Source organism: Saccopteryx leptura, chromosome 1 (genome assembly GCF_036850995.1).
Source record: "Saccopteryx leptura isolate mSacLep1 chromosome 1, mSacLep1_pri_phased_curated, whole genome shotgun sequence".
NCBI lineage: Eukaryota > Metazoa > Chordata > Mammalia > Chiroptera > Emballonuridae > Saccopteryx > Saccopteryx leptura.
This window is the reverse complement of record NC_089503.1, coordinates 27953641-28160800: the sequence shown is the minus strand read 5'-3', so window position 1 is coordinate 28160800 and position 207160 is coordinate 27953641. Positions and strand designations below refer to the sequence as shown.

At 51.9% G+C, this 207160-nt stretch overlaps 1 protein-coding gene across 2 annotated transcripts; it reads right to left on the bottom strand.

Annotated features, from left to right (window-relative positions):
• Nucleotides 1-4467: 4467 nt before the first annotated feature.
• On the bottom strand, nucleotides 4468-189082 carry ABTB2 (ankyrin repeat and BTB domain containing 2). 2 transcript variants are annotated; one of them, XM_066363474.1, is made up of 17 exons: nucleotides 187714-189082; nucleotides 54762-54908; nucleotides 46346-46559; nucleotides 26407-26559; nucleotides 24912-25077; nucleotides 22058-22147; nucleotides 21440-21541; nucleotides 19383-19479; nucleotides 18993-19128; nucleotides 15868-16097; nucleotides 13547-13725; nucleotides 13013-13118; nucleotides 12106-12208; nucleotides 11211-11301; nucleotides 8114-8182; nucleotides 7429-7542; nucleotides 4468-6164 (listed from the first exon to the last, which is right to left on the bottom strand). In XM_066363474.1, exons 1-17 carry the CDS (start codon nucleotides 188594-188596, stop codon nucleotides 5967-5969), a joined length of 3078 nt encoding a protein of 1025 aa, XP_066219571.1. In that variant the 5' UTR covers nucleotides 188597-189082; the 3' UTR covers nucleotides 4468-5966. The 2 variants fall into 2 exon arrangements, with proteins under 2 accessions (XP_066219571.1, XP_066219574.1); XM_066363477.1 differs by lacking the exon at nucleotides 187714-189082 and adding an exon at nucleotides 177144-177218.
• Nucleotides 189083-207160: the final 18078 nt, after the last annotated feature.

The window sequence follows — 207160 nt, the reverse complement described above, 5'->3', positions numbered from 1 at the left end:
CATTCAGATGGCTGGCGATCTGAGAAGATGGGGGTTCTGTACCCCAAAACCATGTTAACACCTCGTCTCAGCCAGCTTTTCTTATAAGGGGAAAATCAGGGGTAGGTAAGGGGTTTGGGATTTAGGGAGAAGTTAATTAGGTAAAAGTTGCAGCCCGGGGATCCTGGCGTTTGTTTGATCTGCTGACCAACCAGTACTTCTTGTCTGCGTCCTTGCCAGCGGGCCCGTGGGACTTAGCTGCCATTGTGTCCGCGGCCTCCTGGGCCTGGGCCTGGGCCGCGGAGGTGGATTGCTTATAGCCTCGTGAAGGCACAGAGGCCTGTTTATGCATCCATCTTCTGGAACAGAGCTTTATACTTGCATTAATCATTAATCCTATTGATTATAACTAAAAGCTACTATTCCTAAAGGTGTATTTCTAACTCTCGAGTTCCCCTATCACTGAGTCCTGGGGTTCCTGGACATCTAACGCATGGACGGAGAAGTAGAGGGGGGCTTCTGGGCCGTGGGGAATTACACACACACCCCCAGGACGCAGGCCCCAGGGAGCAGAGCAGGCTCCGTCCCTGCGCCTGTCTCCGTAGGCACAGGGGCCTTTTGTTACCTGGCTCTGCGACTTCCTGCCTGAAGTCCCTGTGAAGCCCGAGTGCTAAGAGAGGAGAGGAAAATTCCTGCTCTGTTGTTCTCAGGACAGTGCCTGAGCTTGCCTTTCCAAGAGGATCTTCTTAGGAGGGTGGCCAAAAGCAAAGTCAGAATCCCAAATGGCATTCTGGCAGAGCTGGGTGGCATCCTAAAACTGCAGCCCTGTCGTCAGACGCCCCACAGCTGTGGCACCAGGCCGGCCACGCCCTAGCACAGTGTCTCTAGACCAGGCCTGTCCTCTGCTTGTCTCCAGGGTGCAGGGACAGGTGCTCCGAAGCCAGACTGCCTGGCTTTGACCCTGGCTCTGCTCTGCCCCTCACTGTGACCTGGGGCATGTCACTCACCTGTCCCTGCTGTCCGGGTTCAGTCAGTGGTAGCAGTACTGCCTCAGGGCCGTGGTGGGGCTGGGACGGGAAGAGCTGAGACCACCCTGGCAGACACCTGCTCACCAAGCCGAGCTCTGTGGCGCAGAGCGTCACCAGGGGAGTTGGCGTGGCTACCCTCCGGTGCCAGCTCAGGAAGGACCAGCTTGCTTCTGCAGCCACAGCCGGAGCTATAAGAGCCGCACGTGGCAGTGAGGAGCATGCACTTCGCGGTCAGACCCGTCCGGCTCGACGTCCACCCAGGTTTGCTTCTCTGAGGAGCCTTCCCGTCTGCACACAGAGCAAGCGAACAGTTTGCCTGCCCAGCTCCCACCCTGGCCCTTTATTTGCGTAGCGAATATTTCTAAACAGGTCACTGCACTTAGTGGTTGTGATCTTGGGTTCTCCTCCAAACTTGAGAAAGCACACCTCCCCCAGCCCTCACCATCTGGCCCCCAGACAGAGTGACATCTGTAAAGCTCAGCTGTCTCAGGAAATCTCACTTGCGAAATGAATTCAGCTAGGCCGGCTATAAATGCTGTCACCGGGACGGGACGCGAAGGGGCCGGAGAAGCCTGAACAAAGAAGATTCCTAACTGGTCTCCATCCCCAGAGCCCAGCCGAGCTGGGAGGGGCTCACGCGGCCTGCTTCAGTGCCTCCACTGCTCATCTGGCCCCGCAGTCCCAGAGGACTTCGGAGTGACCAGGAGACGGCACAAAAGGGGCTGCTGAGGCTGGGGGAGGGGAGGGACTGAGTGACTGTCACCTTGGAAAAATGTAGACTCATTATCTGAGGCCATTACACCGGCAGCCAGCCCTTGGGCCTGGGGGAGGGGGTGGGGCCAGCATCCCCTCGAGCCTGAGCGTGGTTCAGACTTCAGGCTAGGGGGAAGGGGACCGCTACTCTATAAACAATTGGTTAAGGTTAAAATGTGTGGGTTCTGCAAAGGGGTGTGGGTGGGGCAGGAAAGGGAAGGCCTGAGGCTTTCTCTGGCACTTCAGGGGGTTCCGTGGAGGAGAGAGCTGTGCTCATCCTGGCATCAGCTGGTATTAGGCAACCGGCAGAGGGAAAAGGGAGGTACCAGGAGAAGGAGACCCAGGGTGGGGGGCAGGCCCAGGATTAGCCTTGAGGCCCGCCTGGGCTGGGCACCCTCACATCTGAAGGGGATTCCTTGGGGAGAGGAGGCCCAGGCTGCAGCCGCATCAGGACAAGCTCATCACCGCCCATGGGACAGCTGGAGTAGAATGAAACCCTTCCGGTGGAGAACTGATGCTTCCGGCCCGTTTCCAGGGACTCCTGCTATGAAGTTCACATCCCTCTCCCCAAGTCTGTCCTTGGCTGCTGATGGCCTGAAGCAGGCGGCTGGAGGACTCCTGGCCTCCCTGCCCTGGAGCAGTGGCCCCAGCGCAGTGTCCCCGAGGAGGTCTGGCCGCCTGCCCTGAGAAGGTGATGTGACCACCTTCCTTTCCATTAGAGCAGGCGGCCCCAAACTGCGGCCCCCTGAGGCCATTTATCCGACCCGACCCCTGCCGCACTTCCGGAAGGGGCACCTCTTTCATTGGTGGTCAGTGAGAGAAGCACTGTATGTGGTGGCCCTCCAGCGGTCTGAGGGACAGTGAACTGGCCCCCTGTGTAAAAAGTTTGGGGACATCTGCATTAGAGCCTCCTAGCCCCTTGGAGAACGTCTTACTGTTTTCTAATTATTATTTAAGTGCTTCCATAAGAGTGTGTTCCTGCTGCCTACAGGCTCAAAGGGGTCCCACCCCTCTCCCATATCACCCTCCCTTAACCTGCCCACCCCTCCAAAAGAGAAAAGGAAGTGGCGGAGCCCCACCCAGAGCCAGCTAGCAACTGGATCTTGCCATTTAGACTGCTAATTGAGGGGTATCCTGCAGGGGTGGGGGAACTTGTGGGAGGGTAGACCCAGACCCCTGAAGGGCAGTCCCTGTAGATGGGGAGGGGAACCCTCTTAACCTCCCTGATGGCCTCTGCCAGGAGGGTGGTGCTGTGGGGCGCACCTCCTCCCTGTGTCCCCCAGAGGGCGCTGTGTGTCCATGCAGGGCCCTCTCCCTGCCAAGGCCAGGGCCCCAAGTTGGGCCTCTAGCTGTCCCACATGGGCCCCGCCCCGCAAAGCTGGGCAACGAACCTTTCCTTATAGACCCCCTAGATCCTCCTGTCCCCCAATCCCTACAGCCACTCGGTCAGTATTCCCAGTGGCCTTTGCAATTTCTTTTCCTCTTTAGGCAGAAACCTGTGGACTTTGCACCTGAAACAAACTATAACTGGGTCCAGGAAACCGTTGGGCCCGCCTGAGTTACAACCTCCATGTTCTCAGGCCAGACCTGGACCAAGAAGGCCCTGCCCCTGCGTCACTGGGCCATGCAGGTTTGGACTATGCAAGAGTTTACAACTACAGTGTGTCCGTAAAGTCATGGTGCACTTTTGACCGGTCACAGGAAAGCAACATAAGACGATAGAAATGTGAAATCTGTACCAAATAAAAGGAAAACCCTCCCAGTTTCTGTAGGATGATGTGGCAGCATGTGCGCATGCACAGATGATGCCGTAACACCGTGTATACAGCAGAGCAGCCCACGGCATGCCAGTCGAGATGTGGACGGTACAGAGGAAAGTTCAGTGTGTTCTGTGGCTTGCTAAATTCGAATCCGTGACCAAAGTGCAATGTGAATATATCGGCGCGTTTATAACGAAGCGCCACCACATAGGAATATCATTACTCAGTGGGATAAGCAGTTGAAGGAAACCGGCAGTTTGGTGGAGAAACCCCGTTCTGGTAGGCCATCAGTCAGTGACGAGTCTGTAGAGGCTATACGGGATAGCTACCTAAGGAGCCCTAAAAAATCTGTGCGTGAGCCCACATCGAACTGCACTGAATAGGTATGAAACTGGGAGAGTTTTCCTTTTATTTGGTGCGGATTTCACATTTCTATTGTCTTTTGTTGCTTTCCTGTGACCGGTCAAAAGTGCACCATGACTTTACGGACACAGTGTATTAAGAGGACCCCAACAAAAGCTACCACATTGGGGCTGGAGGAGGGGGTCTGGGCTTAGGGAAAAGGAGAAACCCCCTAAACCTCCGACAGCGTACTCCTGTCCTCAGGCTCTGGTTCCTCCACAGACCCAGCCTATCCAGCTCAGTTGCGCATAGTGCTTACCACATGGGAGCTGTTTTATGCTATCAGCTCCCTCACTGACAGGAGGGGAAGACGAAGGAAGCAAGGGAAGCACCTGCTCCCGGCCCTGGAGATGCAGAGGGTGGGGCCCAGGCTCAGGTCCTGGGTACGGTGAGTGTGTGGGGGTGCAGCACAGCTTTTGGTGGGGGGTCCTTTCTTCCTGAGTGACAGGAGCCCCGAGGAACCAGGGAATCAGCCCTGGTCCTAAACGGGCTTCTCCCAGCTCTGATCTCGGAGCAACTCTCGACCAGGAGCGATGAGGCCAAGGTCACTGTTAACAAGTGTTTATTGTTAATAAAACCATAGTACATTTACAATAAGTGACATTAATGTACAGTTACAGTATCATACAATATTACAGCAATAAAATAACGCCTCTTCCTTTGTACATCCAGCTCAAGCAGCTAGTCAAAAATATTTTCCAGGACTGTAAGTCCCCAGGGACTTTTCAAGGTGACCGAAGTGACGTGGCCCGAAGTGCCCAGGACGTCTGGTGAATAAATAGTTTCTAAGGTGCGGCCAGACAGCTCAGGAAGGCGACACCAGAGTAAGCTGTCCAGCGTGCTCCCCCAGTGTCTGGTCCATAAATATGACAGGTGTCCAGGCCTGACGCTGCGCCTCCACCTCCAGGGAGCCCTCCAGGTGTTGGCAGGTAGGGGGAGCAGCAGGCCCTTGTCTCCCAGCCCTCAGCTCCCATGACCCGCCCTTCCCGGGGGGAAGTGTGTGCCCTGCTCCCCAGGCCAAGCAAAGAAAAGTCCTTCACTTGAGAGATCTGAGGGTGGGGGGGAATAATGAAGGCCCTGCCTCCTGAGTCCACAGAGGCAGCCTGATCTCGGCCTGGGTATCAGCTGGACCCTTACCCCAGCAGCAGCAGCTGAGGCCACCAGGCTCCTCCAGGTCCCCCACGCCCCCTGCCTCCCGAGTCCACAGAGGCAGCCTGATCTCGGCCTGGGTATCAGCGGGACCCTTACCCCAGCAGCAGCAGCTGAGGCCACCAGGCTCCTCCAGGTCCCCCACGCCCCCTGCCGCCTGTGGCTCACTCGGGAAGTCTGAAGGGGAACTGCCTTCTACCACTAACTGAGCAGCTTGGTGGTCCCCAAAAGAGGCCTGCTATGGGCCCAGATACCAAAGAAAACGGGACTCAAAGTGACCCTCTGTGCAGGGACCCATCGCAAGCCTTTCAAAGGCACGGCTTTGAGGAAGAAGTTGAGAGATTTGGGTAGCCTTTCTGACATGACACGAAAAAGACCAGCTTTGGAATGAAGTGGCCGGGGGCCCGGAGTACACATTCTCTACATTCATAGGATGCCCAGGAGCCCCGGCGGGGCAGTGGGGGTGTCAGAGCTTGGGGGCATCGTTGGAAACTATTTGGGGCAGAGGTGAATCAGGATCTGACCTGGGGGAGCAGAGGGCGCACAAGGGTGAGAACCAGCGGCTCTCACGGTGCAAACAGTATGGGGGGCGGGGAGGGCCCCCTTCAGCCACAGCTGCCCTCTGCCCACGACTGGTTGGGCAAGCAGCTCTGGGATGGAGGGGTTGAGGGTGGGGCTGCCTAGCGACAGGTGGGCTCAGGACACAGCTGGCTGCCCAAGGACGGGCACCAGAGGATGTCTGAGGAAACAGGGACACACTGAGCCCCATGACCCTGGCTCCAAGAGCTCGTCCTAGAATAGCCCCCGCCGAGCAGGCCCCTGGCGTGTCCACAGGCCCCGACCCAGTGGCCCCGACGCCCCGGGGGGGGGTGCTCAGCGCTGTCCCCCAGCGGCCTCACACCCGGGAGGTGATGTACACGGAGTGCACGCGCTCGGCCAGCGTGCTCTGCAGGTCCTGCAGCGGGTCCAGCCCCTGCACTTTGCTGCTGCGGCCGTAGATGAGCTGCCGGAAGGAGTCCTGCTCCAGCAGGGCCTTCATGTGCTTGAGGAAGAAGCCCTCACAGAACAGGGCCAGTTCTGGGGCGTTGTGGATCTGTGGGGGCAGGGAGAAGGGGTGAGACCACAGCCCGGGAGGTGACCTCCTCCCTGCCCCTTATCTGAGTCCCTTCCCGATGCGCCTCCTGCGGGTGGCATTGATCTGGGTTCCCGTCGAGCTGTGCCACCAGGGACGTCACCAGTCTCCTTCCCGCCCCACTGTTCTCTCTGGGGGTGTCCCAGGTGGTGGTGGTGGCGGGGAGGGTGTTGACAGCTGTCCCTGTTGGATTGGAAGCTCCTTCCCAAGGACAGAGACAGGCCGCGGCTGGCTACCAGCATAAGGCCCCGCACATGAATGTTCACGTGGTGGGTGCTCAATAACTTGTAACTCAACAGATACCAAGTGACAGCGCTGGGCACCAGGTTCTGGGGTCAGGGTCTCTGCAGTGCCCTCTTAGAGCTGATGTTCTGGGTCGGGGGAGACGGAGCAGCCATGGGACCAAACCAGTAAGGTGACCACAGACAGCGGTCAGCACTGTGAGGAGACAGGAGCAGGTGGGAGGGTGGGGTGCGGACACCAGAGGCCGTGGGGACCTGGGGCGATCAGCTGGCCTTGTGAGGAGCTGGGGAAGGAGCCTTCCCGGAGGAGGGGCCGGTTCTCACCAGAGGGCCGGTGTGGGAGCCAGCCGAGAGCCACAGGCTGCTGGCTGGGTGAAGGGCGTGTCGGAAGGAGGTGTGGGCAGGGTCCTAGGGACCTTGTAAAGCAGGGTAAGGGGCTGCATTTTATTTAGTCTGGAGGCAGTGGAATCCTGTGGAGGGTTCAAGGAGAGGAGTGCCGTGGTTCTGACACTTTCCAGAGGCTGTGGACTGTAGCCGAAAGCCGGGAAGGGGGGCGGGGCGGCCAGTGCCGAGTCTGAGAGGTAATGGTGGGTCCGGCCGGGTGGGGCAGCGATGGGGGGCGGGGAGAGCCTGTGGATGTGTTCTGGAGGCAGAGAGCCTACAAGTGGGAGATTTTCTTCCAAAAGTGAAATATACCTCCTTTGAGTCTGAGCAGGTGACCGTGCCATTTGCTGAGATGGGGAGGAGCAGAGAGAACCGGCTGAGAGCCCGTGGGATGGAGCTGGCTCGGGCTTAGCTGTTTGCCCTGGGCCCACAGCCCGGTGGCCCCGCTGCAGGGTGAGCTGGGTGCCATGCGCAGCTCCCAGGCTGCACGTGGCCCTACTGGGCGGCAGGGACCTCAGGTCCCAGCTGCCTGCATTTCCCAGCCTGGCTGGAGCAGCGTGCGTGTCGGAGGGTGGCTGGCGGGCGGCGGGGGTCCTCACCTTGGCGTACTTGTAGGTGTTCACGGCGCTCTCCACGCTGAGGGTCTGGGAGCACAGGATCTCGCAGTGCCTCTGCAGGGCGTCCAGCTGGAACAGGCTGGCCGCTGACAGCAGCTGGCGGGGGGCAAGGGCAGCCTTGGGTACGTACGGCCAGCCTGCGGCCGGGCCTCCGGGGCCCTGCCCACGTCAGCAGGACAAGTCTGATGGCCTTGATTTATTTCTCCCCTCGGCCAAGTAAGTATTTGCTGGGACTCTCAGGTGGCACACCATGGGTGACAGATAGAGGCTAGCTGGGGGTTGACCTTAGGTGGTCTTCACCTGTAAGCTGCACTGTCTACAGGGGCCCAGGCAGCAGCGGGTCCATTTCCTAGGCTGTGAGGAGGTGAGGGGGAGGCCCGGCCATCCTCTGATCCTCCTAGGCCCACACCCCCACCAGGGAGTCTCTTTCTAACCCCCGGGGGAGGCCCAGGTCAGGCTCTGTGGGTGCACAATTCCCCAGTCTCAGAAGAGTCCTTCCTGTCACACAAAAAGGACCAGCAGGAAACCAGGAGGCCACCTTCCTCCCCTCACCTCTCCAAATGCTGAGAGCCAGCTTGAGACCTGGCAGGTGTCTCAGGCTAGAGAGACACGGACAGGTGGGCCCCGGCCCCCGGCCCCCGGGGCGAGCGCATCGGCAGGTCCTCACCTCCAGGATGTCGGCGGTAGGGATGTCCATGGATTCTGTCCCTCCGTGGTACAGGTACTGCATCATCATCTGCAGCGGGAAGAGGCCCCGTGTGAAGGCCGAACGGAGCCGCAGCACCAAGGCCTCACCTGGCCCCCCGAGTGCACCCCAGCTGCCCTCCCCCGCGGCCCCCAGCCGTGCCCTGCGTCCCCCTGCGTCCCCCTGCGCGGTGATGTCCGCCAATCCTCCAGCTCTGGCTCAGGCTGACTCACGTGTTTGTTTCCTCCCTGGAACGCAACCTGTACAAGTCAGCCCCACGATCTCTCTCTCCTGACTCCGTGCACGTGTGACCTGTCTCCTGCCCTGTCGTGGTTTCTCCTGATCCCGACAGCCATGAGCCCAGCTGCCACCAGCTCCCTCAGCTGATGCGGCTCAAGTCACTCAGGTCCCCTGACTTCCACACCAGAGCCCTCCCAGTGCACTGGCTGCCATACTGGTCACTCCTCCTGTGACCCAAATCCTAACTATGAGGCTGGGGGCGGGGCTCTGAGAGGACTACCGCGAACGGGCTGGCGCAGACGCCGGCCTCGGTTTTCCCGCCTGCGCTGGGCTCCACGTGGAGGTGACAGCCAGACCCAGAGCCTCTTGGATTTGCGCCCTGCGAAAGAAAGCCTGGAGCCGCCGGAGTCCCAGCCAGAGGTGACCTGGCTGGCTGGCCCAGCCCTGTCTGGGGCTTTTGGGATCAGAGCATCCTGGGACATCAAACGAGGTAGCCCAGGAGGGGGCCTTGACATTCAGTGCTGTGTGCTCTGTTACAAACTCTGCATCACCCTGGAGCCTGGGGAAGTTTCCAGCGGGTAAAATGAAAAATGTCCCTGGTTGGCTGAAGAAACAGCCCAGCAAGGAGCTGGCAAGTGTGTGTGTAAACACGGCTCCAGCCGGCACAGTTGGGCTCTGTTCGCACGGGGCCCCCAGGCTGGAAGAGGCACCAGAGGGTCTACGGGGAGGAGCCCGACATCTGGGGAGAGGAGCAGGGAGGTGGGCTGGCCCGTCTCAGCCCAGGCCAGTCCCAGGAGACATCAGCCCCCGCCCCAGGGAGGAGTGGGGCTCCACAGGCCTCTGCAGCCCCTGTTGGGCCTCTTACAGCGATCCTACCATTACACATATGTGCCTGTCCCTCCAGGCGGTGTGTGCCTCGGGTGTGCCCACGCTGGGGTTCCTCCATGGTTCCTCCACCCTCCCTCCCTCCTCCCATCCCCACCTGGGCGCCAGCAAAACAGCTGTAGAAGCCCCTGGCCCAGGGCTGGGAATGGAGCAGGTGAAATCTCCCAGCATTCTTTGCTAAAAGCGGCCTCAGGGCAGCCCCCGGGCCAGAGGGGGCCCAGGGCTGTGGGCCGGGAGACAGGGGTGGCAGCCCCAGCTCCCCATCCTGGCCGGCAGGCAGCCTCCTGCTGCGCTCGGAGTTGGTTTTGGCAAGGGCCAGCCATCTGGGGGCGGCGTCCCTCGGATACACGAGTCCACGGCAGTCAGACCGGAACTCCCGCGGAGCCGCGCGGAGGGAGCTGGTGGCCAGCAGGCCGTGGTGGGCTCAGGCGGCACGGCCTCCCCGGTAGAACTCGAATCTGCCTCCCGGAGCGGGCGGCCTCCAGGGCCGGCGGGCTGCTCTGATAGCCCCCGGCAGGCGTGCTGCTTCCCCACACGTCTCACGTCACAGCCCTGCCTCCCGGAGTGCTCGGCGGGTCCTGTCACTGCTGCCTCCCTAGCACGCTAAGCGACGAAAAAGCCCGAGAGAGGGACTAAGCCATTTCAGAGGGCGGCCCCTGGGACTTCTGGGAGACTGCTCTCTGCCGTTAGGCCACACGCCTGCATGTGCAGGGCCAGGACCCCCACAGCCTGGAGACCCGCAGTCACCACTGGGCAGGAAGGGGCTGAGCTGGGGTCGGCTGAGGTCTGGCCGTCTCCTCCAGACCTCGCCTGCCACAGCCGGCAGCCAGCCTGCGCAGCTTCCACCATGCAACCTCCGAGGATCCCCAGAGCTTAGAGACCCAAAGGCCTGCCCTTGACCCTCCACAACCAGGACGGGGTCATCGTGGCTCTTTCTGCTTGGCCGCCACGGCCGGGGGCTGATGCTGGGGAGGACCGAGGCCCCAGCACCTGGGCTTCTCCACCCGTGCGCACGCCGGGGGGGCGGGCCTGAGGCTCTGCACTCCCGACAGGCTTGGGCCACGTCCGTGCCGCGGGCGCTCTCTGAAGACCGGGGGCTCACACACGTGTGCAAGTGCCTGTTACTACATAGCTGTGTGTTTTCCCAGACCCCTTGTCCAGGGGTTCACAGCCCGACACTGGAATAGCCGCCTCTTCCTGGGAAAACCGGGACTCTCCATCCTGACCCGATTCAGGGGAACAAGGAGGCACCGGGGATGGCGTGGGCGGCCACGGCTGACACACTGCCCTGCAGCCGGACGGACAGAGCCATGGCGGGGACCCTGGGGAAGACGCCCCCCCCCTACGGCTGACACACTGCCCTGCAGCCGGACGGACAGAGCCATGGCGGGGACCCTGGGGAAGACGCCCCCCCCCCCTACGGCTGACACACTGCCCTGCAGCCCGGACGGACAGAGCCATGGCGGGGACCCTGGGGAAGACGCCCCCCCCCCCTACGGCTGACACACTGCCCTGCAGCCCGGATGGACAGAGCCATGGCGGGGACCCTGGGGAAGACGCCCCCCACCACCACCACGGCTGACACACTGCCCTGCAGCCCGGACGGACAGAGCCACGGCTGACACACTGCCCTGCAGCCCGGACGGACAGAGCCATGGCGGGGACCCTGGGGAAGACGCCCCCCCCCCCCCCCCACGGCTGACACACTGCCCTGCAGCCGGACGGACAGAGCCATGGCGGGGACCCTGGGGAAGACGCCCCCCCCCCCCCCCCCACGGCTGACACACTGCCCTGCAGCCGGACGGACAGAGCCATGGCGGGGACCCTGGGGAAGACGCCCCCCCCCCCCACGGCTGACACACTGCCCTGCAGCCGGACGGACAGAGCCATGGCGGGGACCCTGGGGAAGACGCCCCCCCCCCCCCAACGGCGTGCAGCACCAAGGTCCACACACCTGAAAAATGTGGTACTTCATGTCACTGATCTCAATGGTTTTGCTGCTGTCGCCATCTTGTTCTGATTTATTGGTCATCAGCGTCTTGAACCTGGAGCAAGGAGATTAAACAAGGTCTTGAATGTGACTACTCCACCTCTCTGTGGCGATGGCACCATCCGTCACCGGACTGGTGACCGGGAGATGGCGTGATCCAAAAATCACTGCTGGGCTCCCGAAATAATTCTCAGTGAGTGGCATTTTACATCACCCCTGGCTGACAGCTGGGCCAAGCCCTGTTCTGTCCCCACTGCCCCGTATGCATGACCATGATGACACCATGGCTGGAAAACTGACTCTTTACTCCACAGTATTTGTTTTCTTTTTTTTTCTTTTTTCATTTTTCCGAAGTTGGAAACGGGGAAGCAGTCAGACAGACTCCCGCATGCGCCCGACCAGGATCCACCTGGCATGCCCACCAGGGGGTGATGCTCTGCCCATCTTGGGGCGTCACTCTGTTGCATCCAGAGCCATTCTAGTGCCTGAGGCAGAGGCCATAGAGCCATCCTCAGCGCCCGGGCAAATTTTGCTCCAATGGAGCCCTGACTGCGGGAGGGGAAGAGAGAGACAGAGAGGAAGGGGGGGGGGAGGGGTGGAGAAGCAGATGGGCGCTTCTCCTGTGTGCCCTGGCCGGGAATTGAACCCGGGACTCCTGCACGCCAGGCCGACGCTCTACCACTGAGCCAACCGGCCAGGGCAGTATTTGTTTTCTAATCAAAAGCAATAACTTGACCAGAAAGACTATGAGGTCAGTGCCCTGGGAGAGCTCTGGGGGGTCGGCTGCTACGTGATGCACCCTGAGGGGCAGAGGCTGAGGGGTAGGCCCACCCTCTTCTCCAGCACGTCTGTCACCTACCTGTTGGAAGCTGTCACCAGCAGGACTTTATGTGCATAAAACAGCTTTCCTTCCACTAGGAAGGTCACATCTGACATCTCCTTGTTGTTCAAAAAGTGAGGATCTGTGCCGGGGGGGCAGAAGGAAGGGGAGTGACTGAGAAGCCCACGGCCAGACGGGCGAGGGCGGGGTGGGACACTCGGGAGGGACAGGGACCGGAGGCCTGGACACCTGGACAGGCGAGGGCGGGTGGGGCACACGGGAGGGACAGGGACCGGAGGCCTGGACACCTGGACAGGGGAAGGAGAACAAGGATGAGACGCGCGAGGGGCAGAGGGGGTGGGACACACGGGAGGGACAGGGACCGGAGGCCTGGACACCTGGACAGGGGAAGGCGGGGTGGGACACACGGGAGGGACAGGGACCGGAGGCCTGGACACCTGGACAGGGGAAGGAGAACAAGGATGAGACGGGCGAGGGCGGGGTGGGACACACGGGAGGGACAGGGACCGGAGGCCTGGACACCTGGACAGGGGAAGGAGAACAAGGATGAGACGGGCGAGGGCGGGGTGGGACACACGGGAGGGACAGGGACCGGAGGCCTGGACGGGGTGGGACACACGGGAGGGACAGGGACCGGAGGCCTGGACACCTGGACAGGGGAAGGAGAACAAGGATGAGACGGGCGAGGGCGGGGTGGGACACACGGGAGGGACAGGGACCGGAGGCCTGGACACCTGGACAGGGGAAGGAGAACAAGGATGAGACGGGCGAGGGGCAGAGGGGGCGGGACACACGGGAGGGACAGGGACAGGAGGCCTGGACACCTGGACAGGGGAAGGAGAACAAGGATGAGACGAGCGAGGGGCAGAGGGGGCGGGAGAGCCGGGAGGCCGTGCGGCGGCGGGCAGGCGGGGGCAGGCCTCACCCAGTCGGGCCGGCAGGGTCTTCCGGATCTCGGGGATGCTGGGGATGGGGCTGCTGCCGTAGCAGTGTGTGAAGATGGCGGCCAGCTGCTGGATGACGGAGTCGTTCTGTGGGGGAGAGGCGGCGGGGGCCTGGTTACAGCTGAAGAGACGTCAGGCTGGTCTCAGAAGTCCAGGCCGGGACGGGAGCAGGCCCTGGGTTGTTCCTCCTGGGCCTGCCCCGGCCAGAGACCGTCCTTCCTCACCGACTTCCCAAACTGCTCTCCTGGCCCGGCTCCAGCCTCGACATCCACGGCCTCCGCCCTCCGCAGTCAGACAGCGCGAGTCCGGGTATGGGTAGGTGTCTGTGCGCGTGAGGGTGTGGGGTAGGTGCCTGTGTCATCCATCTGTGTGTGTGTGTGTGTGTGTGTGGTGTCCCCAGGTCGGTCTGCCTGTGTGTCAGTCTGCGTGGCCGTCCTAGGGTCTGGGTCGGGGGCTGCGGACTCCGGAACGCAGGGTCCCTGAGCTTGGGGTGGGGACCTGCCCGCGGCCCTCACCTTGCTGGTCTTGAGGATGTTGAACATGAGCTGCAGGCCCTCGGTCACCAGCTCCTCGTTGTACTCCTCCTCCTTGATGGAGCTGAAGTCCCACAGCAGGCTCTGCACCACCGAGTACCGCGACTGGGAGAAGGAGGTCCTGAGCGACTCGATCCAGACGTGCAGCTTCCAGGGGACGCCTGGGCCGGGCGGGGGGCGGGGGCAGTCACTCCCTCAGCAGGGCATCCCCGCCCAGACCCGAGCCTGCCCCACGCTGGCCCCCTCTCCTGGCAGCTCTCTCAGGATGAGCCCCGGAGCACCCCGCCCTCCCCGACCGGAACCGGGCCCCAGTCCTGCATGCTGCGTGGCCAGTCGGGAAAGCGCCCAGTCTCCCTGAAGGGCCCCCCCCCCCCCGAGAGGTCCCGGGATTCCAGGGCCTCATCAGATGAGGATGAGGAGTGGCTCCAACCCAAATGCGGGGCCCCTGGCTCTGAGTCCACAGCTCAGCCTGGGGCCGCTCTGGCCCACGGCTTGCTGGGCCCTGGAATTACTGGGGAAGACCCGTTAATTATAAGCAGGACATACATCTGGGCCCCACGCTGCCTAGAAGCCTGAGATGAACCCTGTCCTATCACACAGGGCTTTTACCAGTGCCCAGGTCACTGGTCTGTTAGTTGACATCCAATGGCACACAGCTGCTGTTTACCGGCTCCCTGGACTGTGTCCGTGGGGCCGCAGAGCAGTTGAAACTACTTGGTGAAGGTCATGGCAAAAACGAGTACTGTCCTTAGTGACCAGACAGCCACTGCTCCCCTCCCGCAACGGTGGGTTTAAAAACGGACTTAACAGCATTCCCCTGGGACCCCTGAACATGGCATGAGCATCCTCGGTTTACTGACTGTGGTGGCAGTGACACCTCGTTTACAGGGAAGACACCAAGGTTGAGTTGCTGCAAGAAGGCATGTGGCCTGTGTGTGGCCCCGACAGTAACACCGCCACCGTCCTGCAGAGTGCCCGGCGAGGGCGCCAGGCCCTGTGCTCCCTGTGCTGACGCCACATTCTTGGATGAGGATCGCCCGTGCTGGCCAATGTGGCACAGCAGGGCTCACCCAGGTCTCCGTGTGACCAGCCCCTGGAGGAGAGCAGTCTTTTTTTTTTTTTTTTTTTTGTACTTTTCTGAAGCTGGAAACGGGGAGAGACAATCAGACAGACTCCCGCATGCGCCCGACCGGGATCCACCCGGCACGCCCACCAGGGGCGATGCTCTGCCCACCAGGGGGCGATGCTCTGCCCCTCCGGGGGGGTCGCTCTGCCGTGACCAGAGCCACTCTAGCGCCTGGGGCAGAGGCCAAGGAGCCATCCCCAGCGCCCGGGCCATCTTTGCTCCAATGGAGCCTCGGCTGCGGGAGGGGAAGAGAGAGACAGAGAGGAAGGAGGGAGTGGGGGTGGAGAAGCAAATGGGCGCTTCTCCTATGTGCCCTGGCCGGGAGTCGAACTCGGGTCCCCCGCACGCCAGGCCGACGCTCTACCGCTGAGCCAACCGGCCAGGGCAGGAGAGCAGTCTTCAGACTTGCAAACCCACAGCAGGAAAGGGGTTTGCTGAGGACAGGAGAGCATCTACTTGATCAGAAAAATCGACTCCTAGTGAGTGCCACAGATGCTCACAGAGCCGCACGTTCCGGGGCCACGGCCGGGGAAGGGGCAGTAATGAATGCTCTGACCTGGGAGAATGGAAGGCTTGGGCAATGAACTCAAGATGAGTCCCTCCGGGCCCTGGCCAGTTAGCTCAGTGGCAGAGAGTTGGCCCGGTGTGTGGAAGTCCCGGGTTCAATTCCCAGCCAGGGCACACAGGAGAGGCGCCCATCTGCTTCTCCACCCCTCCCCCTCTCCTTCCTCTCTGTCTGTCTCTTCCCCTCCTGCAGCCGAGGCTCCATTGTAGCAAAGTTTGCCCGGGCGCTGAGGATGGCTCCATGTCCTCTGCCTCAGGCGCTAGAATGGCTCTGGTTGCAACAAAGCAACACCCCAGATGAGGGGAGCATCGCCCCCTGGTGGGCATGCCAGGTGGATCCCGGTTGGGTGCATGCGGGAGTCTGTCTGCCTCCCCACTTCTAACTTCGAAAAAAATACAAAAAAAAAAAAAAAATTAGTCCCTCCTAAGGACCAGCCTGAGGCTCAGGGCCTCCGCTGTCCTGGCCACACACCACCGCCAGCCTGGGTAGGCAGCCGCCCTGTGCTCCGCTGCCTGGTGGCCTGTCTGCCCCATGGGCCCTGGCCCTCTCTGGCCGCTGAGGGCAGCAGGATATGTGTACGGGTGCGTGGGCGTGCACGCCCTGCGGCCTCACCCAGGGCCCTCAGCTCCATGGTGATGTCCACGTAGCCGTGCTCCGCGCTGTAGTACATGGCCTCCTGCAGGGCCTTGGTGCGTGTCCGGCTCAGCCGCACGGGCCCCTCGCCGCCACTGCCCTGGCTGGAGGCGTCGCTCTCCTCCACGCCCTCGGCCAGGATCTCCTCCAGGGACAGCACGTCCGCTTTGGCCTGCTGCGGCTGCGTCAGGAGCTTCCTCAGGACGTTCCTAAGGGCCCGGGGACAAAGGAGGTGACACCCCGGCCTAGGAGCGGTCCATGAGCTGCATTCCAGTGCCCCACGCCCAGCTGGTCCACTCTGCGGGCACAAAGTGCTCATCTTCCCCACCCAGGCCGCGGGACCCGGGGTCCCAGTGCCTCCCAGCTCCAGACGCTGGAGCGCGGTGGGGGAGGGTGCTGGAGACCCCGCCCTCCTCCTGCCATCCGGGTCCTGCCGACAGGTCGGGCTCTGGGGCCCGGAGAACTGCTGCCCTGACTGGGACCTCCAACAGGCCATCCACCTGTCTGGGCCCTGACTGCTTGTTCTCTGTGGAACAAGGCGTCGGCTCACCCTCTCCAGGAGTTAATGTGGGGCCAGGGTGACAGCGCCAGAGGTGGAGCCTGACCCAGCGTACACTACCCCACCTAACCCTGTGAGATCCCATACACTACCCCACCTAACCCTGTGAGATCCCATACACTACCCCACCTAACCCTGTGAGATCCCATACACTACCCCACCTAACCCTGTGAGATCCCATACACTACCCCACCTAACCCTGTGAGATCCCATACACTACCCCACCTAACCCTGTGAGATCCCATACACTACCCCACCTAACCCTGTGAGATCCCATACACTACCCCACTTAACCCTGTGAGATCCTATATGCTACCTCACTTAACCCTGTGAGATCCCATATGCTACCCCACTTAACCCTGTGAGATCCCATATACTACCCCACCTAACCCTGTGAGATCCCATATGCTATCACACTTAACCCTGTGAGATCCCATATACTACCTCACCTAACCCTGTGAGATCCCATATGCTATCACACTTAACCCTGTGAGATCCCATACACTACCCCACCTAACCCTGTGACATCCCATACGCTACCCCACCTAACCCTGTGAGATCCCATATACTACCCCACCTAACCCTGTGAGATCCCATATGCTATCACACTTAACCCTGTGAGATCCCATATACTACCCCACCTAACCCTGTGAGATCTCATACACTACCTCACCTAACCCTGTGACATCCCATATACTACCCCACCTAACCCTGTGACATCCCATACGCTACCCCACCTAACCCTGTGAGATCCCATATACTACCCCACCTAACCCTGTGAGATCCCATATGCTATCACACTTAACCCTGTGAGATCCCATATACTACCCCACCTAACCCTGTGAGATCCCATATACTACCTCACCTAACCCTGTGAGATCCCATACACTACCCCACCTAACCCTGTGAGATCCCATACACTACCTCACCTAACCCTGTGAGATCTCATATACTACCCCACCTAACCCTGTGAGATCCCATATACTACCCCACCTAACCCTGTGAGATCCCATATACTATTCCACTTAACCCTGTGAGATCCTATATACTACCCCACTTAACCCTGTGAGATCCTATATACTACCTCACCTAACCCTGTGAGATCCCATACACTACCCCACCTAACCCTGTGAGGTCCCATGAACATTGCTATTTATGGGTGATCAATACGACTTAAGGTCACACTGGGCAGGAGTACAGACCCAGGACTTCTGGCTCCAAGCCCCAGGCTCATTCTATCACACCTGGTGGCTGGGACTAGGGTGCCTGTGGCGTGGGTATGCTCAAAGGTCACCAGGGGCCGAACCTCCTCCCAGAAACCCTGCCCAGCCCCCCGCCCCACTCTGTGATAGAGGCCAGGCTGTGCCAGGCAGCCAAACTAGTGGCCCAGAGACCTTGCAAGGGACCAGGGACACCCCAGAGAGAGTGAGAAGCAGGTAAGCGGGCAGACTCCGTGCAGGGTGAAGAGGCTGCTGTGGGGGAAAGTGCGGGGCGCTGGGAGGTTTAGAGAGGCTGCGACGAGCAAGATGGTAGTTGGGGGCGAGGCTGGTAGGTGGGTGAGCGTGGGAGCAGCGTCGGCAGACAGTAAAGGGAAAAAGCACCCTGGGCAGAACGGAAGTAAGTATCCACCTACCCTTCCCTGCCTTCTAATAGCCTCCTTTCTGTCTCCCTCTGCTTCCTAAAGGCTCTAGCCTCAGCCCGCTGCTGCCCCACCACACCCTGGGCAGGCTTGGCCCCAGGAGCAAGGCCTGCCATCTGTCCCAGAGCAGAATGTGACCTCCCACGGAGCCACCAGGAGCCTCTTCGTGGCCAAGCCATATGCTGTGTGGAAGTGTCTGAGCACGAAGGGATGTGGCCCCAGGGCGGCCCCTGGCAGCGGCAGGTTAGTGGCAGGGCACCGAGTCTTATGGAAGATAGAGGGCCTGCCAGGCTCCAGCCCCAGGCCTGCCAGGGACCAGCTGTGGGCCTCGGGGACCCGCCGCCCAGCGTCTCTGGTCCCACCCCAGCTGGGCCTGTGCTGGGGGAGGACCCGGGTCTCCGGGCCGGCCCACACGCAGTGCCCCCACCCCACCACGCAGCACCCCCACCCCATCACGCAGCGCCCCCGCCCCACCACGCAGCGCCCCCGCCCCACCACGCAGCTCCCCCGCCCCACCACGCAGCTCCCCCGCCCCACCACGCAGCGCCCCCGCCCCACCACGCAGCTCCCCCGCCCCACCACGCAGCGCCCCCGCCCCACCACGCAGCGCCCCCGCCCCACCACGCAGCGCCCCGCCCCACCATGCAGCGCCCCCGCCCCACCACGCAGCTCCCCCGCCCCACCACGCAGCTCCCCCGCCCCACCACGCAGCGCCCCCGCCCCACCACGCAGCTCCCCCGCCCCACCACGCAGCGCCCCCGCCCCACCACGCAGCGCCCCCGCCCCACCACGCAGCTCCCTGCCCCACGTCGGGGAGGAGCTCCAGGCCCAGCTCTTCTCCCCGCTGGGGGACCGAGGCCCGTCTCGTCCCCCCACATCCCAGGGGCAGCCACCCCAGGCGGGTACCTGTGGCCGTGAGCAGCTGAGTGGCTGAAGCAGTTCATGTCCTCGTGGAGGGAGGAGGCCATGCCGTTGGCTTCGAGCATGCTGAGCAGGGGGTCGGCCCCGCGGCTCAGCAGCAAGCTGACCAGCTCGTAGTTCCCTGAGGGGCAAGGCGGGCTGAGGACCTTCCCACCTCCCGTGTCCCTGTTCCCTCGCTGGGGCCTGTCTGGGCAGACACGCTGGTGCATGGGGTGAGGGGGGCCCCCAGAGGAGGGGTCCCAATGCTCACCACAGGGGTTAACGTGTGAGGCCAGATGTCTTATAGGCCCAGCCAGGGTAGGGGACGCAGTGGGGAGGGGCAGGGAGAGCCTAAGGCAGCGGGACCCTCACTGGGCAGGGCAGCCCTGGACCTACCAGCCGCAGAGGCGAGCTGCAGGGGAGTCTCCGCGTAGCTGTCCTCTCCGCTGTTCACCGCCGAGCCCTCCACGTGGGCACCGGCATCCAGCAGCAGCTGTGGGCACAGGGAGGATGTGTCAGTGTGGCGAGGGCTGTGAGGTGGGCATCAGGGGGCTTTGGGGACGGACTTGACTCAGGTCGCCCAGGCAGCCGAGGAACCAGCACTTCAGAACTGCAGGTTACCCTCGGGGCTCCCAGTTTCTGGAATGTTCACCTCCACTCTTGCAGCCTTGGACCAAGCCCTTAAGCTGTGGGGACCTCTGAGCTATTTCTGCAGTGACCTTCCTAAGAACTCATGCGGATGAACAGAGCAAAGTGCTGTGTCCCCTTCACTGTTTGCTGGGGAAACTGAGGTTCTGGGCGGCAGCAGAGGTGGGGGTGAAGGCAGAGGTGTTAGAGTCAGAGAGAGCTGAGTCTAATGCAGGCCGCCGGGCCAATGACTCAGCTGGGACAGGCCTCAGTTTTTCTCATCTGGAAAATGGGGAGAGGCCTCCCTTGCAGCATTGTTGGGGGTTAGGTGAAATGGTGCTCGCCTCTCCACAGGGGCTCAATAACGAGTGGCTTTTAGGGTTCTCATCAGAGGTTCAGTGAGCCACCCAAGGTCGAAAAGTGGCAGGCCTGTGGCATAACCTTGCTGTCTGGGACGCCATTCTCAGGCCCTGCCAGGGGACACATGGGGCAGGGTTAACAGATAGCAAGCAGTTCCCGCGGAGCTGGGCCAGCTTTGCCTTGGGGCAGGGGTGACGTCAGCACCCCCCCCCCCCCCCGCACTGGGTGACTCTCAGCTCCGTCCCACCTTTCCTGACCGACTGCCCTGCAGGGAGCCACCTTCCACCCTTCCCAGGTTCCTGGAGACCAAACCCTCCTCAGAGCCTGTGCTTGGCCGTCTGGGGAAAGCCCGCCTGCCTCTCACCTGGAGACCAGGTGTGTGTGTGTGTGTGGGGGGGTCCCAGCTGAGCTCTTAGCCCCTCTCCGGTATGTGGGAGCAGGGGACGCTGCCCCTGGAGGCTGCTGTCAGTCAGAAACCAGCCAAGACAGCACAGCTGAGCCAGCACCCCAAGGCGACGGAGGTGGAGGGCTGCGTCGGTGCGAAACTGGGCACCAGACCAGGCAAGGCTGGGCGAAGGCTGGCAGGCCAGCCCGGGCCAGGCTGGGACTTCGCCCGGGTCCTTAGAAGGCAGGGCAGTAACTGAAAAGACGGCGGGATGTGGCAGCCAGCTGGTAACCCCCACCCGCTGCGTCCCTACTACAGGCCGGGGCTGTGCCGACGATGATGAAGAAGCCGGACGTGAACCCTGCCCTCAGAGGACCCACAGTCTGGTGAACAAGGAGGGCATTACAGGAACTCCCTGCAGGAGCGTCAGGCCCTGTAGGACCCGGCAGCCTGAGGAGTGGAGGAGTCTGGGGGGCCCGGGGCAGTGTGGCCGGCGCCCGGCGGGGGGCGGGTGCTGCTCGGCCCACAGCTTCCACCTCCAGGCCTGAACCCACACCAGCCACACAGTCACGGTGGCCTCGCCACGGCGGCCGACAAGGTGGCCTGGCTCAACTGAGCCGTGCCAATCTAAGTCTTCCCTCAGGGGGGGGGGGGCGCTCCGAGCCTGTCAATGGGGGGAGGCAGGACCACTGGAAGGGCGGCGTGGACAGGGCGGCTCTGTGGGCGTTCAGGAGGGAGCAGGAAGGGGAAGGGTCGGGAAGAGGGCTGGCGGAGAGAAAAGTGAGCACACACGCTCAGGCTGTGACGGGCCCTGGGACCGACCGAGGACAGAGGTGCCAGGCAGGCCCGGGGCTGCCTGCCCCTGGGCCCCGTTCCTGAACATCCCAAACGCGTCCTTACACTAAAGCCCTCTCCACGAGACAAGCCTGGTGGGTCTCTGCCCTGCCGCCCAGGTACTTACGTAGTGACTCTGGTATCTCAGAGTTGAGGCCCCGGCTCACCTGGTGGGAGCTGGGGCTGTGCTTGGGGCCCGGCCCACTCGGCAAGCGGAGGGTAGCCTGCACACCTGGCAGGAGCTCACCTGAACCACAGAGATGTGTCCATGCAGCACAGCAAACGTCAGCGAGGTCCAGTGCCGGCTGTCGGGGTGAATGGAGGGATGCCTGGGAGAGTTGCTCGGAACCTGGGGAAATACCACAGTCAGTCAGTGTTTCTTGGGTGAGGCAGGTCACACTGGCACTGAGTGAGCTCAGAGGGTACCCTGCAGGGATGGTGAGTAGGAATCAACTCAGGTGCTTCCCACATTCGACTGGCAATGTCTGCCTGGAGTACCATGTGGACAAGGTGCCAAAGGATGTTCAATTAGTGATGTCCGCCCGGGGCAGAGGAAGCTCCTCATGCCTCAGAGGAAGGCGGAGCAGGAAGCATGTGGGGATGGCAGGGATGGGTGGAGATTAGGCTGATGAAAGCTAAAAGGTGCTACAGTAACAGAATCATGGTCATTTTCTCTACTCGACCCCCTCCTTTGGTGCACCCCTTCTCTGAAAGCCCAAATCTTTGCTAACTGTGATCTCCACGCATTTTGTATTTCCAGCCTTCTGAGACACTGCACCCAGCATGCAGTATGGCTGGTGGAGACCTTGGAGTGGTCTCCTGGCTGGGTTAGGGCCCCGGGTGCAGCTCTGTGGGGCTTACTCACCTGGATGTCCAAGTTTGCCCCAGCATCGATCAACATCTGGACCATTGCTTCGTCCCCAGCAGCACAGGCGTACATCAGCGGCGTCATGCCCTGTGGGAACCAGAGGCAGCAGCTAACCATCTGGAAGCAGGACACGAGGACCCACTCCATAGGCCTCTGCCCCAGAAACCACAGGCCCAAGGGCTTTGTGTGGGCAGTCTGCCTCCTCTGGCCCACTGGACATATGCCACCTGAGGGTGAGGGGCAAGTATTTCCATGGGCACTGCAGGCTACCAGACGGGTGACAGCGCAGGCCGTGTGGCCAGACTCGGATGCAAGGCCACCTCTGTCAAGGGGAGTTGTAAACTTTATCTACAAGTTACTTGTACCTCTTTGTGCCTCAGTGTTTTCATCTTTAGAATGGGGGGGGGGGCAACAGCATCTCCCTCACAGAGTTGTTGTAAAGGGTATTAGTTACTACGTGTAAAATGCTTAGTACAGAGCAAGCTTACCTTAACTAAGATACCACTGCCACTGCTACTGTATTAACTGTCACATCCTGACCCAGGCCCTGCGCACACCAATCACTGTGTGAAGTGGTCTGCACGCATTATCTCAAATCACCGTAACACCCCTACTGGGGAGGTTCCATTGTGATCCCCATTTTACAGAGGAGCAGAGAGGGACATTGCCTTGCCCACGGCCTCACAATGAGCGAGAGAAGAACTCAGACCAGAAGTCCAGGCCCACCTGAGCGGGGTGGCTCTCCCTCGGAAGCTTCTCAGGGAAGGGGGAGAGGTGTTTTACTGCAGCGTCCCGTGCTACCAGGAAGCGCAGAGCTTTTCCGAGGCCCGGCCCCTCCCTGCCCTTCGGTGGGTGGCTGGCGGGGCTGCTCCTGGCCAGGAGTCTTCCTCTGAGGCCAGCAACAGCACAGGCAGCGGTGGAAAGTGTTATTCCATAGCTGGGTCCTGGCACGCGGTCGTCTGGGGCCCCGTGCTGTTATTTATTGGGTTATTTGTGTGTAGACAAGATCTCCTTACCTCATAAATCCTTGCCTCATGCCCAGAGATAAAGAAATGGCCTGAGATTAATCACGGGTGAGAGGCCTGTTTACCCACAGATCACTGTATAAATACCCAGGCCGAGGCAACAAGCAGGATCGCGCGTTTAGAGCAAAGCCAACGGCCACAGAGCAAAATTTTGGCTCTGTTCCCCTTAACCTCCCCAACCCCCCGCACATGCCCGGCTTTTTTCTCTACACATCTGTACACAATTTGGAGCTTAAAGCAGGCTAGGAGCCTGTGAGGAGAAACTACTTTTTTGTGTGTGTTGGGCCCTTACCTACTTCAGGAACATAAGAGGCTGATTAATAGATTCCAGGGATAATCACTGTCACCATCATGTGGACAACAAAAGCCGGAATGAATATTTATTGAGCGTTCCCCGGAGGGCAGAGCCTCCCGACAACCCTACGGGCCAGTACTCTTATCCCCCATGGTGGAGGTGAGGAAACTGAGGCTCAGAGGGGAAGGGCTGCTCACCCAAGAGGCCATGGCCAGGACCTGGCAACGGAAACCCAGGTGTGTCTGAAGCCACGGGCCTCCTGAGGAAGACGCCCCCCGCCGCTGAGGAAAGTGCCGACAGAGCCCTGGAACCTGCGTTCCCAGCGGCGCCTTTGGCAGACGTGTCCCCCAGTCGGCGGCCTCCCCGCTGCCCCCCCGTCTCCCGGGCTCTCCTGTCCCAGCACCTGCCACGACGGTCCCCGCTGCAGGCTCCCATCGTCTCCCCTCCCCGGGACGCTGTCTCCACCCGTCTGCCGCCCCCGACCCTCCTCCCTCGGGCCTGGCCAGGCCCTCCTGGAGGAAGCCCCCCCTGGCCGCTCCCGCCCCACCTGTCCAAGCCCACCGTGGCCTCGCGGTTCACCTGGTGCTTCCTCACACCGAGGACCAGGCTGCCACCCTGTCTGACGGCACTACCTGACCCTAGCTGCCATCTAACTTTCCCCAGGCTCCTGGCTGGTCTTCTAACCACAGTGCCCTTGTCCGCATGGCGAGTGCTCACAGAACAGCAGCGGACAAACAGGCCGGACACCCGGAGTGGTTAGGGGCATGGAGCCCGATGCATGGGTTCTCATGCGGCTCTGCTCCTCACTCGTCGTGTGGCCTGAGGAGGCAACTCTCAGTAAAGCGGGGACGACAACAGTACCCACACCATAGGGCTGCTATCAAGGTTAAACGAACTAATCTGTGCGAAGCGCTAAGCACAATGTCTGGGACGGAACAAGTGCTATTAGAAATGTTGCTCATGGCAAACACACGAAACAAAGCAACCCCAAAACTCTTAAATTCTATCTAAAACTGTAAACACCCCCAGTACTTCCATTTCTGGTTTTCTTTTACTTCTTAGCATTTCCTATTAACACTCTATACTTTACATGTTTACGTTTCTTATGACTACAGATTTTTCCCACACGGCTGTTAACTCCATGGAGGCAAGGATGTCGACAGGCCTGGCACGTGGCAGGCAGTCCCAGGTGCTTGGACACAGGGTTTGGCGATTATTATCCACAGCCTGCCACCAGGCTGACTGCTCTGGACCTCTCCCAGCCCTGCACCATCCGTGACGGTCGGTCTCCAGCCTCCTGGGGAGAGGAAGTGGAATCCCCGCCACAGAGTTCTTTCAAAGGGCGCTAGGGGGGTCTCCAAGCTGACGTCCCACCCGAGAAAGGCGGGTACGGTCCCAGAGCAGCGCGCTTCTTGGTGCACAGTGCTCAGCAGCTCTCGGGAGTGGGACAGAGAGGACTGTGGCCCCCACTCTGGCCCCCACGAATCCCCACGGACCCCTGCGCCCGGCTGGTGGAGCTCTCCGGACGCACCTGGTCGTCCATGGTGTTGACCCCGTCCGGGCCCAGGGACTCGATCGCCTGGTTGATGAGGTCCGTCCTCCCGCAGTTGAGCATGCGGAAACCCAGGTCCTGGTTGAACTTCTCAGTAGCTGCTCGGGCATCCAGCCTCCGGAAGGAGCTGAAACAGCATTCGGGCCTGCCCAGGAAAGACCCAGACGTGGGCGTGAGCGAGAGCGTGAACATGAGTGGGAGCGTCACTGTGTGTGGACTCTTCTGCGGGGACAACGTCTCTCAACGAGACGGGACACAGTTGTGCGAGGTGGACGCGAGGCATGCAGACGGGGTGGGTGGGGAGGACTGGGAATGACTATCCGATCAGCAGTGACTGCCCGGTCACGGTCAGGGACATGAGGAGCACACACTTCCGTTGTTCTAGGAACATGGTAAAGAAGTGCTCTGAGCACCTGGGAGCTGTTAGTTGCCGGGAAACAAGGTCCCCTCTAAGACCATCTCCTCTTAAGAGGAGGTCCGGCGTGGGCTTGGGGGCCTCAGAGCTTGGCTGGATCCTGTTCGCACAGAGGAGGGCACACTCGGCCTATGGAGAGGGTGCTGTGGCCACGCTCCCGTCCTCAGCTCACATTCCCTCCCCTCTGGCTTCCTGGTGAGGCAGTGGTGGGAGCGGCCCGGAATCCCACTGCAAGCAAGCCATCCCGGCGAGGATCACAGGAAAGCCGGGCATCTGCAGGGGGCACACCACAGGCTGCCCACGGGCAGCGTCAGCCAGGAGCCTTGGCCATGCCGAAGTATAGCAAGTTTAGGCTCTAGATGAGATTCGGGCATTTGCCATGAACACAGAGAAAGCCGTAACTGGGTTTTTGGCAGGTCAAAAACAAAAAACGATGCAAAGATTGCACAGGTCAACATGGCCAGAAGGAACCTTCTCTGAACTCCTCCAGGAGACCAATCCGAGTGAGGCTCCTGGGGAGGGAGATTAAGAGCCCAGGCTAGGGGCCATGCTGAACTTGGCTCAAACTGGGGCCTGACCATTTTGCTAACTGAATCTGGAGGCAAACCATCATTCCTCCTGATCCTCAGTTTCTCCACCTGCAATATGAGCATTAGAGCCCTTCTTCTTCTCTAAAGTTGTCACAAGGACCAAGATAACACATGCAGAAAGGAAAGGCCAGCACAGCGCCTACATGTAGGAAGTGCTTGAGAAAATGGCGGCAATTATAGGAAGAATGAAAAGGACCCACTTCTGCTATCCCCCCCCCCCCCCCCGCAGACATCACAGACTGAGCTCTCCCGCCCAACTCCAAACGTGTGTCTGCTCTGCACCCGGCCAGCGGCTGCAGGAGAGCTCCAGCAGGCTTGCTGCACAGGGGACGCCCTCAGGGCGGCTTGAACACGCTGGTCCCTGCTCGCTGCCCCCTCCCAGCCTCCAGGAGAGGGAGGGACAGAAGGGGTGGCCAGGGGCTGGCACAGAGCCGGGGCCCTCCCGCCTTCGCTCCTCCGGGTCCCGTACTTGAGCTGCCGGGGCTCGCAGTCCAGGCCGGGCAGCAGCAGCCGGGCCGCCTGCCGGATGTCGCCGCTGTCCACGGTGAGGCTGCGGCGGTGCTCTGCGTAGGTGATGGCCACGCGCATCCACTCCATCAGCGGGGGCAGCAGCATGAACGGCCTGTGAGCAGCAGGGAAGAAGGGTCAGGCCCAGGCGGGGTGCTCCCAGAGGGCGTGTCCTCTCAGAGGATGGCCACAGAGGCTGGCCAAGGTGGCCCTTGGGACACTAAGATACTGTGGCCACAGCGTGGGGCGCTAGAGGGAAGGGGGGAGAGGCTTCTCATCAAAGCCTCTGAGCTGCGAACTCCAGGGGGCATCGTTCACAAGGCATTCTCCTGTCACCAGGGGGCGCCACTCATGAGAAACGTGACTAGACTGGTGCCCCCCTGGGGTTGAGCCATACTTTGGCTCTGCCCCTCAGGCCCTTGTCCTGTCCCTGCGCAGGCCCGTCCACTCCTCCCACCCTCCCTGCCTGCCCCACCAGGAGCACTGGGTCCTACCCATGGCTGAGGAGAGGTCTTCTCTCGTCTCCCACCAGTTCTGACAAGTCTACCGTGGGGAAGACCTGCTCAGAAGGCCACTTCACAGTGGAGGAGCCCCAGGGGCCAGTCTTTGGCCTTATGACTTGATGGACACCCAAGCGGCTCTACCCAGAATGGATGGAGTGCTTCCCTGCCTGTTCACAGGGTGAGGCAGCCCCGGAACCCGGCCCCTTGGGGCCTGCCCTCTCCAGTGACAGCCCCAAAGTTGACCTCCACTCCTCTGGGTACTCCCAGCCCTCCTGAGGCTTGCCTTCCATTCTTCCTTTTTTTTTTTTTTTTTCATTTTTCCACAGCTGGAAACGGGGAGGCAGTCAGACAGACTCCCGCATGCACCCGACCGGGATCCACCCAGCATGCCCACCAGGGGGCGATGCTCTGCCCCTCTGGGGCGTCGCTCTGTTGCATCCAGAGCCACTCTAGTGCCTGAGGCAGAGGCCAAGGAGCCATCCTCAGCGCCCGGGCCATCTTTTGCTCCAATGGAGCCTTGGCTGCGGGAGGGGGAGAGACAGAGAGGAAAGAGAGGGGGAGGGGTGGAGAAACAGATGGGCGCCTCTCCTGTGTGCCCCGGCCTGGAACCGAACCCGGGACTCCTGCACGCCAGGCCGACGCTCTACCGCTGAGCCAACCGGCCAGGGCCCCATTCTTCCTCTTAAACTAGGCCGGGGGCTGGCAGCCAGGCCCTGACACACCCCTCCCTCTGGTCCCCGGGCCCCCTGAGCACTAGGCCCCTGCTGTCACCGCCATCGTTCCCCTAGACATGCAGAGAGGTTCTCTGACCAGGAAAGGACGTCCATTCTCTCTCCCCAGCTACTCAGTAAATCAACGGCAGGGACGCAGCAGAAGCTGCCCTCAGCCATACAGCACAGCTCCCCACAGCTCAGGTCCTTGCCAAAGTTTTAAAAGCTTGTCTCCTTAAGAGCAAAGGTTGCTTTTATTTCTTTTTAAAATAGAATAATCAGATGGGATCTGGAAGGTAGCTCACTTGGAAGTTACTCTGATGTTCTGATTCTGTCATTTCAGAGAAACAGATCTGAGTCTGAGTCACTTAACTGGTGCACTGAGTGTAGCGATCGGTGTGGAGAAGAAGAGGCCGTGGGCCGGGGGAGCCTGGCCCGTCCTGGCCTTCGAGGATGCCCGGAACCTCCCCCCCCAACCTCCGCTCCAGCCCTGGCTCTTACCTTTCTCCAGGACACGCCTGACCACGGGGCACTCAAGCTTCCCAAGCCCAGCCTGACCATTCCTACCTCCTCACGGGCACGAACCGGCTCTCACCTCTGCTCGTCAGATGCCACTTACCCTTCAGGGCTCACTTGCAGAAACCTCACCAGATCCCCTCTCTCCAAAGAACATCGTCTCTTCCTACTCGAAGATCCCTGAGAACTCTCTTCCAGCAATGAATGTGTCTCTCCCCGACTAGACTATCCCGCCCCGGGGGGAAAAAACGCCTTCCCCAGCATGGGACCTAGACACAGCAGGTCCTCAATAAACATTTGCTGAATGACTAAAAGTATGGCTGAGGATCAGGAACTTAGTGTAATGCAGCCAAGTTTTCAGTTCTGGACCCAGCCCCAGTCCTGCCCAGAAAAGAATGGCATACAATTTTCCAGGGCGCAGTGTTCTTGTGCTGCAGTGGGAAGCCAGGATTCCATGGGGGGATGTGTAGATTCTAGAAAGGACCGACAATCCATTTGTGAATTACCTGTTTACAAGATCTTTCTTGATTACAAGTGCCCCTTTGAATCCCTGCCCCCCAATATTTCTGAGCTTGCTAGAAGGCAGGCTCAAAGGCAGACTTCTGTCCATCAGTCCTTTCCATCCAAGGGGAAGGTTTCATCTCAACCACCAGCATGTGAGAATGAAGTGTCAACAGAGAGACAGTGGGTGGAATTGCCAGCCATTCTTCCCGACTGTGGCCAACAGCCAAGACAAAGCACGAAACAAAACAGCCAAGTGCAGCCACGAAAGCACGAAGGGGCATCGACCTCCCAGTGGCACCTGGGGAAATCCAAGAGGGAGCTTGGGAAATTAGGATGGTTCTGTTTTATGCCTCTTACAACTTGATACTGAGGATTGGCTCTTTTGGCCTCTTATTTCACCATCTTTGTTGGAAACATGAGAAGCTGAAAACTCCGTTTCCCAGACTCCTTTGCTGCTGGGGTTCCGTATGCAAAACTGGTTTCAACCTGAAGTGGAGACTGTATGAGATCTGGCCTATGGGCATGAGGCAGAGACCATCCGTGTGCCCCCTTTGTCTGCTTCTGCTCTGCCAGGTCATGAAACAGGTCTTTTTTTTTCTTCCTATAGAGCATTCCATGTCTATTTCCGCTTCAGAGGCAGAAGTGGGACCACTGAAAGTAACAGCAAAGACTTCTTGATTCCAGCTTCCATCCTGAATTGCAGCCCCAGGGGCTGTTTCAGAGGGAGCAGCACCCCCAAAGTCCCCCACGGACAAGTTCTGTATCGTCCTTGCAGTTGCTCCTGGAGGCTCAGCCTCCAACCTGCTCCTTGGGCCGTTCCAATGATTCCGCTGGGGCCTTAATTCCCTGCATTAAATCCCTTCTGCTTAAAATACCTAGGGTGTGGTTTCTGTTTCCTGACTTGAACACAGATGGATGTTCTCAACATACGGAAATCCTCCAGGGCCAAGATGTCCCTCTGCCTCTGGGGTGGTGGGTGGCGCCCACCTGCCCCCAGACAAGGTCCTGGCAGTCCCCAACCTGACCTCTTCGGGCCTTTCACCCCCTGGGCCTGTGATCCACGGGAAGGAGAGATGACAGGCCATACACGGGCTTTCTCAGGAACATCCTACCCTTGGCCTGGGGGTTCCTAGTTACTGTTTCCTTTCTGGTAATTTCATCCAGCCCACTGGGCATGCTGAGAAGAGCTGGCCTGCCTCGCTGGACACGCTGGAAAATCCCTATAAAAACTCCCTAGGCTGCAGCTGCGTCCGAAGTCCAGGGTGAAAGGGCCCCGGAAGAGCAAGGTTGGGAGCGATGGATGTTTGCATCGTCCCCAGCTCCGCTCCGCTTTGTTCCCTCCCAAAGAAAAAGGCTGTTTCCCTCTCCTGCCTTTCCCCAAGGCTGCACCTGGCCAGGAGCCTTCCGGGGCCGGAATGCAGGTGTCTGCAGGGCTAGAGCCAGAGACGCCGGCAGGGCCGACAGCCCCTCTGCTCTGCCGCGGCTGCCGAGCCTCCCCTGTGCCGGGCCCGGTCCCTCGGAACAGCGGTTCTCAAGCTTTGGTCTCAGGGTCCCCTCTGTAGTCTTAGAAATAATTGAGGCCCTCCCAGGGGCTTTTATTTGTGTTATTCTATTGATATTTACTGTATCAGAAATGAAAACTGAGAACATGTTAAGACATCTGAATGCGGAAGTTCGCACCCCATCAGCTGTCGGAGTGATAACACAACCGCATGTCCCACATCCCCTGGAAACTCTCCTGGACTCTTGTAAGAGAATGAGAAGGAAAGGCAAGTCACATTCTGATGAAAACCACTTTGGCTCTCTGTGAACTTCTGGCAAGTCTCTGGGACCCCAGGGCTCCCCAGACGCCCCTTGGGGGACTGCTGCTTTAGACGAACGTGGCCGACCCCCAAGGCAAGGCCGCCCGGGCTGGCAGGCACCGGAGGGCGTGGGGCCGGGGTCCTGGTGCTGCCGGCACACGGCCTGGCCAGTTCTAGGACGGCCTATGCTTTGCATGCACACTCCTGGCCTGGGATCCGAGGGTCCCACAAGCCTTCTCTGTGGGTTCCTCACTGGGAGAAAGTTCTAGTGTCCTGGAAACAACTGAACTGGCTCTATAACCTTGGGCAGATCAGACCCTCCGTGGGCCTGTTTTTCTATTAAAGGAGGGGTTCAGTCAGTGTTTCTAGACATTTCCACCATGAGAACCCACCTGCTGTTGTTTCACAGACTCCGCGTGGTGAGAGCCGTATCTCCTGTTGCAGTGACCAGGAGCACAGGCTCTGCAGGGGCCCTCTGGGTTGGGATCCAGTGTGCTGCCAATGAACCGAACTGTGGTCCTGTGCAATGTCCTCACCTTGCTCAGCCTCAGGTCCCCATCAGCAAAATGGGTATACCTTAGTAGGACCACCTCACAAAAAGTGTGTATGTGAAGTGCTTAGCAGAGCATTTTGTGCGTGGTAAGTTCTCGAGAAAGGTTAACTATTATTTCTACTTTAGCACCTACTGATAGAGAAAATGCATAGCAGCAAAGAAGGGTGATAGGACTCAGGTCTCATTAAATGCCTCGGCTCCAGGCTGCTCAGGTCTGGGTCCTCTGTCTCTGCAGACCCTCCAGCAAGTATGAACGTGGGAAGCGGGCAAAAGCCGCTCAGCAAGCTGCCCACCACCCTTTCCACCCATCTCATAAAACAGAGGAAACAGACGTGACTGCGATGCTGAATGAGGTCTGGAACTCTCCGCTGGTGGAGCAGGTGCTCAGCCTTGGCGTCAAGACCCCGCACAAGGGAAGGACCGAATACAAGGACCGCAGACCTAGGGGCCCATGGGTCCTGAACCTGTGAGGCGCTGGTGACGTGGGATCATTGAGAGGGGGCTGCACCCCGGCACGCACCAAGTACTACTGGTGGCCTAACCCACAAAACCCCACACGCATTCATACGAACACATGTGGTCAGTCCCCGCTATGACAAACAAAGCCACTTAAAGGGTCATCAGCGGGTAGCATTTGCCTTTGTGTGCATAAACAGCAATTATTGTTATGGTGGGTGGGGGCAGTAGGGGGTGGGGGTGAGGAGAGACCCAGAAAATACTCAGATGAACAAGAACTTGTTACATGGAGAACTTGTCAGAGGAGGAAACAGCCCCAGAGAGGCCAGCCCCGCGCCCAAGGTCAGAGAGTCAGTGCAGCAGCGGCACGGACACCAGACCCACGTGTCTTGACTCAGTTTCTCATCTCTCTCGAATCATCTAGATAAGCTTGAGTCTATCAAGCCATTGGCCTCCTAAGGTCCTTCAGCAGGATCAGGTCTGCAAAAGCCATTTTCCCTGTTAAAAAACTGAAAGAGAATAAACTTCTTAAGGCTTTGGTTTTAAGAGGTCCCTGCAGCTTGGAAAAAAAAATAAAAATAAACCCTGCCCCACTCAGCGAGCATGATTTATTGGGATTACAGTCCTATAAGTGGTGTCTTAACAACACAGAACAGGAAACGCCTCCAATTTCCAGCTCAAAGGAGGCTCTGTTCTTTCCCGAGGTGGGCAGGGGCCTCCGGGAAGGAATCAAGTTGGCAGATGGGCCACTCGAGCCCCAGGCATGAGAAGGCCTTGTGTCTCTGTCCCCAACTGGCAGGCTGAGTCTGGGGCCAGCAGGTATGTGCCCTCTGTGCCCACCCACAAGGAACTGGGTATGAGCACTCAGGCAGATCCTGATGTGCCCACTGGCTGGGCAGGGCATTGAGCCTGGGCTGGAGCTCAACCCTGAGAAAACTGGGCTGTGGTTTCTTATAACTTCCACCCTTGGCTGGGAGCACAGAGGGCCCTGGGGTGTGGGCCTGGCTCCCAGGGCTGGGAGGGTCTGGGGAGGTCCAGGATGCTCTAGGCTGGCTCCTGGCTCCCTAATGAGATTTCCCCATCAGCCGCTAAGCCCAGCCCAGCCCGCGCTATGAGCACACTTAGTCAAAGAGAAGAATTCCACAGGGACCAGCCTGACAGCCGCAGGTAATGATCGAGGGAGGGGGCAGCCAGAACGGCTCCCATCCTGAGCCCTGAATTCTTCCAGCGACTTTGCTCCACCTTCAGTGGAAGCCACCACAAGCCCTGGGGTTGATGGGGTGATTTCCCCCAGCAATCGCCCTTCTCACGGACCTGCGGACCCTGCGGTGGAGCGGGCTGCTCCCACGCCCCTCCCGCCGGAACCTGCGAGGTCCCAGTCAAACGACAGTCCTCCAGGCAGAGACTTCCTGGAGAGGTCAAGGTCGTTGCTGCCCTGCAGCTCTGACGTCCTCACCCCAGGTTCCCCAATGTCTCCAGAGAGCCGCCCTGACCTGACACCAAGCCAGAACGTCCCAGGAGGATAAAACCAGTGCTGGCCCTCTGCAGTCAGACTGCGCTCTGAGCACAAAGGGAGCGATTCTAGCCCCACTCACATCTTGGACTAATTATTTTTCTAGAATTGCTGGGTAAACCAGACGAGTCTGGCTCAGCTTGGAGTCGCAGCTGGGCAGACATCTTTCTCCAACCCCCAGGCCGATCTGCTCCAGCAGTCTCCCTGCCGCAGAACTGGGGCTAAACCCTGCGTCGTCTCCGTCTGCGGACAGGTGACTGCTGTTCAAGGCGGCGCTTAGGGCTTTCCGTGCGGAAAATACACTTCTTATTAGAGCTCATCTGGTACAGGCTGGAGACAGACACTAGGTCACCCTTACTTGTCTGCATATGCGTATGGAAATACGTTTAGGATACACCCAAGTTGGGACTAGCGGTGTGTGACCTCCCAGCCTGTTTCCGGGGGCCGCCCTTCAGGCCCCACTGGAGCCTAAAAGTCATCAGTGGAATGCAAGGTCGACTGTGTGGCACCCGGGATGCCCTGGACCGGCCCCCAGGCATCCAGGAACGGCAGATAAGCACAATAGCTAACCGTGCAGGGCATCTGCTGAGCGTCTGGTGCTGTCTGTCATCACCCCCACCTTACACACGGGGAAACCGAGGCCGGAGAGGTGTAGCAACCTGCCCGGGGTCATGCACCCAGCAACTGGCCAAGCTGTGACCCCAGGCAGCACGCCCTTGAGGGTCAACTCCTAAAGAGCACGCTCCACTGCCTGTCAGCCGAGGGAGGGGCCCTGGCCTTCCGCTGCCTGGACCCTGCCCCTTTGCCTTCCTCTTAGGGACGATGATACTAGGCACAGTAACCGAATCATCTGTCACACAAACCGGGCCACTTTTGAGAGAGAAAAGGAGTCCTATTACCAACAGCACCAGGACAGCAGGTGTATTGAGAACTGTCTCAGGCAGGCTGGACATCTGGTCACCCTGGTGTTAGGGTACCTGATAAAGAGCCTCTGCTTGGCCCACGCCGCCCCCCTCCCCGCCAGGCAGTGGGAGGCCCGCCCTGCCCGCCGCCCTGCAGGGGGTCTCGTTCGCTCTCCAGCGCTGAGCCCATATTGTTATCATTTTATTTGTATGGCTGTCTGCTTCTGGACTCTCATTTCTCTGAAGACAGAGACTGTTTTGTTTACTGATGTTTGCCACCCCTCAACACAGGAGCCCACGTCCGCAACCCAGCCTTGGCCTGCAGCAAGGTGTAGCACATGTCTCACTCCTGGAGGCAAAGCCCTCTGCCCCTGGGTTTGCAGGGTCTGCGCTGACTCCGGAATGCTCTGTGGGGCCCCAGGGTTCCACGTCAGGCAGAGGGGCTTGTGAAATGGGGAACTGTTTTGTCTTCCGTAAATGGTTCTCTTCAGGAACAAAAGAAAATACTTCCTGGATAAAAAGACAACCAATTCATAGAAGAACTTTTAAACTGGGAACAGCGTCCTGGGGGTAGCTTTGCTGACTGGGTGGGGCTCAGGCCATGTCTGGGATGGATGTTGGGATCGAGCCTGCTCAGGAACGGGCCTGGGCCTGGCAGAGGTGGTTCTGCACATGTCCACGCGGCGTGGGCCGCAGCGCAGGAGACGCAGCTGTGTCTTTGGTCACTGGGCCTGAGCCCAGGGTGGCATCTTATGTGGGCGGGATGGTATAGATTCCAGTGGAGACTGCATGCAGGCCACCACCCTTCCACCCTCTCACCCAGCAGGGAGGGGTCTGGGTGCTGCGAGGTCCAGGGCATCTGGCCCACTTCTCAGGCCCTAGCTCCCAGCCCAGTGGCCTGGTGGGCGGGCAGGCGGGCAGCTGGTCTAGCAGGCCAGAGTACTGCTGCTTCCCACACCCCCGGAACGGCGTGGAGTGAAAGTGGGCCTCCCTGCGCTCTGCTGGGCGCGGCTTCCCGGGCCTGCAGGCCACGCCTCACCTGTGGGGCGCCCCGCTGCCATGTGCAAGAGACCAGCCCTCTTCACCCAGGCTCGGCATCTGTGGCGGCTGACAAGACCACACACTCTTTCACCATATGGAAGCCAGGCACGCCCCTCCCAAGGGCACTTGTCACCACCCACCCGCCTCTGCCAACCGGCAGGCTTGGGAGGACCCTCTGGCTTAGCTGTGTGCTCCATCTACCCAGAGACACCTGCTCGGCAGCAGGGGGAGGGGGCGTTTCTGGTTTCTTGTTTCCAGATAGGAATTCCTGTTGGGATTCAGCTGAGCAAAACCACACAGAACCCACCTTCCCCACCCAGCCTAAAGCAGAGAGGTGACCTATTTGGACTGCCCGGTAAAGGGTTTCCAGAAACTTCTAGAAGGAGGTAGGGGCATGGGGATTTGGAGGCCTGACGAAAAACCCCTGACTGGCAACTCACGGCTTTGACCCAACCCAACCAGGGGCAGAGGGCAAGACAGTGCAGGCTCCCAGGCCCTGTCCCTGCCTCTGCGCCCACAGCCCAACCACAGCCTCAGGTGAGATTCCGGCGTCGGCTCTGAGCAGAAGGCCGCACCACTGAGATGTGCTGAGGGCCTGCGATGTGCCCAGTAAGCATGAAGCCGTTCTGCACATGTGACCCTCTGATACAGCCGCCCTGCCGTGGAGGTATCGTTATTATTAGTCTGCATTTGACAAACATGGAAACCGGGGTTTTGAACTGTTGGGAGACATGCCTGAGGTCACACAGCAAGCCAATAATGATTTGTCTGGCTCTTAAGAAGAGAGACTGCACCCCCAAAAAGGCCCTGAGCCCATCCACTGATGGGCACAGCGGACAAAAGTTCCAGCTCAGTGGGCCGACCTCAGTGCCCTGCTCAAACTCAGGCTTCGGCACCCCAGCTGGGCCCCGAAGTCGCAGAGGGTGCCCCTAAGAGCCTTCTCCCCCAGTCTCAAATACGAAAGCAGCAAAGCGGTCCAAGGACAGCTGTCGGGCAGCTGGTCTTGTGGGGAGGAAATCTGAGGACCTGCCTGGCGGGCGAGTAGGAGCAGGCCAGGGAGCAGCCCGACCTGCCACCAGGGACCCCGAGCTCCTCTTGCCCCGACTCGCAGTCTGGAAGGTCAACAGCTCAGCCTCTCTAAGAAAGACCTTGTTTAAGAAAGCAAATTCAATTCCCTTTCGAGGTGGGATTTTCCAGTGATATTGTAGACAAAGAGGATTGTTGCTGCTGTGTTATAAAAACACTTCAAATGAATGACCGGGGCCCCAGGGCCTGGCGGCTCCCCGTCTTCCCCTTTTCTGTGAGGCCTGTGGGCTCAACAATGGGACAGGAAGTCATATGCAACAGGTAGCCTCTGAGGGCGCTTGTCAACGCCAGGCCAGGATCCTGTGCTGTCTCTAGCCCGTTACCTGGCACTGCCACTTCCTCTGTACGCCGCCAACCCCTGGAGCATTCCTTTTTGGATGCTGGACAGAGGCCCGCCCTCAAGTTGGCCACCCGGGGTCAGTGAACTCAAGTCTGCTGGGGAAGAGGCTGCCAGCAGGTGCCCACTCAGTCGTGCTGGGCAGCAGAGATGAAGACAGGAGGCCCGGCTTCCAGGCCTGCCTCCTCTCTCCTGGGAGGCGGACCAGGTGAATTCGCTGTGTTGCTATCATCGAAGCTCCCTGCCTGGGCTCAGCTCTGCCTCCTCCTAGCTGTGACCTTGGGCGCCCCTCTGTCTTGCAGGGCCTCAGTCTGCTCATCTGTAAATGATGACCATGGCTTCCTCCAAAAGCTAGTGAGAAGATCTGTTAGACAGCTGCACATTTGAAGTGCTTCAGACACAGTAAAGCTTTGTCTAGATGCCGCTGGCCCGTGTAAAAAATAAACCAGGTCGTATCACTTCCAAGCATAACACTCGGCAGTGACGGCCCATCATATGTTGGCACTGTGGCCAAACCAACAAGCCAGGGGCCTGGGACACGGGACACCATCAACTTTAGAAAGCCCTTGACTGACTTCTTGGTCTTTGGATGAAATCCAGTTCTTGGAGTTCTTTGAAATCCTTGGGTGGTAGGCTATGACAAATCTAAAGTTGGTACATGCGTCTGTCCAAAACAGTCCTCACTGAATGAGTCCTTTTTGACATCTGGTCTACCTCACCTCTGGCTCCCTGGCTACTGAGGGCTGAGTTAAGAGGGAATTAAGAGCAGGGACGGAGGAAGGAGTATAAGAGAGGGAGAGAAAACATGCTTTCTGAGTAGATGTGACATTCAAATTCACCACTGTTTTTGAATTATTTACGCATTAAACAAGATTTAGTAATTCTAGTGCTTTCACAGGTTTGTGACAAATACGTGTACTGATCACAGTAGCTGCCAGGTGTGAAGAGTTCAGTTTGCACAGAAACCCTTTACATACAATATACTACCTCATTTGATTCCCATGAAAACCTTTGGAAGTAGGGCATGCCATTTTCCAAGAAAAGCTGGGGAAACCGAGGCCTCAGAAATGATATCACAAAGAAAATAACTGGTAAACGGCAGCAGAGACCCCACAGAGTCCGACCTTCAGGCTCTACAGCCCCCTTCACTAACTGAGCAAAACATTAAACTGCCCACTACGAGCTACGGACTGCTCTGCATGCCGAGGACACAGTGGGAACAAGGACGACCCATGACACTTACATTCTGGAGGGGCGAGGAGGCGAGACAAGTAAGTAGACAAATACAGAAGCGATGTGATTTCAGATAGAAGGAGGTGCTCAGAATTAAACAGAAAGAGCGGTAAGGTGACGGGGAACGACCGCAGAGGCAGGGCCAGCTTCCTGGGCGCTCCGCAGACCATCGGCAAGTCCCGCCAGGGGCGCCTGGACGCGCCAGTCTGGGGACACACGGAAACAAGAGCTTCACTCACCCAGCAGCTATTCTTATTTCCTCTGCTTCCACTTTGGGCAAACAGATGGGGATTAAATGCACAAAAAAGAGGAGAGGAAAAGAGAGAAAAGAGCTTAACATGGCAAATCTTCTTGAAATGGTATTTAAGGAAACCACAAGTCCTTAAGTAGCATGAAGCCACCACTGCCATCATCTCTATTATCTGATAAGAAAACACTTTCGCAAGCTGAGCAAAAGCCTAACGAGCCCCCTTCTTCAGACTGAGCACACAGCCCGTCATGGGCGCTTCCTATTTATGTAAAGTGCTCGTCGGAGGGAAACACCCCCCCTCTGCATCTGGAAAGGAACAAAGAGGCGCCTCTCTCCTCACTGTGGACCTCTCCCGTGTGGGGGGCATTTCCCCAGAACTTGGGGACCCCCCCGGAAGCTGGCACTGCTCAGATCTTCACTTTGCACAGGAGGAAGCCGAGGCTCAGAAGGGAAAGGGCCTTGCTGTGACCACAGAGCTGGGCTGACCCTCATCCAGGGCATCTCTGAGGGTGCATGGAGCCCCACCAGGAAGCATTTGCCTACGCAAGCAACAATTAGCGATGACTTAAATATGCACTTACAAACAACAACAGTCCTTCTGTGACTTCTGCTGTGCATGCCACCCTGCCTGTCCCAATCGCCTATGGCTGTCTCTTCAGGCCAGTAACCATCCCCGTCTGGCCTGATGCCACCCCCCAACTGCTCCAGCCTTTGCAAGGATCCTCTTGAATATGATGATGGTGAAGACAATGATGACTGACACATACTATGTGCCAGCCAGTATTCTAAGCTCTACATACAGTGTTAACGCGGTCAACACCCACAACACCCCTGTGAGGTCCACACTATTATTCCCAAGCTAAGAAGAACTGGCAGAGGCACAGAGGCCACACGACACACCTGAGGCCACTCAGTCCTAAGAGGCAGAGCCGGGGCTGGATCCAGGCCGGCTGCAGGGCCTGCGGGTCCACCGAAGGCACCGCCATGGAGACCACTCAGTCCTAAGAGGCAGAGCCGGGGCTGGATCCAGGCCGGCTGCAGGGCCTGTGGGTCCACCTAAGGCATCGCCATGGAGACCACTCAGTCCTAAGAGGCAGAGCCGGGGCTGGATCCAGGCCGGCTGCAGGGCCTGCGGGTCCACCGAAGGCACCGCCATGGAGGCCACTCAGTTCTAGGAGGCAGAGCCGGGGCTGGATCCAGGCCGGCTGCAGGGCCTGCGGGTCCACCTAAGGCACTGCCATGGAGGCCACTCAGTCCTAGGAGGCAGAGCCGGGGCTGGATCCAGGCCGGCTGCAGGGCCTGCGGGTCCACCTAAGGCATCGCCACGCAGCCCAGCCTCCCCAACACTGTCTGCTGGTTTGTGCTGATCCGTTTGTCTTCTGTCTTGTTTTCACCTCCCTCAGGAGGCTGCAGACTCAATCACATAAGCTCCTCTTCATAATCCTGCCCCTCCCTCCATCGCTGATCTACAGACATCCCGGGAGAAATGTGAGTTACTAAGGAAAGTGCTTGAGGTGGTATCTGTCTCTATTGATATGTGCCCTGTGATGCCCGTTGTAATTAGTAGTGTTTGCAAGTAGTTGCACTATTAATTATTATTGTGAGTCATAGTGGTTTACATTAGTTAATATCAAGAGTAGTATTAGCAATTGTATTACTAACCAAGACAACCCTTGAGACCACATTTTAAGAAATGTCATCCTACATCAACAAAGAAAGACTATTCTGGATGTCAAACCTGCCATCTACACACGCCTATGACCGTTACAATTGTGAGGAGGAAGAGGATGGCGGCCCTCATTTAATAGGTACTCTTCCTGTGCTAGGCGCTGAGTGACTTACTGTTTTATCTCATTTAACCCTAGTAGACATCTTATCATCTTTACCATTTTACCCATGAGGACAGTACGGCCAAGAAATGACCTGACATGTCCTACTGCTGGAAGGTAGAAGCAGTAACACCTCCAGGATGACCCTTTGGCAGCATCCGAAGCCACTGGTGTGGACTTCCGATGGAGTGGATGGGACCCATAAGGACTGACACCTTTGCCCACTGCAGCTTCTTCAAGTTCTGTTCACATATTTGCTGGAAACGTCTTGGCCGGCATGACAGGGAAGAGGGCAGCTGAGAGCTGGGCCGGGCACACAGCATCTTCTGCCAGGATCTCACCTGGACCACGGCTCCTACCTTTGAGCAGTAGCCCCGGTAGCCTGTGCAAAAATAGCTTTATGGGAACTGGGAGCTAAGATTAGTACTGAACCATCACTTTGTTCCTCTTGACCCTGCCTGGTGGCGCAGGATGACCAGTCAGCTCCAGGCTGGGGTGTCTGGGTGGGAGGCGGGGCGCCCTTGGTAGGAGCATCTCTCGTCACACATCAAGGTAAGCAGTGTAGGAGGGGCTTCCGGGAGCCTTCTGCTCCCTTCATTCTCAGAGGGGTTCAGGTACAGGGAGAGGAGCAAATAAAAGCCAGCCCAGCACAGACTCCACCGAGCCGGCTCCCTGGGGCAGGGCCTTCCAGGCCACCAGCTCAGCCCGCCCTACTTTGGCCCACGAGGTCGGGCTCCCTCTGCAGCTCAGTTCTGCATCACGTTCCTGTTCCCTGGCTCTACTACACGGCTCCTCCCTGTCTCTCCCGGGTGCCGTGCACCCCTGCTAATACAGTGACCATGCTGTTCATCATGGTGGCTAATACTGCCATGGGTTCCCTGTGTCTCAGGTACTGTTCTAAACGTGCTACATACATTAACTCATTGAGCCCTCAAGCCTTGTAGGTGGCTGTAGGGACTGAATGTTAGCTGTCTACAGAACACGAGCTTTGCAGAGACTGACTGGCCGGAGGTGCTCAAATCGGGAGATATGAGTCAGACCTCAAACACACGTCTTTGAGTAGCAATTGCCTCCTCAGATAGAACTCTGGCTGGCTAAGAAATTATGACACCAGGCGTTTCTAGGCTTCATCCCAAATCAGACTGGCCAGGCCCCCAGGGTTCTCCTGGCTTTGTGTCCTGAACACTGGCCGGCACCGAGCCTTCTGAGTATGCCGCCCTTCACGAAGGGGCACAGCTCGGATGGGGGACAGGGAGATGCAAAGGGCTGGGGCCAAGGCTTAAGCAAATGGACTGCTTTGTGGACGGGCGGCCCACTGTCATTCCCAGTGTTCCCAGGTATTCCTCACGGGCCTGGCTCCTCTGCTCCTGCGGCTGGCAGCTGCGCTTGTCATGCCACCTGCTGAGCTGGGCCCTGGTACCCGAGGTTCTGAAGCAGAGCGCTGGTTCACCTCCTCTCCCCCTCAACCCCTTCCGCCCCTCTCGCCGTGTCTGTCTCCCTCCGTGGGCTCTGCCTGATGACGCCTTCTCCGGCCCTGCATCTGCCGCTCCTGCGTGCCCACGCAGCCTGTCTCCCCCTTCCCGGGTCGACGACGACTGAGGAGGTACCCTCCACCCGGGAGGCTGTTCCCGCTCAGCATCCCGCAGCCTGCAGGCACAGCTAGCAAGGGCAGCAGTCAGCCAGGTGGTGTCCGCTCCCTCCGGAACTGGGAGGAGGAGGCTTCCCCATCTCCCTGGGTAACCTCGGATCCCCAACAGCGAGCTCTTTCACTTTCCAAGCTTGGTCTCGGGTGATGACACGCTCTGCAGGGCAGCAGCTGTGACTCACCCTGAACTTGAGCCTGCCTTGTGCCTTGCTGATGCAGGGACTGCCAGCCAGAGAGGCATCCGGGGAGGGTGCAGGGAGGTGCCAGCTGAGAGGCTCTCCCTGGGCGGCCAGGGCGGCGGCCTGGGAGAGGAGAGGCAGGTGGGGCTGGGACCCACCCAGATCATCTCAGAACTTCAGGACCAGCTCTCAGCAGCTGGGTGGGCAGGCTGTAGCCTGGTATGGTGAAAGGCATACCAGAAAACCAGAGACACCTGATTCAAGGCCCTGTCCAGCCACTCAGCAGCTGGACACCCACACCTTGTGCCCTCATTTGTAAAATAGAGGTAGTGTCGGTACCTGCCTCACAGGTTTGTCATGGGAAACAAAAGAAACAGAAGCGGGTAGATGCCCTTAGATATGTTATCTCCTCCCAGATGGGATCACTTAGCCCCATTTTACAGGCGAGGAGTCCTAGGCATGGCAGGGTCCCTGCTCCAAAGCCTGTGCCCTTTTCCTCGGTGCCGCCCGGCTCACAGTAGCAGAAGGTGGGGGCACATTACAGAGCCTCGGTGTCCCCTGCAAAGCTGCTCCACTCTCTACCCTGAGCTCCCCTGTTTTCACAACTCCCTCCTCCCACCACCTCCCTCCCAGGCCCAGAGCAGGAGGGATACTCAGACTGGTAGTGCAGAGGCAGTATGCGGCATAGCAGGGAACATCGTGACGAGCTTCATACAAGGGGAGTGAACACATGTCCCACCCCTTAGCAGTTCGGATGTGGTCACATGGCCCCCAATTGGAAGGAAGAAGGTAATTCCTTTAAAGCAGAAATCTATGAGCACAGACCTGAGTGGCCCTGTGAACGGTGCCACGCGGCCAAACCCACAGCATCGGACTGAGCTCCTCAACCCACAGGGACAAGGCAGCGGGACGGTCACTCACTCCCAACAGACCCAGAAATGCCCAATCCACCAAATCCCCAAACAGAGGTCTCCGGGGCCACACATCTGAAATCAGACGTTCTGACCAATTCTGGTTGGGGACCTGGCACCCACGCTCCTGACATGAGCCAGAGGGAGGAAATGGAGGAAATAAAGAGAGGGAGAGAGACAGACGGACACCGATTCCCAGACTCTCAGGAGCAAAGCTCCATCACCTGGGAGCTCCAGCAAACTCTAGCTCCTTTGAGTACAAGAAGGTTTTCCCCAGAGCTCCGGTGAGGATATTGGAGGGGCACAGAGAGTCAGTAATGCTGTAAGAGAAACTAATTGTATCAGAAAGGTCCTACTAGACTTATCGGGGTGATCACTTCATGAGGCATATAGATGTCTAATCACTATGTTGTATACCTGAAGCTAACATAATATTGTATGTCAACTGTAATTGGGGGGGGGGGGAAGGGCCATCAGAGTGATAGTGCCCGAAGGGGACATGGGCCCAGCCTGCAGTCACACGTGAGCTCAGTGGCCTCCACGAAAGGCCAGCCAGGCTCCCCGGGACCTGCCCTGTAGGAGCGAGTCCAATCGCAGCAGGATCCATGTCCGCAGCCAGGAGGCAGGCCACCAGAGCTGTCGGGCTGTCTGCGGGCCTGGGTGGCCTTAGGGGGTCCTCCTGTCAGTGCCCAAATCTCAGATTTGGGGATTTTTTTTTTCTAATGGTGGTTCCAATTTCCCACGTGTCTATGATAGTCACTGGAAATGATTCGTGTGAAGACGCCTTTGCTACTCAATGCTTTGTGTCACAGACAGCGTGGATTTTGAATGCTGAGGTATGGGAACACGAACACGTGTGAGTTACCACTCGAGCTCAGCAATTACAGACTAGCAGACAGGCAGCTCAGGTCCTCAGGAACCCTGATGCTATGCAGAGCATCACGTGTGAGTTACCACTCGAGCTCAGCCATTACAGACTAGCAGACAGGCAGCTCAGGCCCTCAGGAACCCTGATGCTGTGCAGAGCATCACGTGTGAGTTACCACTCGAGCTCAGCAATTACAGACTAGCAGACAGGCAGCTCGGGCCCTCAGAAACCCTGATGCTATGCAGAGCATCCGGGACTGGGAATCCTCCCAGGAGAAAACCAGAAAGACATCAGGGGGTTCCGGGCACAGCGCCCACAGAGGAGCACCTCCCTGGCCTGACCCATGGCCAGAAGCCAGGCTCACAGCCGGACGGCCAAGCAGCCCAGCCCAGGGCAACAGGTCCAAGGGAGGCGCCTTGTCCTCTTCCCCAGCCGCCTCTGCTTGGGTGAGCAGGCCCAGTCTAGAGCCCCCGGGACCTCACCAAACCCTAAGCAAGCCTCCTCTTCCTCCCCCACCCCAAATGTTTTCTTTGCCCTTTCCCCTCCCAGCCACACTCCAACCACAACAATTTCTTCACAAAGTAGAAGCAGCTGGGGCTTAGGGCCCACACTCTGGTTCCACCTCCCTGCTAGATGCTTCCGTCAGATACCCGGGGCCGCCACCTGATGGGCCCAGAGGGACCTGTAAATACTATCCTGTAAACGCTGTTCATCTCCCAGAGGAATAAGACAATGACGATCTAATAATGGTACCACTAATAATAACTGTGGCGGCATTTACTGGGAATCGACTATATGCGTGTACTGGGTCGCTGCTCCTTTACGTCTCTTGTAATGCCAGGCAGTACATGTAGTGGTTACGAGCAGGGCCTATGTGGCCCTGACAAGGGACTGAATCTCTGCCTCCACTTACTCATCTGTAAAATGGGGCTGCAAAGAGCGCCCACATCCTGGAAGTGTGTGCATCAGAGGCGCTAACATGTGGAAAGTGCTCGGCACTGTGGCTAGCACATAGTAAGTGCTCAGCAAATGCTGTCATTATTTAATCCTTACAACTGCTTCATCACCACCCCCATGGTTACAGCCAAGGAACTTGAGGCTCTGGAAAGTTGGAACCTTGCCCAGGCCACCTAACTCCTCATTCCCAGCTCTCAGTCTGACGTATGTCTGTAGGATATCCAGTATGTTCACGATGGCTTTTTTTTTTTTTAAACAGAGACAGAGGCCCTGGCCGGTTGGCTCAGTAGTAGAGCGTTGGCCTGGCGTGCAGGAGTCCTGGGTTTGATTCCCGGCCAGGGCACACAGAAGAAGCACCCATCTGCTTCTCCACCCCTCCCCATCTCCTTCCTCTCTGTCTCTCTCTTCCCCTCCCACAGCCAGGGCTCAATTGGAGCAAAGTTGGCCCAGGCACTGGGGATGGCTCTGTGGCCTCTGCCTCAGGCGCTAGAATGGCTCTGGTTGCAACAAAGCAACGCCCCAGATGGGTAGAGCATCACCCCCTGGTGGGCGTGCCGGTGGATCCCAGTTGGGCGCATGCGGGAGTCTGTCTGACTGCCTCCCTGTTTCCAACTTCAGCAAAATACCAAAAAAAAAAATAATAATAATAGAAAAAAATAAAATAGAGACAGAGAGTCAGAGAGAGGGACAGATAGGGACGGGCAGACAGACAGGAAGGGAGAAAGATGAGAAGCGTCAATTCTTCGTTGTGGCACCTTAGTTGTTCAATGATTGCTTTCTCATATGTGCCTTGACCGGGGCTACAGCAGAGCGAGTGTCCACTTGCTCTAGCTAGTGACCTGGGGCTTCAAGCCAGTGACCTTTGGGCTCAAGCCAGTGCCCATGGGGTCATGTCTATGATCCCACACTCAAGCTCGATGAGCTCGTGCTCAAGCCGGCAACCTCATGGTTTGGAACCTGGGTCCTCTGTGTCCCAGTCTGACACTCTAACCAATGTACCACTGCCTGGTCAGGCATGGTGGCTGTTTTTATGAACTGGGTGCAGAAATCTATCGTTATACCTTTGCTTTCTGTGACTGTGGAGGCATTGGACAAGTGGGCGTGGCTATGATGTGGCGTGAGGACCACAGAGCTGCTGAGACTCAATGCCACTCAGAGACAACGGGCAGCCGGGGCAGGGGCCTGGGAAGGCACTGGCACTTCTGAATCAGGCCCCAGGTTGTCTTCTTCCACGATGGGCATGGAGGCCTCGGACTAGCTCCCTCTCCGGGCCCTGCTGTGGTGGAACGCAGGCAGACGGGGCTTCCTCAACCAAAGCGAGTCTTTCCCACTTCCAGGACCTTCAGGCACACAATTCTTGAGCCCGTGGACAGATCCTGCCTTGGGTGGCCATGTGGTGGCCTCCAGGTGAGACTCATGTCAGCATATATGGTGTTTAGGAAAAATTACAAAAAAGAACCTCTCTAGGCAGAAAAAATTTAAAAGGTGGCTCTCTGACCAAGTAGAAAGGGTACCCTGTCCTTAGGCTGACAGGCCGGTGTGTGTCCTTCACTCGTGCCCCCTGCTGGGCCCCTGGGGCAGTGTGCAGCCTGTACATCGGTTCTGGGCGGCCCTGCCCCAGGCCGGGATCCTGGGGCTATCCAGCCACTACCCCTACTGCCAGAGCCACGAAGTTCTGGTCTGTTCATGAGTGGGTGGGGCAAAGGTCTGCCTCAGATCCCTAACAGTGACCCCACTGCCATCAAAAGAGGTGAGAGCAGCCATTGAAGGAGGACGATGACACCCAGACACTGTCCTAATTACACTCCATCCTCACTGCCACCTTTCCAGGCAGGTGCGAATACCTCACCTTATAAAAGAGACAACTGAATTTCTCGAGAGCCCAGGAAGTGAGCACTAGAGCCCGCAAACCCGAGGCAGAGGTCAAAGTCCACGTTCTGATCCCCACCGACCCTGGCTGCATCAACCCGGGTAAAGCAATCCCACTGCGCTCCCAGCACCCCCTGCGCCAGGGAGCTTGTCCACCCTGCCAGTAGGTCGGTCAGCCAGTCAACACGCGCTGGTAGCCTGCCCCCACCACGTGCACAGCCCGAGGAAGACCCCTACCGCTCATTGTTCAGGGCCATTCTCGGGGGGTCCAGGTTGGGGTTCTCCATGGACTCCATCTGAGGACACCGCAGGAAGTAGTAGAGGGTGTGCAGGGCATCCGGGGACCAGGTGATGGGCTGGGGCGGCTGGCGGGCCTGCCGGGCGGGGCTGGAGCCGGGACACAGGGGGTGGCGCCCCTGCATGTGGTGCATGGCTCGGGAAACCAGGTCACCTGCAGGGGAGACACGAGGGAGGGAGAGAAAAAGAGAAAATGAAGTCTGAGTTCATGGCCCACATTACTCCAAGGACATGCGCAGCTTAAACCTCCGTAATTACTGTTTACCCCGGAGCCAATAGGCGGAGCTGGGAGCTGTCACCTAGACACACAACAGCAATTCAGTTTCCCTTTCACTTCCAGTCTCGCCTTAATAGCTGAATGAAACTCTTGGCTGGCCCATCTTCTCCAGAATTTAGGCTAATGTGGTTTCTTTTTCGACATCCTCACTATCTCCACCACCCCATGGGCCTCTCCCCAGCTCGTCCACCAAGGGAACCTCTCTGGGCCTCTTTTCCCAGCCTCTAACAGCCAGCGCCAGGTGACACACCTGTGCTGCCTTATGCAAACATCCAGGAACTTCATACAGAAGCCACCTCCAACCTTATCACATCAGGCAAAACTACCACCAACACCACCACCATCCATTGAGTCCTCACCACGTGCTAAGCACGCACTGCCCTGGAAATAGAATTTGATCCTTAAAATGCTGGAGGCCAAGTATTATCCCCATTTTACAGATGAAGAAATTGAGGTTCATCAGGTAGACAAATACTGGCCCTACATATTTCCCTGGTCACAGGGAGGCCACAGCGCACACAGGTTAGCCAAGGTCAGGTGCTAGCAAATGGTGGGGTTTGCATCTGAATCAAAGCCTGTCTGAGTCCAAAGTCTAGGAACTGAGCTCTGGCCTGGGCTGTCACCTGCTCTCCTTCAGTCTGTGGGGTGCTAAGGGCCCCACATCCTGTGCAGTGTTTCTGCCCAAGTCAAGCCTTTTCAATATCCCCCCAGCCGGGGCAGGAAACATCCCCTCATTGTGTGAGACCACAATGCTGAGAAAGGACGGGTCAGACGGCCCAGGCACCTGCAGGCCCCTCTGATCTGGGAGAAGTGGCGCCTTTCCATTCTCCTCAGGCCTGGGAACTCGGGGTGCCTCCTCGGTGGGTCAACTTCCCATCTGGACAAGGCTGACCCCAAGGAGGGAGAAATAAGCAGGTTTTAATTCGGCAAGTGTCATTCAATGTATGGCAGAACCAATTCGTTCCCTTACTCAATTTACCTTCACTCTACAGCTCTGTGAGTCTGATCTCCGTTCCGTTGTGTCCCTGGCACCCTGTACAGGAGGTGCTCAGTGAACATGTAGGGAATGTAGAAATGGCCTTATACCTTCATTGCATTTTAAAATACAGCATCTTGTGGGGCTTGATTTGAGCTCATTAGTTGCCCAATTTTTCCATGACAGCCATAGCGATGGTGTTTGCCTTCCAAGCAAGGCCAACGACACCCCTGGAATTGGAGATCTCTACTGGGAAAGAGACCTCTGTCTCCCTGACCCCAGGTGCTCACTCCTCTCTACACGCCTGACTGTTCACCTCTGCAGTGATGGCTTGGCTGCCCGGGTGCCTTCTGGCAAGCCCCAGGGCCAAGAGGGCAGAGAGCAGTAAGTCCCAAACCCAAGACTCTGATTTAACTGGTCCAGGGCAGGACCCGGGCATCTGTACTTTGTAATAGTTCCCCTGGTGAGTCTAATGTGCAGCCAGGTCTGAGAATGACCAGGTAAATGGCTAAGAGGCTAGATCCCAGGGTCAGACACGCCTGGCTTCAAATCAGGGCTCTACTCCTTCCAACCCATGTGCCTTACGTAACTTATGGATCCGAGCCCTGGCTTCCTCATCAGTAAAATGGAAATAATCATACCTAACCTAAAAAGTGTGAGGATTCCAATACATGTAAAGCACCCAACACCATGCTTGGCACAGAGTAAGCACTTGACAAAGGGTCAATATAACACCATAGTTATGGTTGCTGTTCTATTATTATGACTCTATCCTATGGGCCATCTCCTGTGGTGCTCTTCCTATCCAGGCCCTCTGTCCACAGTCAAACACTGCCCCACGTTTCCCAGGATGGGAGTCCAGGTCCTGAACGCCAGGTCCAGCCCTGCCCTTGGGCTCCTGGGTGGTAGAAACTGGCACGGGCACCCCCCAGGCCAGCCCTTGGCTGCCACAAGCTGAAACCTGGCTCTGCTTCTCCAGGTCTACGCGTCCTCATTTCTGGCAGGACCACGGGTCCAAGAGGAGGAGAAGTCAGAGAGCCTACGATAGTATCAAAGAGAAGTCTTGTTGAAGTGATCCTTTCCAGGGCAGACAAGGTAGAAGTCGTTATCATTCATTAGGCTTATGACTGTTTTCTTGTTATTGGTGTAGAACCCTTTGGCAGCACATTTCCAGCCAGAATGCAGGCAAAAAAATAATCTGGAAAGAAACGGGACTGTCTCTTAAGGGCTCCCTAACACGGAGCCAGGAACAGAGAGGCCTTCGGGAAGTAGCAGAGTGGCCAGAGGTGGGGTCGCCGGGCTCTGGGCTCCAAGCCCAGCTGCACGCTGTCAGTCTCTCTCAAAGACCAAAAAGACAGATGCCTGCAGACAGCCCTGATCAAGCATCTAAAAGCTTGCACTGCTCTGCACCCCTCGTTTATGGCCAAAGAAAGCCGCTCGCTTTGGCTCTTCTCCCGGAGCGCTTTCCCTCCCGGCCACCTTAGATTTCCTAGGCTCCGTAATAGACATGAAAAGATAGACAGCATCTCATTTAGTCTTTACAACCACCGCTTAAAGGAGGTATTTCCATTTTACGAGGCAATAGGCTCACAGAAGTTAAATGATCTGTCCCAGTTGCACAACTAGTGAGGGAACTAGCCAGGACCTCAACCGGGGCCGTCTCCCCACCGCTCGCTCTTGGCTGTTGGCGCCGTTGCTACTTAAAGTGTGGTCTGCACACGGGGACGGGTCTGCCAACTGTTTGTTACTGGCTCATAACAAGTTAGTTTTAGAAATTTCAGAAATTAAAAATAAAAACTCCCATACCAATGTCTATCTAATAATAATAAAAAAATTGGCTTGCATTTTACATGTCTTTAATTTCACTTTTCTAGACATTTACTTTTTATTGTGTTTTATTAAAGTTTCAGTTTAAACAGAGTGTGGAGGAGGGCGGACGGAATCCCCGCCGTCAGCACAGCGAGTTCGAGAAGCTGCAACCCAGACAGGGCTGGGCTCTTGCGTGAGCACAGGTGGACACTCAGAGCCGCTTCTGGAAAGTTCTTGTACTCGAAAAGCACTTGATCCTAAGCTCGATGAAACCTCAGTCTGAAACCCAGAAACACCCACCGGGCATGAAAACCAAGCGCTCGCGGCTTGTTCATCACAAGAGCCTTGATGTCAGAGGTGCTACAGGTTCCAGTCTGGCCTGACCAGTGCGTGTGGTGAGCCATCCAATAAAACCCGCTGAGAGTCTGGGATTCAGCGTTGTCTTCTAAACGAGGCCTGTGCCATCTGGTTGCCTTTAACATGAAGGGTTCTGTTTTGTTTACTTCTTATTCCTTGCCATTTACACTGTCATGGGTAGAGAGGGACAAGGAAAAAACACCAGTCCCCAGGCTCCCCACACAGCTGCGCCTGATGCAAGAGAGAGATGTCTCCACCGGCCTGGCAGGCTGGTCTTGGCAAGGTGTAGGGAGCTAATGCCTGTTAAACCCGGGGTAAAGTTTTAGGTACAAGGTGCTCCGTGCCAAGTATCACTAACCTCATTAAGTTCTTTAGTCTCGGAGAGAAAAATTGCAATACCTGCCTCCACCTTGTCTCCTCCTGCCTTCACCGTGGGTGAGCAAAAGCCCTGCTTCCAGAGCGAGGGAGCCCAGGCAACCTGGAGCAAGACACAGCCTGCTCGGCCGTCGGTGAAAAGATGCTGTGAGGTGCTTCTTCCCTTTGCTCTGAGAAGGGCCGGGCCAGGACGTGGACCAATCCTATGAGGGTTTTAGGGGGCACACACTGGGCAGTAGAGAACTCATTCCTTTGAACTAATAGACACATATGGCATCTGGCACTGCTCCAGTCTCTAGGATACAGGACAGCAGGGGACAAAACAGACAGAGTCTCTGTTCTCACGAAGCTGACATTCTAGTCAGATGAGAGATGACAGACTATTTACATGTGACTATATGATAAATGTCAAATGGCGATCAGGGTTTTGAAAAAACCAAAGCCATCAGGGAAGAGACAGAGGAATGAGACTGGGACGCTCATCTATGCAGGGTGCTCAGGGACGGCCTGTCTAATAAGGTGTCATTTGGGCAGGGAGTTGAAGTAAGTGGAAGTCCAACATACTTGAGTATTTAAGGGGAATGGTAACAGGCACAGGGAACAGCTGGTGCAAAGGCCCTGGGGTAGGAGGTACTTGGCTAGGAGCATAGTCATCAAGAGAATAGTAGGCAATAAAACCAGATCATGCATTTGATTTGGGGCTATGATGAAGATATTGGATTTCATTGAGTGAGCTGAAGAGCCATAGCAGGGATGGAGGGGGTAGTGAGCAGGTGAGTGACATCACCCAGTTTGTGTTTTAAATGGTCCTAGTTTGGGCTGAATTGGTAGTACTAGAGATGGTAAAAGGGGCAAACTAAAATTTGAGATAGTTTTAGAAGGTGGAGCCAATAGGACTTTGCGTCTGGGCTGAGTAGTAAGGCCAAGTCTTCTCCTGAGGAGAGCTTCTGAATGCTCCCCCAGCCTGGCTGCGGACTAGAATGGACACGGAGGCCACCATGAGAAAAGACAAAGGATCAAAGCCCGGTCTCGATGTCAGCAACCCTGAGTGCTGGTGGCAGGGCTGCCAGCCACGTCCAGAGAGCCCACAGCACGAAGTGGAAAGAGCTCTGCTACCACAGGGCTGCCAGCCACGTCCAGAGAGCCCACAGCGCGAAGTGGAAAGAGCTCTGCTCACACAGGGCTGCTAGCCATGTCCAGAGAGCCCACAGCACGAAGTGGAAAGACCTCTGCTAACACAGGGCTGCCAGCCATGTCCAGAGAGCCCACAGCGCAAAGAGGAAAGAGCTCTGCTCACACAGGGCTGCCAGCCACGTCCAGAGAGCCCACAGCGCGAAGTGGAAAGAGCTCTGCTCACACAGGGCTGCTAGCCATGTCCAGAGAGCCCACAGCACGAAGTGGAAAGACCTCTGCTAACACAGGGCTGCCAGCCATGTCCAGAGAGCCCACAGCGCAAAGTGGAAAGAGCTCTGCTAACACAGGGCTGCCAGCCGTGTCCAGAGAGCCCACAGCGCGAAGTGGAAAGAGCTCTGCTACCACAGGGCTGCCAGCCACGTCCAGAGAGCCCACAGCACGAAGTGGAAAGAGCTCTGCTACCACAGGGCTGCCAGCCACGTCCAGAGAGCCCACAGCACGAAGTGGAAAGAGCTCTGCTCACACAGGGCTGCCAGCCACGTCCAGAGAGCCCACAGCACGAAGTGGAAAGAGCTCTGCTCACACAGGGCTGCCAGCCACGTCCAGAGAGCCCACAGCACGAAGTGGAAAGAGCTCTGCTACCACAGGGCTGCCAGCCACGTCCAGAGAGCCCACAGCACGAAGTGGAAAGAGCTCTGCTCACACAGGGCTGCCAGCCGTGTCCAGAGAGCCCACAGCGCAAAGTGGGAAGAGCTCTGCTCACACAGGGCTGCCAGCAACGTCCAGAGAGCCCACAGCACGAAGTGGAAAGAGCTCTGCTACCACAGGGCTGCCAGCCACGTCCAGAGAGCCCACAGCACGAAGTGGAAAGAGCTCTGCTCACACAGGGCTGCCAGCCACGTCCAGAGAGCCCACAGCGCAAAGTGGGAAGAGCTCTGCTACCACAGGGCTGCCAGCCACGTCCAGAGAGCCCACAGCGCGAAGTGGAAAGAGCTCTGCTACCACAGGGCTGCCAGCCACGTCCAGAGAGCCCACAGCGCGAAGTGGAAAGAGCTCTGCTACCACAGGGCTGCCAGCCATGTCCAGAGAGCCCACAGCACGAAGTGGGAAGAGCTCTGCTCACACAGGGCTGCCAGCCATGTCCAGAGAGCCCACAGCACGAAGTGGAAAGAGCTCTGCTACCACAGGGCTGCCAGCCACGTCCAGAGAGCCCACAGCACGAAGTGGAAAGAGCTCTGCTCACACAGGGCTGCCAGCCACGTCCAGAGAGCCCACAGCACGAAGTGGAAAGAGCTCTGCTACCACAGGGCTGCCAGCCACGTCCAGAGAGCCCACAGCATGAAGTGGAAAGAGCTCTGCTCACACAGGGCTGCCAGCCGTGTCCAGAGAGCCCACAGCGCAAAGTGGGAAGAGCTCTGCTCACACAGGGCTGCCAGCCACGTCCAGAGAGCCCACAGCACGAAGTGGAAAGAGCTCTGCTCACACAGGGCTGCCAGCCACGTCCAGAGAGCCCACAGCATGAAGTGGGAAGAGCTCTGCTACCACAGGGCTGCCAGCCACGTCCAGAGAGCCCACAGCACGAAGTGGAAAGAGCTCTGCTCACACAGGGCTGCCAGCCACGTCCAGAGAGCCCACAGCACGAAGTGAGAAGAGCTCTGCTACCACAGGGCTGCCAGCCACGTCCAGAGAGCCCACAGCACGAAGTGGAAAGAGCTCTGCTACCACAGGGCTGCCAGCCATGTCCAGAGAGCCCACAGCGCAAAGTGGGAAGAGCTCTGCTACCACAGGGCTGCCAGCCACGTCCAGAGAGCCCACAGCGCGAAGTGGAAAGAGCTCTGCTACCACAGGGCTGCCAGCCACGTCCAGAGAGCCCACAGCGCGAAATGGAAAGAGCTCTGCTACCACAGGGCTGCCAGCCACGTCCAGAGAGCCCACAGCGCGAAATGGAAAGAGCTCTGCTACCACAGGGCTGCCAGCCATGTCCAGAGAGCCCACAGCGCGAAGTGGAAAGAGCTCTGCTACCACATGCCCACCCGGAGTCCGGCCTGCACCTGACTCTTTCTGCCACCTGTCTTAGCGAAAATCACTTTTCTTCTCTAAGCCTCAGTTCCCTCATCAGGACAGACCTTGCTGCGTTGTTCTGAGGAATGAATGAATTCATGTAAGTAAAGTGCCTTGCTCATGGTACATACTCAAAGTTCAAAATGCAAAACAGGCCCTGGCCAGTTGGCTCAGTGGTAGAGTGTCACAAAATAAAACCAAGGTGCCTTCCACCGGTCTGAGGGCTGAAGGCATCCTTCGCTGTTCTCAGGGCAGGAGAGTTTACCAAACAGGCTGCGTTTGGCCTCAAAGACACCACACTGTGCAGAAGACAATCGGCAGGGCTGGAGATCAATCCATGCGCTGAGCCCATTTCCTGCAGTGCCCCTCAAGGGGAAGGGGACCCAGGTGGCCATCCTGCCATCGCCCAGGAGACAGAGAGCCGGAAGTCCGGCTTTCTCTCCCAGCCCTAATGCTCATCTGCTCTGCGACCTTGAACCAGGCACCTTTGTTTCCTATCCTGGTAAGGGGAGGAAGACTGAAGGGAGGAAGGGAGGGAGGATGCTGCCTCCTAAAGAAACAGAAAGGTTTGTTATTCATTGTTCAGGGGCCAGGACACTCAAAGGAATCACAGATAGGAAAGGTGGGAGCAGGGTGAAACTCCATCCGTCTCCATACCATGTGCTCTGACCCTGGACAGGCCGCCCCCTCCACAGGGTGGTCTCATGGCACAGGGAAGGAGAACCAAGGGGGAAGGGTGCGCAGTCTGATTTCTCAAATAACTGGGGTGACGAGAGGGAGACATCAGGAGATGCATACGGTTTCTCGCCCCCTAACAGACTCCTTTGAAGCAGCCGTCAGATGGTAATGACCTAGACCAAGGGCTTCCAGCTGTGCTCCAGAGAGCCCGGAAGTCCAGGGAGCTTCCCAGGGCCGCCCTGCCATGCCCTCCTGCAGCCAGAGCAGCCTTCTTCTATCTCGAGGTTTCAGGAGTGCTTTCTTTCAAGAAAGAATAGTGGCTGTTAACTCACCATTTTGGGGGCCAGACAGGTAACACAGGTGAACGAAACAGGCCGGCTATAGCATAACGAGGCAGGTGACAACGCCCCAGGGGACCCGGGCCCACTTAGCTGCTATACAGCCTCCCCCTGCGTGGCTGCCACGCAGAAGCCAAGTGTCACCAGGTCATCTGAGTTCTCCAGATTTGCGTGTGATTAAGTCACCATGCTGGCCAAACCATCCCGGTCTGTGGGCCACCGGCTTGCAACCTCTGGCCTAGAAGGACTGAGCTTTCAGCGAGTGGAAAGGCGGAGGGGGCCGGGATCCAGAAGACAGCCTCCCCCTCGCCTGCTCCCTGAGAGCCCGCTGGACGGGGCTGCCACACTTACTCAGCTCCGAGATGCTCCCCACGCAGGTGGCCAGGAGGGACTGCTCCAGGGTCCGCAGCTCCAGCTGAGCGTAGGCGTCGGCTCGCTCGTCGTGGCCCAGGGACCCGCCATTGTAGGGGCTGAAGTATGCCGGGAGGGAGAGGACCCCTGTAGGGAAACAAGGCAGGCAGGTCACCTCAGGGAAGACGCAAAGCCCTTGGTGGAGCGGGGTCAAGTGGGCTTCACGTGAGAACAGCGACTTCTGACGGTGGGCAGCGGGAAGGGGGCCAGGACGAGGAGTGGCCCACTGACAGATGTGGTGTGAAGCCGAGGGAGACTGTCTTTTCTCGCAGCTGCACAAGGACCTGGCCACCCAAGCATTCACTTCCTCCTTCACATCTTCATCCACTATCTACAGCAGGGGTAGTCAACCTTTTTATACCTACAGCCCACTTTTGTATCTCTGTTAGTAGTAAAATTTTCTAACCGCCCACCGGTTCCACAGTATTGGTGATTTATAAAGTAGGGAAGTAACTTTACTTTATAAAATTTATAAAGCAGAGTTACAGCATATAATAATAATGACTTACCAAGTACTTTATGTTGGATTTTCGCTAAGTTTGGCAGAATAAATCTTTCTAAAACAACTTGCTATAGTTAAATCTATCTTTTTCTTTATACTTTGGTTGCTCCGCTACCGCCCACCATGAAAGCTGGAACACCCACTAGTGGGCGGTAGGGACCAGGTTGACCACCACTGGCCTACAGAGTGCTCCCCTTGGCCCAGGTGCTGTGCGGCATGCAGGGTGCTGGGGTGACAGAGACCTGTTTCTGTCCTCACGGAGCTCAGGGGTCGGCTATGTGGGATGTAGGCCTCCACCAGCCGGCCTAAGGGGCAGCCTTGCCCTCAGGCCCCTCACTCTGTGCTGACCCCCGTCCTTCCTCAAGCCACAAGAGGGACCGGCAGAAACCACAAAGAGATGCTGTCTTTACCCCTCCAAGAAGGGGACGCGTCACAGCCACTGGCCAAGTCCAATTAGTGTTTTTCATTAGCACTTCAGCGACAGAGGCACAGAGCTGTCAGCGTCAATCCCAGAGTGTGACAGCCTGTAAATTTCTCCAACGCACTGTGTGGCTTCTTAGAAAGCACCAGAAAAGCATAATCAGACTGGCTTAAAATTACGTGTTGGTTCTTAGGAGCGTGTGGTCACGGGGATTCCCAGCGTTTGGTAACTGCTCCTTCTTTGATCAATGCCTCTTTGTCCACCCACCCTGAACTTTCTTTTTTTTTTTTTTTCTTAAAGAAAAGACCCACAGGAATTTAATCAGGCAGTTTTGGGGAAAATCTCTTAACATTTCTTGAGAAAACTGGAGGCCCCAGGATGTGACCAAATGCGCGTTAGACTTCCCAATCCTAAACAGGGAAATGTAACAAAGATAACAGGCCCATGGGCTATAGGAGAGCAGTTAAAACAGCACCTCCAAGCCAGGACCTCTCGGTTTAGGATTCTGGCTCTGTTCCTTAAACCAGTGGTGTGACCTTGGGCACGTTACTTCGTTACTTTATTTCTCTGTGCCTCTGAGTCCTCGTGTGTTAACTAGAGACGAGGGAAGTTCGGAGCTCCCAGGGTAGCCGTGAAGATGAACGCGGCTGGAGCCCCTGCCTGGACCAGCGTGCGGCTCAGAGCAAGCGCTCTATCAGGCGCCGTAGCTGGTATCCTTACTATGTGCTGGGAATGTAGGCTTTGTTGACAGCATCTCATTTTTCTTTCAGCCAGGTAGGCACTGCTGTCTCCATTTTAGACACTGGGAGACTGATGTTCTGAGAACTGAAGAACGTGTTAACTGAGTAGCAGATCTGGGACCTGAACCTGGGTCTGACTGACTCGAGGCTGTGCACATGTAACCCCCTGAAAGCCCAGATCCAAAGAACACACCGCTAAGCTCACAGACGGCTGTCCCGATTTGGTGGCTTGTGCATGTGACCATACTGTGGTATTATTACTGCCCTCTCACCCACAGAAAGCCCCGTGCTAAGCCTGTGTGCTTCTCTTTTCTGGGGCAAACGCACATGGCGGTCCTCCTCCCCAGATCCTGACCACTCTGAAGGGTCAGCCGATGGTCAGCCCTGCCCTCCTCGCCTGCCCTTCCTCTGACCCAGCCTCCCTGCCCTCCTTGCTGCCTCGCTGCAGCTGGGCACGGCCTCGGTGAGGCTGAGGCCGGCCCCCCCCATCTCTTTGTGTCCTTTTGATGGCAGCGGCCCCTCCCCTCACATCCGGCTCACTGATTTGGCAAAGCACCGCATCAAAGCACTTCCTCAAAGCCGTGTCCAGTGGGAGGAGGCGGCAGGCATGATGGGGTTCCCCTTGCTCTATTCCCCAAGCTGGAAACTCTCCCTGACAGCCGAGGACCCAGCAGGAAGAGCGGGGAACATTAAAACAAGTAAAACAAGAGAGAACATCGTGCACGCACAGTACAGGCTAAACCCCACACACGGCCCCAACGCTTGGGAGTTTCTACACTGCTACGGGTCCTCGTGCGGGCCTGGCTCCTCTCTTTCCTCCGTTATTAATCTACAGAAACAACACTGGGGACATGTGGATCAAATTTACAGTGCTCAAGGCAAGGGAATAGGAAATTCAGCTGATTTGTCAGAGGATTCCCAGAGAGAAATATTATGTCCACAGATCTGGTAATAGGAGCTGGCAGCCCCATTAATAACCGTTCCCATGTTCCCAGTCATCACCCACCCAAAGGGACTTTCACTTAAGACTATGGCAAAAGTAATTATGAACCTATTACTACTAATAATAATTGATAGCATCACAGCTTTTGCATAACACCTTTTGCTTTTAAGAGGTTTTTTACATCTAGTAATTTATTCCTCCAGCGAGGGAGGTGGGGCCGTCATTGTGATGAATAGCCGCGTCATCAATAATGCTGACTACTACTGAGGGCTGACTATGCGCCAGGCACTGTGACAACTCATTTGCATGACTGCAGAGAATCCTCTAAGACTTCGTGAGGTAGCTTACAGATGAGACACCCGAAGCCCTCAAAAGTGCAGTGACTTGTCCTCGGTTATTGAGGGTCAGAAACTGACCAGGGGTTAACATTTCAATCTCTGCATCTCTGAAATAAAATAATGCTCTAACTTTGGCCACCTGCTCTTTAGTCACACTGCACTTGGATATGCGCAAGAGGAGGGGTTCTGTTTGGGCCTGTGGTTTGACAGGATTGGAAATTCAAAGGAAGATCCACAAACAGGACTTTCCTTTGAACGGGTCCTCTGGGGCCTCCTACCAAGATTGCCGGAGGTCTCCCCTGAAACTCTACAGATGCAAGGCTGTGTCTCTTATTCCCACTGCTCTTTCCAGAATGCAGTTCCACAGCTGGCCTCCCAAATCTGCCCCTTCCGAAAGCGTTCTTTACGTCAGTCGGAATTCTTCTCTCTCCCACACGAGTCCGTTCCTCAGAAGTTCTCATGGAAGATGGAAAATATTTGCTTTAAGTTCTCTTAACACCTCAAGGCCTTCTCTGCCCTGCACAGATTCCCAGTTTTATGACATGGACCTAGGAATCGGTCACTCTGTCAAAGAGAGAGAAAGAGAGAACTTTTTTCTCTGTTTAGTAAAATCCTTAGGAAAAACTATTTTAGTCGTGAAGGAAAAGAAAGCATGCTGGCATGTCCCCCTTGATCTTTTTATTAGTTAACAAGGACACCCCAAATCTACCCCTGTTGAACTCATAAAAGTTACAGAGAAACCCCACATGCACCACTCAGATCACTACTGTGGAATGAACTCTGTAGTGTGAAGCCATGAGCGTGACTGCGTGTGAAGCCATGAGCAGTGTGAAGCCGTGAGCGTGACTGAGTGTGAAGCCATGAGCAGTGTGAAGCCGTGAGCGTGACTGAGTGTGAAGCCATGAGCAGTGTGAAGCCACGAGCATGACTGAGTGTGAAGCCATGAGCAGTGTGAAGCCGTGAGCGTGACTGCATGTGAAGCCATGAGCAGTGTGAAGCCATGAGCGTGACTGAGTGTGAAGTCATGAGCAGTGTGAAGCTGTGAGCATGACTGAGTGTGAAGCCATGAGCAGTGTGAAGCCATGAGCAGTGTGAAGCCACGAGCGTGACTGAGTGTGAAGCCATGAGCAGTGTGAAGCCACGAGCGTGACTGAGTGTGAAGCCATGAGCAGTGTGAAGCCACGAGCGTGACTGAGTGTGAAGCCATGAGCAGTGTGAAGCCATGAGCGTGACCGAGTGTGAAGCCATGAGCAGTGTGAAGCCGTGAGCGAGACTGAGTGTGAAGCCGTGAGCGAGACTGAGTGTGAAGCCATGAGCGTAACTGAGTGTGAAGCCATGAGCATGCCTCCTTCTATAAAATCAGCACTTGTGTTGAAACAGTGTGCCACTCCAATGGGCATGTGAAGCCTCCACGTTTCCCAGAGTGCACCCAGAACCATAATCTTCCATCACTCGGTGTGTCTCAGCCTGGTTGCCCAACCCTTGAATCTGGGAACTCATTATCTCATTCCCCAAAGCGCCACCTCCTCCCCAGTCCCGGCCTTTCTGAGTAGGGAGCCTCGTCCACCCACTTGCCCAACACAGACCTGTGAGTCATCCTTATCACCTCACTCCCTCCTCCTGCCCAGCTACTCCACAACGTCTGGCTCCTTGTCCTCCTGAAGGTTCCCAAGATCCGTCTCTGTCGCGCCCCAGTTCAGGCTGCCGTCTTGCCTCACTGGCCGCTGTGGCAGCCTCCTCATGTCCCCTGCCTCTGGTCTTACCCCGCCCCTGCCACCATCTACTCTGGTCACCTTCCTCTGGGGCTTTGTTTCCTTCAAGGGCTTTCCTAGCTGCCCTTACGAAGAAGCTTACCCTCCCCTTTGCAGTTAGAAATAGATGCCATTCTTAGTTCTTTCTCTGAAATTTAGAAGCACAAATCATTCTGTCCATAAATGGGCAAATCTCCAGCACCTCCCAGGAAATCAGTTAAGAAGCCTGTGCACACCTGATCGCCTTCCTCCAGGCTGTTTTCCCGGGTTCCTCACTTGGCTCTGGGTTTGGATCAGCAACCCATTTCCTTCCCAGGTGATTCTCCACCAGCACCCAGAGAGGGCGCCATCGAGTTAAAAGGGGACCCACCTGGCGAGCAGACGACTGGGAACCCCGCCTCCTTGCTGGTGGTTGCCAACCAGGAATTCAACCTGGGTTTCAGCCTGTAGAGGCGCTGGCTTTTCCAAGCCGGCACATTGGGTTGACAACTGACAAACCGGGCTTTGAGTGCAAAGGTTTTTCAGAAGCAGGGCTTAACCCAAAGGCCCTATCAATAGGTGTTGTTTCAGTCTCTCTTCTGTATAACATGGGGTTGACTCAATGGCTTCTCAAGTCTTCTCCAGCAGGGGGATCTTACTCTCCACCCAGCTCCTGTGTTCTCGGCATGAAAGTGTACCCCTCAAAGCCTTCTCCCCCACCCCCTTCATTCCACCACTTAACTTCTGAATTGTCAACAGTGGGGACCAATAGCTCTCGTCACTATCACTTCTTATGGTTTAATTTCCCCCACAGCTATAACAACCCCCACCGATATACATAATTTGAAATGTAAAGAAAATATCCTCTTCTTTTTTTTTTTTGGTGAAAACTGGATAGATTTATAGTTCAGCTTTTCTGACCAGCCATCAAAAGCCATCAAGACTATATAACACAACTGTCCCCTTAACTCAATCAATCATTATCAACTCTGTCCCCAGATTTGTAAACACTCTTTGCAGCGTACCGTGACTATAATGGGCTCAGCTCCCTCTGTGGAAAATCCCCGCTCCAACCCCTGCCCCCCCGCCCCCCACAGTCCCCTCCAGACTCCAGGGCCGCCTGGCTCAGGAAACCTCATCTGTGAAGACCGCCATGGCCACCGCCTGCCTCCTGTTTCTTTAGAATGAACACGAGGATGCCGAGGGCTCTGGTGCTGCTGCCCCCCCCCCCCGTCGTTCCCCCCCCCCCATGACGGACCGTGGCCGGTGTCTCCTGTCGGTTTTCCTAGGGGCTGGGAGCGGGTGGGGTGCAATCCACAAGCTTCCGAAAATAAAAATTATATAGCTCCACGGAATGGTTTCCAACAGCCCACACAATTCAACCCTTTTCATTTTTTTTAAAGTGTTTCCATTCTCTGATCTGTACTTTTATATATAGTACATTTAATGTGCTGTTGTATGTTAGTCATACCGAAACAAAGTGCTGAAAACTTCAAAACTTCAAGCATGAGTACTTTTTCAGAGAAAACGCAGATGATGTACAAGGGCAGTTAAGTCTAAAGCAACTTCATTGAATGGTACTGCTCCCAAGGTTCTAGCCCCAAAAGGTTGGAGGTGGGGTAGGGTGCCGAGGGCAACCGGAAGACAAAGGAAGTAAGACGAAAACCTTGGAAATATGGCTCACTGGTAAGTTGTCAGTCATCCATGTGCAAAAGGTTCACCAAGAATAACTGAAGATGGGACCATGATACTGTTGAATCCCAAGAGTTCAAGTGTGGAGAAATGTTGGGAAGCAGGGAGAGAGAGAGAGAGAGAGAGAGAGAGAGAGAGAGAGGAAGAGAGGGAGGGAGAGAGGGAGGAAGAGAGGGAGAAAGAGAGAGAGGGAGAGGGAGACAGAGAGGAAGGGCGAGAGGGAGGGAGAGAAAGAGGGAGGGAGAGAGAGAGAGGAAGAGAGGGAGGGAGAGAGGGAGGAAGAGAGGGAGGGAGAGGGAGACAGAGAGAGAGGGAGAGGGAGACAGAGAGGACGGACGAGAGGGAGTGAGAGAGAGAGAAAGGAAGAGAGGGAGGGAGAGAAAGGGAGAGAGAGAGGGAAGGAAAGAGAGGGGGGAGAGAGGGAGGGGGATAAAGGGAGGGAGAGGGAGAGAGGGAGGGAGGGAAGAAGAGAGAGGGAGAGAGAGAGGAAGAAAGAGAAAGAGAGAGGGAGGGAGAGAAAGGGAGAGAGGAAGGGAGAGAGGGGGAGAGAGAGGGAGGGAGAGAAAGAGAGAGGGAGGGAGAGAGAAAGGGAGGGAGAGAGAGAGAGGGGAAGAAAGAGAGAGGGAGAGAGAGGGAGGGAGAGAGGGAGGGAGAGAAAGGGAGAGAGGAAGGGAGAGAGGGGGAGAGAGGAAGGGAGAGAGGGGGAGAGAGGGAGGGAGAGAGGGAGGGAGAGAGAGTGTGTATGTGTATTGGAGAAGAGGCGTTCTAAACTGAGTGTGGGAAGCAGATTTAACGGGGGTTAATAATGAACGGGGAGGGGCTAGCACATATTTAGTATACTCTATTCCAGGAGCAGGAAGAACCACCACTTGAGCCCCTCCCCCCCCAAAAAAAAACCCTAGCAGTGGTCTTACTACTATTACCTAGTAACTAGTACTATTCCTAGCCCTATTTACCAATGGGGGCCACTGAGGTTTAGATGGGTGAAGGTTACAAAGCCAGCAAAGGGCAGAGGGGAGATTCAGACTCAGCCTGTCCAACACTGGAGTCCTCAACGGTAACTAGCATGCCACACTACCCGCCACACGGGGCTCCCCCATTCACACCTAAGGACAGGACCCTTCCTCCATTACTCACGAGTCCCATTAGACAGCACTTTCCCTTTCTTCTTTAAGGTCAGGAAGTTACAAGCAAACATAATCATGCTCTGGTTAACACCTCACCCTGGCTAAGTTAGCAGAGTATCATGAGCTAAAGGTGGTCTTTCAGTTAACTCCAGCCCAGGGCCCAAGAGCTCACCATTAAACAGTAAAATCATAATGCACATTTACGACTACCCAGGAAGCCCAGGGCCAGAGAACCTGAGGCAAGATCACAGGCAACATGCTCATTGCCAGCATCCCCAATTCTCTTGAAAAAGATGGTAAAAAGCAAACCTCACTGCGTGTGCTGGGCTGGAATTCAACTCCCTTTGGATCTTTGGCAGTCTTGGGCCGTTGGTGGTGGACCTGCTTGGGGAGCTGCTCTTGGGGGGCTGCCTCTTTCCCTTCCAGCCGGCAGGAGCCCCTCTGACCTCTGACCTCAGGGCTGGCTCACCAAACTCTCAAGGGGTTCCAGGCAGGGGGAGGGTTTAGAGGGAGGACAGGGGCCGCCGTGATACTATAACAGCCCACAAAGCAGTGGGGGTGAGCCTGGACTCCCCGCTACAAATGCGGGCTCCCCGCATTCTGGTGGTTTGTTTAATGAAGGCACACGAGTCTGTCACAGCCCCAGAGGATGGCTACTGGGTGCCCGTGAAGGAACAAACCAGCCGGGATCACAGATTCCTACTTAATTTTTTTTTTTAAGAAAAAAATCTAAAAATGGAGTTTCTCCACTGCTGTTTCTCCTCTTTGCATGCGAGTAAAATGAAGCCAGAGTTACCAAGCAGATCAGTTTCAGGAAATTAAATCTAGAGGTGAACTCTGGAAAGACCAGCAGTAGTCACAACACCGGGCTGCATGGAACAGAAAACACAAGTGTCAACGACAGAGCTTTCTCCCGTGGAGAAAGATCTCCGTGGCGTTTGGAATACTTTTTAAGAGATGCTGGGTGGACTCTGTCCAAAGTATTGATGTAACACATTGAGAACTTGAGTGACCCAGGAAGCGTGAGTCTTGGAACTGCCCGCCTCTTAAAAAAAAGAAAGATCTACCATGTGACCACGGTCCTTTGTCAAATGCTGTCCTTGACCCACTGTGGGTGAGCACACGAATTCCTGTCAGCCAAGGGTGACCTGGAGCCACTCTGGTATAAAGTAACACATTCAACACACACATATACACACACACACACACACTCTCTCTCTCTCTCTCTCTCTGAATGGAGGACTTGAGGATGGAGACAGAAGGGTCAAGTCATCACCCTAAAATCCTGGGCTTTCCCCCAAACAATGTACACAGCCCCCAAGGTAAGAGTGGTTCTCTCCATTCCAGTGTTATAAAAATGTTTTGAACTACCATGCTTTCTAACTTTTGTAAATAAATATTATGTTCTGGTATGGTAAAAGTGATTATTATAAGGGAAAAGGGGGGGGACAGGAATTATGTATTTAGAGGAAAAGGAAAGAGAGTGACAGAATTGTTTCTTTGGAGCAAAGAAATGTCCATAATTTCAAATACGGCAGAAAATTAGTTCTCAGAAATTACATTTTTATATTAAAAAAAGTGAACATTCAAGAAAAATACAATAATCCAGTTACATGTAAAGAACCTAGAATGGAGGTCAAATCACATAAAAGGTTATTTCTGCATAGGAGAATTTTAGATGATTTTTTTCCCTCCATGATTCTTCATATGGTTTTCTACTGATTAAATAATGATTTATGCAAATCAAATTCTTATGCTGTACACTTTAAACTTCCACAGTGCTGCATGTCAATTCTGTCTCAATAAAGATAAAAAAAATGTATTTTAATAAAAAAAACACAAAAGTATTGTTACAACCATTGTGAGCTCATGGAAGCAAATAAAAAGTAAATAAGGAAAATCTGGTTGTTTTATAGAAATATTCCTAAAAAAATAAAATAAGGGAAAAGGGTAATTCTTTTGGAACAAACTTGGACAGAAAGCATTCTCTACGGCTAACCAGGCAGTGAGATTCGTCCGCAATGCCTCACTCTAAGAATTGGCCCTTCCGAGTGCCAGCCCCTCGCCTGGCCAGGTGGGGTGACTCAGGGGCTGTATCAGCAGTAGGACTTCCTGTGGCATCTCGCCAACCAGCTGTGTCCCCGCTGCACTGAGCGTGGGATCGTGATGCAGCCATGTGGCGGCCTGAGCCTCCAACCTCTGCAGTGGCCGGGAAATTTCTCACACCCCACGGCTGGAATCACCACTCGTGAAAAAGGGGCCTCGTCGCAGCCAGTGGAGGAAGTGAAGCTCGTGCTGGGAGGGACTCCTGAGCTGCCCCCAGGCCAGGGGGCAACGCTGCCAGCAGGGAAAACTGAGTAGTGGGCAAACTGTCAGCCCAGAGAGCAGGGGAGGGATAAATGAGAAATGAGCCCAAGCACCCATAATAAGCACAAAACACCTACTTGGGGTTTTTGGGGTTTTTTTTTTTTAAAGATGCAATATGTCGCAAGGTCCAGGGCAGATGCCAAGGTATTTATTAATAGAACATGACTGCATTAGTCAGAAATTTATAGCGCTAGAGCCCTTCCAACAAATGTAACCTGTTTGAGGCAGCTTTGGTTTCCATCTCAAAGGGCTTTGACTATTAGAATCTGTAGATAATTAACAGCATGAGACAGAGACAAGAGGATTCCACACTCAGCTTTCCCTCTTAGTAGCTCCGAAGCCTTGGACTGGTTTCTTAACCTCTCTGAGCGTCACTTTGCTCATCTGGCTGTATGTGTCTAATAATAGCTCCTGATTTACGGGACTGAAGATCAAAGGAAGTTAAGAAAGAAAGCATTTAGCAAAATGACACATGGAAAGCACGTAAAATGAAAATATTCTTATAACTGACCTTGCTGATCCCCAATGGGGGTCAATGGCTTTGGGATAAAATCATCCGACAAAGCCATCCGAGACCCTACAAAGTACGTATCAACACCAGGAGGAAGGATGGACCCAAGGCCAATCGAGCCTATTATCTTCCTAAAGGCCACCACGGTCTACTCTATGGAAGAATCATGCTTCACTTCCCACCGACGAGTCATGTATTCCGCAGTCGTGCGCTCGCTCGTTTATTCAGCAGCTGCTTATTTTCGCGATCTAATAATGTGCCAGGAGTGGCAATGCTCTGGGGATGTAAAAATGACCAAGACAAAGTCCCACCTTCTGGACGTCTGCAGCCTAGTGAATGAGGGCAGACAGTAGACCAGCCAACTCCATGCTGTGCAGACGACGGAGCATTGGCTACGACGGAGTCAGGACAAGGCACCCAGAGGAAGGGTCCCTGAGCCAGACTACCCAGGCTTCGTGGTCAAGAAAGGCTTCCTGGAGGGGCTGAGAGAAGCTCTGAGTGATGGGCAGAGAACGGCAGGCTTCCTGGAGGGGCTGAGAGAAGCTCTGAGTGATGGGCAGAGCACGGCAGGCTTCCTGGAGGGGCTGAGAGAAGCTCTGAGTGATGGGCAGAGCACGGCAGGCTTCCTGGGGAGGGGCCGGAGTGGACAGGGCCGGTCACAGAGTCTAAGGGGCTGGGACTCTGTTCTGAGCGCAACCAGGGCCCACGGAAGTGGTTCAAGCAGTTCAGCTTGAGACAGGGTTCTGCATCCATTTAGACAGATAAACCGGGCAGCGGCGTGGGAAGGAGCAGCACCAGAGCCACTGTGGGCTGGTCACCGCCTCCTGGGCCATGGCTCCCACAGACCCAAATCCACCCAGGCCGCTGCATGGGCTTATTCCAATGACACTGCTCATTGCTTTTAGATCCTGCGCTAAGTACTTAAACAGCAGAGACATAAGTAGCAGATTTATATTTTTTTGGAACTAAAATTCATGAAGAGATCATTTTAAAACCCAAATACGTGAAAATCATGTTTGACTGCCTTTAAAATTGGTGATATTCCTGGATCAACTTGAAGCAGTTAGTAGATTTCAATCTATCAGGTTCAAAAAGGTAACTCATGAAGAACAGGAGAGCTTGTACAACATGTGCCTTGAAATCTGGGAAGGAACAAAGACACCCCAGTGCTGAGTGTGCTGGGGACACCAGGGGCCAGGAGTAGTATCACTCCCTTCATAACTCACACAGAGCACACACAGACACACCCACCTCCCCCCTACACAAAGGGCTGCTTGCAGGCAGTTAACAAACCCTGCACACAGAGAACACACCCTCCAAGGCCCCGGGGCCCTCTGTGCCAAGGTTGACTATGGTTTCAAATCCGGAATGACTCTCCGAGTAGGCTAGGGGAATTTTCACACTGCAATTCCCATCATTCATTCACCTAACCAAGGGTTCATCACATGCCCGTTAGTTACACGGAGCGGTGCTAGGAGTACAGAGGCGAGACGCAGGAGCCTGCTCCAGAGGGGAGGAAGAACATGTAGACCAATTGATAATGCACCGTGATAAATACGAGAGGAGGAGTCCGCAGTAGGTACAAAAGGCTGGGAAGGAGTCTGAAGAGAAGGGCTTTCATCAGCAAGGGAGGAAAAATAACAGGATGTTTCAGAAAGCCCCCACTTACTCAGAGAACCCCAACGGGGCCTTGCAGGCTTTATGAGATGCTAACAGTTCCCGATCATCTCATGGCTGAGCGACATCACACAACACCGGAGGGAGATGAAGGGGCCGGGGTGGGGGAGGGAAGCTCATTTACGGAAAGGAGGTGCCTGCAGTACGCTCACTCCCAGGATGGGGACGTTCCGAACCTTGCTGGGTCACTTCCAGGATCTGGAAGGACACCGCAGCCTCTCCCTGCTAAGAGGCATGAGAAGTCACTGGTGGCTTGACACTGTGCTGATGTGCTCAGGGGCCTACCCACTGCCATTGCCTCTCCTTCCTGGCTAACGACTCCAATTCTATCCCGGATGGTTATGTGACACGAACCCTGGGGGACGCTCTCTCTCAGTTCCCTTATAGCTGGACAACAAGGTTTGGGAAAATGAGATATAAATCCAAGACTTCAGAGGTTCTGGAAAATGTCGCTTTTCATCACCCGAGGGAAAAGGCCACCTGGCTGGCCGGGCGTTTGCTCCTCTTACTGCCTCAAATGTGGCACCAAGCTGAAGAAGGTGCAGCAGCAGCCACTATGCAACCAGGAGGCAGGCCAACGGCTGCAAAAGCTAGAGCACCGTTCCCACGGCCTGCAGTGGACAGTGGGTGGGTCTGTGAGCAGGGACAAGAGCCAGAGCAGAGCCAGCATGCTAAGGATGGCAGAGCAGGCAGGGAAGGACCGGGTCTCTCACAGACTCACTGAGCAGCGCGATACGCCTGGGAGCTGCCAGTCCTTGAACTTCTTGTTAGAGGACAAAAATGATCTTCTGTTGCCTCAACAACAGAAATGTACTTTCTCATCATTCTGGAGGCTGGAAGCTCGAGATCAAGGGTTGGGAAGGCTGGTCCTACGAGGTTTCTCTCCTTGGCTTCCGGATGACCGAGTTCGCCCTGTGTCCTCACATGGCTTTCCCTCTGTGTCTGTCCGTCACGGGCACTCTTCCAGGCAGCCCACTCAGCTGCTGCCAGGTGACTGCCTGCGGAACCCCACTGACAATCTGGATTTTAAAAATTCAGATAGGCAAAGAGAGGAAAATAAAAATCACTATAATTTTATCCCCCTGAGATAGTCACCATTGACATTATGGTTTTATAGCCTCTGAGACTTTTTAAAAAATATGCACCTGTGCGTTTGAATTGTGCATCTCTACTTTTATTTTTATTTATTTATTTTTTTGCCAGTGACAGAGAGAGAGACAGAGAGAGGGATAGATAGGGACAGACAGACAGGAAGGGAGAGAGATGAGAAGCATCAATTATTTTTTTCCGTTGTGGCACTTTAGTTGTTCATTGATTACTTTCTCGATGGGCCTTGACCGTGGGGCTACAGCAGACCAAGTAAGCCCCTGCTCGAGCCAGCAACCTTAGGTCCAAGCTGGTGAGATTTGCTCAAATCAGATGAACCCGTGCTTAAGCTGGTGACCTCGGGGTCTCAAACCAACCTGGGTCCTCCACATCACAGTCCGACGCTCTATCCACTGCGCCACCGCCTGGTCAGGCTGTGCATCTCTACTTTTAATTTTAAAAAAGGATCCCTTCCACATACCCTTCCTGACCTTTCTCACTTAGCAGTATTTCGTGGACGTCTTCCCATGGTCCCGAACAGTGTTTCTCACCATCGCCTCCAATGGCAGCAGCACGCATTGTTCTCGAGGCTAATGGGTAAGGAAGGACTCGCTGCTGCTGTGTCGGGTGAGTCAGGAGGGACCTTTCTAATATGACTCCCCAGTGGGTAGAGGGACTTCCTCTTCTACCTGGGACCTGTTAGAGAGAGGGGACCTTAACAGGACCCTGCGACACACATCAGTACCCTCCATCTCATTCTTAATTTGAAAACCAGGTCTCCCCCAAATGGAATTAGAGTGACAGGAAGATGTGGGGGTTTTCTCGCAGGTGACTTTGGATTACAGCCCCTCACCCCCAGAGGGCTTGCGGGACCAGCTGGGGGGCTGTATCCAAGCACAGAGCACTCGAGTCCCCTGACATGTAGCCCGGGACTGGAACCCAGGGCCGGTGCCCAGGAGGTCCGTTCCTTCCTGGGAAAGCCAGACCCCTCCAGGGCTTCCCACGCAACCAAAACGGGAAGGTCTCCTGCTAAGTCTCCATGGGTTTCTGGGGCAAAGACGGGGTTTGCCACAAGGTTCCCCAGAAGAGAGGCTTTCCCTAGGAGAGCACCTCCGTCCTGCTGCCCAGGGCTGGGCAGCCTCAGTCTCTCTGCAGAGTTCTATGTGGCCCTGTGTGCTTAAACTGCAACTCTGGGCTTTGGCCGTACTCCCTCGCTGTTTGTTTTACAAACTCCTACTTATAGTCTCAAATTAGGCTCATTAAAAAGCCAGCTCCCTGTGGGGCTATAAATGTCACACGGACAAGCAGGGAGTGAGTTTACGAGGCTGGCGTGTGATCTGCCCACCAAGACGGTGTTGGACCCAGTGGAAACAGTGAATCAGCCTGTTTGGGCAGAGCCCCTTTCTCCAGCCCCCCTTCCTGATCAAAGCTGCGTGGGCCACAGGCCAGATGAGAGGCAGGCATGTCTGTCCTTCCAAGACAGCTGGGCTGGATCTTTCTTGGACTTGAGCTGCACAACAGACAGAGGAGGAAGCATGCTGCCCCGGGGGACCCCCTGCGCCCCTCAGTCTTTTCTCACTTCTTTATCTGAAGCATCCCAGTTCTACAGTGTGTCCTAAAGTCATGGTGCACTTTTGACCGTCACAGGAAAGCAACAAAAGACGATAGAAATGTGAAATCTGCACCAAATAAAAGGAAACCTTCCCAGTTTCTGTAGGATGATGTGGCAGCATGTGTGCATGCGCAGATGATGACGTAATACCCTGTATACAGCAGAGCAGCCCACAGCCATGCCAGTCGAGATGTGGACGGTACAGAGGAAAGTTCAGTGTGTTCTGTGGCTCGCTAAATTCGAATCCGTGACCAAAGTGCAACGTGAATATCAGCGCATTTATAACAAAGCACCACCACATAGGAATATCATTACTCGGCGGGATAAGCAGTTGAAGGAAACCGGCAGTTTGGTGGAGAAACCCCGTTCTGGTAGGCCATCAGTCAGTGACGAGTCTGTAGAGGCTATACGGGATAGCTACCTAAGGAGCCCTAAAAAATCTGTGTGTGAGCCCACATCGAACTGCACTGCGTAGGTATGAAACTGGGAGGGTTTTCCTTCTATTTGGTGCAGATTTCACATTTCTATCATCTTTTGTTGCTTTCCTGTGACCGGTCAAAAGTGTACCATGACTTTACGGACACACTGTATTTACACACCCTCACCCCAGTCATCGTTATAAGCAGAGGTAGCTGCCACTACAACACTACAACTTCCTCCCCTCCAGACACACACACATTCTCACTCCTAGAGGGGTGTTTCTCCTGACGGGGTGGCCTCTGCTTCTAGCTCTCAGAACTGTCACCTCTGCTCTGCAGCATGTGCCTGTGCGAGGGGTCGTGCCTGGTAGGTGGGAGGCTGGGGTGAGTGCAGCGCACAAAACAGCGGTCCCTCACTCCCCAGCAGGTCTCATTACCCGAATCACTGACTAGTCAGCATGCCTCAAATTACACCAGGGCTGAAGCAATATGTCACCTCGGAGATCTTCCTGTCCACCCCTCGAGCCACCTGCCAGATGGCGAAGGTGAGAAAGAATCACAATCTGTTAACCTTCTTGGCTAAGTTTCAGAAGATAACTTCTCTGTCCCAGCGCTTTCATTAAACACTCACAGATAACACCTCTCCTACTCCTGCCCCCCCCCCCCCAATAAGTCAGCAGAACATACCATATATTATAGAGCCAAGGCTGGAAGGGACTACAGAAACCACACAGCCTTCAACCATATTCATGCTTACCCACGGTCCATTTGTAATCTATATTGACCACACCACCTCTCAAAACATGGCACTGTTTGTGGCTCTGACAGCCCCGCACAACACCCTAAAGTGGTTATCTGAGGGCACAGTCCAGTGACCATGAATTCACGTCCTCATTTAATTTTTTCTTTTATTAATTTTTGGAGAGGAGAGAGAGAGAGAGAGAGAGAAAGAAGAGGGGAGGAGGAGCAGGAAGCATCAACTCCCATATGTGCCTTGATCAGGCAAGCCCAGGGTTTTGAACCGGCGACCTCAGCGTTCCAGGTCGACGCTTTATCCACTGTGCCACCACAGGTCAGGTGAATTCACGTCCTCATAACAGAGCCCACCTGCAGCTCCAACTGCTAGAAAGTTCTTATTTAATTCAATGCTGTCTTGTTGCAGCTTCTACTCCTAGTCCTGTGTCCATACTAGTAAACCTAGGACTTTCCCACCACGGGGCCCCTATGTCCATCAAAGATTCCTCACTTGCTCTGGCTCCACCCCTCTTAAATCTGGGAGCCCAGGACTCACGCACAACTCTGACTGTGGTGTATGTGTGTGTGAATGTGTGTGTGTGTGTGTGTGTCTATCCTGACTGGTTCAGAAGAGAAGAGGATGATCCACACCCCTCTTTCCAAATTCTGAAATGCTCACAATTGTAGCCACAACCTTGGTGGCTTCGCCCATCTTTGCCCCTCCTCTCTCTGCCCAGTAACTGGTCACCACCTTCTTCCCAGTGGCTCCTCTGACCATGGTGAGGTGATTATGAGCATAAGCTCATGAGCTGGGCAGACTCAGCCTCACCTCCTGGCTCCACCATTACTTGCCTCGGACATGTGACACCTTTTCCGAGCCTCCGTTTACAGATGGGGATCTGTAAAATGGGGATAACACCTCCTTTCAGAGAGCAAGAGTGAGTGAGGATCGACCGAAACAACACAGATGTGAGTTCAGCAGTGCTGGGCACAGCGTGGGCCCACAATGGAGAGAGGCTGTCCCTGTCCATGCCATTGTCTCCATACACTCATTGTGACCTCGTAACACCTTGCCCTCTCTTCTTCTCCCCGGGTACTCGGCTCCAAGGAGGAATTACTCGAGCTACTGCCAATCTTTCACTAGGCAGTCACTTGTGACGAGTAGGAGCTGCAGTTGTCATCTTACTCCTTCCTGCCGCCATCTCTCCAGTTCTAAGAACTTGCTAGATGCTTAGGAGGTATGAAAGCCCATGTTCAGAAAACACGAATTTATCTTAGCTTTAAGCCTGCGTAAAAATTGGACACACTCTCAGTATTAAAGCAAACCAAAATAATGGCTTTGGCTTCAGAGGTCGTTACGAGTCAAAGGAAAAAGCCAGATCTGTGACACCGGTCTCCTCCAGCTGCACAGCGAGTTCGGAGAGGGCCACCTTGGAGGGCCAACGTCAGAGGGCAGGGGCCTGCCGGGAACTGATGACTCTGGCACAGGCAGAGCAGAACAGAAAAGAGAGAGGACATGGCAGTCTGGCCTCTGAGCCCAGCCCGGCCCAGCCCGGCCCTGGTCCCGATCCAACAGAAGGAGGGGAGCCCTGAGATGTGGTCTGCGGGGCAGGCCACCACTGTCACGGTGCAGAGTCCCAGGCTGTAAACAACAGCTCTGGCTCCACGCTGGGCTGTGGACTGCAGAGCCAGCCTCGTGGCCCCTGGTTCTTCTACTCCACGCTGGGCTGTGGACTGCAGAGCCAGCCTCGTGGCCCCTGGTTCTTCTACTCCACGCTGGGCTGTGGACTGCAGAGCCAGCCTCGTGGCCCCTGGTTCTTCTACTCCTTTGCTTTAAAAAGAGAGAAGGAGACAAGAGAGAGAAGAGGAGGGAAGAAGGAGAAGGGCACAGAGAAGAAAAATAAACTGAAAAATAAACACACGTGCTACAGGAGTCCTTTGAGCTTAGAAGCCCCGCGGCACTCCCATGAACTACAAGATTCAGAAGAAGCCACTGCCTATATGACTTTTGTTTCTGCAAATAAACATTGGAAATGGGTTGGCAGGATGAGCCATCCCTCTGTCCTCCACCCTGGAGTCGAGTCTCTGGGATGAGGTGGTGTTCGTGGAGGGGCTGTCCCATGGGACTGCAAAGCAAAACCAAGATCCGCTGACACAGAGGACAAACCCGCCCCCTTGGGGGGCAGACAGAGGAGGGAGGGCAGGGGGAAGGAGCATGGGGTCAGAACAAAGTGTCCCAGGACTCGGCAAGGATATGGTGTCCCCATTTTACCATAAGAAAACTGACACCGTAAGAGGTTCAGCAACTCGTCCAAGATCACAGGGCTAGAAAGCGGCAAAGCCCGCACTCTCCCCTGCTCCACCACAGGGACTCTGGGCCTTGCAGGCGTAGGTTAGTATTGGTGGGGTTTTTAATTGAGATGTAATTCACATATCATACAGTTCACCCTTTGAAATGTAGTTCAGATGTTTTTAGTGTATTCACAGAATTGGGAGATCATAACCACTATTTGATCCTACACTATTTGATTCTAAAATATTTTGTCACCCCCAGAAGAAACGGCGTGCCCCAGTAGTCACACCCCGTTCTCCACCTTTCAGTCTCCCCCGTCGGCCCTGGCAACCAGGAATCTACTTTCTGAGGGAAGTGCGGGCACACACTGCTTTTACATTTCCCTGTGATGACCCTTCTGACCAGGGAAAGCAGAGAGGGCGTGCCTGTGGACCTGGGGACACCACAGCCCACGTCTGCATTCAAAGCTGACAGGCTCACAGACCACAGGAAGGAGCAGCCAGGTCAGTGAAGGAGCATCCAAGGGCCACACGGAGGTTTGAATGCCGGGTCGTTCACTTACCCAGGGATGCCGGACAAGTCCTCAGCCTTTCAACAGTAAAATGGACCAACAATATCTACAGTACCTTGCAGGGTGCTGTGAGGGTCCCGTGAGAGCCTAGAGCAGTGCCTGGAACACAGGACAGGCTAAAAATGGTCCCTGGAGCCACAGGATAGGCAAGGAAGGGTGTAATACATGGGTGATGGGGAAGCCTGTCCCCTAGGAACCCTGAATGATGGCAGCCCCCTCCCTAAAGCATCTGTGGCCACTTACTGGACTGTTGACACCACCACCACCCTGCCCCAAGGCAGGGGCCATGACCCTGCATGGTGCCACCTAAAGCTGTGGATGTGACTGCCTCTTCTAGCCCCTTCCCTCTTATTTTTATCACAAAACTTTAGTACGTAGTTGGCTCCTCTTTCCCTGGTTTCTGAAAACTCTCCTGTTCCCAATGCCCTGGTGCAATGAGCATGTCTCAGGCTGAGGTCCTGGTTTCCAACACCATTCCCAATAAACGGACCCAGAGCCCCTTGGAGCAATGGCAGATTCTAGAGACGGGCCAGGAATGCACAAGAGGCACACACTGCAGATGCCAAAAGGAATGTGATCAAAACACCAAAGTGATGGGGCATGTCAAAGGATGCTGGGACCAACCGAAAGAGCTCTTAGTGGCCCAAGCTGGAACAGTTTGTGCAACAAAATGAATAGCATAGTACTGGATCCTAATCCAAGTTATAAATACTCATGTATCCATTTGATTAATAATGATAGAATGACTGAATCAAATAACCAATCAAATTGATGTTAAACAGATAAATCTTTCATACAAAATAATCCCAACTCATCTATGCTCCATCCCCCTCAAGGAGGTGGGGCATACTTTCTTTCCCTCCGGCTGGGATGTGCCAGGTGACCTCATTCTAAGGAGTTCAGTATGGAAAGTGCCAGAAGCAGGAGGGAAAAGAGTAGTTAGTACCTTTATAACCATGTAGCCAAGGAACATGACTCGGCCACATGGCCACGGTTAACATCATCAGTGACGTCATGTTGACAGCACGTAAACTTGATATAATGTGATGAGAAGGGCACTTGACCTCTGTGGTCTCCCTTCCCAAAATCCTGCAACTCCAAACTAATCACGAGAAAAACCCCAGATAAACCCAAACTGAAGCGTAGTCTACAGCAGTGGTCCCCAACCTTTTTTGGGCCACGGACTGGTTTAATGTCAGAAAATATTTTCACGGACCGGCCTTTAGGGTAGGATGGATAAATGCACAAAATAAAATTATGCAACCGGCGTAAAAACTGTGGTACTTTTAAATATAATTGTCAAACTTACGAGACAAGCATCAAGAGTGAGTCTTAGACGGATGTAACAGAGGGAATCTGGTCATTTTTTAAAAATAAAACATCGTTCAGACTTAAATATAAATAAAATGGAAATAATGTAAGTTATTTATTCCTTCTCTGCAGACCGGTACCAAATGGCTCACGGACCGGTACCAGTCTGCGGCCCGGGGGTTGGGGACCACTGGTCTACAGAATACCCACCAAGTACTCTGCTAACCTATCAAACTCACCAAGAACAACGGGAGTGTGAGAACTGTCACAGCCAAGAGAAATCTAAGGAGACATAACGTCTAAATGTCATATGGGATCCTGGACAGAAAAACATAGGCAAAAACTAAGGAAATCCTAATTAAGTATGGATGCCGGTTAATAACAATGTATCAATATCAGTTAAACAGTTGTGACCAATGTACCACATGACCAATGTAAGATGATGACAGGGAAAACTGGGTGTGGGGCATTGGGGAACTGGCTGTAATATTCTTGCAACTCTTCTGTAAGTCAAACGATTCTGAAATTTTTTAAAAAGTTGATTGTTATTAAATACCTAAGTCCTTAAAATAAAAAAAGAATGTCCCAAGAACATCACGTGGACTTTCCTCATTCCCTTAAGCTGCCACCAAAACTGGCAGACACTCATCTCACACAGCACTTGTAACAGATGATCGCACCCTATCTCTTCATGTACATATCCACTCAGAGCGTTTGCTGAGCCCTCACTTGGGGTCAGGCACTGAGCCAGCTCTGAACGATGCAATGGCCAAGGAAACAGGTGCTTTCCCTTCTCCATGAAGCCGGGGGCCCGTGAGGGGAGACAGCTCGCATTTGCTGGGTGAACAGTAAGTCCATCCCACTTGCTCCATGCATTTAAAGGTCACCTTTGGGTAGCTGTCAGGCATTTAACAAGGCTGACAGCCTTAAGGCCACTTGGGCTTGGGTTATTAGGAATTTCCCCCCCAAATCCTTTCTTTTCTGATTACAAACGTAAATATAATATTTTTCCCAGCTCATTTTTTAAAACTTCAATTACACTGACATTTAATATTATATTACATAGTTTCAGGTATACAGCATAACAGTTAGACATTTATACAACTTACAAAGTGATCCCCCGTAAGTCTAGTACCCACCTGGCACTGTACATAGTTATTGCAGTATTATTGGCTATCCTCCCTGTGCTGTACTTTACATCCCCATGACTTTTTTTTTTTAAACAGAAACAGAGTCAGAGAGAGGGATAGATAGGGACAGACAGAAACGGAGAGAGATGAGAAGCATCAATCATCAGTTTTTTGTTGCGACACCTTAGTTGTTCACTGATTGCTTTCTCATATGTGCCTTGACTGTGGGCCATTAGCAGACTGAGTAACCCCTTGCTCAAGCCAGCGACCTTGGGTCCAAGCTGGTGAGCTTTTCTCAAACCAGATGAGCCCGCGCTCAAGCTGGCGACTTTGGGGTCTTGAACCTGGGTCCTCAGCATCCCAGTCCGACGCTCTATCCACTGTGCCACCGCCTGGTCAGGCCTCATGACTATTTTTTATAACTAATTTGTACTTCTTGATCCCTCCCCTCTTTTCCCTCAGTCCCAACCCCCCTCCCATCTAGCAACCATCAGTCTGTTCTCTGTATGATTATTCTTTTAAAACCAGAAAGGGAAAATGAATAAAAAGAAAGAATGTTTGTTTCCTATACTACTACCTCCTAAAGATAACTACTATTAATAAAATATATACTTTTCTTCAAATAGCCTTTTTTTGTGTGCATGTATTTAATATATCAATATTTTGTTTTCAGATAGGATCATAATAATATTACTTTTCACCTAACACTGAATCCTGTATTTTGTGGACATTTTTTCAGGTCAGTACGTTTGGCTACAGGTGTGTTTGAAGATCTGCGGAGTATTCTATGGCCTCACATTTGATCCATGTCCACAGCTGGCCCTGCCTCTTAGATGCCCAGTGATTTTGGCAGTTCCTGGCATTTGAAGCAGAGTCACCTTTGGGTAGCTTGAAGCAGAGTCAGGCTGGGATTAGAGGTGTCTTCCACGGGGACTTCCCCTTTTCCTGGCTCCTCCCCTGCTGGGGTGGGGCCGAGGTGAGAGCCTCTCCTGGGAGGAGGTACCCAGAGCAGACAGGGAGTGGGGAGGAGAGGAGGGGGAGGAGCTTCCCTAGAAAACCAAACTGAGGTGCTATCAGGAGAGCTCTGACTCAGGGAGGCAGGAGAGAAGAGATGGGGGCTCCCATCTTAAGGGGGAACTGGTCATAGCTGCTGATGAGAACACCTGGGTTGTCCCCTCCCTGGCCTTCCTAGGGCAGAGCTGTCACCAGAGTATCAGAACTCCTGTGAATCACCCAGGGCTTCCCCTCCAGGGAAGGGAAATTCCTGGGTGACTTTCACTGGTAACAAGACTAACAACTAACACCCCGAGGTGAGGCACCAGCGCTGGTTCCCCCTCAGGAAGAGAGATGCAATTTCCTCTTGCAAAGTGCCCTCATCGTGGGAACACAAGCATGCCGAGTCTGGCCCTGCCTCCCAGGAAACAAGGCCAAGGTGCTCTGCACAGAATCGGTTCCCCATGAAAACGCATGCCACGAGGCAGTGCTACGCCGTGGGGCCATCGGGTGACTAACTGCCTGTTGAGGCCCCCAGGTTACAGGTAATGCTTCCTGCTCTTGCCAGCCTCACAGAGCTCTGGGAATTCGGGCTGGGAATCCATGGAAAAGTGTCCTTTTCATCTCTGTGAAGCACTTATAAAGAGATTGCTGTTTATTTATTTGCTTAGCTGTTCCATGGTCAGCACTCCCCCTCCATGGCAAACGCATTCTGGCAGGAGTTGCTTAAATAATGGCCGGAGGTATATAGTAGATTCTCTTTCTCTCTCTCCCTCTCTCTCTCTCTCTCTCTTCTGGGGAAAAAAGTGATTGCCATCAACTAGCTGTTTGTGACCCTGGGTAAGTTATTTGACCTCTAGACTTCAGTTTCTTCATCTGTAGAATGGAGATGGCTTCTAATGGTTATGGTGACTACTAAAAAGGTCAAAATGCATATAAAGCCCTAAGCCCAATGCCTGATACATGGTAAGAGTTCAATAAACCACCAGCACACAGGTTCTCCGTCATCATCGTCAGAGGTGAGAAAGATTTAGGGCCCTTCAGTAAACTGCCCTATCCCTGGTATTTAATAAATTTTATTCAATCAACCCCACAGGAACAGGATGACAGCACCTAAGATCAGAAGGAACTGGTGCCTGTGATCCCACCTTGCTAACAGGATTTGCCTATCAGAGACACCCAGGACCCTGTCTGAGAGGGGCTGGGCCGTTTGGCTGTTTTGCTCATAAGCCACAAACCACGGGTCCTTGCCGACAGCATTCCTAGGGAGCAGCAATAAGCAATCCATCACTGACTGCCATTTTGCAAAGCTTTTCCTGATCTAGGCCGCTCAGTCCAGCTAAAGGCACTAATTTAGCTGCAGGAGGTCAGCTGTTAGCTAATTAAACAGCCTTTGCACCCCAGGTCATAGACAAAGCCAGGAAGGCAGAGGGAAGCCCGCCCTCCCTGACACAAACCTTCCTGGGACAGAGCCCTCACTGCAGAGCTGTGTGGCCAGGCAAGAGCAGCACTGGTTCCTGCCGCCCAGGCCCAGGCCCAGGGGCAGGCTAGTCTCCCGGCAGGGAGAGAAATGCCACTGGGTGAGGGCTGGCAGGGAGCAATCTGCAATGGAGAGGACCTGGTGGGGAGTCACTGAAGATTCTCGCTGGCAGTGGTAGCGCAGTGGATAGAGCGTCGGACTGGGATGCAGAGGACCCAGGTTCGAGACCCCAAGGTCGCCAGCTTGAGCGTGGGCTCATCTGGTTTGAGCAAAGTTCACCAGCTTGGACCCAAGGTCACTGGCTCGAACAAGGGGTTACTCGGTCTGCTGAAGGCCCGCGGTCAAGGCACATATGAGAAAGCAATCAATGAACTAAGGTGTCGCAAGGCGCAACAAAAAACTAATAGTTGATGCTTCTCATCTCTCCGTTCCTGTCTGTCTGTCCTGTCTATCCCTCTGTCTCAGTAAAAAAAAAAAAAAAAAAAGGGAAAAGAGACAGAGGCCAGACAACAGGGGAAAGGACAATATAAAGAATTGAAATATTGAAATAGAGGTGTTTCCCTTGGAAAACAGGTCATTTGGAACAGTGTCTACATCTGAAGTTTTAAAAAGTGCACTTTGAAACTGCTGAGAGGATAATGGCCGTTTTCTCCTTCCTTTGCTCTTGCGGCAGAAGTGTGGCGAACACTTGTCTTCCCCTCCGGCCTCGTGTGAAGGGCAGGAACCACAGGATTTGATTTAATGCATTTTTTTTTTTATGAAAAAAGAAATTGTTCCTGATTTGGGCGGGTTTATCGGATGGGTTTCAGAGAGCTTATTTCTAGGGCTGGAGAAGGACCTTGCCCCGCCCCCTCCCACTCCCCAGATTCTCCTGAGGAAGCCTCTTTCCAGGTCCTGCGGGACAGACCCGTTCTCTGTCTACAGGAGGGGGTAACAGCAGATTATAGGTAGCTGGAAGCAGGGAGGACCCCATTCTCTTTTGATCTTTTCCCTGCTCCCCTCCCCCTAATTTACTGATTTATTCCGGGAGGCCTCAGGGCCCAGGGCCAGGCCTTGATCTCCAGGGGTTAGCAGAAGTGATTGAGATGCCGATAGATCAGGCCTGTCCGCAGGGCTGCGAGGGAGCAGGGAGGACAGAGACAAAGAGCAGGGGGTGGGGGTAGGGGGTAGATAAGCGAATTCACATTGGCTGCAAAGCAGCTCTGCTGGATGGATTAGCACCCGCCTCTGCCCTAATCATCCTGGAAGACAGCCCCTGCATCTCCGCCTGTCAGAGCCAGCCGGGAAGCCCTCGGGGATCCCGTGGAAATGTTTTTGGCAGCTATTGTCCGTGATCCCCAAGTTTATGAGAAAGTTGAATATAAATATAAAGACTTAAAATCATTTCAACTGTACGAGGGAAGCAAGCTGTTTAGTGGTAACTTGTGGAGATATGGCCAGAGCAGGGGGCTCTGGGAACAGATCATCTACCTCTGAATCATTCTGGGGTGGGCGAGTTTTCCCATCTGTAAGCTAGAGTCCGAAGCACCACCTCTAGAGGGCTGTTACGAATATATTCAACGGGCTAATGAATACAGAGTAAACGCTCAATATTGGCTATTTTTTATAATGATTACTACAACTGTACCCTCCTGATATATCTGGATGTTCTGATTTCTACTTGTTTTTCAGTTATCTCTATAAATTCCTTTGCCAAATTACTTATGATTGTCCTGATAATCATAATATGCTGTTTATAAAAATATTCTCACTTTCTGCCTAACCTGTGGTGGCGCAGTAGATAAAGCGTTGACCTGGAATGCTGAGGTTGTCAGTTTGAAACTCTGGGCTTGCCTGGTCAAGGCACATATGAGAGTTGATGCTTCCTGTTCCTCCCCCCTTCTCTCTTGCTCTCTCCTCTCTCTCTCTAAAAAAATGAATAAATAAAATCTTTAAAAAATTTTTTTAATTCTCACTTTCTGAATTATCATTATATAAATCTGAACTTGCCTAGTTCAGACTGGCTTACATGGGGACCTCCCCCCATCCCCAAACACACACAAGAAGAGTCCCAGGCTACACAGTAAAGAAGCCAGGTCTCCTCTTAGAGGTAGTTCAGGGTCTCTGGCTCCTTCCCTAAGTTACAGCTAGCTGTGGGGGAAAGGATGTGACACCTGTGAAGGATGGAAAAGCCCCCGTGAAACAAAGCCCCCACTCAAAGGAATAAAATCCTGGAAACACCCCCTTCTGAAGCCAGGCCAGGCCAGGCCAAGCAGCTCACCTGTATTTCTATAGCTCTCATCTTATTTAGAGAGAAAAAGTCTGTCTGCCCTTGACTTTTTGAGCCACTCTGGCTTTCTCAAGGGGGACGGGCAGGGAGCCAGGGCACCCCAGGGTCATGGCATTGTGGTTATTTATCATCAACTTCCTCCGACATCCGAGAAGCAAGGTCAGGATGGGACAGGGCAGGCTCCTCTGCCCAGAACTGCATTGTCCTCCCTCAGAAAGTCAATGTCCATCTTCCTATTTTCCCTGATACCACCTGGTCCAAGAGACCACCATGGCTCATCTGGCCTCCTGGAATAGCCGAGCTGATCTCCTGCCTCTTTCTCTGTGTTCTATTCCCAAGAGAACAAAGAGAAGGGTCCTATAAAACCTGGAAGCCAGCCCTGACAATGCCAATTCTGAGTATGCCGCTCCTCTATTCAAAGCCCTCCTGCGCCCCACACACCTGCGTGCCTCCCCCTGCCCAACACTCTGGGAAGGTCTTTAAATTGGCCTCAAAGCTCCATGTCGTCCTCCACACCCCCATGTCTCTGGCAACACCACATTGGCCCCCTGGCTGTTCTCAGCCATGCCAGGCAGGATGTGACCACAGGGCCTTTGTACTGGTTCCTTTTCCTGAAATGCTCCTTCCCAGGTACCTACATGCCTAGCTCCCTCTTCAGTGCTTTTCAGAAATGTCACTTTCCAGTGAGGACTTCCCGGAACTGTGCCACATTTTCTGCGTTTTTTTCCAGAGCACCACTTACCATTAAATACATGGTGCCTTCTACTACATTACTTTATTTTCTGCCTTCCCTGCATACTACGCAGTCCTCATAAGGCAGGACTTGCGTCTGTTTTATTCATTGCTATATTCTCAGCATCTAGAACAATGATGCAGTAAATGCTCAATATTGAATGGATGAAGATTTGTCAGATGACCCTACTCATATTCATCCATGCATTTGTATAAATATTAATCCAGCCTGACCTGTGGTGGTGCAGTGGATAAAGTGTCAACCTGGAAACACTGAGGTTGCTGGTTCAAAAACCCTGGCTTGCCTGGTCAAGGCACATATGGGAGTTGATGCTTCCTGCTCCCCCCCTTCTCTCTCTCTCTCTCTCTCTCTCTCTCTCCTCTCCTCTCTAAAATAAAATAAAATTAAAAAAAATTAATCCAGTACCTACCATATGCCAAGTACTTAACATACACGACCCCATTAAGCCTACAACAGCCCATGAGGGGAGGCCCAAAGTCCACTTTGTAAACGAGGAAGCAGAGGCATGGAAGCTAAGCAGCTTGTAGTTGTGTCTGGTCTCCTTACTCATCACATCCTATTGTGATCACTGGTGCCTATTTTCCCTGCTGGCCTGGAAGTCCCAGAGCTGGGTCTGGCCCCTTTATCACTCTGTCCCTGGAGCTCAGGACAGTGCCCGGTACCCAGGAGGTGCTGAGAGAGTATCTGTGGAATGAAGACATCTGGTGAGGAGTTGGAAGGATTGACTGCCTCACCCTTTCTCTAGCTCCTGGGTTGCTGTCCCACCTACAGAGCTTTCTAGAGGCAAGTAAAGCAGTTTACCCTGAGGCTGAGCAAACCAGGACTTCACTGTCAGGTCTCTACCTCCCCCACCCCCACCCTGGGTTTTCTGCCAGCAGAGAACAACTACCTAAACAGACTTTCCTGTAACCCTGCCGCATGCAGGGAAGTACCAGCAAGTCTCTGGCAGGGGCCTGGGAAGAACTGATAATAGGGGTTAACTGCAGCAGTCACTCTCCCTGAGCCCCTCCCCACCATAGCGCCGCCGCTTGGCAAGGATCCCGTGCTCGCCAAAAGGCAGGAAGACATTTTAGTCTGAACTGACCATGTTTCCAGAGACACAAGTTGTCTATCTCCAAAGAGCTCCACCGCCCCCCCCCCCCCCATACTGGATAAAGAGCCAAGGGGCTGATGGACTGAATTATCACTTAATAGTCAGGTAGAGTTTCTCCTTTCAGTCACACAATTTCCTCACCGCAAAAGACAGTTAATGGACACAGAAGCCTTGACAATTTATAAGAAAATCATCATAATCTCAATTGCTACTCATTACAGCCCATTTCCTCCACTCCCCCCCACCCCATCCCCGGGCTTCTGAGAACAGATGAGAAGAAAAAGGTTGACTGTGTGCCCTCCCCCCATCACTCCCTTTAAAGCTTAGAGCCAAGAGAGCTCTCAGCAAACGCCCTCCTTCCCACAGCTCCAAAGTGTTTCCATTGGACGGACCCACTTATTTGCTGGCAATGAGGCCAACAGCTGACAGGAATAGCTTGAAGGCGGGAAGCCATGATTCCAGGGAATCTGACAACCCACCTGGCTGGGGCACATGGGGTGACCTCACCCCTGAACGGGGCCCCAAGCACAGGACTTCACTCCCTTCACTGCCGACGCCCCCCAGAAGGCCCCGCCCCATCAGAACAGAGTGACCAGAGACAGAGAAGGCTTCCTAACAATAAAGTAATGGCACATAGAGAGACGTGCCCTGTCCTGTCAAAGGATCCTGCTCTTCAGTGCCCACGTGGACATCTTCTGAGAGGCCAAGTTCACGGGGCTTTGGGCCGAAAGAAAGAGGGAGGTGCTGAAAAGAAGGGGCTTCTCCACGGGAGCTGCCTCCTCTCTAGAGTTCCACGGTGGTTAAAAGGAGGATTCCGGCCAGATGGTGTGAGTTCCGCCTCAGCTCCACCAGTAACTGTGTGGCTTTGGGCAAATTACTTAACTTCCTTTTGCCTCAGTTTCCTCATCTTTCTAGTGGGAAGAGCGGTTAGTGACCTCCTTCACGGGGTGTTGTGAGGAGTGAGTTAATACCTTGGTTCTAAAGCCCAACAAGAAACAGAGCACTAGTCAAACACCTGCCCGCACTTCCAGGGCAGGGGGAGGGGCGGGGTGGGGAGAGGGGCGGCGCTTACCCAGCAACAGTCCACAGATGTCTCCACCATCCTCTGAATCCCTGCCAGATGACGCGCCTGCTGCCCAAGTACCCACGTCTCCACCACCCTCTGAATCCCTGCCAGATGACACGCCTGCTGCCCAAGTACCCCGGAAGGACGGAAGGAATGGGGAGCGGAAGGCAGTGGAGGGACTTCATAAACCACAAAGGCATCCTCTGGAGTCCGGTCCTGAGACAGGACTTATCTTGCCCCTCCCACATCTAGAGCTCCCCTGTTGATCATTTATTATTATTTTGAAAAGATTCCGCCAATCTTATGTATTTCTTTAGAGAAAAGGTAACTTTGGCTATCTTTATTATTTTTTTAAAAGATTTTATTTATTCATTTTGGAGAGAAGAGAGAGAGAGAGAGAGAGAGAGAGAGAGAGAGAAGGAGCAGGAAGCATCAACTCCCATATGTGCCTTGACCAGGGAAGCCCAGGGTTTCGAACCAGCGACCTCAGCATTCAGGGTCGATGCTTCATCCACTGCGCCACCACAGGTCAGGCCTGTCTTTATTCTAATATGTAAACATTTTAGGATCCAAGGCTGAGTTTGTCAGCAGCAGGCCACACCCCCCCAAAGGCTGCTGTGTGAAGCTAAACCCTACTGCTTCTGAAGAATTCATGGGTTAAAAAAGAGAGAGAGAACCCCCAGGTTGATCCCCCCCCCTGCAACCCCCTCGTTCTTGCCTCCCAGCCACTTGTTTGCTTTCACAAGCGAGAGAATTGAGAAGCAGAGGATACTGCTGGGGCCCCACCTCTGAAATCTCTCTGCAAAGTTGGTATTTACTTTAACCATGCTCCCGGAATCCCCCACTTCCCATGCTGCATTGCAATTTCTCACAGAAAGAGTGGGCTTTTGCCTTTTATGAATGAAACCAGGATTCATTCAGGCCCGAGACGCTGCCTTCTTGTTAGGAATGTGTATCTGTGACGTAGCTCTGTGTCACGGTGAGTCAGACCTCGCCACGCCCTCCTGCTCTTAGTAAGGCGCTATTACTGAACCAAGGGCACACCATTGGCCAGCCCTAGGAATTCCCAGGCTGCTGATGACTCTCGAATCGTGTCGTCTGGTCTTTGAATGAGATAATGACTGCAGGTGCTTAGCACACAGTACCTGGCACAGAGCAGTGGCAGCGGCGATGATGGCGAGGATGACACGGCACACACCTGCACCGTGCTTGCCCCCCCCCCACTCCACACAGAGCTCAGTGAGAGTGGCAGCTATTGCTGGAGCACAGCGTTCCTCTTTGGGGAGAGCGGTGGCAGGAGGGGGAGGACCCCTGTGCCCAGAGCTCTCCCGCACTTGTAACTGCCTTGACTCTGAGGGAATGAGAGGGACTGGTGTCCGGGGAGGGTGGAGGGTAATGGACCGGTGGGGAAAAATGACCAGCTGGGGTCATAAGGCTGTGTGACAGATCTTGCTAATCACTGCAAGCTTATGAACCCTTATCTTGCACAGAAGTTAAATGGTTCATGTGTGCATCGCCTCAGTTAGTCTTCGCTAAAGTCTCTATAGGAGGGGGCACAACCATCGCCTTCACTTTCCAGAAGAGGGAACTGAAGCCTAGAGACGTCAGACCTGAATTGCCTGATCCCCAGTGAATCAGGGCCAGGGAGGAAGGTACCCTGGCTGCCCCTGGACCAGGGTGCCTCTCCCCTTTCTCATCTCATCTCAGCTCCCCCTGCCCTGTTCAGCTCACGGGTAACTACATGCAGGAGCCTGAGGCGGAGGCAGAGGAAAGGAAAACATCTGGTGGAACTCGGTCCCTTCTGAGGAGCTGCCACCCCTGGAAAACCTTGGCTTCTCAAGAGCATCTGGAAGGTGTAGGCAGAGGGGGCTGCTATCTCAACACGGAACAGGAAATGGAGGTGTGAGGTACAAGACCTGTCAAATCCTGCCTGCCAAGGACTAGCCTCAAGACAGGGGGCAAATCATTCAACACTTCTAAATCCCGCTTTGCTCATCCATAACCACCCTATCCCCCCTCTCTGTCCCCTTCCTCTCCCTCCTCCCCCACCCTCTAACAACAAACCACCAACATCTAATGAGCATATTCTATCACACCTGCTAAATGCTTCCCATTCAATACCTCACTGAATCCTCAAAAACAATCCCAGGAGACAGGTCCTAGTCTTATCTCTGTTTTACAGATTACTATCTGTGAACATGGGAACAACACTTGTCCTCTTACAAGCCTTCTCCAAAGATTCAATAAGATCATTTACGGAATGTTCCTGGCGTACACCCAGCCTTTGAAAGGTGGAAACTCGAAGCCCACAGACAGCCCGAAGGTCAAGCACCAGGTCAGCCCAGAAGGGAGCCCTGAGACGTCCAGAGCAGGGCTCCTTCTTCCAGGACATGCCCAGCCGCAGGTGCCGTGCAGTGACTCAGCAGACCACACTCACTGGCTTACAAGAACCCTGTAAGACCCCTCCTGAACGTGGCCCAGACCCATCAGACCCTAGGAGAAGAGTGGAGGTGTCTGGAGAAAAAATGGAATCAGGAGCTTTGGCTCCTAAGTCTAGCACTGCAAACGGCCCCAACGGCCGTGATTGACAAACGACCCGTTTCCTCCTAGCCGGTCCCCTGCCAGACCCTGCCCAGCCCTGGAGATACAAGGAGAAACCAGACTGGCTTCTTGTTCAGCAGCTGCCACCGCAGCAGCAGCGCACCTGGCCACCGGGGAACCAGCTGCTGGCCTCTTGGAGATGTCACTGTTGACCAAAGAAGGTGTTTTCTCTTTTTAAACATCACTTCTGGCTGCTGAATGAATAAACAGCTCTAAAACACTGAGGTGATAAGGGCACAATCTGTCAGGACTCCCCTGACCTTTGAAAGCTCAGAGTGAAAAGTGGAAGCTGGCGGGCGGCGGGGAAAGCCAATAAACAGCAGCTTTACCAGCAACACAAAGAGACTGACCACCCTGCACATTTTTAGCCTGTGCCTGGAACAGTCCGCGGCTGGGCGCCTAGCACAGAACACAGGAGAATAGAGCGTCCAGGAAGCAGAGCTGTCCCGCGCCCTCGTTCTAACTGAACCAGCACTGCCTTTGTGCCTCTAGGAAGCCTTTCCTTCAGAGCATCTCTTTTCATTTTTTGAAACATTTTATTGAATTTATTGGGGTGACACTGGTTAATAAAATTATATAGGTGTCAGGCATACAATTCTATAATGCATCATCTGTGCACTGGATTGTGTGTTCACCACCCTAAGTCAAGTCTCCTTCCATCACCATTTATTTCTGTGTCGATGAAGGGTTTTTTGTTTGTTTTTGCCCAATCACTTCACATCTACTCCCCGCCATCGTGGGTAAGAGCTGGATGAGGGTCAGGCCAGCTGGCTTGCTCGAAACATTCACTCTTAGCCAGTCTCCCTACCCCCACCTCACTGGCTGCGTGACCTCGGACGTGCTGTTTAACCTCGTTAGGCCTCAACTTCCTCATCTGTAACACTGGGGTACTAGGGCCTACCTTAAAAGACTGTTGTGAATGATAAATAAATCAATCCACATAAAGCGCTAGACAGCACTGCACAAGTCCTCAGGAAACGCTAGGGAGTGTTATTATTATGATGACTGAACCCGACCCCGTAACTGATGTGTGTCTCCTCTATTTTACACGTGATAAAAACTCAAACTTCCCGAAGTCAGACTCGACTCGGACTCCTTCGGCTTCCTCCCCGAATGGGTGCCTGTGCTCACCGCCCGCCGCCCCACACTGCCTCCCTGGAGACAGTGGGCGAGAGGCCACCCTGGGAAACCTTCCTGCAAGGCAGAGGGCTGCTGGCTCTTTTCGGTTTTTCCCATTAGGAAATCAACTCCGGAAGCAAGTGGTCCAGGAACGAGAATCCATTGTGGGATCTTTCTATGCAGGCAGACTGCAGACTGGAAATGGCTGGTGGGCAGGCGGGAGGCCTGACTCTCACCGGCCAAGCCACGGGCTGCAGAGCAGGACACACCTCGGCACTCGCTGGGACCGGCTGTGTCTGAGACAGCAGCCTGCTCTAGTCATGTTGGCTTTTGCTTGTTTTCTTCCTCTGCTCCAAAGGAGGCTGGGGAAGGGCGGGGGAGCAGGAGCTGATGTCTGGGCTCCGCATGGGGAGCCCGTCTTCTGACCGCAGCGCCCTCTCCTTCTGGCGGCTTCTCATTCGCTTCTATGTAGCTTGGACTCCTTTCCAAAGTGCAGAGTCTCATAATTATGAGACAGAAGATTTCTGGTGGACCGCTTCCTCCATCCTGAGCACTGGGCCACATCTTGGCTGCTACCGACAGAACTCAGAGCCAGCCCGCTGCCAGGGAGAAAAAGGGGTGATTTCACAGGGTGCTGCCCACCCCACCCCCCGTGACAAAAGGCCCCAGCACAGACTTCCTTTATGCATTCATGGAAAACAAATGACCTTCTGCCAGCTGCTGGGTTAGACCAGCAAACTGACCCTGGCTGTGCCCACAGGAGGTTTACAGTCTAAGAAGATACGGAGCAAGAAATTCTTACAAGGTTATCCCAAGTCTACACTCAACACAGCAGTCGGAATGACCTATTCACAGAAGACCTCAGATCAAGTGACCCCTCTGCTCGAAGCCCTGGGGGACCCCCATCTCATGTAGAGTCGGGTCCTGAAAATGGCCTCCAAGCTGCCAACCAGGCTTCTCAGACCTCCCTGCCTCCAGCCTGTACCAGAACGTGTCAGGATTTTGGCTCTTGGTACAGGCTGTTTCTTTTGCCCGAAACGTTCTTCTCCCAGATTTCCTCACGGCAGGGGCTCTCCTGTCCCTCCTGGGTTCTAACATCATCAAGACGTGCCTGGATGACCCTGTTCCGAACCCCAGCTTCACCCTGTGCCCTGTACTGCCTTGCCACCCCCCCCCATGCCCTCCTCCCCCACCGCATTTACTGTGATCACCTTCTCGTCTCTCCCTGGCCCCGCTAGGGGGTAAAAGCTGAGCTCTGCGTGAGTTTTATTTTCTGATATATCGCAAGCACCCAAAACTGTGCCTGGCACGTCCATGCTCTTGGCAGAGAGGTGAATGAATGAAGGGATGAATGAGTACTACATACAAGAGAGGAAGTGGGGGGTCCTGTGAGCCCTCAGGGTGGAGGAGGAGCTCGTTGGGCCTGGGGGCCACAGAAAGCCCCCTGGAGCCTGAGGGGCACAAGGGAAGGGGAACAGAGTGGCAGGGACTGCTTCCTGGCAGCCGGTCCCTAGAGGAGGGAGGGTGAAGGCACTGTAGCCGCCCTTCCCCTGGAGGGACCATTCCATGGGCAGGGGCAACACCCACGCTGGCCCCGCTTTCCGGGACTCTGGCTGCTGCCACAGGCATCTCCACCTCAGACTGCCCGGGGGAGAGCTGCTCTGTGCAGCCTGACCCTCACAGCCGCTCATCAGCCATGTCCCCTTGAGGGTTCTCAAGTCTAATAAATAAATAAACAAACAAACCAAGTCTAACCCTGGCTGTGAGGTTTAAGGGCAGAATGAAGCAACCAGCAGAAAATTAAAAATAAGTGATGCTCACTGAGAGTGTATTATGACCCAGGCACTACTGTAAGTTGTTGACATGCTTGATTACTGAACCTCTAACACAGTGATCGGGGGATAACAACAGGACCCACCTCATAGGGTGGGTGTGAGGGATCAAGGAACTGCAGGACAAAGTACTCAGAACAGAGTACAGCACACAGAAAGGGTTTTGAGTGTTTGCTGCTATGTCACCATCCATAGTTTACAGATGAGGAAACTGAGGCCCAGAGAGATGACATAACTTGGCCCAGCTTCCACAGCTAAGAAGCAGCCACACCGGGATCAAATGCGAGCCATCCGGTTTCAGAGCCAATTTTCTGTCCTGTACACCAGTGGTCCCCAAACCCCGGGCCGCGGACCGCATACCGGTCCGTGGGTCATTTGGTACTGGTCTGCACAGAAAGAATAAATAACTTACATTATTTCCGTTTTATTTATATTTAAGTCTGAACAATGTTTTATTTTTTTTAAATGACCAGATTCCGACCCTGGCCGGTTGGCTCAGCGGTAGAGCGTCCACCTGGCGTGCGGGGGACCCGGGTTCGATTCCCGGCCAGGGCACATAGGAGAAGCGCCTATTTGCTTCTCTACACCCCCCCTCCTTCCTCTCTGTCTCTCTCTTCCCCTCCTGCAGCCAAGGCTCCATTGGAGCAAAGATGGCCCGGCGCTGGGGATGGCTTCTTGGCCTCTGCCCCAGGCGCTAGAGTGGCTCTGGCTGCGGCAGAGCGACGCCCCGGAGGGGCAGAGCATCGCCCCCTGGTGGGCAGAGCATCGCCCCTGGTGGGCCTGCCGGGTGGATCCCGGTCGGGCGCATGCGGGAGTCTGTCTGACTGTCTCTCCCCGTTTCCAGCTTCAGAAAAATACAAAACAAAACCAAACAAACAAACAAAAAAAACGACCAGATTCCCTCTGTTACATCCGTCTAAGACTCACTCTTAACACTTGTCTCAGTCATGAGATACATTTATCCATCCCACCCTAAAGGCTGGTCCGTGAAAATATTTTCTGACATTAAACCGGTCTGTGGCCCAGAAAAGGTTGGGGACCACTGCTGTACACCATACCGTTCCCAGAAGTCACTCCTTGCACAATTCTTCTTCTTAAGGGGCAGAGAGGCTCCTCCAAGCAGATTTTTTTTCTGAAAATTCAATTGTGGTTGGCTTTATTTGTAGAAAACTGGTTAAAAGATCCAGAAGCCAGGTATGGCTTGAAAGTGTAGGACCCAGCAGCTCCCCTCCAAGGCTGTCCCCAAGTGTCTGCAGCCCTGAGCTGTCCTGGGCTATACTGCAAACCAGGGAGGAATCGCAGCCCTCTGTGCTCCAGCCACAGGAGGGCACGCACCCAGCACAGGAGGGCACGCACCCAGCACAGGAGGGCACGCACCCAGCACAGGAGATGAACCCAGCACAGGAGACGGGCCTTCCTCATCCTGGGGCCACAAACGTCTGTCCTGCACGGGTGGGTCTTTGCTGTCAGTTCCTGGCCATGTGTGTCCTCCAGCAGTTAACCCTTACCCGCCACACAAATGGCAGTGGAAGGACAGAGGAGTTGGCTGGGACCCAGACTTCTTGCTCCCCCCACCCCACCACGCTGAGTTGGATGCTCTCAATACTCCCGGAGCAGCTGCTCCTGCCTGAGGCTGCCTCTGTCCTACCCACACCCTCAGGATGTAGCCTTTGGGTGGGAGACTTCCCCCCAGACACACTGGAAGCCAGACCAGTAAGTCTACTCAGGGCCCATTCCCCAGTGCCGCCTCCGTGCCTGGCACAAGCTCCTTGGAGGATTGAGGGGTGTGGGCGGGGTGTGCTGGACCAGGAGTCCGAGGACCTCAGCAACAGGTGTCAGCACCTGGTTCTCACTCTTGTCTTCCCTTCCCAAAGGAAGAGAATTCTGTTCAAATGGAGACTCTCCAGTCAAACAAAAGAGCAAGAAACTAGTCAGGCTATTATGTGGGTTTCTTAAACAAGTTCAACTGGAGTGTCCAAGGTGGGGCAGGCTCTTGTCCAATTTGGGACAAAAGGGCTTTTTGTTTGCTTTTTAAAAGACAAATCCTGTCTCCCTAAACCTTTTTCTCCATATATGCACATCCAGCCACCCCAACTTGCTTTGTACCCTCCTGTAACAGAAACAAAACCTCACTGATTTCTTCAGCGCGTTTTATAACATTCATATCTATCTACATTACGTGCGTGAGTTTCTTTGTACTGAGCCTCGGGACTCTCAGCTGGGTTCTTTACAAAGCCAGGCCAAGGCCTGCTGACTCAGCCTCGGCCTGTTGGCTGCTGGAGCTGTGGCTGCCACTGGTGCGGGCTGCCCGGCAGGCTTCTCGTAGCACCGCCACCCCTGCCTCACCAGTCCTGCGGGGGATGACCCTGGAGACCCACCCGCAGAGAGGTCAAGGTCCATTCGGGGCCAAAGAGCAGACAGAGAAAGCTGAGCAAACCGGTGACACTCATCAGAGTGACGGCTGACTCGGACTCTGCCTTTCCTGCAAGCCGGACGCTCTGCTAAGCACCCAGCTGGCCTCACTTCCTTCAGCCCTCCCGACGGCTCTAGGAGAGAAGCCCTTGGTGGAACTATTTTTGCACACGAAGAAAGAGGTTCAGAGGCACAGGGGAGGAAGAGAAACTTAAATCTGAGCACCCCGGCGTGGGGGATGTGCTAAGTGCTTAAGCAAGCCCAGGGAGAGGGAGGGGCCACATCTGGGGGGGGGGGGCACATCTCAGCTCCACTTGTGATCCCGCAGAGAGGAAACCCAGATTTTCACACAGTGAACAGCGACAGTTCGTTTTTAAAAGGGTTAACTGTGAGTTTCCTGTAGAAACTGCCTCGCTACCTTTCATTATGACTTCATTTCCATCCCACATTCCTAGAAACCAAGACAGCTGTTCCCCAAAGTCGGAATGATTAGAAGGAACGTGAAGGGGGGCTGTAGCCCAGCCAGCCCAGGTGGCCCCGCCTCCCGGGGGGGGGGACCTGCCGCATTAGAAGGAACGTGAAGGGGGGCTGTAGCCCAGCCAGCCCAGGTGGCTCCGCCTCCCGGGGGGGGGGGACCTGCCGCATTAGAAGGAACGTGAAGGGGGGCTGTGGCCCAGCCAGCCCAGGTGGCTCCGCCTCCCGGGAGGGGGACCTGCCGCATTAGAAGGAACGTGAAGGGGGGCTGTAGCCCAGCCAGCCCAGGTGGCTCCGCCTCCTGGGGGAACCTTCCCCTCCACACCGCGCGGGCCTCCGACCTGCTCACAGTGCCCTCCCCTCAGCTCGCTTAGGAATGTGAAACAAGTGAGTTTGTTCATAAGCGTGGTTTTCATCAGTGAACACAGGTTTACAACTTTTTAAAGAGGGATGCATTGAGTGTGGGGCGATTTCCATGGCAAAATCCATGGATGCGCTCGTGGTCTGATGGCTGCTTAAGATACTCAAGAGGGCGATGCGTTCTGTGAATATAAAAACACACACGCAACGTGAATTCACCGCAAAGGTGGTCACGACTTGCGCGCCTGCGAATGTTGGCCGTGGACTAGAGTCGGGACCAGTGGGACCACCGCTGAGTCAGTCAATGGTCATGCCTGGAAGGACGAGTCTCGGGATGTCCCTGAATTGCAGCTGTGGTCAATGTAGGACAACACAGGCATGAATGAGCAACGGAAAAAGTTGGTAAGAAGTGATGAAATACTGGTTTTACACCCAGATCTCCCTAGTTGGGTGAACACTGAAATCAGATTCTATAAGAGCTTAAGGGCTCAAGGAATCAAAAGCCCTTTGGGAATATCCTCTACTTCAACAGAGCCGGACTGCTAAGACCCAGAACGCTGGCAACAGGGCAGGCCCCCTGGGTAGGTCACTGCAGGACCTTCTGAAAAAGGGAAGGCCATTTGAGCCTGACCCCACCTGAACACCTAACTCAGAGCTCTGTCCCAGGCAGGGAAAGATGTCTTAAGTGTCCGTCGCTGCACACCATCAGCAGAACCGAAGGAGCCCTGTTCAGAGTCCTGCTATCACAAAGCTGGCAGCGTGGCTGGTAAGACGAGACCTCGTCAATGTCAAGCATATCCACTAACCTGGCAGAATAACCCTCGACTGTTCTCAGTGGCTGGGTCGGCTTCACAGGGGACTTAGTGACAACTTGAGCTGGCCTCGGAGGACCTGGGAAGCGTAGGCAGAGAGAGGCAGGAGTACGGGTTCCAGGAAGGGGCAAAGGCAGGTAGGGGCAAGCTGCCCTGGGACAGAGAGAAGAGGGGTGGTGGGGAGCCGGGAATGCTGGCGACGTGAGCGGAGGGAGGGGGAATCAGGAGCCAAGGAGCCTGCATCTCATCCGCTGGCAATAAGGAGGCACCGAAGGTTTCAGTGCAGAGACAAGGCTACCAGGTTTCTCTTCTTAAAGAGACTCACGAGTCCAGCCAGACTGGTGGTGGTGCGGTGGCTAGAGCGTCAACCTGGGGCACTGAGGTCCCAGGTTCAAAACCCCAAAGTCACCGGCTTAAGCGTGAGCTTATCTGGCTTGAGTGTGGGCTTACCAGCTTGAGCATGGGGTCACCAGCTTGAGCATGGGGTTGCCAGCTTGAGCATGGGATCATTGATATGATCCCATGGTCATTGGTTCGAGCGGGGGGGGGGGGGTCACTGACTCAGTTGGAGCTCCCCAGTCAAGGTATGTTTGAGAAGCAATCAATGAACGAAAGTGACGCAACTGTAAGCTGATGCTTCTTATCTCTCTCCCTTTCTGTCTCTCTCTCCCTCTCAAAAAAACAAAAAGTAAAAAGTAAAAAGAGCTCCATGAGTCCTGTAGCACCACCACCAGATTGGAGGGTCCACAGGGGTCTAGGAATTGTTCCTAGCACCCCTGAAAATGCCTGGCACATGGCACACATACAGTAAATACTTCCCAAATAATGAAATGACAAGTGTGAATCCAGAATCCCTTCCTTCCTGGCCCAAAGAGACAAGGGTTTCCTGTGGAAAAGGGGACTTTATAGATATCAGACAGGGTTTTGGCCGACTGAAACAATTTCTTAAATGACCCCTAGGGTCAGCTTCCTGCCTCCACGGGGATGTCACTTAGCTCTAGGGAGGAGGTGCGATGTGGAACGTGAGCAGTCAGGGCAAAGAGACGTTTCATCCTTCCAGTCCCACACCAGTTCTTCCCAAGCCCCAGAAGCCTTGACTGAGATCACCCCTCGAAGGGGGACGGCACCAACCCAAAGTTTCGTCCTGTAGCACAAAGGTCAGGGGCCTCCCTGAATACATCTGCAGCTGCCATGACTGTACTCTGACCACGACACTCTGTAATCACAACACTTGTAAGACACTCTGCAAATCACCCCCCCCCCCATATACATACACACACACTCCTTTAATCCTCAGGATAATGTGGAGAGGTAGGTACCACCATCTCCATTCTATAGATGAAAAAACTGAGGTTCAGAGAGGTTAAGTAACTTGCTCAAAGTCACACAGCTGGTTATGGGCAGAACAGGACTCATGTTAGTCTGACATCAAAGTGCATGTTCTTAATCTCCATGCCTCCCCTCCACCCTGAATTTCTGACATTATACCAAGGAGGAAGGGAAGGAGGGCAGGTGCCCACAGAACTGGCAAGTAGAAACTGGTGGGCTGAGAGATCAATGTCCCACCCTGTCTTGGGAGCAGGAGCTGGCCTGGCTGGGGCAGAGAGAAGGTAGGAGCAGCCTCTCAGAGACCAGGACAGTGGCTCCTCCCTTCTACTATGACAACCAAAACCTAAATAGAGGCTTTGTCGGTGGGCGTGGGCTCCACGCTCTGCCTTCAGAGGGCTCGATTCCTGAGTGAGTCACGCCTGCTGGGTGAAGGGCGAAGTGTCTGCTCAGACAGCCTGACAGTGTTTCTGCTCTGCCTGTGAGAGCCCCGGGGGAGAGAGGAGGGTGCACAGAGACACACAACCAGGAGCCCACACGAGCACACCACACTGCACCCCTCCCCACACTCTCCCCCGAGCACCAAAGGGATGCTCGGGTGACTGGCTTTGTGGCTTTGTTCACAAGACCCTGTCCGCCTCCTCCTGCTCACACTCACTGGCGACCAGGTGTCTAAGCCCACGCCCAGCAGGATGTCAGGTGATCTGCGGGAAGCCACATTCCCTCTCTGAGCTGTAATAAAGACATGGTCTAACTGGAAGGGTAACAGGAGAATTCTTCACTTACTTTATCTTTTTATATGCATCTTTGTAAGACTTTTTTTCTGGGACCAGGTGCAAAGCAAATAGGTTAATACATTCTTCCAACTGGAGCACTACACAGACATGAGGTATATGCCAGAGCAACTTTAAAAACTCCCTGTTGCTTATTCCTGGAAGGGGCCACACCTCTACCCTTGCTGGACTGACTTCCCCTCAGGAGGAGGTACCTCTTCAGGTGTCTGGGCAGCTCATCATGACCACTGCTCAACTAGCCCTCCTGGGTCCCAGTGGGTGGGCACCATTTAGATGGCATGACCCCAGCCCCCACTGGACCATGGGTGGGCCGCTGACCCCTTCCTGGAGAACGGGGAACCAGGACCCAGGCAGAGTGACTGGATTCCTAACCTGTGCATTTAAGGAATCCTCTGCCTCCAACCACAATGTGCCCCGGTTCACACAGAAACTCATGGAAGAGAGGAAGGCAGAGAGGAGAGAGAAAGAGGGAAAGGGAGAGGGAGAGGGAGGAGGAGGGGGTGGGGGAGGGGGGGAGGGAGAGGGAGGGGGAGGGGGAGAGGGAGGGAGAGAGGGAGAGGGAGGAGGAGGGGGTGGGGGAGAGGAAGGGGGAGGGGGAGAGGAAGAGGGAGGTGGAGGGGGTGGGGGAGGGGTGGGGGAGAGGGAGGGAGAGGGGGAGGGGGAAGGGGAGAGGGAGAGGGAGAAGGAGAAGCAGAGGGAGAGGGAGAGGGAGAGGGAGAGGGAGAGGGAGAGGGAGAGGGAGAGGGAGAGGGAGAGGGAGAGGGGAGGGAAAAGTGGGTGGTGTGTGTGTGTGTGTGTGTGTGTGTGTGTGTGTGTGTCTCCTGCAGGTCCTTGATCCCAGCATTAGCCCAAGGCTCAGCTCTCCTGCCCTTGGGCTCCACCTGTTTCTAATAACCCCCTTCTTTATTTCCACCTATACTCAAATATATCTCTATAATTTGCAATCACCAGAGTCCTCCCTAACCCAGTGCCTGAGCCAAACGAGGCTGGGTGGCCTCCAGGGAGCCATAAGGTTCTGGACATCTGGACTTGTCACTCCTCACCTCAGGCGGCCATTACCGGGCCCATGCGCGGCTCAGGACCCTAATCCACCCCCTCCAATCACAAGAGAAAGGGCTGCTTTCGCAGTGGCCCCCAGTGCAAACGCCTCCCACTAGTGCTGGCCCCGAGCTCTCTCCTCCACGGCTGATCCCCATCTCCACCCTAGGGGAACCCCAGCCCCGGTATCTCCTCAGCATTCTTCCCAGATGACAACAAGCCTCACCAGCTGCTAAACCAAACGCCCTGGGCCCTCCCAGGCTTGAGAGCACCCCTGCCACTGTCTCCCATTCCATCCCCTGCACCCAGGTTGCCCTGGGCCAGGAGACATCGGAGGCCTGGGCTTCTTCGCCCTGTTCCTTTAGAAGCGCTGGGAGCAGGGCTCACGATGCAGCCACATACACCCCTGGCCCGGGCCCACTGCGGACAGCACGCCCAGCTCGGAGAAGCTAGCCCTGCTGAGTGAGTGGAGCTGCCACCACTGATTCCGGGGGAGCCAGAGAGGAAGCCAAACGCCCGGGGTTATCTCAGCCTCTCCCTGCCTGGGACGTGCCCTGACCCTCCCCGGGCACTGCAAGGGAGCCAACCACTTTCTTTACTCTCCCAGGGAAGGGCTCCTTCTTGGGTATTTAGGGCACTTGAGACAAAACTGCCTTGTCTCCCATCAACCCCTTGGGCTTAAAATGGCCACACTCCTCCCTTCCCCTCCCCTGGGGAAGTTTGCCCATCCTCCCTTGGGTGGACCCTAAGGGCACCGGCCGTGCAGTGGACTTGGGTTTTCCCACCGGCAGAGTCCTAGCAGTGACAGCAGCGTTCACAGTTCAAACGACTTCAGAATCACTTGAGCACTCAGGAAGCGCCAGGTACTTCACTGAACCTCCAAACCACCTCGTAAGGAAGGTACGAGTCTGTTTCCCATGTTACAGATGAGTAAACGGAGGCTCAGAAAGTGAGGCAACCTGCCCACGATTCCATGGTCCGAGCCTGGAATCAACCCCCCATCTCCTGTGCTGCCCCTTCCGCATGAGTTTAGGCTCCTAAGCCCCCTTCCCTCTGCCCCCCCAGGGTGAGGGGCTGCTTCTCCTAACCGCCTACCCCCTCACCTCCGTCTACAGGGCGCTGGTGACCACGAGAGCCACCAGCCACATGTGGCTATCGAGCACTTTAAAGAAGGCCAGTGATTAGCAGAAGCTACATCTGTACTACTACTTAATTTTAATTAATTTTAACTTAAATAGCCACGAGTGGCCATTGGCTACCACACTGGACTTCCACATGTACCATATTATTCAATATTCAGGCAAGCAGGGCATGTAAAATTTACCCTATTTACAGATGAGAAAACTGAAGCTCAGAGATTTGCTCAAACTGAATCAGATTAAACACTTTACTTTCTAGGCTCCCAAACGATATCCATTACCTGACATTTTACCTGAACTTGACCTCTGATCTTGGGGCCCAGGAGAGAGGTCCCTGAGTGAGCCCCATCCTGGCTCCACCATGAACTGTCTCACCATCCTCTCCTCTATCCTGGGAAGTCAGAGGGACAGGCCCACACGGTGGAAGGTTCCAGAAAGTCTGGGGCCTGAGCTTCTCAGACCAAAGGGACACATGGTCAGGATTCAAGATCCTCTGAGCTGCTGTGTGGTTCCAAGGGGCTTTTCTAAAAGTGAGTGAGGTGAGGCAGACATTAGATAAATTCTTTCCCTCCTCCGCCAACCTCGTCCCAGGAGCCTTAATTAGGGGGAGGAAGGTGTGATCCCACCTTGGCCTCCACCACATTCCAATGCCGCCTTAAAGGCAACCCAACTCCTGGCCATTTCCTTTTGGATCAACCCAATCCTCAGGATGTCGCCATTGGGCCAAGATCGTATAATCCACTGGGTGGGCACTGAGTGCTTGCCAAGCACCCTGGCACTAACCCAACTCCCATTCCCGTTCGTGAAACCCGATCGATGGGCTCAGCTAACCGTGATGCCCACACTGCAGTCAGCTTATAATCATGCTCTGCCCATACGACAGTCAGTTTGTAATCTCTGGGTAGGTGGGTGGGTGGGGAGGTACAGGGACCTCGAGAGCAGAAATAAATCACAGGAGGAACAGTCCAATGGAAAACGTGAATTTAATAAAACACAGACAGAAAGTAAACCGCTAGCCCAGCCACCAGTGATCAGGGCAATGTTATTTCTTTCCCACTCTGGTCCCTGGTGAATGCCCCCTGATTCTGGGAAAGGCTCCCCTTCGTCTCCTGAGTGAGGCCTGAAGGAATACTGCAGTATTTCAGCCTGGGGTTTCTAGCAGAGAAACAAACCCGGTTTTGTTGTATAATTTTCTGCACCTCCACTGTAATAACACATCATTTGTGGATCTACGCTAAAGCAAACACCATATGGTGGCTGTGTAGAAAGTTGTCCGGGGTTCTGACCTTCGAGATGTGAGGGGTTTGTTTGGGAAAGGGGGCTGGCTGGGGGGTACGGGGGTAGGTTAGGTTGGTAATGAGACACGGTGTCGGAAACCTGGACAGTACGACATTGGGAGGCTCAATGGAGGAAAATGAGGCTGGTGTCGGGTTCCAAACTCTCAAGGCAAAATCACCGATGATTCTTTTCTCTCCCCAGTGAAAAATGTTTCATGAGGTCTATTTTCCCTCTCTCTCTCTCTCTCTCTCTCTCTCTGTCTCTCTCTCTCTCCCCCCAGAGGGGATGGCATGGAGGAGCCAGGGACTATCCGAAAGGAAAACCCCATCCTGAGAAAACCTGGCTGGTGAGTTCTCCGTGTCTCGAACTGTCACAGCTGTGCAGCTGCGAGACCCAAACAGAATTCGCCCTGTCTGTTGCCTAAGATGTCTTGGGTTGCTCTGAATTGCTACCACAACACGGCTCCCCCAGACACTGGGGCTACTCACAGTAATCAAATGCCTTCTCGGTAGCTTAGTTGCTTACATACAAGCTTATTGAAGAAATCTAAAAATTCCAAATAGACAACAAAACCTCATTATTCCTCATACATGAAGTGCTCGCTAAGAGCGAGTATGAAGAGCAGTAGGCCCTGGCCCCCCAAATAGGTTTGGTTTTTTGTGAGGCAAGGCCTTCAGACCAATATCTCAATTCTCAGTGACTTGTCTATTCTGAGACTTGAGTGAGCTGCACTGATTCTGAGCACGCATAGAGGACGAGCGCTACAGAAGACAGCAGAACCCAGAGGAAAAGAACCCCAGAGCCATGCGTGGCTCGGGAAGACCTGGTTCTTCGGATCAGAGGGGAGAATACACGGAACACCTGACTGAAGTGTTCAGAGCGGAGACTTGTCCAAAGCAACAGAGCGAGTAAATCTCCAGGAGGCCTCTGGGTCGAGACTGGAGAAGCCCCAGAGCCCGGCCTAGGAAAGGGCAGGCTTGTTGCCCTATTTACCCAGAGGAATCGAGTAACCTCTGGAACCCTCTCTAATGGGGAAGACGTTCTGTTTCTGAGCTAACACAGTGGTCACTAGTCATGGTTGGCTATGGGCCCTTGAAATATGGCTCGTGTTACTGAGGAACTAAAATTTTAACCTTATGCAGTATTAATTAAAACACACATTTACATAGTTAGATGAGACTTGTGGCTACTGTATTAGATAGCACAATAACCAGATTGAACCTCAAATTACCATTTATGAAAAAAAAAACCCTGAGTTATCTCCAACAAAATGATCTAACAGTCCCTCTTTTTCTTTCCTTTTAAAGCCACTGGGACCCTGGGCCTTCAGGCCCACTTGGTCAAGCTCATATCTTCTGACACCAGGACACCGAGCCACAAAACCAGGAGGGCTGGAGAGTAGCTGCCTTCCAGCCAAGAGGGGACATTCTCTACCTGAGGGATGCTAGCAACGCTGTGAAGCCCAAATCCCTCCAAAGCTCATCCTGACCAATCGAGGGCCATGCTGTCTCACTCTCCCCAGCCAGCCCCGGGTCCCCCAGGGAGGCGGGGCGGAGCGGGAGCAGAGCCAGCATCCTGGCTCCCTTTGGGGGCCTTCATGCAGAGTAGGCTATTGACTCCAGAAACTCCACTCAGGAGTCCTCTTAAAAACTCCAGTCTGGGCCCTGGCCGGTTGGCTCAGCAGTAGAGCGTCGGCCTGGTGTGTGGGGGACCTGGGTTCGATTCCCGGCCAGGGCACATAGGAGAAGTGCCCATTTGTTTCTCCACCCGCCCCTCCTTCCTCTCTGTCTCTCTCTTCCCCTCCCGCAGCCAAGGCTCCATTGGAGCAAAGATGGCCCGGGAGCTGGGGATGGCTCCTTGGCCTCTGCCCCAGGCGCTAGAGTGGCTCTGGTCGCGGCAGAGCGACGCCCCGGAGGGGCAGAGCATCGCCCCCTGGTGGGCAGAGCATCACCCCCTGGTGGGCAGAGCATCACCCCTGGTGGGCGTGCCGGGTGGATCCCGGTCGGGCGCATGCGGGAGTCTGTCTGTCTCTCCCCGTTTCCAGCTTCAGAAAAATACAAAAAACAAACAAAAAAAAAACTCCAGCCTGCTCTGTCCCATACAAATCTCAAATCCTCATCTCGAGTGGAGTCCTACAGCACACCTCATGATGGCCACGTCGTCCTGTAGGCTTTGTGTCCCTCAGTCCAGCAGTTATTAACCATTAATACATCCCCCGCTTTCCCCACAGCTCATTTGAATATGGAATAATTTGTGAATTTCTGTCCCACTTTATGGTGATGCCCCCATTTAATCCGCACTTTGAGAGAGACAGAGTCTGAGGGAGGTACTGTCGTATCTGCATTATAGACGAGAAACACACCGACCGGGTCAAGGGCTGACGAAGGTGGGGTTGATGACCCAGAAGAAGACTGAAGATAATCTGGTGTTGCTTTGGGCAAATTACTTAACCTCTGTGTGCTTCAGTGTTGTTCATAAAATGGGAATAACGGCACCCGCCCCTTGGGGTTGTTGTAAATTAGATTAGGAACAGGGTTTAGAACTGTTAGAGCCCAGCAGAGAAGGCTCTAAACAAGTATCTACTCTTGAGAAAGGCTGTAATGTATGTGTGTGTGTGTGTGTGTGTGTGTGTGTGTGTGTGTGTGTGGCTGCACACCTGGTTGCATAAACATATACCATTGCTCTGCTCACATCCGACGCGTGAAGAGTTTAACACAGGCTCAGCAAAGTCTAGGTGTTCAGGATGTGTTTGCTGCTACTGTCCTTTCAGGCTTGTTAGCGGTTTGGTCTAATAGCCTGATGGGTCTCAACGCCCCACCCACCTCAGGTACCCCACCTGTCTTCTGCAGCGAGGTGGCATCGCCTTCGAGACTGAATGAAGCTGGGAGGGTCAGATTCTACAGCTGTGGTTTGAATTAGGTGTGGTGATTTCACAGCATGAACCAGGAAGTCGGGCAGGTAAAGGAGGAAACAGCCTGCAACTCCTATGAGTAGTTTGGGGAACGGGTAAAAACCACCATGGAACCTTCCAAAAGCACAGCTTTCTGTTTGGAGGGAGAGCAGGATGTCTACCTGTTGAAATCCTTTCCCACTGAGCTCCCTTCCTTCCCAGAAACAAGCAAACAAACATTTCCCTTCTGGGCAGCTCCAAAGTCAGCCTTTTGTTTTGACAGTCAAGGATCTGTAGGCTATCTGTTTGTCTGTCTGTCTCCTGCTCTCTTTCTGCAGGTGGGATCTAGCCTGGAGCCTTACAAAGTGGTGACTGGTGACACTCAAATGCTCATAACTACTGGATGGCTTTTCAGTTCTGGCTGGGTCACAGGGTCATGTTTACCGCTGTTCTCCAAAGCTCAGCACCCCTGGAGTATTAGCATTAGTGAATCCCCAGAGGTCTCCCTCAAAATGAACTTAAAAAAGATCTCTGCTAAAAGTAAGGCTGTGGAGCTATTGCTTTGCTTGGTGCCCCTGCCCAGGTGCAGAGTGGACAGAATTACATCTCCGTGAAATCCCCAGATGCCCAGAGAGCCGATGAGGACCGTGGTCAAGCGGAGCAGGGAGGAGCAAGCCGAATACAAAATGAATTCAATGACCCATCCGATCCCAGAGGATACAGTACCTGGGCGTGTGCTGGCTGCTGAATAATGCAGGCGCCAGGTCCCCACAGCTGGTCACAGTGTAATTCAATGAGGGGTCTCGGCAGAGGACACGTCTGTGCGCGCTGCCGCTCCAGGGCCCCCAGAACACAGAACTCCCGGATCGGGTTCCTCCCCTGAACGCCATCCAGAAACACGCCTCTGCATTTCCAGGGATAAATCTGGGCTGATAACAAGGGAGTAACAGTTTTTCTAAATGGACATTTGGCCCGGCATTGTCTCCTTGGAAGAGTTCCATGATAGTTACTTATTTCATGGGCTTTTCTTAAACATTCTCATCCCTCATCTCACAGATATAAAAACTGATGCCCACAGAGACTACGTGTCCTGGGCAAGGCCATACAAAAGCCGAGGGGAGACTGACGCTCCCGAGGTCTGCTCCAGGTTTCTGTCAGCCGACCTACCCACAGTCACATTTCCGCCAAACGTCTATTCCTGGATGAGTTCACAGTATCCTTACATTTCAGTGATGCTTCATCAGGCACGCTCATGTCGTCTGCCTCATCACTCTTCCCTAGCTTCAATAACGCAAAGGACTTTCTAGAGAAAAGATGTAACCACGTGAACACAGGAATACTGCCAGCGTGGCCGGCACGTCGGCTCGAGTGCGCGGTGTGACAACGCAGGTGTTGAAAACCCAGGTTCGCCTGAGAGGTAACCGCACGGATGCTTCTCTGCTATACGAAACTATTTACCATGGGAGTCTAGTAAGAGGCCCGTTTTTCTCACCTTTGAAAGAGGATTGAACTTAGAAAAATCCTCCCCACTCCAACATTTTTGGGTTTAAATCAATTGCATTATTGTTAAAAAAAAATTTTTTTTTCTCTAAGCTTTATTTCTGGGAAACCAAGGTGATGATAAAAGGACCACGAAGGAAGAGAATGATCGCTGACGATTAGATGCCCATCTTACAAACTAATAAAGGAGGGGAGGGTCAGATACAGAAGTAGCACCCTGGAAGAGAAGAGGCCTCAGGAAGACCGGCCGCTTCCTTAGCTGTAGTGAGTTAATCCACTTAGAGCTCATGCATAATGAGCATTCTGACAAATTTATCATGATCATCATTTGTACTCTTTTCGAATGCTATCACACATTCTCCCCCGGCTTCCCCCACCCAGGGCAGAGCCATTTCCACAGACGGGTGAATGAGCTGCATTCTTCTGGCTTTTCACAAGTACCACACAGTGCTGTCTGTGCCACCCCCCACATTAAATCAGACTTGTTGCAACACAGCTGCAGCTCCTGGCTGCCAGCACTTTTGGAGGAGAGCAGGACTTCCGACTTGGCAGGGCAGGCTGCTGGGTGTCATTGAGCCCCCCAGTGCTACCAGGCCACCCCTGGTACAGTGAGCCCGGCACCCCACGAGAAAACAAGACAGACTCACATCTTCATCTGAAAGAGCGCGAAGGCCGTCTCTCCTGTGACCGTCTTTCACAGAGAAGTGAACGAGGTCCAGGAAGACAACAGGTTAGGCGCTTGGCACTCAGTGGGCTCTCAGCAAATGGTGGCATCACTTAGGGCCAAGCACTGAGCTTGGACTCTCCCTCTCAGGGGTGCCGAGACCCTTCCAGCAAGTCCTCTCTCGTCAACACCGTCGCCTCCTGTGTAGTTCGGGCAGCCGTCACCCTGCGGGCGATGCAAAGGGCTGGTACTCCCAGATCGCCAGTCTGGGTGCCTCCCTGCCACTGAGGACTCTGAGGCTCGGAAATGAAGGGACCGGACCAAGGTCACAGTGCCGGGTTGGAGGCAGGATTTAGACCTCAGCTGGCCTAACTTCATTCTCTCTTTTCAGAGCCTTTGAGGGGGCTCAGATCTGGTGACACAGACAGGACGAAGAAGGGCCTGGAGACATGATGCTCTTGCAACAAAGCAAACAGGGATGCACAGTGAGGCTGTGGGCATGTTCCAATTACACCTCCAGGATTGGAAAGCCCAGCCCAGCCCTCCAACCTCCCAGAGGGCCTTTTCTTCCTCCCCGAGCCTTGATGAATTACAAGGCCCCTCGGCAGGGACTGTTTCTTCCTCTCAGCTTTGTTTAGAGCATTGTCCTAACAAGGCTCCAATAAAAGGCTATTATTAATGGTGACAATAATGCAATACTGTTTTCTCAAGAGCCTCCACGAGGTCTTGCCAGACCAATGCCATGCTACTTCCTGCCTCCTCTGTGGGTGGTTTTCACCTGTGAACCCTCAGCTGCCCCGAGTATTGGTGCACAAGCACTGCCCTGCACATCACACTGCCCAAACTCCATCTCACTGGGTTTGCAAAGGCCCGGAAAATTGGACGGAGAAGGGTCCAACACAGCAATCAGGATGTCAGCAGAGCACTAACAAGGCAGCCACAGGAGACAAAACCAGGCCAAGAAGATAATGGACCCCAGGTTTGTTTTGAACTGAGCTCACTAGCAGCCCAGGGTCTAGAGCTCAACGGCCCCGGGGAATGGTTTGACATCAGGCATGCTTAGGGGTAGCTCTGGTTCTCATTAGGCACTGTGGGCCTGTGGACACCCTGACAGGTTAAGGGTTCATGTCTCGAGAAACCCTGCTTGTGATGACGGAGGGGACACAGAGCAGAGTCACTGTGTGTTTGGACTGTGGGGGTCCATGTGTGCATGTGTTTCATAAAAGCCAGACTCATCTTTCACATCCCCGAACTTGGGACTCTGGCTAGAAATGCGTTTAACAGAGGCTTGGTTGAGGGGAAAGAGAGGCTTTTATTGCAACAAAAGAAATCAGCCAGCCTGACCAGGCGGTGGCGCAGTGGATAGAGCATCGGACTGGGTCGCTGGCTTGAGCAAGGGGTCACTCACTCTGCTGTAGCCCCCTGGTCAAGGCACATATAAGACAGCAATCAAGAAACAACTAAGGAGGCTAAGGAGCCGCAACGAAGAATTGATGCTTCCCATCTCTCTCCTTCCTGTCTGTCTGTCCCTATCTGTCCCCTCTCTCTGTCTCTTTCACACAGAAACAAAAAGAAACAAAAGCAATCAGCCAGATGCGGCAGGATGGATGTGGAGGGGGGAGGGTTTCACATAAGTTCATTTGCAGGTTGTCAGCTTTTAATTGGCACACCCCTCAGAACAGAGCTCTCTACCCCCACCCTTATAAAGGGCAGGCCTGCTCACCTTTTACTTTTACTGTCACCTGTGATGGGCCCAGGTGGTCAAAGCTTATCTGGGTCAGAAGGGTTCTTCCCTGAGGCTCTTCTGTATCTGGTTGATCTGTTCTTGGAGAGGCTAGGAAGGCAGGAGGGTGAGGCACACACCTGCACAGGACTGACACGTGAACACCTCTGTGGACAGAGCTGAACTCTATCTGGGCCACGTGGGGAAACAAAGACGTTTGAACCTGCCCCCAGGAGCCCTTTTCTCCAAGTCCAAAGAGCAAGATCATGCTCAAAGCTTAGAGGCGCATCTGACATGTGCAAGACCACGCCCACCCTGCTGGACCCTGCCCTCCTGCTGACACTGGCTGGGGGGGCTGTGATCTGGAGGCCTGGCCAGGAGAAGGTAAAACTGCCTGTCACAAGGCTGGTGTGTGTGTCAGGGGAGGAGGACTGCTGTGGGCCCAGGCAGCTCTCCTGTCTGCTCTGACATCTTCGTGGAGTCTGATATTCGACTGGCTATGCCCTGTAAGATCAACAGTCTGCCAGAGAAAGTTTTCAGCATCTTCTCAGAGGGAGGTCACCCAGGCCTTACCAGGCCTCTGCAGCAGGACAAAGCGGGAGGGAGTCTCAGCTCCACCAGCCAGGTCGGCAAGCCCGCCTGGTCTTCCAGCAGCAGCTTAGAGGGGAGCACAGTACCCAGGGGGCGAGGCAGGGAGCCAGGGGCTGGGATCTTAATCTGGACTCTCCCTTGAGCTCTCTCAATCCTATTTCTTCCTCTGTGAAATGAGAGCGTCAGCTTGCGCTGCACACAGTGCAGCACGCCAAGGGCACACGGTCCCGTGAACCCTGCCTACTTCCCTGGGACTGTGGATAGCAAGAGGGGCGATCAGAAGTCGGGATACAGGTGGCATTTCTGCAATACAGGGGGAAGCAAGAATGGGCGAATGCCCTTGGAAATGTCATTCCATGGCTCGAATCCTGGGGCCTTTGCCCAGTGACCTGAGGGGAATCTTTCAACCTTGCTCAGGAAATCTGATTTTGTTTGACGTTTCGCCACCAAACTTTAGCTGAGTTGGTTGGTCCCTTTCTCCACCTCTTTTAGTTTTTGTTGGGAAATCAGATAGAAACTCCAAGCCAACAGTCAGCTACAATGCTCTAGAGGTCGGTGCCAGTTCCCCCCGGGAAACAAAGCTGTTTGGTGTGTGTCCCAGGGCTATCGTCCTGGCTGGACGTGACACTTCTGCTGGACGTGACACTTCTGCTGGACGTGACACTTCTGCTGGACGGGCATTGCAGGGCACAGGCGGAAGCAGCCCCGCCCACCAGACCTCAGAATAAGGGGCTTTCCCTTGCTCTCCTCTACATCCTCCCCAGCCTAAACATTGCACAGTCCCTCTGCTCTTCACTGTCCTTGGTCATACAAGAAGGGACTGCATCCAGCTTGAAGGGCCGGGAATGAGGAGATGAGCATCGCAGAGCCAGCTTTTCCACTGATCAACTTAGGACCTCACCATGTCATCTGACCTCCGGTGACTCAGTTGCTTCACCTAAGAACAAAGGAAAGGGCAGGCTGGCCTCTCCTCCCTTGGGGAGATTCAGGGATAGAAGAACCGAAGCAGACAACAGTTTCAGAGGCAGGCCTTCTGCGGTTCTCAGCCTGGGCAGCGTCACTCCCCACTCCCGAGTCGAGAGCGAGGCCGGGTGGGGGCGGCAGTGCCAGCCTTTCTACAGTCCACGAAGCACAGATGAACCCCCTGAGATCTCGGGGACACCACGGCAGCTCTCGGTCCAAGCAGTGATGCCCTTTTTCTTATTTATTCTTATTTGTTGATTGTAAAGAGAAAGGAAGGGAGAGTGAGAGGCAGAGAAACACTGATTGGTTATTCCGCATATTTATGCAGTCACTGGTTGATTCTTGTATGGGCCCTGACCAGGGATGAACATTCAAACCTCGGCACATCAGGACGATACTAAACTACTGAACTCCCGGCCAGGGCCAAAGCAGCAAAGCTCTTCAACCCCAGAGGTAGCCCGGAGGGGTCCCTCTCACCAGGACCTCCAAGCAGACCTATCAGCAAAAGGAAAATGCCCTTTCTGAGCAAGAAGAAGATACTGACTGAGAAGGGCTGAAGGCTGGGAGCTAGCCCCACCTCTATCACCGATTCCTCACAGGACAGTGGAAAAGTCATGGCCCCGGCCCGCAGTTTCCTCCTGTGTGAGCTGAGCTCGCCGATCGGAGCGGTCCCTTCCAGCTGACCCTGTGCACGCCTCTGTCGAGCAGGAAAACAGCAGTGTGTCTTGTTATTTCTGAGCAAAAGCCCAATTGTTCTCTAAGGCATGAACTCCTCTCTCTAAAAACCACCACCTCTCCTCGCCCCCCCCCCCCCCCCCCCTGCGACCTCCTTCCTCCGAGATCCACAAGACTGTTACAGAACATTCATTTATTTTTCTTCCGTGCTTGGGCTGAAAACTCTGATGACTAAGCCATTGAATTTTAATATGCTACTGTGCTCCTTGGAGGATTTCTTCATTTCCCAGCCCCCACCTCCCCGCCCCCCGCGTCTTCGGCGGACATGTGGTAGTCGTTAGGAACAGTTTGCTGAAGTTTAGGTTTGCAGAGTAAAGGAGAGACGGGGGCGGGGGGGGGGGGCGGTGCTGGAAGCAAGGCATGATAAATGGACACAACAGTGCAGAGAGCTACTCAAAAAAATAAACATAAAGCTCCTTTTGAGGGAGCCCACTAAAAACAAATTCCAAAAAGAGTTTCCCTCCCTCTTTTGGGGGGTGGGGTGGGGGAGGAGCGGGTGGAGGTAGGAAAGGGATGTTCTCTCAATGTAAATGAACACTGTTCAGAGAAAGAAACAATTCTCTTCCCTGGCAGCAACCAGAAGCACGGGTGGGGGGCTGCCAGCATATGCCATGAATGCTAAGTCCTCCAACACTGGGGCCGGGCAGCCGACTCTCGGGGGTCTGAGAGGAGCCAGCCGACCCTGGAGGGGCCAGCCAGCGCTGGCAGAACTCCATGGAGAAACCTGGGTCCCCACAGCAGAAGGGCAGAGACAGCACTGGCCAGGGACACCCCGCGTGGGCTCAGTGTCGCCGACTTTCTGAAGGCCCCTTGCAGTTCGAGGGGACTTCCTCAAACTCTCTTTCCGGGACTCCACCCTCAGCCTCTTGCCAGTCTCAAATGGCACTGCTCCCTGTCCCCAGCCCACACTTGCATCCACCTTGTTTAAAACTCTAGACTGAACTCTGAACATGAACCGGGTAGCAGCAGAGATCACCGTTAACGGGCGCAGGCACAATAATGATAGTGTGCGTATAAAAAAACGCTCCATTTGTAGCGAGGCACACTACGGCAGGAAGGGGGAGAATGGCATGAGATACGGGATGTGCTCTCACACCCTTCAGCAGCAACCACAAGACAAAGTAACGGGTGAAAGGGCAAAAATCACGCCGTTGATTCTGGGCGATGGGTACGTTGGAGTCCTTCATACAACTCTTTACACTCGTCTGTTTGAAAATAGTCAAAAGAAAGAAAAAGACAACCTTAAACAAAACCCCAGACTTCCAATGGCAAGATTTCACTTGCTATCTGAGCTTCCTTCCCGGCATGTGAGCTGGGAGGTTAGAGGAATTGGCCCCCAGCGGGTCAGGAGTGTGTGGGGCTGACCTCATGTGCGTGTTACACAAGAGCTTGGCCAACCAGTTGCTACCAAAGAAAGAAGTATCCCTGTTCTTATGCTTTCCAGGAGTCTCCCCTTGCTAGACCGCCTTCCACGTTGGGGTTTTATGTGGGGTACCTCCTCAAGGATCTAATAGACACATTCTTCAGATAAGGTATAAGGTGGCTATGAAAGACATAGTCACTTCTTGCCTAACTTACAATTGTAGGCACAGACATGCCAAACAGGTCCATCCCTCTTTTTTTTTTAGTTAGCAACTGACTCTTCTTCTTGCACATCTGAGACCTCAAATAAACAAGTCCAGGTGAGCACAGTGAAGTCCTCTCCACAGAACTCCTGGAACGAGGAACGTGAGGTAGGAGAAATCATCAGTATGAGAACCCACCCTTCCCTCCCCGGGATGCTGAGGACTAGCCAGAGGGATGCCGTTTGCTGGGCAATCCACTGTAGCTGCTCAGAATCAGAGGCTTGGGTCTGACTCCTGCTCTGCCATGAGCCAAAACCTTGGGCAGGTCACCGAAACCAGCTGCACCGAGGGTCTTGAAAGGTATTAGAAGGCTGCGCCAAAGGTGGGCAAGCAACCTGTACGTGCTTCCGAGAGCTGCTGTAACAAAAGGCCACAAACGGGGTGGCTGTAAGCAACAGAAACTTATTACTTTACACTCTGGAGACTAGAAGACTGAAATCGAGGTGTCAGCAGGGTCATGCTTTTTCTGAGATGATGAGTGGAATCCTTCCTTTTTTACTTCTTCCTAGCTCTCATGGTGGCCCTTGGTCCTTGGCATTCCTTAGCTTATAGATGCATCACTCCAGTCTCCACCTCTGTCACCTGTCATTCTCCCTGCATGTCTCTGATTCTGTGTTCAAATTTCCCTTTTTGTTTGTTTTATAAGGATGCCAATCATGTTCAATAAAGGGTCCACCCTACTCTACTAGGACCTAGTCTTACTTAACTAATTGCACCTGCAATAACCTTGTTCCCAATTAAGGCCACATTCGGAGGCACTGGGGGTCGGGATTTCAACATCTCCTTCTGGGGACACGATTCGGCCCTAACACTGCCCTCACAGGCTTATCGGAACAGGAGCTGTCGTCTGTGCCACTGGTTAGGCCACGGGCGAGGGGAGGAAGCTCTAACCAGGCACGTTCAGCGGTTCATGTGCTGGAGAAATGCCCATTGTGTCAGGAACAGCCTCTTCTCTTTTTGTGGTTGTTGCTAAAAGGGGGATTGGTTTTATGAAAAACGCTGTGGTTTTCATCAGGAAGTGCCCCTAGCTGGAGCCCAGAGGATGGGAGGGTTGCTGCTGCCTGCGAGTTAAATGGAGAGAAATTGGCTTTGTCGTGAAGGGCAGATTTGCTGGGGGCCTTGGAGGATTTGCCCCCATGGTTTTATGTCCATCAATATTCCTCGGGTCACCTGTCTGCAACAGCACCTGACTGGGTCGTGGAAGAAACGAGGAGAAAGAAGTAGGGGAACTGAGCCCCTGTCCCTCCACGATCTACCCCAGAAGTTGGCAAACTTTCTCTGTAAAGAGTCCGACGGGAAATATTCTATGCTTTGGGGCCATCTGGTCTCTGTCCCAACTCCGCCACTGTATCGTGAACGCAGCCACAGACGACACAGAAACAAGTGGGCGTGGCTGCGTGCCAAGGGAACTTCATTCATGGACACTGGAATTCCAAGCTCATAGAAATTCTATGCACCACGAAACATTGTCTTTTCGATTGTTTTTCAACCCTTTCAAAATGTAGAGACCATTCTTAGAGGACAGGCTTTGTCCTGTGTCCTGTGGGCTCCAGCTTGATCTCCATGCTGTAAACATCTCAGAGGCTGTGCTCTTCCGCAGCCCACCACTGCTGTCCTAGCGCCTAACTTTAGTACAACTTGATACTTCGTAACACATTTTCATCAGTTCCCATAGCCTGATCCTGTTGACAGGCACACTGGACATTATCCCCATTTTACAGAAGGGAAAAGCAGGACTTCAGGAAGTCAGATGCCCAGTTAGCAAGTGGTAAAGCCAGACTGAAACATACCACTTCTGAGTCCTTACCTGGTACTCCACCTCACCCAAATATGCCCCCAGCCAGCTACTTCCCCACAGAGGTGTGTGTGTCCCCACAGCTCCCCCAGTCAGTGTGTCACCACCCAGGTCACTTTTCCAGGAATTCTGCCCCATGCGTGGGACAGGGGATTGGTACAGGGCCGAGAATTCTCTGGAATCCCAGTTTCCTAACTAAGAAGACTTGGTGTGACACTGACGTAAGAGAAGGAAGGACAAGGAGGGACTTCCTGTGCTTTCTGCTGCGACCACACACAGTGAGGGGCTCGGGGCTCACACTGTGGCCCCGTAAGCTCCTGCGGTTCCTAATCAGCTGCACCTTTGGAGACAGAATTTTCTTTTTTTTTTTTTTTTTTTTGTATTTTTCTGAAGCTGGAAACGGGAAGAGACAGTCAGACAGACTCCCGCATGCGCCCAACCGGGATCCACCCGGCACGCCCACCAGGGGGCGACGCTCTGCCCACCAGGGGGCGATGCTCTGCCCCTCTGGGGCGTCGCTCTGCCGCGACCAGAGCCACTCTAGCGCCTGGGGCAGAGGCCAAGGAGCCATCCCCAGCGCCCGGGCCATCTTTGCTCCAATGGAGCCTTGGCTGCGGGAAGGGAAGAGAGAGACAGAGAGGAAGGAGGGGGGGGTGGAGAAGCAAATGGGCGCTTCTCCTATGTGCCCTGGCCGGGAATCGAACCCAGGTCCCCCACACGCCAGGCCGACGCTCTACCGCTGAGACAACCGGCCAGGGCCTGGAGACAGAATTTTCCTTGTTCATTTGTGGCAGGAGTGGACGGGCAACTAGATGCCGTGGGGGCCAGACACGAGTAAACGAGTGAAGTTGGGGGATGAAGGGCCATGGCAAATTGGAGAATGTTTGCTTCATCTAAGGGGCCGATGCCACTCAGCCTTAGCTAATGGTTGCCAGATCCAGAAATCTCCTGATTTTTGAATGACGGCATTAAGAATATTTTTTCCACAAAGAATGTTGGGTCAAAAGATAGCCACAGGCCACCATGGGCAGCCTCTGCCCTGAGGACTGTCCCTAGACTTTCGGCAGTTTCTTTTACTTTGTAATATATATACAAAGTTGATTCTCTTTTTTAAAACATGCTCATTCCTGGAACCAGAGGTGGGTGTGGTGGGTGTGTTTTCAGAGAAGACAGGGAGAAACAAGCAGCCACATGACCCTGAGTAAAGCAATACAGAGGGAAAAAAAAAAGTAGCTCAGTATTCAGAAGTTGATGAACACTGAATTATTCAAGGCAGGTTCAGCCTAGGGCAGAAATAAAAAATATGTCCTTGCCATGTCCTGATTCAGACTAAATTGAACTTGATGATGCCCTGTCACAAGACACCTTTGATGGAAACGAAGATAATCACGGATGCCATCCTCCACGGTGATTGATAATGCTCCCTCTTCCAAGTCGCATCCGTGTCCTTGAATCTCAGAAAGGGGCCTGGCGTGGGTCCAACTTCCAGCCCCTGGATCCAGAGGAAGGTGCTCCAGGCTCGGTGGGTACCTGCCCCCCGCCCCACCCTGTTCACCCTCTATCGATACTTGTAATGCTCTCTGCACCATGATGCAGTAGCTGCTCCTCGGTGGTGCTCCTTGATGATGATGATGATGAGCCACGTCGTCATCGTCATCGTCCTTGTATCCCTGAGCGCATATGTGCGAAACCTCAGCAGAGGCTTCACTGGCTGACGCAGTTCTGGATGGAGCACCCAGTGGGCCCTGGGTTTGCTGAGCAAGCACATGGGAATCAACACGTGGAACAGCCCGGCACCAGGTGCTTAACTGCATTTGGTGCATGTGAATAAAACATGGAGGTAATGCTGTTATTCTAGTTGTACAGATTTAAAAAGAAAAACAGCTCTGAGAGCTTAAGTAACTTTTTCAAGGTGAGAAATGCTAGTGAGAAGTCAAGCTAGTGTTTAAACCAAGGTCTGACCCCACAGTCTGCTCTCCCACTGTGAGGAGCACTAGTGATTCAACCCCAAAGACATCCCTCCCAGGGTCACTGATTTTGTATAGCCAGTGTATCCTTCACGGAATGAAGGGGACTTCTAGGAAGACCGGGGTGGGAGGTAGAAAGATGATGGACACTGACTGGTTCAGTTCCCTCTCAGGTCCGTCACAGATGAAATAAGATCACAAGGCTGCCTCAAGGAGCTTCCTGTTATCTGGGGAGCTGGATCCGCTCTGTGGCTGAGCCTAACATGGAGCTCGGCCCCCACATCACACACCTTCTAACTATTCTTACTTCCAAAGAAGTATTATGAGTTTGTGCTCTGGAGTCAAAAAGACCCAGGGGCCTCACCACTTCCCACTGACTTTATACAACTTATTGAGCCTTGCCAAGCCTCAGTTTCCTCATCTGTAACTGGAGGTAATGAAGCACCTACACCTCACTGGGTTGCTGGGAGGATTAAATATATAAGATAATGAAGGTACAGTGCTTGGCATACAATCAGAATTCAATGCAAAGTTGGCAGCAGTTTACTTGCTCATTGGAACCTTTTATTTTGGACTATTTATATTCACAGGAAGCTGCAAAAATCGTACAGAAGGGGCCTGTGTACCCTTCACCCAATTCCCCTAGGTGATTGATTATATCTTACATAATTACAGTACAATAGTACAATAGCAAAACTAGGAAATTGACATTGGAATAAGGTGTATGTCTAGTTCTATGCCATTTTATCACAAGTGCAAACGGTTTATTTTTATAATGATAACATTTTATAACTTACCACTATCATGAGAGGCAGTACAGGCCTGTGGTTAAGTGTATAGTCTCTGATTCCAGGTTGTCTGGGTTCTAAACCTGGTTTGGACATTACTAGCTGTGTGACCTTCAGCAAGTTACTTAACTGATCTGTGCCCTAGTCCTTATCTATAAAAGGGGAGAAACAATAATAGCACTCCTTTGACAGGGCTCTTCGGAGGATTAAATAACTTAATATATCTCAAATGCCAGTACCAGGCAGGCACTTCAGTAAACACTCCATGATTTTTAGCAATTATGATGTCCACTATTTTTACTATTCCTGGTCCCAAGAAAGGATGGGGGGGGGGGCGCGATAATTTTGGCCTGACTTCTATCTGTCACAGGGCTCAGACTTTTCTTTTCCCGTGATTAATGGTCATGATGTTTCACAGAAGTGAGCCAAGAACACACCAGGGGTCTGCTTTTGTTGTTGTTTTGCTTTGGACTAAAGCCACGTTGCAATTTGGAAGGGAAACGCAGGCAGTCTAGGCTTGAGAGGGCATTAGGAGCCTGGGGCCTGTGCTGGGAGCCTCAGCTGGCTCTAGGCTCACTGCTTGGTGAGGTCCGAGGGAGGGGCTGGGCTGCCGGCTCTGCTGGCCTCTCCGCCCCACCAAGGCCAGCATCTGACCACAGATAACGCCATCCCAGAGTGCTCACACTTCTTCTGAAAGACCCCGCCCCTCCATCCATCCGACCGGTGGCCCGGAGATGGGCTCCACAGCCGCGTGCTGCTGGCAGACCTTGAGGGAGATGGATGAAACAAGACCCCAGTCCTGACAACAAGTCCACGGGAGGAGAGAACTGCTGGTGGCCGCACAGTCTGGCTTCCAGGTCAAATTCCTAAGAACGTACATCCCCTGTGCAACATCACTGGCATAACGATGTAGAAAAGAGGAAGGAAATCAGACATATTCATCTGTGTGGAGGGCATCACCCCACAGAGGCTGTTGCTATGGGAGAAGGATGACACTCGTCATGCTAACAGCTGCCATTTATTAAGCACTTACTTTGTGCTGGGAATACTCAATGCTCAAACCAACTTATGATGTGGTACCATCACCACACCTTACAGTGAGAGAACAGAAGGTTGGAGAGGCCAAGGTCACAGCTAATAAGCCACAGAGCCAGGGTTCAAACCAGGCACATGGGACTTCCGCGTTGGAGGTCTTAGCCACCCACCCCAGGGCTGCAGGTCCTCTTAGCCTGGCTCTCACTTTGCCCTTTATGGATGCTATAACCCATGTGGTTGGTTTCGTTCTTGTTACAGCCCTTTCCATATATTCTTATGCTTACCTGCATTGTGTAGGGAACAGGAATGGGTTTTTGGGTATATATTAAACAAACAAACAAAAAAGTAGTACACTTCAGCTGGATTAACATTAGAAAAGAAAAAAGACAGGTTTTATTTATTTATTTTGCCAAGTAGGTCTCACTCTATTCTAGTGGAGAAGTCCAAGGTCAGACCAGTGGGTGTGCAGAGCCCCACTGCGGTCCTGGGACCCTGTCACATGCGCGAGCCAGCTGCACTGGTGTGACCCGCCACAATACCGTGCAAACGGCCTTGGGATCCACAGTGCATCCCTGTCCTGGAAACATTTCCTGCTTTCACACTCCCAGCCTGCTCTAGTCCTCAGGCAGAGGCTGCCGGTCATGCCAGACTAGTGGGTGGTGATGTCAGTGGGGAGAACTGGACCAGCAGCCCCGAATGTCTGACTCCGGCCTGGGGTTCCAGTCCCAGCACTGCTGAACCTCGTCGAGGGGGGAGGGGAGCAAAGGAGACAGTCATTTCCAGGTGGCGGTGACTCACCTGTGCTCCACTATGGCCAAGCCCACTCGCGATCCCTCATTCCACAACCTGTGCCTTGAGTGTCCCTGAGGTAAACAAACCATGGGGACCTAATCACACCCGACCTGACTCCTTTGGCTCAAAGCCCAACAGGGAAAATCAGATTGCATCATTTGGAATCTATCTGGCTTGGATCCACGACAGCATTCCTCGCCGAAGACCTGCGTCAGGGCAGGGCTGCAGCCCGCTGGCTGAGGCTCTGCTCAGGAGAGAGTGTGCGTTGCAGCCATCCTCCTTCTCCCCCCCTTGGACTTACGGCTATAAATTAGGACAAAAGAAAAGCCGGGAAACATCCTTCCCAGCCCAGTGAAAAGCACTCTATCCCTGCCTCAGAAACTGCACGTGAGACTTTCTCCAGAACCGTTTAGTGAAGGAAGTTTGTGGGGATCAAAGCATACCAGAAGTTTCCCCAGAATGTCGGGCATCATTTCCCTATTATCCTGCCTTAAGAGGGGCTAAAGTGGCCACAGTCCCACATGATGACGCTGGTACCAACTACAGCCATGGTTTTTATCAACAGCCCAGTCTACCAGAAGTCACTTCCACTTATGTGGATTCCAACTCTGGGCTTCCCTCTCTGCCTTTTTTTTTTTTTTTTTCTGCTTTTGCTGGCTTGTAGGACCAGTTTTCCCTGGGCTAGTGGGTCTAGTTCAGAGTAGTTGTTAATTATGCACAACGTGATGCTAAGGAGTAATTACACATTCAGCCATGCTTACATGTCAAGAACATCAAAACTTTCAACTCAGAACTCCCTGTGAGATCAGCTACATAAACTATTCCTGTCGGGTCCCCTGGACAAAGCCTCGTGGCCTTCACGGGTGAGCAAGGCCATGGCCAGAGAAGGTGACCGGCTGTCCTGCTGCAGGTGACACAGGGAACAACTGCTGACCGACTGTCCTGCTGCAGGTGACACAGGGGACAACTGCTGAGTGGCAGAGAGGGGAGACACTCCACTCTTCGAATCAGGCCACTGTCAAATACCTGAACAGAGAACTTCTCAGATTTAATTCAGGTACTCATTGACATCCCAGAAAATAGAAATGGCATTTGGGCATTACCAATGTGGGCGGGCTCTGGCCTGACGTCTCAGGGGTCAAAGCCTCTGTTTCCCTGTTTCTTAGAAGGGGGAATTCTGAATGACACCAAAGGCCCTCAAATAAGAAAACTGACATGTTCAACCAGAAAAAAATTCGATGTTAAGGAGAGCCATGTCTAAAAGCCTTACTCAGCCTGGCTAATAATTCCTACGACCACACTGTTGAAGGGTCCTGACCAACTGAAAAGTTTTCAAAAGCATTTTGAAATAGACTGCCTTCCTGCTCCCCAAAACTTAATTAGTTATTCTTGGCTGCAAATAAACTGATGCTGGTACTTACTTAAAACTATGCTTTATAATCCAGTTACTATTCTTAAGGGAAAATATTAATGTATAAAATCCGTCTTGGCTATATAGACCATGTGGAAAAAATATAGAGTAACAAGATTCTTACACATACACACATATTACCCCTGCCCCCACCCCTGCTCACCCCCATGCCCTCCCCCCACCCCAAGCCTGTCATTTCATCTCTCTGCTTTATTGGCACGCACATCTGGATTATATAAATTTCAAGTATGGTTTTCAATATTAGTACCGCTTAGGGTTACAAACTTGACAAATCTTGAATGCCAGGATGTCAAATCAAATTAGCTTGATCAGCCGCAGGAGGGAAGGGGTAAGAAAGATGTACAATTGGAGGACTGCAATAATAAACAAGAGCCTGCCGTGGGTCCGTTGTTTCTTGTTTAGCTGACACCGAGGTTTCAGAAGTGACCTAATGAACCCTCAGACGCAGCATAATGCTGGCCTGCAGAGCTACGTTGCCACCCTTTATCAGAACAGTTGGAGGCAGCGGGCAGTGAGACCCGTGGGGGTCTGGTAATTCGCCCAGATTTCCACAGTACAGCATGATGAGGACCCTCATTTTCTCAAATGATTCTTGTCAAAGCAATTCCAGTGCAAGGCAGTTTTGTGAGTGAGTGCTATTCCCAAAGACACAACATAGATGAAAAATACTTTTCAGTATAAACCTTTTGCCCTGGATCTTTCATACTGCTCTGAACTTTCGTCTGAAAGCTGTAACCACTAGGTGAGGGGCTGGCTTGGGAGATGTCCACTCGGCTGAGAATGTGTTTAAAGGTTCAAATGAAACTACTTGAATACACAATCTTCATTAATCCAGGGTCTCTTAAGAAACATCTCTGGAATATTCAATTTTACCTTCCTTACTCAAATCCAAGTCTGACCCCCTCATGGAGGCATCTTCTAGCATGTCATGACCCTTGTATTTCAGGAGAACAGTAAAATGGTGAGACACTGAGTATTTTAAAATTAAATCTAAGTGACTGGCTACAAAAAAATCCCCAACAAAAACCAAATATTTAATTTTTGCAAAATACATTTAATTCCACCACATTCTTATTTTAAAATAACAGATTCGGTGGGCGTGCCGGGTGGATCCCGGTCGGGCGCATGCGGGAGTCTGTCTGACTGTCTCTCCCTGTTTCCAGCTTCAGAAAAATGAAAAAAATAAATAAATAAAAATAAAATAAAATAACAGATTCTTCTTTCTTAATATTCACATTATTATCTGTTATATAAACTCTTTTGAGATAATTAGATAACCTAGAATTTCTTCAGTGTTGTTACCTATCTCCTAGGGAAGATAATAGATGTTATATGGCAAAAAAAAATGTGGTGATTGACTTGAGCACTATTGGATTAAACACGTTAAGTTTGTCTCTTTACAACAGGACTTCTCAGAACCTTGAATACATAAATGTCTGCATTTACAAAATGCCAAGAAAGAAAGACAGTGTAATGCACTTCCGAATGTATTTGGCCATAGAACCTTTTCCTGTGGTGTATTTGTGCATGACCAGTGTTCTCAAAGTCACTTTGGGGATTGGTTGATACTTAAGTCCTCTGCTTAAGAGTCATCATCCCAACTCACAGATAAGGAAGCTAAGGCAGTTCTATGTTCTGACTTCCCTTTCGAGGCACTGAGGGAATGTGAGTGTCACCAGGCCCTGTGGACAATGGACAGAATCTTGTCCTCTCTGTGACTGCTCACAGTACTCTGTAGCCTCTGGACTTGTCAGTAACCCGGCTTACTGCCTGCCAGTTCTCCCAAATGTCCCGTACCCCGGTGGGCATGGACATTTCACAGGCGCCTTCATGAGCACTAAATCATTGTGCACACAGAGCTGTGAGCTGACATTTCCAAGCAGGAGAGTCAATGCCAACTTGGAAACACTTGGGAGGTGTGCTCCAAGTCAGGCCACCACCACAAACAGGCTGGAAAGATGCCCAGTGATCCCGGCCACTGTGGACGTGCGGTGGACGGCAAAGACCACAGTGAACCCCCGGGGTGGTCGCATGCCTGACACTGGCTTGTACGCAATCCTTGCAGCTCCGGCTGCAGGAGGTGGGGAGGATGTGCCTGGGCACCAGCGTCCTGCTTGTTCCCTTGTGTTCTGACAGTCAGTGGGGAGAGCCAAACAGAAACCAGAAGTCATCGGCTGCTTCACCAGGAAACCTGAACGAACGCAGGAGCCACCGCCCTGACGCGGCAGATGAGGAGCGTGGAGGCAGCTGGCCACCCCTCAGCACCGCCATCTGCTGAGGGCCGCCTGCTGCCGCCTGCTCCGCGGCTGCTCTTCAGCTTCACCTTCACAGCGACCTGTGAGGGGTCTAAACTTTTATTCCATGTTACTGATGAGGCAATGAGGCCAGAGAAGCTAACAGTCCAAGAGACAAGGGCAAGGCAGGATTTGAACTCAGGTCTATTTGGTGTCACAGCCTCAGCTTCCCCCGCCTATCAATCCAACAGGCATTTAGGAATCCTTCCTTTGCACTGTGGGGGTTACGTGGATCACATGGGGATTCTGCTCTCATGAAGATGTTCAGATGATGAAAGGCCTGAGACAAGACAGATCGGAACCCCAGATGTCACAATAACTTATAAAAAAAAATGCCATCTATAGCCAGTAGCTATTTTATTTTTATTTTTTATTTTTTTTTGTATTTTTCTGAAGTTGGAAACAGGGAGGCAGTCAGACAGACTCCCGCATGCGCCCAACCGGGATCCACCCGGCATGCCCACCAGGGGGCAATGCTCTGCCCATCTGGGGCGTTGCTCTGTTGCAACCAGAGCCATTTTAGTGCCTGAGGTAGAGGCCACAGAGCCATCCCCAGCACCCGGGCCAACTTTGCTCCAGTGGAGCCTTGGCTGCAGGAGGGGAAGAGAGAGACAGAGAGGAAGGAGAGGGGGAGGGTTGGAGAAGCAGATGGGCGCTTCTCCTGTGTGCCCTGGCCAGGAATCGAACCTGGGACTCCAGCATGCCAGGCCGGCGCTCTACCACTGAGCCAACTGGCCAGGGCCGCCAGTAGCTATTTTAAATACTTTTTTTCTTTCTTACGTGAGAAGCAGGGAGGCAGAGAGACAGACTCCCACATGTGTCCTGACAGGAATCCACCCAACAAGGTCCTATGGGGTGATGCTTTGCCTATCTGGGGCCGTTGCTCCATAACCATGCTATTTTAGTGTCTGAGGCGAGACCATGGAGCCATTCTCAGCACTCAGGGCCAACTTGCTCTAACCCGGCTGATGCTCTGCCACTGAGCTAACTGGCCAGGGCCTAAATGCTTTTCTTAAACTCATTTGGTCCTCAAGGGGACCCTATGTACAATAGTAGATACTATTATGCCCAATGGACAGTTGGCAACACTGAGTGACAAGCTGGTTAAGAAGTTGCCTGAAGCCACACAAGCAGAAAGGGTGGAGCTGGGACGGACGGGCCCCCGCATGTGCAGGCTGGACCATGATACTGTACAGCACTACACAGGAAGCAGTGGGGCGGGGGGTCTGGGGCTAGGACAGGGAGGCCAGGCACGTCCCTGGGCCGTCTCTGCTGCCTGCCTGCTAGGTCAGGCTCGTTCCGACACACAGGATGGAGAGGACAGCACCACACAGTTGTCACTGTCTGCTCACATTGACCTTCTCGAAATCTGCAGCTGCCCAGCCCCTTCCTGGCTCCAACAGCTGCCCGGGGCCCTCCCTCTCCTGCTGCCATCTCAGAAAGGCCCCACTCTAGAACCTGTGGGCAGTGATTGCTTTCCCAGCCCAGGTCTGGGCTTGGGGGGTGGCACAATAGCTATCCTAAGCCTTTCGACCTCAGGGCCCCTGTTACTAACCTAACCTAACCTAACAGGCATGTCTAGTGGGATCTGCCCACAGACAAAGACCCGTCAATCCTTAACGACAGGACTACATTAAACCCTCAAATATAATGGACAATTTAATCACCTACTATCGGGCCGGAGACTTCAGTGGGGTACTTTACATCATTACTTCTAATCCTTACAACCACCCTGTTTTACAAATGAGGACATTCAGGCTCAGAGAAGTTAAGTAACCTACCCGAGAGTGACCCAGTAACTGCAGGAGGCAGAACGCCACGTGAAGGGCTGCTGGACGCGTGGCCCCGGGTGCTCTCCCCACACCCCACTGCCCTTCCTCCGACAAACATGTAACTAACCGCCCTATAGCGAGGAAAACGAGAAATGCCGCAGCTGGGACACAGACAAAGCAACGCAGGAGAGGTTATTTCAAGCTCAGAGGAGGTAGCACTTGACGTGACCGCAGCTGCCTTACATGGGGGAGCCCAGAACACACTGTGATGAGCAGCTAAGTTCTAGGCACTCCAGGAATGAGCACCTCCACCCAAAACCACAGTCACAACAACAGCACAGCACCCAGCGGAGACCTTTCCGGGCGGGGGGTGCCCCTCTCCTGCAGGCAGGCTCAGACAGCCCTGCAGAGCTCCCCTGGCAAGAGCTCTCCAAGACCTTCTCAGGCAGAGTCGGGCCCAGTTCCACCCAGCTGGCTTCCTAGTCCGATCTGCCCCTTGCTGTTCAGGCTACTCCGCTGTTGGATCCTGGCACCCAGCTCTGCAATGGCTTGAAGCCACCTCAAGTTCCCCTTTTAGCACAGCTGCCCACACCCATGCCTAGGATCTGCTCTGGGCTCCGGGGTGCGGCCCCAGTACGTACATACTGCGTCATGCTCTCCAACCACTTGCAAGAGCCTCTGTACCTCCCCCGACCCTTCTGTCAAGACAGTCCTATAGCTATCACCAATGCTTTGCAGACCATGCTTTGAAATTCCAGCACAGCCTTCTGTGATTGCTCATTATGCAAGATACTGAGCTCTAGAACCCAAAGAATTGTTTTCTTCAGAAAAACCAGCTTATTCCTAAGAGCCATGTGCCATAAAGAAGGTGCACCGCCTAGATCCAGCAGCCTGACAGCGTATTTGCCTGTAGTAGTTGCAATGAAAAGACACAGTTACATCGCAGGGTGGGTCAAATCTCACAGTCAACCTTCTAGTTCTTGGAACTGAGTTTCTTTTCCAGTCCAAATGTAACACTCTTACATATGTAACCAAAAAGTTATCCTAAACCAAGGCTTTAGACAATGTACAAATATTTTGCTACAGCTGAAGTCCATGGCAGTGTTGATAGAGAAAAAGCTGTAAACCAAAATTTCCAGTAACAGGTGATGAATTACATTAATCTGTTCGTTACACACACATCCCATATAATGCAATGCTTTGCAAGGCATTAAGAACAAATATGGACAAGAGCTGTATTTATTAACTTGGGAAGATATTTATAATATGCGGAGTGAAAAGCAGGTTATAAAACAGTATGAAAGATGATGTTTTTGTAAAGAAAACCTCTATCTCTGCTTTAATACAAATACAATTCCCATCTATTTGATAGTCATATTTTAATAGTTTATCTACACTGGACAAATTAGTTGTATAATAAGAGTTATTATAAAAGTTTTCTTTTGATTAAAGAAGTAGCATATGTAAAAACATATATTAGCAAGCGTAAAAACATATATTGAGAAAAAAAATACCATCCCATAAATTCAAGCTTCAAAGTTTCAAATTACCCAAAGGCAAATAGCAGTAATTTAGGGCATGGGTCGAGATGGAAAATGATCACTAAATACCAACCAGCCCAAAGTATCATCCAAGGTGGTCCTAGAAGACACTACATTTTGTAGGTGGTCTTTCAACACCACAACAGTTCCCCGAGAATAAGGAGAAGCCACTAACAGGAAACTTGGCCCCAGGGGTCCAAGGTGCACATTTGGTTCCTTACTCTCAGCAAACAGGCCTCAAACTGGTTTTCCTGTCTCCTATCAAGGACTCCTCTGAAGTCAGAAGAAAGGGAGAACTCTTCAGCAGCGGATTTTACAGCAATCGCTGAGTTTTCTTCCTTCTTGGCAAATCTAAAAGAGGCCTTCTCTACCTGGATGTATAATGTCCTGATTCAGAGCTGCTCACACCACCCCGTTCGCACAGTCCCCGGATTCCGTCAGAATGCAGACTCCGTTTCAGGTGGGCGGGGCAGGGCCTGAGAACCAGCATTTCTAACAAGCATCCCTGCGGATGCTGCAGCCGGTCCAGGGGCCACACTCCGAGCAGAAGGGCCCTAGCCACGAGTCTCAGATAGAACTGAAGTGAACCCCGCGATGCTGAGCTTAAATGAGACAATGGGTCCAATCCTGTCATCCAATTTGTCTTCTAGAAAACTCTTGCCTCCTCAGGCCACTAGGGATCAGTCAGCAAATGATCCAAATGAAACCCTAAAGGACACTGATGATATAATCTTCCTATCAAAACGGGTCATTTGCTGTAGTCACCAGAGGGATCTTGCCCCTGTGTCTGGCTGCCTTACAGGAACTCTGGATAACCAGAACCACCCTTGGGTGCCTAAAAGGGGGAGGCAGCAGCAAACACTTCGTTCAGAAACAGACCACTTATAACACCAGTAAATCAACCTTCCCACGGTAATGCTGAGTGGCTTCTCTGAAAGCTGACTCGAGTAGGAAGGTGTGTGTGCTGAAGACCAAGGTGAGAGGCCACACTTAGGGCAGGTCGGTCAGACGAGGAGGAGCCGGCGGTGGGGAATGGGTGGTCGTAACAGGGGAGGGTGGAGGGGGCAGAGGACAATACAACTGGCAGGAGGTGGACCCGAGTGACACCACTGCAGCCGGAAACCTGTCCCTGAGGGCCTGAGCAATGGCAGCAGGCGCTGTGCTTGCACACTCGCCACTTGACACTGCCTGCACCAGGAGGGGCATTAATGAGACGGGGTGGCCAGGCGACTCCATTTTTCATCACTGACACTCAGACGGGCAGTCCTCAGCCCAGGACCCTGGCCGGTCAATCAGACCCCGGCTCTGCTGTGTATAAACACCTTCCATTCTCAGTCAGCAAGGGAAGCAGGTGCTGGAGATCTGGTCACGGTCAGCTGGACAATCTGATAAAGCCTTCCTGGGGTTGAGGGGGCCCGAGAATAGACCCGGCATAATTAGACCAGGCAGAGGGGCTGTCAGGCAACCCAGGCGGAAACACCAGGGCCTCTGCCAATCAAAGGGAAACCCAACAGAGGTGTCAGGTGGGGAGGGGACATTTGTGGAAGAAGTGGACAGTGGGAGAGGGGGAGGCTTCCCCGAGGCTGGCTGGTGACACTGACAGGGCTGCACAGCTCATTATTCGAGCCCCAGAGCTAGGCGGGTGCTATCGATCATTCTCGGGGGTCCCTGGGGATTCCTCATTATGCAGCAGGACCCGGCGTGTGCTCTGCTCTGGCGGAGGCCGGAGGAACACGGTAACACATCCTTGCCAATGGAAAAACAGGCTGGCCTCTCAGCCCCTCCTCCTTTAGTTATCTTGCAGGCCTCTTAGCCAGGAAGGTACAGATATGGACATTAACAATAAAAAGGCCACAATGGGTTTGCAGCCTACAAAGCCACGTGTCCATGGGATCTCGGAGGCCAGAGGAGGCCAGATGCTTGAGCCGGGAAGGCGGGGGCTCACCACTTCACCCTCTGGTGCTGCTCCACTCACCCCTTCACACATGTGCACACACTGCTGATTTACTCGAGTTCCAGACTTTTCGAGAGCTGGGCAGCTCACCAGCCCCTCGCCCCGCCCTAGACGACAGCCCCAGGGCAGCTGGCCTCTCACTGCTTTTCAGGAACGTGGGCCCAGGACACAGTGGAGGCAGCCAGGCTTCTGACCCTTCCGTTCCTCTGTTTCCTGTGGAAGCACACGGTTGCCCCCTCCCCCACGCCCTCACCCCCACCGCAGCTTCTATTCTGGACGACTAGAACCCAGTGGGCAGCCTCTGTCCTCGGCCCGTGTGCATCTGGGAGGACTTGGCCTTTTGGTTCATCTCCCAAATAAATTCAACTCCACAGCCCAACAGCATCGAAGGTTTCCTGGGGTCAAGTCTAGGCGCTTACACTGCTCGTTTATGGAAGACAGCTTTATCCACGGTCCCTCTGCGCACCTGTGTGCATTCCCCCATGATTCTTCCCCAGCGCCCCCCCGGGGGGGGTCTACCACTCCTCTTCTGGTCCTCACCGCCCATCCCCGTTTCCAGCCGCCTTCTTCCCCTTCCCTTACTCCCAGCAAAACAAAAGGCATTTAACCATTATTCTCAACATGTCCTCTTGGAGGCCTAAACACTGATTCCCACGCATCCCGCTACAGGAAAGGAGGACGTCTCAAAAGGTTACTGCGGACCCGCAGGGTTCCATGTGAGAACAGATTAGTGGCTGCCAGATGGGGGAGGGGTGACTATGGCGCATGGCTGGGAGGAGCTTTGGGGGCGGTGGAAACTGTTCTGTATTTTGATTGTGGTGATTACACAAATGCATACATGTGTTAAAAACCCGTAGAACTGTATATCCCCAAGAGCCAATTTTACCATATGATAATTTAAAAAATATATGCACCAACAGCACTGACCTCCCTCCTGGGATGGAGGTGGGGAAATTCTGTAATTATGAATGATCGATTGATCCAGGCCACCATGGAGAGCCACTTCTTCAAAGCTTTTACACAATATCCACAGCTTCTCTGCCTAAGCGAGGGGCTCTTACATGCATCATTTGCCTTTGGGCACCCCCATTCATCAGCTGCAGTGTTCACGGTACCCGGAGATCTTCCCACAGGACCTGGCTGGGCTCCAGCAATCAGAGTAGCACTGTTCCAGGCTGACCTTGTGAGACTCCGGTGACCTCCCCAGCCTGTCCCTCTGCCACTGCTCCTGTCCCCCCCATCCCCAGCCTGTCCCTCTGCCACTCCTCCTGTCCCTCCCATCCCCAGCCTGTCCCTCTGCCACTGCTCCTGTCCCCCCCATCCCCAGCCTGTCCCTCTGCCACTCCTCCTGTCCCTCCCATCCCCAGCCTGTCCCTCTGCCACTGCTCCTGTCCCTCCCATCCCCAGCCTGTCCCTCTGCCACTGCTCCTGTCCCTCCCATCCCCAGCCTGTCCCTCTGCCACTGCTCCTGTCCCTCCCATACAACCACCTCTTCCCTCTGTCACACATGCCATGCTGGGCCCCCTCCGGGCCTCTGCACCTGCATTTTGTTCACTTGGGTCTCAGCTCAGGTGTCTCCTCCCCAGAGAGGTCCTTCTTGAGCCCACAATACACAGCTGCTCGAAACCCTCCTCACTCTGCGTTTCCAATGTTTAAAAAATTTTTTTTCCTTTTATAAAACTTTTCACTATCACTGTCTGTCCGCCCCCTAGAAGAGTGGAAGGATGTGTGTTTCTCAGTCAGAGAACCGTCCTGCTCACTGTCACATCCACACCACCTAGGACGTGCCCAAAACAGAGGCCAGGCTGTGGAGAAGACAGAGCTTGAACAAAACGGGAAACGATTGTGGGGGAAAGGAGGGAGGGAGGGAGGGAGGGAGGGAGGGAGGGAGGGAGGGAGGGAGAGAGAGAGGGAGGAGAAAGGGAGGGAGGGAGGGAGGGAAGGAGGGAGGGAGGGAGAAGAGAGGAGGGAGAGAGGGAGGGAGGGAGGGAGAGAGAGAGGGAGGAGAGAGAGAGGGAGGGAGGGAGGAGAGAGGGAGGGAGGGAGGGAAGGAGGGAGAGAGGGAGGGAGAGAGGGAGGAGAGAGGGGGGGGAGGGAGGGAGAGAGGGAGAAGAGAGGAGGGAGAGAGGGAGGGAGGGAGGGAGAGAGGAGGGAGAGAGGGAGGGAGAGAGGAGAGGGAGGGAGGGAGGGAGAGAGGAGGGAGAGAGGGAGGGAGAGAGGAGAGAGGGAGGGAGGGAGGGAGGAGAGAGGGAGGGAGGGAGGGAGGGAGGGAGGGGAGAGGGAGAGAGGGAGGAGAGAGGGAGGGAGGAAGAGAGAGGGAGGGAGGGAGGGAGAGAGGGAGAGAGGGAGGAAGGAGGGAGGGAGGGAGGGAAGAAAGATCACAGATCCATTAATTCTTCTGCCGTTTTCCAGAAGTTTTAAAACCAAAAGTTCCATTCATTTCCCCCAATATTTGATTATTAAAATCTTCAAACATCCAACAAAGTTGAAAGCATTTTACAGGGAACATTGTAAACCCCACTTAGATCAGCCTGTAATTTTGATATACTTGTATTATCACTTACCTATCCATCTGTCTATCCCTCTTCTCCATCCTTTAACCCACTGACTTTTTCTGCACCAATTTCTATTCAATCATCTAAAAACATCCCATTGCAGAGACAAAGGAAATGAACCAGAGAGGAAGGCACTTTTCAGAGTTATCCTAAGTGCAAGAAGAAGTAAAGGTTTCCAAGGACAGGACACTAGGTGTGCTACGTGCTCCTTGGGTCGTTCGTCTTCTCAGTCATGTGTTCAGCCCAGGATGATGGCGACGTGGGAGGAGGTGACCAGGGACTCCCGGCTCCACAGGGGGATGACAGTGAAGGGTGACCTTCAGCCACGTGTCCAAGGCCACTGCCCTACAAGCCGGGCTTCTGTGTTGCTGCTAAATCGCTCCCTGGGTGCACGAGGAAGGTTGCAGCAGCATATACTTGGAAACGCTCACTTTACTGCCCTGACACGGAGCACAGTCTTCCTCTGGCCACTCCTGCATCTGCTCAGAACATCAGCAGTGACCTTCACAGTCCCTCTGGGGTTGTCCATCATAAACCCCATCCCTGCGACTCCTGCCTTCAATGGAAACCCAGCAACTGAGCCGTTTTCGCTTGGGTCACATTGGCTGACCAAGAACCTGCTTTTCCAATTCTGACATCAGCACAGCCTGGAAAATAGGCTCTGCCCTTGAAGAATGGCATAAATCTACGATCAGTCAAGTTCTGATGAGGACAGAAGGAGCTCAGCCCACATGACGTGTATTCCAGGCCCAGGAGGATGGATGGGCTCGTCAGGTCTCCAGCCTGAGTCCTGTACCAGCTTCCTCAGTTTCCCTTAACACCAGGCTCCCTGCTCTATCTTGTTTGATGCTCCGAATCCGATGAAAAGTCATGGATCTTCTCCCCGGGAAAGACGAAGTGCACATCAACCTAACAGTTTGCAACTAATTTTAGGGGTTCACCACGAAACATCCACAATGCTTCTAAATCCCAACATCCATGGTTAATGCTAATCTAGGGCCAACTACGTATTGGGCTCTGTACTAAGCACTTCAGCTACACTGTCTTAATCTCATGGCAACCCTTTTATCACGGCCATTACTGTCCCATTCTCAGATGCAGAACATGAGAATGAGAAAGGCGAAGCAACTTACCTCCTAGAGCAGGGGTCCCCAAACTTTTTACACAGGGGGCCAGTTCACTGTCCCTCAGACCGTTGGAGGGCCGGACTATAAAAAAAACTATGAACAAATCCCTATGCACACTGCACATATCTTATTTTTAAGTAAAAAAACAAAACGGGAACAAATACAATATTTAAAATAAAGAACAAGTAAATTTAAATCAACAAACTGACCAGTATTTCAATGGGAACTATGCTCCTCTCACTGACCACCAATGAAACAGGTGCCCCTTCCGGAAGTGTGGTGGGGGCCGGATAAACAGCCTCAGGGGGCCGCATGTGGCCCGCGGGCCGTAGTTTGGGGACCCCTGTCCTAGAGCTTGTCAGCAGCAGAGCTGGAACCCAGTGGGCCGGACTCCAGGATGGCCAGGAAACTCACAGCCTTCTTGAGCTCCCACAAACCTCCTCTGCTCAGGCCATAACTCGAGAAGCTATCCTGACGCCAAGCTTTCCTCCCCATACAAATGATTTATTAAAGTCACCTGATGAGACACCTCCTTCCTGGCAGGCCAGCCACGGGAGGTATGAGCCAGGACCCCAGGCTATAGAGAGCCTGAACAAGGCAGTCCTGGGGGCAGGTGACTAAAACCCGAGAGATGGCGAACTGACCCCCAAGGCAAAGAATATCCCATAAAGAACCAGCTCCATAGCAGATGTCAAACTGTACTCATGGGGCCAATTAGACCAGAAGCGTGTTGCTTGGCCCACACAGCCTTGCTATTCTTTTTTTTTTTTTTTTAGGTTTAAATTTGAATAGCTTTCAGGCAGGGCCCATAGCAGACTACAGGACCCACTATTCCCCACAGCCATACCTCCAACATCTTCATTAAAACAAATGAACAGAGACGAATGGCCTTGTCCCTGCAGACACTGAAGCAGGACACCTAAATCACAGCAAATCAGTTGTATCGACCCCACCATGGAATTTTGATACCGGCCCCCAAATGCTCCTCCTACTGCCTTAAACTTCACGGGTCCCCAGGCCCCCACCCCAGACTTTCTCCCAATACCAATTTCCATGTTTGCTCACAAGCTAACACTTCTCTAAGCATGCCAACTCGAGCCGGCAAACAAGCAGCTGAATGTTAGCTCACTCCATTTTTGTTCTCATAAGGTCAGAAAATACATGACTAAAAGCACTAGGACATTGAAAAGCTTTTAGTGTAAAATTTTTCACACTCAAAAATAGAATTAGAAAGGGTTCCAAATGTATTCATTATACACTGGTTAAGATACCTGGTCAAAGAAATCAAAACAGAACCCAACCTAGTCTTCTGCTCTAGCTTGTATTATTCCCTTGTCATCAATGTTAAAAAGTTCATGCAAGTTAATAGCTTCTTACCAAAACAGAGCAATAAAGAGAGGCCATTTTCTTTAATGAAAGCGCCTATAACATGATCGCACTTAGGTTTTAAAGGTGCATGCTACATGGACGTATGAAGGCAGGAAGGACGCGCAGTGAGATATACCACCTCATGCCCGTCAGGACGGCTGCTATCCAGAAATGGGGAAATACCAAGTATTGGAGAGGATGTGGAGAAACTGAAACCCCTGTGCACCGATGGTGGGTTGCACCCTGGTACAACTGCTACAGAAAACAGTATGGAGGTTCCTCAAAATATTAAAAATAAAACTATCCATGTGATCCAGCAATCCCATTTCTGGGTATAGATCTAAAATAATTGAAAACAGGATCTGGAAGATATAATTTGCATTTCCATATTGATAGCAGCATTCTTCACAAAAGCCAGGAGGTTGAAGGAACCCAAATATCTCCTAATGGATGAAGGGATAGATGTGGTATATACACATATAATGGAATATTATTCGGTCCTGAGAAGGAAGGAGACCCCCCTGTCACATGCCACAGCACGGATGAACCTTGAGGACATTACGTCAAGTAAAATAAACTGCCACAAAAAGACAAACACCACATGATTCTACTTAAAAGGGGAATCTAAAGTAGTCCAATGTATCGGAATGGAAAGCAGAGTGGTGACCAGGGGCTGAGGGAGGGGAAGAGGAGAGTTGTTTTAATGGGTTTAAATTTCAGACTTGCCAGATAGAAGTCCAACAGATCTATCTAACAATGTGAATAGATTTAACATTATGAACTGTATGCCAAAAAATGATTAACAAAGTACATTTTATGTGTTTCCACTGCAGTTCAAAAAAATATTAAAAGATGAAGAAACAATGACAAGATAGGCAGGATGAAAACTGCTAGGCGGTGGGTGTTTCTCGGAGGGTCAGACGCTCGCTCTGGGTGGCTCTAATTTCTTTTTTATGATGATTGAATTTCATCAGAGAAACGTAAGTAGAGACAACCCCTTTGGGAATAAATGGGAAGTTGAACAGGGCTCTGAGGATATGCTCTGGGATCACACACTGACAGGAGTTTCCTGGGTGAGGTACTATTTGCTCAGGGGAGCTGGCTAAGAGGCTCCACCCGAGACCCCCGCGCTGGTGAAAGTGTGCGAGTGCGGGCCACTGAAGTCCTGCTTATTTGAAAGGGAGGGAGGGAGATCCAGATACGCTCACAGCAGAGTACAGACAGGTAATTCTCCATGACAGATTGTCAGACTGAATGAAGCATTTTCTTAGCCACCTTTTTTAAAGTTGAAAAATGAAACGTATTAGTGTGAAGGTCCTAATAATTCTATTCTAGTCTTTATTTCGGTTCTATCTTGAACAATGCTTCCACATGCTGTATTGTTTGTGCTCAGAGAGGGCCCTGCGAGGTCTGCACTTTCGCATGGTGCCACACTGTGCTTATGTCCTTGAGTGTCTGCACTTCTGAAATCAGAATGGGGCTTATAATTTATCCATACTCTAAATACAAACCTTCTGACTCCCCCAAAGCTATTTCTAAATGATTGAAGAAAAACAGCACTTAAACTACTAAAGAAATATTACTCTAAGTGCTGTGCGTGGAAATCCAGTGGAACCTGGATTAACATCTAAAAAAATTTTTAATAGTAATGTGTATGTGTTAGAAATAAACTAGAACAAGCCCTTCAAACCTGGCATTGTTGAAATGCTATTAGTCAGAAAAAGGCTGATTTTTCTTTTTTCTTTTTTTTTTTTTTTAGCGAGAGACAGATGGGAATGGAGAGAGATGAGAAGCATCAACTCATAGCTGTGTCACTTCAAGTTCAATTTTAAAAAATTGACTTTTAAGAGAAATGTCGAGTACAATGTAGTCAAGTGGTATTTAGATAGGGACAAAGTCAGACAATAGTTTTGAAATCATAGAACGATCAAAGTATAGGAACAACCGGACAAGGGTATGTATCTTTGCAGAGTGGGATTGCACTTAGGGCCACATCGCTACCCTTCCTCGCTCGGTCCCAGTTGAGACCAGTAACCTGGGTGTTCCAGACGGCAGCTGGAGTTCAGGGGTACATGTGGCCAGGAAGCAGAGAATCCCAACTTTCTCCGGTCCAGATTATATTGAATTTCTCCCTGACCTCAGTGGTCCATGCCAATTCATGTCACCCCAGGAAAATACGTTCTAAACTTTACAAACGTGGCTCTTCTCTGTCGTAGGTGACAGCAGTCAAAGGAAGTGGAGATTTTAAGGAGCTCATTAGCCACATATGGCAGATACGAAAATCATCTACACATCATCAAGGACAGGTGGCTTTCAGAAGAGCTTCAGAGGAAAACAATGTGGAACAAAAGAGACGTCTGTGCCAGAGAGGCCAGACTCCCTGCGATTTGAACACAGATGGGTAAGTGTCTCTGGGACTTCCACAGCCAGGACTAACAGCGAAAATTACCGGCTTAAACTATTTCCCATGTTCACTCTCTGAAGTGCTATAAATGGAAACAGTTATCCATTTTCTCCCCCAATAAAGCGTTCTCATTCTTCCTCCTAAGACGCAAGAGATTAACATACGTTTAAGAGCAACTGAGGAAAGCAGCGTCTTAGAGCCACCGTGCAATCCTGAAAACCTTCCCCTGCCTAATGAAAAGGGAGCTGTGGTTCCCGGGTTTCCCAGGCGCCTTCCACCCAGGAGATGGGGAATCTGTCGTTACGTGTACATATCAGTGAGCTCCAGATCTAAGTCAGTGCCACAGCCATCCCCAAGGAAACTGGCTAAGTGTTTATAACAGCCTGCTAACTTGGGGAATTCTGAGGACAATAGTATCTTTTTCTAATTGGATCAGAATCCACTTTGATGTCTTCATCCCAAGTGGACCAACTTCAGCTTCCCAGCCAGACTCTCACACGGGGGTGACGGGGTCTGCGAACACATCCCAGGCCGCAAGGAGCAGAGGGGAGGAACCCTCTGTCACAGGCACACGGGGGCTGTAAAACTGGCTGTTCTCCTCTGGAAGCTCACAGGCTAGGACGGAGATGGCTCCATGCTCTCTGGGGGCAGCACACAGAACTGACCTTAATTATGTCTATAGTTTTGTTTTTGTTTTTTTAATTTTTTTTTTTTTTTTCCTTTTCATTTTTCTGAAGCTGGAAACAGGGAGAGACAGTCTGACAGACTCCCGCATGCGCCCGACCGGGATCCACCCGGCACGCCCACCAGGGGGCGATGCTCTGCCCACCAGGGGGCGATGCTCTGCCCATCCTGGGCGTCGCCATGTTGCGACCAGAGCCACTCTAGCGCCTGAGGCAGAGGCCACAGAGCCATCCCCAGGGCCCGGGCCATTTTTGCTCCAATGGAGCCTTGGCTGCGGGAGGGGAAGAGAGAGACAGAGAGGAAAGCGCGGCGGAGGGGTGGAGAAGCAAATGGGCGCTTCTCCTGTGTGCCCTGGCCGGAATCGAACCCGGGTCCTCCGCACGCTAGGCCGACGCTCTACCGCTGAGCCAACCGGCCAGGGCTATGTCTATAGTTTTTAAGTTGTTTTTATTTATTTATTTTTTACAGAGACAGAGAGTGAGTCAGAGAGAGGGATAGACAGGGACAGACAGACAGGAACGGAGAGAGATGAGAAGCATCATTAGTTTTTTGTTGTGCGTTGGGACACCTTAGTTGTTCATTGATTGCTTTCTCATATGTGCCTTGACCACGGGCCTTCAGCAGACCGAGTAACCCCTTGCTGGAGCCAGCGACCTTGGGTTCAAGCTGGTGGGCTTTTCCTCAAACCAGATGAGCCCGCACTCAAGCTGGCGACCTCGGGGTCTCGAACCCGGGTCCTCTGCTCTATCCACTGCACCAGTCTGGTGCTCTATCCACTGCACCACCGCCTGGTCAGGCTTAAGTTGTTTTTAATATGATTTTACACCAGTGGGCTTTCAGTTGGGCCAAATGGTCTGAAAAGAAACATCCTGACTTGAAGCTAATTAGAGTTCTGGGGGGTTTTTTTTGTTTGTTTTTTTAAGGTCTTTCAAGTGACTTACACAAATCATACAAAGGTACCGTTTAAAAGAATGCATTAGGAATCTAAGCTCAATTGATTTTTCACATCTAAAACACAGGCTCTATATACTAATGTGCTATGTCCCAAGTCCAGCCCACTTATTTTCTAGATCTAATAAACAGAGAAAGGTGGGAGGCAACTCTAAGCAGACCTTAAATCAAACCGGTATTGCATTCTGTGCAAGACCTGGTCTCAAGTCCATTGGACCATCACCACTCCAGCTGTTCACCTAACAGTCCAGCTGGCTGCCTACCTGGTCATGAAGGAAGGGAAAGCCACAGTGTTCCTCCAGAGGACTGGCAACAATTTAGCAAAGACTTACTTGGAAACTTTGAAACCAGCCGCAAGAAGCTACATGCCTTGTGGTACAAGATGATCTTTCCTACTTTGCAAATTGGTAAAAATGTTGCCTTCAGCGAGAAACCAGCCCCGCTAACCAGAGGACTCTTTTAGTCATGGTCTGGGACCATGGCTACCTGGCTAGGGCCACTCATCTCTGCTCTTCTCAGAAATCAGTCAGTCATTATAATTTTATGAACCAATGTCAACCCCAATAAATTCAATAAAGTTTTTAAAGAGACCAGTCATCAGTCTACCTTTGCCCCACTGGAACACGGAATACTTCATGGAACACTTCCTATCTGCCAGGGCAGTTGAACATAAACGAAGTCCTGCCTTAAGGCTAACATTCTAGCGGAAGGGGTGGGGCGGGGCATGATGGACAATAAGCAAAAATATACATAGCAGATAGTTCATGATATGAAGAAAATTCAAGCAAGAGGATGAAGAGGAATGTGGTTCTCTAATAGGAAAGTGAAGGAGGACCTCTTGGGGGAGGTGGCAGTGAAGCAGAGGCCTGCGCGAAGTGAGGGAGGATGGGATGGGTCAGGGGTCCCCAAACTTTTTACACAGGGGGCCAGTTCACTCTCCCTCAGACCGTTGGAGGGCCACCACATACAGTGCTCCTCTCACTGACCACCAATGAAAGAGGTGCCCCGTCCGGAAGTATGGCAGGGGCCGGATAAATGGCCTCAGGGGGCCGTACGTGGCCTGTGGGCCGTAGTTTGGGGATGCCTGGTGGGTTCACCTGGATGAAGGTAACAGTAGGTACAAAGCCAAAAGGGGTGATAATCAAGGAGTCCCCCAGGAAGGCAGGGGCCAGATGACTAAGGGTTTGTAGGCCACTAAAGGACACTGGATTTTATTCTAAGTGTGACGAGAAGACTTTGGTCACGGGAATGGCATGGCAAACTCTGTCTTTCAGGGAGCAAGAGTGGTGGTGTGACACGGATTAGGAGGGTGCTGATGTCGAGGAAGACAGCAGTTTAGGCTAGAGAAACAGCAGTGGAAATGAGGGTTCTTTGAAGGCAGAGCCAAGAGGCTGGCTCACGGATTGGATGTGGGATGCAAGAAAGAAGAATCCCGGGTAACTGCTGGGTTTTTGGCAAAGTGACTAGAATGTGTCATTTGCTGACATGGGAGGCATGGGGCAAGATGCAGGGTCTGCAAAGGGGACAGCAGGACTGCAATTTGGGGCATGTGACATTTGACGGAGAGACATCGGAGGCAGGAATAGAGTCTGGAGGTAGAACGTGAGAGTCTCAGAACCCAATGAAATGACCTGGGGAATTAGCACAGGTGACGAGGTCCTCGGTCAGAGCTGGAGAGCCGTCTGAGTCCTCAGGAGGAGGAGGAAGAATTCACAAGAGGGACTGCGAAGCAGGAGTGGGTGCCCCAGCGGCCAGTCACGGAACTGTTCCAAAGAGGAACGAGTGGCCAGCTGTGTCAAATGTTGTTAAGACATCGTGAAAAGGGAAGGAAACTTGCACATATGCATAGCACACACACAGTGAAAGACAGATGGAGGTAAGGATAAAGCAAACACGGTACATGTCAACATGTCGGGATCTGGATGGAACATACACGGAAATTCTTTATTCTAGTCTTGGCACTTTGCACATGAAATTCAGCCCAAATAAAAGTTAAAATGCCATTTCTGAAAGATCTGGTATGATGAGGAACTGAACACGGACCAGCATCTGACAACAGAGAAGTTGTTGATACCCCAACAAAGGCGACTCCGTGGGGTCATGTGGATGAACCTTGATCGCTGGTGGGCCCAACAGAGGAGAAGTGAGAATGTGATAAAACTAACTAGAGACAATGCTTTCTGGGGGGCTCACCATAGACGGGAACACAGAATGGGAGGGGACAGTGAGCATGGGTGAAGGCAAAACAATTTTTTAAAGATGGTACTTATATAAAATGGTGTATTTGTCTGCTGATGAGAATAAGCCAGCAGAGATGAGAGAAGCACAGGCGACAGGTGGCGATGCTGATGTCTAAATGGCGGGCTGACCACCGGGAGGAAGGCAGCTCAGCCACTGGCGGAGTGGCAGAGTGTGTGCATACGATGCAAGAGAGCGTTCAATTTGGCAAAGGAAGTAGGAGGAGGATTCCTTTCGGATTGCTCCTGTTTTCACAGCGATCTATAAAACCATAGACAGTTGAATGTGGAGGAGAACGTAAGTAGGTGTTCCGGTTTCAGAGAGAAGAGGAGGTGTGGGAAAATCAGAGAGGGAACTGACTGTGGAATGTAGAAGAACCGCCTGGCAAAGCAGAAGCTCCGTGGGGGGATATGGTCATAAACCCAAAGGGAACCCAGTTGGCACGGTTGTGACGTGCTCTCAGCCTGGAGGAGCTGCTTGGAAGGCAGTGTGGAGAGGGCAGAGCTGGGTTTCGCTAAGGTTGGGATTTGCCTACAAGTGAAAGGCAGGAAATGGGCCATGAAATCTGAGGTGGGGAGGGAGGGGAGACAAGGATGAAGGTGTTCATGAGCAGTGGGGTCCATGGGTTGGCGGTCCCACTGGAATGGAGGAATCACCTGAGTGTTAGGACCAAGAGCACTGAGCTGGAAAGACAGGAGGTGGTGGCCAGAGAGAGAAGCTGAAAATGATGGTTTCGGAGGTGATACAGTTATTGACCACCACAAGGCCCCGGGTACGAGCCTGAGATCAGGTGGCGGACATCAGATGAAGAGCAAGACCATTGGAAGTGAGGTGGCAAAGGAACCAAGGGCCCCGTGGCTTCTGTGGAGGCAGAAGTGAGGCGGAGATCTCGGCAGTGAGGCGGGGCCGCCATCCCGAGGAACAGGGTGGCCTGCAGATTCCCGAAAGGAGGGGGGACGGCAGGCGACATGCTCTGAAATGCTGTATACTCCAAAGAAACTGGCTTTTTGTTTGTTTTTTTGGTATTATTTTACTTTTTAAGGAGAAACAGGAAGAAATGGTCTGGAAATGACAAGATGGAGCAAGGGAGAGTCCTGACCTGTATCAGGCCCAAGGTCCACAGGGTGTGGGGGAAATAAACTGCTGCTGTTTGAGAAGACTGCAGGGACAGTCATGTCCTCCGGACACAGGCAGGCCAGTCACAGCAAGGTGGTGAAGGAAATGTTAAAAAAAAAAACCCAAAAAGCCAAAAACCCTGGATTTCTGGACCTAGAAAAATTTACCACCACTCATGAGTTTTGAGAAGACTTTCTTTTTTTTTTTTTTTTTTTTTCATTTTTCTGAAGCTGGAAACAGGGAGAGACAGCCAGACTCTCGCATGCGCCTGACCGGGATCCACCCGGCACGCCCACCAGGGGCGACGCTCTGCCCACCAGGGGGCGATGCTCTGCCCATCCCGGGCGTCGCCATATCGCGACCAGAGCCACTCTAGCGCCTGAGGCAGAGGCCACAGAGCCATCCCCAGCGCCCGGGCCATCCTTGCTCCAATGGAGCCCCGGCTGCTGGAGGGGAAGAGAGAGACAGAGAGGAAAGCGCGGCGGAGGGGTGGAGAAGCAAATGGGCGCTTCTCCTATGTGCCCTGGCCGGGAATCGAACCCGGGTCCTCCGCACGCTAGGCCAATGCTCTACCGCTGAGCCAACTGGCCAGGGCATTGAGAAGACTTTCAGTAAGTTAGTCTTTTCTTCACATATACAATTTAGCTATGCATTTGTGGTTTACTAGGCGAAGGAAACACCTTTTGAAAGTATAGCAGTCCCCCAGTACCCACAGTTTTGCTTCCTGCACTTTCAGTTATCTGTGGTCAGCGACGGTCCTAAACTATTACATGGAAAATTCTGGAAATACACAATTAATGAGTTTTACATTGCAGGCCGTTCTGAGTAGCCTAATGAAATCTCGCGTCACCCTGACCTGTCCTGCCCAGGAGGTGAGTCATCCGCTCCCCGGCGTCCTCACAGTGTCTGCACAGGCTGTGGCCAGCCCTTCAGCAGCTGTTTCAGCTGTCAGATCAACCACGGTGGCGTCACACACTGTGTTCAACTTATTTCACTTAACGATGCCACATTCACGTGACTTCTATTATAGTTAATTGCTGTGATTGCTCTGTTTTATTACTAGCTGTTGTTGTTCTCCTACTGTGCCCAATGTATAAGTTAAACTTGAGCGTAGGTATGTATGCACAGGAATAAACACTGTGTATAGGGATCAGTGTTGTCGGTGGTTTCAGGCACCCCTGGGGGTCGTGGGATGTATCCCCACGGATTATAAGGAGGGACTATGGCACTTCACTAAGGCACTCTATGTAGATATTCATGTCGTAGCCTCACCTGTTAGCCTTGTACCTGGCACACGGTAGGTGCTCTGTGAGCTTAGGAATGAATTTGCTTTTCCTCAAAGGTCCCTTGTGCCTCTCTGAAGCCTCTTGTGTCTTGTGCTCTTCTTTCTACATTCTTTTTAAGCCTCGGCTTAAAGAACGCCAGCCAAATTCCAATTAACTTTTTCTAATGCGCTTTAGAGTGGAATACCTTAACATGAAGACAAAACCAATCTGGAGCATTTTCAAGGTGAGTGTAAGCAGATAGATTGTCATTTTTTTTTTCCATCCCACTCAGACTCAGAGAGGCCAAGTGACTTGCGCAACATCACATGTGGTGGATAGGAAACGCAGCCAGAACCCAGGACTCGTGGCCACTCGGATATACATATGCCCACATTTCACTGCAACATTAATGACCAGACTCAATCACTCCTGGTGTGTCCTTGGCATAAAACTCGGGTCTTCATTTCTACCTTTAAAACATAGAAAATTACAGAAGAAAACTTGAGGGGGGGGGGTCAGGTCTATCACTTTTTTTTTTAAAGCAATTACTTTGAAAAGCCATTGAACTTTCTGGTCTTCCCATAAAAAAGTGTTCAGCTTGGGTCCCTCAAAGCACAAGAGTTTAGTGTTTCCGACACACAAGTGGGCTGGCATACGTGTTTCAATTAACAAAGATTCCTGTTCTAATTTTATTCTTGGTACTTCCTCACCCTCTCTCAGATTCCGGCCCTTGAACGGCTTGAGGGATTGAAGATGCAGCTTAAGGTTTCATAGCAGCTTTTCGGGGACGTCTGCATTAAGCCCCTGCACCGCGCAATGTAGAAAACATGAAGTAAAATCGTCTGAAGTGGAAATATGTACTTAATTCCCACTACGGGAGGATGGATCTCTTTAGCAGATGTTTTTCTGGAATGGCTGGTGATTGTAAAAGAGGAAGAACTAAAAGCATCAAAGTCGAAGTTGGTAAAGAGAACGAACTGAGGGGTCTGGACGGGGAGGCAGGAACGGCGTATCAATTAAATATCCAGACCGCTGCTCATGAAAAATAAGCTGTCTTCGGATCACTTCTAGGACACGGCTACACGGTGGTCACGGACCACAGAAAATGAACCCAAATTGATGTGAAAAAAATATATATAATAATAATCATTTAAGTAAGACACTCCTGTGATGTTTGAGCCAAGGTCTCCGAGCGGATCAGGTTGCCTTGTTTGGAAGGACTGCACAGGCCTCATGGAAAACAATGAAGGCAGTTGTTTGCAAAGCCCAGGGAAGCTGCAGCCCTGCAGATCTGGCTGCCGCGGGGACCTGCCAGCCCATCACTCCCGAAGGGATGTTTTAGGCCACTCACTGAACCCTGCCTGAAGCCCTCAGGGGCATGAGCCTTTTCATTTGTAACAGGCTTTTCTTTCCCCAGACTAGCACTGACAGCATCACACTCTGGGCCCTCCTGCCAAGGGCATGTTGAGGTTGCTCAGCGGGAGCCCTCATCCTGCCCCCTGCTCTTTCAGGGAAGTCAGAGGGAGCCGGCGACCTGGGAGGCAGCAGTGTCTGCGCAGGTGGGCACCCTGGCTCCGCCACTTGCCAGCCAGCTCCAAGAACTGGGGTCAGATCTTTAACCTCTTTGGGCTCTAGTTTCGCCTCTGTAGAATGGGAATAATATTACTGCCTCGTTCATAGACACACCGTGACGATTAAATGAGACGGGAATGAACCAGGGAGGCATGGTGCCTGGTGCAAAACCAGCACTCTTTGCCTCCTATTCCTTGGTTGGTGAGGATGGGGTGGGGGGTGGTGAAGGGGAAGGATGCTCTCAAGGTAAGAAAGGGGTTTCTTTTATGGCTTTTAAAAATATCGTTTTATGTGAGAGGCAATATTATACAGCCCACTGAAGCTAACTGCTGTGCCAGCTAAGCATGAACACTCTTGCATTAAGAATCATGTCACACTCTTGTTTCACAACTTGTGGGAACCCAAATCAGACCGCATTCGGCTCTGGGTAGTGGGAGACGTACTGAAGGCCTTTTAATTTCCAAAGCCATGATCAGAATGTAGTGTTCTCACACCGGGCATTTTCCATTTTAGAATTCAATTACAAAACCCTACCATTTAGCTTGTTAGGCGGCTGCCCCACCCCAGAAAGAGTGACAAAGACCATCCGAACAGCCAGGCTCCAAGTTCCAGCACTATAAATCACTGGTTATCGGATGGAGGGGAACTCATTAATATAAACGAGGAGCCTGAAAGGCACCCATTAGCATGCTATTAATTTGTTTGACAATCTACAGCATGGCAAGAGTAAAATCGTTAGGCTGGGCAATATGGCATCTCCCGCAGAAGAATAATCTGGTCCCATTAATTTCTGTCCAGGGCTTGCCAGATGTAATTGGGCATCACCAGAGCTCATATGCCTCCTCACTGCTTTTTCATCCTTTCTTTAAAAGAAGGAAAGTGGGGGAGGGGGCTTAGCTCCAACTCTTGGTACCCTCAATAAAGGTAACCAATGAGAAGAGATTTTAAGTTACAACAACCCCCTTAAAGGACTGTAATTGTAACTATTGTAACTGCTTACACCCTTTTGGTTTGCGGGCATGCGTGTGTGCGTGCGTGCGTGCATGTGCGCACGCGTACACACACACACACACACACACACACACACACACACACACACACACACTGTTTTCAGGTAATGGGATGGCAGAAGGGGGCCTGTGGGCCTGAAATGGATCTTCCCACTGCTCATCTTGACTATGTCAAGATTTTTTAAAAAATTAAAATCCAGAAGTGTGTGCTTTTCCTGCCTGTCAAAAAAACTATAGCATAAGCAATGCACTTAAATGAGTTCAGTCACATCCACCAGCAACGCAGGAAGGCCAGCCTCGATGCGCCGAGGGAGACGGGGGTGGGGGCTGCACTGCTGAGCCTCGCCACTCTGTGACCATGTTCGTTTCAGCATCCCCCCTCCCTGTGTGCGGTCCAGAGAGGGAGCTATCACTGAGGAGTCAGACGTCTGCAATCTCTCCTCACTACAGGGCACCTAACATCAGAAAGCATTTTAATGGAATCCATGATCAGGACGCAAACTTTGGCAGCTCTGGAAAAGTATAAAGAAAATAAATTGTGTGCTTCCGCCCCCTTGAAGTAATCACTGGTAACAGGTACACTTCCACATACACGACATGTATATGTTTTTACAGAACTGGACATGGCATATAGAGTCTCCTGTCCCTACCTTCTCATCCACCATGACTCAATATTAGCATTTTCTTAGGCCTTGTATTTCCTTCAAAAATGTACTCTTTAATGGCTGCATAAATGTCACCATACCCAAGTGCTATGATTCATTTAGCCATTCTCAGATAATACACAGACAGCATTTTAATCTCTTCCTAGCTTCTTCACTAAAATTAAACACTTACCTTTCTCTCTCAAATCCATGACCAGATGAAAAGCCCCTGAGGACATTTTGCTGGGACAGCAGGAATTCTTGCATGGAAGTCTCTGGTACGAGATGGCCTGCTGGCTAACCCCCTCCGCCCCCCCCAACACAGCCAGGGCTCACGCTACAGCCAGGCCAGAGGTTACCAAGACTTGAGACCAAGGGTTGATCTGGGCCAGCTATTTCTGTCACCACCTTATGTCAGCCAGTGGGGCTGTGGCCCTTGAATGATTCAGTGTTTGTGGCCTTGAAAATACCTCAGAGCATCAGGAATCAAGACGCTCATGCTCAGGGGTCCTCAGCCCTCTGATACGGGACCTCTTGAACCCTTGTCCCCAAAGCCTCAGTCAGAGGGAAGCTGGGACATTCCTGGCAGTTTGATCTGTTACCCAGAAGGCAGCACAGATTCACCAGGGGGTTCCAGGCTTCTGGGGGTCTGCGGCTGCGAAACCATATCTGTACATCTGTGTCTCAGGTTGTTGGTGCCTCTGGGAGGCCAGGGGTTAAGATCGGCACCTGATAAGATACCTCCAACTCAATTTCCCATCTCTGGCAGATTTATTTCTGCTGGGTTTCATTCTCAACCTGCCTGTCCCTCCAGCCTTTGATTTAAGTCAGAGGCTACAGGGCAGGGCGCTTTCTCAGGTAGGAACCAAACAGAGGGGCCGCACAGTTAGCATCTCCCGCTCCCCACAATCCAGTGAACGACGGTGCTTGGGAAGACGGCAGAGGTCAGCTCCCTTCACTGGTCAAGGGGGAGGGCTACGGAAGGCACAGGAATAGGTGTCAATGTCACCTGCTGTGCTGAGCACCTTTTCAGAGCAGCACCCATCACCCCCAGCGCTGCCACACTGGGCAGCCCCGCCTGACCGCTTACAAAGGCTTCCTTTCCAACTCCGTTTTCCATTTTTATTAACCAGCCAAGCACGTGTCACTTTACACTAGCCGGGGATCAAACACAGCCTCCCCATACTGCGGCTATCTTCATCGATCACAGGGAACACAAGAGTGGCCTAGTGTAGAAGCTTCCTGTCTACGGGAGGAACGGAGCACACATTTTTCTTTTTAAACTGCCAACTCTAAAGCATACCCTGTGTACCCTTTATGGCAGAGTTACACTTTAAACGCATTAACTTACAAGAGCACCAATATAAAACACTTGGAAGGAGAAAAGAAATACTGGTAGTAAATGCTTATCTGAAACCAACTACATGCCAGCACCGTTGCAAGCACTTCCTCTAAAAGAGCTTATATGCTCTTCCTAATGACCTATGTGGTAGGTATAATTCCCGTTTCACAGATGAGAAAATGGACAGAGTTCAAGAAACTTGTCCACGGCCACGAGCCCAGGAAGTGCCACGGCCAGGATTTGAACCCAGGTGGTGCAGCTTCAGAGGGCTCTTAACGAACCAGGAGGCAGCAGCGGCCCTGCCAACAGGCATTTGAACTGCCTTTCTCTTCAAAGCACACAGGCCCCAGAGGGAATGCGGGATGGGACCGTGAGCCTGCACTCCCTATTGGCCTGAGTTCCCAGGTGTCTCTCACAGTGTACTTTATGAGCCTAACATCTGAATGAGGTTAAGACTCTGTGGAGCAACGTCTGGAATGGCACGTAAGTGAGGACAACTGGCTACCACATCAGAGGATACATCTCAGGTTGAAGAAAATGCAGACTCTTAAATGAAGGCCCCACATTAAATGCAACTTGGCCCAGAGGAGGCCCCTGCATCCCCTGGCTGAGAATCAAAACGCTGAGCTGGTCGCCACAGAAGCTCACAACACACAGCCGAGGGGCCGTGCACGGGCCTGGACGGGGATTCTTGACAGTGCCTTCCCGACGTGCATGGTGAAGCCTCTGAGGGACAAGCCTGCTCCCACGTGCCCACGTCTCTGTCACACGCAGCACACTCTCTCCTTAGAGGAGAAAACCTTACAGTTGGAAACATTCGATAGTTGTGAAGGGATCACCAGGGGTGGCGGTAACACCTCCTACCTCCTTCCCAGGAAATCGAGTCAGCAGGACAGTTGTTGAGATTCTGCCTTCTTGGCAGAAAAGAATCTTGCACATCATATAAATACATACTTGACCGTGGCTTCGAGGCTTGACCAGAACGGAGCAGAGTTAGGAAAGAGGAGGCGATAAAGATCTGATATCTCAATATGTTTCATGCGTGATGATTTCTGCCTCCAGAGACAGAGGACAAAGGGACTACAATTTTACTTTATTCCCAATTTTTTTTTAAATGTTCAAATTTACAGAGAAATGGAAAGGAGAATACAAAGAGTACTCATATACACTTTACCTAGATACATCAATTGTTAGTTTTACCACATTTATTTTCTTTCTCTCTCTCTTTTTTTTTTTTTTTTGGTGAACCATTTGGAAGTTGCAGACGTGTGGCTTCCTTTATTAATATTTCAGCATGTATCATCTAAGATGAAAGACATTCTTCTATGTAACACTGCCATTTCAAAGTTAATATTGACACAATATTGTTATCTAGTATCAACTCACATTCTATTTACTTCTAATAATGTTGAGTCAGCAAAATCTCAATGAATTAAAATGATATAATGTGGATTCAATGAATATGTTAGAGGGAAAGGAAGTTCTAAAATGTGAGAGTCCACTCTCTAAGTCCAGCACACCGGAGAAAATCATTTCTGTACGATGATTATTTGCGATGTCTCAGCACCATGACTCTGAACTAATTATTTCATTATACAACACTGCAGACCCAGGAGGGGGAGAAAGCTCAACACACATAGATCCCACCACACATCTGGGGAGTTGTTTTTAAAAAGATATCCCATTATTTGCTTGTGTTCTTGCCTTCTGCAGTAAAAGTATTTCTGCTTTAGGAGAAGAAAAGACTGGAAGGTGAGTCATTTTCTTTCGTCATCTTTTTCTCTTTATACACAAATATTACTTCATAATATTTAGAGGGGCCTGCTATATGAGCGCTTCAATGAGTTCAACACATAGCAGGTACTTGAAAGTGCCTAATGACCGAATCAAAGCTTGATTACGCAGCAAGAAATGATAGCTCATGGCATGATAAAAAGTTACACACACACACACACACACACACACACACACACACGAAGGCGGAACAGAACTTCAAGCACGACTCAGTGTGGGTCACCGAGTGTGAGGCTGATGTTCCCGCATGCCTTTCTGAATGAATCACTCATTCAGAGCTCAGCATCCTGAGAACCCTTACAACAGTGTCCTGAACCACCCACACTCCCTCCGGGTGCTGCCAGAACCGGTCAACAGAACCCAGGCTCCCAGGACACTGAGAGGATAACCGCCACTGGGTCACAGACAGAAGTTCAGAGCAACTAGGTCATTCTCTAAAGCGCCGCTGAGATCAGAACCAAGAAATGACGAACTGTGTTCTCTCAACCAGATCACCTATTTATTGCTAGGTCTTCCCCGACCGCCTCGTATGCATAACCTGCATTATTACTATATCCTAAAACTCTGGGCTAACTCAACATCTCATGTACCCTGAACCCAGATCTTCGGCAATCTCCACCATCCAGAACTCAGCAATGATCACATAATGAGGGAAAAGAGTTTGAACAGTCAACAAAAGCCATGGCTCTCACAGGACAGCTCTTTAGGATCTCACACCACAGCTCTTTCATGTACATTCGAGGGTGTAATTTCCTTGGGGACACATCATGCTTTATGGGTCTGATTCATACGTTATCAATGGTCATGAGGCTGGCCCCACCATAGATAAATCCCTAAGAGTTACAACAAGGTAGAAAAAATCAGGTGAGTATTTAGGAATCAGTTCCTGGGGCAAGTTACTTAGCTTCTCAGAGGTTCCATTTCCTCATTCCTAAAATACCATGCAAAACACTGCCTTGGAGGGTACTGTGAGGTGAGGGATCACTCCCTGAGAAGTGCGGGGCACTGTGGTTATGAGTGTGGCTGTGGAGCCAGGCTGCCTGGGATGGCATCCCAGCCCTGCACCTCTTGCTTCATGACCAAGGACAAGTCACTTCACTTCTCTAAGCCTCCCCCACAAGGTAACAGGCACACCTGCCTCACAGACTGCTGTAGGAGTCACATGAGTGTATATATGTGATGCACTCAGAACCCCAGATACAGAGCAAGCATCCATTCAATGCTCGTTAATCACGATCACTATTACTAGACGAACACTTCCTCATCGTTACCCGACATAGAACAGGTACTCAGGAGAGCCTATTGACTGAAAGGAGGAGGTTTTGTTTCTCAGACCGCAGCTTATTCAAAGCAGCAAGAAGTTACGGCTGATAGCTTCAGAAGGGCTTTACAATTTAGAAAGAGAAAGCAGACATAAAAACTGAAAACACGACTAAGTGTGGAGCCATGTGGTATTTGGGGTCAACACCTGGTCACATCTTGGGGTCCCTGAGTGAGTCTCTTCCTTAGAGCAAGCTCTGTGATATAAGAGCACTCACACCTTGACTCATTAAGGACATAGCTCTCGCTATTTAAGAGAGCAGGAAACTGAAATGCTTTTAAAATACTCTGCTCCTAAACAGTTAAGCAGTTTTAATGTAATGACAGAGTTTGGGCGCATATAGGACATGAATGTGCCGCAGCCCCAGATGACTTGGCCCTGATGGTCCGAGGGGCTGAGATGTCAGCAGAGGCAGATTCTCTGTGAAGTTAAGGAAGCTCAAACTTTTGGGCAACCCCCACATGCACAGGCCCCTTCCAGGACCCTTTGGGAGGGTGGCCACACGTTCAGGTGGCCACGTGTTTTCATAAATTTGACCAAAATACAATTAACCACATCAGTTTCAATCACTGTCTATTCTCACTCCATTGACCCGCTAGTAAGTGACCCACCCCGTGCATTAGGTGGGTATTTCTGGGGGTCAGTGAAAGGGAAGCGGAGTTGGGGACACAGTCAGTGGGGTCTGGCGGTTACGGGTCATTTCTATGCACAGTTCATACATCACTAACCATTCCAGTGCACCAATGATATCAAGAAGCACTCCTGTTGTCAAATGTGTCCCGACATGGGGCGCAGGGCCAGAGGTCACATCAGGATACAGATGTGTACTAGAGAGCTTGGCGCTACCCGTGTGAGGAGTGGAGAAGAAATGAACGGAGCTCAGCATGCATGGAGCCAGGAGCTAGTCTGTGGGAAAATCCTCCAGACCTTACTGCTCTAAGTGAAGGAAATATGATTACCATTTCCCCAAATGTGACAACAAGCCAATAAAATACTTGACAGCACCAATAATGAATTATGAAGTCAAAATAAAGTTTTCTAAGCTACCAATGATAAGAGAAAAACACCAGTTTTGATGAACTGTTATTCTAAAGAGAGGGCGGAATTATTTCTACAGACAAGAGCATCGAATGATTGTCAGATGAAGATGTGAGCAAAGCCAAAAAATGTGGGGGGGAAATACTGTCAAGGTGTGTCAGGCTGTTACCGAGTTTTCTGGATTTTTGTGACATGTGTCAACTTTTAAAAATGTGTTTTAGTCTTTTTCTCATTCTAAATAAAAATTCACGGTTGTGCCTCACTTCTCATTCGTAATTTCGGATTCTTTTTCATAAATCTATTTATATATCCCACAGGCCTCACAAAACCTGGGTCGCCCCTGACCACGGCAGTGTGAGCTTCTGACCCTGGACGCATTCACCATGTGTTCTGGAGGCGCCTTCCTCCACCCAGGGGCCTCCACTCCCCTTCAGGGGGTATAAGCACCACGTGTGTGTATCTGCTTGTCCCTGCAATGAGATAAGGCACAGAAAGGGCTGAGAGCAGGAAGGACTCCAGAAGTAGTGCCTCTAAAAACTGCTCATCTACATGCTGATGACTTTCAAGTCCTTATCTCCAGATCATTATCCAACTTCCTATTTCCTTCTTTGGGAATGGCACAGATACCCCAATCTCAGTAACCCGGGGCCTGCTCCTTTCCCTGGGTGCACCCCCCACCACATGAAAGTTCCCACTGTGCTTGCATCTACCCTGCAGGGAATGCCAGCAACCGGCGTCCTGACCAACGTTTCTCACCTCTCGTCCTAACACTGCTAATATTCAATCAGCTTCCAGATCTGTCCCTGTGGTGTCCTTTAAACCATCTACCTCTCTGCATCTCCGCTGCCATCTTGGCCCACGCCTGCTCACCCTCAGTTGGGGCACCCCATGACCTCCTCACACACTCACCTCTGCTAAATACCCTTCCATCCTCCAGCTACAAGAAGCCTTTCTTTCAAAGCAAAGTTCTGACCCTGTCAACCTCTGCCTCAAGATACATGCCAGTCCTTAGTGGCATCTACCTCCCTACCCTAATGAATCCTGCACTCAGCTCCAGCCATTCCAGTCTGCAAATCCTTGCTTATTTCTGCCCCAGGGCCCTTGCACAGGCTGTTCCCTTTCCCTGCACACCACCCACCTCTCTGCACGCACCCACACTCTTCCCAGGCAAGTCCTCCATCCTCACAGCTTGGTGCCAGGAGCCTTTCCTGACCCACCTGGGTTGGCACCCATTTCAAGTGGCACCCAGGTCTCCTCCCAGGGTAAGTGGTCTGTGTAGCAGTTATGCTGTTTAATTCACATGCCCCCCACTGTTAACCACGCTGTCGCCTTGCCCTTCCATATCCTCAGTCCCTACCACACCTCTTCGAAAAGAAGTGCACACACGGCTGTGACATTTTTGGAAGGAAGGCAGGTCCCTCCCTTCAGCCCAGGTCTTGAGGGAGGATACCAGTCAGACTTAAAAGGACAGTCCTGAGGGACACCATGCAGAGAGGTCATTTCTCTGTTCCCAAGGGCTCCCCACACAGCCCACCCCTTCCTCTGCCCTCTGTTTTGACCTTTGTCTTCTGAGAAGATTCTGTTTCTCAGCTCTCTGCCTGTCAGCCTTCTCCGGGGCCCCGGACCGCACCCCTGCCAGGGGGTCCTGGCAGGCCTCACAGGCACCCTGGCTTGTCAGGCCCCGGAAGGGCTGCCCCGCCCCTCTGTACTGTGACCTGTGGAGTGAGGCTGGACGGGAACGTAACATTTCCAGGCTACAGACCCAGGAGAACACATTGCAAGTGCTTCTAAATTTGTCTGCCTCTGAGTGGTCTAAAAATACCAAAGGTGATGTTTAATCATGCAAGTACCAGGGTGGTTTAGACAAGGCATCAGCTGTCCTCATGGTTACCCTTAGTGCCAAACCAACTTATTCTGGGGGGGGGGGGGGTCATTATGCCTGCAGTGCACACGGAGCTTCAGGCCAATCTCTCTGCCACTCCCTGAAACTGGACTGAGAACCTCACCTAAATACAAATTCTGAAGAAGCCGCTGATATTTGAGAGAGGGAGAGAGAGAATGAACATGTACATTTGTTTCAGGGATAGTAGCTGCGGTTTCTCTCCAGGGCCGAATATAAAAGAGAAAAATGTTTTAAAAGGTGTCCATTTCTAGTGGGAGACAGTTACTTAAACAGCCCTGGTTCCTAGCATCTGCCTAGGGCACTTCCACCATTTTGAGCTCATAGAAGAGGAAGAAGCAAGCACTGCGAGGGGCGATCAGTTTTGTGGCAGGTCTTTTCTAATCGCCGATTCATTCAGAGAAAGTGACTCAAAATAACCTCGTGGAACAACAGGTGGCTCTGCTCGAAAAGGCATCTTCGAATCAACTGAGCACGTCCGAGGCACACACAGCCGTTCCCTGTTCGGTTCGATACCAGAGTCCCAGGAAAACCCACGTTCCCCACTCATTTTCAGAGGGTCGCAAACAAGTGAGAAACGCTGGGTTTGGGTCCAGAAGCTGCGGGTTCAAATCTGCAAAATTGGGCAAGTTTTCTCAACGGGGATCTGGGGGTGGGTAACTACCTTTAGGGGGGTTGCTTTGAGGGTCACAGCAGATGAACCACAGACATTTGGGCTGAGCAAACATTTGCTGCATCGGAACCTGGTTTCTGGATTTTGCCCTTTGTAATGTGTTCAATACTCTGTTATTTCTAGATCCAAAAGACCACTCTAAAAACGTCCCCCGTAGCAAACTGGTTTACAATTTTCAGTTCCCATTTCTTTTTCCTTCTCTCCATTGATTTATAAAAAATAAGCCTCCCCAAAGATGTTCCTTTGTGTCAGACTGTGTTTAACAGCAGCAGCTCATGTTTACGATGCAAGTGCGTGTCATGCGCTGGAACACTGAGTCCCCCCAACAACCCTACGTAACAGCCTCTGTTCTTCTCGACAGGAGGAAACAGCCTTGGAGAGGGCATCTCGTCTTAGTCACAGAGCGGGCAGGATCTCAAGCACAAGCCTAAGTGATTCTAAAACCCATGTTCTTAAAAAGAAATCTTTCTTGACAAATGCGCTACGCTAAAATCCAATGCAGGGGTCCTCAAACTATGGCTCGCAGGCCACATGCGGCCCCCTGAGGCCATTTATCAAGCCCCCGCCACACTTCTGGAAAGGGCACCTCTTTCACTGGTGGTCAGTGAGAGGAGCATAGTTCCCATTGAAATACTGGTCAGTTTGTTGATTTAAATTTACTTGTTCTTTATTTTAAATATTGTATTCGTTCCCATTTTGTTTTTTTACTTTAAAATAAGGTATGTGCAGTGTGCATAGTGATTTGTTCATAGTTTTTTTTTTAGTCCGGCCCTCCAACGGTCTGAGGGACAGTGAACTGGCCCCCTGTGTAAAAAGTTTGGGGACCCCTGATCCAATGTATAGTCTTGATTTGGAAATGGGCCAGAGACAGAAAGGGTTAACAATAGCCCATTGTCAGTGGGGCAATTTCTACAGGAGCCCATTTGCATTTTCTTGCTCAAGGGGTTCTGGAGCCTCCTGTGGAATGAGGTCAGCAGCTGGCGAGCGGCTGGCAGAGGGGTGAGCAGTAAAAGGAAGACCAGACACTGTGGACGATGCACAGGGCGGCGGAGGGCTGGCTCGCAGGGGCAGCATCTCATTGGCTAGCTCCTGAGCACCCGAGCTGTCTCCTGGGGAGGATGTGGTCTGACCACATTCTTTCAAGTGTCTGGTAGCTCCTTGCAGGCCACCTGGCTCAGAAGGCGAGCCAGCACCTGCGTCACTATCAGGCTCATCAGAGGAGCCCAACCTCCTGGTCAGGAAGCTCCCTGGCAAAGCCGAGGCCCTGCCTTCCCTTGTAAACAGCTAGTCACTGCAACCAAGGGCATCTGACAGAGAAGTCACCTCAAACATGGGAAATATAGATATGGAGTCGGAACCACACAGCACACACACACACGATAGTATCAGCCACGTGAGTGGGGGAGTTGCCACTGTGAGTGCTCACCTGCCTCAGCTTCCTCATCTGTGAAAGTGGAATAACAGCAGGTCTCGACAACTCTATGGCAAATGAGTCGGCACGTGTGAGGCGCCAAGAACAGTGCCTGGCACTTAAACACTAACTGCAGTGCTGCTGTCGTTCCTGCTATCACTACCCCTGTGGTCAGAGTCGCTGTGCCAGGTCGCAACCCCACTGCCTGGGGAAGGGACTTTCCCTCGTACCCACAACATCCCGAGTTCTCCTCCAAGTGGGGGGCGGGGCCCGAGGGCATGACCTGGCTGCCGGCGTGCTGGGGGGAGGGGCTCCACCCGAGGTGTGGTGAATGGATAAATGAACAGACACGCTTAGAAAGTAAGAGGGCTTGAGTTCCCAAAACTTACAACAGCAAAGGGGAAGGGCTGGTGCCAGGGAGAGTGGCCCTGGAAGATGCTACCTGGAATGTTCCCCTTCCTGTAGCTTTAACTCTCTGGTATCCAGCATCCCAAACCCAGTGAGGGCACCCCTGAGGGCTATGGGGGAGGCTGGATGGACTGCCATTCCTCACGCCTGGAGGACCCGGGACCCTCTGGCCCCACCAGAATTTGAAGCTATTCTTCCCTGATAAACTGAGACACAACAGAGAATTCTGCCATTTGTTCAGGGAGGGATGAGTGGGTCTCAGCTTAGACTCCATCCTTGATGAAGGCAGGGACCCTGTTTCTTCCTTCAGTGGGGTAGCTATACTCCAACTGACCCCGTGCCTGGCCCACAAAACGTTGTATTAGTTCTAGCAGCTATCTGTAACAAAATGTCACAGGCAGAGAAGTGTAAACAATTGAAATTTATATATATTTTTTCAGTTCTGGAAGTCCAAGATCAAGGTCCATCAAAGTCTGGTTTCTGGTGAGAGTTCTTATGGTTCTAATCCCCACCTCCTTTTTTTTTTAAGAGAGAGAGAGACAGATAGACAGGGACAGACATGAAGGGAGAGAGAAGCATCAACTCATAGTTGCAGTATCTTAGTTGTTCACTGATTGCTTCTCAAATGTGCCTTGACTTGGGTGGAGGGGCTCTAGCAGAACCAGTGACTCCCAAGCCAGCAACCTTGGGCTCAAGCCAGCGACCTTGGGCACAAGCCAGCGACCTTTGGGCTCAAGCCAGCGACATTGGGCTCAAGCCAGCGACCTTGGGCACAAGCCAGTGACCTTTGGGCTCAAGCCAGCTATGATCCCATACTCAAGCCCATGACCTGGGGGTTTTGACTCTGGGTTCTCAGCGTCCCAGACCAACGCTCTATTCACTGCGCCACCACCTGGTCAGGTTCTTCCTCTTCCTCTTAGAAGGCCACCAGTCCTATGGGATTAAGGCCCCTTTATGATATCGTGTAACCTTACTTACCTCCTAAAGCCCCATCTCCAGATATAGCAACTTTGAGTGTTAGGGTTTCAACATACAAATTCTTTGTGGGGGAGGGGAGGCAATTCAGCACACAGCCTATGTGTCCTATAGTACGCGTTGCCCAGAGAAAGGAATGACTAGAATGGAAAGCCAGCTGAGTGTGTTTTCAAGGGCCTACTATGTGCCACACACCATGCTAAGTGCTGAGCGCATTGCCCTCTCTTTTCTCCACAGCAGGTCTAGGGGAGAGGTGCAGGTGTTCTCATTTGAAAGAGAACATCTGTCCCCTTAGCTCTAGGTCTCACGGCTGATGAGTGGCAGAGACCAGCCTTGCCCCATGGATCTGCCCCCAGGGTTCCTCAGCCCTCTTTGCAGGACTGGCTGCATGACTTGTGGGGCCCAGAAATAAATGAACCTGGGGGACTCCCCATTCAAAAGTGAAGCATTTCAAGGGAGTGACAAGTCATTAAGTAAAGCGTGGGGCCCTCTGAGTGGGAGCCCCACACACTGGTTCTGCCTCGAGGGGCTGGCTCGGAGAACCCGAGGGAGATGGGGATTTAAAACAAAGCCAGCCCCATCACATCCCGATGATTCCCACTCTGCCACGTCCCAGCCCGTCTCTCCCGATGATTCCCACTCTGCCACGTCCCAGCCCGTCTCTCCCGATGATTCCCACTCTGCCACGTCCCAGCCCCATCACGTCCCGATGATTCCCACTCTGCCACGTCCCAGCCCCATCACGTCCCGATGATTCCCACTCTGCCACGTCCCAGCCCGTCTCTCCCGATGATTCCCACTCTGCCACGTCCCAGCCCCATCACATCCCGATGATTCCCACTCTGCCACGTCCCAGCCCGTCTCTCCAAACGACTTCTCCAGAAAGGCTGCTGCGTAATTGCTTACCCTCCTCTGAAAAAACGAAGGCTGGAAAATCCCTGCCAGAAGACTTCAAAATTCCACATTAGAAGGAAGCCTGCCCTTGAGCGACTGTCTTCCGGACAGTCTGCGTCTGCAGGAGGCCACGCGAGTGGCTCTATCTGTGGGAACAAGCGTGCCTGGCACTTGGAAACCCAAGTGGGACCAGATCCTGGATCAAGCAGCCCCAGTTACCACAGAGCGAGGGTCCCGATTAAAATCAGTGGTTTGAGGTTCCTGGATTTCACTGAATAAACACACCCAGTTCAGGCTGGCTGGTGTCTGCTGGTGCAGAGAAAGGAGTCTATCTGAAATTACCTGCGTCCAGGGCCTTTCCGACCTGGAGCTCAGAGGGGTCTGAGGGCTGGCTGTCCGAGGTTCGTTCAAACACCCAATCTTTGGGAAGCTCTGAAACAATACAAGCTGTCTCTGGGCACTCGTAAAGCTCGGGGAATACAGCGCCAGACACTCCTGGGAGGGATGGAAACGATGAGACTGATTCCAGGGGCGAGTTCTGGGTTCCCGTTCTCCACCGCCCAACCCCCCTCCAGCTTCCTTCTCCGTTTCTCCTCCTCTTACCCAGGTCACAGCTCACCCACAAGCCTCAGCAGAGGCAGCAGCAGAAGCAGAGGGCACACTGCGGCCGGCCACGGCGCTGAGGCTTCTTTTCCTGAGGGGTCCAGCTCTTCAGGGCACAGGTCTCCTCTAATGCAGTCTCCCTTTCCATGTGAGCAGTAACAGAAGCTGCCATCCTCGGCGGCAGCGTCTCAGTGTCTCAGACACACAGAATCCCCAAATATCTGCGCTTACGGAGAAGGGACCGGAGGAGGGGGTGTGGGATTTTCTCCAAGCAGCCGCAGGCAGCATTTCTAATCACGCAGTGTAAAGCTGCTAAATGTTTGCAATTAAAGTTTTAAGGGAAGGAAAAAAAAATGTTTTGCCTCGATCCAACACTTGTCATGACCAGAACCAACCTGGAGACCAAGTGACCCGATTTGTTAAAACAGGGCTAAGAGTGGGGATGGAAATGACCGCTCTGGCCGGAGGGTGCTCCCTGGGGCAGGGAGTGGGGAGAGGAGAGGCCCCAGGGGGACCCCTGTCACTGAGGCAGCCAACGGGAGTGTGTGCTGTGGTCGCCCCACGGCCTCTGGCTACAGCACCTGTCACATGGGTATCTGAAGAGTTGCAAAAGGCTTCCTTAAAACATCAGCAACCGGAGGCCTTCTGAATAGACAAGAACTCCTTAGAGTAGCTAAGCACTCACTTTCTAGAAATTTCATTTTAAACTCAGTCCAGGTCCAGCCCAGCCGATGGCCTGGGCCTTCTGATCCTTTGGGAGGCAAAGCCACTCTTTGGATCCTCTCCTACTTTCTGCTCATTTGCTCCCCTCCCTCAAACCCACAGGCGTAAGTCAGTGTGACCTGGTGCAAACATGTGTCTGCCACGAATATTTCATCATCAGCTACTAATGCACCAGGCTGAGGGTGCAAACAGCAATGCCGAGTTACTGTTTCCACAGGCGCTGCTGCAACCCAGCATCACAGATAATCTGTGAGCCTCAGAAGAGATCTATTTAAATACACTGTGTACTTGGATGTGATAAAGCTGCTACAGTAAAAACTGCACACGAAGTTTCCAGGAATAAATAAAGCTCGGCTGGGCCCGCCCTAATCGACTACATTAAGGATATACTGAGGACTCTACACGCCTAAGGCAGTGGTGAGACCAAGGATATAGGAGCAGTTTACGGCACCGCTCCCACCCTCCATACACCAGTGACCTCATGGGGAAGCCCAGACAGGCACATGGGAGAGAACTTAGAGATGTGAGCCCAACACGCAGTCCCCATCAAGCCTGCAATCATTGCTCAGGGGAGACGAGAAGGCTGCCACTGGGCCGAAACCACAGACCCAACAGAGCGAGAGTCCTTCCAATCAGAAATGCGTGGGGGAACCCTGAGTACTTCGCAGTGTGGACTTCCGGATGTTTAGTGAGACTATTTCTGGTCCTGGGTAGGTTACCCGCGTCACCTGTGAGGTTTGTTGACACTCGACTTGCTTGGCGAGGCCTGGCTTAGGCAATCCTTGCCCTCTGACTCGAATGCCCTTTGTCCAGTGTCATCATGGTCCCGAGTGTACTGCTGACCGGCCTGTCTGCCCTGAGGCAAGGGAGCCGGGACTGGCCCTGTCCCTCGTATTGTAGTCCTGCTTCCCACGACAGGCTCTGGCCCCCCGAGTGCTCGCTGAGCGGGTGCTGACCGAGAGAACAGACGCTAGAAATAGGAAGAGAAACTCTCCACCAACAGTGTTAAGATCACTGATGTTAAAGGGAGCCCAGAGACCGTCTAGAGGAGTCATGCCTCGACACTTCCCCGAGAAAGAAACACGGGCTCTGGGGGAGGGGTCAAAGCCTGGCCAAAGGTCATTTAGTCAGCTGGTGGCAGAGCCAGGATGTGACTAGAGTCTCAGCCACTAACCTCACAAAGGAACAAGTCATCAAAGTTCCAACTTGGCTTTCTGGGTAGTCGGAAAGCAGGTGGTTCTACCCAACTGTGAATCAGCAAGTGAGTACTCCGTACAAAAGCCCAGGGATTATTTTGCCCTGGGTGCCAGCTGGGGGGTGGGGTGGGGGGGTGGAACTCGATGTTCTGGGCTGGGAGGTGATGCATCATGTGATAAGGATCCTCCAAGTTGCTCTCAGGTCTTCCTTGGACAGCTTAACCACCAGCTGCCCAAGTTTTCAGAACATCCACCATTTAGAAAAACAAGATGATACCAAGAGGTATCACCTCAGGGCTCAGGAAGGTGGCTGGCATACCTCTCAAAGGACTGCCCCGGTATTGGCCTGAGTCAGCCAGACTGCCAAAGGATCTCTTCCCCAGCCTAAAATTCTGAATCCAGAGACCAACACTGCCTTAGCAAAAGTGACAGCAAAGGCTCCTGCAGCTGGGGACGACATCTTGTCAGCTCTGCAGAGTACAGGAAGAGTACCGGGGCACAGAGCACCCCGAATTCCAGGGGCGGCAACGGGGGCAAGGCAGGATCTAATTCTGTAGCCAGGACCTGGCAGACAGGGAGCCTTGGTTCAAGCCGGCTTTCCTACCCTCCCACTGACTTCTGGTGGTCACTCCACAGCTGGGTGGCAAAGGTCACGGAGTCTGTCCTCAGCAAGGCTCATTTGGACTTTCCTTGACCTGAAGGGGAGGTCCAACCAGGACCAGCTGGAGCCTGGGCTGGCTGGTGTCTAAGAGGCAGAGGAGAGGAAACCTAGGTTTGCGACAGCTCCAGGACAAGGATGGGCTGTGAGCAAGAAGAGAATGGCCAGCAACACACTGTCACCTTCGGGAAGTCATTAACACGCAGCTCTGGACTGAGCCAGACCTAGGTGTGACTCCCCTCACCATCACAAAAATGAGCCTCATTTTTGTCACGTGAAAAATAAGATACCACCTCTTTCTTAAGAGTATGGGTGTATTCAAATGAGTTAATGAGTGTATTTAGCCCAGTACCTGGAACATGCCAATCCCTTAATACATGCTACCTAATTTTATTTTTATTCTTAACACTCATCTTATTCCCTGAGATCTCTATTAACAGAGTGGTTTGTGATTTATGTCCACCCCCACCACCAGTACATGCATAGGTGACCTAAGCGGGAATTAGTTACAGCGCTGGAAGTCACTGATGTTTTTATCTGGGGAAGGAGCAAATTTCCTTTCTTAAGGATGGTAGGCTGGAGGTAACATTTAAATATTTTGCATTTCCCGAGCAATCCATGTCAGGAGGCGGGACCTAGAAGTGTACTCTGTAGCTGAAGCAGTCCAGCTGCTGATGAAAAACTGTCCTCGATGACCCCCAAATTGAAAGGTCATGGTCCATTTCAACTCCCCATAGGTATATAGATTTATGTCAACAGGTCATCTGAGTGGACATGCCTCGCTACAGCAGCATCTTTTCTCCAAAGCAAAGTAGGACCCAGAAGCCCAGTGGTCCCGTTTGGTGGGCTGAGTTGAATGCCTCTTCCATTCCATGAGCACCATGAGTCCACACCAGAGGGCTGCTGGATTCTCCCAGAACATAGCGCACTACCTTAATCTCTCCTGGGCAAGCCTTCCCTCACCCAAGGACACCACAATTCTTTTAATAAGCAGCACATGCAATTCTGCCAATCACTCCCACACAGTTTGTATCTTTCTTTCAGCCACAAGTGCTAAAAATCTTCCACAAAGTTTTACTTTACGTTATTTAAAGATGGTTTGGGTTAAGTCTTTGCAAGGAGAGAAGGACCACTTGACTATCTTCCATTCCACAGAAGTCAACCCTTCATAAATGTTTCTGGACAAGTCATAGAGAGCAGGGTGCCAGGAGTTCAAAGGAAAGAGAGAAACATTACCTAACCAATTTAAACAAACACGATGGAAAACAGAGAGGTTAAAGTGGGAGGATAAGGACAGAGCTTGAAGGTCAACTTCCCTTTTTTGATCCAAAGAAAATGAAAACCTATTAGGGGTGATATTTCTTTCTCCAGAAACACGGCTAGGCATTGAGTGTATGTGTCATTGGGATGCTTCTGAGGATAACAAAACAAAAAGCAATAAAAAGTGACTTAAACAATAAGGGGCATTATTATCTCATAAGAAGCCATCCCGAGTAGGGTGGTGTCAGGGTGGGTTAGCTGTGTGACTCAACCCTGTTATCAAGGACTCAAGTGATGTCCTCTCCCCGCACCCCCCAACAGTCTGCCTCGGGTTGCTGAGTTCTGAGTGGTTCTCTCTGCACCATCATTAGACGGTGGCTACTGCAGCTCCAGACGTCCTCATAGAACATCCAGGAGTCTGAGAAGACGATGACGCCAGAGTTGGATCATCCCTTCAAGAGAGGGGTGCCCCACCTAGCAGACTTCCATCCGTAGCCTGAGTTGAGTCACAGATCCATTCCTACGTCACCGGGGGACTAGAACCATCAGTTAGGAGAGTCAGGACTCACCTCTGGGCCAGCAGGGGAAGCCCAGACTCATAATGCACGTTGCTCCTGGTCCCTAAACAGAGCCACAGTTCCACTAGCAAGAACAAAGGGTGAGGTGGGGGTTCTGATGGCAGTTTGGGAGACAATCCAACACTATCTGCAGTCGTGCACAGTCTTCCAGGGCTCCTACCAATTTAAACGCCACATCAGGCCCGAAAGACTTGCAGAAACCACCCCAACAGTGCGGGCCTGATGCCGAACACCTTTCTCAACATGCTCAACATGAACACCAACTTGTCACACGGGGGCCTTGTTTGGAATCTGGAATCAAACTTACCAACTTACATTTTTGAGGTAACCCGATAAATTTGAATATGATCTAGGTACTAGGTTATGTTAAAGAATGATGATAACATTGCGACAAAGAAAAGAAATTACATTAACATGTATGCAAATCTTTATTTTTTATAAGTATACAGGCTAAAATATTTAGGGATAAAAATGTCATAATGTTCAGGGCTTGCTTTAACCTATTTCAGCCAAAAATAAATAAAAAAATAAAAAATAAAAAAGGAAGGCATAGATCAGGGGTAGTCAACCTCTTTATACCTACAGCCCACCTTTGTATCTCTGTTAGTAGCAAAATTTTCTAACCGCCCACCGGTTCCACAGTAATGGTGATTTATAAAGTAGGGAAGTAACTTTACTTTATAAAATTTATAAAGCAGAGTTACAGCAAGTTAAGCATATAATAATAATTACTTACCAAGTACTTTATGTTGGATTTTTGCTAAGTTTGGCAGAATAAATCTTTCTAATCAAGTTACTATAGTTAAACCTATCTTTTTCTTTATACTTTGGTTGCTCCGCTACCACCCACCATGAAAGCTGGAACCAGGTTGACTACCTGGTAGGGACCAGGTTGACTACCACTGGAATAGATGAAGAAAGTCAAAATGGTGGTAATTGTTGAACATGGGTGATGAATATATACTGGTTCATGACATACGTCAGTATGTTTTTTAATGTTTGGACATTTTTCAAAACAAAAGTTTTAAAAGTATTTAGTAAGTAAGACATGGTATCGCCGACCTTACCTTCGGAGAGTTGACTATGTCTTTCAGTTGTTCAACGGGGCTTGAGAGCTTTTGCACATTTTCTCCCTTCTTTCTGGATTTTTTTTTTCACTTTGGCTCCTTCTTACATCGAGGCCTCTGTGCAGAGGTCACCTCCCCACATCGGCTTTGCTGTCTCTGTGGTCCTTCTTTACCTTATTAGTCTGGTTGATGTTCAGTACTCTTATCAAATTACCTGAAGTTATCCTACTTACTATCTATTTCTTCCATCTAGAACAACCTTCTCGAGAAGGGTAACCTGGTGTATCTTGTAGAATCTTTCCTCGGTACCAAATCAGGACCAGGCATGGAGAAGGCACTCAAATATTTGAATAAGATGAATTTTCTTATTGAAAACCCTTCCCAACACTAAACCGAACGATTACCATTGAATGAGCCCTTCACACATTCTCTTATTCGATCCTCACAGTAATCCTATGAGGGCAGAAATTACTGTGCTACAACTAAAACCCGAGGCCCAGTTAACCTGTACACCCAAGGTGACATCTACCTGGCAGACATGCCTTTAGTTGGTTCCTCAGCCTGTGACAGGCGTCAACAATAGATCCCCAAATTATTTTTGCTGAGCCAACATGCAATACAGTGCTCCAGGCAGTCACTATCATTGATTAGGTTTGGTTGCCAAGGTGATATCTACTTGCTGTTCCCATACTAGGTCTTGCTATTAAAAAGCAGGTGCTGGTGTGACCAAGTTACCCTTCCCTATAGTTCTTTCTGAAGCCCATTTCTGCCTCTTCAAGAAATACAAAACTTAAGGCTCCAAATAAACCCCGGCCTTGATGCACGATATTGCCAGACCACGGGATCAGCCTCCAGAAGGTTATTAAATAGCACAGCCCAGCTGCCAAGGCCTTTTGAGGCTTGGCACGCAAGGAAGGGCTCCCCTGTGGGGACCGCTGGCTGTCCCTGTCAGCTACACATCAGAATTTCCAGCTCTGCTACTCTTCAGCTTCCCACACCCCTCAGCCAAGAAGGCACACGGAGGCGCAGAGACCAAAACCAGGAGTCAGGAGGCCTACGTCGTCGGGCCAGGCCCTGCCTCTCCCGGCGTGCCCGTGGGCAGGCTGCCTCACCCCTCCCAACTCATATTCCACATCGGAAAAGGGCACCACTTAAAGCCACGTGTAGAGTCCCGTCTGGCTCTAACCTCAGATTTGAGGTTTATTTTCATAGCTTTGGTACCATGTGCGTAACCCCTGGCAGAGAGAGGGTCTCCTATCAATGTTTACAGGAGGATGGGAAGACAACCAGTTTGGAAACAAGGGAGCCTCTGAAATGGACCATCAGTAGCTCCAGCAGAAGAAGGTTTCAACATGGTGGAAAGTTCAAGGTCCTCAAGACAGACTAGGAGTTTGTACAGCTTCCACTGTGCTCTTCCCCCAACAAGACCTTCTGACAATGAGATGAAATCAATGAGTCCAAAGTCTGCTGTTTAGCGGCTAGGTGACCGTGGGCAAGTTAAATGCTCAGTGCCCCAGTTTCCTCACTTGGAAGATGCAGATAATTATAGTACGCACAGTACAGTGTTGTTGGAATACTTCCATCATGACTGAAAAATACTTAGAACAGTGCATGACACATAGTAACTGCTCAATAGTTAGCTATTACTACTCGTACTATCTTTGAATTCTACAGCTCAGAAGGGAGGGGATCCGCTCCCTCCTCAGCTGCTGGATAAATGTTACTCTGAATGAATGGAATGGAGTGGATGGGACAAAACCACTTCATTCCTTCCCCTCTTCCTCCTCAGGTTGATGGGTTAGAATGGTTTCCTCTGAAGCTAGATTTTGCATGGAGGGTAAAGAGATCTGTATAGTGGTGAACATTCTGCCCTGCACTTGAAGTAGGAAAAATACTGATTTTTTAAATTGAGCGTGAAAACTTACGTATTTTTTTAAACCTTTGAGCACCCTCTTAAAAACTACACAAAAAGAGCTTGTCAAAAATAGTTAAATTAAAATGGAACACTAAAAAATGTTCAAAGAATCTAAACGCAGGAATGGGGAAGAGAGGAACAAAAAAAGGGGGGAGGCAAATAGAAACAAAATATCAAATGGTAGACCCTAGATCCAAACATATCAATAGTTACATTAAATGTAAGTTATCTGAACACACCAGTCAAGGCAGAGGTTGTCAAACAAGATAAACAAAATGCAAGGATCAGAAACTCACTTGGTATATGACACAAGCCAGTTAAAATTAAATGTGCGGAAAAACAGATTACACAAACATGCATCAAGAGAAAGCTGAAGGCATTTCAGATAAAGTAGACTTCACAGCAAAGACAATTATTAGGGGTAAAGAGGGACATTACAACACTAGTGTTTCTAGAAGACACTGGAGAAAATGATGTTTCTGGTGGAGGAGTGGGGTGGGGTGGGCGCCGTTCTGGAAGCGCCTCTGCTCCCCACCAAGGACCCCTCTCCTGCAGGAGCGGGAGCAGGGCTTCCTGGCTCCCCCCGCCCCCCAGTCCTCAGGCCCGCTCAGGGGAAGCCACCTGAAAAGCGACAGGAGTCCGTGACCTTGTTGCAGAAGCCATCCACCGCCCATGATTACACCCCTGTTGGGGTAAATTCTCAACTCAGTAGCATCATACTACACGCGGGGCTCTGCATCCTGTTGTTAAAGATTTGGGGCGAACATTGCCTCAATCCTACTCTTCCCCCTCTTCCGATGTATTTCTCCCAAGAGAAACTATATAGGGAAAAAAGAAAACCTGAAAATCAAATGATCTTGCCCAGGAGAAAGGGTTCTGGATTATGTTTTCTGCTTCTATGACCTTGCAGAGCCTGGTGTGAACAAGCCCCCGCTGGAGTGTGTATGGCTGGGATGCGCGCTGTCTGCCGGCTGGCCTCCCAGACCCAACTCCTCGCAGTCAGTTTAACACCTCCAACCCCCACGCTGCCTGCTGTCTCCAATGTGTCATCTCGTACGGCGTGTGAAAATACTGAGATTAAGGTGGTCTCGGCAGCTCTGGACAACTCTGCTTCCACCCAGCCCTCGGATAAAGGTTTGATGCGTGCCCGGACTGGTCCTGCTGTCTGGGCTGCAGACAGGCTGGACCAGCAGCTCGGAGTTGGGAGTCAGACAGATGGAAGTAACACATGGGTCAGGCAGGCTGGCAGGAGGCCCACCCAGTACCCTCCTCCCGGAAAGGCTCTGGCCTCAGCAGTCAGGCAATCTTCCCTCTTCCCAGGCCTGCAGTTTCATGAGTGATGAAATCTGCTATCAGGGGAGAACTCGTTTTCTTGACTTTAGAGAAATCCTGTAATGACAGTCTCCATCCACGACACTGCGGTGAGAGACGCAGGCTCTGTCTTCGCAGCTCATTTGCTGGGTAACTTGGGGCATGTTGCTTCCCCTCCCCGAGCCTCTGATGCTTCCTCTGCCCTCGTACTGGTGGTGTGATGATTAAATGAAACAATGTATGCCACGTCCTTAGCACAGAGTAACTGCTGAATAAACAGTTCCTATGATTATTGCGACAGGATCATAGAAACCACCCCTTCTGTGTCCTCCATGATGCCTACAAGATGCCACAGGGCAGGCGTTCAAGAAACCCTTGTTGGCTAAACATCCGCCCTATCTGGATCTAGTTAGCTGTAGGTACTTCAAAAGGCACATTGAATAACACCCCTCCTTGTCTGGTTTAGTTCTGAAATAGAAAGCAAATTAGCCACCAAGACGTCCAGGATCCTGAAAACATGTGGTCTCTAATATTGTCACACCTCCCATTTGCATCTGCAGCTGATTAAAAACAAGGATCTGTGAGATGAACTTGTCTAATATTTGACAACACGCAGCTTAGATCAAACAGTCTCACTAAAACTTGAAGCACGTCAAGGTGGCATCAAGTTGGAGGCAGATTGGAAGAAAAGAGAAGTGACACTTTGATTCATCTGGCACAATTTAAGATATGACATTTCTGTCTTAATGACAGCAATAAGCTCAGTCCCCAGTTATTCGCGACCTAAACGACTCTCCCTCTATAATCTGAATATGTAAGAGGCATTCCAAAGAAGTGCTTTTCTTCCAGAGAGGGTTATAGTAGAAAAAATATATGCTGAAGTCAGTGACTATAATAAATAATAATTGCTTTAAGAGCTGTGACAAAAAGATACTTGTTCTCATTAATGGTCTGCTGAAACTCTCTTCAAATAAATGCAGTTACCCTTGCCCAGCCTAATGTGGCAGCTGTGTTTCTCTATAAGACTGGTTTTTCCACTCTGCTTTTCCCTCTGGGTCTCCCAGTCTACCTCCACCCCTAGCATCTTATCTCCACAGCAACCATTCTTTCCTCTTTTACCCACAGCCCACTTACGGGTCTCAAACCATGAATGCTCTCAGCCCTCCCTCCTAGCACGGGTCAAGCATGTGGCCTCTGGACTCCAGTGATTGAGTCAATGGTGGGCACATGACCCAAGTCAGGCCAAACAGAGCCAAGGATACTCAAAGCAGGACTTTTGTTTGAGCTGTCAGGGAAGCTGACTTGCCTTCTTTGCTATGAGGCTTGTAAGCTGAGGCTGCTGCAGGCAGTTTATAATCACAAGAGAAGGGCTGCTGGAGAATGAGGCCAGCCCAGGTGCAGAATCCAGAGGAACAAGTAAACAAGAGAAAATAGGGTTCCAGAGGCATCACTGGACCTCTGAATCAAAGCACCCTTTAGGGTGTTTTTTAGGTAAACTCCTTTGCTTTAATTGATTTGAAATATGTCTGCAACCTGAAAAGTGTCCTGATACAGAACTGTTAAAAGAAGTGTGCTTATGGCCCTGGCTGGTTAGCTCACTGTAGAGCATTGGCCTGGTGTTAGGAAGTACTGGGTTGGATTCCCAGTCAGGGCACACAGGAGAAGTGCCTATCTACTTCTCCACCTTTCCCCCTCTCCTTTCTCTCTATCTCACTCTTTCCCTCCCACAGCCAAGGTCCCATTGGAGCAAAGTTGGCCCAGGCACTGAGGATGGCTCCATGGCCTCCGCCTCCGGCGCTAGAATGGCTCCAGTTGCAGTGGAGCAACACCCCAGATGGTGGGCATGCCGGGTGGATCTCAGTCGGGCGCATTTGGGAGTCTGTCTGTCTGCCATGCCCCCCCCCCCCGCCGGCTTTTCACTTCGGAAAAATACAAAAAGAAAAAAAAAAAAGAAGAAGTGTACTTATAAGTAGCAACTTTATGGCTTCTTAGGTTCAGCTGAATTACTTGGAATATGAGAAAGCGGCACTGGATTCCCAGAATTCCTTAACATCTGCCTATTCCGAACCATGAGAATAGATAGGACTTGGGCGTTTCCAACCAAGTTGCTGCTGACTTGGAAATGCTGGTGGCCTTGCTTGGGTAATACTGCTCAGGTGACCAGGTCCTGGGTAATAATAAAACACTGGTCCCTCAGGAGACCCGACTTCTGGTCCAAGCTGGGTTACTGGCTTTGGGACCTCACACAAACTCTTCTGGGCCTCAGTTTCTCCTACAGGAGCTTGAAGCCATCTGTCTCTAACACAGGAGAATGGGAGGTAGTGTCACCGGGTAGTTAACAACACGGGCTTTGAGTTGGGCGGACTGGGGTTCAAATCCCTAGTCTACCCTCAACTAGCTACATGATCTTGAGTAAGAGGCTTAATTTCTCTGGGTCACAGTTTCCTTATCAGCAGAATGGGAATAAACTGAGGATTACCACAAAGGGTCATTTTAAAGATGACATAAGGTAAAATCTGTCAAGTGTTCAGCCGGGTACCTGGTATATAGTAGAGATCTGATGGGATAGCTGTAATCGCTGTGAGATCAAATGAGAAAGAGTGTGAAAGTACTTTGTAAAAACCACAAGGCACTGTACCCATCGCAGAGATTATCTTCCCCTCTCACTCCTCCACTGGCCATGATTGTGATGTCATAGTGTGTGGTCGAGACAATAAACTCGATGAAAGGAATCTAACCAATAAATTATACCTGACCCAGCAGAGAGAGAGAGAAAGAGAGAGAGAGAGCTAGTTAGTTAGTTGTCAATGGGGCACAGGGGTACAAACCCCGTAACTGTCATTTCCTCAATGGTTTTGCACACTCCCCAAGAAATATACCAGGGCTGTTCACGGAAAATGCTATCAATAGCAACCTACCCAATGTTCCTCCGGAGGCCTGGAACTGTTCCCTAGCCATGAGCAGTCGAACTTTTCCAGAGCTACATCTGCAAAAGTGCAAGTTAAGATCCCTTCCTGATTTTTCAATTTCTTTTAACAACTTCACAGGCAGGATGAAAATGTGCTGCTTTATGAATGAGAAATTTCAGTTGCTGGACTTGGCAGCCGCGATTTCCAAGAAACCCAGCCGCGAGGAGGGCTGCCGTAGGCTGGACCCCTCCTATTTTCCACTGGCACATCCCATAGAGCGAGGGAGTGCTGGGTTTCCAGCGAGCTGCTCCCAGAAAAGAAACGGCTGTGGTGCAACCAGAGAGAGATTCCTTCCAGGTGTTGGAGAACCAAGTCCCCCCAGACTGAAGGGACATGGGGTCTTTCTTCCTTTCTTTTTCAGTTTAGAAAACGCACGGAACAAGCCTAAGAGGTGCTCACTGCAAAACCGTACAAAAGGGTCACTTCAAATCACCTGAGCATTGCTTAATGTGGAAAAAATTAAAGCCTGAAAAATCGGGTCCATAAAATGTAAGGAGACTTAGGAAAGCAACCCCGTTTGATTCTGCAGTCCTTGTTCAGGAAAATAGATAGATTGTTCTCTTGCTCTCTTTTCTAACTGTGGCCTGTATACCAGCCGTGTGTGTTTTGGACCCTTGCCCATCCTACCATGATTTCCTGTCTAGGTCTGGGTCCCATGGTAACTGGAGAGATTTGGCGTGCTGGCCTCATATGCAATGACTGGCCACACGAGGGATGCCAAGCGGGTATCTTCTTCCATAACAAACATCTCCCTCTCTCTCCCTCTCTCTCTCTTCTGATTCTGCGGCAGGGCTACTCTCTTGCTCATAAATTCTTAGGAACAAAGTCTTCAGTTTACAAATGGATCTCCCTACGCAGCCTCTCTTACCCGCCTCACAGGGAAGTGAAAGTCTTGTACACAGTCAGAAAACCCATCTGGTATTCAAAGATCCACTGCACAGGGTCAGAGGGGCTGCAAGGTTGCTGGGGGCGGGGGACGGGGGTCAATGGTCTTGCTATCAGCAAAAGTGCCAGGCGGTTGAGTAGATACAAAGTCTCATTTATGGGGTGGACAGAAGTTATCCTCGGGAATGTATATATTTCTGGGGTGTCCCCAGGACATACTGATGTGAGTCACATGTTTTCAATGTCTGAGGGCTAATTTCTATTTATCTTTCAGATCTCAACCACAATGACCCTGCCTCCAGGACCGTGATAACCCTGTGCCCCCAACCTGGTACAGGGGGCGTGGCCACCAAGTTTGGCACATATGCCTCTGTAATTCTCACTCCCCAACTCACAGCTTGTCCCTGACAGTCAGGGACTGTAGCTTTTCACCTGTATTCGGACACGACACCTGACATCAAGCGGGTGTTCTGGAAATGTGTGCAGCATGGCCTATCTGGGGGCAGACCTAGCCACAGACCACATCACAGACTCAGGACTCGGCCTTTGCAACCTCGCTGCCTCCTGTTCCCGTACCCCCCCCCCCTCCCCCAACTGCAGAATTCAGCCTCCTTCTGCAAGAGGACCCGCCCTCAGGAAGGGGCACGACAGAAGCCACTCAGACTGAGGTCAAAGGGATACATCATCCAAGCATGCCCCCTCCGCAACAATCTCCCCACCCCTAACTTAGGATACTTCTGCTCCCCCTCTCCTTGACCTAAGGAATTAAATTATAATTGTAACCACAGTGAAGGATTTTTTTTGGAAGTGGAGGAGGTGGCTCCTCCCACCGCTTCTACAACCTCACAAGGACTGACTCCTGGCACTCATCAAACCTGGCGTCCAGGGAACCCAGCCCCCACGCCCGGGGGGGGGGGGGGGGAAGCAGGTCTTGTGCAGCCAGCTCTCCTGCAATGCGCTGTTGACTTTGCTAATAGAGCAAACAGACCCTCTTTGAAAGAGAGGCAAAGCAGCAGAGCCCTGCTTCCCTGCCCATTTCCTCTGCCTTATTAAGCAAGAAGAACTGGTTTCAGTAAGAAACCCTGAAAGCCGCGGATGGAACAATCTCAGAAGTGTGTCCGGGGTCCCCGGGCATGGAGGGCACAGGGCACACAGGAATTACAGTCAGCACCGGGAGGCAGGCAGTAGAGGGGCTGGCCGCCCGCGTCTCTCTCTGGGTGAGAAACAGGCAAAGACTTTGAAGTCAACCACTACAATAATAAACAATAAACCACTTTACCTGATTAAGTGCTAACTGTTTTACAAATATTTGTGTGTTGTCTCAATGCTCTTAATGCTGCAAGTACTGCAGTGTTACTTTTTAAAATAAAGAAACTGAGGCTCAGACAGGTTTGATAATGTCCCCACCCCTTGAAGTTAAAAAATAAGCAAATCTGAAGGACGGCGACAAAAGTCAGAATCAGGCAACCACCACGAGCGCATCTGCTGGAAGGGGAGTGTGGTAGATGCTGATCTCGACCTGGGGGTGACTTCACAGGTGTCCGACTGCATAAAACTTCATTGCGTGGAATGGAATGTAAGATTCTGCACTTTACGCACCTCGATTTAAAATAAAGAAAAACAAATAAAGACTTTACCTCAGATCACACAGGGAAGATACCAAAATAGAAACTAGATCTCCATAACTTCAAAACCTATGCTCCTACCTAGTTCACACTGGGAAATCCAGGAGAGTGGATGTTGGGAGGATCACTTCTACCCCAATGCCACAGGCCTGGGTGCACACGAATGGTGTCTCGGTGTCCTCTGTGCTTACCCTTTCTGTCAAGGGAGGGAACAGCAGGTAAAGAAAAGCCACGGGCCCAGATCATGGTGCTCGGTGGTGGCAGTGAAAGCAGAGAAGGTCTAAGATCAGACCAAGGCAAACACCACCAGATCCAACCCAAACGTTTCCTTCCCTTGGAAAGAAAGTCTCCTGGAACGTGAATGTTCCTAAAGCGATCCTAGTAAAAGCCTTTATATCTGGCACGGAAAGGACAAAAACAACCCTGTCTTTGTTCAGATATTTTAGACACACACAGGAGCTTATGCCCAAGACCTGCACCAACCTATGAAATAAGGCGACTTAAATATCCCTGCTGTTCCAAGTTCCCCGTGTGGAGGCTGCTGGGGCCGGAGGACGAAAAGTCCAGCTCCCCAGAGATGGTTAGCACAGATGACAGGTAGTCTCAAACTGGTGGCCTGTGGTGTGGTTCAGGACGCTCATGAATTAATAACACGAGGAGCTCAGTACACCTATTGAGAACCACTAACATTTTAACTTCACGTGCACAGAGTGGATGCATCGTAATCCCTGGTTCGTGTCCCATTTTGTTGCGTTATTACAATGTGACTTCACCTCCAAAGCAAAGGCCAGAGCCTTGACAAGCCTCTCCGTCTCCACCACCTCCTCCTCCCTCCCCCAGTCCACCTCGTTCCCTGTCCCCACATGGCGTACATCACCCCCGTTTCCCAACCCCTCACTTCCTCCCTTACACACTACTTACTGTGCCTGTGGGATACCCTTCAGTACATTTTTCAAGTGCAACTGTATAAAAATTGTATCATGCTGTGTGTAACCGTCTAAGATTGATTTTCCCCCCTTGCTTATTATATTGCTAAGGTTCACTCAGCTCCTGCTTTCTCTCCTAATCACGCACTGTCAGTTGAGCCCATGTACATCGTGAGCAGCTTGGTGTTCCGAGTTTGTATTTCGTTTTTACGACATCATAAGGCGGGTGTTGCAGTCATCCCCATTTTACAGAATAAAGAACAAAACAAAACAAACCGATAGGCTCAGGGGCTTGCTCGGTATCACAGTTTTTAAAAATCAGCTTAGCTGGGAGTAAATTCAGGATGTGCTCACCTCGTACATGAGTGTCCACATCACACCACCAGAAGGGTCACCAAAGCCTCCCCCTCCCCCAAATTGTCATCACATCCTTGTCATCATCATAATGGCCACCGTACTTGGCCACTTAAATGTTTCAAGTACTTTAGAGGATATAATTATTTTCATCTCTGCAACTACCCTATGAGGCAGGCAGTATTATCTCCATTGCACGGACAAGTAAACTGAGGCCCAGAGACATGAAGCCACTTGTCAAGGAAGCAGTGGGCCCAGCATTTAAATGCAGGTGGCCCAGGGGCACATCCACACCCTCAGTCACGAAGTGCAGGCCTCTCGGTCTACAGAGCGCAGCCATCTGAATCCAAGAGGCAAAGACGATGGCGGCTAAGGTGAGGTCCTGCCGAGCGGGCACCCTGGGTGGTGACTGCAGCACTCCCGGAACCTGACACCTTTACTCATCGGGGAAGCCCGACTCACGCTTCCTGTCCCAGGAGAAGAGCTAAGAGCACAGGGAAGGAGCAAAAGACCACAACACAGACAGCCTCGCCAAGAGCAGCCCGGCTGACCAGCTGCTGGTCTCAGACATGGTCCTGGGTCTCTGGAGGGAAATGACCAGGCTCTGAAAGCTGGAAGGGCCAAAGGGCAGTGCCTCAGGGAGAAAATGGCACAAAGCCTCCTACTGGACAAACGTACAATCCAGAGTTTTTACTTGATCTGCTCCCAATAGCCTTAGGATTACTATTAACACTCCAGCAACAAAAGGCATGGGCTTTGAGGTCCTACAGCACAACCCTCAATCTCAGCTCTGCCACCTGCTGTGTGTATGACCTTGGACAAATTATTTTAACTGTCCCAAAGGTCCAGTGTCCTCATTGCAAAGTGGTGATGAGTAAGACCGCCTACTTCTCAGGGGCTGTCATGGGGATCCGATGCGATTACCCAAGCAAATCATCTAGAACCTTGTTCCATCTCAGAGGAAAATAAACATCAGCCTTTTTTATTTTTTTATTTTATCACCACCATCTCTGCAGTTTGGTGAAGCGGATTAAACCAGATGGCATCCAATAAATGTAGGCTACTATCATCATCATTCCCAAGGCAACATCCTTCCCCACCTCCTGCTCAGTCTCCCTAATGGTCCCCATTCTACCATTCAGAGAGACCCTCATGGACCAGCTCACACGCCATCTCTCTCTGAAAGGGGACCTCTGCCCCCTGTATACTCTCAAAGGAGCCCTGAAGTCAAAACCCGACTCCAAGTGATACAGGATGGACTCACAAGTCTGAATCACCTGAGGAGCATTTTAAAAAATACCGTATTCTGCCTGACCTGAGGCAGTGCAGTGGTTAGGGGTTCCACCTGGACTCAGAGGTCGCTGGTTCAAAACCCCGGGCTTACCCGGTCAAGGCACATAGGAGAAGCAACTATGAGTTGATGCTTCCAGCTCCCCCCCCTTTCTCTCTCCCTCTTCTTTCTCTAAAAATCAATAAGTAAAATCTTTAAAAAAAAAATACAAGTACTCTCGCCTCGCTTTTAGAGGTTTTTTACTTAATATATCCAAGGTGTGTCCCAGAATATGAATTTTCAAAGTAACTCAAGATGTTTCAGCAACCAGCCAGGTCTGGAAATGACTGATTTAAAAGTTTCCTGCATTTTAAGAAGGAGGGGGGAGATGTGTGGACTCGTGCTACAGATATATACACATGCACACACACACAAACACAGTTCTTTGAAGGGCCAGGTCAAAAGTGGAGGAAACCACAGCGCAGATAACTAACAAAGCAACTACTTGTGAAGAAGAGTCCAAGTTACCCTTTAACCAGGAGTGATCTGTCCATGCCCCGGGAGCCGCACCAAGGACACTGGCTTTGTCAGCCCTGCGTGTCCCACAAGGGGCCCAGTCACACCAATGACAGCATGACAATGCAACGTCCTGTCCCCACGTCCTTCCTTTCTTCCCTTTGAGACCTGTTCCTCCCTTAGTAGACCCAGCTGCCCCATGAAAGCAGGAGTCTCACCATTTCTCAGTGGCCTCTGGAGTCCCCTAATTTAAGCCCATCTCCTGTCATAACTGTGATGAAAATAACTGGATCCTTACAAATGGCTCCGAGCTATTTGGATTTCCTTGCAAGTGGCAGCTTTAGCACATTCTGGGTGTGGACAAATGAGCGGCGATTGCATAACGATACGGGCCTTCCACACCACAAATTAATCCTACAGAAACAGTGCAGCTGTGATTACAGTTTCCCTGGGTGGTGCTGATTACACAGTCCAGACCAGCGGAGGGGAGCAGGCTGCTGGTCAGCTTGTAAGGTACTAAAACGACACCTGCACAGAATCATGTTTACCCCCATCATCCTCGGAAGAGGGAAGGTAGGAAGGGAAGGGGAGGAGAAAGACTATGTGGAGGCCATGGTACCCAAATATAACTTAGGCATTCAAGGGCTAATACCCTCCGATTCACTCCTTTTGACTAGAAAAATAACACATCCTCAAGTAGAAAATGCTTACCACACATAAAAGCGGAAACACACCGAATGCCATTGCCGGGAAGCAAGGACAATGAGGATGGCAGCCGTGGTTTCTATCAGGTAGGTGCCACATGCCAGGCACTGGGCTAAGCGCCCCCGCCTTCATTTTCTTGTTTAATCCTCACACCTACTACGCTGGGTCCATTCTAGTATTATCCCCAGTTTACAGATGGAAAAATCGGGCACCAAAAGGTTAAATAACTAGTTGTTTGGTCTGGAGAAGTGAGTGGTGGAGTCAGGGTTTGAACTCAGGCCCCCTGTGTGAGCAAATATCCTCTCAGACCTGTTTACCCAGCTAAGAGTCCCCTCTTGGTCCCACTCTTCCCAGGGGACGCTCCTTTCAAAGTCACCCTCTGCCAGGATGCCACTGAGGGTTCTCTTGGGCTTGTCCCGCACAACAAAGGATGTGGAAGGACCGCAGGGCTTGAGAAGTACTAAAACCTTAACCTCTTGGGTAAAACTCAAGTTCCAAGGAGCCACAGATTGTGGCAGTGGCTCTCCTGGTGGCAGCTCTCCAAGTGGATACGGACAGGCCAGCTTCGGGCAAAACACCTCTGAAAAGAGCTCACCTCAAGGTGGAAGGACCAGGCAGTTCCTGAATGAAAAGGGAGCTCACGAGAGTTCCTAGTTCAAAGGAACAAACACCCTCTGACCTATGATAACGGGTCAATCAACAGCCCAGGAGGACAGAAGAGCCTTGGAGGAAAAAAAAGCAGAACTCAAGTTCAAGTCCTACTCAGTAGCAGTAACAGCAGCAATAGTACTCCCACTAGACTGTTTCATCGTCTTGAAAATAGCAACAATGTCTACCTCCGGAGAATATGGTATGGCTCAGATGAGGAAACCCATAGAAAACTTTGTAACACATGTCGGTTCTTACTATGTGGCCAGCATTCTGCGAAGTGTTTTATGCATATTTCGTCATTTTGTTTAATCCTCCCCAAATCCCTAGGAGGCTATCTTTAAATCACCATTTTGCTGACAAGAAAACATCAGTGAGGCTAAGTGGCTTGCCTTAGGCTCTGCAGCTTGGAAGTCATAAATCCTGACCCCGTGTTAAGGGTCCAGAGGTTAGAGCCACAAGAATCAATGGCCTTCCTCTTCACTTCCACGAATCTTCTTGTTTCTGCAAACAGAGGCCTTTCAGAGAACCTGCACAATGGTTAAAATTTTGAGACCTGCGAAAACCCAGAAAGCTGGCCCCAAGTGACCTCCCGCTGACCCGTTCTAATGGCCGTGTGTCCCACGGAGCTGTCTGTGATGATGGAGAGGTTCTATATCGGCACTGTCCAGCGTGGTAGGCACCAGCCTCATGTGATGAGGAAGCACTAGAAATGCGGCTTGTGTGACAAAGGAAACGATTTTTTAACCTTATTGGCTGTTATGAAATTTAAATAGCCTCACATGGCTAGTGGCTACAGTACTGAACAAAGCTGCTCCACTCACTCACGGCACGGCAGGTCTCCTGGGCACCACACGATGACGGCTGTAAGGAAGCTCCGACTTCCCAGAACAGGCCGTAGTGTGAAGGAATAAAATAAGTCTTCCCGCCCCAGAGCAAACATCATTGCTGCGATCTTGGAACCTTTGCAGCTGGAAGAGAGAAATGGCCTGTTCTACACCACATGGCCTCACCTCTCTCTCTCTCACACACACACACACATTTTTTTTTCTTTTAAGAGACAAAATTAAATGTGTAGAGAGTCCCCAATGACTTGGAAAAGGTTGTCACATTTTCTGATGACAAACTCCCCTGGCTTATGATGACACGAGGGCGAAAATACGGTGGAAAGGAAAAGCCAGGGGGTCAACAAGGAGAGGCCCAGCACTCTCCAAGGCGTCATTAATCGAGAGGAAACAGACTCAAGCAGCGAACAGCTTCCAAACGTTCTTCCTCTCGAACTATTTTAAGCAACCAACACAGTCTCTCAGAGGGTATTTCATTCACACCAGCAGAAAAGCGGCTTCAGCTTCTCAGGATTATCTTGAAACACGCAGAGAAGCAAATACCCACACCACGGCCACAGGCCTGGCAGGTTAGCCACCCCACTGGGCCAGGGTACTATTTTAAGGCACCCTAAATGGCTCGGCGGTTCAGAAGCAGGGAGGGACGGACTTGCTTCAGTTCCTCTCACTGTCCATTCATTTCTTTGCTCAGGAAATCACTGTGTACGTTCCATTCCCACCCACGCAGCTCCGGAGGACAGAGCAGGGGGGGACAGAGGCAGCAGGGCGAATGAGGACTCGGCTTGAATCCTGCTGTGTCATTTACTAGCAATGTCACCTGGACTTCTCTGAGCCTCGGTTTCTGCGACTATAAAATGGGAGTAAGAAGAGTACATGCATACCTCACTGGGCGAAGTTAACAATGACATGATATCACACGTGTGTAGCACACAGCAAACGCCTGGTACTTCGTAAAGGCTCATGGTAGGACCGTGCTGGGACCAGAGCTGAGAATTCAGGTTTCTTGGTTTCTCTGGCTGGGGAGGGGGCAGAGGATCTGGAGTGAGGCTGCCTGGGTTTCATTACAGTCGCTACCTCTTATTAGCTGTGTGACCTTGAGCAAGTTATTTAACCTCTCTGTGCCTCAGTTTCCCCCTATTAAAGATGGAATTAGCAGCGCCCACTCTGTTTGCCAGTGGGACGAATGAATTATACAGTGCCGCCACCATTCCCGATCTTCCTCTGCCCCATTCCATGCAAACCTAATAATTTAAGCCTCTCTTGGGTGTTCTCTCTTGATTCCTCCAGATGAGCGAGCCAAAACAAGGCAGCATAGCTGTGGAGTGAAGGCAAGTCACCGTCCAGGGTGGGGCCAAACGAGCACTCCAGAACAATGATTCTTTTACCACGAGTAATAGCTAATGTCTGAGCACCAGACTCTCCCAAGAACTCTGCCCACAGGATCCGGGCCCCACTCCAGACCATTTACACCAGAAGCTCTGGAGGTGGGGGCCTTAGGACACAGACACACACACAGGTTTTTTATTTCTTTAAAGCTCTCTAGGTGATTCTAATGTGAATCCAGGGGTGAGTCACCGAAACAACTCTGAGATAGGAATCATGATATACCCATTACACAGAAAAAGAAAACCGAGGTCCAGCGACTATGTAACTAGCTGGCAGACAGGCAGGGGTGACTCCTCCACATTCCGTCTCTAAGCCGCCCTGTGACACCACTGCTCTCCGGAAGAGCCGAGGGCACACCGCCATCGGGCAGCTGGCTCCTCCCCAGGCCTTTCTGAGATGACCACAGGCCCCATGCCTTCTCAGAGCACCCAGGACGGGTCTCTTTCTGGCTAGATTTCTGACCTAGACTTGACCTCCAGGAATCCAAAGCTGCCTGAAAAAGGAGTCTCACTTTCCCAGAACTGAAGGACACAGCACTAAGTCCCAGGGGTCCACAGAACAACTGGACCTAATTAAACAGACCACTTGCTAATGACAAGAAACCACAGATCTGACGATCTTCATTAAAAGGTGGCTGGCTGCCTGCGAAGAAGCTAGAAAGCAATATTCAGGGTCTCTTAAGGTCACCAACCAAAGAATATAAGACTGGAAATTAAATCTCTACCGCCTGAGGCCCTGCGCAGTCCTGCTGGACTATGCCTACCCTTGGGTAGGACAAAGGAGGGCTATGTTTAAACCCATCATATGATTAAGCATGTTCAAGGAGCCCTCTCCTCCGAGTTAAGGAGATCTGGAGGTCAACCTCTTACTTGGCATCTCTGTATATTAAGTTTGAGACAAACAATCAACCTCACTCTCAGCTCTTTGGCTCGGTCCTGCTTCTCTGTTACCTGGATGTTCCCATTTCAGTTGATGGCTATTCATTCCTTCGGTTGCTCAGACCATAAGCCTGGTGTCGTACTAACTCCACACTCATTCCCTGCACATCCACGCTGTCCAAGCCTTCATTCTGTGTCACCTGGATTATTGTAAAGCCTCTGAAGCGGTTACCCTGCTCCCACATTCAATGCCACTGTCCATTTCCAACACACCAGAGGGGGTGATCTTGTCACCATGCAAATCAGATCATGTCCCTGAAGTCCCTCCAGTAGCTCCCAGCAGAACTCAGGATTAGAGCCAAGGTACCACCCAACAGTCACTGAGGCCCCCCCTGACTGATCACCTCCCCAATCACATCTCCTACTACACTTCCTGTGCCCCCCCATCACGCTCGCTCCATCCCAGCCACACTGGTCTCCCTGAACCCACCGGCACGGCTGTCACCTCCGCCCAGCTCTGTCCCCCCCAGCCAGGCTGGCCTCACTGTGCTTCCTCCAGCCTTCCTCCTCCTCGTCCACCGGCCTGCACCCTCCCCTCCTTTGGGTCTCTCCTTTTCACTGCTGTCAGCAAGACCTGCAAGAGTGCCCGGTGTACAGCCCGTCCTTGATAAATAAATACTTGCTGAATGGACAAGCGGATGTACCCCAAACTAGACTCTTGGCCTCTCCCCTGTTCCTATTCTCCAGAACCTCCCACTGTAACCACCATCTGTCTCCTCAAAGACCAACATGGTAGAAAACATGCCAGCCCTTCCCGGGATACTTTACAAGCACCCGCCAGACAGGTGGGGGGAGGGGGGTGTCACCGGGATGCTTTTTAGAGGCGGCTCTAGGCGCCCCGGAGGCCTGCTCACCTGCTACTGAACTGGGTCCCAGCATAGTTCTGGCCTGCCTGCTCATCCTGGGAGGACTGCGTCCAGAAGAACAGCTGCGTGCAACTCCTTCCAAATGATGTCCCCATGTGCAACCCGACTTACCCAGCTGCTGAGACGAGTTTACAACAGCAGCACCAGGACCTGGTTTTCACAGACACAATTGCTTTTGGCTCTATGTTCTGTCTGCTTCCAGAACATTTTCTTAATTTTCAACTTGGGGACTCGAAGGGTGGAGGCACTGCAGGGCAGAGGGGTGACGAGCCATCCGTTTACCTGGCCTGTCGTGGCGACCTTCCCCAAGCCCCACTCAAGCTCTGTGACTGAGGTGAGGGGGTGTTCAGAGCCTGTCCACCTCGGAGCTCCACGTCTTGCTCGGACCGCAGAGCTCCCGGCCGCCTGTCATCCTCACCGACTCTCACTCCCCTCCTCTCCGAAAAACCGGCCCCGCCAACTGCAACAAGCAGCATTTAAAAATATCCTGCTGGATTATGTAGCCTTGCCTTCTAAATTCTTCACAATGCCTATCTCTGTCCCACATAGTCTAGAGAAGGGTGGAGCATATTTAATTTTTTTTTTTTCTTGAGCTCCCCTGCTATAAATACCCGAGTCTGGGTAGGCGGGCTGCAAACACCGGCAGGATGAAGTCACCTCGGAGCCAAGCTCACCACAGAGCAGGCCCGCCAGGGCCCGGACGCAGCTGCCGAGCGCCGAAGTGTCAGGTCGGCCAAAAGCAGACAGCACTCGTCCTGCTGGGGGAGCGGGGAAGAAAGACTCGAAGGACAATCATCGCAGTTAATCCCAATATAAAAAGGGTGGTGTTTAGTCCTGCGACCCAGCCAGGCCTTCGGAGAACACGCCAGCTCCATCTGGGGTGTTTGTTTCCCAAGGATACTAATTATCAGGCTCAACTGCAAAGAGATGATTTCACAGTGTCCATGTGGGGTCTAGAAACATTATCGGAGGCAGTAGGGCCCTTGGAGAATCTGGTCCGGCCTCTTCACAACACAGATAAAGCAACAGAGAGTCAACAAGATGGAGTTATTCGCGCCAGGTCACGGAGGGGCCAAGGTCCGACCCAGAATTTCTGGATCCAAATGCTTCGTTCTCTGCGCTGATTGTCCTAGAAGCTCATGCCCATACCCTCAGTGTGGTGCATGAGCCTCAGCTCGTGATTATTAACAACTTTCCTCACAGCAAATACTGATTTTCCTATTTTAAAAGATACAGACTTAAAAAAAAAAATAAAAAAACCTTACGTGTCCAACAAAAGCTTGGCCTTAATTTTAGGGATGATTTCCATGTACTGAAAGGTCTGTTGAGATGCTTTGTGATCCAACATAAATCTGCTCCTCCCCCCACACACCCCTATCCTTGTAACTGTGTTATTTCCAAGTTCAACTTTCCTGTTTAATTTCTCCATCGTGGGCCTGACCCCACCCCTCAACCTCAGCTCACTTTTAGAAAGCAAACAATGGGCCCCAAATTATGAGCCAAAAATGGCTACAGGTATGCTTTTTGCAAAATGTTCGAGATTTCTTTTTCAAGTGACAAGAAAACTCCTTTATAACACTAGGGTTAGGGAAAGGACTAACACCCAAGTTATGAGCTAAGCCATTGATGAACTATCACATTTTATGAGCGTCAGCAGACTTCAGCTAGACCCCAGGAAGTCTAATCCGGATGGCACAGAGCCATAAGGTGGTTCCGCAATATCAAACGTTACAATGGCTGGATTCCCTATTATCAATCCTCTGGAGACACCTTTGCCAGGAATTAGAAAGTGACTAACTCTCTCTGAGAAGTAGGTTTTTATTTTCCAAAACTCTAAACTGGAAACTGAACATAGCAAGTCAAACTTGCACCCAAAGAAAGCTTTGGGAACCCCTTATCACATCCTGTTTTATGTCCCTTGCCACCTCCATGTTTGAGAATCCTGCTTTGACAAGGGTCGATCCAATGGCCTCATTTAATGAGTTTGTCAGCCCTAAGCTTCGCCCTGTACTGGGACTGCATTGGCCTGAAATGTTGCGTTCAGGGCCACGGAAGAACTGCCAAGTCAGAAGCCAAATTCAAAAGAAGAAATAAAGCTGGTCGAAGCCTTGTCCCTCCTGTGTCCTTTCAACCTCAGTGTGCTCGGTTCAAGTCTTCTGTCATTCCTGGTGTTGCTAGGGCAGCGGACCGGGGCGTTTCTGAGGTCAAGCTTTCACTCGACAGGAGGGGTAACGGGAGGTCTGGGACTGTGGTTACGATGAGCTGGGGAGCAGACAAACTAAATTTCTGAATTATAAAAATAAGTTTTGGAAAACTCTCTTCCTGCACTCTGGCAAGCTTCGGAACATCTGGATAAAAGATGTGGGAAAGTTTTCTTTCTTCACTGTCTTATCTGCCCTGCTCCTCCTTGTTATGCCTCTGAACCTTCCAGCCCAACAGGGTCACTTGCTATTTTCCAAAACACGCACTTTGGCTTCCAGGTCTTTGCTCACACTGCTTCCCTCTGTCTGGGAGCCCCCCCCCCACCCCCGTGCGCTCCTCACCCCCGCCCTTCCCTGTCATAGCTCCACCTGCCCGAACCCCACTGCTCACCTGCCGCCTTCTCCCGGAAGCAGCCCCGACCTTCTCCCACTCCCTCCTTCTCCCCCTGGGCTCATCTCTCCTCTCTGAGCTCTCCAGCCACCAAAGTTTCAAGGTCCCATCTATGGATGGACCATTATACCTGCCATACAGAGGGGCACGGGAAGATGAAATAAAACAGCTCACACCCTAGCCAGGTGGCTCAGTGGGTAAAGCGTCGTCCTGGCACAGAGGTCCCAGGCTTGATCTCCGGTCAGGGTATGTACAAGAAGCAATCAATGAGTATACAACTAAAGTGGAACGAGCTGATGTTCTCTCTCTCTCTCTCTCTCCCCCTACCTTCCTGTCTCTCTCTCTCAATGGGGGGGGGGGGGTAGCTCATGAAGCCCCGGTCGAGTAGCTCAGTTGATTAGAGCATGGTCTGGATCCAATAAGGCTGCAGGTTCGATCCCTGGTCAGGGCACATACAAGAACCAAACAATGACTGCATAAATAAGCAGAACAACAAATCTCTCTCTCTCTAAAAATCAATTAATAAAAATAATAATTTTTTAAAAGCTCATGAAAAGCACACATCACGGCAGTGGCACATAGGAAGAGGAGGTGGTCAGCGCTGCCCTGTCATATGAATGCAGCAACCACCAACGTCCTTGTTAGGCTCCCATGTGTGTGTTTTGTTTTCCCTGCTAGATTCGAAACTCCTTGACAGGCGAGATCGGTTCTTGCCCTCCTGCGGGCTGTCTCCATTGCCTTGTATGTATTGAATAGCTGGTGCTTGGTAAGTAGTTGATTAATGTGGCCAGCGTGGCATTTCTCAGGCTCACTTGGGCTGTGTTTCCTAAGCTTCTCCTCTCAATTCAGCGAGCAGTTCCAAATATACCATCTAAGTTGCAAAACCATTTAGGTCTTTTTTAAAACAAGCAAGACAACCACAAAATCTGTTTACATGACAGGCCAGCAAAACACAAAACACCTGCTGTGCTGTGGCTCCGGACTTGGCAGCTGCAACAGGAGGGGTCCAATATCCACCACTGCTCCCTGGGCCTGGAGCTCCCCCTGCGCAGGGTTGCTCTCATCCCGCGGGGGCGGACACGAGATGGGAGGGCGGGGTCTGACCCCATCAGCCCGCCTCACTGCGGGGGCAACCGAGCCAGAAAGGAGCAGGGTGCTTTTCCAGATTCCATAACTTCCTCCTACCTACTGTCGCCAAGGAAAGCCTTGTGACTGACCCTGGTCACCTTGGGATTTGGATCATGATCCTCCCCCGAACTAGAGTCGTCCACTTTGGCCAAAGTGAACACAACTAGTGCATCCAACACACAGTTGCAGAAATATAGCTATAATTAGAATGAACATTTTTATGTGCCGGGCACAGTGCAAAGTCCTTTACAGAGAATCTTATTAAATCCTCACAACCGTCTTATCAGCTGACTATTCTTTTCAGTCCTACCGTGGAGCAGTGTTTTTCAACCAGAAGCGATTTGCCCTGCCACCCCCCCTCCCAGGGCACATGTGACAATGTCTGGAGACATTTATGATTGTCATGACAAGCAGGAAAGGTGGGGGGAGGCTACTGGTTTCTAGTGGATAGGGACCGGGTTGCTACTGAGCATCCTACAATGCACAGGACACCCACGACAAAAATCATCCAGTCCGAAATGTCTGCAGTGACAAGGCTGAGAGATCCTGTTACAGAGGAAGAAACCCCGGCTCAGAAGTGAAACCACATGCCTAGGGCCATACAGCTCAGGTGTAAGGGAGCCGGGATGGCACCGAGTGTTCGCTCTTGACGCTAAGCCGGCAGTAGCTCTAACGTCCCCGATCACTGAGTGTGCACCAAGCACAACCTCCCCGTTCCCTGATTTCACGGTAGAGACATGGAAGCAGCTTCAAGTGACTTGCAACATGGGACCCAACTCAGACGTCAAAGTTGAAGGATCTCTGCACTTGTCACGAGGATTCCCCTCCCTGTGCTGCCAGCACTGAGATTTCATCAGAGGCCGGACACTGCAGTGGACTCTGAGGACATCCCAGTCCCCTCCACTGAGGCTTTCCTGCCAACCGCAGAGCAAGAGCCCCCGAGACCAGTGGTTGAAACCCCGGCTCCCTGCGCCCCCCCCGCGCGGCAGACTCGCCCCTGTGACGGAAGATGAAAGGTGATTGCGGACGAGTCTCAGCTTTTCTATCCGGAGAAGCTTACTGATCACCCAACAGCTGACTCTGGTGCGGCCCACCCTGGGCAGCAGAGCTCCCCGATCCCTCGTGAGCAGCAGTAATGGCTCCTTAAAATCAATGGCACCTACAGGGCACACTCTGGGATCGCAGGCAAGCAACCTCTAAACAGCCACACCGCGTCCTGTGGAGGGCGATCCAGGCCTGGGCCCTGATGTCTGGTCTTCAATGTGCTTGTGGAGACTCGCGGACCTAATGGATGTAGAGTGCCCGGACACAGCCGGCCATTAACAAACAAGATCGTTCAGTACTGCTATTGCTACAAGTTTGACCTTCGCTGCCACTGGAAGAGGGTCAAATGCTGACCTCCTCACAACCTTTGTTTTCTTAGGAAAAGCACAGGCCTGAGGCTTCAGCATTATGGGCTTGGGCTTGGTCCTGGCCCGGCCACTACTGAGCTGTGAATTCTGGGCTCTCAGACACCCATCTGTGAGAGGGCATTCCATTCACTGGATTTTTGTGGGGACCCTGTGAGAGCAAATAGGATAAAAAGTTTAAGGTGTTGCACAAAGGTCAGCAGAAGTGTGGAAACAGAAGCCAAAGCAGCCATCCACTGTCTGAAACCTTATGAGTTAGATATGATGTTGAGGTGGGATAAGAACCAACCCGTGGGCCAGCAGCAAAGTGTCCCTGGCCCCCTTCAGCCCCCTGGGTGTTGTTTATGCATCCCAGCATGTCTCGGCTGTCCACTGCCTTCGTTCCATTCTCAGCTTGGAGGCAGGTGGGTGGAACACAGACCCAACCTCTTACGAGCAAGTGTCTTCGAGAGATTGCCCTCTGGGCAGCTCTGTGGGCAAGGGGGTTGGTATTGCTATTCTTAGGGGAACTCAGCGCCTCTGATTTTCACCTCAGTCCCCCCTGCGGATTTGTCATTTGCCTATTAGACTTCTGCTATGAAACCCCCACTTTGGGCATCTCACACTGAAGGAATCCCCCTAACCTGAAATGCCTCCCATTTACATTCAGTCATCACAGCTGCCCAAGGGAACCCTGCTAGAAATTAGGGTGTCAAAAGGCTGAGTCATGTCCTCCCCACCGCCACCCCCAGGTGCTGCCCCTATTCATGGAGAACTTGACATTCCCACCTGCCAGGGTAGAAAAGGGGAAGATTCTTCCAAGGGGTCAAGGGGTTTCAAACTGAATTTCTGGAATTCAACATTTTGTACAGGAGGATCCATCAACTGCCTGACAAACATTTATGGAGTGCCCAACACAGTGTGAGGCGCAGGGGAGATGCGACGCCCCAAGCTCCCAGTTCGATGGGAGAGACAGACACAGCAGGAGGTGATCCCAGGACACCCTCTGGGTGCTGGGACAGGAGGACAGGTGGCTCCGCTAGCCGGGGGTGGAGTCAGGTGTAGCTCTGGAGGGAGAACTCCACCTGTTCCTCTAACTACGGGGTTGCATTTCTCAGACACTCAATGGGGAACAAAAAACTAAGTTTTCATTTCCAAAGCTTGCTTTGTTTCCATTTTACCAGCTCCTTTGCCTTCAATAAAACAGAGATGGAAAGCGGCCCTCCTCCCTTATGACTCAGGTGTGGACACTGAGTAGACAGCAACGAGCAGCTCAGTGAACCCTCGGTCCTTTGGGGGATGATCTCAGTGGCCCTCCATCCTACAATCTCCTCGCTGAATGAGTCCCACAACTAGAAGAGTTTTCATTCATGCTAGAGAGGCAGACCTTTTATTTCTTGGTTGCAACATTTTGTTTGTTATGACTTGCCTCAGCTGGTAATTGAATAATTCAGCAAAGTCCTCAGTCACTATTTTTTTTTTTTTTTTTTTTTTGCCTAGAGGTCCTTGGATAGCAGTAGTTTTGATATACTGCCTATTGCTAATAAAACTTCAGAGGAGTCTTCCTTGGTTGGTGTTAAATTAGCCCAATTGCATCACCCCATTACCTTGGCCTTTTTTTTAAAAAAAAAAAAAAGAAACACTGACCTCTAAAAGTATATCCTTATCTGTTTATTTTCTCTTGCCTCCTCCATTAGTTTGTAAGCTTCATGAGGACCCTTCCTCTCCCTTCACCACTTAATCCGCAGCAGTTTTTTTTTTTTTGTTTGTTTTTTTCATTTTTCTGAAGCTGGAAACAAGGAGAGACAGTCTGACAGACTCCCGCATGCGCCCGACCGGGATCCACCCGGCACGCCCACCAGGGGCCACGTTCTGCCCACCAGGGGGCATGCTCTGCCCATCCTGGGCGTCGCCATGTTGCGACCAGAGCCACTCTAGCGCCTGAGGCAGAGGCCACAGAGCCATCCCCAGCGCCTGGGCCATCTTTGCTCCAATGGAGCCTTGGCTGCGGGAGGGGAAGAGAGAGACAGAGAGGAAAGTGCGGCGGAGGGGTGGAGAAGCAAATGGGCGCTTCTCCTGTGTGCCCTGGCCGGGAATCGAACCCGGGTCCTCCGCACGCTAGGCCGACGCTCTACCGCTGAGCCAACCGGCCAGCCGCAGCAGTTTTAATAGTGTTGGGCATAGGGTCAGGGTTCAATAAATGTTTGCTGAGTGACTTGCTATTATCTATCGAGCATTATACTATGTGCTACAATTTTAAGTCTATGATCTCATCTAATCCTCATTCAACCCATGAGTTAGGTGTTGTCATTATCTCCCATTTTACAGATAACAAAATTGAGGCTGAGAATGATTAAGAAATTTGCTCCAGGTCACTCATATGAATGGCAAAGGTGAGCTTCAAACCCTCACTGGCTTCCAAAGTCTGTACTCTTTACCACTTTGACAGTCATCCTCATGGACATCCTGATTACTGTTTAGGAGTAGAATATTCTCACCAAAATCTTACCATTTAATTTAGAGTCTCAGAATTGATGAGAAGTTCTCAAATGCCATAGGAACCCATAAAAGCTTAGTAAGAAAAATGGCCAAGAAGAAACTCAGAAGTAATGACCAGCATCAAATTCACATACAGAGGGGTGTGTGTGTGTGTGTGTGTGTGTGTGTGTGTGTGTGTGTGAGAGAGAGAGAGAGAGAGAGAGAGAGAGAGAGGAAGAGAGAGAGAGAGGAGAGAATATGAGAGAAGTTTCTACTTTCTGTCAGCTCTGTTTACAAATACTACTCTATTAAAGTGGTTACTCCACCTCCCATTAGAGTGCCACAAAGATGTCATCACTTAATGACACTGTCCTGGGAACAGGGACATCGATACCAAATGACCAAGTGATATATAACTCCTGCTGCTCTATGAGATCATGTTTTATAAACACTACAGTACTTTTATTATCCATCTTGGACTGAGCAAAACCATATTTGCCCAGAACTCTGAGTAATGGACAGGAATAGATGGATTAGGGCCCTTAAATTCCTAGTTGGAAGACATTAAAAATTTAAGAGCCCTGTATAGCTGAGTCAAATGCATGTGCCCATGCTATGTAATTAGCAGGCATAACAACAATGAATATATAATTTAAGGGGAAGACCAACAGGACTAGACTTTGAACCAGCACTCTCCCTCCTATGTGCAGCCCTTTCCCACTTAGACTTCAGCTGTGTAAACAGTAACCTGGCCGGGCTTATTTTAGTATAACAAAGGGTTGGATCTCCCCATTTCTTTTCTAAGCAGTTTATGCTTCCTTCTGAAGTCAGCTTGCAGGCATAAGTAATTCATTGCTCCACTACTAAACATTCATTTCACTCTGTCTATGGAGAGTTAATAAATCAGCCTTGTTATTGTTTAGGGAGGCCACCTCCAGGTTTTCATGTATAAAAAATGAGCATCCATGGTACTAAGTGGAAGTGAATGGTCACCTCAGCCTCAAGGGAGTTCCCTGGAGACCAGGGAATGCTCAGAGGGAGACACTTGCTCTGAACATCCAGGGAGCTTTGCCGTCTATTGCATAGAGTCCTGCTGTTCTGACTATCAGAGCTTTGAAAAGGATTGCATGCGGTGGGGGAGAAGAGTAGGGAATAGGTCAAATCATGGGGTCAAAAACCCATGTAAAGAAAATCCCAAGGAGTGATGACCCCAGATAAGAAATCGCCCTTTAGTGGAAGACATCTATATTCTAGCAATTTCTGTAAGTTTCAGGGGACCTGAGAGAGACAGCTGCTCCTACCAACCTCAGTTTGTAGTAAGAAAAACTGAGACGTTCCTCCACCAGCAGGGCACCAGCTTTGCTGGGAAGGGCGTGTTTTTGTTTTGCTTCGTTTGTTGGCACCTATCGGTCCACCTGGGCTCTAGCCTGGGGTACAGGGTTAGGGCCTTGGTCTTTTCTCCCAGGAGTCTTTACTTCTTGGACTTCAATCTGCGCCTCCCCTCACCAAACGTTCAGAACGCCTCCCCTGGGCTATGACTACTGGATGGAAATCCCCCTGCCCTCCGCTTCCTCTCCTGGAGCTGGGTAGTGTATTCCTGGTGTTGATGCCACAGACCTGGAGGGCAAAAGCACCATTATCAGCTGTGACATCATCAACTGAGACTCTGGACTAACCTCAGCTCTGACCTAAGGGGGAAAATTAAAAGGCAAATGCTCTTCCATTCCAGGCATCTCCTTTAGCCGTGGCAGAATTAAAAAACAAAACCAAGAAAAGTCAGTGTCAGCGATGCTAATATATACAGACTGTCTTTAAAATGAGGCCTAAGAAGTCAACTGCTCTCCTTGGAATTGGGACTAATAAAAACAAAGTTGTGTCCTTTTCTCCGGTGCCTAAAAGCTTAAACTCCAGAGCCTGCCTAAGTTAAAGTTCCTGCTCTGTCACTTACTATCTGTGTAATCTTGGGCAGATTACTTAACTACTAGGTACCTTAGTTTCCCCGTCTGTCTGATGGGGATAATACTGGAGGTGTCTACCTAATAAGGTTGCTAGGATTACCTGAGTTAACATACTAAACGCTAAGAACAAAGATTGAAACACTGTGAAGTGAAAATTTAAAACTTTAGCTATTATGACCATGTCAGCCCATGTTTAAATCGGATTCCCTTTATGCCTCCCAGTACCTATCTGACCCCTTCCACTGGCTGCTTATTTGCCACTGAAAGCTGCCCCCTAAATGGCCTTCCAATCAGATTGCCAGGATGTCTAGCCATAGTACCATTCTAAATAATTTATGGTTTGCTGACTCCTGAAACTGGAGTCTGATAGGCAGTTTACTGTTGAATGTATGTCACACCCTAACCTTTCTAGGCAGAAGGTCAAGCGCTTCTCTTCCACCCTTTGCATGAAGCCATGCCATCCTTCAGAGAAATTCCACTATCCAAAGGTTTCTTTCCCAGACTTGACACCATGCAGTTGCCCACTCACCCATACCTTTTCCCCATAATGTGGTTCACTGGGTGGTCGTTTGTGTCAGGAAAGCCCATAAACTTGTGCATACAGCACAGGGCTTTAATCAGTTGCTCACTTGGTTGGTGACAGCTTGGTAAGTCAGGCCCTGGGAGCCAGCCAGTATGTGGTTCCATTTCTGAGACGAGGATTCAGGAATCACCAGGTTCCATCACTCCCAGACACAGAGTTAAGAACCCACCACTTTCTATTCATCTTCCTGGAGAGGGCCTGATGGGCATTCTTCAATCCCGCAAAGCCCAGAAAGGCAACACCTGTCCGAGGCTTCCTGCTCCCTTCCTCCCATCTCACTTATCCAAGGCTTGCGTCTTAAGAGTTTGGACCACCTGGCTGCAATTAGGCAGGAGAAACCCAGAGAGCAGAACCACAGTCAGTGTGCCCAGCTGTTGAGAAAGACGCCAACTATGGGTCCACTCAAGCAAGACAAAGAGCGCAGGGCAGTAAGCTTCACTCCAAGAGAGGTTCAGAAAAGGATTGGTCAAGAGGTTTGATCAGTGATCAGCCCGAGAAAGTGGCAATGACACAAACAGGGTGGAGCTCAACCACGATTTCAGCCTCCAAACGTCAGCACAATCTCCGCCAAAAGCCCTTTAATGAACTCCTCCATCTACAGATCAACCGCTTTCTCTCAGATCCTGGAACACCCACCAACTTCCTCCTAAAAAATTTCACCCCTGAATCGACCAGGCAGGGATTTGTCTCCCACCCTCTTCATCGGTGGGGGCCCGCGCGCTTACCATTGGCGTTCTTGCCGCAGATGAGATGTTCGTAGGGCTGCAGGACGCCCCAGAGCTCCGCGTCGTTGTTGATGACCATCTCCAGGGCCTCAGCGGACACCTCCCCGCCTCCAGCCCCTCCTCCGTCGGGGCTCTGGCTGGCCAGCACCCTGGCCCGGATCTCCTCCACCAGGTTTTCCATGCACGCCGTGAGCGAGATGGCCGCGTACTCGTGGATGCGTACGGAGATGCGGGTGTCCACCATCCAGCGGAAAAAGCGGCCCACAGAAAAGGTGAGGCCGCAGCGCGCCGACTTGCCCCGCCGCAGCCCGTCGCCGGCGCTCATGCTGTACAGGGACAGCGCCTTGACCGCGGCCAGCGTGCAGCTCTCCGCCAGCGCCCAGCTGTGCACCAGGCGCACGGCGCTCTGCACCTCGAAGCGGGTGCACTTGGCGTGCAACACGCTCAGGCGCTGCGCCTCGCGGGCCACGCGGATGAGCGCCCTCCGGAGGAGCCCGGCCAGGCGCCTCACCGCCTCCGCGGAGAAGAGGGGCAGCCGCCGGCCGCCGGCGCCTTTGCGAAGCACCCGGGCCACATCTCCCTCGGTCCAGGGGAATTCCTCCAGCTCGGGGAGGCGCGGGCAGCGCGAGAAGAGGTCGGCCACTTCGGGGTCCTCGGGCAGCACCGTGTTCACCGTGTCCCAGCTGTTGTGGCGGCTGTTCATGGAGCCGGAGTAGCACCACCAGGCCGCCCCGCGGTGCTGCTGCGCCGAAGAGTTGAGCGCCTGCGAGTTAGACTTGGAGGATGAGAGGCTGAGCGAGCGGCACGAGTCCCCGGCCCCATACCCGGAGTCCAAGGTCAAGTCCTCCAGCGTCTTCAGAGTGGAGCTATACGTCCCGGCCATGGAGAGCCTGCCGGGGGCGGCTTCGCCGAACGAGGGGCACTCACAACTCCATGCTCCCTTCTCCAAGTGGGCAGAAGCAAGCTCTATGCTCTCCGGGGCGCCCTCTTTCCTCTCGATGCTGCGGGACTCGGCAGCCGCATTGCCCGCCCGCCCGCCTGCCCGCCTGTCGGCCGCCGGAACGTGGGTGAGCTTGGTCGCGGCCGGAGCCCCACGCGCCCCGCGTCGGTACGCAAACTGTCACCGGGGTAGCCCCCCGCCGCGGCTCTTCAGCACTGCCCCTTGCCCACTTCAAGTTCTCGCCAGCAGAGCGTCTGTCCTCCACAGACAAGGAATCTTGAGAGAACAGGGCGGCGGCAGGAGGAGGCGGCTCCCGGCGCAGTGCGAGCCCGGGACCAGCGGACAAGAAAGCGCTGGGCAAACTTCTGTTGGACGAGAGCCGCCTGCACAGCTGGGTACCTCGCAGCCGCCGGCATGCAAATAACACCGGGAGGCTCACCAATCCTCGGCCGCGACGGGTAGGGGCTAAACCAATGACATCTTAGAGGGGCGTTTACTATGTAGATTTCACTCTGCCGCGGTTGAAACCTCTTGGCGGCGGAGGCGGGGCTGGAGGCCGAGAGTCGGGTGCAGCGGCTGGGGTGATGGTGGAGGAGGGGGAAGAGAGAAAGAGCGGGGAACGTGCGGGAGGTGGGACCAGAGATCGGGAAAGTAAGGGGTCCTAGCCTTAGTCTAGGGAGCCGACGATTTAAAGGAAAAGGCATTGTGTGTTGTTCCCTTCCCGCGGTCCAGGGTCGGTCTCAGTTCTCTCTCAAGTCCTCAGCAGCCGGACACCAGCGCCAGCGTTGGCTGTGTGTGGGTTCAGGGGTGGAGTTGAGGAGACAGGAGAAAGGGGGAGGTGGCCCACCGGGGAGGGGGCCCAACCCAGGCTCTCCACTTCTCTTGTAGATTTTCTGCCAAGCCCCTCCCGTTTTCTGAGACGAAACTCCTGTTACGTTTAGAGGGAGGAGGGGCGCTCCTGCTTGCTCCTCCTCCCAAATTCGTCTAGTTCCTTATTTCACTATCTAGGCTTCTTAACCTGGAACCTGGTAAACGGACAGACTACAGGAGGCCTGTGACCCACCCACTCCCCCTTGAAATTACAACAAGAAGTTTTCCGAGTATTGATCTGGGGAGAGGGTCCTAAATGATCAAATTCTCAAGAATCCGTGACTTCCCGGTTACATCTATTCGTACAATAGTGCTTGCTGTCAGGTGGGACTGTCGGGTATGTCTGTTTGTCGGGTTATTACAGGAAGAATGCGAAGGTGAGAAATGCACTGACCTGAGTTTGAATACCTAGCAGAATGCACCACCTCCTAACGGTGCGCTCATGGGGGAGCCGTAAGCCCCCTCCGGACTTGTTTTCTCCGTGGAAAAATGAGTGCTGACGTCCAAGCAGCGCTGTTGTAATCCTCTCCCGGCGTGTGTCCAGAGACGGTCAGTCAGAGCGCTATTCGCTCTAGCAGATTCACGCCCAGTCCACTCTGCCCGGCCACTGTTCTCTGAACTATTCACATACACGTGCACGAATGTGCATAAGCTCCCTCCAGTAGAACCGCAAAACCAAGGAGATTATGCACGCGTTTCTCCCAAGTCAGCCTTGGCTCTCCTGAATAGGTCCTTTGTGCTGTATCTTACACAGTTCTGACCTTGGGCCGTGAGTTGAATACGAACTACTAATGTCTAGTTTGTCTCCTTCCTTCTTAAATTAATATCCCTTTGCCTGTGAAACTCCCTTTTCTTTGGCAGCTCTGGCTTAATTTTTCCCTTCTGCAGGTCTTTATTTATGCAATATCGCCGCCACATGGTTAGAACTAGGAACCGAGTCAACGATGGAAGTACCGGTAATATGAGAAACCAACTTTACAGAGAACAAATTAACAGGACACAAGATATGATTATATCTTACAGAATTGGGATAAGGAATCAAAGTAGGCAATGAGGTTCAACTTGACAAAAGTGTGAAAACAAATCTGATGCAACTTAAAACTTATTAGGGAAAATATAATATTAATGCAAATGTCGCCCTCTAGTGGATGTTTAGAGAAAATAAATTCCCCCAAGTTTTTTTGTTTGTTTTTCTATTTTTTTCCTTTTTGTTGTGCTGACCCTTGAAAGTACAGTAACAAAAATTACTTAACTAGAAATTTACCATAGGGAACTTACTGAATGGAGAGGTTATCTAGGAAACTACCTAAGTTTTTCTCCAAGGAAAATAGTAGATATGATTTATCTTAATACATTCAAGTTACTTGACGACTTAAAGTATAGTGATAACACGGCCACAGCCAAGTTTGAGACTCCTGTGGATGTTAAACCGCACCACGGGGATTTGTTCAGAAAATTTCAGCTGTGGGAAATGCTACTGAACAAACAACTGAATTTTATTAATAAATTACAAAGAAAGAGATGGAAAGAAAAACTATACACTCAGAGAGACTTAAAAGGTATATCAACCAATCACAATGTGTGGAAGTTATTTGGCATTTGACTTTTTATTAAAAAGTCAATAAACATTTGACCTCATGAAACTATTGGAAATCGGGAACACTGCTTGGATATTTGCTATTACGAAATCATTGTTGCTTTTTTGATGTGGTAATGGTACTGAGGTTATGTTTATTAAATGTTTTTATCTTTGGGAGGCACATACTAAAATAAGTGTTTTATAATGTTCTTCATTAAAAAAGGAGAAACATTCTTATGAAAAATCTGATAAAGGGGCTAGAAAGTTATGAAAAATGATTAAGACTAAATCTCTTGTCTTTCACACATTCCCCAGGGTCGTCTAGGGTCCACTTGAAAACTAGAGGTACAGAGTAAACGCAGAATGTATGTGTGTATGTTGTTTAATGGAGGAGAAAGAAAAGGAAGACAGAGAGAGAGAGAGAGAGAGTGGGCAGGATACACTGAATCTCCTTAGAAATGAACCAACTGATTGATTTCACTCCATCTTTTGGGAAGCTGGCAGGTGAGTGAAGTAACAAGACTTCGTGTCAAGAAAGAAAAAGGATGCGGCTTCTTATACATACGTGTGCATTTAATCAAGGCAATCTGGTAGTAATGTGTTTAATCTTAGGAATGCAGATTGCATTAAAAGAAAAGGAAGAGTCATCCCAATTCAGGCCCAGCCCAAATATAATCTATGAAGAAAAACAACTGTCACGTAGCTGGAAAAGTTTTAAAAAGAACATGATGAAACCATAGCAAATATTGGGAGAATTCCCAGAGGAGTGAGCAATTAACAGACCTGGGATTGCCCATGCAAAAATTATTTATGTAAGGGAGAAAGCTTGGAATAAAATTTAGAAATGATACTTTGGGCAAGTTCTCATATTTGTTTCTGGAGATTAGGGGACAAAATACTCTAGAATTTATCTTAAAAGTGAAGGGGTTATAATCCCAGATATTTAAGTACAGACACAATGCTTATGAGAAAGGTAGATTATGGTCTTGACATTGGACAGTGGCCAAGTTTTAATTTAGTTTGTGGAGCATGTTTAGTGTACTCAGTGACATTTATTATACCTACTGGGTCTAAAACTGTGCTAGGCACCATGGAGGTGCATTGGACAAGGTCCCTGGCATAAAAAGAAAAAAAAGCGTGGCCAACATGTAGAGACAGGCATGTGAAACTAGCTGTTTTGCAAACATGCTTTGCAGACCTGCCCAAAACCACACACCGAAGGCCACCACCAGTTCTTTGACTTTCCACACAGGCTGATAAATTTAGAGAAAGAGCAGTACAAACACAAGGAAGGAAATATTCTGCGACATGCAAACAGCTGAAAAGAGTGCTGGTAAGTGTGCCATGGTTAGCAGAACACTCCATTGTTGAAAAGGGAACTGATGGGGTGAAAACTGTGAGGCCATCTTTGCATTCCATATAACCCAGGTGTAATGCCAGCCCAAGGCCAGGCAGGTTCACATTGGTTTGGGGCAGACAGTAGAGAAACTGTGGAGCCAGAAAGCACTGGGCCGTTTTCGTTTAATAGAGTCTCGCAACAGTAGACGAGCAGATAGGGGAAAAACCTCTTCTCATGGCTGCAGGCAAACAGACAGCAAAAAAACCCCAACACGGGCCTGGCCGGTTGGCTCAGGGGTAGAGCGTCGGCCTGGCGTGCAGAAGTCCTGGGTTCGATTCCCGGCCAGGGCACACAGGAGAAGCGCCCATCTGCTTCTCCACCCCTCCCCTCTCCTTCCTCTCTGTCTCTCTCTTCCCCTCTGGCAGCGAGGCTCCATTGGAGCAAAGATGGCCCGGGCGCTGGGGATGGCTCCTTGGCCTCTGCCCCAGGCGCTGGAGAGGCTCTGGTCGCAACAGAGCGACACCCTGGAGGGGCAGAGCATCGCCCCATGGTGGGCAGAGCGTTGCCCCCTGGTGGGCGTGCCGGGTGGATCCCGGTCGGGTGCATGCGGGAGTCTGTCTGACTGTCTCTACCCATTTCCAGCTTCAGAAAAAAAAAAAACAAACCAAAAAACCCCACCCCAACACGACTCCCCACAGTGGTGGGCAGTCAATCCACAATGTGCCCTGAGGGCAAGCACTCACAGCCTTACATAGAGTATAAACCGCTGGTGCTGCCACGTGCTCACACACTAATCAGGCAAAGTGCTAGTGAGCAAGCCTAACACAGCTGATAGAGCCCATTCCTGACATGGGTATTGTTTTCTGGACCTCACCACTAAAGAGGCACATAGATCATTTGAAACAGAGAGCTCTGAGATGAACTAAGGGGAAAAGAAATTACACTTCCCCAGTGCATGTTCTGCAGAATAGTTATTCTCACGAGATGGTCCGTGAAGAAAAGATTTTTTTTTTAATTTTTTAAAAGAATTTTTAAAATTAATTTTAATGGGATGACATTAATAAATCAGGGTACATATGATCAGAGAAAACATCTCCAGGTTATTTTGACATTTAATTATGTTGCTTACCCATCACCCAAAGTCAAATTGTCTTCCATCACCTTCTATCTGGTTTTCTTTGTGCCCCCCCCCACCCCCATAACCACCACACTCTTGTCCATGTCTCTTAGTCTCATTCCATACATAGGTGGGACATAAAAATGAAGAATTTTTAAAAAAGATTTTATTCATTCAGTTTAGAGAGGGGAGAGAGAGAGAGAGTAGGGGGGAGAAGCAGGAAGCATCAACTCCCATATGTGCCTTGACCACGCAAGCCCAGTGCTTCGAACCAGAGACCTCAGTGTTCCAGGTCAACGCTTTATCCACAGCACCACCACAGGGCAGGCGAAGAAAATATTTGGTAGTGAAGTTTGGGAAATTTTGCATTTTGTTTCTCCCTGTGGTATATTCCTGATGCACAATATTTTATTTAAGACTTTGTTTATGTTTCTTCAAACCCAGTATATCCCAGGCTTAACTGGGCAGAGAACTCTCCCCATTGCTACAGAGCTGCTCTAAAGCAATTGGAGCTTTTTCTGGAACTTGAGGCAGAAAAGACAAGGCCATCTTTTATATGTCTGCTCAGTCAGTGGTGGTAGGGCAGGACTCTTGCCAGAAATCCAGAGAAATCCAAGAACAGGGCAAAGTTCACCATCTGACCCCTTCACAGAATGGAAAAGGGGGAGTCAGGTCTTTCTAAGAGGGAGAGAGAAAGTTGGCATCACAGACTTATTAGTTGGAATTATAAATGAAGCCATCAGGAGCCTGAGGGTTAAGGGCAAGAATTTTACAGGATAGGCTGGAACTTCAAACTGCAGAACTGAATTAAAATGACAAGGAAGGCAGAAAACCCAGGGACTATTGCCGGATCCCCACATCTGGGTGTTCTTTATACCAATTATCACTGAACTGCAATTGTGCTCCGCTATCCTGGTATAGAGGATTTCTAGAGTTAAGTGTAACATCCAATTCCACAATATTTACCAAATGTTCATCTTCTAACACTCACCTAACATTCTCATTACACATCTAAAGGACCAGCCTCTTTTCTTGGAGGTCCTGATTCAATAAGTAAGCTTGGTGAAAGTATTTTAAACAATCATTCCCACATGAGTCTTATCAGGCAAGTTTGGGAACTAAGGCATTTGCCTCTTAAATCTGAAACTACCTTAGGACTGGTTTTAAAATGCTAATTCTCGACCTCACCTACAGAGATACTAATTCAATAGGATTAGAGCCGAGAAATCTTCATTTTTAACCAGCAGGTGTCAAGTGATTCAAAAGCATGGAGTCCAGAAAACTTGCTCTGCGATTTGCCAGTCCAGGAAGTTCCAGTGTTCCCAGCAGGTGGCGCTCTCGTTCATTTTGCTAAAAACTTGCCTCCCCAAAAGGCCCAATTCTTGACTCAGGAGCTGGATTAGATCTAGGACCAAATAGCTGTGAATTTATGAATTCCTTCCCAAATTTTAAGCTGTCTCTGTCTTCCCAAAAGCAGGGATGCTCAGTATTAGGAATGATTTTAGCCCCATGCACAGGGATGGCTGAATTGCAGATAGGACCAGAGAAAGAAAATGGTCCTCTGAGTTCAGACAGCGGTCTCTTTGGCCTTCTAAATGCTAGATAAATTTGAAGACAATTAAAGCCAAAAATATGGTGGGAATATGTCTTAATTTAGCACCAAAGGGTTAAAATTTGAACCCTATTTTACTCTTTTTTTAAAAAAAAAACACAACACTTCAAATCAAAGTAAGAAATCCACTTGGAATTGAAGAGGTTAGTGGGCATTAGGAGTGACCCTGTATTACAGATAAACAGTAGGGTACAGGAAGTTTTCATGGCTTAATTTGGTCAGCAAACCAGGAACAGATACCTGTAAAACCCAAAATTTATGGACTTCTATCTAGTTGAATAATCTTAGCTATACACTTTTAAAAAACTTTTTATTTCTATGAAACCCAAACATACACAAATAGAGAATTTTATAATGAACCCCAAGTACCTTTTGCCCAGCTTTAGTAATGATCAGTTCTGGTCATCCTTGTTTACACTGCAGCCTACTTCCCCATCTCCAGATTTTAAAAAGCACATCTCAGGCTAATGGCCGCTGATCTGGATAAATGGAAACAACTAGAGGCAGTTCCTATGTATCATTATATTGATGACATTATGCTAACTAGTGATTCTCTTCCAGAATTGGAGCAAGCAGTCCCTCCCCTGCTACCTCACATGAAAGCGTGTGACTGGGCTATCAAAGAGGGCAAATTACAAGGACCTGGGTGTGGGAGACTGAAAGGCGGCAAAGCCCTAGCAGTTTAAGGCTTAGCCAAAGGCTAAGTTCTTCCCCCACTCCTCCATATTGGCTATGAAGCTGAGTATTTGCACTTGTCCAATCCCCCCACCTCACTTGCTTTAATAAGTTGCTAGAGGCAGTTTACATGCCCTTCTTCTCACCCTTTGTTTGTTCTGATGTTGGTTGATTTCAGTTATACAGGGTGGAGGGTTTTCTGCACTTGGGAGAATTCTTGGGTTGCCTTAGAGATGTGTGACTTTGTATTGGACACTTCCTTACTGGCATATGGCTCTGTGCTATGTAATAAAGCCGACTGGGGGCTCTATTCAGCTCTTGCAAGCTAGCTACCTGTGTTGCAAAGAGACCTCCTATCCCATCCTTTTTTCTCCCTGAGTTTATTTCTTCATTCCGCACCGTTCTCACTCAGAACCTGGACAATTACTAGCCATGCTGGTCCACGGCACCTGGGTTAACTGTTAAGTTCTTGGGAGTTGTCTGGTCGGGTAAGACAAAGGTTATCCCTGATGCAGTCATAGATAAGATCCAAGCATACCCTGTGCCCACTACAGTAAAGTGGTTACAGGAATTCCTAGGTCTGTTGGGGTGTTGGCAAGCATTCATACCCCATTTAGCTCAGTTACTGCGTCCCTTATATCACCTTATTCAGAAGGAGGTTTGCTGGGATTGGACTGAGCAGGCACAAGGTGCATTTGCAGCAGCTAAGAGAGTTGTCAGGGCGGCACAGGCCTTGAATGTGTTTGATCCTGCCAGGCCCTGTGAGCTTGATGTCCATGTAGACCCTGAGGGGTTTGGATGGGGCTTGTGGCAATGGACAGAGCGCAATTGGGTTTTGGTCCCAATTGCGGAAAGGCGCTGAAGTCTGTTACTCACTAGTGGAGAAGACGTTGGCAGCTGTGTATGCTGCCCTCCTGGCCACTGACAATACTACAACCACAACTCCAGTTATGGTGAAGACCACATATCCTATTGCAGGATGGGTGAGAGATTGGGTGACCAAACCACATAGTGGTATGGCCCAAACCTCCACCCTGGGCAACTGCGGTGCATACTTGCAACAACACTATGCTCTTAGCACCCGCGCATCAAGAGCAAAACTACAGGAAGTCTTGGGCCCAGTCACATATGCGACCTTAGAGTTAGGTGCAGCTAGGGTTCAGGAGGCAGAATCTGAAGTCAGTCCCTACCAGGAGGGGCAAAAGCCCATCCCTGAGGAAGCCTGGTATACTGATGGTTCTAGCAGGAGCCAACCAGCCAATTGGAGGGCCATAGCCTTCCATCCAGCCACTGAGACTATTTGGATGGACACAGGTATAGGGCAGAGCAGCCAAGGGGCGGAATTAAGAGCTGTATGGCTAGTTGCCTGTAATGGACTTTCACCACTGGTGATTTGCACTGACAGCTGGGCTATCGTGGACTGACCCTTTGGATTGCTACTTGGCACATTAACCAGTGGATGGTAATAAACCATCTGCTATGGGGTCAGGCATGTGGCAGGACTTATGGGAAATAGGAAACCAGAAATAGGTGACAGTATACCATGTCACAGGAATGCCCCTCTAGCCTATCCTGGGGATGATGAGGCAGACACTTTGGTGAGGGTGCAATGGTTGGAGACTACACCTACAGGTAACGTGGCACAGTGGTTCCACCGGTGTCTGCTCCATGCAGGACAGAAAACTATATGGGCTACGGTTAAGGCGTGGAACTTGCCTGTGTCCTGTGCAGAGGTAGTTGCAGCCTGTGAGCAATGTGCAGTGTGTTCCAAGGAGCACCCTCAGAGACCACTGGTGTCACCTGGACAGATCCAGAGAGGTCATGTTCCACTGACACAGTGGCAGATAGACATCATTGGACCCTTACCAAAGTCGGACGGGTACCAGTATGCAGTCACCTGTGTAGATACTGCCACCAGTCTGCTTGCTGCTTACCCTGCCTGTAACCCTGACCAGAGGGCAGTCATACAGGCTCTGGACCACCTGAGTGCTGCGTATGGGTGGCCGCTGGTCCTTGAAAGTGACAGTGGTACCCACTTCACTGGTTCTATGGTGAGGCAGTGGGCTCAAGACCTAGAGTGGACTGGAAGTACCATGTCCCCTACCACCCACAGGCTGCTGGTATCACTGGGTGGTATCATGGACTCTTAAAGCAGGGACTGCGACAGGAGGAGGGCACCGGCTCCCTTACTGGATGGGCACACCACTTATGGACAGTACTCTGGATTTTGAATGAGAGACCTTGATGGGGGGGGGGCAGCTCCAGTGGAAGCCCCCCTGCACCAGGCAGCTGCTCCCGTCCAGTGGCAGATACGCACCAAGGACGCTTTGTTCAAGCCAGGCTTTGGACGGCAGGGCAACGTGGTCTTGCCTGCCCCAACAGCCCTCCTTAAAGGACATTGGCTTCAATGGACATGGCCCTGGACTGTACAGCCCTCCATCTGAGATGGGTGGTCTTGTTGGCACCGTGGGGGTAAGGGGATAGAGGTGGATCTCCAGTTAACTCCCTGGGCCACCAGCACCTGGCCACCTAAGGTAGAAGTGCTCAGGGGGACAGCATTATGAAGGGAACCTTTGTAATTTCTTTATGGCCCATAATGTGTTCTCCCATTTTACTGCACATAGAACCAGCAGATCCTAGTGTACAGGCCGATAAGGTTGGTATGCCCACCAAGGGCGGCCTCTGGTACCTGCTACTGTGCTGTCTGCAGACAGAACTCTGGCCTGTATTCTGCCAGAGGGAAAAGATTTACCTCTCTTGGTACCGCTGACCACTTTCTCTTTTCACCCATTGCTGTGTTTGTAATTCTGTTGCTATAGACTGTACTGTTTTGGTTTTTGTAATGTACCTCACTCCTCACACACATCACGAGAGAAACCAACCTGCCATGTAGATTGAGACGAGCAACCCTGAAGGGGTGGAATGTGGGGCAGCTCTGTTAGGCTTGCTTGCGGGTTTACCAGCTGCAAGCACTTTACTTGATTAATGCGTGAGCACATGGCAGAGGCACGTACACATAACCTATACAAGGCTATGGGTCCAGTTGGCTCTGCGGTAGACCGTTGGCCCGACATGTGGAAGTCCCGGGTTTGATTTCCAGCCAGGGCACACAGGAGAAGCGCCCATCTGCTTCTTCACCCTTCTCCCTCTCCTTTCTTTCTATCTCTCTCTTCCTGTCCTGCAGCCAAGGCTCCATTGGAGCAAAGTTGGCCCGGGTGCTGAGGATGGCTCCATGGCCTCCGCCTCAGGTGCTAGAATGGCTCCGGCTGCAATGGAGCAATGCCCCAGATGGGCAAAGCATTGCCCCCTGGTGTGCATGCCAGGTGGACCCCGTTGGGGTGCATGTGGTAGTCTGTCTGACTACCTCCCCCTTCTCAAAAAAAAAAAAAAAAAAAAAAGGTTATGGGTGCTTCCCTGGGCGGTGATTCTCCCAGATCGCTCTCCCACCAGCTACCACTGTTTTCCTTGCTCCCGAGCCTCCCATAAACAGGTATGGCCTGACACTGTCCAGCTCCGCAGTTTCTCTACCATCGGCCGAATCCAGTGTGAACCTGCCTGGCCTCGGCCACCGGCCTTACAAATACCTAAGCTCTGAACCTAACCGGGCACTCGCTCTCTCCAGTGAGCTGCCCGCTCAGCCCCTTCGGAGTGTATTCTCCCACGGCCAGTAAATCCTTGCTCAGCTTGCTGCACTTTGTCTCTTACTGAATTCTTTCCTTCAGGAAGACAAGGACCAAAGTCTCATCGTTTGCCAGTAACAGTTGGAATTCATCTGTCATACAGTTAGAATTCACTTTTTAAAGTGTTAAAAAGAGGAATAAAATTGGCCTTTGCTTAGACTTCATCTGGAAGCTGGTAATTTAAGGGTGTCTGGAGGAGCTCTTGGGGACCATATGTCTTACTTATCTGTAATCTGACTCCTGGTTGTTTCTAATACCTGATCCACTGGGGCACCCTGGAAACCAGAAGCTCTAGGCAAGCTGTGTTGGAACCATTGTATCATCATGCCCACGTAGGACCTGCCACAGAGTCTCTGGCTGATTGTCACTGAAGGGGTCCCCCACCTTGTTATCCTGCTTCTCATCTTCTTGAATAAGAATATAGTCTTCAGAGAGCAAACTTCTCTTTATTTGATCATCTTGGAGCATCCTAAGATCATGCTCAAGTTTGCAGAAGGAAAGATACACATGGCTTTGGCTAGTCACAGCTACATGTGACCCAAGAAGAACCTTGCCAGGAGTGTGTTAACATAGTCTGAGATACAATCATCAGCATCTGAAAAAAATATTCAAAAACAAACAAAAAACAAGTGGGTAGGTATTCTGCAAGTTATCCTGGGCAGCCTGTCAATCAGGCTTTAGGAAGACATTACATTCCGGAACTAGGCGTCATCCTGTGTTATATAGCAGGGTGATGCCTCCAGCTTGTTGCAGGGGTAAAAGCCACTGACCTTTGGCTCATGCCCCTTTGATCAAGTTTAATCTACAGCAGCTAGTTCTAAAACCCAAGAGCACAAACAGCCCCTGATCTGGGAGGTATCCATTACAGCCATCGTCTCTCAATCTGACTACAGGCAAAGCGTTTCAAGTGTTACATGATATCATACCTTGGAATTTCTGGTAAGAAAACAAGAATGAGCGCAGATATTTAGCAACAACAAAAAAATCCATTGCAGAATTGTTAGTAATTGTATTTAAAAATATAAAGTCAATGAAAATGTTTAATAATAGTAGATTGCTAAAATACATAATAGAATATCCATGTAGTAGAATAATATGTAACTATTTAAAATGATGTAGTAGAAATATATTTTTATCATAAAATATATTCATGATATAGTAAATGAAAAAACAGATTATAAAAGATGTATGTTTTGATCCCATTTTTGTTTAAAAAAATAGAAAACTTAAAATATTAAAGTGCTAATGGGGCTCAAGGTAGATAAAGTAGATGGGATTACAGTTTTAAAGTATCTCCTTTCTTTTTTTTTTTTAAGATTTTATTCATTTTTAGAGAGAGGAGAAAGAGAAAGAGAGAGAGAGAAGGTGGGAGGAGCAGGAAACACAACTCCCATATGTGCCTTGACCAGGAAAGCCAGCGTTTCGAATTGGCAACCTCAGTGTTCCAGGTCGATGCTTTATCCACTGCACCACCACAGGTCAGGCCTCTTTCTTTCTTTCTTTCTTTCTTTCTTTCTTTCTTTCTTTCTTTCTTTCTTTCTTTCTTTCTTTCTTTCTTTCTTCTTTCTTTCTTTCTTCTTCTCCTTCCTTCCTTCCTTCCTTCCTTCCTTCCTTTCTTTCTTTCTTTTTTTAACTTGTTTGCCTTTTCTGATCTTTCTGAAATGAGTATGTATTGCTTTGTTACAATAAAAAAAATAAATTTTGAATATAAAAGTACAGGGCTGGGCTCTATTGGTATTATGGAAATAAATGAACTAACCAAAGGTTATATAATGTCCAGTTTTCTCCACATAGCAATTTGTGCTCTTATGACGTGTGGAAAAAAGGTTTTAATAGCATATTTCACTCACATTGTAATTTATCTGTTTATCTATTTGCCTCCCCTTCAGCCCAAGCTCCTCCCAGGCTGGGATTGTTATCACTCGTTACAGATATTGATCGATTTATGACCTATGCAACTTATGACCATTTGACTTTACGACCACAATCGCTAGCCACCATGACTGCTCTGTGTCTGGCAGCGCAAGTGTTGCCCAGCTGGGTGTATGACAGTGCAGACCAGCTTCCGGTAGCACTACCATCTCCGCGTGCACCATTTCAACTGTTATCCCAGACTCGGTACAGCAATTTGTGTTTTGTGTCTTGGATATTTTTCATCAAACCCCTCCCAAGATGTTCACCAAGAGGAAATTGTCTTTGTCTATGCCTCAGCCTGCCAAGAAGGAAAGAAAGGCTATCAATCTCGACACGAAAATGAGCGCGGGCTCATCCGACTTGAGCATGGGTTCACCAGCTTGAGTGCAGGGGTGCTGGCTTGAGCGTGGGATCATAGACATGACCCCATGGTCACTGGTTTGAGCCCAAGGTCACTGGCTTGAGCAAGGGGCCACTCGCTCTGCTGTAACCCCCTGGTCAAGGCACATATGAGAAAGCAATCTATGAACAGGTATGAAGGAAGAAAGAAAGTGAATGTGATCACACATGTTTATGAAAAAACCAACTCCGGTAACCCCAACTGCTGCCTCAGATGATGACATCAACGATCCACAGCCAAGCACCAGCGGCCAATAAAATGTTTCGTACATGTTTATATATTTTGATATGCTTTGCAATTGGGAAAATGTTTCCTATGGTATTTTTTATACCTGTATTTTGTATTTTTGTATGCACCTGTATTTTATAATTTTGTATGTTTTGGAAATATTAAACCAATTGTACTGGTAATGCAGTGTTTTACTTAAACCTGACAAATGTAAAACTAAGAAACAAAATGGTGTAGAGATGATACAAATGGCATAAAATGAATAAGAAAATTATGATATATAACAATAATGAAATAAAATTATGATAAAATATGACTTAAAGATTTTTATAACATCATTTCACAGTACTGTACATATAGCCTACTCAATTTATGACCAAATCATGTTATGACCGGTCTGTCGGAACCAATCATGGTCGTCAGTCGAGCACTAGCTGTATATCCCTAGCACAGAGGTCAGGAATCTAATAGATGGTGAGTAAATGTTGAATAATTGAGTACACACCACACTGAAGAGTGTTGAAAGATTTCAATTTTAGTTTCAAGGCATGCCGTTCACAATGATACCGTCTGCCTTTCTCTAACCGGAATGTAGTCAATGTACTTATTTGTATTAAAACAAACTTTAACTTAAAAAAGCAATGGTTTCTCAAACGTAGGTGTTGGGAAAACAGCTGTGTTAGGCTTGCACGTTGCATGATAGGTGTGTCAGCACATGGCAGAGCCATGTGTGTATAGCCTATGTAAGGGTACAGGTGCTTTCCCTTGGCACAGATTGCTTGCCCTCCACTGTGAGAAGAGGTTTTCCCCTGCCTTTCTGCTTGCCCGCTATTGTGGGAATCTAATAAATGGGAATGGCTCAATGCTTTCTGTCTCTGCAGTTCCTCTACCGTCTGCCTGAATCCACTGTGAACCTGCCTGGCCTCGGTCACCAGCATTACATCTGGTGTAGTGGGCAGGATTTGAATCAGACTGGTGTGGAGCTGCCAGCACCCTTGCTGTTCTTGAGCATGTGGTTCCCTGTGGCTATCCTGTTGGGGGGCATGGGCTGGGTGTTTTTTACAGCTCTGGGAGAAGAAACTGAAAGCTCTCCGTGAGAGGCTGTGCAAGGTCAATAGCTCCAGGATGAGCTGCAGACTGAGCATCAACAACAGTGTGAGCTGTAACAGTCACTGGAGAGTTACGAATTCAAAAACTTCAGTGAAGGCTACAGGCTGAGAATCCATGACAGCTTGAACTGGAACAAGTGCTAGAGAAGGAGGCTGACTGCTTTTGAGAGCTTCAATTTGAAATGCAGGCTGAGCACCAACGGCGTCTGGAATTGGAATGGTTGCTTGAGAAGGAATTGCGGGTTTGAGAGATCCAATTTGTACTAGAAGCTGGCCTCTGGCAGTAGCAGTTGTTAGAGACACAACTGTGGATTCAAGAGCTCTAGTTTCAGCTTCAGGCAGAGAGCTGGCAGCCATAAGAGCTGGAGCGGTCACTGAAGGAGTCCCACCAGCAGAAGGGCTCTGAGTCAGCGGTAGCAGGTGTTCCCAGCTCCTCCTTCTCTGAGGAGGAGGAGGTTCGGGTTGAAACTGCTGTCAGCAGACTCAGAGTTGGCTAGTGGCTACCCAGAAGGTAAAAACCCAGCAGCCAACAGTGCCTCAGGGGCGGGCACACAACCCCCTCCACAAGTAGTGGAGCACTTTTTGGTCCGGCTTTATACCCAGACAGAGTTGATGGAGTTAGGGGCAAAATTCAGGCAGAAACTCACTGAGTCCCTGGCAGTTTGGTTGCTTCATTTGTAGAACATAGGGGTGGATGACATCATACTGTCTGGAACAGAGATGGAAAAATTAGCTGCCATTACCACACATTCCTCCTTGAGGCAGTGTCTTTAGAACTGCCATGAAAACCCAGGAAATACCATATTTTTTGCTCCATAAGATGCACTCCCCCCAAAAAAAAGTGGAGGTGAAAATGCCCATGTGTCTTATGGAGCAAAAAAATATGGTATTTTATTAAATATTTTAACACACCATTTGGTTAAAAATATTTTTTTTTCTTATTTTCCTCCTTAAAACTCTAGGTGTGGGCCCTGGCCGGTTGGCTCAGCGGTCGAGCATCGGCCTGGCGTGCAGGAGTCCCGGGTTCGATTCCCGGCCAGGGCACACAGGAGAGGTGCCCATCTGCTTCTCCACCCCTCCCCCTTTCCTTCCTCTCTGTCTCTCTCTTCCCCTCCCGCAGCTGAGGCTCCATTGGAGCAAAGATGGCCCGGGCGTTGGGGATGGCTCTGTGGCCTCTGCCTCAGGCGCTAGAATGGCTCTGGACGCAACAGAGCGATGCCCCAGAGGGGCAGAGCATCGCCCCCTGGTGGGCATGCCGGGTGGATCCTGGTCGGGTGCATGTGGGAGTCTGTCTGACTGCCTCCCCGTTTCCAGCTTCGGAAAAATGAAAAAAAAAACAAAAACAAAACAAACAAACAAAAACACTAGGTGTGTCTTATGGTCAGGTGCATCTTATGGTGTGAAAAAAACACAGTAATACCCTATTAGAATGGGTGATGGCTTCCATTCATATGGTCTGGCAGAATGCTGGAGACCTGCCAGGGGAAGTGAGTTGGTGGCAGTTGTATACTGAGCTGAAGCTGGTCCTCCATAGGTATGAGGAATGCTGCTTCCAACCTGAGGTCCTGTGGGCCAGATGAGGAAATATTTATGACCGGGATGAGGGGCCCTGTAGCACCCTGTGAGCCCTTTTTGGGTGACCAGTGGCTATGTTGAGCCCCCATGTGGGGCAGCCAATCAATGCTGTTGTTATATGGGTGGTGGCAGATTTGGGGGAGATGGAGGCAGCATGCTGCTGCCCCATCAACTAACATGAGAAACAGGCCTATACAGTTTACTCGGACACAGATGTCGGTAGATTTGATCACAGCTGGGGCAGATAGAGGGAAATTAGACGGCAGGTCTAATACAGTCCTGTTAGAGCTTTGGCGGCAGCTTAAGCCGAACAGAGGTTTCAGCCACTGAAAAAAAACGCGGAAGCGGGTGGCCCCGGCAGCTGCCAAGAAAATGGTTGGTGTTCAGGTTGCATGGTTGCAAGACTATAGGATGGAGATGACTAAGGAAGAGGAGGATCTCCAACACCCATTGTTCCAGTTTGAATTGGGGGAAGGCTGACAGACCTGTCTCATCTATTGTGGTTCCCCTACACCTGCACCTTTGTAATTACTGTCTTATACATGAACCCTCCTCAAATTACCCTATTTTGAGTAAGCCCCTGTTTCCCATTGCAACCTGGATTGCTATAAACTAGATACCACACTGTCCAAGACAGTAGCCACTTGTGGCTATTTAAGTTTTAACTGTAATTAACTAAAATGAAAGGAAATGGAAATTCAGCTCCTTGGTCACACTAACCACATATCAAGTGCTCAGTAGCCACAGATGACTAAGGGCTACAGTATTGGCCAGCTGAGGTATAAAAAATGTTCCTCACCACGGAAAGACCATCGGGATAGCACTGACAGAATGTTGCCAATGCCAGACTCCTTCTCTCTCCATCATGCTTTTTCTTCCTGCCTTCCCTTCTTTTATAGCAATCATATCCTTGGTTTTCTTTATAATTTACTGCCTTTGTAAGCATCCTAAACAATAGGTTTTAAGTCGTGCCTATTTTCAATGTAAAATGGGAATTGCACACTATGTATTTTTGTTGTCTTGCTTCTTGACTGTTTTGGACATCCACTCATGTCATATGTAGCTAGTTTGTTAATTTTCATTGCTATACAGTATTACATTATGGGACCATACCACACTTTAGAAACTTCATCCTGCTGTTGCTGGATGTTTAGATTGTTTCCAGCTTTTGGTTATTACAAACTGTGTCCATGCCTCTCTGTGTATGCTTGTGCACAGAGGCACTCGCACGCAGTCCTGTAGGCTATGGCCTGGAGTGGAATTACATTTCTAGGTTACGGGCTGTGCATTTTTTACCTCTATAACGAATCATGCCAATCTGTGTTCCAAAGTGATTGAACCAACTTACATTCTATCAATGGTACCTGAGAATACCTGTTGCGTCACACCCTCACCAACACTTAGTATTCAGATGTTTACATTTTAGCCATCCCGATGAGTGTGTAATGGTACTTCCTTGTGATTTTTAAATCACATTTTCTTGCTTACCAATAAGATCAATACTGTTTCAGGTCCAGTTTCATTTTCCCCATATATACATGGTCAGGTGTCTCACTTCATTATTAAACATATTGTCCTTTCCCTCCACCCTGTTTTACCACTTCTGTCTAAATCACAGTCCACATATGTGTGGGCTCCTTTTCAGGATGTCCTTTGTTACCAATTGGTTTCTTTATCTATTACTGTATTAATTCCATGCTGTTTTAATTACTGTAGCTTTGATATCAATATATCTTGATATCTGCCAGAGCAAATCCTCTGACATTTTGCTTCTTATTCAAGATTGTCTTGGGTGGTTTTGGCCCTTTGCATGACCATATGTGGTTTAAAATTAGCTTGTCAATCCAAGCCCTGATTTTGGTTGAGTCTTTCAGTTAATGAATATGGTCTCTCTTCCCATTTAAATCAGGTCTTCTTTACTATAGCTCAATATAGTTTTATAATTTTCTCTGTAAAGTTTTTATACATTTTAAAATAATTTATTTCTAGGTATTTAATATTATTGATGCTATTATTTTTAGTATCACTTTTCTAGGTATTTGTTTTTGGTTTAGAAATGCTCTTGATTTTTCTTTGTTGACTTTTTATCCTAGCAACCTTGATAAAATCTTTTACTACCCAAGTAATGTGACAGGCACATTCTCTTGGATTTTTAAATAACATTATTATATAACCTACACATGACATTTCTTTTCTTTTCCAATTGATGTATTTTTTATTTCTTTTTCTTGCTTTATTGCCCCATCCAGGGCCTCCTGGATACCCAACAATGTTAAGTAGAGGTTGTGATAGAAGCCCTGTTTGTCTTATTTCCAATCTGCAAGGGAACGATTTTAATGGTTCAGTCAGTTTATTATGTGCTTTTTCTTTGTTTTTATCTATACTTTTTCAAATTAAAAAAGGTTACTT

Coding starts and splice junctions, on each gene's coding strand:
- ABTB2 (XM_066363474.1), bottom strand. CDS start 188,596: ATGGCCGGGACGTATAGCTCCACTCTGAAGACGCTGGAGGACTTGACC. Junction 54,909..187,713: donor CTGCGGCAAGAACGCCAATG/GTAAGCGCGCGG, acceptor GTTTCCCTACAG/GGGTCCTCTCCCTCCCGGCA. Junction 12,209..13,012: donor GACCCTGCCGGCCCGACTGG/GTGAGGCCTGCC, acceptor CCCCCGGCACAG/ATCCTCACTTTTTGAACAAC.